This window comes from Eptesicus fuscus, chromosome 13, assembly GCF_027574615.1.
Source record: "Eptesicus fuscus isolate TK198812 chromosome 13, DD_ASM_mEF_20220401, whole genome shotgun sequence".
Classification (NCBI taxonomy): domain Eukaryota; kingdom Metazoa; phylum Chordata; class Mammalia; order Chiroptera; family Vespertilionidae; genus Eptesicus; species Eptesicus fuscus.
Genome location: NC_072485.1, coordinates 62,230,681 through 62,519,038, shown reverse-complemented (window position 1 = coordinate 62,519,038; position 288,358 = coordinate 62,230,681). Strand labels below are relative to the sequence as shown.

At 42.0% G+C, this 288,358-nt stretch overlaps 1 protein-coding gene and 1 pseudogene across 1 annotated transcript; both read left to right on the top strand.

Moving 5' to 3' along the window:
- The first annotated feature begins 29,317 nt into the window (after nucleotides 1-29,317).
- On the top strand, nucleotides 29,318-30,242 carry LOC103292691 (nuclear receptor corepressor 1-like; annotated as a pseudogene).
- Nucleotides 30,243-57,579: 27,337 nt separating this feature from the next.
- Nucleotides 57,580-222,834, top strand: MPPED2 (metallophosphoesterase domain containing 2). The gene is made up of 6 exons (XM_028156702.2): nucleotides 57,580-57,707; nucleotides 106,783-106,964; nucleotides 144,919-145,144; nucleotides 216,582-216,697; nucleotides 219,759-219,872; nucleotides 222,674-222,834. Exons 1-6 carry the CDS (start codon nucleotides 57,580-57,582, stop codon nucleotides 222,790-222,792), a joined length of 885 nt encoding a protein of 294 aa, XP_028012503.1. The 3' UTR covers nucleotides 222,793-222,834.
- The last annotated feature ends 65,524 nt before the right edge of the window (nucleotides 222,835-288,358 follow it).

The window sequence follows — 288,358 nt, the reverse complement described above, 5'->3', positions numbered from 1 at the left end:
ATCCCGATAAACCAAGACAAGTTTGAGACCATTCTCGGGACCTCTCTGCAGCATCAGCTGCTATTGACATTGTCTCCTTTGGAACTCATTTTTTTCCTAGTATGCTAGGTTGGATCGGGTCCCCCTACAATTCATGTACACCCCAGACCTCAAAATATGGCCTTATTTGAAAATAGGGTCTTTACAGATGCAATTAATTAAGATAAAGTTGTACTGGAGTAGGGTGGGTCCTTAATTAAAAATGACGGGTGTCCTTATAAGAAGAAAAGACACAGAGATAGACATATAGGAGAATTCCTGTAACAACAGAGGCAGAAAAGGAGTCATGTGTATAAGCCAAAGGTCGCCAAGGATTGCTGGCAACACTATAAGCTAAGAAACAGGCAAGAACAGACTTTTCTCATGGAGCCTCTAAGAAGGAACCAATCAATGCTGCCGACCCCTTGATTTCAGAGGGTGATTTAAAAAAAAATGAATTTATTTAAGGGAAGGGGATGGGGGATGAGATATCCAAAGGAAGGGCTGCACAGCACCAAGCCAAGGGGATATTGGGGGGATGATGGCAGCCCCCAGGAGCTGGAGTTTCACTCTGACATGCAGTCGCTGGTGGGAAACTGTCATCAGTGGGTCTGGGGGCTGAGCTGGTGGGCTTGTAATGCGGATGGAATGCAGATGTATGATCAGGTGCCTTCAGGACAGTTTCTATTCCTTGTATGATCTGACTCCTGGGATCCAACGAGTTTTCCCTGGTCCTTTGTTCTCCTGTGGCAGGAAGCTTACAAATGGCTTACTGTTGCCCTACAGTCCTAACACCTAGGAAATTAATAGACCTAACTTCTGTAATGCCACAGTCTAACCACTATTCTACCTGGCCCTCAATTGATGCAGTTTCTTCAGGCTCTATCCTAGAGGTCTTCTTTTTCTCATTCTAATCTTCCCCTGGCTGAACTCATTCCTATTCATAACTTCCATTACAACCTAGGGCTGGAGGAAGAAATAGAATAGTGGAGAGTAGCCACAATTATAAGGAATAGTAATCATGCTCTGTTAACTGTGATTGTTTTGTCCTGGTTAAAGAAAGTGCATTCGGACCTAGCTGAGAGAGTTGAACACCCCAGGAACTGGGAGTTAGCCTCAAAATGGGGTCCATTCTCCTTATCTGAGAACTGCCTATTATCATGGAAAGATTAACAATCTTTTTGCCAAAACAATGGAGTCCAGGAAGTGCCTGCTCTTTGCAACCCCCTCCTCCCTCATTGCCTGTAATCGGTAACCATTTTTCCTTTTCTTATTCCTTTTGCCTAATTCCCCATGTAATGCTTGTCCTTCTAACCAATATAATGACCTACTGCTCTTCCATGTTGCTGGCAATATTGGAAAATAAAATGCTCACATACGATTCAACACTGACTCTGCTTAATTGGCTCAAATAGTGATACCCATTCTTTGTCCGGTTTCACCTTCATACAGTGACTCATACATTTATACCATCTCTAAAGTCCCGTATGTAACTTCATCTTTTAGCTTTCTTAAAGCACTTCAAATACATGTGTCTTAAATCAAATTTATTATCTCTCTCCCAATCTCAAAGCTTGTTTTGTTTTTCCAGTATTCATTTTAATGCCAGGGTCAGCAAACTTTTTCTGCAAAGGCCTAGAGAATAAATATTTTAGGCTTTCTGAGCCAGTCTCTGTCAAAACTACTAAACTTGGCATTTATAGGACAAAAACAGCTGTACATGCCACATAAACAAATAAGTGTGGCTGTGTTACAGTAAAAGTTTACTTTCAAAAATAGGCAGCAGGCAGGATTTGGCCCACGGGCCATAGTTTGCTGACCTCTACTCTAAATGAATGAATACCAACCCTCATTAGTTGTATTTATTACCTATAAACCAGCCAGAAACCTGCTTTTAATATCTAACTCCCCCTCACAACTCTTTCCTGATATCCTCTCAGTCCTGCTTCTTATTCTAAATTTTACTTCTCAATGATTAATCCATCCACTCCTCCAAATTTCTTCCACTATTCCTCTTGTCCTCTTCTGCCTAGATCATAGCACAAGGCTATACTGACTTGTCTACTCACACTCACTTCCAGTCCCCTCCCCAAAGTTCTTTATAAACCACAACAAAATGATCTTATAGTGCAAATGGAGTCATGCCACTTATGCTCAAAGGTATCCTGTCATTCTTATGATGATGACAATATTCCTTAACACAACCAGCCATCCCATACATGGTTTGGCCTTCAGGTGCCCCTCTAGCTTTATCACAAATATTTACACCATAAAATTTTTTATAATAATGAAAACAGAGAATAAATTACTGACCAACATAAGGGTTGATTTAAGGTATTATATAAGTTCAATGGTATACTAGGCAACCACTGAAAATTGTGTTTGCATAGGAAAAACAACAACATGTGAACAAAAATGTCTCCAGCCCTTTTACTCAAAATAGTAAAAAAAAAAAAATAAATTGAAATAAATCAATTGTTTAGCAACAGAAGGGTAGATAACCTAACCAAAATTGTGGTGTATTCATACAATGAAATTCTACTCAGTGATTTAAAAAAAAATTAAACAACTTTGTGCAGCAACATGAAAAAACTCAAAAACATGATGAGCAAAATAAACAAATTCCAAAAGATTATATATTATATAATTCCATTTGAATACGTTCAAGACAGCAAAACTAGACATTAGTTATATTAGGATTAGTGTTGGAAATTATGTGAGGGTAGGGAATTGACTAAAAGGTGGAATATTTTCTATACCTGGATTGTAGTATTGGTTACATGGTTATACACATTTGTAAAACTCATAAAATTTTACAGTGTATTTCACTGTAAGATTTACCTCAATAAAAAATTACTGAGAAGGAATGTGCATTTATGTTGAAGTGTTTTTATAGACTGTTATTAAAGGTGACAATAGAAGCTTCATAATGCCAGAGAAGGGAGAAAAAAGAGGAGGAGGAGGAGGAAGGGGAGCAGGAAGAAAGGGGAGAGGGGAAAGAAAGGATTAAAAAACATAAAATATGATAAACATGTCAACTTTGTGTTGGAAGAAATCTGTCATTTTTTCCTTTGTGTTTTCTGTGTGTACCAAGTGTTCAGTAAACATCAAGCCTTAACTATATTTGTGAAGACAACAACACATTTTTAAAAGTGTAAAATAACCCATTGTTAGTTTAGGAAGGCAGTTTTTTCATGTAATCTATCTATACATTCAATATATATTCAATATTGGCTTTTCTCAAGGTTGTTTGGTGGAATAAATTTCGAAACAAGACATCCTGCATTTCTGCAACCTTTGGTGTCATAGGCAGAGGGTAAGATTAGTCAAGATATGTTAATAAGCTTCTATTAAAAACTGAGTGTCACCCCTGCTCTACAATTTCCCAACACGTGTAATTTAGGAAGTGCCACTTTCTGTCAGAACGGAGAGGAGAAATGCACATGATATTTGAGAGAAGGGTTGGTTTTCAGTTTAGAGGAGACTTTTGTTCTGTTTTCAAGGCTAGATTTGGGTTCTGATTTAAGAAAAATCCAATGAAACAACAACAAAAAAAAAAAAAAATAAAAACACCAACAAACTGTTGTATCTTCAAAATGGATTTATGATATGACACATATAAGAAAGGAAAAAACGCTCACAAAATTGAATGTTGGGTCCTTGAAATCTATATATCTGATAATATGGTGGTTAGGCATGTCAGAAATCAATTTTCCCCTTCATCTTGATAAAATTAAATGTAAATGTCTCCTTTGGTTTTCTATGTTTAGAATTTTGAAAAATAGATTGAAGAGAACAAATATCTCTACCAATTTTTCTGGAACCTCAACTAATGTGCTGTGAGTGGGGAGGTTATAATATGCCACAGTTTGTAGCATCTCCTAAGGCAGAGAAAAAAGGAAGCATTGAGATTTTTCCACATGACATTTAATACTGCAAAAGTGTTTTGAGATCATCTAGTCTAGGATGGAAGAACAGGTTTTCATCTGGTCTGTCACCTCTAATGTATTAATTATGTTGCCTGGATTGCTGGGCTGAAAGAGATGCAGGATCCATCTCTATGCTTTTATTGATTATAAAAGTCTGGTTGGCCATGGACAGGGAAAGTGGTGGTAAGCATGTCAAAAATTTGCTGTCCCGATTTTAATCCAACCCATTGATTTTACAATAGAGAAAGGGTTGAATTTGCTGTTTCATGAGATTAACCAAGTGCCCAGCAGTACCCATTCTCCATCAGCATCTTCCTCCACTGTTAATGTCTATTCTTTATCAGGTCACTAGCTCACAAAATTTACCTCCATATTCCCATCATCCTCACATTATTTCCGACTTTTTATGTCTACCACCACTCAGGGCTCATCACTCCCATCAACTCCCTGTAAGCCATTGAAATATATCTGTTGGCACTACATCTCCTCAGACCTCAAGGTGTCTATTAAAATTTTTAAAAATCCTTGTTATCACACAATTGTTAGATTATTTGAAACCCTATAATTGTAGACTCTCTTGAATTATAACCTATTTGAACCAAATCTTTTTTTTTTTAATTTCTTTATTGATTAAGGTGTCACATATTTGTCCTCATCCCCCCATTCCCATCCCACACCCCTCCCCACGGATGCCCCAACCCCCTGTTGAACTTAACCGTTGGATAGGCTCATATGCATGCACACAAGTCCTTTGGTTGATCTCTCCCCCCTCATCCCAACCTCCCCTATCCTCCCTCTGAGGCCCGATAGTCCTATCGATGCCTCCTTGTTTCTGGTTCTGTTCTTGTTCCTCAGTCTCTGTTTTGAACCAAATCTTAACCACAATTGTCCAGTTCTTTTGCTCAGTAATTTTATTTAGAGAAGTACAGACCATGCAGATTTGGGGAAAGGTATTTTTTAGACAGAAAAGTTTGGTTAAAGTGTCTAGACTTGTCCTTCCTTTACCAGAAGGTTTCCCACTTCCTTGTCATCAGCTCTGCTGTCAATCCAAAAAGGATGTCTCCTCTTTAGATCACAGCCTAGAGACTTGGTCCTACTCCCCTTTATTTTTCTCTAACCTTTTCTCTTGAACTTCTTTAAAGGTGAAGAAGCCAAATCATATAAGGAAAAGATGTCAATTGAACTTCTATATGGATGATGACATTTCTCAAGGATAATCATAGAATGCACACCTAAGAAGAAAAAGATGAGCCAGATACCAAAGCATTCATCTAAATTTTCCTGCTTAATCACTCCATAACTTAGAGGTAGGAACTATAAATATTTATTATTTAGCTCATGTCCTATGAGTTTGTTTGGATAACTGAAAAAGCCTAAAAGACTGAGATAGCTCTTCTGGTCTAGGTGGAAACCATTGATCCTAGAGTCCATTTGCTGTCTGCTGGGGTGGGATGTTCTAGAAAGGCCTTATTTACTTGCTTGGGAGTTGGATCTCAGTGAGTCTGCTTGTCTCTGCTCCACCTGGTCTCTATTTCCTATATACTATACTCAGCCTATTTTCAAGGTGGAAATGTTCTGATGAAGAGCAAGACAGAGACAGAGAGAGAAAGAGAGAGAGAGAAGAGAGAGAGAGAGAGAGAGAGAGAGAGAGAGAGAGAGGTTGAAGGCCATAAGGCTTCTTAAAATCCTGGCTCAGCAGTAACTCAATGTTCTTTCTGACACATTTCACATTCAATCAGACAAAAACATTTCAAGGGTCAGTAAGATTAAAAGGATGGAAAAGTGGATTCCACCTCTTTATGTAAGCAAGGGTGTCAGTAGACATTGTATGTGGATGTTAAAATTCTCATGGATAATGATAGAAAATATATATACATGGAAGGGGTGAGATAGTTGGCAATTTATCACCTGACAGTATATTACCTGTGGAGAATGGACAGGAGATGAAAAGTTGCCAGCAAAGTTGCCAGGAAGAGGGTGGTATAGACCAGTTGTCGGCAAACTGCGGCTCTTTGGCCCCTTGAGTGTGGCTCTTCCACAAAATACCACGTGCGGGCACACATGTACAGTGCGATTGAAACTTCGTGACCCATGCGCAGAAGTCAGTTTTCGGCTCTCAAAAGAAATTTCAATTGTTGTACTGTTGATATTTGGCTCTGTTGACTAATGAGTTTGCCAACCACTGGTATAGACAGATGGAATAGACTCCCAAATAACAAGAAATTTTTGCATGAAATTTGGAAGTAACAATGAAACCACCCCTTAACTCCCTGCTTCCTTGTTCCATAGTTTTTGGTCATCTCATAAAGAGTGGCCTCCACTCAAGCTACAAAGGAAATAATATCCTCAAGGAAGAACAGGATTTCTGTTAAGATAGGAAGACTCAATCCTCTTTAGATAAAGAGGACTTTGTCAGTAATGTATTGTGGACTCCTGGGGATATTGTGCAAGGAGTTGGGAGAAAGAACGAAAGGGAAGATTCATTGGGTAGCAGATGGACAAAGGAGTTTAGGTATTAGAACATGAGAGAGAAAATATTTGCCATGGTATCTAAAGATGACAAAGGTAAAATACATGCAAAAAAATAATACTAGACCACCAACTTACACCATACACAAAAATAAACTCAACATGGGTAAAGGATTTAAACATAAGACAGGAAACCATAAAAATCTTAGAAGCATCCACAGGCAGCAAAATATCAGACATATATCGTAGCAATATCTTTACTGATACCACTCCTAGGGCAATGGAAACTAAGGGGAAAATAAACAAATGGGACTACATCAAAATAAAAAGCTTCTGCACAGCAAAAGAAACCATCAACAAAACAACAAGAAATCCCACTGCATGGGAGAACATATTTGCCAATGTTCTATCCAGTAAAGAACTAATCTCCAAAATTTATAGGGAACTCATACATCTTAACAAAAGGAAGATAAACAGTCCAATCAAAAAATGGGCAAAAGATTTAAATAGACACTTTTCGAAAGTGGACATACAGAAGGCCAAGAGACATATGAAAACTTGCTCAGAGTCACTAATCATCTGAGAGATGCAAATCAAAATGACAATGAGATACCATCTCACACCTGTCAAATGGCTACCATCAACAAATTGACAAATGACAAGTGCTGGCAAGGATGCAGAAAAAAAGGAACTGTCATGCAGTGCCCATCAGCAGATGAGTGGATTAGAAAACTGTGGTACATCTACACAATGGAATACTACGCTGCTGTAAAAAAAAAAGAAAGAACTCTTACCATTCCCAACAGCATGGATGGACATGGAGAACATTATGCTAAGCAAAATAAGCCAGTCAGAGAAAGATAAATTTCACATGATCTCACTCATTTGTGGAAGATAATGAACAACATAAACTGATGAACAAAAATAGATCCAGAGACAGAAAAGCATCGATCGAACAGACCATCATACTTCAGAGGGAAGGCAAGGGGGGTGGTTAAGAGATCAACCAAAGGACTTTTATGCATGCATGATGTTAGGTCAGAGGAATTCCAGAAGCTGATGCATGCAACCTGTGGTGACGCAGATAACAGACTAGTGAACCAGACAGATGGCTACGCAAATGCTGGTCCTTTCCTGGAACCCGTGAGAAACCAGTGCTCCAGGCAAATGGTGACGCAGATATTGACTCCATTCCTGGAACCCCTGCCCCCAGCAGAAATTCCACCCGCCCTCAGCTCATGGTCCTCTGCCCTCACTGAACACCTGTATTAAAAAAGTACCTCAGCTCCCGCCCAATGTGACTTCTCTGGTCCTACCCTCAGGACAGGTGAACCTCGCCCAGGAATGCAAGATTAAACTTCCTTTTGGCTGGCCTGGACTCTCTGCCTTCGTTCCCTGTGCCACGAACCTCACACATATAACTATAACCAATGGACACAGACACTAGGGGGGTGAGGGCATGTGCTGGGGGCATACGGGTAGCTGGGGAGAGGTCAATGGGGGGAAAATGAGACATATGTAATGATAGATCCTCCCTTCCCCCAACTGATGGACGGAGTATAACGTAAACTGCACCTTCGGCCTGGATATTCCTGAGCACCTAACCAGGCACCTTATATGGACTGTACATTGAACCACCAATCAGCACCTGCCAAATACCCTAAGCCCCCGATTCCTAAGTACCTAAGTGCCTAATCATGTGCCTTATATGAAACCACCAATCAGCGTGTGCTGAGTGCCCTAAGCCCCATCCCTTCCCATTCCTCCCCTCAAAAGGCCTATTCACCCCTGCACATGTGCTCTCTTCCTTTGCAAGGCAGCCCGGCAGGGTCCTTCTCCTCTAATAAAGCCTTTAGTCCTGGTTTTCAGCCCTCTGTCTCATCTTTCATGTAATACTATATGTAATACTTTAAACAATAAAGAATTAAAAAAAAAAAAACAATGACAAAGGTAAGAAGCACAAAACCAACTTTTAAGTTCTTAGTACAAATTTGAACAAGGGAGAATTTTCATATTGACACTCATATTGGCTGTCATGTTTGAAGAACCTCTATATCTGCCTACACTTTGTGGCTCCAGGTATCACTGTAGGTCAGGCAGCAGAGTTGCCAAATTTAGCAAAGAAAATACCAATAAAATTTGAATGTCACATAAAAATGGAATAATAGTTTTTAGTCAACCTCACACTCATCCTAAAATTACCATTTCTGCCATCCACATTGTCAGGTTTTTTTTCTCCAAAAGAAGGAAGTAAAATTAGCATCTACCATAAATAGGAAAAGGGGATCCTTCATCAATTACACCCACAATCCACAACCCGGATGCTACTCCTGAGAGAATATGTCCCTAATTTTGCAAATCAGAATGAAGGTAGTACCCTTTAAGAAACATCAAATAAAATATTTAAATGTATTTAGATTTCACATCCTGAGGATAAGGAAAGCCATAATAAAACTGATTGTGGAAACCCTCAGGGTGTGCAGGAAAAGCTGCTTCTTTCAGTAAGCAGTGAATAAATACCGAAATGAAGTACTTAAAATTGGTTTACAATATACCTCAGCGCAGAGCCAATAAATTAATAAAATCTGATAACTTTTCAGATCCCTTGAGGGGTCAGTATGCAACTTGCAGCACAGTGAATTTATAGCAACACAGCAGAAGAGTGAAAGTTAATTTTTTCATTTCCTACGTGGAAGGCCCAGCTAATTTTTCACTGCCAACCCCCGTTTTAAAAAATATACAGTTCTAGTACACATGGCTTAATAGTGATTTTCATGTCACGTCTTTTTTTCCCCCAGTTACTTTTGAGGAATTCCAACTTACAAATAAGGAACTGCAGATGGCTTTCATCTTATTTACTCAAGTATTTTCAGTGCACTCAGCAATCAGTGGGGTACACTTATCCTGGTGTTGTTGGGTGGGGAATTGCATAACCAGCTCTTATTACTGTTCATAAATTATTGTTCCCTAATGCACCTTCCTGAAAATGTACCCCAATGGGCTTAGTACTTCTATGGTGGTATTAGTAGGAACCTCACCAGAAATCTGGAAAAGACTAGCTAAAAAGTGAATCCTCTCTTCCCATTCCAATAATACTGAACAAAGCAACCAAACATGAGATAAATGTAACTTATTTTCTCTGTTTTGCATAAACCTTGTCAATTTTGATGAATTTTAATATTGAATACAACACGCTGTTTCCTGGAGAGTTCTGTTTACAAACCTTTTAAAGGCATTTCATGCAGACAGCCCACCTTTATGATTCTAATGGCCTCAGATATTTTGCAGGAAGGCTATTGTAATGGTCGGGGCTTCAATGGTCACAGGATTAAGTAACAGCACAAAGAAACTTCCATCTTCAGTTAGAGCACCAATTAAACTAGGTAACAGCTGTCAGATCAGGGCCCACTCCACAACAGGACATTTTAGTTAGCCACTTTCTCTGATTAAATCCTGTTTAATTATTTTATTAAATATATAGTTACTGATCATTACCAGAATTTCAACTTGGAAGTGGTTCCCATCTCACAGAGGCCCTTATGGATGTCCTGTAAAGGTCCCTGGATTGATAGTGTCTTATTTTTATTGTTTTTTTCTGGGTTTGCCCGATGGAGTAGGACACCATCCCTGCCCTCAAGTAGCTCTCACTCTAGAGGGGTAACTTGAAAGACGTATCGGGCAAAGGCGATAATGACACGTTGAGTACAGAGGACTCCTCAGTAAGTAAGCACATTTGTTCCATATATATATATATATATATATATAGAGAGAGAGAGAGAGAGAGAGAGAGAGAGAGAGAGAGAGAGACTATATATATATATATATATGTATATGTATATGTATATATATATATATATAGTTTTTTTCTCTTTTAGAACCACTGATCTTAATTATTAGGGGGAAATATTTGAATCTTTTCAAAATTTTACTTACAAAAGCTATTCTTTTTTCACAGATAAGGATTTCTTTCAGAAGCGGTGTCTTCATTAAAATAGCTGCCCCTTCAATACAAAACCAAACTAAACCGAATAAACTAACCCCGCAATAATATACAAAGAAAAATATACACCCCAGCTCAAAATGTAACAGAGAGTTGTCACTCCAACAGAGGAAAAGCGAAATGGTTCTGAAACCGCAGTGAACCTTGGTTCTAAAATATGCTGCCAGTTTGCTTTTATCTACATATCTATTTTATCTTTATTAGAGAAGTTGATGAAACCTTTGATGTTCCCAAAACACAATATGGGATGAATTGCACATCATTTTCACAGTCATGTGTGCAGCTTTGGATTTGAGACTTTTTTTTTTTTTAATCCAGCCAATGAGTGTCCAAAGCAGTTTTCAGTATTATTAACATCTTCTCCTCTAATTTCTCTCCCAGCCTGATACCTCATCCTGAGTAATAGACTAGTAGCAGGGACTACTTTTTAAAAATGTTTTGCTTAAAGCATCTATTTGTGCTTCAAGAAAACAAAGTCAGACATATTAAGGAATATGGTGTTTTAGAAAGAAAGAAAACAAGAAAGATTAGAGGAAAGTTAACTGTTCCTTCGGGAGAAACCTAGTGGTGAAACTGTTTCATCAGCAACAATGCAGAAATTGTTTTAATGGTGTTTTGAACATCTTAATTCTTGGGGGAAAAAATACGCATGCTTACAAAACACAAAGAGTGGACTCGTGGCAGCTCTCCATTTGGAAAGTGGACATTTATTGAGTGCAACATTTCAGAAAGTCTGTTAAAGCCAACAGAGTGAGGATATGGAAACTTTATTATGTACCTTCACACATGCTAAACTGATTGATACTATTTAGGACAATTAATATCTTTCAGACTCTGGAGAGAGGTTTACATTCTAGTGCTGGGTTCTTGGACAAAAAGCACATTGCAAACCACCTTTAAATATATATATGTGTGTGTGTGTGTGTGTGTGTGTGTGTGTGTGTGTGTGTGTGTGCGTCTTTATTAATTTAGAGAGGAAGCAAGAGATAGAAACATCAATGATGAGATAGACTCATTGAATGCCTGCCTCCTGCAGGCCCCACACTGGGGATTCAGCTGCAACCCAGTTACATGCCCTGACTGGGGATCCAACCATGACCTCCTGGTTCACAGGTTGACGCTCAATCACTGAGCTTTGCCAGCAGAGCTCAAAGCATCTTTTATGACAGTTTTACAGAAATCACACTGGGAACAAAACTTAAGTCTTCTGTTTATATATGAACAAAAGTGCACTTTATGTGTTTGTCTTTGCTTTCCCTTCCCAATAAAAAATACAGCGTTCCTTTCTTCCTGTTTTCATTTTCCAGGCGTCAGTTTAAAATTTTTTTTGGGGGGGGGGGGGGGAGAGGGGGTGGAAAGGCATTATTTTCACACACTAAAATCTGCTGCAGCCTTTTTCTGTCCTTTAAAAACTCTAGTCATTAAATGCATGCTGCCATCACCAGACGACCTTGGAGAAACTTCTAGGTTTGTCGCAGAAGCAAACTCCATCATGCCCTATGGTAAGGCGTAAAGAGCCGGGGCAGGGTCCACCTCGGACAGGACATCCCAGTTCGAGGCTTTAAATGTTTTTCTCCCTTGCTCTAAACTACAGATTGGCGCCTTCCCTTGAATGCTCTGGTTTGCCTTGATAAAAAGCTGTTTGTTACCGCCCGTGTTGGGGGCAGAAGTTCTTGGGCAAAACTTGTCATTATTTATGGACAAGAAAGGAAAACCTTGTCTCCTAAATTAATGAGAAGGTGACCTGAGAAGGAATATTTTTGATCATGAAAACAGAAGGCTTCGGGGAAAGAGGGGAAAAGGCAGAAAGGTTCAAAATACAGAGCAGCATTGTTTGCAGAAAGCCTGCTGCTTCCTTTATGCCTAGCTGAACCCTGCCAGGGGCCCTCTTGAATTTCTACAAGAATACAGTTTCAGATCATCTGCATTCAGGGCCAGAGTCATGGCCCTGGAACCGATAATTGCCTCTGACAGGATTTAATTACCTTCTCTAGGACCTTTTCTCTGTTTGATTGGAGACCACCCCCTGCCTCCGATCAAATCAGACAGTAATAACACGCTGAAGCGCAGCAGCCAATCACGAGTCAAGTCTGAGCAGTGACCTTGCTGAGTCGAAGCTGATTGGTGGTGTCAGCCTTGTCAACGATGTTAGGGAACCGTCAGACAAGAAAGGGCGAGGGGGGAGCGGAGGGGAGATAAGAGAACAGCATTAATGCTAATGGAGGCTGTCAGCGTCTAAGGCTCCAGGCTGCCTTGCGAGCGGCCTTGCACAAAAACAAAAAATATTAGAGAACTCATACGAGTCTAAAATATTCAGGCGGGGAACATTTCCCCTTCTCCAGTTTGGGGAATCTGTTCAAGGTAGAATTCACATGCAATTCAGATCCAGTGACAGATACACGCACATGATGTGACAGTAATTTTCATGAAAAGAAAGAGCACCACAAAACTTAGCCAGATGAATGGGTGTGTGTGTGTGCAGGGGGGGGGGGGGGGTTGGGGAGAGAGATAAACCACTACTACATGACTTTTTGTTTTTAACTAGAGGACTAAGAATGCTGGTATTTAAGATGCACCACAAAACCCTGCTTTCAACATTAACCTGACTTAGCAATCACTATATTATTTTATGACCACTTCAGTATGGGATATAAGCCCACCTATAATCTTAATAAAGAATAATACATTCATTAAATGGCCAATCTTTATGTACACACAATTTTAAGAAAATTTATAGTAATGGCATAATTCTGGATCTACAAAAGGAATAGTTTAAGCTGTAAAATATGGTTAACCTCTAGTCCATTGGGGGGGGGAAAAATCACACTTTTCCCCTCAAAAACAATACCACGGCATCAGTGAGTTATAATATGCAGAGAGTCAGTTACAAAATAGTAATAAATTGAGATTTGGAAGAGAAGTAGAATGCATTATTAGTACTGAACTAATTTGTAGTTTAATTTATTCATTGCATTTGTCTATAAATAACCTTCCCCATAGCATTTCTTTTGTTTCTGACTCACCTACCTTTCTTACAAATGCAGGAACTAATAAGAAAAATATATATATTTGCAGAGGTGCATTGGAATTCTCTTAATTTAGAGACTAAAGTCTCTTATATTTAATAGAAATAGAATGTTTAGTGTGATGCAATATTTTTATAGATCTTTCAATCTTTTAAGAAAACTGTTGTCTAATTTGACTCCTTTCCCTAAGAAAGAGACACTTTGTTACATGATTCCTAAACTTTACCAAAAGGAATATTGCTTTTAAAAATAATATCAGCTGATTTAAATTTAAGGCAAACTTCTGGCACATATCTACAAATACATATTTCTTGGAGCAGTTTCCAGCTCTGCCAAGGAATCTTACTTAAACAGCCATTGCACAAGTTGATTCACTGTTTTTGACTCCTATTCTTTTTTTTTCTTTTTTTTATTGAGTTATTATATGTGTACATATCTTACCATTACCCCCCTACCCCACACCCATACATGCCCTCACCCCCCAGAGTTTTGCGTCCATTGTTTATGCTTATATGCATGCATACAAGTCCTTCGTTTGATTTCATATTGACTCCTATTCTTTACATAACCTCTTCCCCAGCAACTTGTTTTTGAATAAAGAATGGATTTTTATCCTATATATCTACAGTTCTTTTCCTTTATAGTCATGGAATTTAATTCACATATAACTAAATCACATTTTTCTATACTGGATTAAAGTTTATAGTGGTCTTGTTACGATGATATAGTTATTTCAACTCTTAAAGGAGCTCTTTGAAACAACACACAAGGACTTGGTGCTACTTTGAAAAGGTTGCTTATTTTCAGAGTCCCATGGTTAAAACAACTCGTTTAGGAAAAAATGTATCTGACCCAGGAAATCAGAGGCTCTGTAGAGTCTAGGATCTAGTTCCAGCTTTGCTATTGACAAGCTGTCCAATGTGGGCCAAGTCACTTTGTCTTCATGGGTACTGGTTGCCTCGGCGACAGAAGGCAGTTAACGTTTGGTTACCTAAAGAATTAAAAGGGTGCACAGTACGAGCATAATTCGAATGTAGGCATGTTAACATCGTCATTTCACTTCTTAGAAACACTCTTCAGGTTTGGTGACGTTTTCTCTGCCTCTTCTCCCTCCAGCCCCATTCTGTCATACACTTCAACACCACCCAGCATACATATACACACTGACAAATAATTCGACCAATATTGAGAGGCAGGTAGCAAGTAGTCAGGACTAGAAACCAAATTTGCTAAGTTTTATCCCTAGGTTTTTTCCAACCCCACCTTTTGCCACTTGGAACTAACACCATGTTGGCACTCAGATAAATGCTGACCACTTATTGTGCTGGTTTTAAGTATATTTCATGTATAGGGTCCATATGCATCATGCAAATCTTACCTGGGAGCAGATGCTTAGCAAATGCTTTTAAAAGAGATTGTGCAAAGTAAACAGATTTAATCCTTGTGTGATTATCATCAATTTGAATGATTGGCCACTTTGGCTAGTATCCCCAAGTCTAGAATATATGAAAATGAGGACAAGCTTTATTTAGCTGTTTTTAAAGTATTAAAGAGAGTATAACATGTGAGTATGTGTATACTCCAAACATATGTTTCTAAGCAGATAGTAACATTTTATTCAAATGGAGGGGGCTACCTTTTCCAAAGGCAATCTGCCCCAGCTGTGAAGGGAAAGGCAGATTTTCATTCTGCCTCCTGCTATCTCCTCTTCCACTAGTTCAGAGCAGAGCAGCAGCGACAGAAAGAAAGGGAAAGAAGCCAACAGCATGCCTTATTTCATTTCTTTGGCAACAACGCCATTCTCGCCTGGAAAGGTGAATAATTAATAGCCATCTGACTCCACCTAATTAAGTCCACATTTGCTTGTTCTGTTCATTTGAAAATGATTTTCTTTAGAGAAAATCCCCTTTGCTTATCTTCACAGTTTATATTCCTTAAATGGATACTTTTGGAATTAAAGAGATTCTATCTTGGTTTTGAAAAGCTTTCCCCTTTTTGTGCTAATCATTAGGAATCAACGACAAAGCTTACTATTTTCCTAAACAAAAGACAGAATATTAACCGATTGCTGGGTTTAGAGTCTTGTAAAATAGATTGTCAAACTGCTTATAGTCCTATGTTATGTCCTTTTTTCTATTTTTTTCTAGAGAGATGAAAAGGAAAGTCTTTTGGTCCTTTAAAAACTAAATACATACACTGACAAAAACAGAGAAATTAAAGAGAAACCATGCACCAAATTCTAGGTTATATCTCAGTTACTGTTGCAGAATGATCTTTGCATAATCTGAGTTACACAACAGAGTGACTCTATTCGTAAATTCAATCACTCCTTGACTGAGGCTCAGAAATCAATTCGCAGTAAAATATGACACTTGGTCATTCAAAACAATAGAATGGTCAATATTTCATTATCAACAGTCTAGTTAGGACCTATTTCAATACAATACAAATTTAGTTCTTTTACTATGTCAGGCAAATCTTTTCTATTCCTTGTAACCTTTCCTAACATTCCCAATAATCAAAACCAGGATGGAAAGTTCAATAAAATCATGAGATTTCCAAGACTTGTAGAGAGAATTTCCCTAAAAGACTTCTGATCTCAGACTTTTGATCTGCTCTTAATTCGTATTGATTGCCAACTTCACTTATGTCCTTGTGGTTTGGCAATTTCAATTTAGACAGGGATCATCCACATAAGAGAGTAATGTGGCCTGGGGGCCTGAGACAAGGAGGGCAGAGAAGATCCAAGTTCAACTAAATGGTCCAGAGTCTGATCTGAGATTGTAGAGTACTGGATTTTACTGTATTCACAGCAACTGAATGGAAATTGCAATACAATTTTCCAATAGACCTCACTTTGGCATCATTTTCTCTAGCTCTAAAAGCCTGGGATAGAGGAAAGATAGAATTCAGATATAGAATGAGAAGCCAAATCTAAATAGAAAGCAGGTAAGTCGACAGTTTTGAGTCAGGGAGTGTTTCTAAGACCGAAATTCCCGTTTTGATTTCTAGTACTGATTTTGCTTCTTGCTTGGTGACTTTATCAAGTTATTTGCTGCCAAAATACCAGTTTCTGTTTCTCATCCCTAGATCCCCAGATAGTAAGGCATGATTCTTATTTTTTAGCTTGAACTTTTACTAAACCTAAATGAAATAGCCAAGGCTTACCTTGTTTTTGTCACATTATTATTGTTACTATTATAACAATATTGAAGTTTGCCAGTATGTTTGGGAAAGGGGTGTTTCTAGAAAGAATTACATCTGATTAAGTGCACTGTTCATTTACTTTAAAATCCACATTTTAAAAGATGGGCACACAAAAGACTTAGAAATGCACCCAAAATGAAAAACTCCCGTCAACTGATTACTCAGCTGGCAAAATGGAAATTTCGAGTTGCAAAGACAGCTAATTGTGGCCTGCCTCTGGAATGACAGGTCTATAATTTTTAGTTTTGTGTGCATTGAAAGCCAGTCACCTTGACACTCAGAGCTCCATTATCCGCCGGCCACCAACCATATGATGATGTTCAAGGAGTGACGGGCAGTTTCCATTATGGGTGATGAAACACACCGTGTTTTGTTTGGGTAGCACTGTCCTGAGGAAAAAAAGAAATCCAGGTGCCTATTCCTCCCCACGAGCAACAATGACCTGGGACCACCTTTAGTTGCAGAGATTCAACTTATTTGCTCTTGTATAATAAAAGCCATCAGTTATTCATGGTATTCGCTGTCTACATCCTTGGAGTGCTTTAATATGTCACGATCTTAGCCTTTTAAATATAAATTTTGCCTCTGAATGTCAAGAGCTCTCCTCCTTAAATTATATCATGTTAGAAGAACTCGAAACCTGGTTAAAGCCTGCACCCCGGGGGAAGCATAACATATTTGTTCTTTGCCTTTTTCCCCCTCAAACCTACCATTTCAATTGTCCTAGGGCTTCATGGGAGCGATTATTGAACCAGGAGCCAGGAGATAAAAGTACAATCTGGTTGTGAACTAATTGATTTTGCAGAACTCTATCACCTCTCAGAGCCTCCAATTAGTAATCTCTAAAATAAAGAGGCTGAGTCCAATGTACTCTTTATTCACTTCTATCCCTGGAAGTCTTTGTTTCTATATTAATATTAAGATCTTGGTCAGAACATTTTCCTGGCTTCAAACTGCACCAAACCTCATTTGTCAAGTGGAGCCCTGAGGATGCAAGTATTCAGATGCAAGTAACAATATCTACTAACTTTGGCATAAACAGGAAAGACAATCATCTCACCTAACGAAATCTGGAGGCATATTACACAAGGTTCTGTGCACTGCTCTCAGGAACACAGGTTCTTTTTGCCCTCAGTGTGTGGGGTTTTCATTCTTGGATGTCACATACTGCTTATAAAATGGCTACAGAACCTCCAGGCATCAAAGTGTCGGCAAGGATGAACCTGAAGGACATTGTGCTAAGTGAAAGAAGCCAGGCAGAGAAAGAAAAGTACTGTATGATCTCACCTCTATGTGGAATCTAAAAATGCACACTTGAAATAACCATAGAGTAGAATGGTGGTTGCTGGTGGCTGAAGGATGGAGAAAATGAGGAGATGCTAGTCAAAGGGTACACATTTTCAGTTATAAGATGATTAAATTCTGATGATTATAGTTAATATTACTGCATTGTATACTTAAAATTTGCTAAGAGAATAGATCTGAAGTGTTCTGTGGTAACTTGATTGTGGTAATCATTTCACAATGTATATGTAGATTAAATCATCACATTGTACACCTTAAAAAAACAACATTAGCAGAAGGCAGCTGATCAATGAGTCTCTCTCATCATTGATGTTTCTATCCCTTTTTTCCTCTCCCTTCCTCTCTCTGAAATAAATAAAAACATATTTTTAAAAAATCATATTCTATCCCGGCCAGTGTGACTCAGTGGTTGAGCATCAACCCATGACCCAGAAGGTCACAGTTCAATTCCCGGTCAAGGCACATACCCGATATGTGGGCTCAGTCCCTAGTAGAAGGCGTGTAGGAGGCAGCCGATCAATGATTCTCTCTCATCATTACTGTTTCTATCTCTCTCTCTTACTCTTCCTTCCTCTCTGAAATAAATAAAAATGTTTCAAAAAATCATATTCTACCACCTAAATATATACAATTTTTACCTGGCAATCATACCTCAATAATGCTGAAAAATTAAAAAATTTTAATGAAAAGGCACAGCTACAAAAAAGTAAGTTTCTCCCAAAAATTTCTAGCATGGAAGGGGAGAATGAAAAGAGGACTCTCCAATTGCTAGGAAGTAAAACTTACCCAGAGGCTTACTGGTGGCTGGATAATGGCCACCATGTCCACATCTTAGTCTCCAGAACCTGTGAATGTTACCTTCTATGGCAAAAGGACTTTGCATATGTGATTAAGTTACGAATTTTCAGAAGGGAGATTAATCTGGGTTACATGGGTGGGCTCTAAATATAATCACAATTGTCTTTATGAGAGGGAGGCTGGAGGGAGACTTGACACAGAAGGGAAGTGGGTAATATAATGAATGGCAGGAGGTTGAAATGAAGTAAGGAAGGAATCACAAACCAAGGATGCAGGTGGCTTCCAGAAGCTAGAAAAGGCACTGATTCTGTCAAGTTACCAGAAGGAGCAGCCCTGCTGAAATCTCAGCTTTAGCCCAATGAGACTGCTTTTGTACTTCTGGCCTCCAGAACTTCAAAGAAACACATTTTTTTTTGCGGTAAGGCACTAAGTTTGTGGTAATTTGCTACAGTAGTACAGTAATAGGAAACTAATACAAGCCCTCACCATACTTCCTTTACATCCGATTGGCCAGATAGAGGCTATATATAGGCTATTCCTCAACACAGAGGAAGCTGAGATAATAAGTAACTGGCAAACAGGAAGAAAATAGACATGATTGTATTAGATCTATTTTGCTTCATCCCCTGGGGGTATGTTGCTAGCCTCAAACCAACTGCAGTTCTGTTACCATGGAAATAGGGTCTGCCATATCAAAGTTCAAGGAAATGTATGAACTTTGAGATTGTTTCTAAACTTTGAGATTATTGTGATGGTCAATCACAATATTTGCTAAGTGCCTGGTCACTCAGCTTAAAACTTCGGTGACTTGTCAAGTTCTCCTTGGTCTAACCTCTGCTTATCTTCCCAGACTATCTCCCATCACTCTCTGCGGTTCCAGCCATACTGGTTTTTCAGCTTTTGTTACAAATTAGGCTTTCTTCCTCAAAGTCCCCCCACTATGCCATTCAGTTTGCTTCCCATAAAAGTTGCACCAACTCATCCCCACTCCTATACTCTTTGCTTAGCTAAATTCTACTGGCATTTCAATTCTCAGCTTAAACAGCAATTCCTCAACGTCTGACCAAGTTAGCAAGCCTTGCTACATGTTCACATACCATGTTTTATATAATATGGTCATCAGACTGAAAATGATTTGATATTTTATTCCCCACTAGGTCGGGGAACCCATTGATGCTAACAATAAAAGTACATCTATGAGGAGGGTTTAGGCCAGAAAATGAAGTCAGCCCTGTTGGCTTGTCAGGAAGCCAAATATAAAGAAGGCAACGTACTCTTTCCTATCTGTCTCACTGCTGTGGTCTGAATGTTTCCCTTCAAAATTCTTAGGTTGAAATCCTAATGTCTTATGTGAGGGTATTTGGAGGAGATAGAAAGGGCTTAGGTCACAGGGTGGAGCCCTTTGGAATGGGATTGGTGCTTTATAAAAGAAGCCCAGAAAGCTTGCTAGCCCCCTGTGAAATAAAAGCAAATATATATGTTAGTCTCTGTCCCAGGTTCTGGCACAAAGCTCCTAAAAACCCTTGTAATTTCCTAAGTATAAGAGCTGTAGGAGCATCTTTTGGTCTAATAGTCTTACCCAGTGTCTGACAAAACCCCCACAGTTTAAGGATTCCAAACAAGCATCAAAACTAAAGTCAAAATGGCAAGAATGTTGGAGATATCAGACCAGAATTTTTTTTGAAACTATGATGAATATACTAACAGCTTTAATGGAGAAAGTAGACAATAAGCAAGAACAAATGGATTATATAAACAGAGAGATGGAAATTCAAAGAAAGAATCAAAAGAGAATGCTAGATGTCAAAAACCCTGTAGCAGAAATTTAAAAATGCCTTTTATGGGCTCATTAATAGACTGAACACAGCTGAGGACTTTCTGAGCTTGAGGATGTGACATTTAGAAACTACCAAAAGTGAAAAAGAAAGAAAACTGAAACATAAAAACACAATATTTAACAACTGTGAGACAACTACAAAAGGTATAACAATATGTGTAACTGGAATACCAGAAGGACAAGAAAGATAGAAAGAAAAAGAAGTGATACTTAAAGCAATAATGAATAAGAAATAATGTCAGACACCAACCAAAGATTCAGGCAGCTCAGAGAACATCACACAAGATAAATGCTAAAAAAATACATGTAGGCATATCACATTAAAACTTCAGAAAATAAAAAATAAAACATAATTTTGAAAAAAGGCAGAGGAAAAATATACCTTATCTATAGAGGAGCAAAGGGAACAATTATATCTCACTTCTCAGAAAGCAAGAAAGCAAAAAGAGAGTAGAATATTTAAAGTGTTGAGTGAGAAACAAAAAACTACCCAACTAGAATCTTGTACCCTGCAAAATTATCCTTCAAAAGTAAAGGAGAAATAAAGATTTTTCTCAACAAACAAAAATTGAGGAAATTGGTTGCCAGTAGACCTGCTTTGAAAGAAATGTTAAAAGAAGTTCTTCAGAGAAAATGAAAATGATACCAGTCAGAAACTTAGATCGATATAAGTAACAGAGAACAGGAGAATGAATAAGTGAAGGTAAATAAAACTTTTTAAATTATCAATTGATCTATCAGACAAACACTTGTTCAAAATAATAGCAACAATGTGTTCATTTATGTAAGTGTATATGCTTATGTATGCTTACATATATATGTAATGAAAGACAATGATATGAGAGATAGGAAGAGGAAATAAGAAACATTTTCTGACTATAAAGTACTTACACTATATATGAAGCAATGTAGTGTCATCTGAAAGTGGACTTGAATTAGTTGTAAACATATATTGCAACCCTAGTACAAGCATTGAAAAAATAGAAATACAATTGCTATACCAGAAAAGGAAAGAAAATGGAATCATATTAAATATTTAATTAAAACCATAAAAGGTAGAAAAAGTAGAGAAAGACAAAAATAGAAATGAAGAACAATAGCAATAAATAGAAAAGAGTAGCAAATACGGTAGATATTAACCCAACTATATCAATAATTACCTTAAATGGCAATTGTCTAAATTCATCATGTCTAAATTCACCACTTAAAAGACACAGATTGTCAGAGTATATTAAAAAATACCCCACTATATCTTGTTTATAAAAATTCACTTTAAATAAAAAGATACAAGTAGATTAAAAGTAAACGGATAGAGAGAGATATACCATGCAAACACTAATTAAAGATCTCCAGAGTATCTATATTAATTTTAGACAGGTCAGACTTTAGAACAGGGAAGATATCAAAGATAAAGAGGGGCATTTCATATTAATAAAGAAATCAATACTCCAAGAAGACATAACAATCCTTAATGTGTATATGCCTAACAACAGAGTGTCACAATGCATGAGGCAAACATTGATAGAACTGCAAAGAAAAATAAATAAATTCACTATTATATTTGGAGACTTCAACACCCCTCTATCAGAAATAGACAGATCCAATAGAAAGAAAATCAGTAAGGGCATAGTTAAACTTACCAGCACCATCAATCAACAGGATGTAATTGAAATCTCCAGACTACTTCATCTAACAACAGCAGAATACAGATTCTTTTCAAGCTCTCATGAACCATTCATCAATTAAGACCACATTGTAGGACATAAAACACATGTTATCAAACTTAAAGGGAGATAAGTTATACAAAACCTGCTCCAAAATATTTGGAGTTTAAACAACACACTTGTAATCATACACGGGTCAAAGAAAAAAACATCAAGAGAAATTTAAAAATATATTTAACTAAATGAAATGAAAAATACAATTTATTAAATTTATGTGTGATGCAGTGTTTCAAGGAAAATTTATAACATTAAATTTCTACATTAGAAAGGAAGATCTAAACTCAATAATCTAAGTTTTCATTATAGGAAAATAAAAAAAAGAAAATGAATTAAATTCAAAGTAAGCAGAAAAAAGAAATATAATTAGAACATAAATCAATTTAAAAATGTAAATCAATATAGAAAATCAATGAAACCAAAAGCTGGTTCTTTGAAAAAAATCAATAAAATTGGTAAGCCTCTAGGCAAGCTAACTACAAAAAGAGAAGACACAAATTACTAAAATCAGGGATAAAAGAGGGAATGTTAACATAGAATCTATGGACATTAAAAGGACAATAAAAGGAATATTACAAAAAACTCTATGACTAAAAATTTTATATTCTAGATGAAATAGATCAATTTCTTGAAAGCCATTATTTCTAAAAACTCACACAAGAAGAAATAGACAATCTGAATAATCATATACCTATTAAAGGAATTGAGTCAATTTTTAATAACCATTTGATCCAGTAATCACACTCCTTGGTATTTACCTAAAAAAAGTAGAAAACATATGTCCATACGAAAACTTGTATATAGATATTTATAACAGTTATAACATTTATAACATGGAATGGAAGCAATTCACCAGTAGGTTAATGGATAAATGAGGTTCTAGACAATGAAATATTATTCAGCACTTAAATAAAAATTTAAAAAATTATCAAGCCATAAAAAAGACACAGAGGAAACTTAAATGTATATTCCTAAGTGAAAGAAGCCAATGTGAGAAGGCTCCATACTGTATGATTCTAACTATATGACTTTTTGGAAAAGGCAAAACCATGGAGACAATGAAAGATTAGTGGTTGCCAGGAGTTAGGAGGAAAGGAGGGATGGACCGGCAGAGCACAGAGGAATTTTAGGGCAGTGAAACTATTCTGTATTATACTTCTACTAGAGGCCCAGTGCATGAATTTGTGCACAGGTGGGGTCCCTCAGCCTGGCTGGCGATCTGGGCCGATCAGGGCCAGCTGGCCGGGGGGGAGGAACCACTGCCAGCGGGGGGGTGAGGGGGGGGCTGCGGGAGGTTGGCTGGTCATAGGAGGTTGGCTGTGGGAGTGCACTGACCATCAGGGGGCAGCTCCTGCATTGAGCGTCTGCCCCTTGGTGGTCAGTGCACATCATAGCTACTGCCGGTCGAGCGGTCGTAACAGTCGCCTACGCTTTTATATATATAGATACTACAATAGTGGACACACAACATCTCACATTAGTCAAAACCCATAGAACGTACCACATCAAGAGTGAACCTCAATGTAAACCAGGGGTGTTCACGAATAATGATGTGTGAAGGTCTTTCGATTGTAACAAGTGTACTACTGGGGTGTGGGATGTTGATTGTCAGGAGATTGCCTGTGGGAACAGTGGGTACATGGGGACTCTGTGCATTCTGCTCAATTTCGTCGCAAACCTAAAATTTCTCTAAAAACTAAACTTTATTAGTTTAGAAGAAAAAAAGTAAATGCCTCATCCAAGGTCACAGAGCCAGAGCAAATATTTGAAGCTAGAACTCCTGTTTCTCAGCCCAGGATTTTCCCATTGCACCAAGCTCCCATTTTTTTCTGCCAGTTTTTATTTTGGTTTCCTACCCTGAAAATATAGATAAAATATTTATTTGTCATGTGCCTTCTCCTTTGTAGAATGTAATTTACTCTTTCATAAGTGAATTATAATTTCCCAAATGTTCCTCTAGTTTCATCCCAATTAATGCTGTATATGTTATTCATATTGAGGACATGAGAATTAGACTATTTGTACTTCAGGATATTCCTAGGGCTGTATCTTAATAGTTCAGGAGTGTATAGATCAAGTACTTTTTTCTCTTGTCAGCATAGCTGATGCTTCTTCTCAGGTGCATATTGTTTTCAGAAGCTTCAAGTAGATCATTTCCATGCCAAGAGTTGCTCAGTGCCATAAATTTTAATTTCTTGATTATCTGTTTAAGCGTAATCTGTATTTCATTAGTATTACTTATTTCTCCCAAGAGACAACTACAGACATCTTACATCTGTTTCTCATAGTCTGGTGTAAGTAACGATGATAAACTGTACATATGAAAAGACAGGATACTGTTTCAAAATATTTTTTTGGACATGTCTTGTCAATTCAAACCCTCTTTTATAGAAGTTAACACTCTATCTTTTATAATCCCAGTTGCAGGAGGAATAGTGGAAAATATTGTGAATGAGTATTATTTCCTACCTTCCATATTCAGCATCTGCAGACTGTTTATCCTCCATCAGGAAGTTAGTTAATGTAAATGTCTGGTTATTATAATAGAGTGCTCCAGAATTCTTTCAACCGAGATTTAAAGAATTAAACTAACCTGTACCTCAAGGCAGAAGCATCATTATGTTGAAACTTGAGATAATGGGCTAAATAGAAATTCCGTCACTTAACATTCTTCCAGATCTAAACACAAAAGGAAGAAATTTGAAGTTGAATTAATGCTTTTTATTAAGAAAGCATGCAGTAAAATCCATTTGATATCATTCCCTTTGAGAAACATGATCTGTATGCAGTTTATGAAGGCATATGAAGGAAGAGTAAAGGAAATACAAAAATAAAAAGTAAGAAATAAGGTTTGCTTTTAACCTGCTCATGTTAAAAAAGCATAGAACCGTGAAACCATCTGAGGAACAATATGGGAGTGGGGGGCAGGGGAAATGAGCAGAAAAAAAGTCCTGAGGACTGGCCAGTTGTGTTTTCTGGACTTCCTTTTCTGAGACTCAGAAAATCAGGAGAATATCATAAGTTACCTTGCCAGAAGGGGTAAGAGTAGTTGGTAGGTTTTATGTTTCATTTTGTGTGTTTTGGCTTGTTTGTCTTGTTAAGGAGGTCTTGAATAAGATATTTCATCTGACCTAGAATTAAAATTGCTTCATTCATTCATTCATTCATTCATTCGCTCATTCACAAAATGCCTATTTAAGGAATGGCAATTGAGCTGAGTTCTACAGGATGAGAGGCAAAAGTAAAAACATTCCAGGCAAAGGAAATATTGTGCATTACACAAAATGTTCAGTAGCCCGGTAGGAGGGGAAAATTTGTGGAGGAAAAGGATCAATGTGGCTACAATATAAAGTCTGAACAGAAAATTGATATGAGATGTGGTTAGGATTATAAGCAGAAACCTTTGCGTGTAAGGCCTTGAAAGCCTTTACAAGAAGTTTGAATAATTTTTAGAGCCATTAAAGGGTTTTTAATGATGGGAGGACTAACAACTTACATATTTTTAAATTTTACTTTTGTTGCTGTGTATTGGATAGATTACAACAGTGTTTCCCAATGGAGGGTAACTTAGTCCCTTAGGGGCATTTGGCAATGTCTACCGACATTTTTCATTCATGTAACTGGGAATCAAGGGGGAGGGGTGCTATTAGCATCAGTGGGTAGAGTCTAGGGAAGCCACTAAACATTCTGTGTAATGCACAAGATAGCTCCTTCCTCCCCTGCTGCAATCCACAACAAAAAGTATTCTGCCTAAAACTCATAGTCTGAGTTGAGATACCTTAGATTCAAGGAGGCAACCAAGGTCTCCAGAAAATTGGTGACTATTTCAGTGTTCTAGGTAAGAGATACTGGTGTTTAGGATGTTGATAGTGAAATGGAAATCATTGGATTGATTCCAGATATAATTTGGAGAGAAACATATAGAACTAGACTTCTACTTTTGGTAATAGATTAAATCATTCAAGTCATTACTGAAGACTACTAATACAGGTGGGATACATGTTTTGTTTTAACCTTTTAGAGATAACCAAGCAGCTAACAAATAAGTGAGAAATTAATAGACTAAGGTCAAACGAGGATGAAAAACCAGAGATGTGAGCCGAATATTTGAGCTTATTTTTGCCTTGTATTTGTCCATCTAGGAGAGGAGGTCCAGAAATTGACTTGTGTTGTTGGGGGAGGGGGGTGGGAAAAAAATCAGAGTCTAAAGTTTGGCAAAAGTGGGAACTCTATTGAGCCATTTCTACCTCTGCCTGGGACACTGAAGGGCTGCATTATTAAAGTTAGGTGAATTGGAAGCAAATCAACCCTTGCACAGATGGCATCAGCTACTAGTCATCTGGGAGACCCAGAAAATTTTCAGGCATGGAAATTGGATTAGAATGATCTTTAATTGCTAATGCACAGGTGCCTAAGACAAAAGAAAATCCTTTCTAGAGGAAGAAAATGTCCTCCACAATTTTTTTTTTTTTTTTTATAAATACTGTTTCAAGCCCAGCATAGAATCAAAGAGATTAGATAAATAAGAATACAAATCTAGTAGACATAAGAGCCAAAAGAAATAGACCAACTAACACTCTCAAGCCTGGCATTTTAAATCACACACTGTAAGTCAACTATGAAATTCAGTCTTAATAATTTTAAATAGGGATTCAGAAACTCTAAAAAAGTGACAGAACAGACTTGAAAAGAAACCAAATAGAAATTCAATAATTAAAAACTACAACATCAAAATTAAGAATTCAATGAGCAGTTGACATAGCTGAAGGGATAATTATTGAACTAGAAGAAAATAACCATAATGAAGCAGGGAAAGACAAAAGGATAGAAACTGCAGAAGAGAGCAAAAGTGACATAAGAGTAGACAGGGAGAGGTTTAATATACACTTAATGCTGTCAGGAGCATAGGAAAGAGATAATAAGCAGAAGCAACATTTGAAGAGAAAATAACTACAGATTTTTTCAATTTGATGAAAGATGTCAATCTACAGATTCAAAAAGCCGAACTATTCCTAAGAAGATAAATGAAAATACTTTACAGCTAGATACATCACCAAAGGCAAAATGAGAGTCCTAATTCGGGGAGGGATGCCATTCACTGGGTTGAAGAAAACTGGGGGTGGCAGGGGGGGATTGATCAGATGTAAGAATCTAATCCTTTCAGTACAGTGTTATACAGCTGCATAATATTAACATTTTTTAGCTAAATCAGCATCATGACCAAATAATACAAAATTTTTTATTGGACTAAAAGAATGCCCAAAGTGCAACTGAGTGTCCCTCCTAAGTGTTCTAACATACAGGCACTCATAACATTACTACAGGCCCTGTGCATGAAATTCATGCAGGGGGGTGGGATGGGCGGGGGTGTCCCTCAGCCCAGCCTGCACCCTCTCCAATCTGGGACCCCTCGAGGGATGTCCAACTGCCCTCTCACAATCCAGGACTGCTGGCTCCCAACTGCTTGCCTGCCTGCCTTCCTGATTGCCCCTAACTGCTTCTGCCTGCCAACCTGATCACCCCTTAACCACTCCCCTGCCAGCCTGATTGATGCCTAACTGCTCCCCTGCCAGCCTGTTTGCCCCTAACTGCCCTCCACTGCAGGCCTGGTCACCCCTAAGTGCCCTCCCCTGCAGGCCTGGTCCCCTGCAACTGCTCTCCCCTGCAGGCCTGGGTCCCCCCAAACTGCCCTTCCCTGCAGGCTCGGTCACCCCCAACTTCCCTCCTCTGCCAGCCTGGTCACCCCCAACTTCCCTCCTCTGCTGGCCTGGTCACCCCTAACTGCCCTCCCCTGCAGGCCTGATCGCCCATAACTGCCCTCCCTTGTAGGCCTGGTCCCTCCCAACTGCCCTCCCCTCCTGGCCATCTTGTGGCAGCCATCTTGTGTCCACATGGGGTCAGCCTTATTGTGTTGGAGTGATGGTCAATCTGCATATTACTCTTTTATTAGATAGGATAGAGGCCTGGTACATGGGTGGGGACCAGCTAGTTTGCCCTGAAGGATGTCCCAGGTAAGGGTGGGGTTCCCTTGGGGCATGGGGCAGCCTGGGCGAGGGGCCTGTGGTGGTTTGCAGGCTGGCCACGCCCCCCGGTGACCCAAGCGGAGGCCCTAGTATCTGGGGTTTATTTATCTTCTACAATTGAAACTTTGTAGCCTGGAGTGGAGCCAAGCCTTCTGCTTGCTCTGTGGCGGCAGCTATTTCTGTTGGAATTTATGTATCTTCTATAATTGAAACTTTGTAGCCTTAAGCAGAGACCTGGGCTGGCCAGGGTGTGCAGAAAGCTTGGCTTTCTCCATTTCCAGGGGCAACCCTAGCCTCCTGCTCTTTCCAGCTCCGTGGCTGCTGCAATTTCTGTTTGGATTTATGTATCTTCTATCATTGAAACTTTGTAGCCTTGAGTGGAGGCCTAGGCTGTCAAGGGCAGGTGGAAAGCTTGGCTTCCTCCATTGTTGGGGAAACCCAAGCCTCCCTCCTGCTCTCTGTGGCTGTAGCCATCTTGGTTAGGTTTATTTGCATATTTGCTCCTGATTTGGCTGGTGGATGTGGCGGAGTGATGGTTAATTCGCATATTACTCTTTTATTAGATAGGCTTATAATCATCCCTTTGCTTGCTAGAAATTAAGTCCTATGAAAGTAAGAGTAATATCTTTCATTTATTATCCTCAGAATGTGCCTGGCAAAGAGAAGAGTCTCAATAAATTTTCCTTATGTCCCTCATATCACTTACAAATAGTATTACTTACTATAAACAAAGACCTAAAATATGGGGGAGCGGGGTTGAGTCAAGATGGCGGCCAAGGTGGCGAAGCAGCAGCGGCAGCTGGAGTGAGCACCCGGCTCGCTGCGCCGAGCGAGGTACCAAGGTAGCGACCAGCGCTGGGGCTGCGTCCCGCCCTCAGGCCCGGGGCACACCGGCCACCACGCTGCGCCAGCTCCCGGTGGTTTCCTAGAAACATGATTGTTTGTTGGATTTGATCTCACAGCCTGGTGAGGACTTCTTTACTGATCATGTCAAGTTTGGGTTATCCTCCCAACCAAGGAGCATTCAGCACAGAACAAAGCCGTTATCCTTCCCATTCTGTTCAGTATACCTTTCCCAGCACCTGGCACCAGCAGGAATTTGCAGTCCCGGATTATCGTTCTTCTCATCTTGAAGTCAGTCAAGCGTCACAGCTTTTGCAACAGCAGCAGCAGCAACAGCTTCGCAGATGACCTTCCTTGCTTTCAGAATTTCACCCAGGTTCTGACAGGCCTCAAGAAAGGAGACCTGGATATGAACAGTTTCACCCAGGCCCATCCCCAGTGGATCATGATTCACTGGAATCCAAGAGACCACGTTTGGAGCAGGTTTCTGATTCCCATTTCCAGCGTGTCAGTGCCACGGTCTTACTTTGAGTGCACATGCTGCCAGAGGGTTGAGGTCTTCTGCAGATGTGAAGAAGGATCCAGCATTTGGAGGCAAACAGGAAGCTCCATCCTCTCCAATCGCTGGGCAACCATGTGGAGATGATCAAAATGCTTCACCTTCAAAACTTTCAAAGGAAGAGTTAATACAGAGTATGGATCGTGTAGATCAAGAAATTGCTAAAGTGGAGCAGCAGATCCTTAAACTAAAAAAGAAGCAACAACAACTAGAAGAAGAAGCAGCTAAACCTCCTGAGCCTGAGAAGCCTGTGTCCCCTCCTCCTGTGGAACAGAAACACCGCAGTATTGTCCAAATTATTTATGGTGAGAATCGAAAAAAAGCGGAAGAAGCTCATAAAGTATTTGAAGGTCTTGGCCCAAAAGTTGAACTGCCACTCTATAACCAGCCATCAGATACCAAGGTGTACCATGAGAACATCAAAACTGGAGAGCCTGCAAGGCACATGATGAAGTAAGATAATGAAGCTTTTTCATTTAAGACTAGTGATGACACCGTCCCCCACCAAGCCACATCTGCCATTGCAAAGTAGAAGTGCTACGGATCATTTTATCATTATTCAAAATCCCATTCTAGGGAAATCCCTTCCATGACTCTTGCTAATGACGATATTTGTAGACCCTTCTGCCATTTAATGTCCTGGTGCCTTGGAAGCGCTCAGTCACCTGACCTGGGTGAGGAAAGCTCCAAAGTGTAGTTTGGTTAGCCTTGCTCATCCTAGATACCAGGCCTTTATGGATGCGGATTTTGGAATAAGAAAATAAGTAAAAAAAGAAAACCCAATTTCTTGATCTGATTGAAGAAAAGAGGAGGCTAGATAGGTATCTTTTTTTTTTTTTAATTATCATACTTTAAGAGAATTTTAGGTGAATTATTCTTGTTTGTAACAAAAATGTGATATTTCTACTTTATATGTTTTATTAATAACGAGAAATTATAGTTATTAGTAAGTTAATAATGAGCACATTGCTATATATGTATATATATATACACACACACACACACATATATAGTTTTTCTTTTTAAAAAATTTCTTACTGAGAGTATGTGTAATAGTTGACTACTTTGCAGAACTGGTGGCAGATATAATTTGCATGGTATGCATGAAAAATATTGAAAGTGAATAATTTTAACTTTTGTTAAGAAAGTGGTTCATAATTAAAGCCTTAGAATTTTTCTGTGAGATGCTACTGTGGTCTTGACAACCCTTAGGGTAGGCAGAAGTCATATAAAATATGCCTTGTTTTGGAGTTGTTTAGCTATTTTAACATTTTTTAAAAGAATATTGAATAAAACATAGTTGGCTACTTAAAAAAAAAAAAAAGACCTAAAATATGAACAAGTTGAACAAGATTCATGTTTATCTCATGCAAATGAAGTTTAAGGGCAGGTAGACTCAGGCTAGTAAAAGAGTTCCTGAATTCACAAATTTACCAGGTTCATTCTGTCTTTCTTCTTCATCTTTAGTACATGATTTCTATGCTTAAAGTCAGCTCATGACTGCAAGATGGCCACTGCTGCTCCAGCCATCACGTCTGCACTCTGGGCAGGAAAAACAAAGAAGAGCAAATAGATTCTTCCTATCGGCTAAGTTAGTCCCCTCTAAAGAGCCTTTCTGGAAATACCACTCAAGAAATTCTGTTCATATCCATGTTTGGAACTTTTACTGCCCCTACCAGAGTCCTAGCCTCTGCAATTTCCTGTCTCTCCTTCCCTCTGTTCCCAAGTTTGAGACCTGGTCTGCATTGCTCCCTAACCATAAAAGACTGCAAAGCCACTTCCTCAATTATGGAAAATATATTTCTAGGTTTTCTCTGGCCTAAACGTAGAACTCAAACACCATTTACAGACTTGCTTAAATTAGGAAAGTTATTTCTGATTGCACACAATTGCCCTAGAAGCAAGTTTCTGAAACACAAGTGATTGTTAGGAAGCATCAGTATCGTCAGGTATGCTAGAACTCTGGCAGTGCATCAAGTAGTGGCCAATGCACTTTTGAATATTTGTTCATATTTTACTTTGCTTTATTATCATTCTTGCTATTCTATGATTGGAACGTGTTGTTGTTTTGTTTACTGCTTTTTTGTTTTTAGCCAAGGACATAATTGTGTCCCTCTTATAATCTGAAAGATTATTTTTCCTCTTGAGACACAACAGGAAATGATTTGCTGGTGTTTTGAGCATAGCACTGATTCAAACTTAGTTTTCATGTCACAGGACTTGGCTAGTAGCTAAGACGACACCTGTAACATTTTGTATATTTCATCTAGTAAACTCAGAAGTGACATGTTAGCCTTTCAAATCAACCCACATGCTCTGACTAGTTCTATCTTAAAGTAGTGATGAATGAGCATTAGTTTACTTGTGATAATTTCCCAGAATTTGAGATGTGTTTTCAGGAATTATTTGAGATATTGCTAATCTCATAGCTTATCAAATTACCTGACATAGAACCTGATGTCTTCATCATGTTCTTTTTCATTATAATTATCCATAATTATGGCACATTATCAATGAGTAAAACCTTTGGTTGCATGATTTATAATTGTATATTCTTTTTAAAAACCTTGTCCCATAAAATCTCTTTCTCTCCCATTATATCCAACTTAGCTTCCTTTCTCAAATTTCCTTCTTCATCATATGAAGTCAGGATCCTGGATCAGATGAGCTGGGAAAATTCTAATTTCATCTAGCCAGAAGTAAAAATAAATAAACTATTCACCTTATGGAAACTTTCTTTACAATAGGAATCATAAACTCAAATTATTCCAGGGATCTAAGCAGGTGACACATGAATGAGAAAGGATGGGTGAGGACCAGGAAAACCGCTAGGGCTTATACCCAGGTTGAAGTAAGCAGCTGTTCATCTCCAGCCAACTGCGGCATGACATTGGGTTCACTATATCCAGATCTTCTTTTAAAAAAAGAGAGAGAGAGAGAGATACTGAAAATATACTTTTTTCCCCCAAGTAAAACACAAACTCTTTTTATTTTTAAATGTATATTTAAAAAACAAATCATATGCAAGTGTTATATTGAACCCCCGGGCTGCCAGTTTACATTTGTTTTATAGGAAATATGTATAACCTGAGGGATTTATAACTAAGTTTTTCTTTAAGAAATCTGGTCTTTATTTTCCCAAAGTCAAATTGAGAGAAAGAAAAGGACACAGTTACCCCAAGAAGTCTCTGTTTGAACTCTATAAGAGGTTGATAATTATTTATTATAATAAAAAATTCAACCAAAACAGCTTAGTGCCAAGCATGGTACTGATGCTGGTATATAAGAGTGAGAAAGATGAGGCCAAAAAAGTGAGGGAGGCCAAAGAATATATAACTAAATAGAATACTGTAATGATAAAATAGCTAATAGATATTGAGTACTTACTATGTGCCAGGCATCGTGCTTTTGTCACTCAGACAATCAGTCAACAAACACGTGTTACGCCAAGCACTGTTCTATGTGCTGGAATACAGCAATGATAAAGCAGAACCCTACCTTCTAGAAACTTAGAGTTCAGTAGAGGGAGATAGAAAATAAAATTGTAAAAAAAAAAAGAGAGAGAGAGAGAGAGAGAGAGAGAGAGAGACAAGAGGATTTCAAGTGCTCTATGATACAATAAAGTAAACGAGGTAATGAAGTAGAGAGTGACTAGAGTAGGGGAGAGAGAGTTTTCAAAAGTGGTCCAGGAAGACCTCTCTGAGGAAGTGACTTTGAATAAAGACATGACTTGGGAGACGAAGGCAATCATGAAGCAAAATGTACGTCGTTTGTTCCAAGTGGAAAGAACAAATGCTATGGTTCTGAGCTGGCTACACATTTGTCATATTCAAGGGTGGAAATTAGGCCAGGGTGAGTAGAGCCAGGGAAGAGTGGGAGAAGATGAGCTCAGAGAGTAGGCGGGATCGTTATGGCATTGTAGTGGAAGATTCATCTACGATGTGCAAGGAAGCCACTGGGAATTTTTTTTTAATGTTTTTATTGATTTCAGAGATGGAGAGAGAGAGAGAGAGAAACATAAATGATGAGAGAATCATTGACCAGCTGCCTCCTGTACGCCCCCTACTGGGGATCAAGCCAACCACCCGGGCCTGTGCCCTGACCAGGAATCAAACCGTGACCTTCTGGCTTATGGGTTGACGCTCAACCACTGAGTCACACCGGTGGGGCACCAGTGGGAATTTTAAGCAGTGCCCTGTAGGTTTGATTGAAGCATTAAGGTCACTCTGGCTGGTCAATGGAGGAGGATGTACTGATGTGAAGACTGAGCTGATGGAGGACTGGATTAGATTGTGGTGGGGCTGATGGTGAGACACGGACAGATTTTTTTAATCTACTTATTTATATTTAATGGACTGGATGTGTGGTCTGAAGGAAAGACCTAAAACAAGGATGACATACAGAAGCTGGGCAGGTCAACACCATTGGCACCACCTCTGTTACCTTTAACCCTTAGCAATCACCATCAACCACCCTCTTCACACCAGTACTGTTACCAAGCCCCCCTGCTCTCTGCTGTAGCTGCTGCTGGGCTATATCAGTAAGTAATTTACAGTCAGTAGAGTAATCCTCTTTATCAACCAGTATGGGAGTATTTTAAAATATATATTTAAATATATTTTATTGATTTCAGAGAGGAAGGGAAAGGGAGAGAGAGATAGAAACATCAATGATGAGAGAGAATCATTGATCGGCCGCCTCCAACATGCCCTCTACTCTGGATCGAGCCTGAAACCTGGGCATTTGTCCTGACCAGGGAAGAGAACAGTGACCTCCTGGTTCATAGGTCAACACTCAATCACTGAACAACACCGGCCGGGCAGTATTTTAATATTTTAACAGACATATTAGGTCACACCAGCCAAATGTCAGTCTTAGAGTAAGAAGTATGAAATCTAACCTGTTAGACATAGAACATCAGTGACAATTTCTGGCCGGGGGAATGACATGATCAAAGTAGGGCTTCCAGAGTGTTGGCCCGGCAGCTGTGTGCAGGAGGAGTTGGGAGAGCGAGGGAGAAACTGGATGCAAGGAGCTCCGTTAGCAGATTATTCCAGAAGAGGCACAAGATCAGATGAGAAGCACACACAAATTCCCCAAAGGATTTAGCTGTGAGAGTTAGACTTTACCATGATAGGTAGAAGATAATAAAATCCCTCCCCCTTTTAAATTGATTTGTTGGAGTTCTGTTTTGTCACTGAGGGTAACAAGTGAATATATCACTGTCACTGACATGCCTTGTGGATTAAATGATAAAATTACCATCCCTGCTTCGTCTTCCTTGAAGGAATGAACTTTAGAACTTTGTGGTATGGAGAGGGCTGGATTAGGAGTGAATTCCTGAGGTAACTTGGTACCTCCCAAAGACAGGTCTATCTATGAATCTTTGACATGTTGTTTAAACTGAGAAAAGGGAGACATTCACACCTAATATGAAGAGCATGAAAAGATCCTTGAAAACCACCTTAAAATATATCTGTGCTTCTTTCTGGCTGTCAGAGATAGAACCATTCACAGGAAAGAAGGGTTTTAGTAGGGAGAACAAAATAGTAACAATTAGCCTGGCCTAGGTGGCTCAGTGGTTAAGCATCCACCTATGAACCAGGAGGTCATGGTTCGATTCCCAGTCAGGGCACATGACCAGGTTGTGGGCTCGATCCCCAGTGTGGGACATGCAGGAGGCAGCCGATCAGTGATTCTCTCTCCTCATTGATGTTTCTATCTCTTTCCTTCTCCCTTCCTCTCTGAAATCAATAAAAATATTTTTTTAAAATATATTTTAAAAATTAAACAATTGGTGGATCTTGGTTAGTACATGCATAATCATTGTATTGTTTTGAAACTCCTCTGTAGGTTTAAAATATTTCAAAATAAAATATAGGGGGAAATAATCTGCTAGTTTGTTAATTGCTCTTTCAGGGAACTAGTTGACATTTGAATGAGTCACTTTATTTTCACTCTTGGAGAGGTCTTTATACAGTTTAAATGATAAAGTGAATCCCATATGTCTAAATCAAGTGACCAAGGCCTTAAGTACTTCCTTAATGTTTCTTGTTTTAATTTCTGTAATTATCTATACTAATAAAAGCCTAGGTGGCCCTCGCGCGAAGCCCTCACGTCATCACAAGATGGCCGCCCCACATTTCACAAGATGGCCACCACAAGATGGCTGGTAGGTGAGGGAAGTTGTGCACAATTAGGCCTTCAGGGGAGGGCAGTTGGGGCGATCAGGCCGGCAGGGGAGCAGTTAGGGAGCGATCAGGCTGGCAGGCAGAAGTGGTTAGGGGCAATGAGGCAGGCAGGCAGGCGAGTGGTAGGAGCCAGCAGTCCCGGATTGTGAGAGGGATGTCCGACTATGGGATTGGACCTAAACCAGCAGTCGGACATCCCCCAAGGGGTCCCAGATTGGAGAGGGTGCAGGCTGGGCTGAGGGACACCCCTCCAGTACATGAGTTTCATGCACCCGGCCTCTAGTCTATATAATAAAAGTCTAAGTGACCATTATAGTGGAACGACAAGAATGACCAGTCGCTACGATGCACACTGACAACCAGGGGGCAGACGCTCAATGCAGGAGCTGCCCCTTGGTGGTCAGTGCGCTACCACAGGGGGAGCACCATTCAGCCAGAAGCCAGACTCATGGCTGGCCAGTGCAGCGGTGATGGCGGGAGCCTCTCCCGCCTCTGAGGCAGTGCTAAGGAGCAGCAAGCCGAGCAGTAAGGAGTAGAGAGCAGGTGGGCGGTAAGGAACGAGGGGTCCCGGACTGCAAGAGGGCACAGGCCGGGCTGAGGGTCTCCCCCATCCAGTGCATGAATTTCATGCACTGGGCCTCTAGTTATTATATAAACAAGGGACCCTTGCTGTGGCTGAGTTTCTTAGGAGGCAAAGCTACCTTTGTTTGCTTCTCTTTGCCATTTAATTGCTATTCAGGTTGACACAGAAATTACTCAACCCAATCAATAGATGTTGTGCATTATCTATTTATGATTTATTTGCTTGGGTCCACAATAATTCTGAAAGTGTCTGCTCTGTCAAATGAATCTGATATAATATGTTGGAATGTGAAAGGACATTTTAAACTCTATTTATTTTTCAGGCCATCACTTCAAAATACAAGCAGGAAGTAAAAATGTTCAAATCACCATAGCTTCTGAAAACTGGAACAAATTCCAGAGCAACTGCAGTTATTGTTAGAATCCAAAAATAATATCATTGCTTTGTGTTTTATTCACATCTTAAAATATTAGCTTGAACCCTATAAAATTGACATTCTGTAGATTAAAAAAAAAAACAACAACAGTTAAATATTGACAATTTCATATGGTCCCCCCTATTAAAATCAACATATTTCTTATAAAGTTGACATCATATTCTGTACATATTCTACAAATTTTGTATATTCTGCGCAGATTCTACATATTATTTGAACACCTTTGCAGCAGATTCCCATGATTGTCATTGTCAAAGTGTCACTTCTTTGTCAGGCAAATGGAAAACCTACCGAGGAGGTTGGAAGTTCACTAAGTAGTATTAGTCTATTGGGCAACCTACATCTTCTCCTTTCATTTTTTTCCTGAATTACAGCTTCCGATAACCTCTGACAGGTGAAAAATCACTCATAGAATTCTCTTACTCTTTCTTTTTAACAAGTGGATATTTTCAATTTAACATGTATCATACTTAAATGCCAAATCCTGAACGTACCACATGATGCAATAGAACATAGATTATCCTAACGGCTCTGCTAAGTGCTATTAAAAAAAGTCTGTGAATAATTCTCATAATTTGGCCCACTTACAACGCAGGAATATTTTTTCCTTGACACAGAAAATGTATTTCCCCCCTCAAATGATTAGTGTTTCCCTTGGATATTTCTCATTAATATCCTTAAATATTGGAGTTCTGAGAACTACAGTTTTTCTAGAAGCAGAAAGTTGCAATGGATTTTTTTAAAAAACCAAACTCTCTTAACAGAAATTATAATATTAGAGCTTAAGTACAACATTGCTGCTTTTTTTCTGTTACCACTTCAAAACTGTACTTGCACCCTAACCGGTTTGGCTCGGTGGGTAGAGTGTTGGCCTGCGGACTCAAGGGTCCCAGGTTCGGTTACGGTCAAGGGCATGTACCTTGGTTGTGGGCACATCCCCAGTGAGGGGCGTGCAGGGGGCAGCTGATCGATGTTTCTCTTTCTTCAATGTTTCTCTCTCTTCAATGCTTCTAACTCTCTATCCGTCTCCCTTCCACTCGGGAAAAAAAATCAATAAAATCTATTTTTAAATAAAACTGTACTGGCGAAAATGAAGGAGAAACTGAGATTTGGGATACTTTGTTTATTGAATTAATATAACAATTTTCTTTTCCAGGTGCTTCGAAAGTTCACTAATCGGCCAATAAAGTTTTTTTTTTCTTTTTTTCTTTTCTTTGGCATAAAGCCCACATACTTCCTAATGTTATGTAAGTATCTCAATAGTAAAGATCAGCAGAGGAGAAAAGGAATTGGAATTTAGCAGCACAGAAAGTAAACTCGAGGAGAGGTATGAAGAAGAAAAGTATTATGAGAGAGGCAACAAAAAGATTCAGGTCATGATAAGGAGCTTCTAGAGAAATCCCTGGGTCCACCTATACTCAGGCTGGCAGCTCAGTATGTTAGCTGATGCCCTGTATGGTGTCACATGCCTGGGTCCAAATTCTCATTGCACTTCAATCATCCTAAATGAGTTGTTTGTCTTCTGTGCTCCAGTTCACTTGTCAATAAAATGGGTATAAGAATGGCATGTATAGGACTGAGTTAAGAGGATTAGATGTGATAGCCAAGTAAAGCACTTAGATCTGGTACTTGAGCCTTGGTGCCAGCTAGCCGAGGCAGACTCCTTCCCCTAACTGCTTCCTCACTCAGACACACTCCCTGCGGAGACTGCCCTTTGCCTTCAACGTGCCTAGCTCTTTCCTGCCTTAGGATCTTTGTAGCTGTTAGACCTTCTTCCTTCAGTGGTGCTCTCCCCACTCTGACTAATTTTTATTCACCTTCCAGGTCATTGAGAAGCTTTCCCTACGCTTCCACCTAAATAAGCCACTCACTGATCCATCTATACGGGTGGATGTACATCCTCTCCTGGTGAAGCCCCACTTAAATTCGTAGACGTTGGTATAAACAGAGCTTTGCCCTGGAACAAGGCCAACTCAGTTTTGTTCCCCAGTGACGGAAGGGAGAAGTGGCCGTGCCCCGTCATTTTAATCTTAGTCCTTTTGTTTTCATTTCCTTCGTTCTCTTGTGCCTGCTATGTTGGTGCTTCATTTTGAGGTGTTTTATGAGCATTATTAATCTCATTATGTCCAGTGAATGTACAAGCAGTGAGAATGATGAAAACTACTAATTAGTGGCCTCGGATTATGACGGAAACACAGTGAAACATACCATTAATCGATGAGCATATGTTCAGCCCTTGTATGGCATCATTTTGGACTTCGGAACAAATAGACTTGTAACTAGTCTTTGGAAATGTAACTCATCTGTACCCGGAGGAGTTTCTATGTTTGGCTTCCTGGTGACATTTTAATTGTTATCTCTCTCTAAATTCCATGAGGCTAGGAAATGATGTTTTGTTCAACATGGTCCTGCAGATGCCTCAGGGTGCCCGTATGCCTTCTGACACCAGCTGCCTAGAGTTAAGCCAAACCCCTCCGGTAAAGAGCACAGTCCTGCACAAGACTTCCCTCACTCCAGACACCAGCCACGAATTTGGGAGTCCCCAGGCACACTGATTTCTGAGCTGCTGGCTCCAGTTCAAAATTACCCATTACCCACTCAGGTTTGGTAATTCTTAGAACAACTCACAGAACTCAGGAAGGCACTATACTTAACGATTATAGTTTAATTACAGAAAAAAAGAAAGGTTTGAGGCAGCTCTGAGTATTTTTATAGTCTGCAGGCTCTTGTCTTACGTTTGTGAATATTTTGTGGACCGAGTGCTAAATACTAAATTATTAAAGATCACTTAAAAAGGAAAGAGCCTAATATTATCTAACACCCAGTAAATGACTTTATCTTGCAGACTATTTCAATAATGTTATTCCCAAAACACAATTAGCAGAAAAGATATACATTTTACTTGCAATTAATTTGTATCCAAGGGTGCCATAACTAAATAAAATTGTATATTGTAGTAGGATGAAATGTGGTTTGACATCCATTTGCTGTTCTAAAAAACACCCCGATTTCTCTCCCCCCATGTTAGGGTCTTGGTGGGGATGACAAACCCAGGTGCTTGCTTCCCTACTGGGAAGTGAGTCTCAGCAGCCGCTGGGGCTCTTTCTTACCAAATCATTCCAGCATCTCTCAGGTACCGGCAGAAGTTGTGCTTTTACAGCCACATTTGGGTCCATGGATGTATCCTCCAGGACTTGGACTCCTAAGCATGTGATACAGGATTGAAGAGACATTAAGTCGAGTCATCCTGGTGGCAATGCTACAACCATACTTCCAGTGCTACAGGATATTTAACTAGCTCCTCGTTCTCAGCTCTTTGCTCCTCAATTCCTGCTTCCTCTCAAGAGTTGCAGTTACTATGGCTGTTACAATCCACCCAGATCGAGCGGTTCAAAACAAGAACACAACAACATCTATTCTGCTGCAGACTGCAATAGGGGCAGACGTCAGCAGGGTCAGCCAGTTTCACCTCTGCTCATTCTTGCCTGGGGTGGCTTGCAGGCAGGGCTTGAAGGCTTGCGCACATGTCTGGCGCCTGGCAGGGAAGGCTGGGACAGCTGGGGACCAGACCAGATGGGGCTCCTTGGGCCTCTCTCAAAACCTTAAATGGTCTATCCAGCATGGTGGCTTAAGGGTGGTGGCCAGACTTCTGACGTGGCAGCTCAGGGATCCAAAGATCCACCCTTCCAGAAAGATCCACACAGAAACCCTATCTTTTTAATTACCTTGCCTCCCAAGTCCTGTGAGGTCACTTCTGCTGCGCTCTTGGTGGAAACTCCGTAAAAATCCACCCACGTTCAAGGGGAAAGAACACAGACCCTCCCACCTCTCCACAGAGTTCAGTCAACATCACATTGTAAGAAGGACATTTGGGACAAAATATATATATTGGTGCAATCAGTTTTGGGCAATTTAATCCCCAACCCTGAGCCTTCCCATTGATGTAATCCTGTTACTTTTCAATAAACTCCCTGTTGCTGATCTTAGCCAGGGTCAGATTCCATTACTTATAACTAAAGAATCCCAACCTAATAGATTAAGATAGATTAAGGATCTGTTTTAAGAGCTGAGAATGAGGAGCCACTTTAATGTTGGATATTTCATTAATATCACCATCAAGAGGTTGGTCCTTATTCATTACTTAGTTACTGGGCACACCCACACAGCTCAGAAGAAGACTTCGCTTCACTGGTGAACACCTCCCGCTATTTTACCAAGCCTCCCTCCATCGCTGCAAAACAGACACAATTGTAAGGAAATAGCTGAGGCACAGAAAGGTTATTTGGTTCATCACAGATGGCGATGGGGAGCGCAGTGCTTCCAGGAACAGACCCAGGAGTTTTCATTCCCTCAGCCAGCCTGGAACTATTATATCCCATAGAAATACCAGGAAAAGATAAGCTACACGAACCAGTGATTGCTGGCGCTAAACACTCTGGTGAGTTCAAAGGGCCCTGAGGGCCTGCTGTTTATTTGGAAAACCAGGGGGTGGGGAAAGTGAGGAGAGAATGGCAGGATAGAGGCCTCGCTACGTATTAGCTTTAGGATTTTATCCTCACCAGGCTTGCTTAAGGAATTTACAGAGTAGATGTGCATGAGTTTATTATGTATATATGTGTGTAGAGTACTTGACTCCTGTTTTTTAAAAGAGCTTCAGGGAATGTGTATACATTTAAAATAAAAATGTGAGTTCCAATAAGTATTATCAGTCTATTATTAGTCATCGAAATATCACCCTAAAAGAATTTTAACGTGAGAGCACCCGAATGTCAGAAAAGCATGTTAGGAAAATAGCAAATGATATAATTAGTGTGTAAAATACGAGGTTGCTTTATTAAAGATGAAAATTTTAAAATAAATAATAAAATAAGGGAATATGTTAGTTGTTTTTAGGAATATTCCGTTTTTCCTTCTGGAACTTATTAGCCAATTTCCCCAAGATGCCAGAAGGCTCTAGAAGATTTTTTTAATGTAATTGTCTGATTGGCCATTTCTACTTTTAAGCTCTTTTATTAATAAAGTTGTTGGAGATCAAAGAGAAGAGGAAAATATATGCCTGTGAGTCCAGCCACGGATATATCTCAGGATTTAATTTTTACCTTCAGTGTTCAAATACTCTCTCTCTCTCTCTCTCTCTCTCTCTCTCTCTCTCTCTCTCTTGCTCCCCGTCTCTCTCTCTCTGTTGTAGGAACTGTTTTGTTCTTCCTTGTCTTCCTGCCACAGAGTGTCAGAGACTGAAAAAAACAGCCTGAATCAGCATGGACCCCAGAGACTTTCAACACATCTCAATAAAACTTGCAGTGATCTTCATTTTCCACACAGCATTGCAGCTGTGGATGACACCCTGCATCTGACCAAAGTTATAGGGAACAGCACCTTGAATGAAAAGATTCCTTCAAACAGAGATCATACAGAGAATTAATTGCATACCTTGCTTTTTTTTAGTCTCCATTTTGAGGAAAATCACTACTACAACCCAAGAAAAATCATACACATTCCTTTAGAAGTGCAAATGTCCTAAAGTCTTTAATTCGAAAACCCCTCGTGCCCTAAGTATATTGAGCTTTGCAGAAAATCCTATGTATGTTTAAACACTGGTTATGACTATTTTTCCAAAGAAATGATTAATAAGGAGCATGCGTGAGACACCTCGCCTTTTTATTGACTAAGTTTTGAGTTAGTGCTTCCCTCTTTCTTCTTTGTATGTGTTCATCTTATTTTATTAGCCACTTGTTGCTGAATTCTGATGTATTCATTCGTTGGAACAGCAAAGAGCTTTTGTGTTATGTTGTAGCGTTACTTCTAAATGGTTACATGTTTACCTCTGTGTAAGTACAGTACCGTGGAACTACGCAACATACACAACTCTCCATCTATCCTCCACATTCCCTTTGCATTAGGTGTCCCACTGGCACGAAAATCAGAGCCCCCGCTCCAATTTTTCCAGCTGTCTCTGTCGCCCTGTGATCTTTTGGTACAGATTTTCTAGCCTGTATGAAAAGGCAGCCTTCTACCCCCCTCTTTGATTGTATTTAGGCATTTTGCCAGCCCGAGACATGGATTAATCTGAACAGAATCACAGGCTTCTCTGGATGTAAGTCATTTACGTGTGCTTAGTGGCATCTACCAAGCAAGGAAAAGGCGGCCCACGGGTGCCTTTGTATCGAGTCAGGGTAGGTTTTGATTTCACTCAGAGTGAAGAACAAAGCAACCTCTGACTTTTCCTCCAGCTCAGCCCGTATGGAATGACTTCTAACGACTTCACGAACTGCTAGCCTTCAGGTGACTGGAGCGTTTTTTTTTTTTTTTTACTTTTTAAAAGTTTTCTCCTTCTGTGACGTTTTATAATGATCCCTATTTCTGTTCTTCTTATTTTTCTGAGTGTTTAAAGTCTAGAGGAAAACATTTAAAATCATTTGGCCACCATCAAATGCTCTTTTCAGTTTGAGGATAATGTGGAGAGAAGCTTTAAGTGCCGTGCCAACACCCAACATGGCATTGCGGATTGAATGAGCCAATTCTAGCCCCTGAGTCTGAATGATTTGGAGGAGACGTGATGTCATTGTCTACTTGGAGATAAATGGGAAGGAGTCTGGGTGGAGACTTTTGGAGTGGTCTTTGTAATAATAGTAATTAAAAAAGAGCATTACCTCATATATTTCAACTTTTTGTCTATACCCTGTGCTTTTCTCATTTTGACCCAATATTACTCATAAAGGGCTGGTGGTTCTGTTTCATTATTTTTGAAGCACTGTTGGATGACACTGGTTTAACAGTTTCTCACAGTTCACTGCTTCAGTTTTCATCCAACTATATTTCTAGTTACACCAGCCACTTTCATCATCAATTTCCATATGTTTCGAAGACATGCAAGGACCAGTTTGCCAACAGCAAATTCAGATAGCAGAGACTAGCTGCTGTGGAACACATTTTTCTCCTAGGGCAGCCATTTCTAAAAGGAAAATCTTAGAACCCACCAGGCCAACCCCTTGGCCCCCAAACACGCTCGTATTTGTATACCTAGATTAACCTGTGTGCATGGTGCAAGGTGAGGATTACCACAGGCTATTCAGTTTGGATGTGCATATCTTTTAAAATAGACACCGGTCATACACACTTCCACATACTTCATATCCGGGTGGTGGGAAAGCGGCAGCCATACAATTGGCCAAAGAACTGCCAAGTTCCAAAAAATTCTTACATCAGCCCTTCCTTGAATTCTACAACTTTCCCATGTTATTGCCATCCCTTCTTGAACCTCCTGTTGTCAAATGAATGCTACAGATTGAGGCCCATTACATACTCTTGACAGCTCTGAAGTATGCAAATACATGTTATATCAACAATTGGTGTATCAATGAGTCACCAGTTCTCAACAAACTATCAGCTTACTTGTTTGCTTACCAATTTAAACAGTATAAATAACCAAAAACTGACTGCAGCTAGCAAAATGTAAATCCCTTCATTTGTTTTTTAGAATACTGCTCATGCCGGGGGGGGGGGGGGGGGGAGAAAAAAAAAGGAGGGGGAATTAATAAACTAACAATAAACGAAATGCAAATATTTTGGTCTTACAAAAAAACCCAACTCAATCATCCCCATTAATATGAATATCCGAAGAATTTCCTTAATATATTTTAGGACTACTGAATTCTTAAGGAGCATTTTTTACAGTAATTTCTATGATTGTACTATGTGAATGGTATCTGAAATGGAATATGGACTGTTGGATATTCTGAACTTGTAACATCCTTAGCACTTCTTTTCATTAAAGTTATAGTATATGGAGCCATAGAAAGATATTTAATGACATGGAAAGATGTTCATAGTCTTCTATTGATGTGTAAGAATAAGTTATATAGGTGGTGGGATAGAAAGAAGAAAGAGGGCAGCGTTTACTCCTTAACATATTTAGGTGTTTAATTCATTTACAATAAGTATATATTAAGTTTGTTGTTAGTCCTTACCTGAAGATACTTTTTCCATTGATTTTTTTTAGAGAGACTAGAAGGGAGAAAGACAGAGACATCGATGTGAGAGACACATTAATTGGCTGCCTCCCATACCCACCCTGACCAGCTGGTGACTGAGCCTGCAACCAAGGTCTGTGCTCTTGACTGGGAATGGAACTTGTGACCTTCAGTCCCTTAGCGCTCTAACCACTGAGCAACATGCCAAGGCATAATTTTGAATTAAAATATTTAGAAATGGATTACAATACTGTATAATAATTGCTTGATATGTATCAGTCATTATTTAAGCTCTTTTAAAATATTAACTAATTTAATCTTTGCAAAGTTCTATGAAGTAGGTACATTTAAGACTTAAGCAATCTACTCAAGGTCACACAGGTAGTAAAAGAGAGATGGGATTCCAGCCCTGCTTTTCTCTTCATTACTACACTATACGCTTAACTGCAACCAAACTTTATTCCATTTTTGTAAAGTAAATTTGATTAGAAAAACGATATAACAAAAGGTTAACAGTGAATATTTCTGAATGATGAAATTACAGCTAATTTTAAAATACATGTTTTATCCATGTTTTCCAATTTTCACAAAACAATGAGTAAAGAAAACAAATTAAAAGACAAAAATAATCTTTTTAAAGTTCCTTCTGTGAAATAGGAATTTTGATATAGTGCTGTGATTTTTAAAAAACTACCCTCTAGTAACTTTCTTTTTATTTTAGCATCTAGTAAAAGCATGTGCCTTAAATTTTGGCAACTCAACTGCTCTCTTGTGGGCAGATTTTATTTTGTTTATAAAAGGTCACGATGGGGAATTATGAGAACAGAAGAAGGAACCTGATGGAGCCTTCCAAATGTAGAAATGCCAAGAAAGGGGTAAAGTTAGAAAACATAATTGTCATTAAAGAAGTCATAAAATGTTTGAATATATTTCCATTGCATCTTTTCTCAGCAGGCTGAGTTGGTAAGCAGAACCACAGCGACTTAATTTATATCTCCTATGTAATAAGAACATGTCCGTTTGAGGGCCAAAAATAGGGGGATAAATTTTAGGATCTGTATACTTGGAAAAAGTTAGATTAGTGGCATGTTATGCCAGTATTGCATTTAATATTGCAGTTCTTCATGTCAAGATGGGATTCTGAAAAGTGTGTATGGGATAGAATGAAGATGGCTTGGAGACATAGGATGTCTTGCCTGTGAGTGGAATAATGGGTTCAAGAAAGGAAGTCATCAGGTAAGTATGACTCCCAGCCTCTCTGTCTGGGTACTACCATGCTTTCAGCCAGTATGTTAAGATTCTGATTTAAAAAAACAAACAAAAAAACTTTGTTTTTATTACATAAAATTTGTTCAAATCTCAAATCCATTCATGACTCTCCAAGTCTCATCTCCTCCAAACTGTCCTGTTGAAGGCTACCATCACCTCCAAATGACCTCCCAATGTTCACTCTGGTCCCCTAAAATCCATTCTCCACACTGGGAGAAGAGTGACCTTTTCAAATCACAAATGTAATCATGTTAGCCTTTCTACTTAAGATCTTTAAACAGCTTCCAATTACCCTCAGGATAAAGTTAAACATCTTGAACGGGGCCTTAGCTGGGACCTTCAAACTTGGCCCTTCATGAAGGTTCTGCCCTCTGCCTACAGATCCGGATCGAGACCCCTTCTGCACGCACCATGCAGTTCCTCACTCAGCACCCCACCACACTGCTTCTCTTTTTCCTATGACATCCTTGTATTCCTTTCCTCCATCAGGGAAGTTTTGACTCAGCTTCAGAGGAGAAAAAGTCTCCCAAATGTGTGTGGAATTTTTATTTTTTGCACCAGGTGCCTCTCCTTTTCATAGTTATACTCTTTATTTGTGTGATTGTTTAAGGTCAGTCTCCCAGGCTCATGAGATTACAAACTCCATTATGTGAGGGAAAACTCTGCTTTTTGCATCATTAGATGATCAACATGATTTAAGTACCCTGACTGGAACAGAGCAGAGCTTAAAAAGTATTTGTTGAATAACAGAACCATTACAGTAATAATACAGAGAGCAATGGGTTTTCGATTTTACTAGTCTCTCCAAATCAATTAAAAAATATATTCATTCATTTATTTACTTTTGGTGACAAGAAAAATTACATTATATATTGCATACTCAAAATATTGATATATCTTGTCAAATTGAGTTATTAAACTTGAAAACTCCCACATACATTTTCTGTAATCAGGTGATTATGGGTTTTCCACACTGCCCATCTTTCAAAAGAGATTACTTTGGTTTTTACCTCAATGAACACACTCTTCCTAGGATGAAAAACACATTAACACATGCTTTTTAGCACCTTGATTTTAAACTAATTAGTAAAATTATTGTTGCATAAATAATATTAATCTGATTTGTTGATGCATACAATATGTTGGTTAGTAAGAATGGTAAGAATTAGTGAGTGTCTTATAAAATTTTCAGTCCCTCCATGTTTATTATTTACGCGGTTGGCAAAGCAGGATTAAATTTGGTCTTTCTAAGATAGTGCTTATATAATTTATTTTATGAAATGAAATACCATAAGCTCTAGTGCTTCCTGAATCATTATTGGTTAACCAACAGGAAATTTTGAATACAAAGGACAAAAAAAAATGTATGTACTTATCTTGAGGACTTCAAAAAATGATCTATCAAAAAATCAGGTTAATCACATATGTTTCTTTTGAAACTATATCTTGGTACATTTATTCTGTAAAATTTAAAATATAACTTTTACTTAGTATTATTATTATTATTATTTTGAATCCTACTGTATTTAAAAAGAAGGGTGCCTTTGCCCTGGTTGGGTGGCTCTGTTGGTTGGAGTGTCAGTCGTCTCATACACCAAAAGGCTGTGTGTTCGATTCCTGGTCAGGGCACATACCTAGGCTGCAGATTCTATCTCTGGTCATGGTGTGTCCGGGATCGATGTTTTCTCTCTCACATCAATGTTTTTCTCTCTCTCTTTCCCCTTTCCTCTCTCTCTCTAAAAACTAATTAAAAAACATATCCTTGGGTGAGAATTTTTTTTTTAAGACTGCCTTTAAACGGATGTGATACATAACAATCTTCATTTTCTCAATGAGAAAATCAACTTCTGAAACAGTCATATATTATTTCATGTCTCTAAAGATATTAGCAAATTCCTTTAAATGTGCTATCTGAACTCCACGGAAAGTCCTCAGTTCTTATCCTCCAACACTGGCCTCACGACGTCACTTCCATCCCTGCCTATCTGGTATGAATTTTCCTTCATTGTGTGGTTGTCTCGTTCACTCATGTATTCTCGCACTCACTTTCTCATTTACTGACCCATACAATTGTGTAACAGACACTTCCAAATGTCTACTATTTGCCTAGCACATAGGAACGAAGGACACAAAGGAATATAGGACATAGCTCTTAACCTTTTGCACTCGGATGTCGAGTGCAAATTACTCTTTGAATGTATCAATAATTTGAAATATAAAAAAATCCAAATAAATAAGTTTGTATGAAAAGAAACTCCAGTTTTTTATTCTACTGCCGCGCTTTGTAAAATCTGGGGTATTTAAAAAATTAAATCCCGAGTAGAATAAAGGAATCGAGAAAAAAAGCAAGCGAGTGCAAAGGGTTAAACTTGAGGGGGTTACAGTGAAAACCTTCTAAACAGGTCAGAAAACGTAATAACGGTAGGAATTTGAATAAAGTAAAGGTGTTTGTTGGATCAGGTTATTTTCTAATTGCATCACAATAATAGTTCTAACAAGCTCTATTTTTTCATATGATATATCTTGGCTTTTGCTGGAAAATGATAAAAATGCAGACAATTAAAAAAAAAAAGAAGTAAAATAGTTGCTGTTTGTTCAATAAAATTACTCCATAAAATGGCAATAGTTTCAACAAATTTCTTTTTCCTGAGGAAAACCCACACTATTGTTATACACAGTGCCCCTGAGTTACGGACAAACCTGTTGTAGGGGGCAGGAGAGCCAACTCCAAATTAATACTGAGCTTCCAAGGAAAGCAGCGTTCCCTTTCCACGCTCCCACCTAGAGTTCTCCCACATTCCTCTCTCTCATTTTCTTCCTGAAATACATTCTGAAAAGACATTTTAAAATATATTGCAGCAGGCTATCAGAAAGCATAGTTGCCTGTTCCTTCGATGAAATCACTGGAGGAAGGGTCCAGATTTACATTCCATTAAAGAAAAAAAAACTTGTAGTATTTGCATAGAGGCGATCATAAACTTGGCTTTTGATTCTTGTCCTTCCTTTCTTTTCCATTATAAACAATAAAAATTGAATTTACCAACAATAACCAAAAAATGGAGCTTTATAGGCTCACTTATCTTAAAATAAATAAATAAATAAATAAGTACCAGCCTCTAGCATTTACAATTTGGTATAATGAGGCTTGATATTTCAAAGCTGATGTCAGGGGACAGACATGGTTCACATCCAATCATTTTAAAACACGCTTTTAGTGTAGGTAGCTATATGGGTGGAGAATATGATTTAACAAAACGCAATCTGTTCCAATCTATGTAATGAGAATTATTTGACAAAATGTATTCCTTTTGTTCCTCATTTACTAGTTAAATTCACTTACATCTCTCCAGCTTCTTTATTTTGGTAGCTTAATGGGAATAAAATTTCAGAACTCTAATACAGCTTGGCCACTACCTCTCAGTTGATAATTGATCAGCAGGGACACAGTAGAAGCTGACTTCTTCCTCTAGTGCAAGTTACAAATTTTCCCCGGTCAGCAAAACGATATACGAATTTTCATCAACTTTGTAAAGGACCGCTCGCTTGACTTTCTGTAGCTTTAAATATCTTGTAAAACGTGCCAATCTGTGTGCGCATAGATTTAGAATCATGTACAAACTATTTGGCTGTTTTGATTGACTATCCGTTAAAGAAAGAAAAAGTTAGGAAAACCACAGAAGTTATTTGGCTTGGCTGGTGCCAATTTTTTTCTTGACTGATTAAATTATCCCAAATCAGTCTAAAAATTCAAAACATTTAGATAAGGGGAGTACAGGCTAACTCACAGAATAAGGGAAACAAAACTATTTCTTACATGACTCTAGTCAGTGTTTGCTGCTGGGCTGGAAAAGAAAAAACAAAATAAAAAGGTACCCCCACCCCATCTTTGGCATTCTCTCATGTCGGTGTCGCTTGCTGTGATTTGTGCTGGGCAAGGGTAGCCACTGTCCCTTGATCCCAGCACATTGGACTAGTACTGACACTCCAGGCACACTGTAAAACAAAATAAATACATTAGCAAGACCCTTTCCTCCTTCATTTCAGCCCAGGCATAAGAGATAGGTTACTTAAAAATCAAGTGCCAGGAAAGCCTATTGTAAAAGGGAAATATTTTCAAGTGAAGTCCGTTTGATCTTTTTTATAGGGGCTCCTACCAGCCTCTCTCCCTTCCTCCCCAGACCCTGGAAACCAATTAGTCTCCGCACGGAGGCCACAGTCCAGGTTGAAATGGCTCCTTTTTATTTTTAGGGGATATAATTTCAGCCAGCATGTCTAGTCAGTTGTCACATAGTCTACTTAGCACACTTCTCTCTCTCACACACACACACCCATTGGGCTTTCCTTTGGAGCATAGCTAGATCTTTGAGTCTGACTCCTAGAAAGGAATCAATCTGGTTGCCGTCCAATTCCTTCAGCTCTGACAATGGCATAACATCACAGGGCCACCTCATCTTTCATAGACAGCCTTGCCAACCAAGTTTTCTAAAAAGCCTTCTTTTCCTTGTCTTCTATCATTTCAGCGGCTTTCCCTTTCCTTATGTTGTTTGCATACAATTCTGAAAACCTTTTACCCCCTCCCCCCGCATTATCCAAAGTAGCAGAGAAAATAGGATGAACTTTGCTTTTTAAAACGTTTTAGAAGGGCTTATCTTTCGGGGGAAATGTACCCCAAAGACAAAAATGAAAACAGCTAGAATCTGCCTCTCCTCAACTCCCTATCTTGAACGTGCCTTAATTCACGAAGGTGAAAAAAAATTATCAGCTGGGTTGGCCTTTTCTTTCCCAGGAACAACATTGCAGAGAGAAAGGGGTGTGTGCGTGTATGTGTGCATCTGGCGAGTTGAAAGGCTTGAGGAAAGGGAGCATAGCTCTCCCCCAGGAAAGCCCAAGTTCAGCGGATGGGAGGGGACCCAGGGCCGCCTTCTTTGGTCTGAGCGCAGTGCCCCAGGCCTCTCGCCTTGCCCCAGCGGCGAGCTCTGCGCCCTGTAGCTCTGCCAGGACTCCAGACAGCGCCTGGCCGGTCGGTGGGTGGGAGGGCCGGGGTGTTCTCTTTGCAAAAGACGCCCTTTTGGAGGGAAAACTCCCTTTATTTGTCCTGGGGTTCCATAGCACCCCTCCCCGACCCCCTATCATTTTTACGCTGATCACACTCATGAAGATGAACTTGCAGCTCAGCTTCCTGCCGCCTGTTTGACCCGGGAGCGCCAGCAGGCTGCCGGCCTCGCCCTCAGTTCCCTCCTCCTCCTCCTCCTCCTGCAACCTAGAAGCCCCGGGGCGCAGGCGGGGGTTCGACTGGGCCGGGGCTGAAGGAGGAGCGCGCGGGGGCGCGGGGTCCCGCCGGGGAGCGCGCACGGAGCGGCGCCTCGGCCGCCCGGCTTCCTGGAGCTGTGCTCCTTTGACCCCAGTGGCAGTCCCTGTCACTGCACCGCTCCCTCCGGCTCGCCGCGCCCTCGCTCTCCCTCCTCGCCCCCTCGTTCGCTCTCTCCCTAGATCGAGGCTGCTCTTGTCCTTTCTCCCCCCCCCCCCACCCCCGCCTCCCTCTCTCGCCGCGCCCCCCGGCCCCCGGCCCCAGCCCGCGGCGGGACCTCGGAGGTCGAAGGTTCTGGCCCGCCCGCGCCCCTCGCCACCCCCGCGCGCCCCCCGCGCGCCTCCCGCCGGCTCCGGCCGCTCAGCGATGGATCGCCAGCTCGCCGGGCGCTGAAGGCATCCCCCGGACCCGGAGCGCAGCCCGGGAAAGGTAATCCACCCCGGGAAGGGAGGCGGAGGGCGGGGGAGGGGGAGGAGGCAGCCGGGCGCCCGGTGCGGAGCGCGAGAGGCAGGGAAAAAATGCACACACAAAGCGGAGCCCGGGTGAGAGGTGCCTTGTCAGAGGCGCGTGCGGGGGGCGCGGAGGCGGAGGACCGCAGCTGCCCCGGCGCCCCTGACATTCGCAGGAGCGGGCGCTTCCCGGACCATTCGGAATCCGAGGAGGGCTTCTTTTCTACCTCCGAACGAAAGCGAAGTCTTTTTTTTTTTTTTTTAGGAACTGTCTCCCTCCCACTCCCCATCCTGCCCCTCTGCTCTTCTCCCCTCCCCCCAGTCCTCGGCCCCGACCCCGCGGGGTCCCCAGGTCCCCGCCCCCTCCTCCGCTGGGATTTCTTAGGTGGAGAGGAGAGGGTGTCGGTGAGGGGCAGCGGCCAAAGCCCGGCGGCGGGGATGGGGGTGGGGACGAGGGCCAGGCGAGCTGTTTACTAGAAAGTCCCGGGGTTGTGCGTTCGAGCCGCCCCGGCCTAGGCCCGGGTGCATTGTGTTGGCCCGCACCCCGGGCGTCCGCGGCGGCCCGGGCGCGGTGCGGTGGCCGGGGGAGGCGCCGCGCAGCTTTGTGCTCGGGCTGCGCTCCGCCGCCGCCCCCGGGCCGCCCGCACGCGCGCCGCTCCCGCGCGGGGCTGTTTCTCACCCGGTCCCCGCGCCCCGACCTCGCTCTCCCCTGCCGCCTGCGGTCTTCGCGATCGCAGCCGGCGGGGAGCGAGTCGGTGACTCGGGCCGGGGGACCGGGGACGTGCGGCGAGAAAAAAGTAACCGTTGCCGCACGATTTCTTCTGGAGCGAGGCAGGAGTTTCTTTGCTATTTACACGTTTACAGGGTCATCTTTGAAAAAGCCTTTGAATTCCGGGGGGTTGCGGCCTAGGAGCCGAAGGTGGCATTTTTCTGGAGGTTGGGGAGGGGGTTAGAATCCACCAGCAAGAAAAGAAATGAAGGATGCCCCAATGGGGTAGATTTATAGCATATTCACACACCCCCCCGCCCACCCCAAATTAAGTGCAAATTCGGGTCATGAAAAAACACGTAATTGATTGGAGATGCTGCAAACAAACAAACACAAACAGGTCAGGACGGGGAAAAACACACACACACACAAATAAAACTTTAAGTGAAAGAAAAGATTTCCAAAGGAGGGGGGAAACCCGTGGCTTTCGCACCCGCTTCCAACCCTCGCTGGCTTCTCCCCCCTTCCTTTCTCCGCGGCTCCTGGGAAGCAGCCCGGCAGCTCCGGGGCGGAGAGCGGAGGAGAGCGGGGAGGCCACGGCGGAGGCTCCGCGCACGGGCTCCGCTCTGAGGGTTCGGGGATGCCAGCGCGCCCGGGAGCCCGACGTCGGGGGCGTGGGGCTCTGATGCCTTGGCGAGGATGGCGCGGTGTCAGAGCCATTGGCCGCCAGCGGTCATCAATCAATCCGGGGCTGGGGGAGAGGGAGAGGGAGAAAGACAGGCGCTCGGCGGAGCCGGGGCCGCGAGCGCCAGCACCAGCAGTGCCAGCAGCGGCGACGGCGGCGGCGGCGGCGGCCGAGGCGGCGACGGCAGTGGCTACGGGGGACTAAGCGAGTAAGGCGAGCTGGTGCTCCAGGAAGGAAGGGGGAGCTGTAGCCCGGACGAGCCGGCCGTGAGCCGGGAGGGCAGGGCGAGCCTGAGTGTGTGTGTGAGTGAGTGTGTGTGTGTGTGTGTGTGTGTGTGTGTGTGTGTAGTTGGTGAAGCCCCCCCCCCCCCCCGGTTTAAAATAAACACACCAATCCAAAGTAGAGAATTCCGCGCCCCCCCCACCCCCCCCCCCGCCCCACCGTATATAGACTCTACGCGTAGCCAGAGGCGCAGGAGAAAAGTCCTGCCCTCCCTCTCCCAAAGAATGTGCCAGCCGGGTGTCCGCAGTGCTGGAGACAAGTTCAGGTGTAAGTGCGGCGGAAGGGAGGGCGCTCTGCGGACAGCGGCACGCGGGACTTTTTGCATCCCCTCCCGAAACCCCCGGCGGAGTAGCCGCCCGGAAGGCTCGTGAGGATCGCTCTGGGGTGCAGGGATGAGGAACTGAAGGTGGGCATGGGCGAGAGCACGGGCGGGAGTTTCAGCGAACCCTGGATCTGTGCAGCAGAGGGAGGAGAACGAAATTTGGCGCCGTTGGAGCGGGCGAGCTCCCAAGTCTGGCCAGGCGGCCGGGCGATCGTCTCAGGGCAAGTGAATAAAAGGGGCATCCTTCAAACGACGAAATTGCGGGCTCCTTTCTCATAGGCTCTGCCATGCGGTGCTTGGGGAGAGAGGTCATGGGTTGCTGCTTTGAAACTTTTTTGGTAAATTGGACTTCTGGTGTCTAGGAGGTGGAGACAGTTATTTAATTCCTCAGCGTTTGTTTAATCCTTTCATTGCCAGCAAACTTTAACATGGTTTCCAACTAGATTCCTGGGGAGGGGGGACATTGCAAGTTGCACAGCTTAAGGGACAGGAGAAATGACTGCTGTCTAGGAAATGCAAAATGTGCTCACAGGGCTTTTTTTTTTTTTTTTTTTTTTTTTAGAAAAATCAAACTAACACCAGCATGAATGTTTGGCAATGCTAGTCCCTTTTTTATTTTTCTTTAGGATCCCTGGCATTTAGTACTGGGTTCCTTTGTTTTGTGGAGCAAATGTGTTGAAAAATGAAAAACTTAAAAAAGGAATACTGGTCTCTTTTACTGCCTAAATATGTGAAGCAGGGTGATGTAGCTTCTTGGTAGTTCTAAGCAGTGTATCATTGGGTCTTGTTGCAAGCTTTTAACAGATTTCCCAGGTAGAGGAGGGAAGACCCTCGTCCCGTTTCTGAGAATTTACCCGTAAAGGTCTTTCCCGTGTGTTGGTGTTTAAAATTCGTAGGATGAGTTCATTTTATGATGTGAGTGGGGGTAAACATAGCATTTTAAAAAACAGCTTTTTATTGACTTGTCTGTAAAGGTTCCTGTGAGAGTTTTGAAGCTCTCTGCCTCAGTCTGACATTTTCTTCAAAGGACTCCAGATTAAAGAAGATAGACACTGCAGGTGCACTGTTTTGATAAAACATTTGAAAGAGAACATGGTTAAGATGAATTCAAATGAGGTGCCAGCCACCCATTTAGCCATTCAAAGTTGCAGGGGCCTGTGCTTGCTGATGAAAAGATATTCTGTTTGTCTCGCTGGGGCAAAGGTGCAAAGAGGCACAGATGTTCACTTGATAGAAAAGGCAACCCTACGTTGACTTTAGGATAGAGCGGACCATTTAGGTGTGTGCATTGACCACCTTCTAAGTCCCGTCTCTTCTAGGCTTTCAATGGCAGGGTCTAATGCTAACTCTTATGTAAATAGTCACTGCATAGCTATTTACATAATGGGTATGTATACTTTATTTTAATTAGTGAGTTTGTTCCAGAAATATTTAAACTGTTTCTGGCACTGAGGGCAAGGATTGTTACTGAGAGGTCACAATGGTCTAGACATGAATTTTGTTGCCTTCTCTTGTTCATGTTCTGTATTTCACACAATAGACATTGATGGCAGGAGCATAAGAATTGCCATGCAATTTTTACATCACTCTCTAATTGTGCAAACACTTTAAGTTCTTGCAGTCTGGAAATGTGTGTGTGGGTTTTTTTCCCCTCTGTGCTTTGATGGCTAACATTCTTTTTAATGGCAGTCATTTCTATAACAGGAAGATGTTTTCATTTGTATTTACTTTTCAGCATGGCACAATTATGCAGTTTTGCGCTTCAGTACTGTCTCGGTACTTTGTGTCTCAAAAGAGAATTACAGTACTTAGAACAGGACTGCAATTTGAAGCAGGTGTTGTGTTTTACTGTTCTGCAAAATAACAGTAAAATATAATTGTGGGGGGAAATTAAGGAAACAGCTGCAAACTTGGTATGAAAACTGCCACATTATGATTCGTAAGCAGTTCTTATAGATATCTTACATCAGAGGGGCAGGGAAAGACTTTAATTTCGTTAATCCTGCTGGCCTGCTTGTCTATCAACTGGTGCTTAAAGGACTCATACCTCCCATGAAGTCAGGAAGAAGAAAGAGAACCCAAAGGGACACTGTTTAAAATGCCAGCGCACCAGGGATTCCTCCTTGGGCAGTTGCCTTTGTACATTAGGAACGCAGGCAGGGTTGGGTGTTGTTCAGCTCGCTTTGCTAAGATGAACAAGGCAATGATTTGAGTGGAACGCTGTGGAATTTCTCAGCCCAGCTAGCATATGGAGGACTACGCAAGCCCCGGGTTGCAAAATAATAAAATAAATGGCCTATAGCAGGCCATCTGCCTTTTGCTTGATATTTAAGGTGTTTCATGCCAAATTTAAATCTGATCTTGTTATTCTACATATTTTTATTTGAGAGAGCAGCTAAGACTCAGAAGCTTAATGGTGCACAATGGCAAACGGATTCGGATGTGGAGCACTTCAAGTCAGAGTGCGGGTTACCCAAGGGTTACCCGAGGACTGTGCTGCCTGCCGCTGCTCCTTGACTGCACTCATCGATGGCAGCAGCCTCCACGCAGGGCTGTGCTTGCTCAGTCTTTGCACACCTGCTATAAAAGTAAACATCCTCATTTCTGGACCCAGTGCAGCAAATCGTATATTGACATTTAAAAGAAGATTCAAAACTAGTGGAAAGGTTAAAAAAAAAAAGAGTATGAAATTAATTACTGAGAATTATGCAGCAACAAGCAGGAATGAGGCAGGTGGGATATGTCATGGTCCCCCTCCTTTAGTGCTTCCTCCCGCCTGGAAGAGCGATAGAGCGATGGTAATGAATGCATCCAAAGTGGTGGTCCAAGCCTGGGCGTGTTTGCCTTTCCCCCAAGTGACTGCAGTCTTGAGAGACATGATGTTCGATTTAGTGTGAAGGATTTGCCTTAACCCAAAGTTCTTTGCCAGAGTTGAATGCATATGTATATACCAGGCATTGAGTACCTATGTATTTTGGGAGCTACCTCGTAAAAGAAAAAAATAATATGTTTAATGTGTGCATATATGATGTGTGTAGTACAGGCACACACAGATGTTGTTATGAGCACAGCTTTTTAAACGTACATAGGCTATTGCTTGTTATGGCTTTGTTGGGCACTGAGATTTCACATTATTCTATGACACCAACTTTGTACGGACCCGATATTCCAATTAGCAGGAAGACTCTCCCACTTCAAGCACAAATCATTTATAGTTAGACTCCATGGCAACTGGGGATATGGCCCTTCTGTAATTCATGTTAAGTGCCATAATTATAATTAAAGAGGAAATCTTCGTTTGAACACCATTCAAATGATTTGCTAGCGGCCAGCGGTGTCACATGGAGTGTGATGTCCACTCTGAAGTGCTCGCAGGATAGAGAGTTGGAAAAGGTTGTATCCACGAGACAAGCAACACATATTGAGATTTTTTTTCTGGAACCAATTTCATGTCCGGGTGTCACAGTTGAACACCCTCTTTTTCTTTGTTCTCATTTTACAATTTTTTTTTCCCCCCAGAAACGCACAGCAGTATTGATGAGGAGATCCTTGGGTTCAGAGGTTGGCTGAAGTGCACCATGCCTGCTTCCATCCTTCGCTCCGGAAAGTTGTGAATTGCTCATGCCTATAGAGAGGAAGGATGGCACATGGGATTCCTTCTCAAGGCAAAGTTACCATATCGGTGGATGAATACAGCTCTAACCCCACCCAGGCATTCACGCACTACAACATCAACCAGAGCAGATTCCAGCCGCCACATGTACATATGTAAGTATCGCTCATGAACTTTTAAAAACTAGCCATCAAGAAAATAGACATAAAATAAGAAAGTCACTGATGACTTCTGCCGGGGAGGATAAAAGACCTATGATTCTCAAAACAGATGCTTATCTGTGGTCCCCAATATAGCTTGGAGGAATGCCCTACATCTGTGTAACACCTCAGATTGTCAGAGTACTTTCAACCACAATTTGATTTTCAGAGCCTCTCATGGGTGGTGGTAGGTTGCCCACATTTTATGGGTAACATCGGAGAGGTTAAGGTGTTTGCCTAATCATGTCATACAGTGAATTTTGGCAGAGACCCCTCCTGATCCCCTAGCTCAGTTTGCTTTACGTTGTATTGCTTGTCTCCATGAGGAAATATTTCTTGAAAATTTCTAGTTTCCCCCCTTACCTCACCTTACCACCCCTTTACATCCAGCTGGGGAACAAAGGTCTAAGGGATGGTGGAGCACCTGATTCCAGGAATTGTACTTTTCTCTCACTCCCTACTACTGTTTGAACCAAGTGCGGTTTAAACTGTTTCAGGAACAAAGTGTGGGAGAAACCAGGAGGCAGGATTTTGCAGCACCTGGATGCACACCAGCGTTTTTTCTGTTCCTCGGCCACAGGATGTGCGGGGCTTTCAGCAGATGGGGCAAAAGGTCGCCATCTCCCTTGTTTATTCAAGGCCTGGTGCTCATTCTCTATGGGACCCTTCCAATGGCTAACATGCGTCTTTCATAGTAGGACTAAACCTCTTTGAAATCTATTGTATAGTCAAGAGAGAAAGGAAGTTAGGGCTCTGTTCACTGTTTTTGCCATCCCTGGCAAATTGGACTCAGGGCATGTCTAAGTCACAAGCTCTTTTTGTTTTTTTAGTAATGGTTTTATTCGGGCATTTAAAAAAATAGTGGGACCGCCCCCCCCCCCTCAAAACACACACACACACACACACACACACACACACACACACACACACACACACTCAAATTTAGAAACACTAACCAAACAAGATCTTTTTCTTGACTACTTGGATATTAGTGTATAATAGGATGTTGCTTTGCAAGTATATCCAGTAGAACCACTCAGTTTCCATGTGATGGGATTTCTAACGAAAAAGAGAAAGAAATCCTTGTAAATGGTTTGTATGCTAAACTATTTCTGAGAATTTGATACTTGCTTTAAATCGGAATATATTCATGATTATGAAGGATTGCTAGCATGATTTTAAGGAAAAGTTTTAAGGTAAATCATATTTTTTTTTTTGTTAAAATGGTTTTTCCGAAGAGTAACTGTGTATTCATTTCAAGATTTCTTTTATTCTCCTATTTCGAATAATTTCTTTTTCTTCAAATATGTGACAGGATTTGTGGACTTTGGATACTTTAGCTCTGTTTTGCTGGGGTGACATTTTGCATTAAAGAATTGCAAAGTACTTTCTGGATTCTGTTCCCTTTTAGGCAAAAGAAAGTATGTTTTGCCCTAGATTCTGGGAAAATGACTGACAGGGAATCTCAGCTTAGTCTTCACTTATTTGTAGCCATAAGATTCCTCTTCTGAACTGTGGATACACAGAGATATTTTAAAGGTCATTTAACCTTAGAACTGATCTGCTTAGATCTAGCCATGAAATATTCGAAGGACCAGATTATACCTTTTTTGAAAAAAAGGCTTGACAAATGGGGTTTGTAATGGTAGCCTGGACATCTGGGGAGCCCTTTTTCCAGATTGCCTTCCTACCTTTGAGTAGAGGATTCTTCCGTGGTCTGGGTCCAGCTTGCTTTTTCATCTTTATCACCCACTGAGGGCTTCCAACCTGAACCCTTTGCTCCAGCAGCCACACAAGTTGGCTCCCTGTCACCTGAGCACACCCCGAGCCTTTCCATCTTGGTGCCATGCTCAGCTCATCAAATGCCTCAGAGCCAGTTCAGGCTGCTCTACATCTATGAAACCTCTTCTGTCTCTCCCAGTCCGAACTACTGTGCCTTCCCTGGCCCGACACATGTGCTCCTAGTCTCTCTCTCTCTCTCTCTCTCTCTCTCTCTCTCTCTCTCTCTCTCTCTCATCTCTGTTTCTCTCTCTCTCCCCCCCCCTCTCTCTCTCTCTCGTTTATTTCTTAAAGGCAGTGATTGAATAGGTAACAGGTGTTCAAGAAATACTGATTGATTGCTCAATCCATCCATTGATTTGATTTTTGTGCATTGAGATAAGAAATTATGTTTGAGATTTGGAGATTTTCATCGGAATTTTTCTGAGCTGTTTTAACATTGTGAGTGTTTGAATGAAGGTATGCCTATTTTCAAGATGTTGACCCACCTTTTCCTTGCCTTTACTTTTTCATGTTTCATGCCTTGGCAGTGACTGGGCCCATGCTAGGCATCCAAATATCTTGGTGAAATGTGCTAATGTTACATTTCTGTAATTTTTTAAAAAAAAGATTGCTCTTAGTCCAAATAGAAACTTAAATTGGCTGGAAAATATCCATAAAATATTTAGTCTAAAATTTCTTCAGTTTTTGTGTGTTTTTTTTTGAAAAAATTTTTAAAAATATATTTTATTGATTTTTTACAGAAAGAAAGGGAGAGGGATAGAGAGTTAGAAACATCGATGAGAGAGAAATATTGATCAGCTGCCTCCTGCACACCCCCTACTGGGGATGCGCCTGCAACCAAGGTACATGTCCTTGACCAGAATCGAACCTGGGACCCTTCAGTCCACAGGCTGATGCTCTATCCACTGAGCCAAACCGGTCAGGGCTTTTTTTTTTTTTTTTTGAAATTTGTAACATGTCACGCAGAGCTTTGCTCCTCTCCCTGAAGATACTTTGTCTTTTCCACTTGAAATGTTACTCATTTATTTTGCACAGGATTCTTAAAAACATTTGTTTTCCTTTTTCACTTACAACTGAGGCCTATGATGACCCATGGCAGATCACCTGGATTGGAGTTGCAATCTAGCTTCCTTACATGATCCATGGTTTTCTTTCATGCAGCCTTTTTGGGGTTTTCTCACCATAATTAAGGATGAGCTCACTTCCCATTTAATTCAGTTAGTCTCATCTCAGCTTTGTGACCCCTCCTTGGTCAGCTTACTTCCTTTCTCCAGTCCTCAGTCTACTCATCTGTAAACATTTGCATCAAATGATAGTTATGGATCTTTCAGCTCTGACATCCTAAGATGAAGATGGCAACCAAGACAATAATTATTTGCAAGCTGTTGCTTTGCGGGGAATAGACACGTAAGACCTGCTCCCATCTTCGTGAAGCCCATCACTGATTTCAGAGCTGTTGTTCAACTGGCTTTAAGAAGTTTACTGCTTGGTCTTGGTTTGCTGCCACCAAGCTTTCTAAAACCCACTGGCCTACATCTCTGTGATGTAGAGAAGTTTTTTACAAAATATTTTTTAATTATTTCAGAGAGGAAGGGAGAGGGAGAGAGAGATAGAAACATTAATGATGCAGAGAATCATTGAACGGCTGCCTCCTGCATGCCTCACACCGGGGATCGAGCCTGCAACCCGGGCATGTGCCCTGACTGGGAATCAAACTGTGATCTCCTAGTTTATAGGTTGATGCTCAACCACTGAGCCATGCTGGCCAGGCAGGAAGATTTTTTTTTTTTTAAAGAAAGCAATCCTATGTGACCTTGGGAAAGAAAATTAAAACTCAGCTGGAGTGAGCAGGGCAGAATTTAACCCAGAATTTGTGTGCCCCTCTTACCCAGACTCTTGAACACACTAATAGGTGCGCTGATTAAAAACCAACAATTAACAGGGCTTTATTTTTCTATCACCCTTTCATCTTTCCCAAGAAGACTGTTGAGAGAATTATTTAGTATTTAATGACGGTGGGAGGAGCTGCCAAAGGAGCCAATGTAGGTTTGAAAGCACCGTACTGATTTTGTATGTTTTTAATTATCTGAGGCCTTATAAAATACTAGGGGCCCAGTGCACTAATTCGTGCACCTTGAAAGGAACTGTGGGCCTCGAGGCTGCAGTGGGCAGAGGGGCAGGTCTTGGCCCATCCTCTGCGCCCCCACCCAGTCCCTCCTGCCATGGCCCCCAGTCCCCTGTCTGCGGGCAGCCCCGATCCTGCCGCTACTACTCCCTCACGCTGACAGCACGGAGCAATTGGGGCCGGCGCCAGCAGTGGATGTGAGCGGAGCTGGCCCCGATTGTCCCTCAGGAGCAGGGGGAGGTGAAGAAGCCCTGAGGGGCGATTGGGGCCGGCAGCTGCCGCTTGCACCCGCTGATGGTGTCAAGCGACCGGGGCCGGTGCCGGGTGCCGGCAGGGGGTGTGAGCGGCAGCTCCAGCACTGGCAATGGGGGCGAGCAGCAGCTCCGCCGCCGGAAGCAGGAGCGAGCTGTGGTTCTGGTGCCAGCAGCGGGTGCGAGTGGGGCCGTCGCCCGCAGCGGGTGTGAGAGGCGGCTGCTGGCCCCAATTGCCCATCGGGAGCAGGGGGAGGTGGAGAAACCCAAGGGGCATTCGGGGCCGGCAGCCGCTGCTCGCACCTACTGATGGTGCCGAGCGATTGGGGCTGGCGCTGGGTGCCGGCAGTGGGTGCAAGCAGCGGCTCTAGTACCGGCAGTGGGTGCGAGCACCAGGCAGGACCACGGCGCACGGGAGCAAAGAATTTTCAGTAACCACCAGAGGCTTGCTCCGATGACAGCGACTGGTATGGTGCCTTGGTCTGGCGCCCCTGCTCACCTGCTCCACCAGCCCGCTGTGGCCAACGCCCGCCATGTTCCACGCTCTGCCGCCTGCTGCCTGCTGCCGATGCCTGCCATGTTTCGCGCGCGCCCCCTAGTGGTCAGCGCATGTCATAGCGACCAGTTGTTTTGTTCAGTTGTTCCGCCGTTTGGTCTATTTGCATATTAGGGTTTTTTATATATATAGATTACCAGAACTTTTTAGTAGAGTGTCCAACCATCTCAGTTTTGCACTGAAAGTCCTGTGTTCTGAGAGACCCTTAGTCCCACACTAACCAGGCTGATTGGTCACTTGCTTAATTCCTCACCTTTTTCTTTGAGGATTGGTTGTTAAGAAGATCAAAACAAATTTTATTTTCAGTCTTAGTTAGTTACTTTATTTGCGTATATCTTTGGCTGTCAACACCCTTTGAGTCTTCTTTTTTAAATAATTTATTTTTCAGTTATAGTTTACATTCAGTATTATTTTATGTTAGTTTCAGATGTATAGGATAGTGGTTAGACAATCATATATGACCTTACAAAGTGATCCTGGGATCTTACTTAGCTCTGGTTCTTTTGACTTGTTTTGGGAGACACTATAGTACAGTGGTGAACATCTCCAGTGGAATCAGATTGTTGGATTTAAAACTGGTTGCACCACTTACTAGTAGTGCAACCAGACACAGAGAAATGTATCCACGTTTCTGGTTTTTTTTTTCACTTGTAAAATGTGGACAATAAAGTAGTGCCTATCTCAAAAGGTTACTTAGAAGGTTAAAAACAATATTACTCGTAAATTCCTTAGAGGAGTGCTTAGTGCTTGGTTATACTCAATAAACGGTAGATATTGTCATTAATGGTTGTTTTATAAATTCTGCATTTGTTTTTTTAATTGTAAGTTGTTTCCATTCATTTTGAAAACCAGTAGAGTATAAATAAAATGAATAAATAAATAAAAAAATAACTCCCTGGTAAGTGTTTTCCAGCAAACTTTTCTGGGTGGGTTGGCAGGTATCCTGATTTTTCACATCAGAGCTTGGAGTGTCTCACCTACCTTTAATTGCTCCATGGGAGTGACAGTCCCAAGAGAGAAGGAATCCAGTGAGCTGTGTGTTGCTTCGTTGTTCTCCAGGGTATCACAGTGGCCTTCCTTCATGTGGGCTGGTCTCAGGTCCTTGTAACCGCCCCCAATGCCTTACACTCCCCACTTGACAGAGGTTAAAACAGAAGCATCAAGAGTTAATCATAATAACCAGGGTTGAGTGCAAAGGGTACAGCTTGAGCAGGGAAATGAGGACAACATTCATATAGTGGCTGAGAATGAGATCTGAAATAATAGATCTCTATAAATGCGGATCCCACCAGTTAGTTACAGGCTTGGTTTAGGTCACGATGGACATATTACTGAACCTCAGTCTTCTCATCTGTAAAATGGGTTTAATGACCCTTTATAATGGTTGTGAGCATTAAATGAGATGATGCATATGACATATAATGGCTGAAAGATAGCACTTGATAAACAGATGTTGGGATAATATTTATGGTCTTTTCCACTACTTGGTGAGCATGAGATAATGGTTGGTTAATATTTTTATTTCTGAACTGCTTGGTGGTATAAAACCTGACAGTGACTTATGTTCTTGTTGCTTTGTTGAACTCTATAGCATGTCAGTGTTTAATTGGGCATTTTGATATGAAGCATTTAGGGTGTCTGGGTGATCATTCCATGCCAAAATTCTTAAAGGATTTTGTTTGTTTGATCTGAAGTTTCATTCTTATGTGGTAGGAAGTAAATATTTATTTCAGGGCAGTATTAGATATCCTGAGGTACAAAAACAAAATTACGGAAGAGCGTTACAGAATTGTGTTATTTGGTTTAAAAAAATATGAAAGTGTGGAAAGATAAATACCAACATTACTGATGATCATGTAGGGAATAAATTTGGGAATGAATTTGCTAAAGGAGTGTTGGATAAAAGGCCTTTCATTTTTTACTTTATATACTTAACAACTATGTAATACTTTTTTGATGAAAACATTTTTTAAAGAATGACAAAAATATAATTTATCTACAAGTCCTTCTGCTTTGTCTGCAAGATATGCAATAAAAGCTCCCTCTGCTGCAAATCTACTTACTTTGAGCCTCACTTCCTTTGGTGGTACCAAGGAATAAACCAAAGGCTATTCGTGGTTCAATACAATTCACCTTGCTCGTGTGTGGGAAGTTGAGACAAGTGCCAAGGATGCTGCCTACTTCTTATCTTAGTCCGCTACCTGAAGTGGAATTTTTTAAGAAGTACCTTCAAATGCATTTTTGGAAGCTGGCATTCTATAGTATCAGTGAATACACAGCTTGGTGTAGGACACTATTTGATGGTGTTTAAGGGAACTTGGATTCTAGTCCTGACTTGACCACTAGTTAGGTCTATGATCCTTAGAAATTTGGGCTTCTCTGAATTTCAGGTTCCTCCCCAGCTATTGGAATTGATACCCTTTAGCATCAGACCTTCTCACTCTGGCAGTTTAGGATTTCTTTTATGTTTTATCTTTTCTTCAGTCTACTTGAAATTAAGAACACAAATCTCTCATCATTAGTGATATTCTGCAGGGAAAGAATATAGTAGGGAGGCATCATAGAGATATGGTGGAGGGAGAAGAAAAATGACCCCTAACTCTCAGACAGAGGGATAGTAATATCAATGAATGAATGAATGTCTGGGGCTCTGTCAAATTGCGCTTGCTAAAGAAGGTAGAATTTCATCCTTTCCTACAGAGCTGGGCTGCATTAGCTGTTTGGAAAAAAAAAAAACTCAAAGCATTTTTCTTTTGGTAAGCCACTTTCTCATTCTCATTACAAATGTATCACTGGCCCGCACATTAGCATGGCCATAATTTTTGTTAATGTTTTCAATCTGAAATTCATCATGGAGATGCTGAATGGCCCTTTTAGTTTGCACTCATATATAAACACAGGGTATTTTTCTTTTCCTCTCCCCTTTCTTTTTTAAAATAAGTTTTTTTTCCCTCTATATTCCCTGAGGGTATTGGTCTTTGGTCCGTGACAGTTGACTTTGTTGTACAGCTGACTTTTCCCCTATTCTGTAGATTTCTTTGTTTGCATTCGAGCATTAGAAAGCCAGGCTAAAATCAGACATATCTTTTTTTGTCCATATGGATTTGTTCTTAGAGCCCGAGCTGTATGTTGCATAACTGGTGGTATTTTTTGTTTGTGTTTTTAGTTATTTAACTCTCTGGGAGGGTAAAGAATTCTGATACATAAAGCAGATCCTCTGTAGTATGGTATTCCTGGATTTCAGATTCTGAAATACTTAACCTACATTTATAGAGGTAAAACAAGAATCATAGGGAGAGTGTGACCACCATCGATGGATAGACATATAAAACGAAAACAATCATATCACCTCTGCTTAAGGGTTGAATCTGTATCTTGTTCAAAATACAGAGGTTTTTTTCAAATGTCTTTCATTGAAATGTTTCGATAAAAATATGCAAAATGGCAAGGCAAGCTAACCAGGAAGTAATGTAATGGAGAGTCTGCATTTGAGACACATTTAATTTTAATTTGGAGACTTCAGAGCTCATGAAGATGCAGATTTTAAGATCTAAAAACAAAGTAGCGCCAGTGTACCTACCACATTTTGTATAAAAAAAACCCCAGGTAGTTCTGAACTGTTTTCACAAAGAAGAAAAAGCTCCCTGCGTCTCAGAAGATCTATCCATCAGCTCGTTTTGATTCCTTTGCAGTATTTCCTTAGCTCTCTCCTTCCCATGTCTTTTTCCCCTTTTAGATTTTCATAGCATACTCGAAACTAGACGTTTCAGGAGCTGCTCTGGCATGATTAGGCTATTATTTCAATATCAGTGCGGATAAAACTACCACACTTGTGCAGACCACCATGTCAGTCTGCCGTTTTGTGTGTGTGTGTGTGTGTGTGTGTGTGTGTGTGTGTGTTTTAATGTACAAAGTACAGTTGGAGACTTTGTGTAGAAATACTAACTCTGCAGAGAGGAAACTCGGTTGGATTTATTGGCCCTTGCAGTATTTGGGTCTGCATATTTTTGTTCTATTTTGCTTTGAAGATTTCTTGTTTTCCATTTCTGCCCCTGTAGAAGGATAAATGTATGCAAATAAGAAAATGCATTTTTGTAGGCTTTTTTTTCCCTCTTCCTTACCACAAATCAGGAATATAAGCTCCCCTAGTTGGTTTAAATTTTTGTGGAGTTTTATATTAAGTAGTAAAGCTCTTGACACTAGTTGAAAAAAAAAGAAAGAAAAACTAACACCATTTAATAAAGCAAACAGAGGTAAATTTTTAGTAGTCGATATTATTGACCTTTAAAATTCCACCTGCAAATTAAACCATTCTTGAAGTTCCTCTGTTGGCAGTGGCTTCCTTAAAATATTGCAGGGCCTTACACCATGACATGGACTCTTCTTAGACCCATTTGTTTCTTTGTACAGCTAGTCTCTGAAACCTTCCAGCTCAATAATTCCTGAGTTAGAAAAATATCATTTCCCATCTTGCAGTGGGCTATTTTGGCATTTACGCTGATTGGCTAAGGAAAGTGGCTCACTTGTGGTATTTGGGCCACAGACCAATACATATTGTACACTTAGTTAAAAATGTGTTTTGCACAAAGGCTTAAAAGGCTGAAATTAAGAAAAAATTAAGTCTCCCACCAGCTAAGCAACCTCAGCATGTTTCTCTAATTTCCTGAAAGATTTAGCCTTTTGCTATGACAGAGACATTTTACCAGCTCTATTTTAGGCCTGAGTTTTGGAAAATTTTTCTCCCTTTTGTTTCATTTTGCTTTGCCCTAGGACTTCAAAGATAACCACAGACCCTATTAGACTATATTAGATTGATTTTTTAAAAATCACAAATATCATACCCATTGCTCTTGGTTCTGTCTTATATTTAATGTGTTCCTTTTTTCTTTTTCTTTTTTTAAATTACTAGCTTTTACATAGTAGTCCTGCTTCGATAGGCAGGGTGTGTAATGAGAAGATGCATGTTTTATGGAGAAGAGAAAACTGAGGGTATGTGTGAAGGCGAGAGGGAGGGGGGAGGGCAGGCCTAGCAGACATATTCATTAGCTCATAACTCTTTCTTGCAATTATGATGTCCCTCGTCTTGGGCTTGACTAACACCAGGAGAGTGTCAGTATCTCTAAACATGAGTCAACCGGGAGATAAGATAAACTGCATCTCAGCTTTCTGGGGTATGCATGCTAATTCTACATACCAGCGAATCCAGCATTTGAAAGGATTAAAATACCAATTGTTGATGCATTTGCCTGTTTTGATCTCTGAGAAGGAACAATTTGTTAGGTAATTCAAAACTTTAGGTTTGTGTTTCAGTATTTAAAAAAAAAAAAATCTGCTTGACAAATAGCGAACCATGAACTTGCTTTTGAGAAATGTAAGAATATCTGCAATTGCGATTTCCCAAGGTTCGCCATCTGTTAGTATCAAGGAGCCTTACCATATGTTGTGCTCAGATTCTGACTTTTACAGGTTAACTTGTTTTCACCTGGCTCTTAACCCTCACATTTTGGGCACAGCTGGCAGCACTGAAACCTGTTTTGTCTCAAGCTTAAAGAAGAGAGGAATGGGGAGGGGGAAGCCTTTGGGAAGAAGCAACAGCAGAGTTGGGAAGGCGGTGTTGGCTCCTCAAGGGTATGCATTTCTGACTCTTCCGTAATGCAGTTCAAAGAAGAAACTCATTTTTTTCTCTCTGTGAAATATAAAGGCTTGGATGTGCAGCACAGTGGAGTGAGCCTTGCCCCACCCCCTCGCCCACTGACACCCTGGAGAATTCAGAGGGAAAGAGTAACCCCGTGGGAGGTTGCTTGCCCCACACTGTGAGCCTTGATGGTGGACGGCTAGTCTGTTTTGCATCTGTCCATCTCGACCCCTCCACCACATTAATGGCAGCCGGCACGCTCCACTGTTTATCTTGGAATTTGATCCCATCATCTTGGCAACCAAACTGGGACCTTTACTACTCAGATTGTTTGTCATTTGTTGTTAATTATCTGTTACCATAAATTCTGCACTTTGAGAGAGAAAAAAAAAAGGAATGTTTTATAATATTTCCTCCAACATGTAAGTGGAGCTTCATTTGCTGTGGACAAAAGATGGGGCGGGGGGGGGGGGGGGATCAGCCCTTTTCGGGAATTGATTTCAGGGAAATCAAATGTCCTCATTTTAAAGACAGGCTCGGTTAGATCCCACTACTGCAGCCAGAAAAAAGCGTTGCAGTTCAGCACCGGTCTGTATTGAGGAGAAGCGGGGAATAATTTAACTTCACATAAGGGGTTTTGCCATCTCCTTGTGCCATAATTGTGTTTTGTGTGTGCCAGAGGCTGGAAGTTCCCTGCAGTCGGTTCCTCCCTTTCAAAGGTTATTAAGACAAAGCAGTCCAGAGTGAAAAGTAGCTTCTGCTTACCTGCCTTTACGAGGTGTTTATTTTGTCAAGTGTAGAATGAGAATGGGCTTTCTGGCCATTAGTCGGTTTTAATCATGCCCCCACGCTCTGCAGGGAAGGTTGTAGCACCTTATAAACCAGCAGTGCTGTTTTGTGAGGTGTTGTACCACAGGCAGCAAGAGCCGTGGCTGGACTTAGTATCTTAATAAAGCCATAAACAGAAGAACAGGATAGAGAGAAAGGAAGAATGAATGCGTATATTTTGGAGGGGAGATTTTGGGGAGTGGAGTGGTGGTTGCTAAGCAGACATGTAGACACATTTAAAAATATAAAAAAAAATCACTTGAAGAGTTCCAAAAGAAAAGTATATTCAGAATCCAGTCTGTCTCTCCATTCCCATGCTCCTTGCATGTGTTTATTTATATTCTCTACTATGAGTGTCTTTACCGTGGGGATTATAATAATATATATACACTGAGTGGCCAGATTATTATGATCTCTGAATGCATAATACTCTGGCCACTCAGTGTGTGTGTGTGTGTGTGTGTGTGTGTATTAGAGGCCCGGTGCATGGGTGGGGTCTGGCCAGCCTGGCCAGTGGGAGGGGACATGGGCAGTTGGCCGGCCTGCCTGCTGGTCGAACTCCTGGTCGAGGGGACAATTTGCATATTAGCCTTAGGATATACACTGAGTGGCCAGATTATTATGTGTTCAGAGATCATAATAATCTGGCCACTCATTGTATACTTTAATAGGTAATGGTGAAGGTTATATTAGATGATACTTAGTGCTTAGGAAAGAACTGAGCACAGTATCTCAATGCTCACTGCATGATAGCTATTATTATTAAGTACAATAATTAATAATACATGCCATTAAGTTTGGTGTGTCTATTTATTCTTGAGAAGTGTTTCTCCCCGCCTCCAGCTCTTAAAGTTTTTCGGTTCTCCCAAGTGATTCCCACACTAGGAGGGAAGAATTGAGTCTGTGTTAACCTTCTGTTAGCCAGGGCACGGACTTAATAAACACTTATCTCAGTTTACTGCCTTCTGCCCGGGACAGTGGAACTCTGAAAGACGTGCCTTTTACCAATGTTGTGGATTTTGCTTGGGTTTGCTGCCTTTGGTTTCCACGGAACCAGAAAATGTTCTTCCAGGTTCATAAGGACTCATATAGTATTGTCCCTGAAATAAAACACCATTTCTACATATTCTACTTCCATTTCTCTCTTACTTCCTTTCTCTCTCTCTCTCTCTCTCTCTCTCTCTCAGTGCTTTTTTAAAGGGAGTAAGGGAGGTGTATGTGAACCATTTTAGAACACAGATTTTTTTTTATTGTTGACATATTATGGATGTCCCCCATTTTCTTGTCCTTTACCCCTGTCCAACCAGCTCCTCGCCCCACCCCAGGCCTTTCCCACACTGTTGTCTGTGTCCATGGGTAATGCATGTATGCATATATGTTTTTTGGTTAATCTCTTCCTATCCCCGCCCCACCCCCATCCTCTCTGAGATCTTTGATTCTGTTCCATGCATCCATGCATCTGGACCTATTTTGCTCATTAGATTCCACATATAAGTGAGATCATGTGATATTTGTATTTATCTGACTGGCTTATTTCACTTAGCATAATCTCCAGGTCCATCCATGCTGTCACAAAGGGTAAGAGATCCTTTTCTTTGTATAGCCTCATTGTATTCCGTTGTGTAAATGTACCACCACCTTTTTATTCACTCATCTACTGATGGGCACATGGGTTGTCTTCTAGTCTTAGCTACTGTAAATAACACGGCTATGAACATAGGGTTCAATTCTTTCCAATTGGTGTTCCTGGATTCTTAGGATATATTCGCAGAAGTGGGATCTCTGGGTCAAAGGGCAGTTCCGATTTTAATTTTTTTGAGGAATCTCCATACTGCTTTCCACAGTGGCAGCACCAGCTGTATTCCCACCAGCAGTGCACTAGGGTTTCCTTTTCTCACATCCTCGCCAGCACTTGTTGTTAGTTGATTTATTGATGGTAGCCATTCTGGCAGGTGTGAGGTGATATACCTCATTGTAGTTTTAATTTGTATTTATCTGATGATTAGTGATGTTGAACATTTTTCTCATGTCTAGTAAGCATTTGTATGTTATCTTTGGAAAAGTGTCTATTCAGGTTCCTTGCCCATTTTTAATTGGATTGTCTTTCTGGTATTGAGTTGTATGAGGTCTTCGTATATTTTGGATATTATCCCTTATCAGATATATCATTGGCAAATATGTTCTCCCATACAGTGAGCTCCCTTTTAATTTTGTTGCTGGTTTCTTTTGCTGTACAGAAGCTTTTTGGTTCGATGTAGACCCTAAGAAATCCTGCTTGCCCCACCCTGCATCTTGATCTCTGCTGAGGAGGCAGAAGCAGAGGCCATGCCTATAGGTCTGAACAGTCTCAGGCAGCATCAATGATTGACTTTTCGGTGGGGCCATTCCCCCCACTATCCAACTATGTTTCCTCCTCATGGGAGAACTGATAGACACTCCAAGCTTCCAGCAGACTCCACCAGACTGCATACAAGGGGTTCCATCTGGATGAGGTCAGGGAAATATTCTGGGACAGACTGAGATGTGTGGCGCTTGGATGGGGGAACACACCCACCATCTTCACTGAAATCTGAATGGCACCTCCCTTGACAGGAGACCTAGAGGTCGCATCCTCCTGATTCTGCCCCAAAGCCCTTTCAGAAACAGCCTTTTCAGTAATTAAGTCTGGAAGGCGGCCAGAAGGCAGAGATGGATGGAGATGGATACGTAGTGCTTGTGATGTTTGCTGATCCACTTCAAGGCCCCATGCTGCTAACAAACCCTCTCTAGGGCACAGCCTGGCCCCTCCTGTGCACAGCCAAGCTCTGTGGAGGCAGCCACAAACCATGGATCGCTTGAAGCTTCAAACACATTGCCAAGAGCAAAACGTGGGCAGCTTCTGACAGTGGCTAGCACCAAATTACCTCCCAGGAGGCCCAGAAATGGCATACAAAATAGTCAGCCTCAGTCAACATAAGAGCAAGATCCAAAGGGAGCTGCTAGGAGGTACTAAACACTGCCCAGATGAACTCCACTTTGCTTTTTGTTTTGCATTATTTTCTTTATTTTTTATTGCTTTGTTATTGTTTTTGTCTCTCTTTAGTCCTTCATACTCTTATTTTTCTTTTTGCTTTTCTTACTCTAGTTTCTTTTGTACTTTTTCTTTCTCTTATTTTTTCTAGTTTTTCTTTCTCCTTTTTATTTTCATGTATTTTCCTTCCTCCTTTCTTTTATGCAATTTTTCTTTCCTATTCTTTGTTCTTATTTTTTTCTTATTATTTCTTTTCATATTTTTTCCTTCCCTTTATTTCTTTGAGTATTTTTCTCTTTTGTATTATTGTCGTTCTCTTAACTCTTTCCTAATTCTCTTTTCTATAGTGGTTGTTTTTATTGTTGTTGTAGGGGACTTTTATGTTTTTGTTTTGTATTGTTGTGTTTTGTCTTGTTCTGTCAGCACCTGCATAACAGTTTGTACGACATTTTTGGGGTTGAGCCTCATAGTCAGCCAGCCTGAATGGAGAACCCACCTATGAATGGGACAACAATTAAGACCCAATTACAATAGGAGAGCCCAAATAACCCACACAAGGGGCATTCCTAGAGCATCCAGCTCAGGAGATCAAAGAGACTGCAACACTGGGTCCCACAGGACACCTACTTAAAAAGGCCACCCCGCAAAGACTGGGAGGCATAGCAGTTCTATCTAATACATGGAAACAAGAACAAAGGGACAGCAAAAATGGGGGACAAAGATATAATTCCCAAATGAAAGAAAAGAACCCCCTGAAAAAGAGTGAAATGAAATGGAGGCAATCAATTTATCAGATATAGAGTTCAAACTAATGGTTATAAGGATGCTCAAAAACTTAGTGAGAATTACAAGGAACTTAGTGGAAACTACAACCATGAATGAGAACCATTTAGAAATGAAGGCTACCATATCTGTGATCAAGAATACACTGGAAAGATTTGCTCTTAAGCATTGCACACTTTACTGGAGTAGATCTGAATGATCCTACTCCTTTGGAACAAACGTAGTGATTACTGGTTTCCAATTGTATTTAGCTTTGGGTTGGAATTTGAAAAAATGAAAACCTAAATAAAATAGATGAAGTTCCCTGACTATTCAGGTGAATACACAGGGGAAAAAAAGAATACACTGGAAGGAATTAAAAGTAGACTGAATGAAGCAGAAGATCTAATCAGTTATTTGGAAGACAAGGTAGAACAAAACACCCAATTAGAGCAGCAAAAAGAAAAACAAATTGAAAAGCAGAATAGTTTAAGGGAACTTTGGGACAACATGAAACATAACAACATCTGCATCATAAGAATGCCAGAAGGAGAAGAAAGTGAGCAAAGAATAAAGAACCTGTTTAAAGAAATAATGACAGAAGACTTCTCTAACCTGGTGAAGGAAATAGTCATACAAGTCCAAGAAGCACAGAGTCCCAATCTAGATGAACCCCAAGAGACCCACACCAAGACATATAATTAAAATGACAAACATTAAAGACAAAGAAAGAATCTTAAAGGCAGTAAGAGAGAGATAGTTACCTACAAGGGAGAGTTCCCATTAGATCAAACATGTCAAACATGGCATGCTTGCATTAGACTGTCAGCTGGTTTCTCAACAGAAACACTTCAGGCCAGAAGGAATTGGCATGAAATATTCAAAGTAATGAAAAGCCAGGATCTGAATCCAGTACTGCTCTATCCAACAAAGCTATCATTTAAAATTGAAGGTGAAATAAAGAGCTTCCCAGCCAAAAAAAAAAAAAAGGCTAAAGGAGTACATTGCCAGCAAACCAGCATTGCAAGAAATGTTAAAGGGACAGCTTTAAGAAGAAGAAGAAATGAAGAGAGAGAGGAACATAGGTATAAAGTAAAAAAGGCAATAAATAAGTTACTAGCAATCATAACCTTAAGTGAAAATGCCTTAAATGCTCCAATCAAAAAAAGACATAGGGTAGCTGAATGCAAAAGAAAACATGATATATATATATGTGTATATATATATATATATATATATATATATATATATATATATGCTATCTACAAAAGATCCACTTCAGAACAAAAGATTAACACAGACTAAAAGTGAAGGGTTGGGAAAAATATTCCATGGAAATGGAAACAAGAAAAGCTGGGGTAGCAATACTCATATCTAATAAAATAGACTAAAAAAAAAAAAGACCATGACCATAGACAAAGAAGGTCACTACCTAACACTAAAGGGATCGATCCAACATGAAAATATAACCGCTGTAAACATAAACACACCCAACATAGTAGTACCTAAATAAAAAACCTGTTGGTGGGCTTTAAGGGAGAACTGGATAGCAATACACTCATAGTATGGAACTTTAACACCCTACTGACATCACTGGATAGATCTTCTAGGTAAAAAAAATCAACAAGGAAACAGCGATCTTAAACAACACACTAGATCAGATGGATTTGATTGATGTTTGCCAAACATTTAATACCAGAGCAGCAGAATATACGTTCTTCTCAAGGACACAAGGATCTATTCAACTACAGCAAAACAACTCAAGAACATTCAAACACATGAAGGCTATATATCATGTTATTAACAATGAAAGGCTTACCAGTGAGATCAAGGAAGAAATAAAAACTTCCTGGAGACAATGAAAATGGACACACAACCCAAAATCTCTGGGACACAGCAAAAGCAATCCTGAGAGGGATCTTCATAATATTACAGTCCTACCTGAAGAAACAAGAAAAAGCTCAAATAAACAATCTAACTCTACAACTAAAAGAATTAGGAAGAGAATGACAAGAAAAGCCCAGAGTACGTAGAAGGAAGGAAATAATAAAGGTCAGAGTGGAAATAAATGACAGAGACTGAAAAACCAATACAAAAGATCAATGAAATCAAGAGCTGGTTTTTTGAAAAGATAAACAACAATGATGAATCTTTAGTCAGACTTATCAAGAACAAATAGAGAAGACTCAAATCAGAAATGAAAGAGTGTAAGTAACAACTCTCATCACAGAAATACAAAGGATTGTAAGAAAATACTATGAACAACTATATGCCAAAGAACTGGATAACCTGGGTGAAATGGACAAATTCCTAGAAATATACAATCTTCCAAAACTCAGGATGAATCAGAAAACCTGAATGGGCTGATAACAACTAAGAATAAACTCAAAATGTATGGAAGACTTAAATGTAAGTTGTGAAACCATAAAAGTCCTAGAAGAAAACATAGGTAGTAAAATCTCAGACATCTCACATATTTTCACTGATACATCTCCTAGGGCCGTGGTCGGCAAACTGCAGCTTGCGAGCCACATGCGGCTCTTTGGCCCCTTGAGTGTGGCTCTTCCACAAAATACCACGGTCTGGGTGAGTCTATTTTGAAGAAGTGGCATTAGAAGAAGTTTAAGTTTAACAAATTTGGCTCTCAATAGAAATTTCAATCGTTGTACTGTTGATATTTGGCTCTGTTGACTAATGAGTTTGCTGACCATTGTCCTAGGGGAAGAGAAACAAAGGAAAAAATGAACAAGTGGGACTAGAACACAGATTTTGATCAGACTTTCGGATTAAGAAATGAGTGTTAAATTAATGTCTCAGACCTTATTATAGTTTGAGTAGGAGAATATGAGACTGGGAGGAGGAGAATGGAGGCTGGCAAAAAGCACCCTTAGACTGCTCTGGGGGGAGGCTGGGAAAAGGATTTCACACTTTGGATTTCTTAGAAGCCATTAAAAGTCGGATGGGATCAGATTACCTGACTGCCCATCTGAAACCTGAAACTCTTGCCCTAAACCGTGCAATTGAGTTAAGCTCCAAATTCAAGGCCTCCCCCTAAGACTGGCCTCTGGGTAAGCCTCATTGTGGATTGCAAAATGATTTCCTTTGAGAGGAGCAAGACTATAGTGAGTTTTTTTATGGCCAATTGAGCCTGTACATTGGTGCCAGCCAGACATTTGGCAGAAGTTAGTGCCAACTTTGGTGATCTGGCCGCTGATTTTTCCCAAGGTCTTCTATCCTGTCTGGATTCGGTTCTGACATTGAAGGAGAAATATATGGTAAATCCAACTTCCTAGGCACGCCCCCTGCATTTTGTATTTTTCATTTCTCCAAGTGGAGAGGTACTGAGAGGTGCAGGGAGAGAGCAGGCTGGTCCCAAACTTTGTGGTTCAGAATGATGTCCACAGCCTTCCCCCTAAATACTATTTCCTTCCCTCCACCTCTGTCACTTCTTTAGGGCACTTCTGATCACCACTCTCTGGATTGGGTGAACCCAGAGTACCTATAAGTAATGCTTTCCCACGGTCACACTTATCATAAATGTATTTTCTAATTGTTTGTGAAAAGACTTTCTTCCACTAGGCTCTACCCTCTATGAAGGCAGCAACTCTCACTTTTTCTTGTATTTTTTTGCCTGCCTCCATCTACAGCAACTGTCGCAGCATCAGGCACACTACACACGCTCCAAGTACCTGTTGAATGAATGAATGAAAGCTGGGTGTGCAAAGATTCAGTATTCTCTTACTGTGTGCTCCCTTGTAATCATTCATTCATTTTGAGAGTATGTGTTTAGACTTGACTTTAAAAAGGATAGCATAAGTCTCCGTGTTTTTTTCAGGATGGAGCTGGATGAGAGAGTATTTCTGATACTCCTATACCACCTCTACAGTCTAGTCTGCCTTCAGCTGACTTTTACATTGACAGTATTAAGCTCTCAGGATAAACATCAGTTTCACTTTCAATTGGATCCTAAATATTTGAATTTCCTATATTGTCCTTTAACTTAGGAAGTATATTGTTTAAACTCCTTGTAAAATGCTCATTTATTGATCCTACTTGAAGTCAACAACTATTGGTTAGAAGTGTGAAATTAATTAGGATATATTTTAGCCCGATTAATGGGACTCTGACTGACAACTACCCTTAATATGTGGAATTTACCGGGAAATGAAGACCATGAAAGTGGGTCTTTTGTTATCATGGGAATCATGCAATTTTATTTTGTACTCAGATGTTTTCTAACAACTTGGCTTGTTTTTTCTTTTGAACTAGTAAGCTCTACAAACTCTTACAGAGGAACTATTTGACAGAAATCTGCAATTTGTGTTAATTACGGATAATACAACATTAGTGTGATATAGTAATTGAAAACCTTTTGAAAGTTTTGATTTAAAGGTAAAACAAATGAAAAGTAAGTATGTAATGGAGTTCTAATTATGGGTGACTCAACTACAAACCTCTTGAAAAACCAATCAATAATAATAAAAAAAAAAAGCCCATGTAAAGTGCCGAGCTTAAGGAAGAATTTTACATGAAATAGAACTTAAAAGAGGGGAGATAATAGGAAAGAGAGGTGTGCATTGCCAGCACTTTGGGGTAGGAAGTTTTCAATTTAGGTGGCTGACTTCTGGTTTTCTCCCTAACTGCCCTTGTGACTGTGTCTCCCAAGGGAAGTGTTGCATAATCAGGCTTCCTGGAGATGCCCTTTGGCTGAGGATGTAATTGAGTTTCTGGACTTGAGTGTGGTCTAGAATGTTGGGGGATCTTTTGGCCTGTAGGTAGAAGCGCTTTGATGGACCTGCCTCTTTGATAGGTTACCTGTAGCTACAGGCAGTGACACTGTTTAGGTAAAGTATGGTTTAGTAATTGAGGAGTCAGTGCTCCTTAGTATACGAAAACCTTACTATAAAATAGGAAAGACACCAAAATCCACATGTGCAATTTAAATGAGCTTGTATTCTGCATTATAAATATGCACCGGATGCCAAGTAGAAAACCGGAACACTCTCTCAGGATGCTGTTAGGGCCAAGCGGAATCTCATTAGGGACAGCTTCAAAGATCAGTTCCTCGTGTCCATAAAAACAAGTGTAAATTATCTGCTGCGCGCCTGCTGTTAGCAGTTGCGGTGTTGCATTATGCATGATCCCGGCCTGCACAGAGGAGACTCGGGCTGCACGGAGTTCTGCAATAGATGTGGGGATTTCTCCATTATCTATATCTATATTTATATATATGTTTTTGGTGCTGAGTCCTACATTTTGGAAATTTATTGGTGTGTTTCAGTTAATGGAGGGTGACATATATAACCTGCTCCTACATTTTTTGATGAATTGGAGTCAGTTCACAGAGGCATGATAAGGCTCTGAATTGTTTATATGAACAACCAATCTACTCCGATTTATGTATTTTGGTTGCTCACATGTGGAGTCAGATTAGGGGGCCTTGAGTGCATTCAAGGCACATAGAATTGGGTGCATTTGTTTCCACCATCCTCTCCCTCTTTTTGGTCACTTCGTTAGATTTCAGAAATATGTGTGAACGCGTAGTACATTAAGGAAATGTAGTCGAGTTTATCATACAAGGCTAAACTAAGTAGCTTTGGAATAAATGCCTAAGGGTCTGGAATATGTTCCTGAGCTTTACTGTGTGAGGAGATAGAGAAGCAGTACAGTACAGTGTTTAGGAATATGAACTCTAGAACCAGGTTGCCAAGGTTTGAGTCTTAATCTTCCTCTTATTAGCTGTTTGACTTTGGACAAGTTACTTAACTTCTCCGGGTTCTCATTTGTAAATGAGGCGGGGGCGGGGAGGGGGGGGATTAGTACCTACCTCATATAGCGGTTGTGAGTGTTAAGTGAGTTGATATATGCATAGTACCTAAAACATTTCCTGGGACACAGTAAGTCCTATCAGAGTGTTGGCTCATATTGGTATTATCCTTGTGATCAGAGAACAGCTTCCACGACAGCTGGAAATGATGGGGGATGGCACCCCCAGAGACTGAGGTTATATGTGTGCTTGAGTGCACACATACTCGAGGCTGAGGGCAGGCAAAGCCAGTAACGATTGAGGTGAATTGGGAAAAGCCATTAAAGATATAAAATACGTAGTGGTTGTGTATCTTTCTGGTCCACATAACCCAGGGAAATAACTATGAGATCTTGGGGTGAGGGTAAAAAGTATCAAGACAGAGGCAGCTGCTGCGTTCCTCTGGCCAGAGTAGAAGAAAGTGTGTGTAACCTCTCCTTTTCCCAGTTGTTTCTCAGAGCCTAGAACAGTGATGGGCAACCTTTTGAGCTTGGTGTGTCAAACTTCGCCAAAAAACTGAGCATAACCCGGGTAGTGTGTCACTTTGAGGAAAAAACATTATTTCGCGATATTTATAATTTAAATAACATAAATGTATAATTGTTATGTATAATTGTATTTAATAAACCAAAAACTAAATATTTAACTTACCTGCTTAGTGACTTCTTTGTTCATCCGTCAGTCGGTTTCTTTTGTTGGTCTTGATATTATTTAGCTTGTGTGGGGTGCCGTGAACTAGGATAAGTGAGGGGGAGGGGGAATTCTTGAACTAACCTGCCTATTAGTGACTTTTTTGTTGCTGAATTTCATTGGCTAAATCTTCAATTGAAGGTTGGTATTTTGTACACTTCAGGCCCAAGCAAGCGCTACTAACTTCATCTGTCAATCTGTTTCTTTTTTTGGTTTTGATATTATTTAACACTGAGAATAAGGCCTCACAAAAGTATGTAGAGGGAAAAATTGTGAGTAAAGCCATTGCTATATTTTTCAGGGTGCTAAAAGTGTCTGGTAGTCGGTTCCAGGAACTCCAAATTTCCTGTTCGTAGTGGCACTCCTCTTGATTCTCCAAGCAGCACCTTTCCAGATTCTCGAGCTTTGACCTCAAGTCAACAAACACCTGAGCCCAGATACTGTCTTGAAATTCTGCAAGTTGCATCTCCAAATCATCAATTTGCATCCATTGGAAACCATTTAATTCAAACTACTGTAGACTACTACATCAGGATACTTAATTATTTTCATGGTCTGTTCTAGACTTCTAAATTGACTAAATCTATCACTAAACTGGTCAAGTAACGAGTCTAAAACATGCTGGTACTTCATATGCAAGAGTTCCATTTCATTTTGTACAGCTGCACTGGCCTTCTCAAAATACTTTTGTTACTCGAGGAAAATACTTATAAAGTTTTAGTTTCTACATCTAGCTTGAAAATTTTAACTTTACTTTCAAAAGCTTTTATGTATCCAAACATAACGTCAATACTTTTGCCAAAACCTTGTAACTTTAAGTTCAGTTCATTAATATGAACAGAGAGATCTGTAAAAAACATCAGGGTGTTGACCCACTTATCCTCATTAAGCTGAGGAAAGTTTCCTAGATCCTTATCGTCAAGGAATACCTTAATTTCTTCAAAGCACTCCACAAAGCCCTCAAGAACTTTGCCTCAGCTCAGCCATCTTACATTATTGTACATCAGCAGTCCACTGTAGGTGGAATCAACCTCCAGTAAAAGTGCCGAAAATTCTCGCTTGTGAAGGGGGCGAGCAGCTATTAAATTAACTATTTTTGTAACAACTGACATTAAGTCATTTAAGTCAGTGAATCCTGCCTTGGCACATAAAGCCTTCTGATGGATAATACAATGAAAAGGCACAATCGGATGTCCAATAGCTTCTGTAAACAATTTGACAAATCCGACTTTTTTCCCCACCATATTTGGTGCCCCATCTGTCGTCACTGACACAACTTTAGAGATATCAATGCTTAGGTCACGAAATGTTTGTATAACAACCTTACATATTTCGCTTCCTGATTTACTTGTTAACACTGATACTAACTTTATCAACTCTTCTCTCATTGTGAGACCATCAGAATATCGACCAATAATGGCCAACTGAGCATGTGATGTGACATCAGTAGTTTCATCAAGAGAGATCAAAAAATATTTACACTTCCTTATGTCTCTCTTTAATTGATGTACGTTTGTGTTCAGTCTCATTATTCAGTCTTTTATGATATTTCTACTGAGTGGTAACTCAGATATTCTCTTAATAATTGCATCTTTATTCTGCATATCGTGAAATAGAACTGGTGCACATCTTAGGAGAGTTTCTTTAATAAATTCTCCCTCACTGAGCGCTTTTCCATGCTGAGCTATAGAGTGAGCAATGCTCAAACTTGCAGATGTTAAATTTGTAGAGCCTTTCATAAATTTAAGGATGGAATTAGATTGTCTCTTATAAAGGTGTAGCTGCCTGGAAATGTATTCCTTCCTTTCATCCTCACTTTTTTCCAAGAGCTGGGAATGATTAGTTTCAAAATGTCTATTTATATTCCACGTTCTGCTTACTACTGTTTCAGTACATAGAACGCAAAATGATCTGCCATTTTTTTCTATAAAGCCATACATCTCGGTCCATGTCTCTTGAAAGGGTCGGCCACTGCTACTACTACTTCCTTTACTTAACCTTAGTTTTTTATTTTTTGGGTTTCCATCAGGGGGGCAGTGACAGAAGATAGAATTATAGATAGCTTGTTAGGCCTGCAGGCAATTAGGGGTTAACTAGCCTAACTAACCACAAAATGGTGCCTATAACTGTCTTTTAGGAAAGGGCAGGGTTAATAAGCAGAAATAGGGGTTAATAAGGATGCACAACAGTAATAGTGGTGAAATGGAGTCTGCACTATGGAGCAAGATGGTGTTCCTTGTGTGAATTAAAATGGCTGCCGCTATTTCTAATGGCGGGAAACGGCACCCATAGCACGCCACAAACCCTCGCCTCTCCCAGCCTCCCCCTCACTTATCTCAGTAATGATGGATTAGAAATCCATGACACCCCAGAACAGTAGATAATGGTTGCTGTGGTTAACTGTTATTTGGTTCCTGGTAATGGCAGGACCCCGAGAGATGCGTCCCCCGCTGCCTTCTGCTGCTCCCTGCTCTGCCGGCGGAAGTGAGGGCAAAGATCCCGGCTTAACCGGAAGTCCCAGAACTAGACGCTCTGTGCCGGACTTCTGTTGTTTTGGCCTACAGACCTCCGGCACAGAGTATCTAATAGGGGAGGATGAAACATTTGCGACTAAGTCACTAGAGTCTTGTGAGTTAGAGTCTAACTCCAAAACTCTAGTCGCAAATGTTTCATCCTCAGGAGCAGCAAATGTTTCATCCTCGGCATGCGGCTGCTTCAGCGGCACGTGTCATCAGAAATGGCTATGCGTGTCAGTGCTGTCACGCGTGTCATAGGTTCGCCATCACTGGCCTAGAACAATGCTTCACCTGGGAGAAAGATCACGTGACTTAAATTCACAAACTGTCCAGCACCAGTGACCTCCATGTTGAAATTTACATTTGCAAATATAAGAGAACAGCCAAGATGTCAGTATTTCCCTTCCTAGACTGGAAGCTCTGCCAGGGCAGGGTTGATGCTGGTTGATCTCGAAACCTCTGCCATGTCCTGGGACTCAGTAATCAAATACATCTTCGACAAATCAATAAACAGTCTCTCATGTGTATTTCCTATGTTTTGTCCTTACTGTAAATTATCAAGGAGTTTAAAATCTTCCCATCCTCTTTAGAGGGTCATCCCTGCTGTCATTATGCTCACCCAAGCACTAGTCATTGTCAAATCACTTGCTTCATGTTCCTCCTTGCAGTTTGCTGACTACCCTGCCCCCTCCTGTCACTCACTCATCAATATCTGAAGGATGGTTTGTTGGCAGCTCTCATATTTTGGCATTAAGTGATTAAGGCCTCCTTTGTGAGTCTACAGCCCTCTAATAATACCTTTATGGGGAAATGAGAACCATTAAACTAAATGAATAAGGAAGGGAAAAGAGTTGTTTGACTTGATGGGAGTCTTGGATACCATCTGCAGGACATGGAGTAAATGAGCAAGATGCGTGGGAAGTATGGGGAAGTTGGATGCCATTGAAAATGTTTCAGTCAAATAAATCAATAAGTATTTACTGGAAGTAGCATTGGGGGCAGGGATCATGGCTGTTCGGTTTATTCTTTTATCCCCAGGACAGAGCGCAGTACCTGCTACAATAAATAAGTAGTTACTGATGAAGAAATGTCTTTTTGGGTCTAATTGTCAAAAAATGTAGATCTGTAAACCACCCAGTCCTCATCTGATAGGGGTGTTTGCCTATTTAGGGAGACAATCGAGCCTGAATTAAATAATAATTTGATAAAAATATCATGTGTGCATTATTATTAATAGACTATCAAGGCATATTTTTGTATACTTATGTGCTGGTGTTCACTGCGAGGAAGCACATGTAGAGAATTTTGCATATGGCCAATTGGCCACCCAGAGAGGTCACATAGGATAGCTGGTTTGCAGTACAGTGTGTATCTCTTTCTGACCCTTACTGAGCAGAAAGCGCTCAAGGAACTTACAGTTTGGGATAGATAATAAGGCCTAACTGAATAGGAGAAACTAGGGAGAATTTCTTCGAGCACATGTCTGAAATAAGAATATTTTCAGGTATCTGACTTAATTTTATTACACTACTTTCCCATTTTATTTCCTGATCTTTCTCTGTAGACATACCCCAGCATGGTCAACGTGTCTTTAGGACTGATTCTTGTCCCACACATGAAAGGAGGTAGGCTCTCTGCAGGAGGTCCCCTCATGGAAAGCGGTATGAATGAAACAGGCGCAGCTATTTTCTGCCGTGGAGAATCACACTTAGCTTTCATTTCAGAATATTTCCTCCTGTTCTTACTACTCTGGTGTCCCTTGATTCCTCTCAGGTCTGGCAGTAGCTTCTGGACCCTAGGGCTCCAGAAACCACTACTCGGAGACTGTGCACACTTGGACAGCAGTTGCATTTTTGCTGGGATGTGGGAGTTGAGAAGTGTGCAACCATATGCCGTGGGCTTGGATAATGGCTCACATTCCAAACAAGTGAAATGGTTTCTGGCCCAGTGCTTGCGCTGTGCGGAAATGAGCAAACCTGTGCTATGCTTCTAGGTCTTTTCCATCCAGGGACACGAAGATGGTAGGTTAGATGCATCAACACAAATTTTACAGAGTTCAATTTGAGTACAGTTTTGAGGCCTGACTATAGTTAAATATCAACGATGGAGGGTAACTTCAAAGGCATCTCCATTTTTGAGAATTCCTTAAGAGTTTACTATTTGGAAGTGATGTCTCTCTGACTAAAAAGAAGTTGTGCTGTTGCCCAGGAAGTTGCTTCTGTTATCCATCATTCGCGTTGGCATCACTTGGTAGACCATTGAAGTGTGTCTTCTTCATTAAGATTGAGAAACCCTAGGGCCACAAGTCATTCCACAAGGAGCATTACCAGCCACATGCAATTTTCCTCTTGGAGAAGGCTCTGTGGAAGGTGTGAGGTATCACGTTAAACTTCTTTATTGTTAATACTGTAGCTGGGCCCAAGCTGGCTCTAGCCACGATCCTTTGCCTAGTGTGCTGCAGATCTAGTGATCAGTAAGACGCTAGCCAAATGCCTAGCATGTGGGTGCAGTGGCTGGCAGCTGGGCATTGGTTCCGTTGCTGGTCATGAGCCGGAAATAACTGTTAGATCTTTAGAAGCTGAGCATCCCTGAAAGTAGGAGAATTGTTCCAGATCTGCTTTTCTGGGGAGGTCAGAGATGGCATCGGGCGGCACCTTTCACAGAGTTCTAACTGGTGAACTGCATAATAGAAAAATTATCTGATAAAAGCTTTACTTTTGGTGATGACTAAAATGAGTAGTTCTGGAATGCTCAAGATGCCAACTTACTGGGCAGAGTTCAGAAAATATGCATCGTGAGGAGTCCAGCCAATGAATATATTGGTTGTAGCATTTCTGTTGTCCATACACAGAAACGTGTGTGTACACAAGCACCCCCAGCCCTACAGATAAATGAAGGTTTAAAATTAAACATAGACTCAAGTGCTTACTGAACACTTTCCTATGGCCATTGAGAAAACAAATAAAGCATTGGACATTGTTTACATGTGGGTTGAACACCTCAGCTAACATTACACACGGCTGACCTTGTTTTCTATTAAGGGCACCAAGAAGCCACATTATTAAGCATATTGGGTCAAGCTGGGGTTCCCGTTAACATCATTTTTCTTTCTGTAGTGATGAAAAGGTCTCCCAGCCAGGTTGTTTTCTTTTTGTTCCACAGCAGGCAGGGGGGAGCCTGATGTTTGCATGACTATGGGTCTGCTCTATAAATAAGCAGATTCAGTCTTTTGTTTTAAATGTAATCAGCAAGATTGCATTTGCATTGCTTGTAAGTGAATCACATAAGTGAAATTACATTGCCTGCATCTCATTTGCTATCATAAAATGTTATGGGATGCAGGCTGTTTTTCTCCAGCTAAAGTGTCTTGAGTTCGTATTAGGGGGCTTGCTTTCATTTTCTTTTGTGACCAAATGCGTTGCATGCTACAGAGCTGGGGCTCATATTTTCACTTATGTTAGTTGCTGGAGAAATCCTCGTTCTCATTCTGCTGAATGAGCTGAGATATTGGTTCCGTAGGGGGTAAATGGGAGTTTTAGGACTATCTCATGTCGTGTAGCAAGTGATGGCTAATCACTTTCTGTCGTCTGTGACAACTTCTGCTTACTGAGAGTAAATGCCAGTCACTGTTGGGTGGAAGTATAAAGCAATCTGACGTTTTTCAGGCAGTTGGCTACAGAAAATGGTTCACATAAAACTAAACCAAAAACTTCAGTTCCTCACCATTTTTTTTAGTGGCGAGCATAAACATACCTATCGTAATTGATTCTTACAAAAGGTATTTTTCAGGCAGATGCCTTAACAGTCATTTTGAGATTCCCCCGCTTATTTCCTTGAAAATAAATAATTTAACACAATAGTAAACGCAGACTTCAGAGAGTCAGTAATTTCCGTGACAAATGAGAATGCCCTATTTCACAGATCACCTCCCCCCTCCAACTGAGGTTTTCTTAATTCATGAATTTTTAAGATGGAAGTCGAAGGAAAGGTATGAGTTCTTAGCTAACCTATAACAGTGCGGTTATCCACAAAGCCTCTGTTTATTAACTACATTATTGATAAAATCCCACAAGGCAGCAGGCTGGAGTGCTGATTATGCCCTTTGGTAAATGTAAAGACTGCTTTCAGAAAGAGAAAATATGCCAGTTACAGTGTTACACCAACAAAGCGAAGGCGCTCCATAACCAATGGCGATCTTCGGTTATTCTGAAAGATATTAGTAGGCATAAATAGGAAGAATTCTATGTGATGAATGGGAAATTAAAATATGAGAGGGTGGATTTTTTTTCTATCAAAAGAGAAGACTTAAGGATATGAAACCCAGAAGAAAAAATAACATTCCCAAATAGCGTACAGGTTTTTTAAAATATGAGAGGGTGGATTTTTTTTCTATCAAAAGAGAAGACTTAAGGATATGAAACCCAGAAGAAAAAATAACATTCCCAAATAGCGTACAGGTTTTTTCCCATACGACTTCGAAGGAGATGTGCAGTTTTGCAGTATTTTAAAAAAATAGGTCCAGAAAAAAGCATTTCATATGGAAGGAGAGTATTGAGTATAACTTCTTTTAAATTAGTCAACTTTTAATTGAAGCATGGCATGCATACACAGAAGTGGACAAATTAACTGTATTTGCCTAGATGAATATTCACGAAAGGAGCCTACGTGTGTGACCCTTATAGAATGTAGTTTTAAAGATCATCTGTGTTAGCCTGCAAAATAATATTCTAAAGTCATGAGAATTTAAATATTATTGCAAACTGCAATAAGCTTTTATTAATAAAAACTGTAGAGCCCTTTGTTACTATAGCTGTGTGGTTTACAAAGAAGATAATTGTATGCGGTGGGATCCCAGTGGCCTCCTCGGAGCCCTCTGCAGCTGGATGTTGCAGGGTTTAGAGTTGCATATGTGACTACTGTGACTTTTATTTAAACTGCTCTCCAAGGCATACTTTTCATTTGTAGTCACAAGATTTTTCTGCAAGCTCCTCTTTGTGATTTGAAGATTCTCTGGGTAATATTTCTAAACTGATGACCTCCTTGAGTTAAAATATTTTTTTAGTCTAGCTTTAGAGATATCTTTATTTTCGATTCTATTCATCACCATTTTCTCATTGGAAAAATTAACCATGCCTATCCCACTTCAAATGAGCAGCTGCACTTTGAAACCAGATCCTTCTCTCGGCTGTAATTGTCCAAAATGAGAAGGACCAGGTTTGCTAACTGTTTGAAAAGAATTGGTTATGACTGTAAAGCATTTTTATACTTTTCAATTTTTTCTCTTCACATTTTGGTGTGTTCCCAGATAGGGGAAAAAAGGAGAAAAAGGAAGCAAGGAAGGAGCGAGGGAGGAAAAATGGAAAGAAACAAAAGAAAAAGAAGGGGGAAGCAGTTGACAATATATCTATAAGAAAGGCAGCTCTTACCTGGGAAAAGTTTAATTCTAGCTTTGGAGGAGAGAGAAAGATCAAGTTCAGTTCATGGAAGACAATCGGGCTTGAAGTGTGTAAACTGCTGACCCAGATTTTTTGTTTCTTTTTAATACATTCACCAGAATAAATAAAGTAGTGTGTGGTGTTATCACCTATTCCTGTAATACCTACACTGCTGAGAATAGTTTTGAAACCATTTCTTTAGAAGTTGTCTTAGGAGCCAGTTTATGAGGACATAACTGTATTTTTTCCAGCCCCAGTAATCATTTTTACTCCTATTCATTCCTTATTTTCTAAGAGGCCCTTAGAGTGCTGGTCCAGCACACTCAAGGATTAAAATTCACTTGTGAACTCTCACCTGTGACTTTCTTACTCTGTCTACAGGCTCCATAGACTCAGCGCTATGTCTTATTTGGTTGGAGCCCCCCTCATGATCATTGCCATTAAGAATTCTTATTACATAGTAGCACATCAGCTTTCTACTTGTCCACAAAGGTACTGGACTGACTACTGGAAAGCTGATAGAACGGTTGATCCAAATGATCCTATACAAATGGGAAATAAGTCTGTCAGCTTCGAGACTGAAATAATTGCACATTCTGGTTTTTTTTTAGGTGACCAAGTTGACTGATGGAGATGTTTAATGATTAGTTACCCAACAAGTAGCCATTTTTTGAAAGGAAACTAACAATCATAATAGATTACTTGGCTATGTATGACTGTTAAATCTCACAATAATTGGGGGAGAATATTTCCAAATGGACGTGAAATAGCTCTGATTGTTAGACTATTGTGAAAGCTAATAATTTGTCTTGATATAAAGAACTGCTTTGGGGCTATCAGGAGTCACAAATAAGTGAAAATGTACATAAATTTCCAAAAAATATATTTGAAATCTTATAATTGTATTAGATAAAATTATACATTGTCTCCAACAAAAAGGTTTGGATTGATACCCCCAGTTAAGATAGAACTATTTTAAAACTTACTTAGCCTTGAGGAGTGGGGAAGATAAAAGAGGTTAAAAAGTGGAAAAATGGTAACTGGGGAGACTTGAACATACAATACACTATACAGTTGTATTATAAAATTGTACACTTGAAACCTATATAATTTTATTAACCAACATCACCCCAATAAGTTCAATACATTTTTTTAAAAGCCTGAAAAAATAAAAAAACTTAGTCTTATAAATAAAATGGCGAATACAGCTGTTTTAGAATTTTGATACATATTTGGCATGGTCATTTTTTATTAATTCACTAATTCAAATATTTATTGAATTCCTGCTATGTTCCAGGTAATCTGCTTGAGTCTGGGGCTGTTTAACAAATTGAAATGATAATCTCATAAATTTATTATGAGGGAAAATGTGTCAATGTAATGCCCATTCATGATCTGTTTCAGGTTTGATACAAAATTTGTCATAACTGAGAGTATAAAACTAACCCTTATTATTTTGACTTTTTCTGTTCTGATGTATTTTCCTTCATTTTATTGTCTTGGCCTTGGTTAAACACTTCTTTTAGGGAACACTTTGTCTTTCTACCTAAGGGCATCTTCAGTCCTCTGGACTGCAGGGCATACAGCCTAAGTTAGACCTAGCAAACCAGGTAAAAGGCAAGCCAGACAGAACAAGGCAAAATCCACAGAGATGATGAGGATGATGATGATGATGATGTGGCTGCCATCTATTGAGTGCTTGTTATGTACCCAGCTAAATGCTAACTGCCTTAGTACATTATCTTATTTAATTCTCACCATAACCCTCAGAAGGAGGTGGTATTATTCCCATTTTGCAGATAAGAAAACCAAGGCTAGAAGAGGCTGCCCAGTGTGACTTGGGTTTCACAGTTGGTTCATGAAATGCAAGTTTGTCATGCTAGTCTATCTAGGAGACAGTGATCGACCCATGGATTAAGGATTTGGACTTTGTTTTCTTTTCTTTTCCAAAACAATGCTCACGATAAAACCATGTGAAACTGAAATCAGGAAGAAGCGTGAAGTAAATACAATCCAGATCCACAAACATGCTTTTGGAATAGTTCCCCTAATTGAAGCCATTAGAGAAGCATGACCGAGGGCGACTTTTTTACTCAAGAATATGGAGAAATGCATTATTGGGAGGCTGGGGGGTCCATGGAGAAAAGCATATTGAATTGAGAATCAAATGGTGTAGGTCTCAGTTCCCTCATCTGTAAAATGGAACTAATAGTAGTTAGAGCAGATGGTCTCCAAGGATCCTTGCATTTCAAGCATTCTAAAATTTTAGGCCAAAGTTACTCACAATTCCTTGTATTAGTTCCTGGACTTTGCTCTCCAAGGCCATTGGGATTGGTTATCATTCAGGGGAGAGTTACACCTGGAAACATCACACTCACAGGTCATGGAATTCCAGAGCGAACACTCAAGACTCCTAACCCTTTCAACTAAACACCCAAAACTGAGTGCAAAAATTTAAGAAAGCAAAGATTTTCTCTACCTTTAAGTGCATTTCAAGAAAGATTTCCTCAAAGAACACAATATGGAAGTGTAAAATCAAGATGTGGAGACTGGGATGAAGAAATTGAGATTCCAGAAAAGAGTGAAAGGATTTCTTTTGGTCACTAGTTCATCTAAGAATATGTCAGTGGCCTGAGAGACTAGGGTCCGGGAGCCTCTAGCTTCAGAAATGCCACTCACTTGCACTTCGATATTGTACCAAGTTCTCAATATCTGAGCCTCGTTTTCTTATCTGCAAGTTGTAAAGTAGGTCCCCCAAACTGCTTTCTGATGCTAAAAATTTGTCAGTATGTCAGTTGATGTCACTAAAGCAAGAGAGTGACAATAATGAGGTAGTATTTGGAGTGACAGGGCTCCCAAGTCATGGATGAATGACCAATTCAGAGGACCTGGACTGAGGTGGTTCCTATGGGGAGGAAGAAGGAAAGTCTAATCTTAAAATAAATAGTATACAGTTTAGTGAGACTGGTTTGTCCTCTGGGATGAGTTAACTAGGTGGTGATAATTCTGTTCTCATACACAGTGGCATCGAGGAAGTGGTGGAGGAGGCCGATCTTGCAGCCCACCATGTCTTTGGAGTCCCGGAGACTGTCTGCATTAGGGGTTGGTGTGAGCTGCAGGTCATAGAAGGATGAAGTCATGTGGCTGTGTAGAGCTATGTAGCAGTGAACCAGTGTCAGGGAGACCAGCATGTGGTGTCGGGCCTAAGCACAAGCAAAAGTGGGGGCTCTTCCAACCCAAAGAAGGTGTGGCAACAGGTGGTAGACCTCTAGTGGATATTCTTGAATTTGGGGGCAGAAATTTAAAAATCAGAGCCTAGCCTTAAAGGAACAGGGCAAAGGCCAATTGATTGCAGTGCCTGGAACTGGAATAGGCTATAAAAGCTTAGAACAGGAAGGGAGGAGGAGCCCATTGACAAGAACTGAAGTGAGAAGGCAGAGAAGAGGGAGGTGTCAGAATGGCTTGTCCCTGAGCAGGTTGAGGCATGGATTAGGGTTTTTTTTAATGCTATCTATGGTTGGAGTATGGTCAGTTGCAGACACCAGATCTGGGACTGAGCGGAGTGGTGGCCGTGAATCTGCTGTGGCTCTGGGTTGGGGACTGATGTGGGGACAGGAAACCCTGCCCTGCAGTTGTTAGGAAATTCACAAAGTGCCCAGAGGATCCACTGTTGGGCCAATTGCCCCAAGACAAGCCGAGAAATCTAGGAAGGGTGTGTGTGCTTAGCCTCCCTAGTTCTTAGTTTGCACTATCCGTGTGTGTTTTTAAAGGAGAAGCAGTAGTCCTCAATTTCTTCATCTCTAGGTCCTCGACTTTGTTTATGATTGTTTGTACTCATGAATCGTCAGTGTAATCTGACTACTGACACCTTCCTTCTTGTGATACTGACTTTTGTTAATAATACTGAAATCCTTACAGTGGAAGACCCACCTGCTCTTTGCCAGTGATGGTGCTTGGAGGTGTAGATTCCATATTTAATACTCAAAGAAAACTCCTTGATGAGGCTTGAATCAGAATTCAATCCCAGCTTTTCTTGAGACAAAGCCTATTCTTTCCCATTACGCCATCCTGACTTTCATCTTGAAGTAGTAATCTCTATCTTGTTTCTTAGTCTTGTTTTTAACAGGAACAATGAAGATGTTTAAATTTTCAGCTACTGTGCCTAGAATTTCACAAATGTCTTCTCTGTGCAGAAGCTTTCACTGCTTCGGGAAAAAAAAAATCCGTGTTTGTTTGTTTTAACTGTGGAAAGTGCAAAAGTAATTCACAAGTTGTTTCTTGACACCACTGTTCCCAAATTGAAAGGCCTGGCACTGAATTTTGGATCTTGTGATGATGGTCACGGCTGAACATGAAGGTAATGAGCAAGCGTGACAGTTGCATTTTTTGACTTCAGTGTTACATCCTGTGACTATACACAAGGTCCACATTGTTTTTTCCTACATAGCCCTTGCCTTCTACTTTCACCTCCACCTTTTTTTTCTATTCATTTTTATAGTTATTAAATCCTATATAATAAAAGGCTAATATGCAAATCGATTGAACGGTGGAACGGCCGGTCACTATGACGTGCACTGACCAGGGGGAAGACGCTTAATGCAGGAGCTGCCCCCTGGTGGTCAGTGTGCTCCCACAGCGGGAGAGCCGCTCAGCCAGAAGCCCTGAGCCTGGCTCAAGGCTGGTGAGCGCAGCAGTGGTGGTGGGAGCGGGCCTAAGCCATCAGTTGGGCATCCCCCTGAGGGCTCCCAGACTGTGAAACCCCCGACCTCAGGCCAGGCTGATGGACCCCCCCACCCCCTGAGTGCATGATTTTCGTGCACAGGGCCTCTAGTTGATATATAAGTGGCATATACTATTGTATTCATTTGGGTATATAATCTAATGATTTGACATATGTATATATTGCAAAATGATCACCACAATAGGTCTAGTTAACATCCATCACAACATGATTACAATTTTTTTTTTTTTGTGGTGAGAATTTTTAAGATCTCCTTTTTTTCTTTCCCTGGGGACAAAAAATAATGAACATGATACGTGATTTTTAAAAGTAGGTTTTATGGTGCAGTTGGCGGTGGCAAATGGTGCTGAGTGGTGATGGAACAGTGAATTTTGGAAATGAACCGTGGAGGGGAAGAGGAGAAAAGCAGATACGTCTGTGCCCTGTGTTTGCATTGGAGCACAGACTCCAGTGGGGGAGGTGTTTGTGCTCTTCCCTCTGCTCACTGTGGGTGGCCAGGATGGTGGAGAACATGATTTTATTTATCTTAGAGGAGTTGCTGTAATTGTGCCCAGAACTGCTGGCATTTGGGGTTCACACATCGCTGAACTTCTGGTCTGTTGGCATTTGGAGAGTAGGACCCACGGTGTTTCTCACTTAATGGTGAGAAGTTATGTAGCTAGTTCCCAGAATGGCCCAGTCCATGACCACAGGCAGGCCCCGTTGTTACGGCGGTGTGTCTAGAAATCTTGCCTGGGCTTGACAGCTTAAAAGCCTTTTGGGGGAGTTCAGCAAAGAGAAACGGTTAAGAAAATTATGACAACACTAACTCATGCAATATCCTGCACCCAGTGAAAACGTTTATACAGAGTCTGCAGCAACATTGAAAACGCTGACGTTATAATGCTTTAAGTGGAGCAAAAAGAAAAGAAATCCCAGAATATAACATTTTGAGTGCAGAATGATCCCAATTACATTTTAAAAATGCACAGCGGAAAGACAAAATGGAAAGATACCAAAATGTTACTGGTGCCTATTTCTGGGGTTCATCTTTCTTTGCTTTTATGCACATGTTCTTAATTTTGCTAACTTTACTAAGCATATCTTTTATAATTAGGAGGGGGAAAAGCTCTTTTTTTTCCCCACAGTAAAATAATAATTTCTCATATTTTGGGCACACTCCCCTTTGTAGGTCAGGGGAATTGGCTTGTCCTTTGTGATTCTGGTTTCTCAGGTGGCTCTTATTTGACTGAATTAACACATTACTTTGTATAAAATAACACCCATTTGACACGAGTACTTGGGTGACCTAGAGGACTTGACAGTTTTAATAGTACCCGGTGAATAATAATTTTGAGAGACGGAGCTGAATTATAAATGATGAGATGGTATGTTCTCTCCCAGTTAGAGTACTGCGTGCTTTATTATCGGGATATAAGAGTGTTGGAACACTTCATTAACGAGAGGAGTCGGGTTTTGTCAACTTAATGAAACTAGGGCGATCCTGAGAAATTCTGGAGAGCCAGAAATAATGATAAGACGATAATAGTTATGATGATGATTGGTCCTTTACACTGTGCCCCGGGCCTTCTCCTCACTTTCTCCCAACATCTCTAGGAGGTAAGTATTTTTATCCCTAATGCAAACATGAGAAAACTGAAGCCTGAGGCTCAGTAACTTGCTCCCCTTCCAGAGGTTGTCAGTTCGTAATATTTGGGATTTGAATCCATGCTGTTTGTCTTGAGAACTTACTACGTTCATAAAGTTTTCTGGGGATTCTAGTAAATTTCATGAAGGAATTTATATGGAACATCTGTTTTTCTGTGAAATGAACTAAGAGATGGAACCAAATGGTATTTGGACCCGTAAGAACCCCTGTCAGAAATAGCACTTCATAGTTTTGGAGTGTTTTCTGTTGGACAGTATCAGAGTGGGCAAAACTGGAATTTCAAACGTTTATTAGGTATTTAAAAGTAATACCTACTATTTGAAATCTTCAGATCCGGAGAAAACTTTCATTGCTTGAATTTGTGTAGAAAAAAAAAGTATTTGACTGGGAGTCAGCATAACAGTGACTAAGCCGGGACTCAGACAGGCTCCCTTTTGTAACTGAAGCTTCATCATTTATGGCACCTTTGACCTTGGGGAAATTATTTAACCTCATAAACCCTGTATGTCTCATCTGTAAAATGGGATTAATAAAACCACCTTATAGGGTTCACGCAATAGGAATAGATGAGGTAATGTTCATCAAGTGCTTGGCATGGTGCCTGATGCATGCTAAGAAGCATTCATTGATGGTAGCCATTATTTTTATTATTGGGATTTGGGAAGCACAGAGCCTGGATCCCGATCTGTTGGTAACATTAGCCATGAGCGAGTCACTCCACCCATCTGAGTCCTAGAGTCCAATGGGAATAACAGCACTGCCCTTTTTACATAGAGGTGAGGATGAGATCCGATTATTTATGAAGCAGCTTTTTGGAAAAGTGTGAAGGGTTGTACCAATGCACGAGTTAAAGATGAAGAGAACAGTAGGCAGATCAGAAAGGGAAAAATAGTTGACCTGGGTTTAAGTGGTAACTGGAACTTTCCCACAGGAATCCAGTTTGCGGAGAACAAGTTGAGTGAATTATATACTCTTGTGAAAAAAAGCTTTAACCCAGAAACCCGGCAGCACTATGTACAGATTCACCTGGTTTGTGCTCTCTCGTGGAGAAAGGGCCGGCCGGAACCAGACCCTGTGGGAGGTCCCAGGAGAGCGCTGGGCCTTTCTTATTGGGGACTCTTGGACCGGCCTGGCTGAAGTTCCCCCTTTCACTGAGGAGTGAAGAGAGGAACAAAAAAGCCCATTACTTCAGTCCGGCAAGCTGTGGAAGCACCAAGTGTGAGCTTGTCCGTATCTCTTAGGCCAAGTGCTTATAAAAATTATCTGGGTGCTAAATTGCCATAAACCCTCAGCGAAGTTTTGCTGTGGCAAACCCACATCGAAATTCCTGCCTATTCTCATCTCCTCCACCAGCCCATCATGGGAATTCCGCCCTGCCATGGGCCCTGTAGCAAACATTTATTTTTATTATTGACAGTATTACAGAAACCCCACCACTTCCTCCTCTTTAAGAGTCAGGACAAAGAAGGAGAAATTGTGTTTTAGATAGGCTGTGCTTACTGACATGGGGTCATGATTCTCACCGTTTTTTTTTTTTCTGGTATAGTGCATGCTAAAACCTGGGTGGGAAAGACAATAATTTCTTTGCAATCAGAAGCTGATTTGTAGTCGGGGTATAAATCTTTTCAGTGACTTTCTCAGGCCACCACTCACCCTAGATTCCAAAGGAATCACGTTGTCTGCACAGAACAGCTCCAGCCCCGATGGAGTTTAATTTGTCAGCCAGGATTGCTTTTCTAAGGTGGGCATTTGGAGGCGTTGCCTATTAAAACATCTAGTCTTTAGCACTGCCTTGAAAGCAAGTCTGGAGGCTTGATAGGGGCTACCATCCTTTATCATCATCATCATCATATCATCATCATCATCATCATTGTTATTGTTGTTGTTTTTAAAAGCAATTAATATGGGAATGAGAGGGGTTTGGTTCTAACGTAATATGCTCCGTTGGCCACCCCTCCGTAAAAAGACGATTTAAAAACAGGCAGTGAGCCAGAGAATTTTCAAGGCTAACTTTCTCACGTGCAAGAGAAAAATTATTGCAGTGCCCTTTAGCTAAGTACACTCACTTCAGCCTTTATGGATGGTGGTGGTCACGTGTTCACCTCTTCATGAGGGAGAGAGCCTGAAACAATCACACAGCAGAACCTCCTGAGACTGGGGGTGGATGGTATCTCACAGTAGGGCACAGGGAGTACCTGTAAGGTTTTTTTTCTTTCCTTTTTTTTTTTTAAAGGCGAGGCTTTTTGAGGAAGCTATCTTCCTGCCACAAAACTAAAGTGGTCTAACCTCCTTTTCATCTTATCCATCATTGCTCTAGTCTAGCAGAAAGATAGGGGTGCCGTGCCTGGGTCTTAAGAGAGCTGCAGGGCGCTACAATAGGCAGTTTTGCAGAATTCACACTCCAGATCAGCATTTAAATGGTTATATGCAGGAATGAAAAGGAGCAGATAGAATTACGCAAACACGGTGCTTTCCAGTAATTTTTTAGCAAATGTCAAGACACGGAACTAAGTAAGAATTACCTGAAGTGTATTCTCTTTATCCCAAGTATCCAGGAAAGTCACTGATTTGAAATACGACAGGGTAATTTTATATATGAACTATTAGGAGACAAATGAAGAATGTAGAAATGATATGTAATCAGGCACGGAAAGAAATTGGATCTGGCCAGGATAAGAACCAGTATATAATTGCAGTTGTTGGATTTGTGTATTATTTTCTTGGGTGTATAGGGGATACAGGGAGCGGGAGAGGGAGAGGAAGAAGGAGAGGGATAGGGAGAGAGAGACAGAGAGGGAGGGAAGGAGGGAGGGAGGGAGGCGTAGAGAGAGAGATATTGAGAGAGAGATTATGTAAACTGTTAAAGTACTTTTAATGACGTTTGGCCTCTATAAAATGTGGTCTGTACATTGGGCTCAGCCGATCTTGGCTAATACTTCTTACTGTTTTTATGAAGTTGGGAATAAAATAAGCCCTTGTTCCTCATGGCTGCCTGAACTGGGTGAGTAGTCATAACTATGGTCATGCTGGCTTGGTGTCCGGGTTTCTTGAAAATTGGTATCTGGATGATGCATCCCTGCTTGGCTTTAGCACTCCTTATACAGCCGGGAAGGAGAGAGGTACAAACTTCAAACACTCGAGGAAAGCCCAGGTCACCTTAGAAATGCAGTCTCCACCAGAGAATTGCCTTCCGTCAACTTGGCACCCTGACTCACCTTCCTCACCTTCATACCTGTCTTTATTAAAAAAAAAAAAAATACTGCTCCTTTTATGTCAAATGACATCACCTTAGCTGTTTGCTTGGTGAACTCCTACTACCCCTTCAAGGTCCAGATAAAATATAACCACTGTGTGAAGACCTTCCATCCCCAACTAGAGCTAATTCCTTTCATCAATATTCTCAGAAACATCTTAATAATGATGGCTAACCCTTATTTAGCACTGAATGTGAACCAGTTGTTTAAATAGCTCCAAGCAATAGTTATTTAATCTTTGTATCAACTTTATGGGGCAACTGCTGTTATCATCCCCAGTTTACAGGTGAGAAAACTGAGCCTTAGAGAAGTTTAGTAATTTGTCCAGGTCCTCAAAGCGAGGCAGAGGCAGAGCTGTGGGCCCAAACCAGGTTTTGTTGATGCTGGAGGTGACATAAATGAACCCCTGACATGACCCTTAATCATTTTGTTCTCTTCTACTCTCCCTACTCCCATACCTATGTAGGTATATGTCATTTATGGTCACATTGTTTACACTTTGGTATGATGATGCCTTCCCAAGCAAAAATGGGATGTTCACTGTGGTACACAAGTCATCTTGGTAACTTCTGCGAAAGAAGAATTCTTAAGAATCCTGACTCTCAGACAGATATAAAATCTACTCTTCAAAAATTTTATTTAACTCATTAATAAATGAGGGAATCAAAATCTCAAATTCATCTGGAATAAAAGGATGTTGAAATGAATTTACAAATGGATGCAGACCAGGAGGGGAGGGAGTCAACTGAACTGCCACTGGGCAGAATTCACTTGCATCTATAGATAAGAGTTATTCCCATTGCTTTCACTTGCCTACCAGTTAGTTACAAAGTTGAAAACCTAGCCCAAAGGATAAAAATCTATGTCCCTATGGGACCAGATAGTGCCCAGAGGGTTCAGCCTTCTATTAAAAGGATGCTTATTCCAAAATCTTAACATTTCCCCCAGTCTTCTGAGAAACACAATTGCATAGCAAAAGGTAGAAAATCATGGTTTAGTCAGGATCCATAGCCAAAGTCCCAAACTTATTAGGTAACTTTAAGCAAAATTTGAAGAATACAGAAAACACACACACACACACACACACACACACACACCCTATACTAAGATCTTGAGAAGATTAAATGTAATAAAACAGGAAAAGCCCATTGCACATAGTAGATGCTGCTAATTATCAGGTATGCTTATTAGTAACAAAGTGACTAACATATATTGTTGCTTAACAAATGTTTATCGAGTGACAAAATCAGGCGTGTACAAACTTTTCCCAATTAAGGTCCAGATTGCAAATATTTTAGGCTTTGTAGGCTGTATGGACGGAGTCTGTCACAACTCTGAAACTCTGCTGATGTAGCTCAAAAGTAGACATAGACAATATTTAGATGAATGTGTTGTGTTTTCTTTCTAATCTTTCTTCCTAAAAACATGCATTAGGCCTCTTTTGCCTAAGGGCTAGTCTGCTGACCCCCCGTCTTCGCTTGTTAGATTGCCACCTTCCTGCTCTGTCCTCAGATGGCCCAGACAGAGAGAGGCAGAGATCACCTTTCTTGTGCCTCTTTTATGAGGCCACTAATCCCATTTCTAAGGGTTCCACCCTCATGACCTAATTATCCCCCAAAGACTCCACCTCCAAATACTGTCACATTGGGGATTTGGGCTTCAACATAGGAATTTTAGAGGAAGAGACTAACATTCAGTCATAGCACCAGATCAATGATAAAAATGGGGACAGGACGGAGCTCCAGGAGAACTAATGGTGAAGGATGTTGTCACTCATTTTGGACTACTGCTCCAACCCTCATTTACGGTCATACTCATGATAGTTTCTGTTTATCATACCATCATCGGGTTCCTACTGCCTTTCCTCATGTCCTCTCCTTCCTGTTTTCATTTTGACTGGGCTTGGCTTTATCATCGTAAGTCTAGAGTTTTGTAGTTCATTTCCAGCCAGCCTCCTTTCCTGTCATGCCCTCCCACCCCACCCCTACCACCCTCACACCCTGCACGAGGCCACAGTGCTTTTCCTAAAAGCCAGTTTTCTTTGTGACCCCCTCCCCACTCTGTACCTTTCCGTGGATGATGGAGGAGGAGAAGGATGTTTTTCACAGCCTCCAGGGCTGGTTCAGGCCCCACAGTCTGGCTTTCTGTGGTCTGGCCCCAATCCCACCAGCTTTTCAAACCTTCCACTGCTCACTGTCACAGACTCTGCCCCAGCCATGCCTCCTTACTCACAAGTCCCTAAATGTGCTAAGCTCTTCCCTCCCCCCTGCTGTTGCCCGATCAGCTCTTCTCTGCCGCCTGATTTTTCTAAGCCCAGTGCTTATTTAAATCCCAATTCAAGTTCCAGCTTCAGGCCACTCTCATGCCTCTCCTTTCTGAGCCTAAGATCCTTTGTCCCAGGCATTTGAAATTGACACACTACCTTGTGTTCCTGCCCAAGGTAATATCCCCTGTTTTTTCCCAGCTCTCAAAGCAATGCCAGGCTTTTCTCCTTTTCCCCAAGCACCTCACACATCCTTTATTATAACACTTTGTATGTTGTTTCATAAGTCACCCGTTTACCTATCCCAGGGACATCTCTGCCTTGGTTATAGCTGTCTCCCTAGCACCTAGCACAACCTTTGGTTCATAGATGGTTCTTAGTAAGTGCTTGTGAAATGATTAAAAGACTGAGCAGAAACCAGGCATGCTAATAAGCATTTGTCCAATAACGAATTGATAAATGAACTGCAGAATCTCAGAAGGATCCAACCTTGTTGCTTCTTTATCGTCCCAGAGCCTACTGTGGCGCCTGGCACACAAGTAGGTGCTTAAGAAATGGTTGTTGACTGACTGACTGACAGTATGCAATGACACATGCAGTACAGTGTCACACAGCTTCTCTTCTCAAATGCAAGGCCAGCCCTCAGATAGGTAAGCCCACTGACTTGGTTGCTAGGTTAAAGGCGTGGAAACATTTAACCCTGGACAGTACACCTCCATCCAGTGGGATACTTATGCCCCAACAGTATGCCATCTGAGAGGCTTCTGTGGTTCGCACTGTAGCTAGCTTGACGGACACCAAAACACCTCAAATGGAACTAGGACAAGGACTGTGAATTCATATTATATGCAGCGCTCAAAGAATTAAATTGTTGCCACTTAATATTCATTGAATGTCAGCACTGTACTTTTGTACTAGGAAAAAATAGACGAGACGCACTCCGTGCAGTGGGTTTTGTTAGCTGTAATTAGTTGGTGATAGAACAGTGTTGATACAGCAGTTCAGCGGTTAAAGGAAAGCGGTGTCCTTGGTACAAATGTGAATATATTTATGGCTCAGCACCATTTCTCTTCCGCGGCATGAAGTCCAAGCTAGGAGAAGTTCACCAGCTCTTACTTTTAGGAAAAAGAGAGCAGCCCTGTTTCTGAAGCAACTAGTTAAATCATGTATGTTTTCATTTTGGTTTTATTGTGGTAACTGGAATTCTGGTTCCTTTGTTCTCTTTTACACTAGATATACCTGGACGTTCTGTCTGTAGTCCTAAATTGCAGTTCCACATCTTTTTAAATGTAGCCTTGCTAATTCTGATTATAATCGGATAGATCTGGACTGCATTTATCTTTGCACTAGAGGCCTGATGCACGAAATTCGTGCAAGGGGCTCTGGCCCCGCGGCCGCCGCCCGCCTCCTCTGCCTTGTCCCTGCCCACCGAGGCCCCTGCAGCCCCGGCTTCATCCGGAAGGTCATCCGGTCTAATTAGCATATTGCTCTTTATTATTATAGATTGTCTGGAACACAAAATAAAACTGCAAGGGAAAGAACATGTTTTCAGCTACGAAGGAGACTGGGTTGTTCCTGAAGTCTTGTGCAAGTTAACGGTGTCATAGAAACCATGCAGCTCACCAGTTGGGGATCATTTGGTTCCGTCCCTCTTTTCACACTTGAGGAACAGGCTAGAGGAGGGGAAGTGACTTGCTCAGGGTCACATAGCTAATCGCCGACCAGTGTGGTGAGAGTGCCGGAAGCCCTGGATTCCACATGCTGGGCTGTTTTTAATGAGGGCTTTTCTGTTAACTAAAGTAGTTCTCTGAAGACACCTGTGTTTGGGAACACAGTCAGTCTCCACATCAGCCTTGACATCCTTAAGCACGAATACTTTTTATCTTTATCAGTATTCTAAAAATCAAGTTCAATGTTGCTCACTCCCTCAGTGGAGGTTTTAAGAGACTCCATTCAACTTTGAGGGGTCAATTCCCAGACCACTAAAACTTAGAGGGTTTGTGGGATGTTTTTACAGTGAATTCCATTCATTTTGAGCAGTCTCTGTAGATATTAATGACTACAGGAGTTTAGGCCATTGGTTTGCTGGCATTTTTTAATTTGTATCATTTTCATTCTCCAAGTGCAGGCATGTTTTCAGCTCCCAAAATTAAGTGGGGGGGGGGGCGGGGGCGCGGAGGGAAGTCGAAGTTAGAAAACCTGAGTTCTGGTTCCACAGAGTGGACAAACCTTAAACAGAATTTTAATAGTTACTATTTATTTTAATGTGTGATTGAAAAATCCAGCCAGCACATATCCAATTCATGACTTCATGATGCCATTACTTAGGGTAAAACTAAAAACAAATTGTGCAAAAACTGTAAGACACAACAAAATTGAAATAATCGTATACATGAGTAGGGCAAAAACCATGAACAGGGAATTTAAAGACATGAAACACAGGATTAGATCATCTCTAAGGTCCCTTCCAATCCCAAAATTCTGTGATTCTACTACTAATTTAAGCTTAGTATTTGTTTATTCATTGTTTTGCTGGTGGGTTTTGCATATCCTTGTCCTAACTATATATAGGATGGGTGGTGTAACATCACGAATAATTTTAGCTTTCCATGCCGTCTAAGTTTTCTGAGTAAAAATGAAAGCTTTAATGTCACATTGGAAAACCTTTTAGAGATAAGGTTAGTGGAGTGCGTACGCAACAACATCAAGATTTTCAAGGGGGATGGTAAATACATTCAGATCACTTTAAAATGCTTTGTAAGGGTTATGTTCTATTCTGACACTGAATTATTAGGCTAATTGTGTACACAATTAGTATACTTTTACTGCACACATAGCCTTAAAAAAGAAACCCACGTCATAACAAACCACATGATAACAGCTCTTCTGAAGCTCTAGCAATGGAACTTGCAAGGCTGTATGAATTTGTTATTGGAAAAAAATAATACATATGGCCAGGAGAGGATTCCATAGTGGAAGCAATAATACTGTCATATTATTTTTTTATGGGTAAAAAAAGTCTAATGTGCCAAGACTGAATAAATGAGAATGGATTATTTATTTGAATATGCAGTGAGATATGTAAACATTTGACCATCGAGTTTCAAGAGGAAGACTTTCGGCTTGGCACAAAGCCTAGAGACTTGATTAGAAAATGCTTTAAGATGATAGCTCAGGCCTCTAGGAAAGTCCGCCTATGTGTCCGGCACTGTCGGCCCTCCGTCGCCTGTACTAGCATTTGTCTTTGAGAAACAGCTCACTGGTCCGGCAATTCCCATGGCCCGTGGGAATTCTGACCCTGCAGAGGAAGGGCTTCCGACCAATCGCATTGCACCTGGGACATCACCAGGATTCTGAGGACACACGAAATCCCATCACACAAGGGATGCTGAAGAAATTGTGGCCCCTCAGCTGGAGTAGAGAAGCTGTCAGGGGATTATCATACGTGTTCTCCAATATTTGAAGGACTGTCAAATGGAAAAGGAACTGAATTCTTATTCTCTGTCATTTCAGACATAGGGTTAAGAAGGAAGTGACAGCAGGAAATAAATGTGTGAGTTTGCTGTGGTTTTTGTGCCCTGAACTGTGCTAGGTGGTGTATATGTGACTTTGTATTTTCACAAAGTCTGTGTGGTAGCTGTTATTATGTCCTTGTTACAGAAGAAACAGAGGTCAGAGAAACTAAAGGATACTACTACTATTAATAGTTGTAAAAATACTACTAACTAGTGAAAGAAAGCCTTAACGTTTATTGAGTGTCTGCTGTGTGTCAGACACTGTTCTGCATGCTCTGAATACGTTATCCCTCTTCATCCTCACAGCAGTCTTATGGCATAAGGTACTATTTTTATACCCATTTTATTGACAAGGAAACCAAGGCATAGGAGTTAAGCACCTTGCTTGGTGTCACACTGTGGGTAAGTATGGAGTGGGATTCAGAGCCACACAGTCCGGCTGTGTAGCTGAATGTGCTCTACCCTTACATCATTCTGCACCTCTCCTTTCTGAGCACGTGCTGTGTGCCAGACCCAGTGCTTGGCAATTTATATCCCCATAGCAATTTAGCAGGTTAGGCATTATTATTCCCATGCTACAAATGAGAAAAAAAATGAAGACCAAAAGAATGAAATAACTTGTCCAAAGTGAGTAACGCAGCCAAAGTTGTTACTCAGTCCTCAGGCTCCAGGCCAAGTCTCTTTGGACCATGCTCAGCTTTCTCAGAGGTGCAGACTCTGGATCCAAATGTTTCTAGCAAGCAGAGCTATCAAAAACCAGAATGGGCTGCCCTGGCGGAGGGGAGAGGGCCCAGGACCTCCCCTTCTCTGGAAACCTTGGAAAGAAAATTTATGGCAGTTAAGTAGGGAGGGGGGAGGGTGTTCAAGCTTTGTATAAAGCATTGAACCCAATGCCCCCCTAAGGTTTTGTCCAGCTCTGGGATTTTAGGAAGCCGTGTTTTCTTCTCATCTTCCCATGTCATCTTGTTTTCCCCTGGGTGTACTCAGATGTACGTGCAAATCTCATTCTGATATTTGAATCTGGCTCTAGGGGTTAGATTGCCTTGGTAAGAGACTCACTTGCTGGGATATTTGACATGGTGCCTTGGGGGAAATGTTAGGTCATTTGAGAAGTCTGCAGCATAAACAGTAAGCAGTAAAGATGTTAACTAGGAGGGAAAATGTGGCAGGAGGGTCTCACACAACGTCAATAGGTAAACGTTGCGATGGCCATCAGGGTCCCCCTTACACACGCGTTTATAGTGAAAATGTTTGTCTGTCTTGACTTTCCAAAGTGTTTACTAAGTGCCCAACTTGGAAATAGTAGCTTCCCTAGGGTTGTCTCGACTTTAATTATATTCACTGCAGCTTGCCTACTGTACTAGATGTCCTATTTGCAGCTCCGAATGTCTTTGGGTGGAAATGTCTTCCTTCCTATGACCCCCCGGGTGACATTTGTCATGTTATCCTGCAGCATGGCTCTGACCGGCTGCACTGTCTTGTCTTCTTGTACTTAGTCTTGTGGGTAACAAAGGACATCAGTGTTTCTGGGTCAGGGCATGTATATCAATTCCCTATTTGCGTCTTTAGGCCTCCCCCTCCCCCAATCCGCTACCTAGATCAATCCTCCATATCTCTCCCAAGTACCTACAAATTGTTTCTCTTTGATGACATCAAGTTGGTGGTGGTGATGGGTGAGCCTTCTCTGCCACTGTTTCTGTGTACTTCTGACTCATTTTATTTCAGTTCAACAATAACAAGACATTTCTCCCTATTTTCTGCCTCCTTTTTTTTCTTTTTTTTTTTCTATTCCTTGGCCTTTATTTCATGTTCAATCTGTTGGATAGTTACTAGTTTCTCTGGAGGAGGTGGTAGCGTGGGGAAGGAGGTTACAGCTATTCAATAATTGGTGTTCCAACAGTCTTGGAAAGTTATTGCTCAATATAAAGCTAAGCTGGGAAACAAATTAGGTACCACATGATGATTTGCATCTTTAAATTGAGTAGATTCATAGAACAGGGGCCTGTTCACAGCGAAGGGTTTGTATCTGTGCTACCTTCTGTGTAATCCATTCAAAATGATGACTGTGACATCCCTTTGATGAATTCGGATGGGCTCCTAAAGGATTTTGATGCACTACTTGTGCCCGTAGCTTATCTGAGTTACTGAGGGGAACTGGGAAATAAAGACATACATAATATTGAATTTATTCATGTGTTTAAAGTCCAGTGGTTAATTTATTTAATTTTCATTCAGATGTGGGTGGGCTGAGTAGAAATGTGCATGGTCCCATTCCAGTGAGCATCCTAACTGTAGGTCGAATAGAATAGAATATTACCTGTCGCTTTCAGAGGGTGACACGGTCTCCTGCAGCAGGGAACAACCCAATCATTCATTCTCTGAGTGAGCTACTTTTAGAAGACAGGATATAGTGATAAGATGAGAGCCACTGGGACTGATTGGAATAGTCTCAGTAATGGAAAAGAAGGTACCAAACTTCTTCATACTTTTTTTAAAAAAATCAACATTGGATACAATCAGGAGGGTTTCCAGGTTACTTACAAAATTCAGTGGATTAGTGCTTTTCTCCATGGTAACCGCATTGTTAATTTCTAACCTTTACGGGGAACATCTAATTGTGTTTGTTTGTTTTTTTGCAGAAAGTAAACTTTCCTTTTGGGTTTCCAGTTAGATCCCCTGTGTTAACCAGTTCACAGTCCTTCCCTGTCTCCTTCCTTCTTTCTGTCTTCTTCAAGCTCTTTCTTCTTTCTGACTTTCCTTCTTCTCTGTCAAAGATAAAATAAAATTAAAAGGTAAACTGTGAAAGAAATGCAAGACCAATGAGGATGTATATGGATGTCTTTATTCCCCTCACTACAATTGCATTGTTAAAATGGGTTCTTTCTTTTGAAAAAGTGGGAAAATGAAAGAAAAATTAAACCAAACCTGCAGAGTAAGATGTATAGGGATTCTTATGTTGATTTTTCGTGTGTTCTCTGCCGCATGTTAACTGTGAAGGGTAGAGCTGTGATATGAAATATTGTTCCTTAACGTTTCGCACGGTAATCTCTGCTTTGCATATTTGCTTCTCTCGTGACCTTGTCTTTACAGTTATAACTGCTTCTCTTCACCCATGATCCAAAAGAAGTGTGCATTCCTACAGAGAAATTAAAGGAAGCTGTCAGCGTAGAGTTAATATAGTTAAAGCATCCTTAACTCTGCTACCAGCTTCTTAAATAATTAAAACTGTATGCTTGAAGAGCCAGATTTGCATTTCTTTACCAAGTTTATTTAGCACACTTTGTTACACTCAATTAAATGAGAATGTTCTGTTTCATTTTCTTTGCTTCGGGTTGATCATTTTGCCTTTTGATTCTTATGCCCTGGTGTAATTTCACAGTGCTTAGGTCTCTAAAACTATACATATATTAATGCTTATGTGTATCTATAGACACTCATTAAAAGGCTTACTCTTTGTACTGAATGGAATCTCTGCCCAAGGCATTCCGAGCAGCCTCAGGTGTTACGGGGGCTGCAGATAATTCATTGTGGTAAAGAAGGAGCTGACAAAGTTTTTGAACATCCAGTGAATGTTGTGTGTTTTTTAAAAGCTCTGTTATTTTGGCATCACCTTCCCTCCCCACAATTTGATTTGAGAATCTCTTAGCAAACACAAGAAGAGCCTAAGATTCTTGAAAATACAAATGGTTCTGGAAAGGATATTAAATATTAGTACTATCTAGTATGTCTCTCCACATCTCAGTTGGCAGAGCACGTGCCGTGTTCTTCGTAAATTAGTTCATTGCCTGACTTATGCATGTTTAAGAAGGAATAAATTAGTTATTCATTTCCTAATGAGTAGTGGGATCAATTGGAGCATGATGAGAGACAAAATAGCATAATTTTGCTTCCCCAGTTGGGGTTCAGTATCCCTAACCTTCACCATTAATCACTCTATCCGTTTCCTGGGTTAATTCCACCTCTGCCTGTAAGATATTCTTTTTAATTTTCAAACCAGGTAAGTAAGACTTTTTAAATTTGCTCATTGGGATTGTAGATGGGTGATGCTATCTCCTTTGCACGCAAAAGTGTCCCCTCGTTACAATGGTCCCTTCTGCCTTTACATCAGTTTGTCTGGGTACGTTCACGGATAACAGTCGGTATGTATGTGTGATGACAATTACGAGGGTTCTAATATATTTAACTGTTACGGGATCTGTTATGTCTACTTTAGGGTCGACCCCATCCCATATGACACTCCAAAACCAGCGGGCCACACGCGGTTTGTCTGCATCTCAGACACACACTCCAGAACAGATGGTATCCAGATGCCTTATGGGGACATCCTTCTCCACACAGGCGATTTCACCGAGCTGGGACTGCCCTCAGAGGTTAAGAAGTTTAATGACTGGTTAGGTAAGGAATGATTGCGTTCTGGCGCCCCCAATTAACCTTTCCCGTCCGAGTGTCACTCACTGTGTCCTAATTGAATTAGAGCACTTGGAAGCCAGCTCAGCCATTTCTCGTATGATATGCCGTGGTGTCTAGCTTTAATCCAATTCTGTTAATTAAAGATGAATTTTTAGATATTTAATTTTACTGTGCATCTTTTCAGAGCCTGGCCTCGGCGGCTCTGGGGCAGAGGGATGGAAAGCTTTGAAACCGATCTCATCTACTCATTCTGTTTTAATGAGGGCATTCATTGGCACACAAGAGACCTAGAATCATATTTTAATTCATTGGCTCTGCAATCTTTCCCAGATATTATGAGCAAAGATGTACAAATGACCTCCTAGCAAGAGAATGTTTCTAAGGAGAGAAGGAGCGTGTAAAAGTCTATGAAGGGAAGGTCCTAGCACAGTGTAGCCGAGAGCAGCTATCTTAAGAGAACCAGAGGGGTATCTAAGACCCCTGAAAATATAAAATGTCCTGCTGTACAACTCCAAAAACCTGGAATATGAAACCTCCCTCTGCACTGTGAAAAGTGCAATGGCAACTTTATGGTTACTGTACAGGCCCCCACCGGTCAGGGTTATCGGAAGCATCTTGACTCCTGGGTTAGGCATTGCCAAATATTAACATTACAAGGCAATCATGAGGTTGGCTATTCATAGCTAGATTAGATGACAGATCTTTGTAAGAATCCATTTAGGTGCAGGGAAGAAATGCAAGGATTCTGAGATTTTAAAATATCTAAAGATAGTAAAGAATTATAGAGTAGAAAGAAAAACATCACTCTGGAAAAATGATGTAATGAATAAATATGTCAGTCGACAAAAACTACGCAGAAATTCAGGTCGAAATTTTAAAGCAGGGTCAGAAATTTTTAAATAATTGAGCAAATGTATATGTTAATGAAAATATTCATTAAAATAGTTAAAACATTAAAAAATTAATAAGTATAACTAATAACATAACTCTTGAGTTTTTCTGTGCTCTTAGACATCAATCCACATTTTATATGGTTGACATCAGAGTACATATCTGTTCTTTTACTTTTGGTTATTTTCATTTAATAGTATCTGTAAGGTTTTAAATGACTTTGCCTAATTTTCATATTTATCTTTGTAATAGCAACATGACATGCATATGATTTTATGCTTTTATTTTGTAAAACATCCCTCCAAAATGAACATTGCGATTGATAACAGTTTTTCCTCTGATAGCTAGCACTGAAATGTGCATTTGGTTTATATATGTCTTTTTTGCTTCCATTGACTTATTTTTTAAGCTAAAATACAGTATGAGTTAAATTACTAAGTCAAGGATATGAAAATCTCTCTGGTTCTTGTTGTCTGTTGGCACCTTGCTTTCCATGGGGGTTGTAGCTGTGCACTTTATTAACTGAATGAATATACCAATTTTACCACAGTCTTGGAAGCATTGGATATTGGAGCTTTTTTGTGTGCTGGTTTCATAGGTATTCAATTATCTCCTTTAAAACAGTCACATACCTTGATTGTCATTCAGTATAATCTACTTTTTTATAGCTGACTCAGAGGTGTAGAGAAGTTAAGGGACTTTTCTCAGAGTCTCCTTGTGGCAGAAGCTGGGTCTATAATCCACATCTTTTCACTTCTCTTTTGCCCCTGTAAAATTTGCCTTCAAGTACTATCATCTCTTCATTTTAGCAACTTTTATTTATGAGCTACTAGCAGGCAAAATTATTTTGGGTTGAATTTTTTGACATTTTTAAGCTGTTCTGTGACAACTGAAACTCAACACAGAAATGATCTGGCTGCATTGACAACATTGATTTGTGAAGAAAGGGAATAACACAGTGGAAAGTGTTCACCGAAATATAAGACAAGATAGATCCTGGTTATAATCTTGTTTAGCCACTGACCTTGACCAATGGAGTTAACCTCTCTTTTCTCCTTGGTTTCCTTGTGCAGAACTAAGGATTAATACTACCTGTCTTTCTGGATTGTTGTGCAGATTAATCAGTAAATGATTGCTGCTAGTAAGTTTTTGTGGGCCATTAATAACTGAATGGGGAATGTGGTGCATGAACCATCAACAGATACTTACAGGGTAAAAACAAGAATAGGTCAGAGGAATTATTTAGTAGGTTGGAAGTAAACAGTGAGATGTTTTATAAGGGAAAGTACTTCATAAATGGAAATGTGCCGTAACTAAGAAAATAAAATGATAAGGAAATAAAATGCGGAGATCCACGTGCCTGGTCAGTTCCTTCTCTTCCCATTTCCTCTCTGATCTTCTGAGGCAGGAGGGCGAGGTCTTAGCTGGGGGTGCAGAATGTAAGGCCAAAGGAAGGGAGCCCGCTGGGAGATGGATAGAGGAGTTGAGATCCCACAGGGAAGGCCCAGAATAGTGCAGTTACCCCAGTAACTTCATGGTGCTCTGAGGGAGTTGGTGTGTGATTACACTCTACCCATTGGCTCAATTGGGAACCTCTCTACCTGAAAAAAATACTTCCAGCAACAGCTGCCAGGTGGAATCAAGGATCAGATCAGTTAGGGCTTATGCCATAATAGGGTATCCAACTCTGAACCAGCATGAGTCCTCAGATCTGGCAGCTACTTAGAGTCTAATGAATCTTTAACTGATTTCTGTCTTTCTACTCTAGTCTAGTCTATCCTGATTTTGGAAACAACCTGACCATCCCTAAGCTCCTTTATTCTCCCAATAGGCTTATCTGTTTCTTCTACAGGCCAGGCACTCCTCTATCCCTACAGCATCCCTCTAAGGTTGAGAATGTTATCCCAATTTTATAGATGAGGAACCTGAAGCTCAGTTGGGTTACCTTACCCCAAATCATGTAGAGGATAGGTAGCTCAGAGGAGCTAAAAAATCCACTGAAGTGCACTCGATTAGTAAACCTGGAGTTGTCTTACCCCAAAGCATGAGCCCTCTTCCTTTACCTGTCTATGATATGAGTACACTTACGGCAGCTGGGAAGCTCGTAGATCTTAGGCTTGAACTAAAATGCCGTAGCTTCTGGCAGGTTCAGGTGGAAGTGGAGTAGCTGTTCGATCATGTTTTCTGTTATTTGAGAGATGTATTAAAGTCCTGCGTGCCTAGAATCTCACCCTGACCTACCAGCTATAAGGCCTGAAAATCCCATCATGAGTTCCCTGTTGGTTCAGAGATGATGGGTCCTGGTTAATATGGACATATGTCATCTGGCAGGTGTAGCACATAATGTTATTAATACAAAGTAATTTATGGGCTAAGCTGGCACATCACAGGGCCATAAGAAGATAGAACTCAAACTAGATACAGCTAAGAGGATGGAAAGGTGGTGTAACATATAATGATCAGGAGCAGCTGGGAAGAGCCAGCATTAAATTCCACACCCTTGATAAATTGCTTAATATTCTGAGCCTTGATGTCCTCATTTGTATAGACTTTGTGATAAAGCTTGTATCATTCTTAACACAGCCCTTGGCCTGTGGACATCTTTCAACAAATCCTGTGGACAGAGACAACAGAGCCAGTGTCAAAAAAATCCAAAAGGCAGACACTAGGAGGTTCTGGCACCATGAATTTTAAAAGATTTAGAGTGGAAGAGGGGGCACCAAAATGTATAAGAATAGAGGTTGGAAAGAAGCCTCCCTCTGAACAATTACACTAACTGGACAGAATGTTAGGACTGTAAGAGGCTTGGAGGTCCCACCTCCAAATTCAATAGAAGGGGAAACTGAGGCAGGAGACATTAAATGAATTGCCCTGGCCAAGTTGGACTAGAGTCCAGCTTGGATGGGGAAGGATTGGACTATCATGTTTTGTCTGGGTGGTGGGGTCTAAATACTGGATCCCTCGCCACCTGTCAATCACATGTGTCATTTCATGCAGTCCTCACACTAACTTGTTTAGTTAAGTATTAGCTTCTAATTTTTTTTTACTTATGAGGAAACTGAACCTTGGTGAAGTTAACTTACCTCAGGTTACCCAACTAGGAGGTGACCTCCAGATTTGAACTTGGGTCCACCAGGCTTCACTTCCCAATTGTGTTCTTTTGTCTTTCTTTATTCTCAGTCAGGGGCCTGGGATCCCTACTGAAGGGACCATCCCCTGGGTAAAAAGGTTGTTCTAACAGCATCCTTTAACACATATAGGCACACTCAGGGTCTAAGATGGGTTAATGTCATGCTTAGAGGTGTTTTGTGGCACAGCCTCTGTCTTCAATATTGCTAATCTGCCCATGGACGCTGCACAAATGAGCCTTAGGAAATCTTATTTGATTGCACATCCGTCTTCTTATTTCCACTTTTATTTGCCCCTAATTTCTTCCCATTCCCCAAATGCCTGTGCTCTTTCACACTCTTTCCCTTTGTGGACTCTGTTCCTTCTTCCTGAAATGACCCTCCCTTTAGGAGAACCCATTCATCCTTTCTGCCTGAAGGTCCTTCAGAGCTGGTTGCTTCCCTTAACCCATTGTCAGGCGTGTGTGCAGCCAGCCCTTCTCATAGTTGCTATGTGATTGTCTACTTGTCTGTCTCCTAACCATTGCTCTTTGTACCCCCAGTTCTGAATAAAGGGCCTGGGATATAGTGGGGAACACCAATGGTTGTTGAACCTCTGAGTGAATGAATGAACCTAAAGGTACAATAATTTTATTCTGCTTTGCCTTTTGGCTCAAACATTAAAAGTATGCAATTCTTAATGGAGGTATACTGTCTTATCCTCCTTTCTTTTCCTTTCTCTACCTTTCCCTTCTCTTCACTTCCTTTTCCTTTTCTCCTCAGAGTATAACAGCCAGTTGGCTATTGTTCGTCATTTCTTTATACCTGTGCAGGAATACTTAAAAAGAATTTGTTGTGGTGGTTGTTTTGTTTCCAATATTATAATTAGAAAGGCAGGGTTCTTGGGTGGCCTCTTCCTTCAGCTGAAATTTTATATATAACAATCTAGTCAGTCAAATCCAAGGCCATGAACTTTTAATTATGTCTTTTCTTTGGTCTTGGTTGTCATTACATAGCTCTAAACTTCAGTTTCTCTAGGCCTGAAAGAAAGAAAGAACATGCTTCCAGCCCTAGCTGGTTTGGCTTAGTGGGCTAAAGGGTCCCGGGCTCAATTCCGGTCAAGGGCACATGCCAGAGTTTCGGGCTCGATCTCTAGTAGGAGGCATGCAGAAGGCAGCCAATCAGTGATTTTCTCTCATCATTGATGTTTCTCTCTCTCTTTCCCTTAACCTTTCCTCTCTGAAATTAATAAAAATATATTTTAAAAAAGAAAATGCTTCCAAGGAAAATCTCAAGAAAGGGATTATTCATATCTGTAGAAGCGTTGTATTACACATGATTGTAATGGAGTGTGACTGCAATGCACATCCCCGATCCTAGACATACAAATCAACTTTGTCCCTTTCACAACAGTCATATTGGGAGTCTGTGTTCCTTTCCCGTGATTGTGCTGTTGGCCCAGAGTTTTGGAGCTGTGCTTTCGGAGAAGCTTTCACAGCCTGAGCTATTTATTTTACGCTTAGATTACGTGTAATATATGCTCATTCCTGATAACCTAGTACAGTGGTCGGCAAACTCATTAGTCAACAGAGCCAAATATCAGTACAGTACAACAACTGAAATTTCTTTTGAGAGCCAAATTTTTTAAACTTAAACTTCTTTTAACGCCACTTCTTCAAAATAGACTTGCCCAGGCCATGGTATTTTGTGGAAGAGCCACACTCAAGGGGCCAAAGAGCCGCATGTGGCTCGCGAGCTGCAGTTTGCCGACCACAGACCTAGTAAATTAGAGATACATGGAAGAAGAAAACAAAATCACTTGTGGCCAGTGATAACCACTGTTAACATTTAGTGTGGTTCTTTATAGACTGTTTTCTGTTAATACGTACTCATACACACAACACATATTTTTACCAAATAGAGAGATTACAGTAAAACCATGTCATAGTCTGTTCATCTTAACACTATATTATAAACAACTTTCTACGTCAATAAGTATGGCTACATCAATAAGTAAGATTTTTCCCCCCATAGAATACTTTCAATATAAATAAGATACTGTCTTATCCTCCTTTCTTTTAAAAAAATTTTCAGTATTTGACATGTGCAAAGCAGAAAATATGCATTCATCTGTAATCCTCTTTTTCAGAATAATTACTGTTTGGTGTATAGCATTTGAGAAATGTTTCTATTTTCTATTTCTATGTTGAATATCCTTAATAATGGCAATCTTCATGCTTTAAGGATTTTTTTTTTTTTGCTTAATTACTATTTTTAACTTATTTTTTTATTTTTGAAATTTTTTTACTACTTTATTTTTCCAAATAACTTTCTTTTTTTAAAAACAGAGATTTAGATTTTATTTTTCTATTACAGTTTACACTCAACATTATTCTGTACTAGAGGCCCGGTGCAAATTCTTGCACGGAGGAGGGTTCCTCAGCCCAGCCTGCACCCTCTCCAATCTGGGACCCCTCAGGGGATGTCCGACTGCCGGTTTAGGCCCAATCACCCTGCTTCACTCTCTGGCCTTGCCAGCAGCCGCTGCTGCTGCTGCTGATCAGCCCTGCCTCTCTCTCTCTCTCTCCGAGAGGTCAGCAATTCAGCCCACTCACCTGCTGCGCATGCAGCCTGGCATTTGGTCCAGGCTGCTGGTGAGCGGGCTGAACTGCTGACCTCTGGGGGAGAGAGAGAGGCTTGGCTGCTGGCGAGGCCGGGAGAGAGAAGCAGGTTCTAATCACCCTGCTTCTCTCTCTGGGCCTCACCAGCAGCCACTGCCGCTGCTGATCAGCCCCGTCTCTCTCTCTCTCTCTCTCTCTCTCTCTCTCTCTCTCTCTCTCTCTCTCAGAGGTCAGCAGTTCAGTCTGCTTGCCTGCTGTGCACGCAGCCTGGCGTTCAGTCAAGCCTTTGGTCGTTTGGATGTTACAACCCTGGCTCTTTATAGATATAGATATAGATATAGATATAGATATATATAGATATAGATATAGATATAGATATATATAGATATATTTGTTTCTATATGGTGTAGTGGTTAGATTTGACAAAGTTTTCCCTCTGATATTTCCAGTATCCACCTGGCACCATACATAGTGCCAATATTAAATATTGATTATATTCCCTATGCTGTACTTTACATCCCTGTGGCTATTTTGTAGCTTCCAATTTTAGTTTTTAATCCCTTCACCTCTTTCATGTTATCCTGTAACTTTAAAAAATGTAGCATGTCATGCTCTGTCAGCATAGCATTCTGTTGTATGGGTGTAGTCTAATTTATTTAGCTCTCCTTATTACTGGAGACCTAAGGTGTTTTCATTCTTTTATTGTTACCTACACTGGTATGATGAGCACCTTTCTTGCTCTCTCTTTGCAAACATCTTTAATTATAGTTGTAGGATATCTTCCTATAATTAGAATTGTTGCTCCAAATTATACATACTTTAAAAACACACATACCCTTTTATTATGTATTGTCAAATTTCCCTCTAAAGATTCCCCATAATAGCCTCAGCAGTATTTAAGAGATTGTGACATATATTTTTTAATAACCTCAATGGCAGAAAACCTTAACCTTGTAAGGGCTTTTTAAAAATGACTACAAACTCTTTTTCTAATTGTGAAATCTTACATATTCTGTGTGAAAAATGTAGATAGTAGCACAGAAAAAAAAATTAAGATCACCAGTATATCCTACAAGTCACAGATTACTGTTAACAATGGGTGTGTTTCCTATGGTGTCGTGTGTGAATGCACATGTACCCAGTGTTTACAGGTAGTGAATGGTCAGTAATGTTACCTGCTGCTAAATTACATCATCCGAGTGTGTCAGTGCCATGACTCCTCCTTCCTGCCCTGTTGGTGAGTTTTTCTTACTCCCTGGGAGGGCAGGACTTTAGGGAGAGTGGCCTTGCAGTCTTTTGTGCCCCAGTGACCCAAGGCATGTGGAGCAGAGAAAATGGTGAGCCATGTGGCCCTGCCTGGCCACCAGAAACGTGGCACCATCTCCTTACCAAGCATCCCAGACCCCAACATACATACATGTTTTTAGGTTCTAATTAACTTCTCAACCACACCAGAGGGGCCAGGCCTCCACTTTCCCATCCCTGTTTCAGTCTCCTGTCATCTCCCTTCTGCCCCATCTTGAACCTGACTCTCCCCCTCCTCCCTCTGTGTCACCTCCTCCTCTGGAAGTCACCTCTGTGCACCAGCTCCTGTCGAGCGCGCCAGGCTGCAGGCAGATTGCAGCTGACTTTTCCAACTCTGACACCTCATGCTTTCCAAGCATGGTCTGCACATTTAAGGCTACTGATTTTTGCAGTAGCACAAAACTAGTAGGAACTGGAGCTTGTGAAGTGGGCAAGTGGAGATGGATGATCTCCAATAAAAAAAAAAAAAATGATGTAAACTAACGGCAACTGCAATACAGTTCCCAGAAAAGGCGCTTCAGAAGTGATTTGAGCAGGGGAGCTTCATTGGAATGTTCATAGCGACTGAATAGGCATAGTTAATGAAGAGGCAAAGGTATGAAGCTTTAATAAGATGACACCCCGTGACTTGCAGAGGAGAACCGACCAGAGTTCCTTGCAGCCTAGAATTCCCTCACTCTCATTTTCTGGAGTTTAGTGTCAAAGGAGTTTCTTAATCATTAACTTGCTCACAAAAACTGTGTCTGACATGCTAGACTTTTCAGTTTGTGATTCATAATTTGATTTCCCCTATTACCATCCTCAAATTATAATTTATGTGAAAGCTGCTTTTTCTATGTCAAGCAATTATTTAGGGTCTTTTTTTTCTTAGTATGAGATTCTAGAATTTCCAAAAGTATCTATGAGTTGCCTGCATATCCTATCATGAGGATACAAACATCCCACTTTCTTGTCTGTCGTATATTTGTTTAATCCAAATAACAGGTTCATGCTTATTATCTACTTGACTTTCTTTACGTTAAAGAATCTTTTATCCTAAAGTGAATTACTTCATGGTCTAATTCATAGGTAAGTACTTTTCCCCCAATAAGAACAAAATTAATTTTAAAGTATAGTTCAAGTTTAATGTAGAATTATGTAAAGTACTTCAAAAAGAAGAACATAAATACAGAATAGTTGAATATGCTCAAATAAGTAAGACTGGACTTTGTTTTATTAGAAAGGATTGTTAGTGACCTGAGGACATGAGGCTAGGTCATCTGTGATCCATGTGAATCTAATCCTCTTTGTTATGGCCAGCCATTTTCTTAAATTACATTAATTATAATGCCTCTAATTCATATGGCATCTTTCTCCAAAGGACTCAAAGTACTTTGGAGTATATTAGATCATTAACGCTTATAATGGTGCGGGGAAGTCGATATGGGCAGACAGCATTATCTCTGTCTTGCTGATGGATGGATGGGGATCCAGAAAGGTGGGAGGACAGATTGGGATCATGCTGTGGACAAGAGCTAATGTCCCTGGATGTTGTCCCTACTCTTCCACAATTCAGTTCTAAAACTTCCTGCTTCCTCCTTTGCTGAAGTATCTCTATCGCCTACAGAAACAGGCATGGGTGAGACACATATAACCATTGCTTCATCAGCTTAGCAAAGAAAGCCAGGTACACACATTCCTGAAAAGGGCAAAATATTTTTGGATTTTACTACATGACGATTTTGTCACTATTAAAAATAAATAAATAAATAAAGGAAAAGGAGCTCTTTGGAAGCAAAAAAGTCCCCACATTTTCTAAACCTGCTGGCCCAAGAGGGAAAATTAAAGTCCTCAAAATACGTGATCCTAAATCCTAGAGCAGGATGCTTGCATACCGGGCATGAAGGGGCTTCATTCTCAACAGTTTATTTGCACATGATCTCAGTGTCTTATCAGTCTTCCTCCACGGAGAATATAGAAGGGAACAAGAGAGCGGTGTTACTGCCCTTAGCATCCAGCCTTGGCTTGCCAGTATTGTCTCCCTGTTTTATAAATTAGGCAACTAGAATTCACAGAGTTTCAGTATCTTAGCCAGTTTCACACAGATTTGTTAGTGGAGGGCCCAGGAGTAGGGGCTTTGTCTTCTGCCTGGGTGTGATGCCATTTCTAGGTTAACTCTGCATGTCAAAACCTGGGAGATTCTTCTCATTCTTCAAGGTTTGATTTATGGAATGGAGTACTGATTTAATCTTAATCTCTACACACACACACACACACACACACACACACACACACACGCACATTTGCATCTAATTGGAGACTACGTATTTTACCATAGATGATAGATGCCTCAAAATCAATATATCACAATGCTGAATTAACATCTCCAAATACTGCTCATTCTCCTCATTCCCCTTCTGATCCACATGATCATTAACCCAGACATTTCCTCTGTTGTTGGTCTCTGCTCAAATGCCACCTCTTTGATGAGATCTTATGTTTGCTACTTGTGTGTCTTCTTACTTATTGTTGGTCTTTCTCCATTGAATGCAAGCTCCATGAGATCTGTATCCTCTAGAGTCTAGACCTACAACAGTGCCTGACTAATAGGAGCAGCTCAGAACATGCATTGAGTGAAGGGATAGATGAATGAAAGCAAGCTCCACGAGATCAGGGGATGGGTCTCTCCATGAGAACGGATGGGCCTCCATGTTGTCAATGAGGTCACAAACAGAGTGCTATGTGTATAGAATGTACTCTACGTCTTTGATCCTGTTGATCCCACCACCTGCCTGCCAATCTTGTTCCCTTTCTTCTGTGAACTTTTGTTCATTCTTTAAAGCCTACATCAAAGGTTATATCTGTTAGGAAACTGGCCCTGCCTCCCTAATTGGACTTCATCCCTTTCTCCCTTCCATACTAAGTTCATACCATTAGCACACATTAGTTTAGGGTTTCTAGTCTCCTTTGATGACGAATCTCCTGAGATGACACTCCCAGAGGGCTCGTCAATAAATGTCTGGTTTTCTTCACTTCCTGGTTGTATTTTGATCAACAAAATGTGTTTGCTTCCCTGATCTTCAGCCACTTCTTCTCTACAACAAAGAGAAATAGTCACAGAGCTGTGAGGAGTGACCTTTGAGGGGCATCCTCAGCTGTCAAGTACCTTGTAATTGTTAGAGGTGATCATTTTATTGTTAACATCACACCCTTCATTGTCTTGTATTGTAGACCTCCAAATGCATGTCCACACCCCACCACAGGTTTCTGGATAAGGACAGTTATTCTTATAGGCAGGTAGCCCTTGGTTTGGCTTTTATCTTGCCAATATGGAATAGATGACTTCCATTTGAGCTCTCCCACATCCTCCCAGCCTATCTGCATATTGTTTCCTGGAATTTTTTCCCCAGTGGTCCCCTGGCTTTTTGAGTGTCATTTTCCTGGCTCTTCAAGCTGCATGGGGAGTCCATTCTGCTTCCAGTCTATGGCTCGACTCACTAATTCTTGATGTGCCCCCCCCCCCCCCACCACCACCACCTTTTGACTGATAAATTTTCATTATTGGTTTTGCGTGAAAGTCTTCAGGGTTCCACTCTGCCTGACCCCTGTGGTCACTTAGTGATTACATGTGCCAGCTGAGGTAATTTATTCACTTTGTTTTGGTGTGAACACGTCCCATGGGTCTTGTAACTGCTGTAATCACTTGACCCTAGTGACTGTTAAATGCTTTAAACACAGTTATTTTTAATTTATAATTGTTTTCATTAAAAATCCCTTATAGTAACTTAACTGACCTTGCTGTCAACGTGGCATTATGTGCAGGGGGAAGAAATGAAAATATTATGATGCAAATAATATAGTACTCATCGGAGATACGCAGCAAATCATTAGCTCACCCTACACATGCTCCCTTGGAGTAGTGCAAGGAAGATGAAAGAGAAGAGGACATAATTATAGCACTGTCTGCATAATTCAGCACAGCCATTCCTGCACCCGGAGCAGGCTAGGCGGGGGAGGGGAAAGTAGAGTGTGGACTCCAAAATGAAGTACCAGAAGAGCCATTCATGTGCAGACAGCACTTCCCACACCAATCGGCAGTCCCATTTGATGAATCATTTTTCAATTAACATTTTATACTTATTTTGAATCTAATTTCAAGCTTAAGAAAAGTTGCAAGAATAATACAATGAACTATCATATACCCTATAGCCCCATTCCCCAATTGTTAACATTTTGCTATTTGCATATTCTCTCTCTCTCTGTAGGTCTTTCTATTTATATAATTTTTTTCCTGAAGTATTTTAGAATAAGCTACAGACACCATGCCCCTTTACCTTCAGGATTTCAATGTGTCTTTTCTAAGAACATGGATATTCATTTACATTAACCCATTACAGATTTCAAAATGAAATATGAATATATACAATTCTATAATTTAATCTACAGACTTTTTTCAGATTTTTTCTAAATATACCAATAATGTATTTTATGGAAATTTTTTCTGTGTAGGCTCTACAATGCACTACAATCCATTTTAAAAGTCAAGCCAAATCAAGCCAAAACAAAACAGTGTTTCTCATTTTCTTACCCTTAAGTAAGAGTGAGGGGTTATAATAGAAACTTGATCCTATAAAATTAGTATGTCTGTATGTTTAGTGACAAGATGCTGTGGGTCATTTGCAAACATATTTGTTATCTCATTCGATCCTCAAGCAAGCACACAAAGAAGTCTACCAGAGCCCAGGTCACAGAGATCGAGGAGGCAGTAGCTGTGCTCTGCATCCTGATTCCTTCCATGACACTCAGGGAGACTGGGACCCAGGATCCTAGGGATTGATGGCAATGGGGAATTAAGAGGTGCACATTTTTTTTTTTTTGTTTTGTTTCTAATTTTACACTGTCCTGGTAAGGGGCCAGAAAATACATTTACCTTAGAAAGTTACCTAACTCATTTTTTGCTCCAATAGATACAACTAATTTTAAGAATTAGTGAAATCATCAATGAATGTCAACTAAACTAGGTTTGTCTGATGGAAGGCTGTTGGACTGCTGGTCAAAAAAGTGCTGAAGTCATGAGATGAAAAAAGCCTGGGAAACCTGGTTGCTGGCCCTGGAAACTTGCACACTCAGATTCTCTGCGTGTGTCTGGCCTGGCCGAGTTTGTCCTTGTGGCAATGTGAAGGCACATTCCAGAGCTGTGGACTGAAGGCCTTCTGGCTGTTACATAGATAGTTGGTTAGTGGGCATTCATAATTTAGCCTAAAAGGGGTGGGGGGCGGGTTCATTGCAAAACTCACAGTTAGATCCCTATATTTGGTTTTGTTTATTCTTGGCTTTTTTTGTGGGGGGAGGAAATTGGAGTCGTTGTGCATTTTCATTTAAAAAATGTTTAGTTTTTCCAATATGTTATTCCTGATCAGGGTTGCAGCTGGCCCATGAGGTGCTTTTGTACAAAGTCTGAAGAGGTGTCCCCTAGACCAGGCAGTACATGCTTGTTGAATGGCATTCAGCTCCCACTCACACTCTTGGATAATAAACAACCTTTGCAACCTATACCGCAACCTTTAATTAGTCTTCTATTTTTATTTGTCCCCATTTAACTTTTTTTTTTCCTTTTTACTTCTTATTGCATATCTTTGGTTACTGTTCTTATTCTACCACTTTTGTGACCTTTTGATATTAGAGCATTTTATTTAGCATTTGTAACAGTCCATAGAATACATAATTTTAAATATATATGTAAAGTTTTTATCAAAATATCTTCCTAATTTTGAGAATTAGAGATTTTTATGATGTTCTGGGGGGAAAATGACTTTTAGTTTTTGATTACATTGCCTAGCTCTTTTCACATCTGGAATTTGTTTTAAAACCCTATTTGGTACATTCAGAATGAATAATTAAGCAGCTAACTATAACATGCATTATTGATCTACCAGATTTAGAGGTTATTGTAGCAAGTTTTGTGTGCACTGTGAAACTGAAATAAACTTTCTTCCCCCGTGTTTCTTAAATTCTGTTGAAATTTCAGGAGCAGGAAAGAAATAGCACATTTCCACCCCCATCTAATTTCAGGGTAAAGTTGTACAATTAAACTGTGTTGTCTCCCTTCTCCCTGTCATTTTGGTAAATTAAATCTCACTTATCCTCTAGTTTGTATTTTTCTCTTTTGTCTGAAAATAAGGTTGGGAAGTAAACTTTCTTTTCATTTTGAAGAGACTAAACTGGCCTGTGAGGACAGATAGCTGGACTATAAAATATACAACCTCCGAGCTTTGATTTCTCTGTAAAGTGTTGAGGACACGGTTGTGTAGTTCTTTACTCACTGACTTTCAATTATGTCCTATGACACAGTCATTGGTGAGTCAGTTCCGACGGTATAGCAAAGCCATATGCATCCATCACCTGAATTTGGAGTTACTTAATCACACAAGAACATACAGTAATAGCCATAGTGGTGTGGTGGTGATGGTGGTGAGAGTGGTCATTGTAGGAATGGTGCTACTGGTAGGAATGCTATATTAGTTAGCTGCAATTTAAGGTTTGTGGGGATTTAGGAAACTAAACTGATATTTTCATATTCTTCATTTCATGGAAACTTATAGAAAGCCTGGATTCAGAAAGCAATATAACCACAAAGCCTAAAAATGACTTACGTATGAGTTGACAAATAAATCTTTACTCTTGTGTACTTAGCACTGTGAAAGTGAGAAAACTTAGTATTCTTCTATGAAAACAGGGAGAAATAAAACTACACATACATCTCTTGTAGTGCAGGTAGAGCTGGATGCTTGTTCATATATATATATATATATATATATATATATATATATATGCATGTGTATATATATATGTGTGTACAATATATATTTATATTGATTTCAGAGTGAGGAAGGGAGAGGAAGATAGAAACATCAATGATGAAGGAGAATAATTGATTGGCTGCCTCCTGCACACACCACAGTGGGAATCGAGCCCATAACTTGGGCATGTGCCCCAACTTGGAATCAAACTGTGACCTCCTGGTTCTTAGGTCAATGCTCCACCAGTGAGTCACGCTGGCAGGGCTGGATGCTTGTTCTAGATAAAGTCTTGGGGTTAGAGGTGGCACCGGGAATAATTTCCATCTTCACAACTATAGCAGGTGCACACACAGCTCCTTCTCTAGCCAAAGCTCCCTTACCCTGTCACAGGGACTGGAAAGGGTAGTTAATAGAAAGTTAGTCAAAGCAGGAACCCATCCTATCTAATGAAAGAGTAATATGCAAATTGACTTACCTCCGCTACACCCACAAGCCACACCCACCAGCCAATCAGGAGCGAGTATGCAAATTAACCCAACCAAGCTGGCTGCGGCCACGGAGCGAGCAGGAGGCTTGGGTTTCCCCAGGCAATGGAGGAAGCCAAGCTTCTCACACACCCTGGCCAGCTGTGGACTCCACTCAAGGCTACAAAGTTTCAATTATAAAAGATAAATAAATCCCAAAAAATGGCTGTGGCCTGCTGAGCGAGCAGGAGGCTTGGGTTTCCCCGGTAATAGAGGAAGCCAAGCTTTCCGCCTGCCCTGGCCTGCCCTAGCCTCCACTCAAGGCTACAAAGTTTCAATTATAGAAGATAAATAAATCCCAGATACCAGGGCCTCTGCTTGGGTCACTGGGGGCATGGCCAGCCTGCAAACCACCACAGGCCCCTCACCCAGGCCATCCCACACCCCAAGGGAACCGCCACCCTGATCCGGGACACCCTTCAGGGCATACCAGCCGGCCCCTACCTGTGCACCAGGCCTCTATCCTAGCTAATAAAAGAGTAATATGCAAATTGACCATCACTCCAACACACAAGATGGCTGCCCCCATGTGGACACAAGATGGCCATCACAAGATGGCCAGCAGGGGAGGGACCAGGCCTGCAAGGGAGGTCAGTTGGGGGCGATCAAGCCTGCATGGGAGGGCAATTAGGGGTGACCAGGCCGGCAGAGGAGGAAAGTTGGGGACGACCAGGCCTATAGGGAAGGGCAGTTGTGGGGGACCCAGACCTGCAGTTGAGAGCAGTAGGGGGGGGACCAGGCCTGCAGAGGAGGGCAGTTAGGGGCAATAGGGCTGTCAGGGGAGCTGTTAGGCATCAATCAGGCTGGCAGGGAGAGTGGTTAGGGGGTGATCAGGCTGGCAGGCAGAAGCAGTTAGGGGCAATCAGGAAGGCAGGCAGGCGAGCAGTTGGGAGCCAGCAGTCCTGGATTGTGAGAGGGTTGTCCGACTTCCCGTTTAGGCCCGATCCTACCGGGATCGGGCCTAAACGGGCAGTTGGACATTCCTTGATAAGTCCCAGATTGGAGAGGGTGCAGGCTGGGCTGAGGGACACCCCCACCCCCCACCCATGCATGAATTTCATGCACTGGGCCTCTAGTAATATGATAAACATGTAGCTGGACATTTTTATTGTAACTTGAAGCATATAGATGCGCATGTTTTGGCCAGTCTTCTGAAGTCGTGCCGAAGCCCGTTCTTTGTTCACAGTGATTGGAGATCAGCACTGTCTTTCTTGGGAAAATCACACATAATTTATCATCTTTATCAAAAATTCACCATATTTGTCACACTTCCATTTTAGTTTATGTATTGGTGAGTCAGAATGGAAAGATGCTTGTGAAACACTCTGAGTGCAGAATATTTCTAGATTTCTATGATTCATTCCCCCTTTCTTTTTAAAGTGGTGTCGATTACTCCCTAGCCAACAGCAAATTTATACACTCTTTTAATGTTCCTATGTCGTCATTTTAAGTAATACACAATGCCATTAGGTGATTATGGTAAAAAGCCCAGCTGGCATAAACTAGTTTGGAGATAAATGCAAGTGTTTTAGGGATGCTGTACATGGGAGCCGGTGTGCATTGGTGTCACCAGGGCCAGTCATGACTGCCATTAGTCATGTGCTGTGTGCTGTGAGCAGCAGTCGATATGTGTCTCAGGGACTGGAGAGTGTCAGTTCATAGAGTGTCTAGAATTTCTAGAAAGATCTAAACCAGAAACTATGTGTGGTTTCTGGTAGTTGTTCTGTAGCTCATCATTTGCCATATGCTCTCATAATAAGACCTAATTTTTTATCCTTATACTAGAGGCCTGGTGCACGAAATTCGTGCACTGAGGTGCGGAGGGTTGTCCCTCAGACCAGTCTGAACCCTCTCCAATCCGGGACTGCTGGCTCCCAACTGCTCGCCTGCCTGCCAGCCTGATCACCCCCTAACCACTCCCCTGTCAGCCTGATTGATGCCTAACTGCTCCCCTGCCAGCTCGATTGCCCTCAACTGCCCTCCCTTGCAGGCCTGGTCACCCCCAACTGCCCTCCTCTGCAGGCCTGGTTGCCCCCAACTGCCCTATTCTGCAGGCCTGGTCGCCCCCAACTTCCCTCCCCTGCTGGCCTTGTTGCCCCTAACTGCCCTCCCCTGCTGGCCAGCTGTGGTGGCCTTCTTTGACCACATGGTGGAGGCCATGTTTGATCACAGGGGGTGGCCATCTTTTGCGAGGGCATGAGGGTCAATTTGCATATTACCCCTTTATTATATAGGGTATGGTCTCTTTGCCTGCCTTGCACATGTTTAAAGAAGACATAGGTATAGCTCCATGATAGGGAACATGAAATTGTTCACAAGGCAATGTATACAGGTATGTCTTTTATTTGTATTATAAACTAGAGGCCCGGTGCACGGATTCATGTACTGGTGGGGTCCCTCAGCCTGGCCTGTGGGAATCAGGGGGAAACCGCCTCGCCGACATCCCCCAAGAGGTCCCGTTTTGCGAGAGGGTGGTTCTTGGGTGACACACCCTGGAATCAGACTCCCTCCTCTCTGATTCTGGGTGTATCACCCGAGAATGAACTCAGCTGCCAAATCACTGCAGCTCAGCAGCTGCTGCCTTGAGCGTCTGCCCCCTGGTGGTCAGTGAACATCATAGCTACCAGTCAGAGCATCTGCCCCCTGGTGGTCATGGCGTATCATAGGTACCGGCTGGTTGGCCGGTCAGCCCGTCGCTTAGGCTTTTATATATATCGATAAGCCCAATGCATCACACAGTAAGATTCCATATTCTAAGATAAAGGGAAGGAGCTTAAGTTCTAAGAAAGGTCACATGTCCTAGAAATATTACTAAGGTGAATTTGGAAGTTCCCTTTCCCACGGCAGGGGGAAGAAGGATCAGAACTTGTCAAGACAGTTCTTCCTTCTCCTTATCAGGGTTAGAGGGGTGACGCCTGAGCTTGCCCATGCCTACAGAATAAGCTCTGCCCCCTCTCCACTCCAAGAGTAAGAAAAACACATCAAAAGAGCAAAAACACGATCCAAATAGACAGGCTCCTGCGTCAGTGCAGTCCCTTCCATTCTAACCCTGGGTAGTTCAGAATTTCTGAAGAGCACTGGCTTCATCAGATATGTGGCCTGCAGTGTTCTGCACATTTGTTTTTAACATGTAACAAGCTCCTCAATATTGTTGGCTTTAAAAACCTCTTTTACCATATGTGTGTGTTTGAATCTATCCTCTTTAGAAATGTGTCTTAGGAAAATATGCCCAGTGTTCATAACACTGTGTGTATACCCTGGTGTGAAATACAGATGCACACGGACTAACAATAGCTATAAAAATGAAATCTTGCACAAGCTGTGCCCTGCCTTCGCAGGCAGCAGGAACAATGCTTTTGGGGTCCAAGAGAAGCTTTATCACTGGGGAGGTGTGTGGGGGTGGCTCTCAGCTCAAGAAGTGGGAAGGGGAAAATGCTGCAAATTTTAGTATAATGCATAATGTTGAAAGAAATTGTATCCCATCATAAAGATTAGCAGGCTGTGTAATTCAATTTAAAATTGGTCGGCGTGCCCTGACTGTTATAAAGCCTTTCTTTTTTTGTTTTATCACCATTCCATTATTTTAGGTTGTCCACCAATATAGAACGAAGCATACAGCCAAACCATACGAAGTGTTTTTCTATGGTTCTGCCCACTGGAGAAATTGTTGATGAATGCAAGAGATTATCTTAAAATGAGTTAAGAAAACGCTTGCTCAATTGAATGCCTCCTTGTTTGCTTTCTTGCTATTTTTTTTTTTTTTAGCATAAAATGAATTTCTCCTGGGCAAGTAACCATTGAGAGTGAAATTCCTTTAAAAGCATTTGCTAGACACGGCTTGGTTTCCAAAACTCAGCGTTAGCACTTATCGGCAGTATCATGGGCATTTACTATGCCATTGAAAACCAAGATCCAGTAGCTTATGTTAATGCAAGACTAACAGACCCACAGCTGATGGCAGTTACCCATACTGGGGGGTTAATAAACGTTCTCGGAATTACTGTCTTTATTTTCTTTATTACAAAAAAAGAAAAAAATGGGCAGCTTCCTAAGCCGTGTCTCCTGCTTCTTGCTAAGTCTTGGTGACTTGCTAATTAATTAACTGTTTTGGTTCCAGGACTTCATGGCCTATGCTGAGTTTAATATTCCTGTTAGGGAAATGCTGAATCCTTTGGCCAAAGTAGTGGGGAAAAAACAACAACAAATTAAATTCAACAAACATTTATCCAGGTGCCCTTTATGAACATGAGGAGCTAGAGAAATAGTAATAATAACACTTGGATACACCAGAAGAGTATCTGGAAAATGAGCACACAATATTTTTCTTTTGCTTCTCTTTCTTCTATTCGTGAGAGTTTCGGCCCAGAAGCATTTTGTTAAGAAGGATTTTCCTGGCACATCCAGACTCAGTGGGAGAGATGTTATGATTGATTGGCAGTGACTGCCACATCGTAGCGTGGGGCCATAGGTGGTTGCTCAGGTGCCATGCATTTGCAGGTCAGTTTAGCGTCATTGTCTTTGGTCGCACTCATGCTCTGTGACTCTGGTAGACAGAAAACTGCCATAGTGACCACATCCACCTGCTTTATTTTAACTCTTTCTGGCCAATCCACACTTTCATGTGTCTGTATTAGAAAGTTCCCAAAACGACTGTGACCTAGGCGTGGTGGGAGTTTTAAGTTTTCTTCCCATTGTAGGCTGTTGCGGGACGTTCTTGGCATATCTTGGAAGCAGGTTGAGGCTAGTATGTGAATCAGACTGTCAGGAAGACAAGAAAACGCACAGAACTCTTTGTATCCTATAGGATTTAGGAAACAAGTTCACTAAATCCCAAGCTATAAAGAATTAAGGTTATTGAACCAATCTGATGGAGTTAATGGATCAGCTCAGTTTACCTTATTATGTCCCACAAATCTTGGGCACTCAGTTTTCTCTAGTTTCAAGTTCCTATCTCCTCAACATGACTGCTTAACACCAGGCAGTTGGTTCAAACTTCAGATTCCTGGAATCTAGCTCAGACCTATTGAATTAGGTTCTCTACTGGTGCGTGCAAATAATTGGAACTTTATTGAACTCTTCTGTGGCTCTCCTGCCAATTCACTGCCCTGTTCTGGCTTACGATGGTGTCAGTTGTCAAGTTCAGGGATATAGTCTGCATGCTCTCATCACCCTTAGCAAAGCTGTTCTTTTTCATCCTGACTTCTGTGTACCTCATTTACCTCATCTGTAAAAGCAGATGATAGTTCTTAGTTCATAGGGCTGTTGTAAGGATTAAGTGGATTATATACATTTTTTTTAGGGCAGTTGCCCAATAGAGGGTAAGTATTACTTGAATCTGTTCTAATCCTCCTAATTGTCATCATCATTTATTTTGTTTACAGGGACTCTGAGTGTCCCTGCCGGAGGTAGAAATCACGATTCAGGATCTCTTACGAGGCTGTTGTCAGGAGGAGTAGGGGGTATACCAGTAGCATTGTTTGGGAAAGACATTATGGTATTAATTAAGCATGTGGAAGTGCAAACACAGTGTGTTAAATCAGTAAGGAGGCTTTTGGCTCGAAGAAACAAAATGGCTTAAATAACAAGGGATTTAGTATCTCAGATAATAAGAAGCTGGGAGGAGTAAATCATTTTTTTAGGGTCCTGTAATTCAGGGACCCAGTGATGATTTTCAGGAACCAGGGTATTTGGTATTTCTTTCTCCTGTTCTCACATGTTAACCTTGCCCCTGAGGTTGGAGTGTGACTGTTGAAATTCCGGGCTTGTTATGAAGACATGACAATATTCAGTGGAAAGAGAGGACCATTCCTTTATTATATTGTCTGTTTGTAGAGGTGGTGACCATTTCCCGGGAGACCTTCAGCAGACTTCCCCTCATGTCTCATTGGCTAGGATTGGGTGACATGCACCTCTTTAAACCAGGCACTGACAAGGGAAATAGAATTCATCAAGATCCACCCCCCTGGGTGTAAGCATAGGCACACCTTTCTTGGGCACATGGCTTCCCAGGAATGAATATATGGATGAAATTAGGGGCTCTGCTGTCGAGGAAAGCTGGGGTGAGGGTTGGAGTAGACCACCCACAGTGTCTGCTTTATGAGTCTGGTAATGAAATATCTTTGCATTGAACTTTGGAGCGAGTAGCCTACTGTTTTCCTAGAATGGAGTCCATGTGATATGACTTGCTGCAATTCAGGGACAAGTACAGTGGCATGGCTTGGCTGGGGACTCAGACAGCCTTGGGTAGCACTTTAAGATGCTTATTACCTGTTTCCTATTTTCCTCTTGAAAAATGTCACTTTTCTCTTTTGCTCACAGCAGCGAGTTTTCAACCTTTTTCATCTCATGACACACACAGACTAATTACTAAAATTCTGCCACACACCCAAAAATATATTTTTTTGCCAATCAGACAAAAAAAAAATTGGCATAATTGGCATAATTTTGATTCATTCACATTGACAGCTATTGTTGTGTTGCCTATTGTCATTTTTTAATTTGACAACCTAAAGGAAAAGAGGTCAGTACCCCTAACTAAATAGTCAGATATTGCGTGTTTTAAAAATTCTTGAGGCACATCGGTTGAAAATCGCTGCTCTATCATATTCCTCCTTCTCTTGAATACTGTTGTAAACATCTCTGGGGTGTGTGTGTGCATGCTCCCTGCCTCCTTCCATTATGTCACACATGATCAGGGGCGTCTGTTTCTTGCATATCTGAACTGATTGTTGCTAAAATCTTGGACAAGATTGTAAATGTTGACTGATCCCCCTCGAAGACACTTACCTCCGTTGATCAGATGTCTTCTGTTACTCTCTTTCATTTGCAGCTGCTAATTCCCTGCCTAGCAATGATCATAATCTGAGCTTTGTTAGTAAGTACTTCTTTTTCTGTTGCTCTCAGCTGAGTGTAAGCTCCCCAAGGGCAGACACCCTTTTCTATTTTGTTCATTCATTACCTTCCCAGCCAGCACCCAACACACTACCTGTCCCACCCAAGATCCCCAGGGAATAGCTGTTGAATGTTGTAGAAAGACTGTGATCATTTCATGGGCATTCTGGAACCCCATTTCATTATCAGATCTCATCCTGACTTTCGAAAGGGTCAGGGATCTAATGAGATTTCATGGAACCTAATAAGATTTAGTTTCCCCAAGGTTGCTGGATTAGAAAATGAGGTTTTGACTTGACTTTGCAGAACTTCAAAATGAGCCCAACAGGAAAAGGAAACCACAACGTGGGTGAATCTGAGAATGTGGAGTTGAAAGTGAAATGCCACATGACAGAGTTAAAAAGTAAGAACAGTTTAACCCAAAGCATTGAAATCTGGCCAGATCTTCCTAGTAAGGAATCAACTTCACAAGCTTTGAATGAGTTTGAATAGTAGTGGTTGGAGTTCTCAGTTGTGAATTATTATGTTAGACCCTGCAAAAATACACTGTGCTTCTTTTTCCTACTAATGTATCTAATCTCCAGTTTCTAGCCAAAACACCGCAAAGGAATTCATTTAAAAACTTTTTAAAAATAGTTTTTTATTTTTTCAAAATGTTTGACCTGCATTTTTAGCACTTAAGAATCAATGATACTGGCCTAACCTCCCATGGGAAGAAGAATGATCTTCGTGCCGAAACCGGTTTGGCTCAGTGGATAGAGCGTCGGCCTGCGAACTCAAGGGTCCCAGGTTCGATTCCAGTCAAGGGCATGTACCTTGGTTGCGGGCACATCCCCAGTAGGGGGTGTGCAAGAGGCAGCTGATCAATGTTTCTAACTCTCTATCCCTCTCTCTTTCTCTCTGTAGAAAAACAATAAAATGTATTAAAAAAAAAAAAAAAAAAATGATCTTCGTGAAAAATGCTGGTAGTGTTTCAGAGACAAATGGAAATGAAATACTGTGGTTGAGATGAACCTATGTATTGTAAGAAGATATAGTCTAGAAAACCTTTTTTTTTTTTTTTTTTTAATATATTTTATTGATTTATTACAGTGAGGAAGAGAGAGGGATAGAGAGTCAGAAACATCGATGAGAGAGAAACATCGACCAGCCGCCTCCTGCACACCCCCCACTGGGGATGCGCCCGCAACCAAGGCACATGCCCCTGACCGGAATCGAACCCGGGACCCCCCAGTCCGCAGGCCGACGCTCTATCCATTGAGCCAAACCGGTTTCGGCAAGAAAACCTTTTTTTTACAGAACCTTGAGAAACCACCTAGATATTTGACATGAAAAGGGGTGCCACATTGGCCGAGAATAAGCAAACATAGCCTCTTAGTTACTGATGGACAAAAATAAGTAACAATTGGGATGTTCACCTTATGGAAGATTTTTACCATTGAATTTCATCAAAAGTGCCTCAATAATACTGTCAGAGATGAGAGCGTTTGGGAGGACAGTGGCTGGATCCAGAGAGGTCATTTCTGGTATCCTAAGTTACTCTAAGCTCACAGTTAAGGTTGCAAAACAGATGCTTTGTCCATGGGTCAAATGAAAGAAAATGGTCTTCAACTATAATAGCAGAGGTTTAAAAATAGAACAGAATGAGTATCCCAACCATGAACATGAGCAGTCCTGAGTGTTGTGAGATAAGAAGAAATGAATGGCCATATGTCCTGTGGGTTATTGGACAGGACTTGCAGGTAGTGGCAGATGGGTTTTAGGAGTCAGGATTCATGCTTGTGGGCATGGTCTTTAGAAAAGGCTCTCCATTTCCCTGAACCTCAGTTTCCTGATCTATAAAGAAAATAATTTCAACACTCTTTGACTCAAAAACTCTGGCTGTGTAACTGCATGGCATGGTAAAGGAGTTCCATGTTGCAGCTAACTCATTGGATGACCTAGAGGAGTCCTGTAGCCTTGCTGGATGGTAGTTTTCCATTTCATGGAAGGCATGATTCTGATCTCTGAGGACTCTCTAGCGTTGGAATATCAGCGAGCCTGGAATTAGAATAAGATGTCAAAGGCCTCTTGATTTTTTTCTGTTGGAAGCAAAAGGGAAGAGCTGGCCCTGCAAGTATGTTCAAGTGGATTCTTTCAGCTGACCCAGTGACTGGGGGCCTGAGAAGATGCACACACATGACCTGTTTGGCCAGGGCAGGAGGCTCATTTGTAAAGAGTGGCCTCTGCAAAGCCAGCTGTCAAAACAGCAGTGATTTGCCTGAGAGGCCTAGGGGTGAAAACTTTCAGATGAAGGGATACAACAAAGAAGAAATACAGGCAACTTACTCAAATAATGAATGGCTATTCCATTAACTCCGCTATTGATTATCTCCTCTGAACTACCCAATCCTGGGAACAAAGGCTGCAAAAATCTTTAAATGAGTAATGTTAACCCATGCAACAGCAGTAATTCCCTTCTCTTTTGAAATCGAAACATTATTTGTGTGATGCCTATAGTTCGTTCATTCATTTATTTATTCATTTGTTCACTCCTTCAACAAAATTGAGTTTTTACTATTGCAAGCCAATATTTTTTCCTCCATCTGCCTTCCCCTCCCAAAAAGCCCTTTTATAACAGATTTTAAAAATCAGATTTAGTTTCTCCATTGCAAATTAATAGTAGACCTTGCAATGGATATATAATTGGTGCCATCCTAGGATAAATAAAAATAGGATTTGTAACACTTTAAGGCCATCTGGAATCCAAATACAGCTACTCATATCACATGATTCTTAGCCAGGATAAAATTATTTCTTAATTATTAATTCATTTGATAAATAATTATTAAAGCCTGCTGAGAATGCAAAGATGAATGGGATAGAGTCTGACCCTCCTGAGGTCTTAGTCAAGTGGGAGAGAGAGCCCTGTAGACAAATGCTCATTCTGTGGACTGCAAGTACTTGGCATGCTCAGAGCCACCCAAGATATGATTGGAGGTGGCTGATGGGGGCCAGATCCCACAAGTTGCACACACCATGCAGGGAGTGTGGTCTTTTGTCTGTAGGCAAAAATAGGGAATTTAGGAAGATTTTAAAGTTGCCGAGTGTGTAAGTGTGTGGAGGGAATATGCATGATGAGATCTGTATTATAAGATTACCTCAGTCCCGCTAGCATGGCTCAATGGTTGAGTATTGACCTGTGAACCAGGATGTCACTATTCAATTCCCGGTCAGGGCACGATCCCAGTGTGGGACGTGCAGGAGGCAGCCGATCAGTGATTCTCTCTCATCACTGATGTTTCTATCTCTCTCTCCCTCCCCCTTCCTCTCTGAAATCAATAAAAAAATATTTGAAGCAAAAAACATATATAAGATTACCTCAGCTTCAGTGTGTAAAATAGGTTAAACAAAGTGTACTTTATAGGAAGGTATATTTGTTTGCTTGAGCTGCCACAACAAAATACTACAGATTGGGTGAGTTAAACAACAGGAGTTTATTTTCTCACAGTTCTTGAGGCCGGGAAGTCCAGAATCAGGACACCAGCTTGGTCCTGTTCTGGTGAGAGCCCTCTTTTTGGTTCGTAGATACCACCTTGTCACTGTGCCTTTATATGGTGGAAGGGGCTAGGAGGCTCTTTTATAAGGATATTAATCCCATTTATGGGAGCTTCCACCCTCAAGACCTAATCAGTTCCCAAGGTCCCACCTCCAAATACCATCATTTTGAGGATTAGGATTTCAACCTATGAATTTTAGGGGGACACAGACATTCAGATCATAACATATGGGTGAGGAATAAATATGTGGAACGTGCCGAAACCGGTTTGGCTCAGTGGATAGAGCGTCGGCCTGCGGACTGAAAGGTCCCTGGTTCGATTCCGGTCAAGGGCATGTACCTTGGTTGCGGGCACATCCCCAGTGGGGGGTGTGCAGGAGGCAGCTGATCGATGTTTCTCTCTCAGCGATGTTTCTAACTCTCTATCTCTCTCTCTTTCTCTCTGTAAAAAATCAATAAAATATATATATTTTTAAAAATGTGGAACGTGAAAGAGACCTTGGGCCCCCGATGCCATGATGGACTTTGCAGAAGTCCTGTCCTCCTGAGAAATTCTCCTGCAGCATCCTTTAAGCTCCTTCTTCCTAGAGGGGAGGCTGGTGGCATTTAGGCCACAAGATATTCCGAAGGAAAGAGATCAGACTGTTGGAACTGGTGTTTCCGTGAAACAGAAACCTTACCAGTAGGAGACTTCATGATTCCGCACTCCCCAGGAAGTCTTCTGTGTAGCTTCTGATTATCTGGAGTTTTTATTAGAAAATTTTTCCAGTTGAGGGGTGGAGGAGAAGCAGAAATGGAAGAGGAAATGAATGTGGTCTCCATTCCCTCCATCTCATTGCTGTCACTATTGATCAAAATAACCTTCCCTGAGAGATTTCTTTTAAAATTTTATTCTTGAAATGCTTCATTAAAATTTTGAGTTATAAAATAGGAGAAGTCAATTTTATTGGGCCCTAAATTTTGCTGTATGCAGCTTTCTGTCCAGAGTGCAAATTATTAAAATTGACATAGGATGTGTGTGCAAGGTAATATCCCCTTTCGTAGGCTCCTCTCTAAATTTCAAGATCTTCTGTAGAGTGGATTAGATTATACAGTGAGTAGGGACTCTGAAGAGAAAATAGAATTGTGTATTGATGCCTTTAGAAATATTATTTGATGGCAATAAAATATTCTCTGAAATTCCCTTCAGAGGAGAGAAAATGGAGTTTGTTTGCAGTAATTGCATTTTCTAGCATTTGCTCTCACACTTTCCAATATAAGCCAATTGGAACCTGGGATTTGGTTTTGCTTATTGGCAAAAGTACCATGTAAATTGATCTGTGATGCATTTAAAGAATATGCTTTTGAAAGTTTGGAAATTGAGATGGCTCTTTCTTATTAGATTTCAAGAGTATTAGGGTTCATTTCTATATTTTAGTCTAATGTAATATTAGCCAAATATGTTCTTTTTCAATTTAGTTTTAATCAAGTTCTGGAAGACCATTTTCATCTAGCCCCAGTGGCACTGTTAAGGCAGAGATTTTATTTCCATTGTCAACCCTCTGCTCTGGCTTCTGTGGACCAGCCCCTTGGAATCACGGCACACCGATGTCCTGCATTCATTTGCCCAGGCATTGTTTCAGCATGCAAAAATAATACTACGTAGTATGGAAAGATTTTTTTTTATTACTCTCCACAGGGTTAAGGTGGGGAGGGAATCTAAAAAGCCTCAAAATCATTACTTTCCTTTACAGAATATGGCCTTGATACCCGTGTTATTTTTATTTAATTTTATTTTCACCATACTTAATGGTTTACAATGCAAACACATAGGATTTGCATTTGTTCCTCTAATTATTCAGTAGAATAATTGGCACTTGTTTTTATAATTATTGCTGGAAGGAACCCCTTTTCTTCGTGACTTTTTAAAGGCTTTATGGTGAAAAAAACAACATACTATTCTTCAGCTCACCATAGACTTTGTCAGTTAATACTACCAGTTTGTTAAAGATACTCATTGAATACTCCTTTAAGGTGGTAGGAAGTAGGAGATGGACCCCTTATCCTGACTGAAGTTACAATGCGAAACAGAGGACAAGATCAAAATCATAATAATAACAATCACCCTGTTTGTGCCAGGGTAGGGTTAGGTCCTTTATCGATCTTTCTCAATTTGCATATCCACTGTGTAATGTAGGTTGTACAATTATCCTCACTTTTTCTGGTAAAGGGAAAGTAAAATAACATGTTTTAAGTTTGAGTTTCATATGTAAGAAGTGAGTGAATCAGACATTTGGTCCTAAATCTGTCTGACCCCCAAACCTCTGATCTTTTCATCATGCCATCTGTCCCTACATTCCAATACGTTTGAGTGATATCTAAACATGCACACAGCTGGTCGGGAGGAGTCTTGACAGAGTCTTAACCGAATTTTTCTTGTGACTCTCCAGTGGAACCCTAAGTTGGATCCAGTTTAGTGTGTTCAGATCGAATTTGTTGTATGGGATATAAATCTGTCCCAACAAGACAGGGCTTTCATTTGTAAGGAGGAGGTTGGATAAACAAAAAATAGTGAAGAGACCACCTATGGTTCCAGTTGTCCAGCCAGATCCTAATACTCAAGTTTAATTGGAGCCACGCTGCCGGTAACAGTTACCACCACAGCTTCACATTGTAGAACACGCCATGCTGGCCTGGGTGGCAACTTAGAGATACTCATTTGGGAAATGAAGAGGATGTCGTTCATTTTTACTATGTTATGGTTGTCTTTTAAAATATATGAATGTGAATGAGTGTTTCTGTAATGTGTGTGTGTGTGTGTGTGTGTGTGTGTTTAAATCACAAAGAGTCTTGTTGGATACAGTTATGGTTGAGACAGGAATGCATGCGAACCAGTTGCTGCTGAGCAAGAATGAAATTTCTGAGCTGTTTGCAGGTCCCTAATACATAGTTATGTGTACTTGTATGTCCTGTCCTCTCATGGTTTATACTCCTACATTATGTTACCTGTCCTGGGTGCCATATACTGGTGACTTTTCAGGTCCAGAGCGGGTCTGCTTTCCTCAGTAGGGGGTGGAGTTTTGTCTCCTTTGTATAGGTTGAGGCTTATAACTTCTCTTGGTGCCTTGGGATTCTTTTCTCATTGAAGGCTGAAGAAGAGGAGGGAGAGTTTCAGCTGTGGCTTCTTACCCCAGCCCTGATTCCTGCCGCAGACCACTGGGCTCTCACTCGGCATTCCTCGCTTTCTCCTGGGTTTCTGGCCAGTCCTGACATCATTGTAATATAGTTTTCTGTGTTTAATATTTCTTAGACTTGGTTTCCCATTGCAAGCATGGAAGAAACCCTAATGCATGAGTTTCAGAGGAGAAGGTAGCAGTCTGAACCTGCTGTGTGGCTCCATCAGCAAGTGTGAGTATTAACGTTAGAGCTGTCAGGACTTGTGAACATTAATGGAGCCTGACGGGGGACAGACTAAGGTCAGAGACAGCGTGACCCTGATTGAATGTTTCTGGTGGCTTTGCAGCCCAGGCAAGTGAGTGCAAACCGTGGAGCCGAGAGGGGTTGCTGGAGGTTCATTCATTCACTTGACGGGTAGGCAGTGGGCACCAACTGAGTGCCAAGCATTTTCCTAGGTGTTAGCAGGGAAAGGTGGGCTCTGCCCAGTTACAGCCGAAGAGAGCCCTCTCCCTATCTCTCTGTACTCAGCCCTTCTCTTATATTAGTGATGGGGTTTAGATGACCTATCTCCTAGCCCGTTCCACAGCCTCGGAGTTCTTCTCCTCAAAGCATTGGTATTTTTTATTCCTTTCTTACTCCTGCAAAATTTTCTGCTTGGCTAGTTTTCAAGCCCAAGTTATTCTTATTCAGTCCTCAGTGGAATAGAGAGACTTTAAGGGTTTGAACATCCTCCCTCTCTGCTAGAGTCACGATATTAAAGGCATAATCATTTGAAGACGACATTGCCTTCTTTCATCCACCTCGGGGGTATAACAAGGTCCCTTTATAATATTGGCATAAGGACACTGTGTTTTGAAACAGGCCCCTGGCACTGCCCCATGCAGGCTGAAGGTTTCAGAGATGTGATTGGTTTGTCTCTTTTGGTTAGAACCAGTCCTATGATGATAGACCTGACTGTACGTCTGTTTTATTCTTTTTAATCTCAGAAAGTTAGTTTCTTTCCTGCACCTTGGCAAGGGAGAGGGAGCCCGAAGGCTGTGCGCTGCGAGTTTGGCATCTGGGAGCCATAGCAGGTTCTCTTTCTGTCTTGTCATCTCGGTTGCTTTCTTCTTGCTACATCGTGAGCTTTATTTTACATGAGGGTTAAGCCACCAACAATTTTTATTTTTCGTTTAGTTTCGAAGTCTATAATTTAGGAGTATGGAGGGGAGTGGGCATGAGGATTGGAGATCTTGAAGTGTGTCACCTTTATACAACTAGGTTTTCTTTTACTCAGGAAACCCAGCAAGCGGTGTTGGCTTTGGGATGCTCTCCTTCACGAAGAACTTCTGTTGTGCTCTGGGTTCCTTTATTTTCCCTCCTGGTTTTAGCAGAATAAATAGGAGAGAGCAATCCATTTGCCTCATTAAAATAGGGCATAGGAAAGGTGGTATCTGTCATTAGCCACAAACGGATGGTCATGTGGTTGCTCCTATTTCCCACCATCCCCTACTCATGAGGAAGGAGGAGTACGGTGCAGGAGCTGACTTCTAGCAGGTGGCAAGAAGATTCCCAAGAAAAGTGGCTATTCTGGAATTGACTTTGGATTTTTCTCTGACCTGAACTTGAGTTTTCTAGAGGGATACATTCTATAATGATTTGTAACAGAAAATTGGTTGCACTTGTGTGGTACTTAATTTTTGAGGGACATTAATTTTTACTGGTGGTGTGTCAGGGGTGGGGGCAAGTTAGCAAGGAAACTTTGTTCGGCCAAAGCAATCCTTACACGTGTTTATTTTAAGATGGTGATGCACATGTGCGCTGGTCCTTACTGCTCTCTAGTACTTCTACCTCGTCCAATTCACATTTTTGTTTTACCTCTCTGGCTCCCGGAGGCATTTAGATTTATTACCATGAACTTCTACTCTCCAGTCATAGTCTCCTCTCAGTTCTCCTAATAGAGCCGATACGTGTTTAAATTCTGGGACCCTGAATAAAGTTGAGCAGAGGAGCCTTTTGTCCCTTCTCCTTCTCAACTCTGTGACCTTCCCTTCTTGGGTAGGCTCCCAAATTCTTCTGGGAGCTAGAGGGTAAGAAATTACACCCAGAGCAGCAGTAGTATTTGGGGAATGCCTGAAATGAGCCAGGATGTGTGTTGTCATAGTTGCGAGGCTGACATGGCTCAATGTCCCCTGGAGGAGAAATCCATGACACAGCCAGGCAAACATCTAGAAATGGGGAGTTCTATTTCATGGCACAAACAAAGAGGGCCAGAGCTGCTTGGAACTAGAGAACCGTAGGTGGAAGAATGATCTGAGGAGGACTTGAGATAGGTCTAGAGCAGTGGTTCCCAACCTTTTTTGGCCATGCTCCGCCTAAGCATCTCTAAAATCTTGATGCCCACTCCCCTCCCCCCCCCCCAATGACAAATAATTCTTATTATTTAAAAAGTGAACTCCTATTCATGTGGAGAAAGCCTAAAAGGCCATTAACTTGGTCTAAACAAGCTTCCAAAGAACATGGCATTCATGAAAGAGAAAAATAAAAGAATGAAAGGACAGTTGAAGTACTGAGGAAGAAATCACTAAGAAATTGTTAAAAAAAAAAATAATATGAATGATGTGAAAAAATAGCAAATAAAATTTCAGAACATATAATAAAGAACTGAAATGCATAAATATGTCACAATACATATTTACATACTGTATGTGAGTCTCCCTAGAACCATAAGAAATGCAAAAAATTCCCTTTGAATAACTCATTCTCGAATTGCCCCCCTTAAAAACCAAATTGCCCCCCAGTGTGACGTGTGCCCTACGTTGGGAACCACTGGTCATAAGGTTGTTAAAAATCTGAAATCACCTGAAAGAAAAACTAACACAGGAGGCAAAGGAGCTATTCTTGTCCCACTGGTGCCACCAACCTTGCCTGTGACTCTGCTTAGCGAGTGGCAGCACCTCCCTCGCACTGTTTCTTCATCACTAAAATGGAATTGGATAAATCAGTGGTTTTTCTTTTTAATAGTTTTAAGCCAGTGATACCTTTCGTCAAATGAAATCTCCCCCCGAACTGTAAAGTAAAGGAAAGCAGGGCCCTCCCGTCCGCCCTTGGCTCTTTCCTCACGTCGCCCCACTCCAGCCCTCCAAGGCTCCTGGGGCACAGCTTTCAAATCACCGCATCAGACTGTCCGGCGGCTCCTTCTGGGTTCATGTGCCGTGATTTATAGGAGCCGCGTTAAGTGACAGATTAAATGTCCAGACTTTGATAAGGAAGGGAGGCTGACCTTGACACAGTTCGCTGTATGTGTGCTTTAAAGTTGTTGTGGATTTATCAGACATGTGCGTACCTTGAAGACCTTAAACTTTACTGAATATTCCGTTCCTCTCTGCACACGCATCTGATTCTATGAAGATAGTAGGGACGCTCCGAATGAGTAGTCACTGGAGAGAGATGGAATCTGGATGTTATCTATCCCAGGTTATACTAGTCACTGTGAATGAGAAGCCGATCCTGGCGCTTTTTTCGTTATTCAGTAAATATTAAACGGGATGTCTGACTGACGGGACAACAGAAGGAGGGAAGAAGTGGTGTGTTCAGGTATACATTTTGCAAGATTGGAATCATCTCGACAGAGGTGGGTATGTTTGTACTGTGTATAGCGTGGAGGCCTCATGGACCACCCACCTTCAGATCCAGATGTCTTAATGACCTTAACAATACTTCTGTCAACTTCAAGAACACCTTGGACCATGCCAGTTATTGCCTTTGGGAAAATCCAAGTTTTCACTCCCATCTTCAGATGCTTTTTTTTTTTTTTAGAATATTGCCATTGTGATCCAATATGTGGGTAAGCTAATATTTTTCTTGAATAGCACCTGGGAAGGTTAATCATTATAATAATTATTATAATGCAGCTACTGAGTGATTATGAAGTGTTAGAAATTGTAGGTTCATTACATGCAGTAGCTTGCTTAATGCTCACCAAACGTTGGGGGTAGTACTATTATTTTCCTCCTGCTTATATTTCAGGAAACTGCATTTAAATATAGTTGTTGGAGATTATTTGGGTAGACTGGATTTGTAAGCAGGGAATAGGACACTTCAGGGGGACAGCATGACCCTGGTTTAAATCTTGTCATAGCCCAGATGGCAAGCTAAGTTCCTGGAATTCTAAGGAAGCTCCTGGCAGATCTTGGAGAGGTTCATTCATTCCTTCCACTTATTCAACAGATACTAGCTGTGTGCCTGCCATTTGGACAGTATTGAACTGGGTACCTCTTGTAAAACAAAGAACCACAAGCCACGCTTCATGCCTTCAAAGACCTCACAGTCTAGGGGGAGACAAGTCATATGCAAAGAGCAAAACTTAAAAAATGGAGTGAAAAATAATTAACATGCACTGATTGTTTGTGCTCCATATCATGCATGTGCTTTAGAAGCTTTTTTTTTTCATTTTATCTTGAAAACAACCTATGAGGGGATGCAGTTATTACCCACGTTTGCTAGTGCATGTTAAGAGAACATAAGGACTCCATCCCAGGTTATGCAGCTGACACGTGGCAAAGCCTGGAGTCCCCACTCTTCACTCCAGGCCACCTCCATGGTTTAATTGTACTAGTCTAAAAACTTAATCACAAAGAACAGAAATGGGGGACATATAGTCAGAAAATATTAAGTAATACCCATAGAAGTAAAGATGAAGAGGGAGAAAGTAATGAGACAGCCAAGATGCAAAGGGAGCTGAGGAAGAAGAGAGAGGAAGGGCAACATCAGAGAGGGAGGAGGAAACCAGAGTGGGATATCAGTATTCAAGGGAATTGATACTTTGAGGGACAGGAATGCCACTGCAGCGTAATCAATAGAGATGAGAATGGAGAAAAAAGTCTTGGCTTGGCTACTAGGTTATTATCAACATTCCAGGGTCAGCTTTTGGAAGAGAATAGAAACAGAAGCCAGATTTTGTTGGGTAAATTCTGATAACCATTTGTCTCTTAAGTTGCTAATTCTGATAATAGAATCGCCCATCAGGCAATGCAAACATGATAAATGGGCCAGATGTGAGAAGTAATAGAAAGTGGGGAGGTCTGTGGCAGACTGAAGGTCAACATTGCCTGATCTTTTAATTTTCCAAAATAAGCTAGAAAACCAGATACCAGATTTCTAAGTATTAGTTCAATTTTTAAAAAAATAAAACAGTTGAGGGCCAACTATATTACACCTGTTGGCTGAATTTGGCCTACTACCAGTTGCTAGCCTCTGGAATTCTCTTTTCAGAAGTATAGAAGTGAAATGAGGAAGCATCTCAAAGAAGAAGCAAAAGTTAGGGATGATTTAGGACTGTAGGTGAGGCACACACACGTGTGTGTGTGTGTGTGTGTGTGTGTGTGTGTGTGTGTGTGTGTGTAGGGCTGCTTGTTTTCTGTTTTCTTGGGGTGGGGAAACATAAACTCACTAAGGAGGAGGATTAAATAGAAAGACCCAATATAATCAGAGAGCTGTCTGGAAAAGGAAAGTGCCAGTGGGAATTTGAGGAATGGGATTAAGCGGCCACTTATTAGAAAGATGAGATGATGCAAACAGAGAGATAGAAGGGAGTGAAGAGAGCCTACCTTGAGGTTAGCGGGCACATTGTATGCCAAGAGGGGAGTCAGAAGGAGCCTGGAAGTAGAGAGGAACCTGGAAGAGTTTTGTGGTGACTGCTTAGGTAACAGGCAGTAGCAAGAACGTGGGACAAGTAGGACTGCAGAGCAGCAGTGAGGACCCAGCTGGCTTTCATTATCCTTTAGATTTTAAGTGAGCATCTATTTATGTGATACCACTAGACAATAACAGATGCAATACAAGATACAGATTAGAATAAGACGTAATTGCTGCTTCTAAGAGGTTATGGCCTCACCATGGTCTATAGCTCCAACCTGACTCAATGGACTAGTTTCCCACATATTATGCATCACTTGCTACCATCATCATATCTGTGAATTAGCTGTGCTATTATTTGCCATATTTGTGAGTTATCTGTGCAATTATTCAATAGTTTTCTTTAAATCATCTCATGTATCATATGTAGGCTGAGGCAAAAGTAGGTCTACAGTTGTGAGTATGCAAAATTACAGTTTATTCTTGAATTATTATTTATTAATTATTGTGCTATTTTCCATATGAACCACTGAAACTTACTTTTGCCCCACCCTGTATAAAAATGAAAAATAAAAAATGAATTTATGTTATTTGCACTGTTACATTATACTTTTCAAATATGTATTTTTAAAACATACAAAAAAACCATTTGACATTTTGCCAGAAGTTCATCTCCATTCCACCTAAAGTAATTTTATATATCACAAGTAGGACATATATCATGTCTTGGGAAAGATGGAACTGTTTAGTTGAGTCCCTTAGGTCATTCAAAGCAAGAATTTTCCCATGTGGTCTTGGTTTTTAATTCAGGCAGGTCTGAATAAAATGGATAAAAGCAGGCACCTTTTTGTTTGATGCTATTTGAATACCAAGAAGTTTGGATCTTGACTGCAGAAACTTCCAAATTAATCTGGTTTGGAAAAAAATAAAATGCTGTCAAGTAACAGGAGGTTTGTCAGCTGCCCTGCTTACACTTTTCATATAAAACATAAAGGTTGGCAGATTATAGATGAAAGGTCAGTTCAGCAAGAAAAGAAAATATGTCAGACAATCTCATAACATAGGTGACAGAAAATGGAAGTTGGAAACTACTATTGGATTCTCAGGAAGAGATGAGTTTGTTGGCAGTGTGTAAATTTCATCACTGTTTCTGCGGCTGTTCATTTTGGTGGCTACTTCTTTATGTCTCATCTCCCAATTTGATTTAAAAGACTCGGAGGAGTCCTATCTTCCTGAGGAAGATTTACTTTGCAGCAGTTTTACTTTATTTTTTTTTTCAAACTGGTCTGAAGGGGAAACATGTACTTCCTTTTGCCTTGCCTCCCAATCTCACCCTTGCCATCTCTGAACCAAAGCTCTAAAATGGAAAAAGCGAGAAGCCAAGCCCTCTTGCAAGAGCAGTGGTGCATAAAGAAAAGGCTTATAGTGAGTCCATCATCGTGAATGATTAAAGAGGAACCGGGCAGCTACAGTGTGACTTGTACAAATACAGTTGCTCAAAGATTCACGCTGGTAGGACCTGCCTTGGAACAGATCACTGTCCAGGAAAACGTTCCAGCCTCGGGAACACAGGTGAACCTGGGGGTGTTGTGTTAGGCCCGTGGGGTCACAGAGCCTTGGTATTAGAATTGTGGGGCATCTCACAAGTTTCCAGCGTGTGCACTGCTGGGAATTTGCAGCCTGTTATGTATCTTTTACCTGTATTTTGATCACAAGGAATTGTGCAAAATATTATCATTGTATCCAGGTAGTTTACAATATGCATTGCACTCCTTATTGCATTATGCTAATGCAAGATTATAAGCTCACATAAACATGTATTTGAGAGAAGCTTTCTATTTTCCACGAGCTGTCCACCTTGCAAATAGCTGAGGCCAAAGGCATGTCACAGTATCCTGGGCTAGTAGTCAAGGATACCCACTGATACTTGGCTATTGTGTTTTCAGTTCCACCTTTCTCTTATTTTCTGACTCCTTCATCTCTCTCTTTCGTCTCCCCATTAACCTACATGCTGTTTGCTATTTTATTACTGTTAGACGCCTAAAAAGTGAAAGCCAAAGAAAAACTAGTAGCATTGCAAAGCATATTTTAGCAATCTTAAAAATCCCTTCCCTATTGGCAGATACGTTTGCAGTGTGCTGCTGGGATTGTGGGCTTCACAGTGTAATCCCTACAGTTTGCATTGCTGAAATCCACGTGGACCCCTGACAGAATTTGCCCCTTCTTCCCCCCAAAATGGTATCATTCTCTTCCCCACTAAGCTTCATTAATTAAATCATTGACTCTGGCTTGCTGGTGAGAACCAGTTCTTTACAAGTGGATCCAGTGTCCTGCTAGTGGTAACTTTCACTCTTCCTGGAATAGCAGGGAACATTCATTTTGCCTTGGACCCAGGAGCCTCGGGAAGCTGGAATTACAGGCACCATTGTCCCGCCCTTTTTTCTTTCAAAATGAAATGAAATGAAATGAAATGAGTAGCAGCAGCCCAGCGGTGAGGCTTGAGGCATGGGTAATGAAAACGAATAGAAAGGGCATTAATTTCAGGATGGGGACAGCTGCCCGACACTATCTCCCTTTGGATTTTGGTTCTTATAGCATCACCGTGAGTTATTAATATGTATGATCTGTACTTTATTCAAACATTATAAATCTATGCGGAAGTCTGGTGTTTGGGTTTTCCTTTATAGCTTTCATTCTTCTTCCCAGAATTATCTCATTTCGATCGAGAAACTTTTGCATAAAAAGCACACACTGAGAACTCCCATTTCCATCCCATAAATATTAAAAGGGGGTTAAGCTTTACAGTTTCTTTTCCCATCCCTAGTGGGTAGAAAGTTAGCCTGCTAATGGGGGGAGGGAGAGGCATTATTAATGTTCTTTTTATCCCTGAGTCCAAAGGTAAGACTTTAACTTACATATGAAATTGTATTATGGCGTTCCTTTCATTTGTTTAAATTGTGGAGTGCTTGGCTGTGTCACGTTTTTTATATGAAGGATATGTTAAAAATCTAGCAGTTATCTAAGTTGTTAAGAATAGTTGGTTGATATATATTTTATTAAAGTATGGTTGACATACAGTATTATATTGGTTTCAGGCGTAAAACATAGCGGTTCTATGTCTACATGCCTTACAGTGTGGTCTGCTTATTTTTTGAGGACTAAACCAAGTCCAGACCTCTTTTAAGGATCGTGATTAAAGTGTGTTTTTTTTTTCTGGATTCATCACAGAGACTCTGCAGCATGCAGAAGAGGGAAATGGAACCAGAAAACTTAATGTCTTCTTAGTAGCTTTTTAGCTTCTTAGCAGCTTCCCATTTCCCGTTTATTGTCATTTTTGTTAGCGTAAAAGAGTAGTCATAAATTTTGGTTCCCATGGAAATATAAAGGAATGCATGAGCTATTTCATTTGGGCATACCGGCTGCTAATCACGCAATCTCGGCTGTTGTACTTCGTGATGGGAAATGAACGTGCTAATTGGTGCTCTTTTTTTTTTTTTCTTTCTTCTTTCAGGAAACCTGCCGTATGAATATAAAATAGTGATTGCTGGGAATCATGAACTGACATTTGATAAGGAATTCATGGCAGATCTCGTTAAACAGGACTACTACCGTTTCCCCTCTGTGTCTAAATTGAAACCAGAGGACTTTGACAACGTTCAGTCCCTCCTGACAAACAGTATTTACTTACAAGACTCGGAGGTAACAGTGAAGGGATTCAGGATATACGGTGCACCTTGGTAAGTGTTCATTAGAGGTCTTGCCCTCCGATTCGCTCAGCGCTACGAAAGCGTGGTGCATGCAGACTCAGGTGCTTTAAACGAAAAGGATGAGGCTGGAAAGAAACCTTCTTGCTGGTTTCCTAACAGAACACCTAGTCTGGCCCTGCTGGGGAGGGCTGTGCTTATTGTTTGCATTGTGATGCAGATGTCTTTAGGCAAGATTGATGGGAGCAGGGCCTGACGATGGGAGCAGGGATTGGCCGATGTGGGTAGGGCTTCCTGTGCCTCAGTGGGACACAGACAGATTTGGGGCAAGGTCTCCATTCTTCCTCTCCGTGTAGATTCAGCTACTCCGAACATTCCATCAGCCTTCGGTCACTCATTTCCCTCTCAGTTGATACTGGAAGCACTCATAAAATATCTTGCTTAGATTGGGGTTTCTCAACTCTTACTAATACATCAGAATCACTAACTATGATGAAATACAGATTTTGAAGCCCTGCCCACGGAGACTCTGATTCTCCTTCCTGAAGTGGAGCCCAGGAGTCCGTATTTTTCAAAAGCTGATGCAGTGGCAGTTAGGAAGTCACAGTCTGTGAGCTCAGTCCTAGAGTTCTCAGCACAGATCTAGGAAACTGGAAGCAGGGGCATATACTTAGGGGCCAGTCAAGAAATATTTTGACCTTGGCTCTCTCAGTCATCAGTTGTCTGGTTTTGAAGAAGCTAATTCACAGAGGTTGAGCCCCAGAGTCTGCATCTCTAAGGGGGTGAAAATAATACCTACTTTAGAGTATTAGGATAAAGATTAAATCAGGTGACATTTGCAGTGGATTTAGAAGAGTCCCTGGTGGTTTGCTTAGGACATTGGTCAGCAAACTCATTAGTCAACAGAGCCAAATATCAACAGTATAATGACTGAGATTTCTTTTGAGAGCCGAAAACCAACTTCTGCGCGTGGGCCACGAAGTTTCAATCGCACTGTACGTGCGTGCCCGCACGTGGTATTTTGTGGAAGAGCCACACTCAAGGGGCCAAAGAGCCGCATGTGACTCGTGAGCCGCAGTTTGCCAACCACTGGCTTAGGATAATAATTACTACTTTTCTGTCCTTGGCTCTGCCGCTAAGTATTTATAGGGTCTTGAGCCTTCAGAGCCAGTGTTTTCATCTTTAAAATGGGACAGTTCAGGAGATCCATATCAAGCAAGTCTTGGATTTTTATAATTTATGTAATGTTTAAGCGTTCCATGTGTATATAGAGCAGAAGAATTAATTTTTACCCACCCAACCTGGAGAAGTAGTCCAGCCTTGCCCCAGGAGTTGCAGGTTAAGGCTGGAAGAGGACAAAGAGAGTACATTCAGATTGGCCACCCCATTCAACAGCTTGGTTTGTCCTTGTAGCACAGAAAGTTGAGACATTTTCTATTTTATTTGGCATCCAAAAGGACTGGTGAGTGGGTACAGGAAGTATTTCCGTGTTAAAATCAACCTGGCAATGATTTTGAACTCTTAACTGAGTCCTTACTATGCATGCCAGGCACTATTCTAAATCCTATTTACAGTTATTCTCTCCTTTATTCAAAAGACCTTTCTTTAAGAGATAGGCACTGTTATGATTCTTATTTGGCAGATGAGAAAACTCGGGCACAGAAAGGTTAAGTAACTGCTCAGGAATCACACAGATACCGAATGGCAGGCTCCTGATTTGAGTCTGACGGTGGGGTACATGGAATGGCCGGGGTGGCGGTGGTCATGGTGTGGGAATCGGAGGTTATTATCTGCAGTGGCTATACCCAGCTTTCTTGATATATGTCAATTAATTACTTTATATGTGAGAAGGCGGTAAAGGGAAAAGAGAAAAAACAGCAGAACCTAGTCTTATTAAACAGGAACCTGAAAACGGACCTCAGGGTAGAGTGGGAGGTTGATCTGAGCATTTCTGGGTAAACAGCAGGAGAGAAGGGAGCGTTTCAGCCGCTTCTTACTGACTATGTGGTAGCTGAGGCATGACCTCTGACAGAGAATCTCTGTGTGGAGTCCGGTCATTTATTCAATAACTTCAGATGATTTCAGAAACATCTTTAAAGGGCACAGAAGATTGAAGGCTACTCCTGAACATGCAGGACTTTCCAAGATCCCTGGGTTGATAGTTGTGTAGTGATGATAGCAAACAAACTTCCTCCCTCTCTCTGCAGATCCAGACCTGTGTAGTGTCTGGTTTAGCTAAATCAGATTACGGCTGTGATGAATGAGGGAGTGATTTTTGGATCCTGGGGCAGATTTTGGAGCATCTCAAGAAATAAAAACATACCATAGTAATTCAAATATGGGATGTGATGATGGGTAATTCATTTTTGGTGGTGGTACAAACTTCGGACAAAGTTTATGTCTGCACTGGATTCATATTATTCAGAAATTTTATTTGAATATTGGAAAAGGTGGTAAAGTCAAGGAAATAGGCACCATTAGCCATCTGAAATGTCCTGAGGTTGGTTTTATACATATTTTGTTGGGGTTTCCAGAAAGTTTGAACTACTTCCTGCCTAGCACCTCACTACAGCAAAGGAGATCTTTACGTGGAATTTGTCTCAATCTATAGGAATTGTTTCTACTTTGTCTTTTGACAAAAAATGCAAAGGTTGGTGAAAAGGAAATTTCAGTCTCACCCTGTATTTTGGAGGCTTCAGGAATTTGGATCTTACTGGGAAGCTATTTTGTCAAAATTAATATTCCCAGGACTGTTGTTCATCCGAACACTGACTTAGGGAAGCTTCCAGGAGCATTTCTGTGCAGGGAGGGCAGATTTTCCCAGATATCCCACTTACTCAGCTCTGGGACCTGGGGTGCGTTTCTGAACATCTCCATGCATCTGTTTGCTTACCTCTGAAGTGGGAGATAGCCACCTGACGTCCCTCACGCGGTTGTTAGAAGGACAGATGAGTTAATGCATCCGCAGCACGCAGAAGACTTCCTGGCATTGAGTAAGCCTTTGAGAAGCTGCTATTACTGATACAGTGGGGTTGGTGTTTGCAGTCTATCTTATACCTGTGTCCACTCCATACGAAGACTATTGCACTAGGAGTCAGATGGGGTGGGTTCTAGCCTCTGCTGATTGGGTGACCAGGTGAATCTCTTCTCTCTTGTCAAAAACAGGGGCAATGAGTTCTGCACTAGTCTCTTCCTGTGCCACTCACTTGGACGTCACCAAAGTCAGAATCTTCAAAGCAAGGATTTCGCGGGCATGCTTTATTATTTTAACATCTTACATACAATTTTTTAACCTCTTTCACTATTAAGAATTCAACTAGAACCTAAGTTACCACTTTTCTCGCTCCAGAAGTTAGGTTTTTCCTTCCCCGAGATTCTCCCATTGGTGGCTGCTTGCTTAGTAACCCATTAGATAGTGTAACCCCCCAAACTTTGGGAACAGGTTTACATTTGATTTACATGCCCTTCCAATGACTTTTTTTTTTTTGGAGGAAATATTAAGTTCTCTGATTGGCTGATTTGCTAGTGGTGCTAATCTATAAAACAGAAATCCAAATAAGAACCTAGATACTAAAGATTTCCATCCTGTCATGGGTTTCTCAAAAGTAATTGCCATCTGACCAAGAAGATAGCTATGACTCATGTATCTAAAAAATGTGACTTGGTCTCCCACAGAAAAGGAATATTAGTCCACGTTCATTACATGTTTACAGCTTGCAATATTACAAGTCATAAACATGTGATGAGAGCTTCCTAAAGATCAGGGAGGATGAAAGCAGTATCTCCTGATTTACCCATGTAGTCGGAAAGTGTATGTGGAAAATAACAGACAACTGCAGCCCTTTCACGTGTGTTTACCATTGGAGTGCACGGTGGTGCTCCTTAATCCCCAAGGAAGGCGGATTGGATATGGTTTGTTGGGTCTGGGGAAATTCAGTGGCCCGCACTGAGCACGTTGTAAGTGGGGTGCCTTGTCCAGGGAGAAAGGTGCTCCCCTGGAAGGAGGATGAAAGTTGATGCCTTCCTGGGGACACCCCTGCCTCAGGAGGCCTTTTGACAGCTTCTTGTGGCTTCTGTCTATTTTCCTTCACCATCTCGTTATTCCAGGAATCTTAAAGAAAGGGACCAGGCAGGATGCGCTGTCGTCTTTGGGCGTCGCCGGTCAGCCACACCTTTTCTTAACTTCTCCTGTTGTGTTTCTCTCCCGCTCCTCGGGGGACAGAAGAAGAGGGTCTGTGTTGCAGACAGCTAGGTCCCCCTAGGACTTTGCTGTCGCCACAGGAAAGCTTGTGGGTTTCTTGTGTCCCTGTGTTGGTTCTCTGCCCCCAAGATGCTTCCTGATTTCCTCTTTACGATCACTCAGCTCTGTGATGTCTTTTCCAAAGGCTGAGTATGGTTAGAAAGAGGAGACAACACTCTCATCTGTCCAATATTAGCCACCGTGGTAACAAACTGCTCTTCTGGCCAGGGTAGAGGGACAGTGGCATTTCTGAATCATTTTTTTTTTTTTTTTTTTGTATTTTTGGTTACTGATCTGCGCAGCCAGCATTTTAGTGCAAGCAAGTTTTGGTAAACTCACCCGTGGGACTTGGCATTTAAACACTCACCAGCCCCTTCCTTTTTTTCTGATTTCAACTGCTCTTTTGTTACTAAGGTACCGTTTAGAGAAAAAAATCCTGGTGCTAATTGATCAGCAGCCCAGCTACAAAAAGTAGAGTCTACATTGCGCTGAGCAGAGCGGTTAGGGGTTCAGCAGCAAGCCTGCACCTCGGTCCCCTCTTCCACAGCAACGCAGAGCCGGTCTCCCGTGGCTTTTAATGAATATGAGTGGGGCTTTCCGATGTGCAGGAATTTGATCTCGGGGCTGACCAAGGGGTCAGGAACAAAGAGCACACTTTTTCATGTTAGAGTAGGCCCAGGTGTAATTTGTCAGATTTAGTAACTGTGGAGGAAGTGCCTTAACTTCTGCAGCAGGAAAATTAGATCTGGGGCCCAGGCAGCGTAATTCTAAAACGGCTGAAATAGCAAGAGAAAGCCCATAGAGTTGCACATGTAAGGAAGTCTGAGTAGGACACCCCCATCCTCCTCCCGGCGCCCTCCCCCCCCCCCCCCCCCCGGCTCTTCACTTCCCCCCTTTTAGGATCATAAACATGTTGAGTTCATTCATTCATTGAGATGTAATTTTCTCGGCATTTTTCAAAGTGGGAGTTAAGTGTTGATTCCACTCTGCGGCATGGGTAATTGTGCTTGCATACCAACAGCCACAAGGTTGCTCACGTTTCCTTGTTCTGTTCAGTGCAAGAGTGCTCTACGTTTACCCCGTCAGAAAAGCGTCAGATGTTTTAATTTCCAATTATAAGTTTTGTAATGCATCATGTACTTTGATGACGGTCTTCAAGTTCTTGAAATAGCAAACAAATGAATAGCAGATAGAGTGAGAGGACTCGAAAACCAATTGGCAGCTCATATGATAGAATTCAGATTTGGGGATGGGTGGAATGGGCTCATTTATTTTATGATCGCAGTCATACTTTGTCATTAACTTGGTCCCCTCCCCCCCAAAAAATAATAATAAGAAGAAATAAAGAAATCTCCATATTCAGCAGGAAAGCCCTTTCACACTAAAGAACCAGAACTAGACACACAATGTTGGTTCTGTACCACGTTCTCAGGATTCCGGCTTTTATTCAGGAGGGTTCAGAAAGGTATTGGCACAGAAAAAGGTCTGTGTGCTGTGTGTGTGTGTGTGTGTGTGTGTGTGTGTATGCGTGTGTATGCGTGTGTGCGCTAAACAAATATGCACTCCGCTTTTACACGATTCTGTTTAAAGGCCCAGGCTAGCATTTCATTTTTGTTGGCTCAGGGCCCACAGACTCTCCCATAATGAAACCTATGGTCGGGCCTGTCCTGCTCTAAAGTTTCAGGCTCTGTTTACATTTTTGCCTGTTTCAGAATGCAGCTGACTGCTCTTAAAGCCGCCCGGGTCCCATTCACTTCTGGTTTGACAACTGCCCTGTTTATTTGAAAAAGGAGAAAGCAAAGCCGATCCCTTTGCTTCCTACCTCCCATTGACGGCCGTGTCAGTATCTACCATTTCGAAAGCCAGTGTATGCAGACCTTATGATGTCGGAGCCACCTCGTATCTACCTTTCCTCCCACTCTGTCCAAACCTGGGCGGCCTGTCCTGTGCCTTTCTCTTACGTGTTGGTGGTGGTGGTTGTGTAGACAGATGGGGCATGGAAGTGTTGGTGTGCATATCAGCCATTGGCATAGCTTAAGTTTTTGCCCGTGCATTCCGAGAGACAAACTCAATCAGCAGACCACGATAATAAACTGACATTTGGATGGTATTTTTCACTCAGAGTTTTGACGTGTTATCACACTTGGGCTTCACAGTCATCCCAAATAATTAAAATTTAAGTGGACAAACTCTTCTAAACAATCAAAATCAGCAGAGTATGTATTGAAAGCAACACTAGCCAGCATTTACAAGTGTTTATAAGTCTCCTTGGTATTGTCCCAATTTGACACAGGAGACCAAGATAGTTTTTTGACAGAGAAGGTGACGTGCCCAAAGTCAAGGAGTTAGTTTGGGGAGAAGTGGGCTAGAATCCCGAGTTCCTTTGCTGAGCTCTTTAGACTAAACTAGGATATCCTAGTAACCGCTGATGTCCCTCTGCTCCTTGACCTGAGGCAACGCAGGAAGTGGCCACTTAGAGCTCTCAGCTGTGTCCATCTAGTGACACAAAGGCAGACAGAAGTCCAGGCCAGTGCGCTTCAGGAGCTCTCAGTACTTGGTGATAAGGTGCCTGCAGTGGGAAATAGGAATGTGGAGGTGACAGAACCAAGGGACGATCCATTATCTCTTCCATGGTGTGCTCTGGAAACTAGGGTTTTAAAAATGAAAAATCTACTTCTTGTAAGACCTGGACCAGCTCCTTCTGGTCTTTCTGCTCCATAGAGACAGCTTCCATTTGTTTTGCACACCCATCGGGGGGCGGGTGTGAGGTGCATGTGGCTTTTTCCCTCCCAGGAACCAAGTAGCAGGTGAGAGAGACAGCAGCCCTGGGCATATGCACCGAGAAGAAAGTGCTGGCCACGTGCCCCCACTGAAGTCAGGCCTGGCGAGAGTCCAGGCACCAGGCTACAGAGAAGGCCTGGACCTTTATGCTGAGACCCAGCTGGCTGGCTGCTGGGTGTTCTTTCATCCTCTCATGTTAAACTGACAGCTTTCTTTTTAACCCAGAGCTGCTGCTGGTGGATGGAAGGGATGCTACAGTGGCTATAAGCTCCATGAGGGCAGAAATCCTGTTGGCTTTGTTCTCTAGGCATACCCTAGGCTAGCCCAGCTGTCATGGAGTGGATGCTAAGTCCATATATGCTGAATGAATGAATGAATGAATGAGGGTGGTGGCAGTAGAGATGTGCCCGTGGTTGATGGACTGAAGGTCTATACTGATGAGACACCCAGTTACAAAAGGAAAGAAAATATTTCCAATACAAGATCTAGCATAGCCACTGCTCTACAAGGAGGACCAGAGATGGTAGAGTGTAATGGAATCAGACAGAATGCTAAATTATATCCAGGAGCTTCATGAACATATCTAGATCCTTCCTGAACATTCAACAATACCAAAAGCATAGCAGCATCTATCCAGGTGTGCAGGTTTAGTCAAGGTGAAGAATGGGAGTAGTTGGACAAATTAACTTGGAAGGCAGTGAGAGTTTTCAAAGGAAGGCTCCAAGAATAGTTTTAGGCTCTTCATTGTCACCTTTTTCCCTCAGATGCCTTATCTCCAGGTTGGGAGCAGCGTGGAAGTCTCCGTTAGAGTTGGAGAGACTGCCTCTCCAAGCTGTGGTAGAGGAAGTCAGCGTGAGGTGTGAGTTTGGTAGGAAGCTAGACCAGATGGGCCCTCAGCAAGTCCTTTGGATATTAGAAACCAGTTATCAATTATTTAATATTCTCTTTTTGTAACGGCGGAATTCTCAGTGGTTGAATTCTTAGAGTTAAACCGAAGTCATGTAGATTCTGTGCCATTACTTTTTAAGCTATTTGGCATTTGGCAAACATGGATTTCTCACTTTATACTCTGAACACTAAGTGTAGTGTGAATTTCTGTAGGTGTTACCAGATAGGGAGTCCTGTGGGGCGCCATTGACCGTCTTGACCCATCTTTGCCAGGTTCCCGTACACTGCTGCTGCTTTGCCTTCCAGGGGCACACTTCTCCCCTATAGCTCAGATGTTCTCACAAGTGAGTTCAGGTAACTACATGAGTTCCTTTAACTCACTTACCTTGTTCTTTCATTTCCCTGAACTTCAAATGCATCTGTCAAATGAGTATACAAGTAATAATTACTATGTATTGAGCGTCACTCACATACTAGTTATGTAACACTAGTAGCCCTGCGCATGAATCCGTGCGCCAGTAGCTCGCCAGTAGCTCGCTGCTGCCCTCCAGTAGCTCTCTGCCCACTTCCCCACCCTCCTGTAGCTTCCCCCATCCCCTTCCCCCGCCCCCCCTCATAGCTTGCTGCCCTGCCCCCTCCTGTAGCTCTCTGCTGCCCGCTTGTAGCCAGTAGCTCACTGCCGCCCTCCTGAAGCTCTCCACCTGCTGCCCTGCCCTCCTGTAGCTCCCTCTGCCCCCCCCATAGCTTGCTTGCTGCCCTGCTCCCTCCTGTAGCTCTCCACTGCCCGCTTGTAGCTCGCTGCCCCACCCTCCTGCTGATCTGTGATCCAGTCATTATGCGGTCGGTCGTTACACTTCATGGCGTAACGACCATTTGCATATTACATCTTTATTATATAGGATTGTTTCGAAGCCTCACAGCAACCCTATAGAGAAGGTAATTTTACAAACCCCACATGGGACATGATAAAATTGGTTACAGAAGTTAAATAACTTACCCAAGGATGCTCATTTCCCAAGAAGTTCAAGTTCAACCCCACAGCCTTTTTTTTTTTTTTCTTTTTTTTTTTTACTATTCAGTATATATTTCATGGAATTAAAATGTAATGATGGTGCTAAGATTCTGGCACTCGGTAAATGCTCAGTAAGTGTTATTTTCTTCCCTGAAAAGTAGCAATTGTGTAGTTTTGTAATGGCTAGGTTTTTTGTTTGTTTGCTTTTGTTTTGTTTTGTATTCCTTACCCTAGGATATGTTCATTGATTTTAGTGAGAGAGGAAGGGAGAGAGAGAGAGAGCCAAGAAAGAGAGAGGAGGAGAGAAACATCAGTGTGAGAGAGAAACATTGATCATTTGCCTCCGAGATTTACCCTACCAGGGATTGAACCCAAAACCTAGGCATTGCCTTGACGGGGAATCAGATTCGCAGCCTTTTTGGTGTATGGGATGATGTTCCAACCAACTAAGCCACTGCCCAGGGCTGTTTGTTTTTCCTTTTTTATGATGGTATACCAGTGTAGAAGGGGAGAATAAAAAGGAGCAGAAATGAGGGGAATAGAAAACTTAGTCTAAGAAAATGGTTATCCCTATTACTGTGTGTATGAGAGAGAGAATTTTAAAAAGCTATTATTGTACAGTTTCTTTGCACAGCAAGTTGCTTATGATCTGGATAACTGCAAACCATTTAAGGAAGGAACTCCATATATCAGCTGCACGAAGTCAAAAGACATAGAAGAGTGAATGGATGTCTGTTAAATGAAGACATATGGGCATTTTTAAGGTCACTTACATGAGTATCGTTTTGAATATATCAGTAACACTTGGTACTGCGTTTTCACCCAAGAAAAATAAAGGTAATCTTGGATGGGGACTATAAATCGAATGTGGAATGTTCCATGAGGACTGCTTACACAGGAAATTAGTGACAAATTTGACAGCCTCTGCATTAGCAGAATGTGTCTACATTCTGTAAAATGCAGAAAAGATGAATTACAAATCTGCATTAATTCAGGAGAGGATATAAGTTTTGCTCAAATATTAGAAAAGATTAGCTTGGTTAAAGTGTAAATACAGTTACTATGACTAAGTAATATCCAAGTATAAAATTTACAGTGAAAAATGAAAAGTCAACGAAGAGAAGTACTTGGTATATAAAAGGGAAATTAGAGAAAATAGTTAAGAACTAGCTAGCGTAAATAAGATTCTTCCCAGAATAAAACTTCCCAAGACAGCATTTGAAGGTGCTGGTGATATTTATTGGGTAATTTAGATACTTTCAGGCCTAATGTCTGGCATGTGGGTTTAAGATAGCTCACATTTTTTAAAAAGTGGTGCTAAAATTTCATATGAACTCCTAGTAAATCAACACTGAAGATTAAGTAAAACCAATACTATGTTTGCAAAGGGAAAAAAAAGAGTTCAGATTAGGCACTCTGGTTTCCCATTTTTTTCCCTAAAATTGGCTATGTACTTTTTTTTTTTTTTTTTTTTTACATATTGTGTACAAAATGATTGCACTTAAGACTAAGTGGCTCTGATGCCTGCCTGGCTTCATAACTGGAGATTACTCTATTTTTTCTCACTACATTTCAAGCTACTGTATGTATTGAAATTTTGGGACATAATCAGTCTGAACACTGAATCCAATAAGATGTTCTGAGTTTTCATGCCACAGAAGGCTTTGTGAGCAATGGGAAGTGGCTCGGAGTATCCTGGTTCTAAAAAGAGGATTATGGAAGACAAGTTTTAGGGGGGAAAAAACATACACTTTTATTGTATTCGTGATTTAAAAGTCTAATCTCCAATTCACTAGCCATCATCTGGCCTCTGTTTTTATTTTGAATGAAGAATCAGCAGAAAACAACTTCTTGCTTTGATCTTTTCAGAACAAACAAAAGATCCTAGACTAAAACCTACTCAGAAATTGATAATGGCAAAACTAGTTGGAAATAATGCCACTGGGCAATTATTAGCCACTTCACTACACTTTTTTTTTTTTTACTTCTTAACCTTTGGTGTTATGGCTTAGGGGAAAAAATACTGTGGAAAAGAAATTTCAGAAGCTCCATTTGTGGGGTTTGCTTTTATATTGTTTACATAAATTAATACAGAGGAAGCATTAAAGAGTGAGGGTTTTAGGCTATGCTTACGATGCCTCTGTTAGTATACATTCCTCGTGCTTCTCTCTCTCTTTTTTTTCCCCACATGAAACAGCAAAGATTAGTTTATTTTCTAATCCAAATTCAGCCTCTCCCTTAATTAAAAAGATACACTTCTGCAAGGAGAAGAATTTACCTATTGGTCCAGCAGTATGGGTAGGAAAAATGGGAGGAAACCTAAGGGGAGTGTGTGGCCTTGACCTCTGTGCTTTTAAATAGCTCTTTCCGGAGACCAGTTCTGTATGGCTGTGGCTTGCAGCAGCTTCAGAGACAGGCCCATGAAAGGCGAGGGAATTTTCTGGGTACTGAGCACCTTCGAACATTCAAAAACCCTGCTTATGTGCTGTTCAGTATGTCTATTAAAGGGAAAATCTGAGACCAAGAAGGGTATTGCTTTTAAGGTTTTTTGCTATAGAAATGACCTTCTGTGGAGTTTGAACTCTGTTCTGAAAAGCCTGAGAGAAACAGGATCGCTGCTTTGGAAATTCTGCAGTTTGGCTGGCCTGCAGACCACAGTCTTAACAGCACACGGAAGTCAGTTCAGAGATTTGTAACCGTTGATATTTATGGTATTCATTACAAATGTTTTTCCCTCCTTGATTATTGCAATAAACAGAATAATCAGATTATTGATAGAACAGAATACAAGTATGCCAGGGACAAATGCATTCTCTTTGTCCATTGAACCTAATACTCTTCTTGGGACCCAGACAAAAAGCAAAACAAAACAAAAAACAAAAAACAAAAAAACACAACAACAACAAAAAACCAGACATCTAAATTCCTAAAGATTGTTTCCCGAGCTGTGTAAACTCTCTTCAGTGAACCAGATACTCACACGGATGAAGACTGTACAATTCCAGTAAAAATTCACACATTCACCTGGTTTCAGTCATTCAAGAATTAGCATCAGTCATCTAAGAGCAGCGATATGTTTTGCCTTCTCATATTTAGCAGTAAGCATTTCAAAAGCCATGTCTCCACTAAAAATATACAGAGGGCTCATCGCATTACCAAAAACATATAAACATACAGAGAAAATGAAAACGGAGAGGTACTACACCACAAGTATAACAGCAATGTTCCCTTACGCATGTTCTTTTTTTTTCTTTCTTTCATTCTACTTCCTTGGGATTTTGAATATTCTTACAGTGGGGTAAGTCTTTGTTTTTACAGTCAGGGGGGAAAAGGCCCCATTCTCTTGTAAAGTGTGTGTCGAGGGGTAATTGGGCAATGGACTCTCTCCTAACATTATGCTGACCCTGTGTGTATAGTTCTTGTATATTTGTGGGCCTGGACGTACGCACACACTTCACCGATTGCCTGTGTGGCGGGCCATTGCAAACGCTGGGGAGGTGGTAGCATCCATCCTGATCAACAAGTGCTGTGGTTTGCCGGGGTGACATGGAAGGGTTCCCCAGGGCACCCAGGGCCAGCCTCGTTCTGAGGGAAGCTGCTTCCTCTTTTACATCAGAATCTCCATAGAAGGTGGCACCTAGATGGCTCATTTGGTGCTGGGGTGATGGAGGGAACCCAGACCTCGTTGGTGCCGCGTTTTGACTTATCCCTGAACGTGGTACCCTGGGACGTGGAGTCTGCGGGGCTGGCTTTACAGGATGTGACTTAATGGAGGAAAGCCTGGTGCCTACCTTTGCTTATTTGTATTCCGGTGCTGCAACCTCCCCTCCGCTCGGGTGTCTTTGTTCTATTAATCTGCAAAACAGGGCTCGCTCGACTTGTGATTAGTCCTTGGAGCTTGTTTCTATTAATCAGTCTGCAAAACAGGTCGACTTGGATGCTTTTGTCCCAGAGCTTAACGCGTTCCCCTTGTCAGGCTGGGGTTTAGGGTGTTCAGTTTGCATTAAACGGGACCAGGCGGTGAAATTTGGTTTTTATATGCTGATTGCATTGTCAAGAAAGAAAATACCGTTTGAAAAGACAGCAAGGAAATGCTAATGTAGAACTGCAGAGCTGTGGTGTAGGAGGAGGAAAAGTTTATGGAAAATATAACTTGTGTATCCTGGCTGTGTTGTACAATAAGCTGCCCAGGGCAGTTGACTGGGAGAGAAAATAAGGCATTATTCATATTAGACAATCTAGAAGTATGTTGTTGAGCAAAGGTTGCCTATTAATAATAACTTTATGTGTGTTTGGAATGTAATTCTCATTTGATACTTCAAGTGAGACTATTAACTACAGTATTGACTAACCATAAAACCCAACACAGTTTTGTGATTGTCCTTTCTTTTTTTCTTTCCACCCTCCCTTGTGCCACAGATTGAAATTATTCTACCTGTTAGATAGGGAGAAACTCCGTATCTCAATTTTCTTATCTTCATTAGCAAGGGACAAGCAGTGACCTAACGGTGGAGATAGAGTGTGGGTTAACTGAGTGATGATTATAAATTGCTTCGTAAAATGCTCATTATCACCATTTTTAAAATTCTGCTAACTCTAACATCGAATGATAGAATTGGCTGGAAAAGAACTTTAATGCATAACTTTTCCTGGGGACAGTGACGCTGTGGGAAAAACACAGTTCCCTATTGGAATTCTTTTACATCTCTAAAAATTTCTAGTAAATTTCAGCAGTGACCATTCTGCAGGCCCCTCCTCCCCCAAAATTAAAGAAATCTGTTCGAGTACTGTACATGCACGGAGCAAACTGTCACAGTCCCAAATTAAATTTGTCATCAGTGATAAATTTAGTGCTGCAAGATACTTTAATAAGTGCTTCAGCCTGATTTATTGGTTTTGTTAGTTAACAAGAGTGTATTATGTCTTGTACAGAACTTAGCAGAAGCAATTTCTGACTAGACCTTCCTTGATTTAAAAATAAATGAAGTCTCATTTTAGTCGCGGTGGTAATTATTTCAGTACCAAATTGGAAGGTAACTGCAGTCCTGTCAATTTTTTTTTTTAAAGGAAAATGTCAAAATGTGAAAGAGAAGACATTGAAAAGGTTCTAGTTCTTTATTTTTGTACATACTTTATTTCCTTTGTGTGTATGCGGAGCGGCTAGGCTGTTTTACTGGTTGGGGCTTAAGTTGCAGCCCTTGCATATATAATCACTAATGAGTGTCAGGATTCAGCTGCTAATTTGAAAGGCTTTGTGGCTCCTTCACCCCAGACACTAGCAGCTTCATTAGGCTCTGCTTTGTCCGACCTAACCTTTGCTGGCCTCTAGATCACAGCTAAATACCAACATTACGCCAACACCCTCCCAGTTGAAACAGTCCAGACTTGGAGCGTATCTTATCAGCATCTGCTCCTGACATAAACTTGGGTGCCTCTCTAGCATGCCACATAATTAGGATTACCTTTCCCCAAAGAGGCGCTATTTCCTCACACCCACAGGGGTATTCACTGGATTGGAGATTTGAATTTGATTGCAATTAGCAAATTTCTCTGTACCCTTTTTACACACACACACACACACACACACACACACACACACACACACACGTACTTTTATAAAGTTTAGCTTTTAAAATGTGTTTTTATGGATGTTTCAGTGAAAGCAACAAAAAGGATTTTTTCCCCCTTGACTTGGTAAATACAGACAATTTACTATTCATGACAACAAGTAGGAAAAAAGAAAATACAATCGAACGGTACTTTTTTTTCTTTAGTGGTTTGTCATTGAGAGTCCTTAAAATCAACCCAGATAGCAAGCAGGTGAAAAAGGGCTTTCTGTTGTGCTCTCTTAAACATCCTGAGAAATAAAACATTGGGCGTGATTTGCCAAGCTTTCGGTTGTCGGGAAACAGAGCCCTAATTTTGAGTGATATTGTTTGTAGGTTATCCCCCTGCGGTGCCCGATTCCCAGAGAAGTCGTCTGTGTTCGTTTATAAATTTACCCTATATTTGCTACGAGGCAGTAGTCAGGTGGAGGTATATTTTAGCATGGTATGTGATTACCAACCAGGAAAGTAGGTCTTTATCAACTTCCTTCTCATCAGATCCCATCTTCAAGCCAGGTCTCCGGTGATCTTATTTTGAAGTGGTTTGAATTCTTCCTTTTTACAGAGAGTCATAAAATTAGAGATGGGAAAAAACTCTGATTACATCACTTTTTCCACCCCTTTGGCCAGTGTGATCTCCCTCCCTCCAGCATATTCCCTGGTGTTCCATTCAGCCTAGTTTAAGATACTAAGACCAGAGAGGCTCCCTGTCCAGTCCCCTCTGGGAAAATGTCCCACGGTCCCTGACATGTGGACAAGCTTTTAAGCATGCAAGCTGAAGGTTCCTCCTGCTTTGACAATGCTGCAGCGTTCTTACGCTCAGTCTCTTTTCATTCTTATTCCTTGCTTCTAAACCCTTAGGAACTTTTCCTGTCTCAGACAGCCTGTATGTATTGTGAACAAAGAAACAATACACACATGCCTGGTTTTGTCTTTTTTATCCTTCTCATTCAAACCACAACGTTATTTAGGGGGGTTCTCATTATTAACCATGTGTCTAAGATGTGCCTAAATTTGAATGGCCCATAAATTTTACCTATCAATGTATCTCATAAATCCTTAGCTATTTCATAGGCCCTGTGACTGGAGCTTCTCAGAATCATGTCGGTATTGAGACTTTTCAGGAGTCTAAGGACAAGACGAGGACTCTGTGAACATTTGTTCTTAGGTGGACAGAATTAAATTAATCAAAGTCCTTGGTTCATGACACACTGCCATCGCGGGTCTATGCATAGCCCTATTATTATCATGTTATTTATCCTTTTCTGAATAATGTAATGAACAGCCATTAGCCCACACACACAGCCAGAGCACTAGAACTCAGACAATAATTTGTATTTATCTATGGGTTTCCCTTCTCTTATCCCTCTATCTTTTTTCTCCAGGGGTAAATTAATTTGAACTTTATCATTTTTTAGCTCATTTAAATGTATCTTAACGAACACATATCTAAGTATTGAGGTAGAACTTTATAAAAATGATACTATGATTTTCTGCTATGATTATGGAAGAATAAACTCCTAACAGATTGAACCATCCACAAATAACTATAAATTCTGGGGAGGGAAATCCAAAAAATAACTACCTAAGGTTTTGAAGAATAAATACAAACGGAGATTTTTGGAGGGGATTTGACACTTAGAGGAAGCCACTGGCATAGAGTGAGTTTTCCATTTCTTTGGTTTTGCCCTGAGGGCAGCCATAGTTAGATAGAGTTATGGAATGGGGTAGCTAAAATTACAAAGGAGAGCCTGCACTCCTTTTTTTTTTTTTTTTTTGGTAGGAGGAACTATTTGAAAGAGTTTAGAATAACCAGAGCTACCAACACGTGAGGGAGAGTTCCAGAAAAAAAGAGAACTAAAATGAGCCCCAAAATCTGTATATAAACGCTGCCCAAGTCTCTGGGCGACTCCTGAGCCACACATGCATGGACAGATTGAATGCAGTCTGAACTGAGAACTGAACTACACCACCCACCACAGAGTTTAGAGTTTGATTCTAGCCAAATGAATTGCCGCTGAAACAAATCATGAAGATTCTTCAGAGAAATACAACACAACCCAGAGTCTCCACAACGTAACTTCCAAAATAGACAGTATTAATTGACATGTGGAGGGCCATTGTCAAGGGAGAAGACAATCAGCAGAGGCCAACCTTAAGATGAATCACATATTGGAATTATCAGAAAAGGATTTTAAAGCAGCTCTTATATTATGCTAAGTGAGGGTTAATTTTATATCATCAGAAGTGATATAAAAAATAATGAACCAAGTAGAAATTTTGGAAAAGGTATAATGCCTGGATACATCATTCATTACATGGGCTTAATAGCAGATAGACCAAAAAAAAAAAACAAAAAAAAAACAGTGGATGAACTCCATGCTAAATTAATGGAAATTATATAGTCTAAAGAAGAGAATAAGAATTATTGAAAAAATTAATAGCTCTGTCAGGTATCTATGGGACAATATCAAAGGTTTAATAAAAAGGAAAATTGAGACCCATAGGAGAAGAGAGAGTAGAACCAAAAATTTATTTGAAGAAATAATGCTTCCAAGTTCCCAAATTTGGTGAAAGACATACATTTACAGATTAAGAAGCCCAGTGGACTCCATATAGGCAAAAATATCAAGTAAACTATGCATAGGAATATCATAGTCAAATTGCTGAAAACCAAAGAAAATGAGAAAATAGTTTAGGCAGCCAGATGAAAAACAAATCATTTCCTATAGAGGAACATTGATTTAAATGGCATCAAACTTATCAGAAATCGTGGAGGGCAAAAAACAGTGAACCCAGAATTCTACAGGCAATGAAAATATCCTTGAAGAATAAAAACAAAATAATATTTTCGAATAAAAAAATAAAGTTATTGTTACCAAACCCAAACCACAAGCAGTGCTAAAGGACATTTTTCAGTTTGAAGGGAAATGAGACTAGAGAACTCAGATCTTCAGGAACGAATGGTTTATATCTAGATGGTTATAAAAATCTACTTTCCCACTGATTATCTTCAAAACTGCATATGACTGGTTATATTATTGTGTTCATAACATTTGTAGATGGGATATGACAACTATGTCATATAGTAATGTAAGGAGACTTACATGATTGCAAGACTTCACGTTTTATGTGAAATGGTACAATATTATTCTAACTTGGCTGTAAAATGTTAAGGATGTATACTATAACCCTAGAATAACCCCTAAAAATATAATACATAGTTTTGAAGCCAATTGGTAAAATGGAATTCCAAAAAACTTAACTAATACAAAAAAAAAAAGCCAGGAAGGATGAAGAGAAGAACAAAAAACAGAGGACAAAGAACCCAGCCAGTGTTGATCAGTGGTTGAGTTTGACCCAGGAACCAAGAGGTTGTTGGTTCGATTCCCATTCAGGGCACGTGCCTAGGTTGCAGGCTCGATCCCCAGTACGGGGTGTGCAGGAGGCAGCCAATCAATAATGTCCCTCTCTCATCAATGATTCCATCTCTTTCCCTGCCTCTCTCTCTCTAAAAAAGTCAATAGAAACAAAGGACAAATGAAAATAAATAAGAGATGTTCTATATCTACTCACATGAATAATTACATGAAATGAATTTAAAAGGCAGAGGTTATTTGAATAAATAAGAAAACACCTATATTTTATTTAAAAAATACACATTTTAAGTATAAAGATGCACTTCAAATATAAGCTACAAATAGATTGATGTAAATAGATGGGAAAAGATGTACCGGGCAAATGGTAAGCATAAGAAGGCTGGAATAGCCCAATTAACATCATATTAGATATACTTTAAGAAGGAGAGTATTACTGTAGATAAAGAGGGAAATGCATAATGATAAAAGGATCAGTTCATCAGAAAGACGTAAGTCATAAATATATATATCCTTAACATTGGACCTTAGAAATACACGAAGCAAATATTGACATTGTTAAAGGGAGAAAGAGACAATTCCATAATAGATTTTAACACATCTCTCTCATTAATTGGTTATAAAACTAGGCCCCCCAAAAAATCAGTAAAACATACAAGGATCTGAACATCACTAACCACTTTGACCTAATTGGTATTTGTGGAACACTTTACCTAAGTACATTCTTTTCAAGTGCACATGGTCCTTTCACCAAGGTAGAATATATGCTGGACCATAAACCAAGTTTCAGTAAATCTAAAAACAAAGTATAAAATCATTCCCTCAAGACAATGAAATTTAGTTAGAGATCAATAACAAGACACATTTGAAAACTCCAAATATTTGGAAATTAAGCAACATGCTTCTAAATGAGTCATAGATGCCCAAATTTAGTAATGATTTCAAATTGAATGAATAGCAATGAAAATACAACACAGTACAGTTTGCAGAGTAGAGATAAAGCACTGCTTAGAAGGAAAGTTTTAGCTCTAATGTTTATTTTCGGAAAGAATAAAGACCTGCAGCCAATTACCTCAGGTTTCCATCTCAGGAGCCTGGGAAAAGAAAAGCAAAAACAACTCCAAAGTAACTAGAATGAAGGAATTGCTGAAATTAAGAGCAGAAATCAGTGAAATAGAAAACAGAAAATAACAAAGCTAAAACTTGACCTCTGAAAAGATCAGCAAAACTAATAAACCTCTAATGATCAAGGAAAAAGAAAGAATATAAATCACCAATATCAAGAATGAAAGAGTTATCACTACAGCTCTTAGAAACATCTATAATAATGAAAGCATAATATGCTAATTAGACCAGACCTTCCAGACAAAGCCAGGGCTGTGAGGGAAGCCTGGGTCCCGGGTGCCTGCCAGTGGCCAGAGGGAAGTCCAAGTCCCTGGTGCTAGAGGGAAGCCCGGATCCTGGGTGCCAGAGGGAAGCCGGTGCCAGCAGCCAGGGGAAGGAAGGCCTACTCTTGCATGAATTTTGTGCATCGGGCCTCTAGTCTATAATAATAAAAGCATAATATGCCAATTAGACCGGACAGCCAGATGTCCTTCTGGATGACCTTCCAGACAAAGCCAGGGCTGTGAGGGCCAAGGCAAGCTGCCGCGGCTATGAGGTCTAAGCCCCTTGCACGAATTTCTTGCATCGGGCCTCTAGTCCTATATAATAAAGAGGTAATATGCAAATTGGCCATCATGCCCTCACAAGATGGCTGTCTACAACCAGGCTGGCAGGGGGGTTAGTGAGGGACGACCAAACGACTGAACAAGCAGGCTGTGTGGGGTGACCAGGCTGGCAGGGGGGTTAGTGAGGGACGACCAAACGACTGAACAAGCAGGCTGCATGGGGCAACCAGGCCCACACGGGGGCCACGAGGGGTGACCAGGCCAGCAGGGGGGACAATTGGGGGTGACCAGGCCGGCAGAGGGGGGCAGTTGGGGCAACCAGGCCAGCAGGGGGAGTAGTAAGAGGCGACCAGGCCGGCATGGTGAGGGTGCAGTTGCGGGCAACCAGGCCAGCAGAAGGGGGCCGTTGGGGGCGACGGGGGGGGGGGGGCAGTTGGGGCAATCAGGCCGGCATGAAGAGGCCGTGAGGGTTGATCAGGCCAGCGGGGGAGGGGGCGGGGAGCAGGAGTTAGGGGCGACCAGGCAGGCAGGCAGGTGAGCGATTATGAGCCAGCGGTCCAGGATTGTGAGAGGGATGTCCCAGATTGGAGAGGGTGCAGGCTGGGCTGAAGGGACTCCCCCTTCCCGTGCACAAATTTCATGCACCGGGCCTCTAATTACAATATAATAAGAGATTATTATGACCATCTTCATGCCAATAAACTTAGGTGAAATGGACAATTTACAAAAACACAGTTTACCAAAAAAAAAAAAAAAAGACACTAGATAAAACGTAAAATTTGGATAGTCCTGTATATAATAATGAAATAGAATTCATTTTCAAAAACCTTCTCAACAAGAAAACTTCAAGCCCAGGTGGCTTTACTGGTGAATTTCATCAAACATACAAAGAAGAAATATCAAAAACTTGCATAAACGCAGAAATTAGAAGAAGAGGGAATATTTTTCAATATCTGATGGCTAGCATAACATTAATACCAAAATCTAACAAAGACATTACCCCCCCAAAATAAATTACATAATAATATGCCTCATGAACAGATACAAAAATATTTGACAAAATTTAGCAAATCATATCCAACAACATACAGAAGAAAGGTTAATACAATGAGAGAGAGAGAATGAGAAGAGAGAGAGAGAGAGAGAGAGAGAATGAGATTATTCCTCCTAATCAGTGGGGAATTTGGAAGAAGGAAAGATGGTGGTGGTGGCCATGATGGTGGTGATGATGGTGATGATGATGAAGTTGATGGTGGTGGTGGTGGTGATGTAGTATTTGAGGGCTTACTCTGTGGTAGGCACTCTCTGAAAGACTTTACGTACCTCTCATTTAGTCCTCAAAACAACCCGTATTTTAGATACCTTTCACTACAGAGGAGGCTGGATGAAGAGAGATTAAGTAACTCGCATGCTGATATACTTATTTGGAGAAGCAGGACTGGGCTTGGATCTCTCTGTTATGCTATTGCAGCATCTCTAATTCTGAGTTTCCTCATCTATGAAAAAGAAGTAACAGTATCCAAGCCTCCCTATTGGGTTGAGTTAGCACATGTAAACTTCCCAGACCATGCCTGTCATCCAGTAAGTTCTCAATGAATATTAGCCATTATTTTATATTATTGTCATTATTATTCTACATGACTTTGAAAATAAGAGGAGTCATCTTTTAGGGAAAAAGTTCTTGGTAAGGGAACAGAAATGTACACATTCACAGTCAGGGAAAACTCGCACTCTTTTTCTGCTTCCATCAAAAGCTATTAAAATGTTGGGCCTGCTATTGTATATTTATTCAGACATCAATCTTAATCAGCCCCTTTGCTACTTTGGCGGTAAGGGCATTGTAATTCTATTTTTATCAGTTCCTTCCTGTGCACCAGACATTCAAAATAGCATGAGTAAGGATCAAAAATATCTTAATGGATTTGGTTCCCAGATATCAGTGACCAGAGGAAGAGCTTTGCAGAAATTTCTTCCTGAGCCGATAAGGACGGTGAGTGGGGAAGGTGCAGAGGGAGGGCTGACTGTGTGGGAAGTGGGAAGTCTCCATAGATCGAAGAGGCCAAGACCAAGTAACGGGTGAAAACTCCGAGGGGCTCTGGGAGAATCTGGACGATGAGAGCATAAATGCTTCTTATTTTCAGGTTTATGTTTGGGACCAGCTTTGTGCCATTGTTTAGGGATAATACTGCCTCTTCATGAGATAACCGTGTTTTTGATAAACAGACTTCCTGTATGATTACGTTGCTCATACAAAAATACACACATACAGAGGTTCCTGTGCTGTTAATGTTGGATCTCTTGCCTAAGCATCTTTCATTTTCTTCTTTCTCCTTCTCTCCTGATTATTTCATCTCTTCCTCCTCCTTCTGACTCTCCTTTCTCCCCCCCCCCCCCCCACCTTTTTCCCTCTCTCAGTAGCATTTTGCATTCAGACCAATCATCATGAGAAGCTATCAAAGTCTGGAAGCTCGGATCAAAGGCAAGAGAAAATACCATCCGAACACCCAGAGCAATCGTAGTTCTTACAGAAATGCATGCGATGCAGTTCCCCAAACTGTGCTAAGTTATGCCACTTAACGAAGCATGACATAATCATAGGCGTGCACAGATGAGCATTTGTTCTTTGGTAGTTTCGTGTTTATTGCATGCATACTGAAAAGCGTACGTGTGATATGTGTATGTGTAGCACACCAACCTGGTGCCTTCATGAGTATTGTTGTTTAGGGTGAGAATAAATTTGTTTTAAGTAATAAAAGTGAGTCCATATGTAGAGAAATATTCGGTAAATATTAGTACAGGTGGTCCGCAGATGTGGCAAATGAAGCATGCCTCTAGTACAGGAGGACTGAAGCTTGGGAAACAGTGTTGTCATCTGTGGCATCTTTGCCTTGAATTCGGGGCCTCAGCTCTGTTGCCTTCTCTGTAGAATGTGGGATTGGTCCCCCCAAGTCTAAGGGACGTTCATGCTGTCTTAACCATCAGCAAGCCCACCTCCAAGATAAGGATTCTGAATGTCACCAGCTCCCCCCGCCCCCCGCCCCCCGCCCAGCAATTTCCCAGCTGCATTTACTGATGAAAGCCCAAGGCGTGAGCTATAACTCTGCAGCAGCAACTTGAGTTTTTAAACATTTAAACATGTGTAGCAGGTGTGAATATTATTCCGCTATGATATACAGACGCAAGACATTGCACATCAGCTTATTTGTTTGTTTGCTTTCACAGTTGAAATAGATCTAAATCTGAGTCCTCACCCCTTAGTGCAGGAATAAATTAGATTTTACCCATGATTGGGGCTCTCTCAGCCCTGGCCCTTGGAAAGATCCAGGACATTTAGAGGGGCCCTCTGGACTTTGGTCCACTGCTATTGGGCCCTTTTTTGGCCTCCAATGGTCCTTTGAAATCAAATGATGGCTTTGTTTTCCCTGACTTGGGCTGGCGGGGAGGGGGGTGTCTCTGCACCAGCTGAGAATTAGGGCATGATTTGTCCTCCTGAGGGACACCGCACTGAGGACTTGTCACCCACCACCACCACCCTGTCCCCTGCCTGGAATTCCAGCCCAGGCCTCACTAGTCCAGACTGGACTCCTGTCTCAACTGCAGAGTTCCCCCTCCAGTTTATCTTGACTGTTTCTTGTAATCCTTCACCTCCATCCCTGGCCCCAGGCCCTCCTCCCCAGTGTGTTGACCTAGCTTCATGCTCAGTGAAAACAAAAGTCAGGAAGGGTGGGGGCAGGTGGTATTTCTGGCAACTTCTGCTTAAACCATGATATAAACACCCCTGAGGCAAAGGAACACAAAGGCCTTCTTGGAATAAGGGAGAGAAAAACAGAGGACAACAAACAGAGATTAATATTTCTGCTAACTAGTCTGTCATGTGTGGAGGGAAAAATGTGAGCTATGTGTGTATGCTTAAAGTATTTGTTATAACATTACACACACACACACACACACACACACACACACACACACACTGTAGCTCCAGAGGCTCAGAAGTGTGTTCACATAGGTTTAGCCTTAGATATACACTGAGTGGCCAGATTATTATGATCTCTGAATGCATAATAATCTGGCCACTCAGTGTGTGTGTGTGTGTGTGTGTGTGTGTGTGTGTGTGTGTGTGTGTATAGATAGATAGATATATAGATATATAGATATATAGATATATATGGCCTGGTGCATGAATTTGTCCATGGGTGGGGTCAGGCCAGCCTGGCCAGGGGGAGGGGACATGGGTGGTTGGCCGGCCTGCCTGCTGGTCGAACTCCTGGTTGAGGGGACAATTTGCATATGAGCCTTTTATTATATAGGATATACACTGAGTGGCCAGATTATTATGCGTTCAGAGATCATAATAATCTGGCCACTCAGTGTAGGCTCCCATTTTTACCAAGTAGAGTTGGCTCAGAGTAAGGAGTCAGAATGGCATGGAGGTACAGGCCTCAATAATTACCTTTTCAAGTGCATGTATCCAGATATTCCATAAGCATCTGGGGCCCAAAAGTCCTGTTTTAGTTGAATTCTCAAAAGGATTTAAAGTGGGGGAAGATAATCGAGGGCCAGCTCGGGCCCTGGCCTTTGATTGGGTCCCTGCGTGTCCTTGCACTGTCAGTATTAACCTTTTGCACTCGGATGTCGAGTGTGACTCGACACGGTTAGCATCGGTAGCAGCTTGATGAAAAAAGCAAGCGAGTGCAAAGAATTAATGTTTTTTGTCTGTGGGTTGTTGTTTTTATTTTACTTTTATGAGCACATGTTTCAATGCATTTTTGTTTTTTAAAGTATTAATGTTTTAAAACTGAGGTTGCACTGATCCTTTGCGCTTTGCATTCAGATCTGTTCCGGTCCTCGTCCTGCTCCTCTCTGCATCACAGGGCAGCTAGGATTCCCAGCTCCTTTGCTCACTGACCTCTAGTGGGGCTCCGGAGTCCAGCTTCCCCTGGGGAACCGTTTCCTCAGTGGGCTCAGCTGGGTGAGTCCTTATGGTCCCAGCTGTCAGGGTGGTCCTGGCCTGCGGCAGCAACACCTCTTCCCTTTGTCACTGCGCCCCAGGGGGCACAGTGGCATCCTACAATTAATTACTAAACCCAGTTCCTCTTCTAACACCTTTGAAACTAATTCTCCATTTGTTAATCCCTTTATTGAATTACCTGGCTGTCAGACTTTGCTCTCCTAGCTGGGTCACCATTCAAGGGGCTGAGATAAACCTGTTAAATTCCAAAAATTAAAATTCTGAATTTGAAAGCAGTGATTCTGTGTAGAAATCCACAGGAACAAATAATAACTTACATTTAGTCACTCAATTATTTATGGGAAACCTTCTTTTCATTTCTTCCCATTTCTTAGAGGTTGGCTCCGTTCTCAGGCATACTCTCTTTTCATGCTTTCCAAGTGGCTGCCACTGGCTTTGGGAACTAACAGATGAGGAGACTGCATGTAGGACGGAGGCAGACTCAGCCAAATCCTGAAGCTGGACCTGTGGGCTGACTTGGGCCATGTCTCCATCCTTGTACCCACAACCAGGGATAAAGGGATGGAATGCACTAATGGCCTCAGCCTCGGTTGCAACTTGTACCTTGCTGGGCATGAGGCAGCTTACCATGGATCCCCAAATGGAAGCCGGGGTTGTGGGGAAATGGAAGCATGAGCGTGGGAAAGCAGCTAACAAGGGCCCGCTCTGAGCTGCTTACTGGGGGCAGGAAGTGGACAGCTCCCCTTTGAAGCTCGTTTCCTCTACACAATCACAATTACTTGGTGTTTATTTTTTTCAGTGGTTCTCAGTATTCTATTGTAACTGATCTTTCACCGTTGGCCTGAATACATGGCTGAGAAACCTTTCTGAGTGACAAATCTGTACGGAGACCAGGTGTTAGGGACTTCTATTACATCTCTCTCTTTTGTGAGTTCGAATATTTGTAAATTTAAAGTCCCCGGCCAGGGTTTCCCAAGGTGGAAGGCGCAGAAGACTTCCATGGAGAATATGAAAGAGCTGCAGATGCCCACCTGTGCCCAGAGATCTGCTCTGCAGGGCGTGGGTGGGGACCTGGAGTGCGCAGGTCCTGGAGTGACAGATTCGATTCTAAAGTCACTCAACTATTCTTAGCTATTGCATGTGCCTTTTTCTAAACCACAGGTTCTTTAGGAAAATCCATCTTTATTTCCTCCAACAGTTAATGCTTTTCCCCAACCCAGCTCCCTACTGTATGACCCTTTTTTCCCCCCAGATTTAAAGTCTCTTCACATGTGCCTTTTTAGATTCTTATTAAACTTTCCATCCATCAAATAAATCCCAGATGATAGGGACTGTGCCCTTTTCCATACTTGTTGCCATGTGGGTAGTAAATACATCTATTTATTTCAGTTTCCATCAATTAAACCTACTCCAGTGGCTTTTTATTTAATCAGTTATGTGGATGGGAATTCTTGTTTGCAAGTACTCGGACGTTCGTAAACCTCTTTTGGAGATCTGCTCCAGGAAAATAGACGGAGGGCCAGAAATAGAAACAGAATTTTTCCCCCACGTGAAGGAAGTAATTGTTTAAAATAATACTTAAGCGTGACTTATTCCCCCTTTCCTTTTGACGAATATTCCTGAATGTATTTTGAAAAAGACCCTTGGTACCTTTGCATTATTTTAAATTATTTGCATTTCGTATGCATTCGTTTTTATGCAGAGCATAAACTGAAGTCTTCATAGTCCTTCATGCCCAGGTTGGATCTGGAAGTTAGGATGATTTTTTTTCTCTCTTTCCAGATGGGTTACAGAATAACATGAATGAGCTCCTGCTGGGGATTGGTGCTTGCAGGATTGGTTTTGTTTGCATTCTGCTTTTTGCTGCTTTCAGATGATTGTTAAGTTAAAGGAATGTTTATATATTTGATTGCTCCCTGGTAACGGGGGTGTCTTTACCCCGGAAAACAGAGGGTAATGAAGAACAGGTGTTGAATGTGAACTTAAAGTTTTATGTTCTCAAAATGTGCCCAGAACCACGGCAAACTTTTCCGGGTTCTTTCATGCAGATTGCTGTCTGGGTAACTGCAGTATTTTCCCTGGTCTCCCCAAATACCCCACTTCCCAGACCTCCTGAGTCTGGCAACACATGGAGGATTACTGCCTAAATCAGGGATGGGCAACCTTTTGAGCTTGGTGTGTCAAACTTCGCCAAAAAAACTGAGCATAACTTACTGTGAGGAAAAAACATTGTGTCACTTTGAGGAAAAAACATTATTTCGCAAATGTTTCATCCTCAGGAGCAGCAAATGTTTCATCCTCGGCATGCGGCCTGCCTCAGCGGCCGCGTGTCATCAGAAATGGCTACGCGTGTCAGTGCCGACACGCGTGTCATAGGTTCGCCATCACTGGCCTAAATGTTTACACAGGATCATTTGTAACATAGCTACGTTTCTATTTGTGATAAGAAATACATGACGTTTACTTGAAGAACCTGAAATAAGACTTGAGGAAATCTGGAAATTAAATTGTCAAGATGCTCTCCTTTAAATATGGGAAGACTAACAGCACATTCACTCTTTCTAAAGATTTAACTGTTGTAGTAAACTTCCAGGGGGCATTCTCTCTTCTTTAAGGTCCTTTCCATCCTATTCCTGTCTCTGGGTGCTGCGCTTTATACTGTTGAGCCATTCGCATCCATCTCTTTATCCTGTAGCAATCCTGACAGCCTTCAGGGCTTCTACTCGTGGTCCTGATGTTGGGGTGTCAGGAGGTAGAGCATCCTTTCCACTCCTGCAGGGAGAGACTTAACTGTGCTGTGGCACAAATGAAATGCTAACCGAGTCCCATTCAGGGGCTCTCTGGTCCGGCATCACTATTTCCCTATCAGGTTATTTCTTATTGCGATAAAAATACATAACATGAAAGTTGTCATTTTAACCATTTTTAAGTGTACAGTGCAGTGGCATTAAGTACATTCATATTGTTGTGCACCCATCACCGCCACCGTGTCCAGAACTTTTGCATCATTCCACACTGAAACTCTATGCCCATTGAACAGTAACTCCATTTCCCTTAACCCCCAAGCCCCTAGCAGCCACCATTCTAGTTCCTATCTGTATAAATTTGACTACCTAGGTAACTCATATAAGTGGAATCATACAGTATGTGTCCTTTTTAAGGCTGGCTTGTTTCACTCAACATAATGTCTTCAGAGTTCATCCATGTTCTAGAATGTGTCAGAATTCCCTTCCTTTGTATGTGTATGCTGTACTTTATCAATTCATCTGTCTGTGGACCCTGGGATTGCTTCCACCTATGGGCTATTGTGGATAATGCTGCCTCGAACATGAGCGTGCACATAGCTGTTTGAGTCCCTGCTTTCACTTTTTTTGGGTATAGAGCCAGAAGTGAAATGGCTGGGCTACATGGTGATTCCATGTTTAATTTTTTTGAGAAATTACCATACCATTTCCACAGCAGCTGCACCATTTGACATTTCCATCTGCAATTTATCAGGTTCTTTATAGCTGATAGAATTCCTACCCCACCCTACCCCCGGAAATATGGGACTGTAGATTGATGATTCTCGTCAGTAAGGGTTTTCTTCCATTTTAAGAAGGTGAGGGATTGGGCTCCACATTTTCATTGTGGCCAAGGAAAGCAGAAATGCATAAAAAATATAAAAGTACTTATATGCATATATGCATAACCCATGGACATAGACAATAAAGTGTGGTGAAGGCCTGGGTTGGGGGTGGGTGCACAGTGGAGGGGGTCAATGGGGAAATAAAGGGGGACATCTATAATACTTTCAACAATAAATATATATTTTTTAAAAAGTAAAGAAGTGAAAAAAATTTTAAAAGTCATAAAATTGATTAATTCTGGATGCAGTGGATATGTTTAAATTGGGGTATTTTTAGAATATGTACTGTCACTATCCATTTCAAATACAATTTGGAAACTTAAAAAAAGGTAAAAAAAAGAAAAAAAAAAGTATTGCATAACAGATACAAAAAAGAAGAGCCAGCTTTCACAAAGAACACAGTATCCTCTGGATATAAACAGAAAATGCTAGAAGCAGGGCATGGAACTCTCATCTGGCCATCGCTGCTTCATTTTAGGGCACCCCTGGTCTTGGTTGTGCCAAGTACAAAATGCCCAGGGCCCTACAAAGTGGAACCGACACCAGCCTGACTCTCACATAAGCTGCTGCTGGTCTCCAGATAGTTCAAACCATGTCTCTCCATTTCTGGAGAAAGAGTGTCCGTTTGGCTTTCTGAAAACAGTTGCCACCCTTGGACAAAACTGGTTGTCCCGATACACATGTTCCCAGGATTTCCAGAGAGAAAAATGTTCAATGCTGGTCTGTGTAATCCAACCTGACCGTACTCATGGCAGTTTAGGGTTGAAGGGGGCAGGAGAATTATTATTTCCAATTTCATGTAACTCGGGGTACATGTTGGAATAATATGACCCAGAGAAAGAGCTTCTGTGTGAAACTTGGTGGATTCGAAAGCTGCTACACTGAATATTTCATGATCTTGTCAAGGCCTCTCCTTATAACATGACCTAAAGGAGCTGCAAAGGCTTCTTTCTTATGAAGACTGAACATTTCCAATTGCAGAGAAACCCCACGAGACGCCGTATTGTTAAACCTTAGAGTTCAGCTTTTCTTGTCTCTGCTTGGATGTTTATGGGTTTTCTTATTGTACAATTAGCGTTGTCATAGTGACTTTGTCTGTGTTAAACCAGATACTCCATGGTCCCATGAAAGTCCCACTTTAGGAAACTGGGTTTATTTGTGAATGTGCTAAGTAACATTGTGCACAGAAAGTAACCCAACACTGATACACAGGCATCTGTGGTGGGTGGAGTGTTTGGGTAAAGTTTAAATTTCTGAAGATTAAACGAAAAAACTCATTTATTTTAATAACTGTTCAAAATTGCCCTAGGAATTTTAAATCAAGGGTCATCTGTTGTCTCCAGGTGACCATAATTAACAAAATTTTATTGACCCCACGTATCTACCTTTAGAACACGAAGTTCCTGAATACAGGTCTCCGTCTCAACCTCCATTCCCCTAATCCAGTGCCTGGGTCCTGCCTCGATGTAAATCAGAACCTTTGGGGCGCGGGGGCAGGAAACCCACACTTTAGCACCCAGGGTGATTTTTATGCTCATTAAAATGTGAGAACAGCTGCCTTTGAAGCGATAGGTGTTTGAGGTGGCTGTGTATTTATTCTTAGGATCACTTTTTATAAATTGACACCTGTTGGGGACATCTTTCCTATAAAAGTGGAGAGAAAATAAATTAAAATCCAGTTAATTCATGATCTGTGTTGGTGGAGATATAGTAATTGTGGTTTTGTTGTTTTTTTTTACTGATTTTTAAAATATTTCCCCTTCAATTATGTGTCATTTTAAGCTGGTTCTTCTCTGTGTTGTAGAGGGAGGGTTGATGGAAACTCAGTTATATACATGGTCCACTTCCTAGTGGTGTAATTTTGGATGCCACCTTGTCCCTTTGGCCTTCCATTTGCTTAAGTATAAAATGAAAATATGGTACTAATGGATCTCCGAGTTTCTTTTCCACCTCTAACATTTCATGCTTCCTTGTTTCATGTTTTAACTTTTTTTGTCCCAACCTCAAGTATTTTCTCATGCTTGGAACTGAAAAGGACCGTTGAGATCATCTAATCTGCGTCTCTCATTTAGCACAAGAGAAGACAGACTGAGAATGATGGCAGGGGCTGATTTGGAAGGGCCAGAATGAGGGCCCAGGCAGGGCTTTGGCGCTCAAGTGAGGGGCTCCTTCCATGCCATGGGAAGGGCTCCCTCTCTTACATTCCAGGAGCACCTTATAAACATTAGGTGCTGCAGCATCAGAGGTTGCACTGGACTTTTGGAAATTGAGAACTTAATACATATTGGTTCATTTCTGACATCAAACTGTATCTTCACTCTGGGAACATAGATTCTGAATTAACCCCCAAATAAGAATGTGGCGTCCCACAAATAAACCCAAGATGATGCTTGTTGCTAACTCGGGAATGTTGCTGCAATCCTCTAGTGTGTGGGGAAGAGCGTTGCTTTGGACGTAGAAGTGTGTGAGAGGCCTGGTTTAGTTATTTACTAGCTGTGGGACCCTAAGCAAGTTACTTTACCTCTCTGAGCCTCATCAACATAAAGGTCGTGAAATAGTTAGTTTGCAGATTAAATGCTATCACCTATGTAACGATTCTTGGCATTTAGTGAGCACTGAGTAAATACTAGCTTTCTTCCATGGAGCTTTATTTACTTTCGTTATATGATTAGGATCTGAAACTTTACAAACTTGGGGCACATATCAACAATTTAAAAATACCCAGGGGTCATTTTAAGGTACTCACATGACTTAAGGTGACTTGAGGAGAATATCGACTTGCAGCAACTTAAAAAGTAAGGACTGTTTTGAAAAAGTAGCAAGTCAAAATGTCAGACTAACATATGAATGAGAAAATCCTTGTGAGCTTTCTTCTCATGGGTGCATGCCATCTTTAAGGATCCAGTCTCCGAGAGAACCCTGTCACAGACCAGGGGGAAAACCTACCCCATGGTCTCCTCACCTTTTCTTGTTTTCCTTAGAACATGCCCAGGAAGTAGTGTTGGGTGTGCATTCTCAGAGCACGTGGGTTCATTCCATAAACCCTAATGAGTCTTTTTCTCAGACAGACTGAAACTCCCTACCCGCTTTAAAGGACAGGAAATAGAAATTTATCAAATTTAAGCCTAAGAAGAAGATTGACCCCCGCTAGGCACTGAATTTTCTGTCTACAGTTTATTCCTCTCGATGAGGTATTTTTAACAGGGCTGTAGATCACTTTTACTCCAGGTGTGAATTAGTGCCTATTGCTGTGTATTTGTCAGTCTAACCAGTTTTTGTTCACGTTGCTGCTGTGTGGTCGCATGAATAATTAGTGCTCACATAGTGCTGTAAGAGCCTCACCTTCCTGGGAAGACAGTACTGATGGAAAAGGTCTTATATAGGAAACCATTATGGCACTGTGTAATACATCGGAAAAGCCTAAAATAGATATACTGTGCCTACAAAAAATAAAAGTGGGCTAAAGAAAAAAAAGGGGGGGAAGTGGAGGCTAGGCCATTTCTTTTCATTCTTATTTCCATTTGATTTTTAGGATTATAAAATCTCAGGATGGCAACAGTCCTTAATTTTTGTCTAGTCATCCAGTGCCTCTGCAGCATACCTTTATTACACATGTGCACGCAACAGAGAGAGAGAGAGAGAGAGAGAGAGAGAGAGAGAGAGAGAGAGAGAAATAGAGAGAATGAGAATGAACTCATCCAGTCTCTGCTTAACTGCCCAACCAGTATATGGAATATGGCCAGGACACTTGTTACCCCCTATATGGTCAGGACTGATTTTGCTGGTTGGGTGCTCATTCCCCTCCTCTGGCGCTGCTCTGCCTTCGTTCCTCTCAACTGGGGACCATTCATCAGGCAAGGCATTATGTTCTACGCTAACCTTCTGGGGTTGAACCCATGTCCATCTAAGCCTTAGTCCACACAACCGATAGCTCCTCTGACATTCAAAGGGAATTTGGTGCTTTCCTTGTCTCTTCTCCAGGTGAATTTCCCCCCGATTCTTTATTTGCTCATTCTTATGGGGAACAACAAGCAAAACTAAAGGAATTTGTACACGGTTTCCTCCCTTATTCATACTAGTGCAGGGTTGCTGTGAAAAAAAATGGTATTTGTAAAGAACGACTAAAATGTGTCTGGAAAGAGTTTTAAGTTCTTAGAATGGATGCTTTACCTCAAAAGTAGGACCCAGAAGCTTTGAATTTAGGGTCTGATGAAGCATTACCCAGGCTAGTGTTCTGTCTGTGTCAGAGAGGGGAAACCGAGTCACAGAGCATCCAAATATTAGTCTCGAAGAGCTGAATAGAATGCCTGGCAGGTTAGCAAGTCCTGGATGTGCCCAAAGGCTGCTCTGGTCATGGCAGGACTGTCCAGGTGAGGCATCTTTACCTTTGTAAGCAGGGAGCTCCCATATCTCATCATATTAAGCCAGGCTGATCTGCAAGGGGCTGGCTTCCTGGGGGGAATAGCGATGCCTAATTGATTTACACTGTTGAAGCCCGCAGACATGCCTTCTGATTACCTCCCCTCCCCTATGGGAAGGACGACGGAGGTTGTAGAAGCTGCCTTTTGGTATTATAAAGAAGACAAAAACCAAGACACTGCAAGGAACCTAAAGATATGTACTTAGCTTTTGAAATTCTTTTAACACGATGAAAATTAGTTCAATGGAATACTGATTTTAGTTCTAAATGTATACTCTAATAACAAAAATAGGGCTGTTGCCAAAACTCGCTCCAAAAGGCAGCCTTTTATTCTTAAAGCACAGTTAGGGAATGAGACACAGAGAGATCGAGCGTTCTTTCTTTTCGGTGACAGTGGTGCACCATCCCTCCTGGTCAGCCTGTGAGAGGGTCCCTGCAGAGCTTCTGGGGCCCCTGATGGCGCAGAGCCTGTCCCAGCGCCCGAGGAGGGGCGGGGGGACCCCAGCCTGTTCCCAGGCCTGTTTGCTCTGAGCGCCAGCCAACTGTGTTGGCTTTGGCTCACCTGTCACTGAAGCAATACGTAGTGACATTTCAAACTGCTAGCGTGGAATCCAGGTAAAGACTGCTTGGGACAACTGGGAAATTTCATTTAGACAGAATGTCAGACCTCAGTCCCCGGCGTAAACACTAGAGGCTTTACTCTGTCCAGTTATGCAACAGCATTTGGTATGAAATTATATCAGAGGCCAGTGAGAATCCAGAGAGGATCTAAATGTATTAGTACATTTAAGGTTCTTCCCTAATTTAGGAAGCCTTATGCTTCACCCTTTGGCACCCAGGTACCTGAAAGAGGCCCCAGTGATATTTAATATAAAGGTGATGGTTAGATTCTCTAGCACAGAGAAAAAATGCAGAGCTTGTAGACCCTCTGGTTAAAATTAAATTTAAAAAGTCTTTGATCTTCAAGATCCGGCTTGGCGCCGGTTGTTTTGATTTGCCCAGCAACCTGTCCCTTCTCTTGAATAAGCAAGCTGGACTTCAGCTTCCAGAATGGTGAGTTGCCTAGACGCACAAGTCATTCTATTCATTTCTCAGGTATAAGATATATATATATATATATATATATATATATATATAGAGAGAGAGAGAGAGAGAGAGAGAGAGAGAGAGAACAAGGTCATTTTCATTCCATTTCCAGCCCTTTTTATCTTTCAGGAATCAAATGATCAAATTTCAGGAAAACTTTTTTTTAATTAGGTCATGAGTTTCAAAGGTCATCTTTACCCTCCCTAGCAAAATATTAAACTTGTTAAAAATTTTTCCTCCAGTGAATTTCCCACCTCCTTCCCCCTACCCCTACTCACACACACACACACACACACACACACACACACAAATGCTCAGGGAAAATGCTTGCCTTCGCTTCCTGCTATTCAGCCCTGTGCATTGTTAAACTGATGCTGTGTTTATACACATCGTGGTGTGGCTGTAGTCCTGCGATTGTTGAAAGATGTTAGACAGCCATTTATCACAGTACACCAGTAAACCCATTGTAAAAATGTCCGACTAGTTAAATGAGGCTTGGCTTTAATGAGGCTGTAAGAATGGACCGGGTTTTTATCATACTGTAAATAAGATTCCTAGAGCAATGTCATGGGAATTAAGGTGCAGATATCCCTTTAGTTTTCAAGCAACAATAGTCTCCTGGCCAAAAGAAAAAGAAGCTCCCTTCTCTTTGGAATCTTGTGAAGAAGTTAGTTGCCAGCTCAAAGAAATGCTTGAAACAAAGGTGTGTGTGTGGCAGGAAGACAAGATCCGGGATGAGCTCTTTGGGAAAGAAATGACACTCCCTGACCTCCTTTGTGTACCACAGCGACTTGGGAGAGCACCGGAAGTTTCCTCCTTGACTCCTGCTGCATGCAGATGTCATTAAAATGCTGTCCCAGTGTCTCCGGGAAACAGCCAGCCCCAGAGAGAACAAGTCCGGGATTCCTGGTCAGCCAGCCGTGATCAAGTTCGCCATAGCAGGAGGGCATCTGCCCCTTGGAGCCAACTGGGGAAGCTCCGAGTCGAAAAAAACATTTTCTCTGCTTGGTCTTATCAGTGTCCAATGAAATCTGCCATTTCGAAATCACAGAGCAAACTGTAGAAAATAACCAGAAATTTTCCCCAGAAGAAGGGAAAATCAGTTATTTTCCTAATGTCTAAGGAAACGAATTCAGTGAGAATGTCACCACAGGCAGGCAGCCAAAGGCAAGTGTCGGGGCTGCGGTACACCTTTTACAAAAATTAGCCGGTTTTGAAATTGGCCTATTGGAGAGAAATTGGATTGTCCCCAAAATAAAATAAAGTGGTTTCCATCTTCATTTTGTTAGGGGCCCTGAAAAGCCTCAGTTCAAAGACTTTGTTTCGAAGAAACCTAAATTAAAGGATGCCTTGAGGGCCAGCAAATAACACCGGGGCGGCTCGCCCACCCCTGCCCCTGCCCTGTGTCTTTCTGGAGCCCCTTCCAGGTGTGGAGGCTTCCTAGCCTGAGCCTCAGCTTGATGCGACATCAGACCCCTTCAGGCTTGGACCCCACATTCTCTTTTCAGTGGAAGGGCCCCAGGGAATCCATCGGCTTCTATGTGGTTGTCAGAGGCTTGATTTTAGCTACAGGTAGTCTAGCCTTTCATATTTATTCAGTGTTCTGAGTTGTCACAGGGGCTGTTTCCCTTTGGAACCCAGAGCACATGACTGGATTGTCCATCCTTGCAAGGAACGCCTGCTGATTTTGCCAGGAAGTCACATTTGGATGAGGGGTCCTGTCTGGTCTAAATCCTCAGCCAGGAGGATCCCCTAGGCCAGTGATGGCGAACCTATGACACGCGTGTCAGCACTGACACACGTAGCCATTTCTGATGACACGCGGCCGCATGCCGAGGATGAAACATTTGCTGCTCCTGAGGATGAAACATTTGCGACTAGTCTTGGAGTTAGTTTTTTCCTCCAAGTGACACACTACCCGAGTTATGCTCAGTTTTTCGGCGAAGTTTGACACACCAAGCTCAAAAGGTTGCCCATCACTGCCCTAGGCACTGTCTCCATCAGCGGTCACCCCCCAATGCCCTCCTTTCTCAGACCCCACTGTTGTAAATTCCCACTGTCCTGGTGCAGGGCCACACAGAAGAATGCTGACAGAGAAGCGGGCCATGCGCTCTGAGCTCTTTCTATAGCCCCACACTGCCAGACAGAATGACATCCTAGGGCAACTCATTTCACCTCAAACCCTCAGACTTCACTTGCCTGTGTTCCCTCTTTCACAAATGTTCATCGAGTGCCAGGCACGGTCCTCGGCTCTGGGACACACAGTGAATCAGGCATGATTCCTGCCACGCGAGAGCTCACACCCAAGTGAAGTGATCCTCCCCTTCCACATGCACAAGTCTCACCCCACCTCCAGAGGTGGTAATTCGGTGAGTTTGAATGAGACCCAGGAGTCTTTGTTTCTAACAAGCACCTCAGGTAATCCTGATGCAAGGGCCCCAAGAGAAATGCTGATAGAGTGAGGGGAGGGAGAGGACATAGAACATCCGTTAATGACAATTCTGCAGAGACTGCCTGGATCAAGGTCCTCATGGATGTATACAGAGAAGTGTTCACACTGTAAGATGGACCATGACAGGGCCATACACCCCTGGACGGAGTCCTGTTTAAGCCAGACCTTGAAGGATGACTTAACTCTGGCCACTTGGCAGTGCTGGAGAGAGGAGGCCTTGGGAACAGGAAATAACAAGATAAAGGAGACTGGGGTGAAAGGGTAAAGGGCGCCCAGGGGTCAGTGCAGCCAGCGCAGCGGTGCCGGCCAGGACTCTATGCGGAGATCAGGAATCTGGGGTTTATTCTTAGGCAGTGAAAAGCCCTTGAAGATTAAGCAGAGACATGAAACGGACTGATTTCTGCTTTTATTCTGTAGTGACCAATCGAGGTGGTTTGAGGCAGCATTAAATGAGCAGAAAGGGCAAAATGAGAAGAGGCAGGAAATGGGAACTCAGGGCTCCCTTCTACTCCCCAGTTCCTTTGAGGCAGGCTTAATTGGTGTGATTCCATTCTCAATTTAAGAAATTAAAGTTAAATGACCTGCCCACGATGCAGAGTGGGAACGAGGGCACAGGCCTCCTGCCTCCAAAGCTCCAACCGATCCCCGCCCCCACCGCAGCCTGTCAGTCAGGGAGATTTTTAAAAATCCCACCTCCAGCCATTTAAATTCTGTGATAATGAGGCCCACTGCATAAAGCATTGTATTCTTTTGAAAGTTCCTCTAACATTGTTAGAACACACATGAAAATGGTAAAAGTCCAGCAGACATTCGTGGAAACGAGCTTCCTTGAACATTAAAATAGCATTTTCCACGGAGAGAGATGATAGGGTAGGGGTTTCCCTATAGACTGAAGTTCTGGCCCTAAGATAGAGATTCCTCAGTAGCGGAGGTTCTGAATCAGCCCAGTGTACATGATAAATAGGAGGGCATTGGGCATTCAGACTCTCCATTATTCATCATAACAGATGCTACTTGCCCCCAAAGACCACCGCCCTCAGTCTTAGACCTCTCTTCCTGCTGCATGTGGGTCAGGTCAGCAGGGGGCAGGGGGGCAAGCATTGTCACATCTAATTCCAAAATGTCATAAAAGCGCTAAAAGATGAAGCAAGGAAGGAAAAAAGGAGTGAGATAGAGCTTTCCATTGAGTGTCAGAGTTGGAAAGTAGCTTACAGATCATGTTGTCAAGGATTCCATCATCATCTTTACAAGCAGGAAGGAGCGCATCCCAGAGCGGGGCAGAGGTTTTCCCAGATCCCCACAGCTAGTTAGTGATGGGGCTGGGAGGAGACCCCAGGTGACTCTTGCTACGTGTCAAGCTGCTACTCTCCCGTGCTGCCCACAGGTTATTTTCCAAGCATCCATTGGGATAGTTCATGAATCCTGTAAATGCAAAAATTAAAAATGATCCTGGGAAGACAGAGAGCCAAGAGACCAAGTTCAAGACTGTCCTGCTTACCAACCATGTGGCACTGAGGCAGACTTCCAAGCTCATTACCTCTTCAAGAGAAAGGGGCTAATCTTTTCTCTCTTCCTTTTTAGAGAGCTTCTCAGAGGGTGAAATGTGACTTATGTGGAAATTCTTTGCTAACTGAAAACCCCCACTAAGACATATGCCATTAAAGTTTTGACTGCAAAACCTGGGTGCAGAGTAGGGTCCAAGGATGTTCACATATGTAGCTATTACTTTTCTGTGTCTGTTGTTCGGATGTTTTAGAAACACCTGGGTGCAGCCCTATGGCTGATCCTACAAATCCAGGCATTGCAGTCAAATCCCAGTATCCCCACTTGCCCACGGCTGGTCATTGGCAGGTTACTTCACCTCTGCAGACCTCCGATCTTTACCTGTAAAATGGGACCCTTAACATTTAATTTATAAGACAGTTGTGAGCATCAGTGAAATAATATGTACAAATCACTATGCATCCTGAAAATAGGACCAATTTAACACACCTGTTGTTACTGATAGTGTCTTAGTCATTATATTTATTATTTACTAGAGGCCCAGTGCACGAAATTTGTGCATGGGGGAGGGGGTGTCCCTCAGCCCAACCTGCACCCTCTTGCAATCTGGGACCTTTCAGGGGATGTCTGACTGCCAGGTTAAACCAGTAGTTGGACATCCCTCTCGCAATCTAGGACCGCTGGCTCCTAACCACTCACCTGCCTGCCTGATTGCCCCTAAAACTTAAGCTTCTTTTTTTATTTTTAATATTTATATTTCTTCTTTATTTTTTATTTTAAAAGTCAAACTTCTTGAGAACATGAGGCGTTTAACATTATTCCATATTTCTTACGGAGAGCTAAGCATGGTTAACACAGCAAATACTTAATACTTATGGGTTTCTATACAAACATTTTCCAACCAGGAATGTTTTAATAGGCAGTCTCCAAAAACGTGAACTGAAAAACCTAAAAGTAGTATGCTCAGATTTCAGGCATCAGGTGCTATTAGCAGGATTTCTATCCCAATTAAACAAATTCTGAGCTCTCAACAGTCTGGACAAACTGCCCTTCACTATTCATCACTATCCCATTTTCCTCCACTTCAAACCAAGGTAACAAACGAAACCTTTAATTCTGCTCTTCCTCGCCACAAGGCAACAGCAAACCTCAATTGAAATAATTTCCCGCCAGAAGTCACATCCAAATACTGCGAGACTGAGGACTATAGGTCTGACTATGTACATGCGCAATAACAGGCTCACGTTTTACGGGTAGGCGCCCAGGCGTCCTCCACAATCCCACAATCCTCTGGTTGCATACTTCCAGTTTTTCTAGCTTCTCATACATACATACCACCTATCTATACATAATAGACACAGTTCATGCTGCTGTGGTAACCAGTAGGGGAGACTGAAGAGCAAGCAAGTAAACAGATGAATAAAACAAAAGCAGTTATGAATTAGAACGAGTGCTATGAAGGAAACATCGGAAGAGGATTAAAAATATCATGGGGGAATGTTCCTCTCGGCTGTCAGGGAATGCTTTCTACAAACATATATTAGCCCTTTGCATTGCGTCCTTGTGGAAGAAAGTTGTCTAAAATGGCTTGTCCGTTTTCTTGTAGATCACATTGGATGCCTAGCAGCAGCCTCCCTGAAGGCTGTTGTAAGAATCAGTGTATAAAACTGTAACATTTTAGTGTGTATCATGATCATCTGTGGAATCCACAGAACAGTTCTGAACTTGTGTGAAATTTCAGCAGCAGAGAATGAAGCTGCCCAGTGGGCACCTGGCAGCGGTGCCAGGTTTATGGAAGGAAGTCCGGTCCGAGAGCCCCGCCCACCCCCGGAGCTGTTGCTTCCTTTGCTGGCTGATTCCTTTGAATCTGGGAATCTCTCCTTAGCATCTGGGATGTGGCCGCAGAAGCATAGATGGGTTTCTGTGTGAATGACATGAAGACATCTTCCGTCCCCCACTGGAGATCCCTGTTGTGAAAATGGCTTGTGATTGGGCTCATTCTCCCCACAAATGATGCTCATTCACCTCTGACAACATACTCCCTCAGAAGTAGATATTGACAGCAGACAAGGGATTCTGAGCCACGTTCCTGAGTGTCAATTCTGTAAACCCCCGACGTTGTTGATTTTGTATCTTGAGTGCAGATACGAATTTCTCTTTTGAATAACGATAGCTTTCTTCATATTTTAAGGCAGTCTGCTCGCCAACATAACCATAGCATGGGCGTCTTGTGTATTTTTTGCATCCGAGCACTGGGCACAGGGACTGGTGCAAGGAGCCTTTGGAGAAATACTGGTGGAATGAAGTCATGATCCATCAGCAAGCAGACCCTTTCACCTATCAGCAGAGGGCGGAATCCGAGCTCTGCCTTTTGTCCCTGCCCCCACCTAACTGCACAGACCCCTCTTGGCGGTGGACCCTCCCCGCAGTGCCCCTCGGCACCTGGCTTCCTATTTATCAGCTATCAATATCCGCCCAGGGCTGGCTCTTGTCAGTCTAATTTCGAGTTGCTGCTGCTGCTGCGTGACACCCTGCACTTTATCAACCGCACACTGCGTGGCTCCTGTTACCACCGATCCCGGCATTGCTAATAAACAGCAACACCCAGGCCATATTTCCTGGTCCCTGTCAGGCCGCCGCTTTCCTGGGTGAAATAAAAGTCCTATTAACATGCTCCTCCTCATTGCCTCTGACAGTGTGATTAATTAGGCCTCCTCTTTAGATGACCTCTGCACTAACACGACAAGGAGGTGAATATAAAATGAATAATTTCCCCACACAACGGGCTGCTGTGGGTTTGGGAGTTTTATCAAATCACGCTGTCGGAAGTTCTGAGCTCATGTGAAATTCCACGGCTTTTGGTCCACTGGGCTGTCACATACTGATAGGACTCGATGCCATGGGCTCCGGGGCAGGGTGAGCCCACCGGACAGACATTGGCCTGTCTCATTAGAATGACCCTGTGCATATGCAGCCCAGGTCATGGAGCACAAATCTAATTCTCTTTTAACGTTATCAAATCAAATGACCTTTTGTTTTCAGCAGCTCTTCTTTCCCGCCTTCCCTGCTAGAAAACACGGTATGTTAACTTTGTGGCTGCCTGCTTCTCAGAACGCTAATGCAAAACCATTACACAAAGAGCACTTGCATTAAATGCCCGCTTTTCCATTATAAGTCGCTGTCTTCAGGGAAATCAGTAACTTGGCCATAAAAAGTCATGTTAGACTGGAACTCCGCATGGGGGGTGGGGGGGGGTGGGGGTCTCGACAGTCTTGTTTTTCATTATGGGAGTGTGGAGTCAGAGGGGAGCGCCCGCCTCTGCTGTGGGGCACTTGTAGGAGGGGATGGCTAGGAAAGCCAGGAGCCAGATTGAGATATACAGGGGGTCTCTCATTGCTTTGCAAAGCAAGTTCAGTAGATATTTTAAATCCTGCCTGAAAGGAAGAGTGGAACAGCCTGGCAGAGTGTGGAGGCTTCTGCAGGCAAGCAGATGTGGACAGACGTGCCAGGAGATGTTGCTTCTGCTCCCGTATACTTTTCCTTTTTCCTTTGCAGTGAATTAACTGATTCTTCCTAAGCCATGCTATGTAACAGCTAGCTAGCCCTTTTTAAGATGTGCCATTCCATCAGAGTATCTTCCAAAGAAAAATACTTTTAGGGATGCCAAGATCAGGTCTGTGAATACCAAGCATAGATCCTGGTCCTCAATAGTGGTTGTCAGGTTGAGCTGAATTAAGCATCTTTGCTCGGGATGAATTCTCAATGGAGGAAACACTCGGAGGAGAGAGCAGGAGAGGGAACTTGCTGGGATCCTTGAGCATATCTCATTTCCTGTATGCAGTTGGAATCCCCAGGGCCAGGAAGGAACTCGAAACCTTTGACTTTGAGTGCAAAGCTATTCATTTTGTATCTCCCTACATTCAGGCTGGGTGAACAGCTATCTGCAGCCAGCTTAGTGAAATACTGGGTGGTCTATGGAGGAATGATCATAGTAGTAGAAAATGGAGTACTCAAGAAGGTCCGTGTCCCTCTGCCATCATTTTAGAGATGATAATAGTGACCCCAGAGAAGGGGGAAGTTGCTAGATTGAAGGTTATGTGAGCTCAAGCACATATTTATACATCTATGTTCACAGCAGCATTATTCACAATAACCAAAGGTAGAAGCAACCCAAATGTCCATCAACAGATGAATTGATAAATAAAATGTATGTACATACAATGGAATATTATTCAGCCTTAAAAAGAAGGAAATTCTGACACATGCCACAACATAGATGAACCCTGAAGACATGGAATAAACCAGACACAAAAGGACAGTGATTGTATGATTCTATATATATGACGTACATAGAGTAGGCAAATTCATAGAAATAGAAGGCAGAATGGTGGTTGCCAGGGGCTGAGGGGAGGGTGAATGGGGAGTTATTTTTTAGTGGGTACAGATTTTCAGTTGGAGAAGACGAAGTTAAGGAGATGTAAGATGGTGATAGTTGCACACTAATATGAATGTACTTAATGCCACCGAACTAACTCTACACTTAAAAATGGTTAAAATGGCCAAGTGTCCGTTATGTATATGTTACCACAATAAAAACAAAGGTTACGTTAATTAGTGACAGATGACAGTAGAGCTCAGGAATGGGAAGATTTTGCCTAGGAGTCAGGAAGTGTGGAATGTAGGTCCCTGAGGGTCTTCCAACAAATCAAGCCCACCCCTTTGAGTATTATTTCCTATCTGTGCTGTGAGGGGTTGGACAGTAACCCCAATATGCCAGCCTCCCCCACCCAGCCCTTCCTCATCTTCCTAGTTCTCCCACTAACATTTTAATGAGGCCAACCTGGTTTCTGCTTTCTGCATTTCCCTCTGTCACAGGTCATTCAGGCAGCCACTGAAACCTAGACCAGGTGTTGTCAGGGGAGAAGAGGGAAAGAGAAGATGGAAAGCTTTAAAGGACTGCTCTTCACCCCCAAACTTAATTTCACAATTCCCAAAGAGGGGAAAAATTAATGTAGTTGCTGTTAAGAAATTGCTGTGTGTCCTGTCCTTTCATCCCAGCGTGAGTGATCACTGACTCCCCGAAGTCTTGACAAATCCAGTCAGCGGACATCCTGGAATTTATTTAATTAAGGAGGTGCCTCGGCTGGCTCCTTGATGCACACAGTTATAGGGGTTCAAGAAATCAGTGCTGTCGTGAGTGCATCTAAGAGTTTTTAATGTTTGGGTGCATTACTGAAAATTTAAAAAAATTTTAATTAGAATAAATTAAACAAGTGGGGAAAATTCCACCAAACCAGCACAGCCCAAGAGTACAGATATAAAACCAAAAAGAAAAGTGGAATGGGGTAAGATTATACTAAAAGTCTTTTTTTTTTAAGTGAGTTATTTATTTATTATTTTTAAGCCTTAACATGTAACATTATTTGGGATCCCAGTAAATGTGTATTTTATTTCTTGTGTTAGCCCTGAGGTGAGTTTATTTTGAATGTTTATTTTAAATGGATTTAGCCATCCTAGAGTTAGGTCATCTTGGGAAAGTGTCCCATCTGAAAAAGAAAAAAGGATGATGTTTTGTTTGTGTGTTTGAGAGTAATTCAGAAACCACTATTAATTTTCAGTCTTGTTATAGGCAGTGTCTTCCGAAAGGCAAGTGCGTATGATGTGTTTGAAGCACTTTGCGAGACAAGCAAACAATTTGGAGCAATTGAAAGTGACAGGTCTGCTCCCAGCACGTGGCTTTATTTTCATTAGCTTACAATGCAGGTTGCATGCAAAGCATGTGGCCTGTCTCTGTTCCATATCTTCTACCCTTCTGTGCTTTACGACCAAACTTTTCACCTAACACTATGATTCCATCCTCTCTAGTTTCTTTTTTACTTTCCCGGTGAATAACCATTTGTTACTTTACTTGTTTTTAGAACTCATTCCAAAAAACTTTAATCACTTTTCTTTCAAAATAATGGCTTTTGCTTTAACTCTCACGAAATAACAAGTACTCAAAAAAACTATTCTGCTTTGAAAGGGTTGTTTTTGTTTGTTTGTTTGTTTGTTTTTCCAGAACATCTTGCATCCCTTAGCAGTTTGGGTTCACCCACATATCAAACGGGGATTGAGAGCAATGCACAGTTCTAAGCACCTGGGTGCTGGGGAGAAGCCCAAGATGAGCTCATATTTGCTTTAAATGAGTTTCCTAGTGTTTAGTGTTGCAGTCTTCTTTCTTATGACAAATGTCACCGATTCAGACTGTTTTCAAGTGGACAGAATTCCATCAAACTAGTTACTGGTGATTCTCTTGAGACAGAAGGTGCCAGAGGAGGGATCTACTATTTATTACCCCCAACTGCATACAAAGCGCTGCCTATTCCCTAAGTTCATTCTGCAGAGCGAAGACTTGAACCCTGCGCTTTCTGGCTGCAAAGCCTGGCTACCTTCCACCTTGTTCTGTGCCATCTTTGGGGACTGCTTAGCTTCTCTCTCTCACACACACTCTGTCTCCCTACTCTGTCTTCTTTCCCTCCCCATCTCTTGCCCCTCCTTTTCACTCCTTCCCCCCCAACCATGTGAAAGGAGCTCAGGGAGACAGACCGGACACTGACCCTGAAGTCAGGCTGACCAGAGCTTGACTCCCACCTGTACTGGGTGACCTTGGACGAGTTATTTAACTTTGCCAAGTCTCAGATACCTCTGCTGGAGACAGAGACGATACTGATACTGAAATCATAAGCGTAGACCTAATGCCTGACACAGAGGAAACTCTCATTAATGATTACCACTGTCATTTTTACTATCTTCACCACATAACTGCTGTTTCTATTTTGTGGTTTTTAAAAAAATATATCATTTCCTACCCCAGCAGAGTGGACGGGGAAGCAGGTGTGGAGAACTGGTTTTAGGAATCTGTGTGACTGCGAGCAAAGAGAAATATTAATGTTATATCTAAGGAATTTTTCAAATGATTGATCCAAACAGATTAGAATCAAAGTTTAATAGTGATAACTATTAAAAAAAAATAGAGAGAGAGAGAAAGAGAGACCCAATGGACAGTCAGCTGAACTGTCACCTGGCACTCTCCCAGGCGGGCTGGTCCCTCCAGCCTCCATGCAGTGAGTGCTCAGTAACTGAATGGATGGAGTACGGAGTGAATGCCAACACTTAGCACAGTATTTTAAAGTATTTTTACATCTGGTTCCCTTATCAGACCATGAAGTTGGTGGGATCTGGAGCAGTGTCTCACCTCCTACCCTTCAGCCCTCCTGCTCTGACATACTTCACACACGGTGGGCAATCAGCAAATGTTTCTGTTGGTTCTGCAGACCCCTCCTATCAGAGACGGTTCTCCAACGGGGATGTCACTGGACTATGTACCCACATCACAGATCTTAATTACTTGGGCCCCATGTTCCCCAGAACGTTGCCAATGGATGCTGTCTGGAGAGTAGCCTTCTTTCTTTCTCCCCTTCCAAGGTCTCGGGTGTTCTTCTGGAACTGCCGTGCTGGAGGGGCTTTTCTGTTCCTCAGATTCTTCCCACCTCCTTCCACAGCTCCCCAACGAGGCTTACTATCTACGTATCCCAGCTGTCTCGAACATACATGAAATGCTCCCTTCTCGCCATCTTTGAGCCCATTATTCCAAGGAGCCAGAGATCAGCAAACAGAAGTGTTTCTTGTACATCCGCTCGGCCCAGGCACTAGACCAGGCTGTAAGGATTCAGTGGAAAACACCTGCCTTCTGGGATTTATACTGCAGTACAGGAGCAATTCAAGGGAGATAAGAGTTTCCACGTGATAAGTAGGGAGCAAGAGGGTAGCCTAACCTAGCCGGAGGGCGGGGCTTGGAGCCCCCCTCTCTCCACCCCCCCCACATTTGTTCCCATTAAGTCTCAGGAATGGGGAAACATATGTCAAAGAGAAAGGGGTCCAAGAAGATGCAGGCCATGGCGCTGGAACAGAACTGGGGTTGAAAGCTTTAGAAATGCTTCCCATTTTTATCATTGGGATTGAATTAAAGGACATAGAAGGAGAGAAATATGAGACCGAACCACGGAATTGCAGATCTGTTGCCAGGCTCCTGGAACGAGGGGCCATTTTTTTTTGGAGGCATAATTAAGCTATTACCACAAGATTGTAGTCAACTGGAAGTATTTCATACATTACAGATGTTTCTAAAAGTGATTGGTTTAAAGAAGGGGATTGTGGCAACTGCTGTATAAAAACACGATCTCTCATTTGCTCCATTTCTCATTTGCCACATGGAACAGATGATCTTGATTGTCTCATGGTCAACCCAGAATTAGGAAGGTCTGGGAGGATTAAAAGGAGCAGAAACTGCTACTTAAATCTCTTCTCAGCAGCATTGGAAAGCATATGTTTCTAGTAATAACTCCTGGGAACTATTTGGTCAGTAAATGCTTCAGTTGTAATTAAAAGGGCATTTCCTTAGTTTTAATTTCTTCTTATTAATTAAGAAATATATCATCTGGGTATAGTCCCTTCCTACAAATGGGGAAATATTATGTCTGAAACCAAGAGGAGTGTTCTGCAGACCACCAGTCCTTCTGGGTAACTCATGGGATGAGGGACTGGGGAGGCGGGGGCACAGAATGCTATGTCCTCTTAGAGATTCAACTTGTGTGCTAATACACCAAAGGCTCTGAGAAGTCCTGGAGTAAAGAAACCTCTTTACTGTAACTCAGCTCTTCACAGATGTGTTTGACTACGGCACCCTGTTTTTCACTCGAGACCTATTATCATTCCACAGAACACACTTTGGAAAGGGTGGCTGTCGGGGGATTTCTTAGTGTCCTTTGGATGCATTCTTGTGGTGACACCAAGCTAACAGGACTTTCAAGCAGGCATATCTTGTACAGAAGTCAGAGGCGAGGCAACTGATCTGCTGACAGTGCCAGCGTAGCCCTGGTGTCTTATAGAATGAAATGAGCATGTCAATAGTGTGTAGTGGAAAAAACACTGGGTTTGGAGTCAGACTGTTGGGCCTAGCCTTGGCCAGCCACCTACTAGCTTTGCTACCCTATTGGGCTTCTTTTATCTGTAAAATGCCATAACTATACCTACCCCCTCTGCTACTGCCCTCATAACCCTCATCTACTCAGTGCTAGTGTCTAGAACAGGGGTAGGGAACCTTTTTCTGCAAACTGTATTTGCAGTTGATACCTTAAACTTTGCAAACCATATCATCTGTGCCATGACCCCTCAACTCTGCCATTATAGTGTGGGAGCAGCCACAGACAATACACAAAGCAATAGGTATGGCTGTGTCCCAATAAAACTTTATTTACAAAAGTAGTCACCAAGCCAGATTTGGCCCACAGGTTATAGTGGTCTAGGGCAGTGGTCGGCAAACTCATTAGTCAACAGAGCCAAATATCAACAGTACAACGATTGAAATTTCTTTTGAGAGCCAAATTTTTTAAACTTAAACTTCTTCTAGCGCCACTTCTTCAAAATAGACTCGCCCAGGCCATGGTATTTTGTGGAAGAGCCACACTCAAGGGGCCAAAGAGCCGCATGTGGCTCGCGAGCCGCTGTTTGCCGAGCACGGGTCTACGGTGTCCCCAAAAAATGTATACACACACTTTGAATAATTATAAAGGCAGTGTTTATTAAAATACATTTCTTTTTCAAAATTGAGCTCTCAGCTATTATATTGTGTATGCATTTTTTTGGACACCCTGTATGTTGCCTCTAATTAACTCTGTGGAGTGAGACAATTAACACCTTGATTTATACTCAAGGAAACTGAGGCAATGACATCACAAAAACAGGTCATACATAACAAAGGTATATACAAACAGGATGTAGTGCTATCTGAGGATATTCACTTTTACTTGGCTATAGGGCGAAATTCATAGGGAGAAGCATATATTATACTAGAGGCCTGGTGCACAAAATTTGTGCACGGAGGAGGGGGGTGTCCCTCAGCCCAGCCTGCACCCTCTCCAATCTGGGACCCCTCAAGGGATGTCCAGCTGCCCATTTAGACCTGATCCTACTGGGATCGGGTCTAAACGGGCAGTCAGACATCTCTCTCACAATCCAGGACTGCTGGCTCCCCACTGCTCGCCTGCCTGCCTTCCTGATTGCCCCTAACCACTTCTGCCTGCCAGCCTGATCACCCCCTAACCACTCCCCTGCCAGCCTGATTGATGCCTAACTGCTCCCCTGCCAGCCTGATTGCCCCCAACTGCTCTTCCCTGCCAGCCTGGTCGCCCCCAACTTCCCTCCTTTACCGGCCTGGTCACCCCTAACTGTCCTTACCTGAAGGCTTGATCGCCCCCAACTGCCCTCCCTTGCAGGCCTGGTCCCTCCCAACTGCCCTCCCCTGCTGGCCTGATTGCCCACAACTGCCCTCCCCTGCAGGCCTGATCCCTTCCAACTGCCCTCCCCTGCTGGCCATCTTGTGGCGGCCATCTTGTGTCCACTTGGTGGCAGCCATCTTGTGTGTTGGAGTGATGGTCAATCTGCATATTACTCTTTTATTAGATAGGATGACAAGCTTACTGTTCCCTCTTATCCTCTCTACTCCCACCTCTAAACTAGGTCCCACCTCAAGCCACCTTGAGCACAGAGTGTTATTCACCTTCTCCTTTGGCAAGGACTGGAATTTCTTTTTAGAGATTTTTTCTGGAAATTACCTAAATCCACTAACAGTATTAAACATAATAGTGACACCACAAATGAACTGAAACATTAAAGTTGTCCGTATGCTATAGACTTGACTTTACAATGGGGACCTAGCGTTCCAGCAAATTCAGACTGTTTTTTAATAAAAAATAACCCTGTGCACATTCATTTATATTTCTCTTCCTAAGTGGAGTAAAACTAGCCCTAGAGTCAAGTTTGAAATTATTTTCATAATTTTGGGTAATTAAGACACTTCCCAGATCTCATTAGCAAAAGCCCAAAATAGAATAATTGCCACATAATTAGTGATAGGCAAACCTTTGGAGGTTTGGAGGGCTCGTTCTTTTCTGAATCTGGAAGTACAAAGGCCTAACCTGAGTTTGTCTGAACCCGGGCTATTTCAGAACCAGACAGCGTTCCTCTCCCAGTTCATTTGTTTTAGTCCCGCTTGACTTGTTCTACCAAACTCCTTATCTTTCTATGAGTTCCTGGACACACTTTGTCATTTTCTATTTAAATCTTTCTCCCTTGCTGGAGTCCTGTTTCTTAACCCCTGTTAAGTGTGTTCTTTCTGCGTGTCGAACAGCAGGCAAACTGCTGCAGGAGAATAAGAAGAGGGGAAGATACTATCCATGCCCCCTCGAGCTTCCATTTGGGTAAGGAGATAAGACTGCATGTAACAAGCTCAAGAAAGATAGGGAGGCTGATTAGTCAGCTAAGGCTGTTGTGTGCTGAGGTCTAGAGCTGGAGCATCTTGCTTTTCTCTGGCATTCTAAATGCTTCTAGGGCTGCCCTGGATATCACCACTAATCTCACAATAACTCTACAAGGCAGAGCTGGGAGGGCACAGATTAGTACGGTCTTCCACCCTGGAGCCCAAGGGAGACCGGTAATCTCTCCAAGGTCACACAGTTATCTGTGGGTTAAAGAGAGAAAGAAAAACCAGTCTTTTGCCCACTATCCCCAGCTGTTTCTACTGAGATGAACGACACATGGTTTGCCAAGTGTCTCACCTCTTTATCTGGTTGAGAGAAAGTGTACAAACTTTGAAGGGAGGCAGCTCTGTATTCAAGTCCCAGCTCAGCCACTTGGCTGTGACTTCTTCGTTCAGTAACTTAAGCTTTCTTAGTGTTGTTCTTCTTAAGTTACTCGAGACTATGATACTTGAAGAACTCTTATGGGGATTAAATAGAGGACAAATGGCAAAAGCACCTAATAAGTGTTTAATAAATGGAAGCTATGCTAATTATCTTCCAGCTAGAGTTCATCACTACACACACACACACACACACACCACTTTCTTCTCAAGTGTGCCTCCTTTACCAGACCATGAACTCCTGGAGAATAAACCATGTCTTTGTCATCTCTCATACACAGTAGGGTTCAATACATTTTATTCATTTAACAAACACCTTGCAATTCATATGTGTCAAGGACATTCTCATTGTTTTACATATTTTAACTAAGTGTCATTATAATCCCTTGAGGTAGAAAAACTATTACCATTCCAGTTATACAGATGAGAAAACTGAGGCTCAGTGAGGTCTGCAGAGTTCTCCCAGCTAAGAAGTGGTCCAACAAGAATTCAAACGCAGTTGTCTGGCTCCAGAATACAAACTGTTTACCAAGCATATGCTGCTGTCAGATGGCCAGGCTGGCCAGGCCCATCACCTCTATCTCCCCCAAGATTCCTGCGCCTTGGTCCTAGAGCAGTGATGGCGAACCTATGACACACGTATCAGCACTGACACGTGTAGCCATTTCTGATGACACGCGGCCGCTGAGGTGGCCGCATGCCGGAGATGAAACATTTGCTGCTCCTGAGGATGAAACATTTGCAAAATAATGTTTTTTCCTCAAAGTGACATACTACCCGAGTTATGCTCAGTTTTTTGGCGAAGTTTGACACACCAAGCTCAAAAGGTTGCCCATCACTGTCCTAGAGGCTCATCCTATATAATAAAAGCCTAATATGCAAATCGACTGAATGGCAGAATGACCGGTCAGCGAGGGGCGGGGTCGGCTAGCAGGCAGCGCCAGGCCAGCCAAGGCAGGTGCCAGCGGGCAGAGGGAGGGGATGGCGATCAGGGGGCAGTGGCTACTGGCGGCAGTGGTAGGGCAATCGGGGCAGGGCCGGCCACTCGCCAGCCAGTGCCGGCCCCCTATTGGCCCGCTGGTTGCCTCCCGCAGAGGGAGGTCTAAGGCATCAACCGGACATCCCCCAAGGGCTCCTGGACTGCTAGCGAGTGCAGGCTGGGCTGAGGGACCCCCCTCCCCCCGAGTGCATGAATTTTTGTGCAGCGGGCCTCTAGTTTTGTTAATAAGTCAGAGATTCTCCCAAAAGGTCTGATACCCTTTATCTGCCTTCCTTGAATTGCTCTTGATCTGTTGATTCTGAGGTAGCTAGACAAGATGACAGCTGAACCCCCAGCCTATATTTCAATATAGAATCTAGAGGTGTTTTGAATGAGGAAGGGAGGTGGCTCACAGGCCAGGTGGGTAGAGGAAGGCTGGCGACTAGGCTCAGTTTAGAATTGAAGGAAGTGTGGTTCCAGAGGAGCCCCAGCTCACGTCACCCAGATAACAAGGCAGGTGCTCGTTCTTCTATAAGAACAGGACTCATGTAGAAATAGAAAGCAGTCCTTTCACGCACCCTTCCATTGTAGGGTTGGGATGTGATGGAGAAAAGGAATCTTTCAGATCTCACTTAAAAGAAAGTGAGAAAGCAAGGAATCCATCTCCCAATCCCCTTGAGCTTTCAACTCAGGCAAGGTGTGCAATCATTTGCAGAGGTGTGCAATCAGTTTAATAGAATCATAGAAAAGCTTGAATGAACAGGGAAAGGAACATATTAAAGCAAACATAAGGTAGTAAAACGAAAATTCATTCTGAGCTGTGGGTGGGTAACTCGGTGTTTAGGCCTTAGTTTTTATTGCATCCCAATGCTGTGAGCAGAGCAACTCGGAGGTAGGCCTGGTGATGACAATATCCATTAAAGTTAATTTCCTGGTAGAGGCCACTTAAATCTGATTGTTGTTTTAATTTGTTCCACTGCTAATTTCCTTCAGCTTAAATAGAGGAAGCTCTCGGCACCTCCCATGGCCAGCCCAGGCAGGCTCAGAGAAGTGATGTCTACAGGGCCTTGACCATCGGAGATGACCACCATGGCCATGCTCTCTGGGCAGGAGGCGATGTCTTTATTTATCGCTGGAACCTAGGTATTGCCTGATTTGGAAGATAAAGGTACTCACTTTAAAAATTGACTAAGTGAGAAATCTCTTTCTGTTACTCAGCAAAGACCCGAATCTACATAGATCATAACGGAGAAAATGTGAGTCCAAGCCATGTCCGGAGTAACTATTGGGGTGAAGGCTAGGATTTCCAAATTACACATACTCATTTTTGTGTGTGTGGAAAAAGCTAATAGAAACACAGACTAAAACATCAAAGCAAGAAAGAAAAATCTCCTGATCATAACAACAGGTAAAATATTTATGAAATACCAGGTCCTGCTGGAAGTGTTTTACAGATGCAAGTGTGTGAGGTAGGTTTTGCTGTTATCTGCATTTTTACAGATGAGGAAGCTGATGTGCAGAGCTAAGTTAAGCTCACAGCCAGGATTTGAACTAAGGAAGCCTGCCACAGACGCCGACTCTTTACCACGAAGCCAGTGCTTCTCAAACTCTGGTCCCAGGCACCTCCAGACCTCGTTCAAAATGCACACTCCCAGGCCCGCCTGGACCTACTGAACTTTGGAGTGGGCCTCTCCTCTGAAGTTTGAGAACCATTACCCTGCACCATGCTGCCTCTCCAGAATTTGCCCTTGCGTTTCATAAATGTTGATCAGGCGCAAGCACCGTTGGAGATATAGCTGAGACAAAAATGCCTCCCCTCCCCGCCCCTCAGGAGCTTACAGTTTAGAGATTAAGACAGACACTAAAGAAAATTACATAACTGTATACCAAGCTCTGTTATCTCAGGTTGGCAGGTTATGTGGACAGTTAGTGAAAAAAATATGTACTGACCATCAGCACTCTATCCCCCCCCCCCCCCCCCCCCCCCCCTCCGTGGGCAGATGAAGAAGTTCAGTTACCGCAGGAGATACCACTGCTTCTAATTCAAAGGCAGGTTTAGAACCCAGGTCTCTTGGTGCCTGACAGTAGTTAGTGCCTTTCTGCTGTACTACGCTGAGTGTGCTCTCCCGAGCTCCTTCACCCTGTGTCTTGTCAGGGGAGAAAAAACACACACACACAAAAAAAAAAAAAAAAAAAAAAACATGGAGTTTATAGACAGGCTGACCTGAGACCAAATCCCTTCTCTGCCTTTAGGGATTGATCCATTGTGATTGACAAGGGGAGTTTGGTAGAGGCAGAGCCCCCGTTACTTCCAGTTCATGAAACCATGAAAGACTCCACTCTAGAAAGAGATGTGATATGAATGATGGGCCGAGTATCTCTGCTCACGGACTTGAAAGCTGCCTGTTTTTCCTTGTTGTCAAGGTTTGGGGAAAGAGGTGTTTCTCTCTTTCTCCCTGTGCCATGCTGCTCAGCCAGCGTCCTTGGAGGCAGAGTGAAGGTGTGTAGATCAGGTGTTCTTCCCAATGCAGAGCCACAGTGATTGACTGTCACTGCCACTGCTGCTAGTTCAGAGTTTTCTGTTTTAGGGAAAGCCTGCAAAACTCTGACTCCTAGGATTTTCCAGTTGTTGAAAAGTCAGACAGTGCCACTTTTGATCTGTTCGTTAAAAGGTATTTGGCTAGCAAGAGGCTGTGGCCATTTCACACAGGAGATGGGGGGTCATCAGAGAGTTAACAGTGACTGAGGAAGAGCGGGGCATACAAATTCTGGTTTGCTCACTTTCTAAAACACCCTGGCACCAACAAGGAAGTAAGCAGAAGTTTGTTATTTGAAGAATTAATAACTCAGAAAGCCTACAGACAAGAGCCTCTTAGAATAAGGTGACCAGTCCCGCTTTTGGCGGGACAGTCCTGATTTTTGGAAAGAATGCAGGACAAGCTAGGGAACGGCGGGAGAACGGGAAGGGAATATACGGTTTTCAGCGGCCATGTGGCTATTTAGCCAGGATATGAGTTTTATATTATTTTTGTTTATTTTATAATGTTAAACTTTAATAATAACAAATAATTGTTGAGAACTGATTATTGAGAACTGCTTATCAACGTTCGCATTGTTGATCAGTTGTTAGAATTCGACCACCATTGTTTGGACTTAATGAACAATGGCATTTTTTGGGATTGGCAACGACGAAAACATTTTGTAACTGTCTCTCAGACGATACACATCGTACTGCGTGCTAGTAAGCTAGTTAAACAAGTGATGTCATTACAAATCAGCTATTCAGATAATGTAGGTAAGTAATTTATTTATTTATTTCATAAATACATAAATTTTCTTGAATTTGGCAGACAGTACTCGTATTATTTATATTTTATAGTGGTGGCAAAAAGTCTAGCGCCGGCCTTGAAAGTGACACTTACAACTTACGTTACGGCAAATTCATGACCTTTTAAACAACGACAGCAATCTACTAAAAAAAATTCACTCAAATGAGAAATATGCCAAAAAATAAAATAATACTATACATAATTTTTTATTCATTATATTTGTAAATTGTACTTTTGTTGAAATTTTAAAAAAAATATTACAATACTATTTTTGCATTCTATGAAAATTTTTGTTGCTCCATATAGACCAAATTTTTAATCAAGAACCCCCCCTCCCCTCTTCCCCCCCATCAATGGTGTCCCGCTTTACCAATGTTAAAATCTGGTCACCTTATCTTAGAAGCTCACTTGAAAGCTCTAACTCTGATTTAACTGGCAAATGTGACCCCAGAGGAAGCTGGGCTGTGGATTCCCGGGAGAAATGGAAACACTGAAACTGTGGGCTCTGGGGGCAGAGTTGGGATCCTAATCAAGTGAGTTAAACACTGTAGAACTGTCCTCGTTTGATCATCTATAAAATGGAGAAAATAAGAGTTGTATCTCATAGGGTTGTTGTGAGGCTAAAAGGAGCTAATGTGTTGAAAGCACCTGGCAGGTGACTGTATAATTGTTTTAGTAACGGGGTGCGGTAGCAGCATCAAATCAAATCGGGACACTTACTGGGAGCTTCCTATGTGCCAGGCACTGATCTAAACACTTTGCAGGTATTAGTTTATTTAAACGTCACTGTTACCAGATGAAGGTACAGTGTGTTATGCCTCGTACACTCTGCCAACCAGGAAGATTAAAAAGGTATTGTTTTTAAGCAGAACCAGAAACATACCTGTACTTGTAATATTATGAAAACAATGATTTTAATTTTTAAAAGCTCAGTATCTTTAAGGAAAATTATTGCTCCAGAATGATGAATCAGGATGATCTGTGGATTCAGGTGTTCCCAGCATAGAACCATGCCCCTGGAGGCATAATCACACACCTGTTTGAGAAGTTCGTCCCTGCCTTGTTCATTCATCTCACCTCTGCTCTTCAGGGGCCCTCATAGCTGACTGAGTGGTGATGGGAAAGGGGTCAGGTGAGGGAAGGAGAAGGCCCATGTCCTTGTCCCTTCCCTCTCCCCATGTAGTGGGAGCTGGCGGCCCCAGAGGAATCTCCATTTCCTCCCTCTCACCCTCTGCCAATTTCAGATCCACCTTCCAGCGGAATGCCAATGTGATAGGCAGAATAATGCCCCCACCCCTGCAAAGATGACCACATCCTAATCCCCCAAATCTGTAAGCCTTACAAAGCAAAATTGCTTTTGCAAATATATTTATATTAAGGACCTGGAGATGGGAAGATTATCCAGGATTATCTCGGTGGGCCCAATGTAATACCAAGGGGCCTTATAAGAGATACACAGCAAGGTCAGAGTGGGAGAACATGGGCCACAGAAGCAGAGGTCACAGTCGCGCAGGCAGCCCCTGGGAGCTGGAAAAGGCAATGAAACGGATTCTCCCCTAGGGCTGCCAAAAGGAACCAGTCCTGCCGATACCTTCATTTTAGTCAAATGAGACTGATTTTGGACTTCTGAATTCCAAAACTGTAAGATAATAAATTTATGTTGTTAAGCCACTAGGTTTGCAGGAATTTGCTATAGCCACAATGGGAAACGAATACACCAGGATCAAGTAAGCCTTTCCTCCGAGGTGGGGGTTAATCTTCCTCGGGTCTTTTATGAATAAAGGCCCATTGTTAGATTTTGTCTCTCTCTGTTGCAAAAGAGGGAGACTTGTCACTCTCAGAAAGTTTCCAAATCTGCCTTCCAAAGACTCCTGGGCTAGGACATGAACATGAAGGAAAAGAAAGCGATGGTGGGGCCACCTGCAGCCGGCCTGGGCCTACCTGTTGGATCCTGTTTCCTAAAGGGACCTTCAAGTCCATTGCTTTCCAGGGTTTATTTGGGCATGGTGGCTAAACGCGTCTCCGTGTGACTTGGGAAATCTTTCACCTCCCCTTACCTCAGTGTCCACATTCACAAATACGGTTCATCTCTTTTCTTCGAAGGGATGCGGTGGGCATTGAATGATTTCATGTATGTAAAGTGCTCAGAGCAGTACCTGGCACATCTTAAGCTTTTATAAAGGTTAGCTGTTGTTAATAGGCACTATGGAAGAAATTGGGACAGGATTCATAGGGGCCTAATATGTTTGCATCATGTTCAGTTACATCAAGTTAAACATAGTTCTGTCCAGCAGGGCTTCTCCGATTCTTTCCTGTGGTAATGTTCACTTTATACCCCTAAAGTGGAGGGTGGAGTAACAGTATTTTTCAAACTTATCTGTAATAATAAAAGCGTAATATGCAAATTTACCGAACGGCCGAACAGCGGAACAACTGTCCGGACGACCTTCCGGACGAAGCCAGGGCTGCAAAGGCCTACTCTTACACGATTTCGTGCATCGGGCCTCTAGTTTAACCATAAAACCCTTTGTGATTGCAAACCATCTCAGCGGGTCTGATCTATTGGACCTAGTAGGGGAAATACTGCCCTGGAAAGTTACATCTGGAAGCCTTAGTTCACTTCTGCCCAAGTGGTTAGTCTCTACCCCTGGCCCCAGAGCTACCCCTGAGCTGCAGACTGGGGGGGCCAGTGTCACCAGGGCAAGGAGAGCTGTGTCCCTGGCATTCAGAGCTGAAAATCAGCCCTTCTTCCCACTCACAGTCTAGGCAGTGGTAGAGCTCTTAGCACTATTGTTGTCATTGCAGGTTAGTCACATGAATTCGCTTGGCCGCTGGGGACTTGCCCAGGAACCTGGCATTGTTTCTGCCACATGACACATGAGTCCCAAACCAGGCAACCTAGAAACAGCTTGTTCCACAGTCCACAGTTCAGGGACTAGTGGGTTCAGTTTCCCAGTAATGCTGTTAATTTGTGAGCAGGTAACCTAGACTTATACATAGAAATGGTTATCATACTCCTCGAAGTAAGCCATTTTCAGAGGAATTCTGTGAGTACTTGATAGGATGGAAGTATAACATTCAGTTGTATTTATTCTGGGGCATATGCTTGAAACCAAACAAAACACTATGGTGTCAAAAAATAAAAACCACTGTGGTGCCATTACTTTACATAGGCACACCTTGTAGAAACATAGGAAATCTAACTCCGGGGGAATTTCATCTCAAGAAATCAGGCCTGGCTCACATAAAGATACCTTTCAAAATAGAAATATAACATGTTTAGTTAAGCTCGGGCTTTTGGGTTTTGTTTTGAAAGCTATAAAGAAGTAAACTGTAGCCCTCTTTATTTTTAGCAGACACCTCTAGAAAACCTTGAACAATGTTCTATTTATAAAACAAAAGGTCTGTTTTCTTGTAAATGTGTTTAGTCTTTTATTGGAGAAAGAGCAGGACCGGGTATCAGAAAAATGAAGTGTTTCTTTTTCCAGATTTCTTGAATTCATCAGCCGCTCTTTAAACACCAACAAAACGATTGACCTGGTTTTGTTTTCGACTAACAGGCGGTCACCTGGAGGTTGATAAATTGTGCTCAATACTCTGAGTGGATTAGGACCGAATGAGTAACATGCTGGCTAGGGGAGGGGGAGGGAGTGGAGTGGAATTTGAAATGAGAGTACAGTCTGGCTTTTGTAAGAGTTATGCTGTTGAGTGAGAGACAGCAGACCTAAATAATTCTCTGGTTAAATTATTTCACTATTATGTTATATAGAATATTTATAATTTCATCATCCTTCAAGGCATAGAAAAAAATGAAGAAGAAACCTTGGCTGAGTAAATTCAATGGCTATAAAAGATTCTAAAGTGAAAAATAAGTGACTCAGTATAACTAGCAAGTAGTGTTAGGAGCAGGCAAGGTTCCACCTTTCTATTTTGTCATCCTGATCCTTTATGTTGAGCTCGGTTTCTAATCTTTATTATAACAAAATCAGATCCATATTAATTTAGTGCTTATTATGTGCCAAGCCCCATGCTAAGAACTTTATATGGATGATTTTATTTAATTTTCTGAACAATGTATAAGTATCTACTCAACCATGAAGTAGATACTAGGATTATCTCCATTGTACAGATGGGCAAACTGAGACTCAAGAGACGTACACCAGGAGGTGTTAGTACCAGTTCAAACATGGGTCTGACTCCAGAGCCTCGTGCTTAAGGACCATTCAGTTCCTCTTTAAGCCAACAGTGCACATCTGCTCAGTGCCAGAGGCTCACCGTGGAGTCAGACACTGATTTCCATCTTGCCTTTTTTTAAAATAAAAATTCAAGAAAGCTTGGGAATCTGCAAAAAACTCCATTCCACTCCTGACCCAAAGACTAAGCTACTTTGTTCTTCCTCACATTTTTCTCAGTCATTGCTCATCCCAGGAAAGGTTAGGTGTGACTTCCTTCAGGTGGCCATCTCGCCTGTACACATTTCCGTTTGTACATCCAGTTGTCTGTTTACCTGGCTGTCTCCAGGTCCCCTCTCATTTCTCATCATCCCTGAATGCAGAATCTGCTATGTAGTAATCATCCAGCAAATGAATAGTGAGTGATGGAAAGAATTGCATGCAGATTATATGTAAACTAGAGGCCCGGTGCACGGACTCATGCACATTGCAAGTAAATTAATTGGAAGGTGACCAGCGGGGTGGGACTGGGTGAGATGGGCCAGACACACCCTGGAGCCAACCTCTCATGGTCCCTCCCTAGCTGGCCGCACCTGGGGCAGTGCTGGGGCTTGAAGGGCATCTGTGGAGTGAGCAGGTTCCCTCCAGCAGGTGGGGTCCCTCAGCCTGGCCTGTAAGGATCCGGCTGAAACCGGCAGTCCAACATCCCCAGAGGGGTCCTGGAGTGCGAGAGGGCACTCTGCAAGGTTGCTGTCGCTCAGCAGCTCCTGCATTGGAGCTTCTGCCCCCTGGTGGTCAGTGTGCATCATAGCTACCGGTCAGTTGAACTCCCACCCATGGGGACAATTTGCACATTAGCCTTTTATTATATAAGATTCGAACACTGTGCTAGGGGCTAACATTTCCAAGCAATGTTGCCTTAAGGATTTCTGTGTTGCTACCTAGTCCTCATAATTAGTGCTTGCATAATATACGTATTAGTATATATTCCAATCATAGTAATTTTCTTAATCATTCTCATTTTTATGGAGAGTTTAGGATATACTTGTTTCTAATATCTTGCTCTTAAAAATGACAGTGTTGAGTAACTTCGCACATAGCATTTTCCCTTGCTTTTGAATTACTTTATTAGGATATAATCATTAAACAGGGATTACTAAATCATAGTACACACATTTGTGCAGTCTGTGATAGCATGTTTTAATATAAATATAACAGGAATCACATATGTAACTTAAGATTTTCTGATAGCCTAATTAAAAAGTAAAAACAAGTAAAATTAATTTCAATAATATATTTTATTTAATCCACTGTCTCCAAAACATGTAATGTATATATAAATTAAGGTATTTTTACATTCTTATCTTTTTGTAAGAAGCATCCAAAATGACATTTCATGTTTACAACACTTCGCAATTCACACTAAGCCACATTTTGAGTTCTCAGTAGTCACATATTTGGCAGCAAAGGCCCATGTGATAATAAAGTATTTTTAAATTGTTTTTGTTGTTTTAAAACCCAACCTTAATCTGTTTGCCCCATCCTAACTTCCAATCCCATTATTCCCTTGGGCACTTACTCTAAACTCTCTTGCTGTTTTGATTATTGTCAATATTTTCTTGACATCTCTTATGTATCAGGCACTTGTGCTAGATCTTGGGGACCCACTATAAACAGGACATGGCTCACAATCTGTTGGGCAAGAGAGACATATTCATAACCCCACTTTTGCCTTAAATGCTTGTAGGAATGACATGGGAAATAAGTTAAAACACACACATGTGCGCGCGCAGGCCAGTAATAATGCAGACTATGATAAATTCCACAAATGACAATTAAACAAAGTGCTGAGGGCATTGGGAAAAGCTTCTTGGGGAAAAGATGAGTTGAGCCTTGAGGGCTGAGTAGAATTTTAATGGGCAGAGAGAGAGAGGAGAACAATTTTGACTATCTCGTTATCCCAACCAGATGGCAGGTTGGGATGGTCTCTCATTGTATTCAGATCTCCCTGGAGGCCTTGCCAGAGCCTCGCAGGGGAAGGTGCTCAATAATGTCTGCTGAGCCCAATTAATAATACATGGTTGGCTGGCACACCGTCAGGGAGACACCGGGTCTGTCTGCTTGCTTTAACCTCTGAATTGAAGGGGCAGCTTCAGCTTTTCACTCATTCCTCTGATGGTGTGTACTGCCCGTGCGCCGTCACAGCTCTCTCGCTCTGCTAAATCGGTCTGGACTGAAACTAGTCGTTTCGAGCCAAAATGGTGGATAAATGGGGCCAACAGTTTAACTTACATCTGACCTACTTGTCACTTATTCTGGTCCTTCTGAGCTTTTCAAATGGCACAAACAGGCAACATGGGCAGCCAGTGACGTGGGAATTAGAAGACACTCCAGCGGAAGGCACTTTCCCTGTTGTTGCTACTCGCTTACACGCACGTAGGTGTTTGTTTGGTGACCTTGCAAGTTTCATAGGACTTGGTACCCCACTGCAGTTAAGGAAGCAGGAGATCAGAGAGATTTACTTGCTCCAGGTTATGTAGCAAGTAAGTTGTAAGAGCCAGGACAGGAGCCCATGTCTTCCTACCGAAAGCTGGTCCACAGTATCTGAATGCCATCCCATCACTTCGAGACAGATTCAGCCACTTCTTTGGTACCCACATTCTAAATCTGAGAAATGGAGAGAAGGCACACTTTTGTAGGGATACGAGGAAGATAAATTAGAAAACAAAAACCAAAGAGTTGGCGATAATAGTATTTATAATAGTAACATCCATAATGATGATGACAATAAGAGCTGATACCTAATTCTTAATAGAGGGCAACCATGCTGCTAAATGCATTACATAAATTATCACATTCAATTCTCGCACCAAATCTGTGTGACTGGTATTATCCCCACTTTATAGAAGAGAAATCCGAGATCAGACGGAAAAACTTGCCCAAGGTCGTCACACTGCTAAGCAGATAACAGTCAGAATTTGAACCCAGACCTAACTGTTAACCTTTCACATGGAATCACTGGACTACAAAATTATGTTCATGCCATCTCAGCCGTCAGTGACCTTGGGCAAGTTACTGGAATTCCTATTTCTGTACATTACTTTCTCTAAAATGAATACCTTGCCCACCACTTGGGTTTATTGTGAACTGGTAAATGAGAGAATGATTGGTCAAAAGGACTATGCAGTTAAATAATGTTACCCACATTTAAGCTGGAATTCCTCCGTAAAATGAGAGGTGAACCACCGTGAGGGTGCCTGGCACACAGCAGGCGCTCAGTAAATGTGTATTGAATACTTGAATGAATGCAAGACCTTTGCTACTGCAGAAGCCCTTCTGTTCCCACAGATGGTAATGAGGAGGGGAAAGAAAAGGCAAGCCCTACATCATCTTCCTGAACAAAAGTGCCCAAATCCACCAATTTCTTCACCCCCAGGAGGAAATTGCTTTGCAGTCAGGGTCTAGTCTAAGCAGATAATGAATTCTCCAGATAGCTCCCTCCACGCTCCACTTGCATTTGGCTGAATGGAGATTTGTACACTGAATTTTTTTCCCCCTAAATGATATAAAGTCAGTATAGAAAAAGTAGAAAATAGGACAAACAGAAAGAAGGGGGAAAAAAGTTGTTCTTGATCCTTCTCCCACCCCTAAGATAACCATTCATTCAGCATGTTGATCTGTTTCTTTTTCCCTAAGCATTTTTTTTGCAGACTTGAATTCATACTGAAAAGCAAATTAATACTTTGCTTTCCCATTGGCCATCCAAGAATACACATTTCCGCATGTAAGTGATAAACTCTTCGTGAACATTCATTCTTAATTCAGCTCAAATCCTTAAGTGTCTGATCGTGCCCGGTGCCAGGGACACAGTGGTGAAACAGACTGTGTTATGTTTAATTAATGGCTACATAGTATTTTATTGTCCACTTATCACTTATTCTCTTTGGATCTGTTTTCCAAGTGGCAAACCTTCTTAACAGCATAATCCTCCCCAGCTATATCTGTCTGGGGCCCTAGAATATGAAATAGTATAAGAGGAAACCAGCATTAGTGATGTAAATGTACATGACAACACACACACGCACACGCACTCACACATTCTAAACTAAGTTACACATAATAAAATGTTGTATAGAGATTTCATCTGTCCATCAATTTTTAAGAGTTCACTTTGTAATGACAAAATCTAGCTAATCCTGAACTCACCTTCTCTCTCTCTCTCTCTCTCTCTCTCTTTTTTTTTACTCTTTTGGGAAATCTAAGTTAGAAAAACACTCTCTACCTGCTCCGCGTTTCTGTGACATGTCTCCGGGGTGGGGAAGCGGGGGGTGAGGCAGCTGCAGGTGCTCTATGCCGAGTTGCCTGAGTACTTGGCAGCCTTCCCACCTCCTCCGCTGTCCTCTTTGCCCTGTGCTTTGGAGCCAGCCAGGTGTGTGACACACGCTGCCCTCCCGGCTCCGTCTCTTACGAGGATGTGGTTTTGTGTTCTGTAGTCCTGGTTTCAGTTGAAGAGCCTTATGAACGTGTGTGCATGAGGAAATGGGAGAAGTCCTGCCAAATGTGCCATTGGTCACCTCCTGGCCTGGGGGACAGTCTGTACTTGGAGTTGCTGGATGAATTCTCAGATTATTCAGATGTTCCCCAAGTTCCTCTGAAATGAGGTTACTTGGAAGTGAAGGCCAGAGTTTAAAGACTTCTGTCCAGGGCAACTTTACCTATGACGTGGTGAGCTGTGGGTTTATCCTGGGAACTCAGTTCAACTCAAATACCACCCCGAGCCCCTCCTCACTGCGCTTTCAACCCAGGAACTGCACACCTCATGAAGAAAAGGACTCAGACTTAGCATCCGTGTCTACCTTAGTGTCTGGCGCATGCTAGACCTTCAGAACCCTTAGCTGAGAAAATGAATGCTGTATACCTATGCAGAGGGATGCTATTTATTCATTCATAAAAAGGAATGAATTTCTAACATACCCATGCAGCAGCCTGGGTGAGCCTTGAACACATTACGCTAGGTGAAAATGAGCCAGACACAAAAGAACCAATATTACATGGTTCCACTTAGATGAGGGACCCAGCATAGTCACCGTGATGGAGACAGAATGTAGGGTGCTGGTTGCCAGGGGCTGTGGGCCGAGGGTGATGGGGAGCTACTGTTTAATGGGCACAGAGCTTCTGTTTGGGATGATGACAGCGTCTGGAGATGGATGGTGGTGATGGTTGCACAACATTGTGAATGTACTTAATGCCACTGAAATAGACATTAAACAGTGGTTAGAATGTTAAGTTTTACGTTATACATATTACACCATGGTAAAAGAAATGATTGCAAAGACAAAGGGAAACGGTGAATGCTGCTCTTCTGTTTCTGCTTCTCGCCGTCCACTGAGCCTCCTCTTTTCTGTGAAACCCGGATGGTGGGCGCTGTGATGTCCTGTTGGAGGGATTCTCCCAGCTGGGGCTTAGATGTCGATATACTTCCCATTTGGGAGCTGCGGCGTCAGAGCCCACCCTCTGACCAGGCACCCTGGCCCTGGTCCCCCGGTTTCCTCAGCCACAAAACGGAGAGACACATCCGGAAGCACCAAGGCATGTGCGACGCCTGCTTCCCCTGCCCGCCCAGACAGAAGTCCTGCGTGCCTGTCCCCCGCCCTGCCGGGTAAGGGATGGGCACGGTCTCCCTCCCATCCCTGTGGGAAGGAAATGGACTGAAAATCTTCCTCTTCCTGCTATGAACTTGTGTATAAGATTAAAGGCAGGTATGCTTGGGAGGGCCGGGCGGGCGCTGTGATTTTTAATAATTCAGGGCACACCAAGTTCAAAAACAGGTCATCGTGATTTTCCCCGTTGGTTCCCGAGGCAAGCTCTGCTTACATCATCTCCTTTCCAGCAGAGGGAAGGAAAATGGGCAGCAGAGGCTTCATTCTGACACTTGTTCCTTATCAGTCACACAAAGGGGACACCGTCAGCACGTTTGTAAAGGCCGGAGTGCAAGCCGCCTCGGTTTATGAAGCCCCCGCTCGTGGCTCATGGGCCTCAGGTGACTGTCTCGGGTATGATTACTCCTGTCCTGTCCCGGCATGCGGACCACATGACTCACCCAGGCCTGTCCTTTAACAAAACAGCATCTCTTTTCATCCCAAGGCCCTCGTAACAAAGACCACGTTACAGAGTCGGAGCGAAGAGAAGCCGGCACTGCCTTTGGGGGCCGCTGAGCCTCCGTGGTTTGGGCCAGGCAGCTGCACAGGAGCGTAAATCTCACCCTGAAGTTAAGTTGTGTCCCTCTCTCTCTGTGTGTCGCTTTGTTGCTGCACAAGGTGCAAAGTCCCTCCGCAGGCTAATGCAAGGCATCTTCCCAGTTGCGTGGTAAAGTAAGTAACTTCCAGGCTGCCGAGAGGAGGGACCTGGGGGGAGAAGGCTGGCTCTCCAGGGCAAGCAGAGGAAAGAAGCAAGGAGGGGAGCGGGCCAGGTGTCTGCCTTTCATCAGATATTCAGGACGACACATCTGGTGCCGGGGAAGCTGCGCTTTCTTAACGGATGGCAGCCATGCAGCCAGGGGAGGGCTGAGCCGTCAGGTGAGCTAGAGATGAAGAATTATCATGACAAGCCCCCATGGCATGTGAGAGGTGCTGTGAAGTGCGCAGTGATTCTAACCAGCGGTGGTTAAATTAGCTCCTCTTGGACCTGGTGTGTTGTGCCCGCAGAGATGGGCCGATGGCACAGCAGCTGGGAATGCCAGGCATGGAGAAGGTATCTGAAACGCCACCATTTAGAAAAGAAAGTGTACGTGGGAACTAACCGGCTCCCAGATTCGGGGTTTTGTTTAGTGGAGGTGCCAGGCGGGTGGTGAAGTCATTCATTAGTAGCTTGTCAGTTCCTCCAGGGAACCTCTCCGACCCCTCTGTTATAAATATTCCAAGGACCCGGAGTAACCTTCTTCCTTGAACTTCCCCAATTTAAGATCCTGTCAAAATCTAACCACCTGTACTAGCGGCTAAGCAGCCTTGACTAACCGTTTTGCCCTGTGCTCGCACATTCCATGGGATTGTCTATGCAAGACTGAGCCAGGCAGCGAGCAAGGGAGTGCCTTTCTGAAAAACTTCCACTCAGAAGTGAACTGAGGAAGTGCCGTTTAATAAGTAGTCAGCCGGAGGAAATCAGGCTCTATCTAGCCATCTAGTAATGCTTGCCTATTCATTGGGGACTTTTCAAAAGTCTGGAGGTGGAATGTCTCTGATTTGATGAGCCATAGCTTGGGAAATTGTAGAGAGAAAAAGCAACACGAGCAACTCGTGTGTGTATGCGTGTGTGCGTGTATATGTGTGTACCTGCCGTCATACTGCTAAAAGATACCGTATGCAAATTAAAAGCTGCACATTAGTGCTTTGGGCCAATACTCTGCCAAAAGTTTTACATTACAGTGTCTCACTTTATCCACATGGGCAGATAGTCTGCTCCTATTTGAAAGATGAGTGACCGAGGCTCAGAGAAGCCATTAAGGAGCACATGTGGGACGTGAACATGGGTCTTCGGACTCCATGACCCATGCTCAGACCCACTGTCTCCAAAAGAAGCATGGCTCACTTTTACAGAACCCTCTGGATCTCATACCTCTGAGTGGTATGCTCGAAACACAAGCTCTTAGGTCTGGTAGGGGAGCCCTTGCATTTTCTCCTTCACAGCTTCCAGGCAGAATTCCAGTGGAGCCCCTGGGGCTTCCAAGTCCTCATCTCTGCAGGAGGCACCTGGGAGCCGGTCTGAGCAAGAGTCCCATGTCTCTGTGATATAGCCTGCCCTGGACCCCTCTGTCCCTGGAGAAATTGTTGGCACTGATAACACCAGGACTGAACCCGAGCAGCCCACCTGAGCTGAGCAACTAACTACTGGCTTTCCTGGGGTTTGCCCAGCCCCCACTGAAGTTGGTGGGGGAGTAAACAGCCATTCACCTGTCCAAGCCTAGGATTTATGGTCCGGCACCTCCCTGCTGCCCACAGCACTGTGTACTGCAAACACAGATGACCTTTGCTGTGATTTCATCTCCACCTGCTTCCTCACAGAAAACCTGTTTTGTATTGACATTGTTGGAAACAAGTTCTGCCTAGGCGAACTCCCTCAGTGCCTGCTCCCGACTTTCAGCCCGGAGAGGCCAAGTGCCTCCAATTCCGAGAGCAAGAGGGAGGGCACCTTGAAAGCACCCCTGGCTTCCATCCATCCGACTCTTCCGTCCAATAGCTTCAGGCAGCGGCAGTGTTTCCCTTCGTTCCAGGGTTTTCTAATCCCTCTCTATAAGGGGAGAGGTTGTGAGCTGCGATTGGCCCACGGGCAAAAGGGCGCTTTGTGGGACATTTTCTTACAAGTTGGTTCCCATGTGGTATTTGTTAGTGCTAATTATTAAGTCCTTGGCTGAGGCAGTAGACATTGTTCCCTTGGATTCCTCCCTCCCTCCTTCTCCCCCTGACTCCATCGCTACAGAACAAAACCCACTGTGGGGCTCTGGAGGTTGACTGCGATGCGACTGCAGCACATATTTGCCCAAGAACCCCTGATGGGCTCACTGCTGGGGTGTCATGGGTTGAAACTCAACTGGATAAAGCATCCTTCGTTGATGCTGACACATTCTGTCTCTACTCTGTGTAGTTATGTAGTTATTTCTCACACATTGGATTCAGTCCTGTACAGGCAATTTAGGTAATTCATTGAAAGTGATTCACAGCATTTACTCAGAACATCAATGGTCTGCACAGAATTCTAGAATGTTAGGATTTGGGCTCCTAGGAAGATCATGAAGGGCCAGGCTTTCCCGGGTGTGCTCAGAGGTGTAGGTCAGAAGGAAGAGGGCTGAGTAACCGAGGCTCAGAGAAGCCATTAAGGAGCATATGTGGGACGTGAACATGGGTCCTTACCTTACCAACAGTAAGCCAGCAGGTCCAGAGCTCCTCCCCAGTCCCCCGGCAAGAGCGCCCCTACTGGTACCTGCTTTGGGTACAGGCTTCTGCAAAGGATGTCAGCACCCTAAAAGCAATCCTGAAAACCAGTAATGAAACCCACCCACTCATTCATGTCTCAGAAGAAGAAACGGGCCCAGGGGGGATCCTTCTCTTATTTAAGGTCCACGTGAGTTAGTGAATTGACCCCAGAAGGAGAATTAGCACACGGGTCTCCCCACATCTGTATGCCCCACTTATTGGGCCAAGCTGGGATAACGCTGGAACCCATCCCTGGGCTGCTTTCCCCATTGCCTGGCCACCGTCTGGTGGAAAAGGCCGTACCTAAAGGATCTACAGCAGGGGTGGGGGATGTCCCGCCCAGGGGCTGTATGTTTGCCAAAGCATTAGGGTGAATTACTTAAACATTTGGCCAAACATAGCAGGCTAATTTTTAGGTTGATAATTTTGTATGGCCCTTAAATGATGTTATAAATATCCCAACGGCCCTTAGCAGTAAAAAGGTTCCCCACCCCTGACCTAGAGGAACAAAAAACATCCCAGAAAAGCCACAGCAACATTGCCGGAGTCACGCTTTGTTTTACGATGCCAGGCACCTTCCGGGGTTGTACAGGGCACAGCCTGAGAGACTGTACGGGGAAGCCCTGTTTTTACTTTATGTGAGTGATATCCTAACTGGAATTGGACTGCACGGTTTTATTTCAGCGTTGTGCAAGGAAAAAGCACAGGCTGCCGAAACCGGTTTGGCTCAGTGGATAGAGCGTCAGTCTATGGACTGAAAGGTCCCAGGTTCGATTCCGGTCAAGGGCATGTACATTGGTTGCGGGCACATCCCTGGTGGGGGGGGTGCAGGAGGCAGCTGGTCAATGTTTCTCTCTCATCGATGTTTCTAGCTCTCTATCCCTCTCCCTTCCTCTCTGTAAAAAAAAATCAATAAAATAGAAAAAAAAAAGAAAACAAAGAAAAAGCACAGGCTTTTGAGCTAGCAGATCTGGGTTTACATCCGAGCTTGAAAGTTACATGACATTACTAATCGTCAGCTTTTTTTTTTTTTTTTCCCCCATCTAAAAATAAAGCTGGTAATACCTCGCTCAAGGATTGCCGTGAGAAATCAAATTTAATAGTCTATGCAAAACCCCTGTGGAAAGCATATCAGGGCCTTGATAAATGTTCCCTTTCCTACAACTTAACTCTCTGTTGCTCTCGTACACATACATGTTTGAGTCCAAATAAAAGCCAGGCACTTCTGAAGTGTACCCTTAACTTGGGAACTTCTGGGTTTTGTCACAAGCTTAACATTAGCCAAGTGACATTTGGGGCGTCTGTAGACCATGGGCCTGTCATAATCTTTTGCAGTGCAATTGTAAAACTGAGCATTTCCTGGGGGGATAGGGCTGTGGGTTTCTAAGAAAAAATTCTGTGGGAGAAAAACTGGAAAGACTGAAAAAATGAAGTCCTGTTTCTTTGAGGCTGGAAGCCCCTGGGGTGTCGTGGGGGTCCGGAGGCTGCCCGCAGACAGACCCTGGCAGCGAAATCAGAGCCCCTCATTGTACCAACGACTTGGGTGTGCTTGGGGCTCTTTCAAGTCCTTCTTTATTTGCCATTCAGGCAGGAACCCTAGACCCAGAAGCTTGTTTTCAAAATCTAGGAAAACAGATGTTTTTGCTTATTTTTCTCTCTCGTGGGCCAAAATGCTCACTGGAGTTTTCATTGGGTTCTAAACTTGCCTTTTTTTTTTTCTTTTTCTTTCTCCTTTTAAGACAAATCATGGAAAAGGGTCATTGTAAAATGCAGGGGGAGGGTGGGCATCTCAAACTGGGAAAGCTCTGCTGTAGACCCTAATAAAAGTGTGTCAGAGTCTGAAGGCAGGGAGGCCTAGAGGACAAGAGAGAACGGGACGGACTAATTGAACTCTGGAAGGATCTCCCTGGCATCGTCCACACGCCTGCGACGCCCGGTGCCTCCCCGGCAGCCTGGATAAGAAAGCCAGCACTGCCTTCTCCTCCGAGGAAACCATCTGCATTGCCCCTAACGGAGCGAGGCCGCGTGCCGGTGGAAGGGCTGCCTTGATTCAACATATGCTGTGTAGCACGTGATGAGGCCAGGGCCACGCACAGTCCCTGAACTGTGTAGCCAGCTCAGACCTTTTACATACTGTATTAGTTTCCTATTGTTGCTGTAACACATCACCACAAATGTAGTGGCTTAAACCAACACATATTTATTACCTTACAATCTGTAGGTCAGGGGTCTGACACGGTCTCGCTAGGCTGAAATCTAGGAGTCAGCAGGGTTGTGTTCCTTTCTGGAGGCTCCGTGGGAGAATTCCTTTTCTGACCTTGTCTTTTCCAGCTTCTAAAGGCTGCCCACATTCCTGGGCTTGTGCTCCTCTTCCTCCAGCCTCAAAGCCGGCAACAGCACGTTGAGTCCTTCTTACCTGCATCACACAATCTCCTCTTGTTTCCCTCTTCCACTTTCAGGGAACCTTGTGGCTACACCGGGCCTCCTAGTAACCCAGGATAATTGCCCTCACTTGGGCCCAGCTGATTAGCTCCTGAACTCCATGGCAACCTTAATTCCCCTTTGCCATGTAAGGTAACGTCTTTTCAGGTTCCAAGAATTGGAGCATAAACATCTTGGGGGGGTGGGGAGAGATCATTGCCTATTGTAGGCACGCAGGTCATTTCTACATTAAATGCAATTCACATTAGGATTCTTTTGGATGCAAGAAGCAGGATCTAGCTTAAGCTGATAAAAAGAAAGGGGTTTTTCTGGCTCACGCACTTGGGAGGAACATGTGATTGGCTCCAGGCGCAGCTGGATCCCCATGTCCAACAGAGTCATCAAGGCGTGCTGTTCGTTGGCTTTCTTGGCGGTGGTTTAATTTCAAGCCCAGGTTATCTGTGTGGTGGCTAAGACAGTTCCCAAGCAATTCAGATGCCATTACCAAAAGAAAGAGGAAAGAGCTGAACAGGAAAAATCATTGGTGTCCACTCCACCATCTTACTGCTGTCCATTTCACCATCTCATTGCTGGATTTCAGAACCATGCCATAGATATATTATTCTAGTTGAAAAGGCATTTGGCTTCAAGCAACACTCAACCTTGAAAGAGTACAGAAAAGGCTCGCCCACAGCCAGAAAGTTGTACGTTAATTCAGGTAGTATATAAACAGGAATTGCATGGTGGTTAAGAGTATGGGTTTTGGAACCAGTCTGCTTGGGTTTATGTCCAATCTATTGGTTGTGTTTACTTGAAATCTCTGGGCCTCAGTTTTCTCATCTGTGAAATGGGGTTAATCATAGTACCCACATCATGAGCTTGTTGTGAGGTTTAAATATGTAACTACAGATAAAGTGCTTTATAGTACATTGACATAAACATTCGATAAATAATATCTTTAATAATAATTATTATTATTGTTATTGTATTACTATTGTTATTACAAGTAAACTTCCTGAGGATGGCTTAGGAACTTGGAAAGCAGTTAGGAACCAAGTTAGATACTTACTTGGTTTCTCTTTTTCTCGCTGGGGCTACACAGTCTCTTATCTCTGGAACTTTCTCTCTCAAACCTCATCGGGGAACTGAGATTCTCACCTGTAACGTGGACTTTCTCATGGCTTTTAGTTGCCTTGACTACGCATGTCCACCACCAAATAAATGCTGCATCAGAGTTTTCCGAGTTCAGAGTCTTGAGAGAATCTGATTGGTCTGGGCCAAGACTGGCTTTGAATAAGATTGGAATTTTCCTGTAGAACAAAAGAATCGGTTTCAAAAACTAATGGTTATAGCTAGATATTTGGGAATAGGACAGCATTGGGAACTGCTTTGTTCTGATGTCATTTAGCCTGTGGTATTTGTAGAGAAAAATTGGTCCTTCTCCTGTTATGATAAATGGTAGAGACATTTTCAGCCCCAGTTAGAAATGCTCATTGGATGGATAAAAATACCTCCCTCCCCAGTATCATTGATCCCAGAACCTCATTTCTAGAGCACAAGTTCCTGAGGCGGGGGGCGGGGGCTGCTCACACTCACTGTCAGGAGAGTAGATTCCAGAGTGACCAGGGATGTCCCCAGAAATCTTCCCTTTGGTGACAGGAAGAAAATTCCACCTTGGCCTTTTGTTCACTGTGTCCCTTCTCACCTCAGAGCCCCCATGTTTTTCCCAGCATTCCCAGTCCAAGGTGTTCTCCACATACAGCGGTTTCTGCCTTCAGAGCACTCGGCCCTCTCTCCAAGGGCTTTAGCGAGCATCTTTCTGGGGCAGTAGCTCCACAGTGATGGGGAAAAGAGGTACTGACTGATGGAATGTCTCAGCTCTGAGGCATTACAGGCAGGGTGGGAACGCTTCGGATCGGGGCGGAGCATCTTAGGCAGCACTGAGGTTTGGGGGAAGACAAAGCATTGTGAAGATTTTGATGGAAGTCTGCTGGGAAAGTCTCCACCTCAAAGGCGAGCGTGCCCCTTTCTAGTTGAACCATTCGCAGGCTCCACACTGGCTCTCAAATGGATTGGTTTTGAAGCAAGTCAACAAAAAAGCATCCCGCTGCCAGGGCCAACCATCAAAAGGAGAAAAGGGAGCCATGCAAACCTGGGGGAATGCGTGAGAGAAATGCTGCAGGACAGAAACGAGGCACTGCTGGCCTGATACCATGTGCATTATCTCCCCAAAGGACCCCGTGGTTTAATGGATGGGGCTTTAACCTACCCAGAGGTCAGTCTCTGCTGGACAAATGGAACCTCATCCCCGAGGGCATCGACATCCTCATGACACACGGACCCCCTCTAGGTAAGTGAAGCGAAGGTTTTCCTTGGGTCGTACGAGACACCTTCTTTCCCCAGGCATAATGAATACGTGTTTCAGGGACATCATAATGTTTCTTTAAGAAAAAAAAAAAAAGTGACTACAAAAAGAAAAGTGTGGATGTCTTTAAAGAAACCCAGTATGATAATTAAACTCAGCAGTTCTGCTGGGCTTACAGGTGTTCTTGAAATTAAATTTTTTGAATTAGTCAAGTCAAGGAAAATCAAATGAGTATGGAGCGCCACAGCCTTTTGAGCGCGATAATTTATTTTCAGAAGTGTATTCACTTTGGATTAAGGAAATGGGGAATGGAAGGAAGACAGGGATTTTTCCAATCACAGGGCTTTTGCATGGTAGTGAAATGAAGGAAACTTTCGCTTAAAGGAGCTCTTTATTTTTTTCCATATCATAGTATAACCTGGGAAATCGTTAAAGTTTGCCATTGTGCTGATTATGTGAGAAAAGGATCCTTTCGTTATTTCTTTTGGCTAAGGTGTTAAATGTGGACTTACGTTGAATTTTATTGAAGGATACTCATCCTCTACATATATGGAGCCCGCATCCAGGTGTAGATTGCCGGGGTGCTCCCAGGCCACCTTTAGTTACCCAGATTATAGGTCAAAAGGTGATCATTTGATTTATATAATAATCCTCTAGTTATTCGTGAGCTTGTGAGTGGTTTGGCTTAGCCACACAGATTTTCCAAACATGACTACCACCTTGACCCCCCCCCCCCATCTACTCAGGACCCTCCCTCGTCAAACTAAGCTGTGCTCAGGAAGTTCAGGTGCTTCCCTTTTAGTAGGAGAATTTTCTTTCTAAGTTGTGGTCAAACAAACAAACAAACAAACACATTCCCTCTGAACAAATGTGTAGGTGTACTAGAAAAGTTTTCTCAGTCACATTGATTTGGAAAGTGGAGGATGGGGAACACTTACTACAGAAATAAGTGATTTTACCAACTTTTTCCCTGTGGTTTGGGGTTGTTATCCATGTCCCTTTCTTCCCCCAAAATAAAAATCTAACAGTCATCCCCTAATAGGAATTTAATCTTTGTGGATATTTTTGCCTCCGAGCCGCCAGGTGCTGCTTTCCCGCCATTACAGTGTTCTGTGTGCCACAAAGACACAGCAGAAGGGCAAACCAGGCCATGAGCTGGTGGCACATTTTAATGCTGGAAAAGCAAGAGAAGGGCGCCCGGTCTGTTGCAGATGGGAGACCATAGATTTATACACTTCTGATGTTTTCATTGCTTCAGAACCACCACTCCCATGCTTTTTCCCTCTTCCATAGTACCCCACCCCATGGTTTAAAAGATTTTACTTATGCACAATCTTTATCAAGTCATCATTAATTCATTTCCTTATTTTGCAACATTAGAGACTAACTACAGCTTTAAGTTGCTAGTGAAATATCTGAGTTACCCAGTGAGATCCTCCAGCGATGGCATCCCAGCCAACTTGGCGCTTCCCCCAAGCAGCCTGGTTGTGTATAGGGATGATTCCCCATTGGCTGTTTACTGGAAGGGACTTGGGCATCCTCAGCATAGAAACATTTACATGCCTGAAGTTTTATTCGGAATATAACTTTGGACAGATGGAGTGATCCACAGACTTCATCAAGTCATTAATTTTGATGCAAAAGTAAGTGGCAATAACAGTGAGTCTGAATTCTAGCCTCCTAAGAATTCAGATGTCCTTAAAAGGGAGGCTACCATCTCTCTCTTTGTAGTAAAAATGAAGTGTCCGGAGAGTGACTGTCAAGTAAGCTCTGGAGTTCCAAAATAAAAGTATAGTGATTGGGATGCTTATGCAAATGCTGGATTGGGAGGTGGGAGTGGGGGTTGGAGGTTGACCTTGAAATTTCCCCTCCTGGGAAGGGAAGCCACCACAACATAGGACTTTACTATTATGTTGTGAGCAAGATGTTTTCTCTGGATATTGTATATGAAATGAGATATTTACCCCCTTCAAGAAAAACACATCCACGAAGGAATAGGGAATATGCCAATTGCTGTGAACTAAGGACTTTTTCCTCTAATTAACAAAGTTTAAAACCCGTGGTTGGATTTTTATGGGGCCCCCACTTTTATCTGATGTTCTTCCCAGACTCTCTGGCCATTGCCCACACTCCAGGGAACATGTCTTTACAGAGATGCTAAATCTTCATTTCCCCAGTCTCACCAAAGTGGGATAAACTTGTCTGTCCCTTTGTGCTGGATCATTTCTAAATAATAGAAATCACCTAATGGAGGTATGGAATGGATTCCCACTGATTATGATTTAGCCTTTCATCCCACCTGCCTTCTTGATGCCCCATCCTGTTGAGGCATGTGGATCATAATCATTCAAATAGCTGACTTTTGCTATAATTGATGTCAGTTTTTATGGATTTTCTGCATTAAGTGTAGAACTAAGTGGCTTTTACATAAAGATAGTCAATTAGCCCTGGCGCCCTGCATGCCACCACAAGGTCACCATTGTTGCCTATCGTTAGAGAGGAGGCTGGAGGAGGAACTTGGCGTTCCCAAGCTTTGGTCATCAGGAACCTCGAAGGGTTAAGAGTTGATGTGTCTAAAGAGAGTAAGGTATCTTGTGGCCAGTTTGCAGGCTGTGCCTCCCACATTGTCTTCTCCGAATTATCTTGAAAGTAAACTGCTAAGGTATAATAAAAAAGGAAAGGAACTGAATTTGGGAGAGAAAGAGATATTATGGGACTGCCGGGAATAAATGTCATTGGGCCCATGAAGAAGATTTGAAACCCATGACTGAATAAATCAAATCCCTCACAGGAAAAAAAAAAAAAAAAAAAAGTTAATTAACAGGAAGAAAAAAAAAAAGAAGAAAACCCCAAAATTTTTTTTCAAGAACCTAAGGAAGACAAAGTGATGAGTGAAAGTCCTTAAAAGCCATTGTGAGCTTTAATGGGGAGGCTAGGATTACAGATAATGTAATAAACCTTCTGTGAGTTATGGCTTCCTGAAAGTCTAAATGAAGCCTTACCTGAAGAAAGAAAATTAAGAGTATTGATTGCATTTTGCCCTTAGGTTTTCGAGACTGGGTTCCAAAGGAGCTTCAGAGAGTGGGCTGCGTGGAGCTCTTAAACACAGTCCAGAGGCGAGTCCGACCCAAGCTCCACGTGTTTGGTGGAATTCATGAAGGTAAGACCAGAAGAAAGGAGTTCATGACATATTGTGTCATTACCCATGATCTCCTTCCTCAGTGGGGACCTTGGCTGCCCTGGGAGTCACTGGAGCAGTGGTTTTCAAACTCTTTCTACCAGCGGAACCCTTTCATCACATAAAATGTTAGGAGAAACTCCTGCACATAAGCTGATAAATATTTTATATGGAGCCGCTCTATTTTAAACAGAGTAGAGAGAAGGAACCAGGTGTCTGGCCCACCTTATAGAAAACCCAGACTTCTCCCAGACAGCTTCTGGAGTTTTGGGGTTCTGGTGATGAATTTTTGATAACCACTGCAGTAGAACAGCAGTGAAGTCACAAAGAACAGCCTTTTTCTTCAAGGTTGTTAGACTACTAGTAAATAACTCCCATGGTCTCTTCCTACTTCTGAATACTGTGTTTCATAGCAATTTAGGAAAACACGACAGTCTTCAAAAACTAACCAGCATGACTCAATGGTTGAGCATGGACCTATGAACCAGGAGGTCATGGTTCAATTCCTGGTCAGGGCACATGCCTGGGTTGTGGGCTCGATCCTCTGTGGAGGGCATGCCGGAGGCAGCCAATCAATGATTCTTTCTTGTCACTGATGTTTCTATCTCTCTCACCCTCTCCCTTCCTCTCTGAAATTAACACACACACACACACACACACACACACACACACACACACACTAACTTCGGACGTGCAGAGAGAGGTGTATAACAGAAGTGGCAGGAACCAGTACATTTGCACGTAGAAATTTTCTTGCTAACCTCAGAAAACCATTTCAGACTTCTCAGAAATCGTTAGCACTATTAGCTCCGGCTGAGGTTAAACAGAATAATTAAATCTCCCCTGAATGGGAACTGGTCCAGTTGCCGTTTTCTGCTTTTCCGAGTAAGCTGGTGTCAAGTTCACAGAACCTGAAAATCTCCTAGGGACCTTCAGAGTTCTAGGTTTTGTCTGTCCTCTGTTTTTGCAAACCAGCGGGAACTGAGTCCTCTTTCATGGGCCTTGGATTTTCTGGCCCTGCCGGACTCTCCCAGTTACACACGTCTTGTGCAGTGGGTATGTGTACTTAGGCAACCACCATATTCTCTCCATCTCCTGTGTATAGCTGTTCTTTAAAGTTATTCGGAAATCTGCATTTGAGGTGTTTAGGTCTGTGTACCCGATGAAGCAAAAACAAACCCACAAACATGTTTGCTTTTCAAAACCCACAAATCCAGTGCCTTCCTGGTTTAGGCAGGTAATAAAGAGCATATTGGAAATCATCCTACTGAGGCCAGAAAAAGTAAGCGAGCTCCAAGGGCAGGCCCCAGCTGAGTGGATGGAAAGCAGGGGTGCAGCTCCCCAAGGGTGGGTGTCACCCTGCCCTGACCGAGCTGTGCTCCCTGAAAAGGAGCACACCTCTCTCTAAGGCTTGATGCATGATGTGGGGCTGGGGGAATGGGAGTTCATGTCTAAACAGCATTTCTAGGGGCAATGATAAGGTTTGAATTCCTGCAGCATGCCTAGGGGGTTGCATTTCAGCTTTTTTTTTTTTTTTTTTTAATCATTTATTAGCTTTAAACTATCCAGACAATTGGGGAATTCCACTGAAGTCCCAAAATAATAACCTTGCTTAAAAAGGAAGAGATCATATTCAAATAAACTTGTCTCGATTTTATTCGCTTAAGACAGCTGAAGAGGGCAGAGAGAGGGCAAATACCAGCCTCCTGATGGAGAGAGATAACAAGACTTTCTGACCCCAGAACTAAACAGTGCACAGTTTAAATGCCTCTTTTCTTTTCTTAAGAGAGTTTTCCATTGACCCTCATTAAGCTCTCCACAGGCTCACTTGGAGAAATTGTAGCAATTTGGAAGGGGGAGAAAAAAAAAAAAAACCCTTTTCAGTTATTTCTGTAAGTCCTGGTCATTTTATTTTTGCACAGGCATATTTTTTAGTGCTGTGGAGCCTGCTATCAACATAGAGTTACAAACTTCATTGCAGTGGCTCTAAGCAAACAAGGTATCCAGGGAAATGTGCAAATTGGCCAACATGCTGAAACTTCCAACGTGTTAAACATTATAAAAGGATTTGTGCATACCAAAGACCCAGAGAAACTGTCCTAGCTTTCTTCCAATAGGTCACAGGGGATTTACTGCCTATGGGAAGTGTTTTAGCTTAAGCCGGTGTCCAGGTGAGCTTAGGAAGCTGTGTCCTATGTGATGTTTCTCCAAGTCACTTGGACCTTTGATTACTTGACTCTTTTGAATGAAATGGAATTCAGATCAAAGCCACACTTCTTGTTTTCTTCCATGGAGGCAGTGTAGATATTATTTCATAGCCTCCTCTCCCAACACGCCCTCCTTCTTCATTCGTCTGGAAGTCTAGTGGGGTGTGGGTGGCTGTGTACCTGAGTTTATGTTACTCATTCTGTCCCCTAGAACTCAGCAGTTCTTTGGCATAGGGCTTTGAAATGAAAATCCTATTTTAAAAAGAGGGGGAAATTTTTTTATATTCTCCCTAGTAAAGGCATTTTATAGCCTTTTTCCTGACAGATCTAGTATTTAAATAAGGAAAAAAGAGTCACTTTTCTTTGAAGTAGAGAATTCTCCTTTTAAAGAAAGTAGAATAAAATCTGGAGGCCGCTTCTGAAAGCGGTTATGTCTGAGGAGGCTCCAGTGAATTTCATCTCACTCCCCACTGGCAAAGATTTTTTTTTGTTTTTGTTTTCCTTGCCTGATGGCCCTGCATTGAGTCACTATTATTTGTGTATATGACAGTAAGCGTGACACTGTCTTCCCCACAGGTTACGGCATCATGACCGACGGTTACACAACCTACATCAATGCCTCAACGTGTACAGTCAGCTTTCAACCGACCAACCCTCCAATTATATTTGACCTTCCAAACCCACAGAATTCCTGAAGCTCTGAATGCCCAACTGGAATGTGAGGGAAGGTCTATAAACTGCCATTTTTTCTAATTATAAATTTACATTCTCTGACTGGTTTATTTCCAAATCCTGTGAGTTCTTTTTGTAAATTGCTGGAACAACAACAACAAAAAATGATGCTAGAGGTTGTGCTTCTTCTTTATTATTATTATTTTTTAATGGGGTATCCATTTGAAATCAGAGGAGCATTGTGAATTTGTAAAATGACTTCTGTTTTCTCAAAGGCCACGCCATTGTAAATTGTTAGTGTTCGCCAAAGGACAGCCAAGCTTTCTTTTTAAAAGGTGATAAAAAGTCTTATTTTAATATGCTTTAAGCTGGAAGAAAAAAGAAAACAGGTAGGCAGTGTTTTAAAAACCAACCAGATTTGCACAACTGTTTAAGAGTATTGTTTGAACTGTTTTATTTTTTTTTTGTTTTGTTATTATTGTTTTCTTGGTCATGCTTCTTTTCTGCAGATGGGGCCCAGATTTATGGGAAGCTTTTCAACAAAAGTCGGCGTGGAAATAGACTTCCCTTCACACTCTCACTCTAAAGAAAGTTGTGTCAAGGGAAGAAACCAGCCCACGTTTTAAAGGATGGCTTAGCTAGTGAGATCCATACTGTGGTTATACAAGGTCTCCTTGTTTGTTGCTTTTAAATTATTTTAGCTTTAAAAATATGGAAATGGAATCTGTCAAGAGCAGGTATTTCATGCAGTGCAGAAAAAGAGTGTGCAAGACTCCTTTTTAATATGGGTTTATATATATAAGTATTTTTTGTGTATTATGACTAAGTTAGGAGTTTACTATTGCCAAGGATGGTAGAGCTGCAAGGGATGCTGTATAGCAGGGCATCCGAAGGCTGAGGAGCTCACACACTTTCTCAGAACTGAAGGTCTTAAAGACCTTGAGTCAAATCTAGGTACAGTTACAGGCGTGTATAGACTTAAATGGATGCAATGGAAGCTAACGAAAATAAGGCTTAGTTGTCCTTTATATTTAAATACCCTGAATTGTCTTCTTACTTCCTCTCCCTCCCCCCATTTTGCACTGTGTGTCGATGCAATCTTCGCTAGCACAAAATATTGTCGCTAATAGTCATTTCTGTTTTCCCATTGTAAATGCTGTTGAGCTTTATTCTATTTTATGTTACCTTGTTAATGAAATTTAGGAAAGCAGCTGTTTCTTTAAATTTATTGTGATATTCTATATCTAGCGGCCTTTATATGCAAATAAAATTGCAAGATTTTTAAAACTGTGCTGCTTGGAGGGTTGGCTGGTGGGAGGATGGCGATTGAGCCCTGTGGAAGGGGGAAAGGGGTTATTTATATGCAACATCAGTGCTCCCTTTTAAAAGAATTAGAATCAGTGACATTTTTTTTTCTAATTTTCAATAAATTTTTATTATCCGCCTTTCAAGGGCTGGCAGGTGGATCGATAAGGCACTCAGTGTACTCTCTCCTTCCATCACGCTGTCATCTATCTTGCCATAGGTTTCAAAGGGTGAAGATTTCTCTTTGGCCATTGTCATTTCCGTGGGAACAGAGTGACCGTGCAGTGGAGTCTGGAGCCTCCATTGTGCACGGGAGTGGCTGTGAGAAAGCAAACCAGGGGGTAATAGAGTAACCACTGCACATTTCCATTTGTCCCCAGGAGAGTTGTCATCTCCCCCTCACCGTTTTTTTAATGATGTATGCCAGCATCTCCCCCTCACCGTTTTTTTAATGATGTATGCCACTAAGATGCTGCGGCAGGCGGTGGGACAGGGAAAACAGTGTTACCTCTTTTTTTTATTTTCTCTGAAGAGCCATTGAAGAAGAGCAACATGATTTTGAATCTCCAGTAGATCCCCAAAGTCTACGTTTCGGTGCCTGTGGAGCTGCATTCATCCACATCTCCTGTCCTTCCTACCCACTAGAGATTCTTTGGGGCAATTCCGGAAAACCATTCTTGATTTCAATACCAGCAGAAGAGAAAGAATGTTCTAGGCCAGAAGTCTGGCTCAGACTCACATGGAGTCATCTCGGGCCATCATAGTTGTCTCAGTTCCACCGAGAGCCTGCGGAGGACACTGTCTGAGCCAGCAGAGCAGACACCCCAGCTTCCCACCCGGAGGTGGTTCACCACCACAGTAGGCAGCTAAGACGTCCTGTAAGCAGTGAACCCTCCTCTCACCGGCTCCATCAGCAGAAGAGGGTGTGACTTCAGGCCCATTCCAGGGAGCTGGAGTGAGAGGTGGACTGAGTGGATATTTCATCCAGTCACTGTACCAAGGAGCTAGGCTCAGACTTCTGGAAAAGCAGGCTTTCCAGAAACAGGGGCTGATCATGATGACAGGTGTGCGTGCACAGCCCTTGAAAGCACGTCTGGACACAAACTAATTAAGCTTAGCACTTACTAAAATTGCTTTTCACTGTGTGGGGGCAGGAAGCAGCCAGTCTGCAGAATCTACAGGGTCAGGGACAGGGCTTCCTTCAGCCGCTCCAGGTTCACCACTTCCTAGGCACGAACTGCCTCCAGCGGGGCCAGAAGGACTGTCCAAAGGCCGGAGGCTGTCTCCGCTGGGCCTTGGAACAAGGGAACCTTAGAAATGGCTTTGACAGACTTTCTATCTTTCCTTTACCAGGCAACTCGGCTGAGCAGGCCTCAGATTTTGTTGCTAATCCTCACAAAACCCTGGGAGAGGTTACCTAAGCCTCCCTTTATAGATGGGAAACTTAGGCTCCAAAAGTTGAATAACGTTCTCTAGGAAAGTAAGCAGGTTCAAAACCAGGTCTGTCTGACTCCGTCATTCATGCCTTTTCGTCACCCTGCCCCTGGAGCAGAAATCAGAGCTGATAGAACACTGGGGCTATTTCCTATCAACATAGCTTTGTGATAACCTCACGGCCAGCCACCTCCTCTCTGCCTGCAGCAGAGCCCAGTGGCTGAGAGCACAGAGCCTAGAGCCAGGTGCCTGCGAGTCCTGACTCCACCTCCGACTAGCACCCTGCTGCTTGGGCCAGGTACGTACGGGCTCCGGGGTGAAGGTGAAATTGTTGTAACTTGTAATATGAGTTACTATTTGGAGATCACTGCCCAGCATCCAGCAAAGGTGCATGTGTGTTTGTTAAAGGAGGTGCCCCAACCTGCCTCGAGATTCTCTGGGCAGGACCTGTCTGTTGACTCTTCCCCCTCAAGAGCGCAGTGGCACTATTTCTGAGAAATGGCGTTTGTTTGCATTCCTTGGAAACCGTACTGAACCTCCCTTTGTAAGGATATGAGGAACCCCAAGGACATTTGCAAGAGGCAGATAAGAGGGCCTGACGTTTCAGTTTGGGTATCCCAGTTTGCAAAATCCCTTCTAATCTCTGAGTAGGAAGGGGCCTGGCTTCTTTCATGTTGCTTTAAACGGCACCCTTGGATCTTAGCATCTCTCTCCCCTTCAAGACATCTCGCCATCTCCTGCAAGCTCAATTAGTGAACTTTTTTCTCCCAATCCCCTTTTGTCTTATAAAGATGTTGGGTGCAGGGGGTTGCTGAAATCCCTTTAAGAGGCAGGGTACTGTTATTCCGACAGGTGGCCAGCGTTAAGCCTGCCTTCATCTCCATCACTTAAGTAAATAAATACTGTGACCCAGGTCCTAAGTAGGGAGAAACAGAAGCTCAGAGGATTTGGGATCTGTCAGTTGCAGATAAAACACTTGCTGTGCCCAGAATACTGCTCCCCTCCCCAACCCCTTATCCTGCAAGGAAATGCCGCTTCGACAGAGTCCACATCCATATATTATTTTGGTTTCCCAGTATCTTTTCATGCCCTATTCTCACTTTCCTGAACGTTTTGGGCACATTTTGTTGAGTTATTAAACCAGCGTGAGTTACGTTGTGCTTTGTTTTGAGAAGTTGACTACGAGCTGAGGCATTTGGGAACACTGTTTAGCAGGGGGTAGAGGGCCCATGTGTTGAGGGTTCCGGGACTGGACAGTCTTCTCTGAATCTAAACTGTTGGCTTCACAGGCGGCTTCAGACTCATTTCTGCATTTCAGCTTCTTAGGGAAGTAGGAGGATCGCTGCATGCATGCTCGATCAATAGCATGGCTCTTCCAGAAGTTCAGCGCTACTCTCTCTTCCTTTTGAAGCTGTCACCTCTACCTCTGTCTCTACCCTGTCTTTCCACAGAAGAGAAAACCTCTGATTCAAACGCCTCTCTGAGAAGCCTCCCTTTTTCCCAGTGCCCGTATGAAGTGAGCCTCTGCAGCTCATGAGAAGTTCAGAGAGGGTCAGTGGCACCACCATGGTCACACAGCAAATCAAAGAGAGAGTCCCACATTGGCATTGTTTATCATGAACTGCTTTTTCAGCTTGTCATTCAGGCATAATTGGATGGAGAGATTCGTTTGGCCAGACATAATGTGATTTTATAGCAGAGACCAAGCCACTTATCTGTGGCTTATTATTATCATTAAACCAAATTATTAGAAAGAAACCTTAGAATCTGACCTCTGAGTGTTCCTGTCAAGCAGTCCATCTACAACAACTCTGATGGGCACCCAGCTCCTCCTCCTGAAAGAGAGATGGATGCATGGTTTCTGCCTTGTCTAATCTGAACTTGGACAGCTCTTCATCATGTGTTTTAACATGCATGTGTATATCCAGTCTGGAAGACACTGGGGGCCGTAAGAGCACTCCACACCTATAGAATGAGAATAATTCCTACTTCACAATGGATGTCAGAGTTGATATGATACTATCAATAGGGTCCTGGGCCCACTGAGCTATTAAATAAATGGAAGATTTTATTATGTTGTCAATCATAATAACCTTTAAAAAAAACAAACAGGAAAAAGAAGCCTTTAACTTATTTTTCTGTGTTAGAGCCCTTCACAAGAGAAAGTGAATTCCTCAAACTGGACTGAGTCAGGATAATGGAGCTGCAAACTCAAGCCAAACATAAATTGAACTCCTTAAATTCCTGTCTGTCTGTCTGTCTCTCTCTCTCTCTCTGAACTACCGGACAAAACATTTGTGGTGGGTTCTTCTCGACTCCTCGCTTCCTTCCTGAATTAGGGATGCCTTACAAGACAAAGATCTTGAGGTAAATGGCCTTTTAGATCCGAGAGCATCTATATCTGGGTAATGGTGAGAGTGAGAAATGCATTTCCATTAGGAAGCACAGCCACAGTGGTACTAAAAGCCCGGGCAGACTAAACACATGGAGGCAGAGGGCCTGCGCCCATCAATCAGCTTTGATTTTTATGAAGCCACAGTTACCATGCGGTGCATCTGAATGCTCTCAGAGCCCGCTTACCAAGGGGAAGAGCCTGAAATTTCATAGCCCATTTCTGTCCTGACCTTAGTGGCTGACCTTGGCAATAGGTTGAGCTTTGCAGTAGAAGCTCCTGAAATAGCAAATGACTTGGAACCCAATGCTCCATGCTTGGGCTCACTAACATGCCCTTTCACACACCAGCTATAATGCTTAGTTAACAACAATCTTAAAGGGACTAGTGCTTTCTAGAAGCCTTCCCTGAATTCCCCTGCCCATACCCAGAACAGCACCCTTTGATACTCTCCTGGCCCCTCCCCCACTGTCCTATTACCCGCCGCCCCTGCCCGCCCACAGTACTTCCACCTGCACCAGGTTCTGATTGTTGCTTGTGTGCCTGAGCTTCCTGAAGTCAGAGCCGTGACCAGGTCTTCTGTCTCTGCACTCCCAGCACCTAGGTCTGAAGAAATGCTTTCTTAATGAATTAATCAGCGTTTGCCTGACAATAGCCAGGTGTGTGAGAAAGACAGGAGAAGTTAATCACAGATAAAGTCAACAAATATTTACTGAACACTATAAGCCCAGTGCTGTGCTAGTAATAAGCTTTATTTGTAAGATGCAGGTTTGGCCAAAAAAGGTCCCTATAATTTGGTGAAGAAAACAAGATATTGACATATGAGGCTAAGTAGCAATAAGAGATTTAAATTCTAGTTCAAGACAGCAATAAAAGAAAGTCGGGGTCTGTGGTGCACAGGTTTCCCCAGTTATGTGCGTGGCCATCATCGTGGGGAAGTGCGGGCCGGGGGTGTAAGTCTCAGACAAGCACTGGCAGCTAACCTAGGAAATGGATCCTGAGTGACAATGATAACATCAGTCCGTGCCGCCTCATTCCTGCCCCAGGAAAACCGGTCTGGCCAGTGGCAATTTCACGTGTGTCACGTAGCTGGTTTGTTTTCTTAATTCACTCTATGAAATGGTTTTCTCTAATGGCATGCCATTGACGAAATGCACCATAATGTCTCCATCCATCACCTCCAAATGCTTTTGCATGCATCAGTTGTTGACTTGTTTTCTCCCATTCAGCACCTAAATGAGAGGAATGATTTATCCACGGCCACCAGTTACTCTGATGTGGAATCTGAAATAGTTCCCCGGAGAAATACTGCCCTGAGCACGCGTTTCTTTATGCTGTTCTGAACCTGTATTGAAGGGTGACTTTGGCCTGGGCTGCATGGATATCCTGCTGACCAGTGTTTCCTGGGGAGTAGGTCCAGTTGTCCATTGGGGTCTGTAACTCTCAGATACAAGATCTTGTATTCCTGTGGCTATGACGATTGGTGTTGCATTGAGGTGTGGAAACCAAGGTTTCGGCCTTTGATGCTGTGTGGGGGGGGCATTTGACAAGTAAGGAGATTCCCGCATGAGCTTTCTTGAACTCACACACACCAGGAACAGAAAAGGTATGACATGTATAGTGCAGTTTCCTTCTTTCAATTTATCCCACTTCCTTGAACTCTATCTCCCATGCTGGGTATCTGGCTCCACCCCCTCCTCAGTTTTGCATAGACCAGTAGATCAGAAATAGAAGATAAATAGGAACATAAAGATAATTATTTTCTTCTGGAGGTTCCTTGAGAGAAGACAGAGTATGGCATTCTCTAAGTAAGATCTGGTACTGATTCAAACATCAGAAGGGGACATCCGTAAAGATTTTTATCTTATTAGGTGATGGTGATAATGAAGTGAAAAGGTTTGAAGCATAAATAGTACAGGATCCTAGAAAGTTAAACACAGTACTCTTATCCGCAACATTAATTGTTGCAAGATTTGAAATAACATGTTTATCTTCTTAGTTCTTATCTTTAAAAGCTGAAAAATATAACTTAGAGGGTTTTACCTGAAAAATTTTCTTTAAATCAGTTTTATACAAATAAGAAAAATAGTGATGCTTATCACACTTATCACACTTCATTTCTGCATTAAAGAATCTCTGGTGAAAGAGAAAGAATGACTGGATGTGTGTGTCTACTTCAACAATACTATGTCCAGCATATAACAAGTTAAGCTTTTTCCTTGGCTGGCTATAGTTCTAAGTACCAATGGAATTGAAATAAGTGTACAGAAGGATAAGAATTTCCCTTACATTGTTTTCCAAGGGGCTGAATAACCAAAATAAGAAGTCTGGAGCTAGTTATAACACCACTGGTTGCAGTGGGAACAGGATGTTGGTTTCATGTCTTAGTAAATCTGAGAAGATTCAGCAACTATGGTAGATAGGCATTGCATTTCTCTTGTATTTGTATTTAGTAGATCATCTTCCCAAGAAGGGTGAGGTCTATGGGTACAATATCCAGAAAAGCCATAAATATGTTTGAGTTCAGAGATTATGCAGAGAAATTTACTCAGTGAAAAGGGGAGGTGGGAGTTAGGGCATGAGAATAGGAAGGAGAGAAAGCGAAAGATCTAGGTCCAAAGCTGAATGATTCCCCAGGTCAATAGGTGTGACTTCTATATGCCTTTTGATCATTTATTTTCTCAAAACTATGAATTAATGAATTTACCTTCTCAGATATCAGGATATCCTTGAGTGAGTAGCCTGGTTGTTTCATTAACAGGAGGTCTGCTGGCTTTTATAGAAGACCAGGGAAGCTGGACCCCTCATCACAATCTATATGTGATGGTATTTTATTTTTCCAAAAAAAAATAATAATAATACAGTGGCACATGGGAGACTGTTTTGTGAGGATGTTACTCTTAAAAAAGACTTTTTCCAAGAAATAAATTGTATATCTCCAGTGAAGTGACGGTATACAGGCTATTCCAGCTATACTTGTGGATTCAGCAATATCCCACTTATTGATACGAATATTTATATCCATGCCAGTAGTTCTGTGGTTGTGGGTAGTAGTTGCAGGGAATAGCTGGGATGGGGTGCTGAGGACATCACCTACCATTTTTAAAGCTCGGCATTCTCAAAGCTATTTAAAGAGGCCCTTCATCACCACCACTTTGGACCAATGTTAAAAGCAATTCAATAGAGGCATTCTCCTCTCACAACCCCCCAAATAATTATTGCTGACAGCTGACCTAAAGGCATTCTAGAAGGAAATGCATGTTGACCATTTTTTCCCTCTTACGTAGTTCTTTTTCATACGAAAGTTTTGTAAAATTGTCATTGCCATTCTTCAGTTCAGTCTATGTACAGTTCTTTTAGTTTGTTAGGAAAGGTTTCTATTACTCACCTGAAGTCAAAGAGATTCTGTCTTAGTACTCATTTTTAGGAATGAGGTTTGGAAGTGGGATGGCATACCCAGTAGAGTATCTTTTTCAGGTGCTTTTAGTGGCCAGTAACATGCACCTGGGGAATGTTCGATTGAGGTCAGGGATGCAAATCTGTGCCTCTATGGCCATGCACCACGTAACTAATATTTATCGTGTGGCCACTCTGTGTCAGGCACTCTACTTATAGCATAAGATTCAGTCCAGAGTTGGGCCAAAAAAGAGGCTTCAACCAAAGCCTTAACCGCAGCAGTCTAACCTGCATCAGAGCAGAAGAGCCTCTTTTCCTCCTCAGACCCAGCTACTCTGTTTGCTCCACCTGCTGTCCTGCAAAACAGTCTCAATCTTCTGTAGTGATTTTTGCAGATCATGGTTTATATTTCATAACACTTAGTTTTTTGGCCATGATGTATATAAACAGGAAAAGGTATCAGTAGATTTATTTAAGAATGTTTGCTAATAAATACCTTTTATTGGAAAGATAAATGAATACAAAGCAATTGACCCTTGGACCATGTAGTTAGGAGTGCACATATGTAAGCCACAGAGGTCTGGCTAATGTTAAATCTCAGAAATTAAAGTTTTAAGCCTTTAAACTTTCATTGCATGGATGGTCCATCTTAAAATAGGCTAATGAGTACACGATCTATTCTTTAAGGATTTAGAACTTCTCTGGCTAATGTTAACATTTGACTGATCTGCAAGGTCATGTTGAAATGGACACCCACATAATCAAGAATAGAATGTATCTCCCATGGGCCAGGGCCTTGACTGCTTTAAAGCTTTGAGGCAATTCCTGAACTTTCCTACAGTTTTAGGAATTCCTACAGTTTTGACTTCCAAGCCAGTCAAAAAACCTATTTTCACAAACATGTCTCTCTAATTACAGTTAAAGAATTAACTATAAACTCAAGTATTTAATATTTCTCTAGTACAGTGCTGAGTTTCAGGACTCTTTGTCAGAGAGGGATATATCTTGCGCTCTCTCTCCATATATATCCAGTGCACAAAATTCATGCACAGGTGCGGTCCCTAGGCCTGGCTGGCAATTGAAGTGCAAGCATCTGGCGTGGAAGGGCAGGTCCCAGTTGACCTCTGGGCCCTGGGCAGCACCTGGGCCCCGGGCCCCCATGCGTCCCCATCTGCCTGAGTCATGGCGCCCAAGTCCCCACATGGAGATGTTGTGAGTGCGGCCGGATGCCGCAGGCCAGGGCACAGTGTGGGCTTCTGGGCCACCCAGCGGCACCTCAGGGAAGCCAGGCAGGCAGCACACTCTCTCCCAGCCGGCCTCACAGACCGGCTCACCCGGAAGAGGCCGCACGGGTGCAGAGTGGGCTCCTCGCAGGCCCCCCGGCACCTGAGCATGGGGGCTTCTCCGGCATGCGAGCCCTGGCCTCCCAGGGGAGGGTAGCAGGAGGAGTGAGAGCGAGTTCAGCAGACACCTCGCATTCTCACTGCACCTCCATCCCCATCACCCCCGCCCCCAGGTAGCCAGCGAGAGGTCACAGCACATCACCGATGCCCACCATGTTTCGCTCTGTCCCCTGGTCGTCAGCACATGTCATAGTGAGCAGTCGAACTCCCGGACTCCAGGTCGAACTACCAATCGAGGGGACAATTTGCATATTAGGCTTTTATGATATGGGAGATATATATATGTGTGTGTGTGTGTGTGTGTGTGTGTGTGTGTGTGTGTATAGAGAGAGAGAACAGATATATAGATACTTATGTGTTTATGTATTCTTTTTTTCTTCAGAAATTTTCTGTCTGTTCTGTTTAAAAGCAATATCTTAAAGGTTAGAGATTATGGCCATAATTTGATATCCACAATTTAAAATCTTTAGCTAGTAGTTCAACTTTTTTATTTTTTTAGACTCTAGTGAGGTCTTTGCTGCAAATGAAGCCTCTCTAATCTTCACCTACAGTCCATTTACACATGAGTAAATATGTTAAACTGTTCATAAAATGATAAAACTAATTCTGAAGATAAATGCAAAATGACTTTTACAAAGACACGAAACAGTACATTACAGTCTACTCTGGGTAATGCCTGCCAACATTCCAGAGGCCAGAGATATGATAAAATACCAATTTAAAGGATGGAAAGAAATGATACCTTGAATGAAGAATTCTATTTCCTAGGGATGGGAGTCTAATTTTGGAGGAAAGGCGAAACATACAATTTTTTCTCACCTTTGTAATTTGGCAATTCCTAAGCTAATAAATTAGAGTAAATGGTTAGTCTGAGACATGGAGAAAATTGGATACAGCATGAAAAATTAACAACAGTGTTAATGAGAAAATGGTCAGCTTCTAAGTCCTGTGCTTGAATTTAGTATGCAGGGTGATTAGGTCTTCATTAAGTTGTTTATTTTTTTAAAAAACTGAATTTGATCTTTCTGTAATGTCTCCAGATCCTGCCAAGGTCAAAGAAGACAACCTCTACGTTGTCACATTAGGTTCTGGTGTAAGGGTTGATGGTTTCATGAAATCATGGTGGGAGAGCCAGCAGCCAGGTTCATCAGACTCTGTGTATCACTGGGAAAGCATCTTTCACAAGCAATTAGCTCTTTATAAGACACATGATAGTCCTCACATTTACCACATATGTCCCATGCCTCCTGAATAAAAACACCATTTACAACCAACCAAAATTAATCTGGGCCCGGCTGAAGTGAAGGAAGGCAACCCTTCGGTGCTTTGTGGGCAAGGTAACTCTTTCAAGTCTGATACATACCATTTTACGCTCTCTAGGGGGTGGATCTTTACCCATTTGTACTTCCAAAGAGTTCTTTCTGATATTAAAGAAAGTTTAAAACATCTCTCTTTTCCGGGTGACCTTTCATTACAAGAAACCCAAACTTGCTCCAGTTCACTAAAAGAAGAGGTGGTGGTGTGTTTTTAATAGGATGTAGGCATAAAAAATAGCAAGAAACAAGCAAGTCTAGGGAGGGAACAAACCAAGAATGTCTAGGTACCTCAGTAGTAGTTGTTCATGGATCTTGTAGCTGATATTCAGAAAAAAAAAAAAATAATAATCTGATCAGCTTCTTCCTGGTCAATGAATTTGGACCCAGGTCATGTGTCCACCCCAATCTAAACAACAATAGCCAGGTTGATGTAAGACCTAGAGGTACGCCCTTTTGGGAATGAGTGGAATAGGCTGAGTTTAGGTCAGAGCAGTGTGTTAATGAGGACAAGGACAACAATTTTAGCCCTACCATCTTACTAATGATTCATGGAGATTGGTTGAAAGAATATAAGTAAATTGATGCAAATCTACCTTTTCTACTGAAGGGGGGAAAGCTATGATAATTTATCGGCTTTTATGTACTGATAGGAATCAATAGTATCATGTTTCTTTGCAAGAATAATGACTTGTTAAGAAATCCCCAGCCCGGTTTCCTTTGTTTCCTGCGAATTGGAGAAATGAATTGGTCAAACTCAGGAATGAATTAGTCATGGTAAGCTGTGAAGTGCTTCTTTTTTTTTTTTTTTTTTTTAATATATTTTATTGATTTTTCACAGAGAGGAAGGGAGAGGGATAGAGAGCTAGAAACATCGATGAGAGAGAAACATCGACCAGCTGCCTCCTGCACACCCCCCACCGGGGATGTGCCCGCAACCAATGTACACGCCCTCGACCGGAATCGAACCTGGGACCTTCCAGTCCGCAGACCGACGCTCTATCCACTGAGCCAAACCGGTTTCGGCTGAAGTGCTTCTTAGAAGTTGTTTGAACCTGCCCACATTAAAGACCCATAATTGACTGATTTTTAGTTATATGGTAAGCTAGGTCACAGGTATATGGTTGAAACGATGAATCTGAGATGATAGTGGTGGTAAATAACTCATGTTTTTAGTATCATTTTTAGAGCATGGGATTGGAGTCAAACAGGCAGATTTGGTTCATGTCAGGATTCTGCCACTTTCCTGCTATAAGGTTTTGATCAAATTATTTAAACTCTTTGAGCCTCACTTCCCTCATCATTAAAATAGGAGGGATAACAGTATTGATCTCATAGGATTGTTGAGAGAAGTCAATGAGAAAATGAATGCAAAGAGCATAGTGCCTGCATGTAAGCTACCATTTTCAAATAAATTATATATGCATGTCAGTGGTTGCTGTATGACTTATCTCCCCTGTATTTCTCTACACTCTAAATTCTACTTTGCATGTGCATACATAATTATTTTAATTTTTAAAATAAGCCAACAAAAAAAGTCAACAAATGATTGATATGGAAATAATTCTATTCTGGGCACTCAAACTGAAATGTTAAGAAAAGAAAGAGTTGAAGCTGATCACATGTAGGAAGCTAAGACTCTGAGCTTGCAAGTAAACCTGGGATTTCCTTCAATAAACTTGGTTTCCTCTTTTGTCTCCTTGTTTTGAGCTTAAATTCAGAATTAGAAGACAGCTCTGAAAAGCAAACCACCAGTCATTTGCAAGACTTAAATTTATAGCACCCAGCCCAGCCGGTGTGGCTCAGTGGTTGAGCATCAACCCATGCACCAAGAGTTCACTGGTTTTTTTCCTGGTCAGGGCACATGCCCAGGCTGCAGGTTCGATCTCCAGTGGGAGGCATGCAGGAGACAGCCTATCGATGTTTATGTTTCTCTCTCATTGATGTTTCTTCTCTCCCTCTCCCTCACCCTCTCCCTCTAAAAATCAATTTAAAAAATATTAAGAAAAGTTATAGTTATATACAAGCGTAAGGAATAAGCAGTCTAGAAGATAAGAAATGTAATAAAAATTACAGATACACACCGCTAACTGCTAAAGGCTGGAATGGGAATATTTTCAGCAATGATGTATGCTGCCACTGAATGCTTAAATCGGCGCAGGTGGGGCATTCAAAAAGCTTCTGAGGGGTCATTGCTCCAGATACTTTGCAAGGTTTTGTTGTCCATGAATAAATGATTTGCACAGGGGAGTCAGGACAGAGTACTCTCTTAGTCCCAAGGATTCTCATCTGTTGTGACTAGCAAAATCCCCAAGTAGGAGGATGGGTCAGAGCTCTGAAATCCAGAGCCTTGCTGGAACGCGTTGATCCTTAGAAGTAAGCGTCTCGGTATGATAAATACGAACTCCTCAAGCCCGTTAGGGAATGGAAATTTAAGAACCAGTTAGGTCAAAGATCAGGAAATTTATGACGATTATCTGCGGTTACAGTGTAGAGTGTTTGAGGATGGTTTAAGCCAAAGAGTCCAGTGCCTGTAAATCTTGAGTGATATTAATACCTCTGTGAGCATGTGTGTACAACGTTTCTGAAAAGATTGATTGCAAAGGCCAGTTCCCAGGAAAGACAAGCAGGTAATTGGCATTTAATTAATGAGAATAAGTTATATTAAATTAAAGACTTATAATCCTTGATTATTTATCTTCCTGTAGCCAGTGTGACAATCTACTCTTAGATTATTAACTCAGCACAGTCTTTCAAGAGGCCAAACTAAACCTTCTGTTCAGACTGTATAAATAAGAATATGTTTGCATCTCAACCATGGGAACGAAATAACTTTGGGAAACCAGAGAGGGTTTTTTTTTTTTTTTAACGTAAGTGATTTCTTAAAAATTAAATTCAGCAGAACAACCAAGGCATTCTCAGGCGTATTCCATACCTCCAGAATTCGAAGAATTGGCATGAACTATTGTGCAGTAGAAAGGGCGTGAGCTTAAGGGTCACTCTGACCTGTGGTTAAGATCTGGCTTTGCCTTATATGAAATACACAGTCTTGTGCATGTTATTAAAATTCTCTGAGGTTCAATTATTTTTTAAAATGGGAAAATAATATCCACCTGGAATGCATTGTTTTAAAAATTAAATACTGTAAGTTCCCCTGATCCACTGCCTATGACATACACATTGCTCAGTGAAAGTTGTTTTTTTACTTTCTCCTTTCTCCTGTGATGATGGAGGTTAGAAAACTATTCCATAACAAAGTGAGAAGACTCATTCTACCTGATTTTAATAATTACTATCAAGATAGATTATCAAGACAGTATGGTTATGGTGAAGGGATAGAAACATACTTCAATTGAATAAAAAAGGAAATCCAAAACAGACCCACACAAGTATGACCAATTTATTTTATTTTAAGGTGCAAAGGCAATTCAATGAAAAGAAGCACGTCTTTTCAATAAGTGGTGTTAGAGTAATTGGACATCATATGCAAAAATAAATAAGTAAACTTAGACAGAAACCTCATACCTTATATAAAAATTAACTCAAATGGATCATTGATTTAATTATGAAACATACATATCGAAAACTTTCAGAAGAAAAGATAGGAGAAAAGTATTTATAACCTGGAATTAGGCAAAGAGTTCTTAGATATGATACCAAAAGTATAACCCATAAAAAAATTGGTGAGCTAGATTTTATTGAAATTAAAAATGTTTGCTCTGTCAAACACATTCCTTTGACAATGAAAAAGCAAACTACTGGTTGGGAAAAAATATTTGTAAATCGCATTATATCATATAGCTAAAATATATTAAGAACTCTTAAAATTCAGTATAATTAAAAGTGGGTAGCCAAAACCGGTTTGGCTCAGTGGATAGAGCGTCGGTCTGCGGACTGAAAGGTCCCAGGTTCGATTCCGGTCAAGGGCATGTACATTGGTTGCAGGCAAATCCCCGGTAGGGGGTGTGCAAGAGGCAGCTAGTCGATGTTTCTCTCTCATTGATGTTTCTAGCTCTCTGTCCCTCTCCTTTCCTCTCTGTAAAAAGTCAATAAAATATATTTTTAAAAAAATAGTGGGTAAAAGATTTGAATAGATACTTTTACCAAAGAGGATATATGGGTAGCAGTAGCAAATAAGCACAAGAAAAGGTGTTCAACATAATTGGCCATTAGGGAAATGAGATTACTACTAGTAAATTAAAACCATAGTGAGATACCAATACATGCCTATGAGAATGGCTAAAAAGTATGCAAAAAGTGAAAATCTGATAACACCAAGTGTTGATGAGGATACGTGCATTACTGATAGGAAGGCAAAATGATACAGCCACCTGGAAAATACCTAGTTTAATAGACTTTTTATAAAATTAAAGGTACATTTACCATATAGTCTAGCAATCCCACACCTGGGTATATACCCTATACAATGATAACTTAGGATCACACAAAAACCTACACACAAATGTATACAGCATTGCTTCTCATACTCACCAAAATCTGGAAACAATTCAAATGTTCGTCAACAGGTAAATGGATAAACAAAGGGTGGTATATCCATACACTGGAATACTACTTGGCATTCAAAATACAACTTGGCATCCATACAATGGGATACTACTTGGCAATACAAAGGAACAAACCATTAATACAATAACATGGATGAATCTCAAAGACAAGAACGTTAGTCTCAAACGATTTCATTCTGTATGAATCCATTTATATAATACCCTCAAAAAGACAAAACTATAGTGATCCATGGTTGCCAAGGATTCAGGGTTGAATATTTGACTCCAAAGGGACCATATACATGGGGGAGTTTTGGGAGGATGATGGAACTGTATTGTACCCTGACTGTAGTGGTGATGGTTACACAAATCTGTGCATGTGTTAAAACTCATAAAACCACATGCCAAAAAAAAAAAAAAGTCAAATTGACTGTACTAGTATGTTAATTTTTAAATAGAATAAAATAGAAAGAAAAATGAATCCATCAAGAAGTCATTCTGATTTATGATAAACAAGACATAATACCCTAAGATTCTAGGACACTCTCTGTAAGTATAATGTTTCATTTATTGCACAAATGTTTACTGAGTACTTCCTATGTGTACACATTGTTTTAGGTGCAGGGAATGAAGTACTAAACATAACAAAAATTCATGGAAACTTGAATCACCATAAATAATGACTATATGGTATGGCAGATGGCATAAATACTATGGTAAGAGAAATAGGAAATTAGAGGTTGTGTTTGTGGTTTATATAGGGTGGTTGTGGAAAACAGTTGAACTATTGACACAAAGGATGAGAAGGAGGGAGCCATGCAAATATCTTGGGATGAACGTTGTGGACAAAAAGGGCAATCTTAGATGGAACTCCACTATAGTAAACCAGCCTGGTCAGAGAAGAACTGCTCTTGTTGAAACCAAGTGGGAGATCCCCAGAGAATCTTTTGTAGAACCCTAGGGCGTGGATGAGAAACACAGTGTGAGAACCCCTTAGCCAACCTATCCTTGTACAGAGCTTACTGGTTTAAGGTCAAGAAGAAATCTTTCTTGGCTAAGAAAATCTCTTACCCAAGGCCAAGATGGAACTCTGGTCTAAAAATCCCATCAGTTGGAGGCATACTTTAGTTCTAGATGATAAAGCCAAAGTCACCTAAAGACCACAGAGACGATGTCAAGAGCAGAAATCAGCTTGTCCATTGGCAAGGACACGGAGGGGAGGGATGGCACCTCCTTTTAGTGGTGCCATTGGTGCCCAGCAGATAGGGAGGGGAGGTAAGACTCTACCCAGATTTGAGAAAGAGAAACAACTATAGATGGGAGATGACCTCCAGATTGGCTACAAATTAAAGATTCTCAGACTCAAGGCATGGATGTCAGAGAAGTGGAGGCTGGGAAAAATCCTAGGGTTGGCAGGCCAGCAGGAGGGACAGAAGGCAGACCAGAGCCAAGTCGATAAAATGCTTGGATCCAAGTGTAGATGGCAAGATATTGGATAATGTGACTGGCAATAAGCTAGCGGGCATAGTGCAGCCTATTTTCCTTAAGCCCTGAGCTCAGCTGAAAATGTGCACTTCCTCGCCAGGTATCGCTTCTTTAAACACAAGACTGCTCCTTGAGTTTATCTTGAAGATGAGCGAACCTTAAGTGAGGAGCATGAACACTCCCTCCCATTACCACCCCACTCTCTTCCTGAGCTGTGTAACTCGGAAAATCCAAGGGAATCTGTCCCCTTTAAGAACCACTGGCTTACAGGGACTGGCTTCCTGCCAGTGGGGAAAAGTAGAGCGGGAGACATTTAAAGCCCTGTTTGAAAACTGTCATTTTTCCAACGGCCTCAGATGGGGTGATTAATCAAGAAGCAATTCCGGAGAGAAGTCATCTTCTTTACCTACTTAAATCTCCCAGGTTAAGTTGTATTTTAAGCCCTGGCTTATATTTAGACAAGTTGGTTGCTGTTGCCTAACCCTATGTTAAAGCAATTATTGTCTGTGAGGGTCACGCAGAGTTCACTAGAACTGAAAAACTCACAGCCTTTAGCATTAATGAGGTGAGCAGCCTATTCAGGGTCTTTTCCTTAAAGAGACAGAACAGTGAGAACAGTCAATAGGACAAAAACGTATTTGATGTTTCAAGAGAGGGGAAGCTTATTTTGTGACTCCTTGGCAAAGACCCCAAATCAAACACACACAAAAACTGTGAGAGTCCAGTCAATCACCACCTTCTACGTGCCAGCACTCAAAAGAATATTGTTGAATTTTTTATTTGTACTCCATTGGGAAATTAGACATTCAAAAACCAGAAAGAAGAGAACTGGTGTGTTTTGAATACCTATTGTGCACTAGGTGCTTCACATACCTTACCTGGATTTTCACATCTACTCCTTTAAGATAATAGTATGTGATATTGTGTGTACATTGCAGATGAGAAAACTGAGACATAGAGAGGTAAGAATTTTTCTCAAAATTACTAGTATACCGTTGGTAGCTGGCAGAGCCAGGATTAGAATCCAGGTTGGTTTGACCACAAAATGCATACCATTTTCACACTACTCCCCAGCCCACATTAAAGCACTACAGTAGGGCTTTAAATATCAAGTTAACTGGAGAGGTTGAATTTTTCTTTGTTTTTTTTTTTTGTTGTTTTTGTTTTGTACTGGTATTCTATAAATATGTGTTAAGATGTTCATTTCAGACAACTCTTTTTGGTTTAACTTCTGTGTCTTTGGAAAAATAAAGAGAACTAATATTTAAGACTTAACAAATGCCTGACAAAAAGATATGGAAGCAAAATGACATTATCTCATTGAATCCACATATAAACACACACACGTGATTTGAAATCGTTTAAAGATACAATAATCACCCCATTTTACAGAGGAGGAAGCTGAGGCTTAAAGAGTTTATGTCTCTTGTTCATGTATTATAACCAACATGTAATAGAATCTCAATTCAAACCCAGGCATTTTGATTTGAGAGCCTACTTTTACCTACTGTATCATTTAGGGACCATGTTTGTTTGTTCTTCTTCCATGACTGATAAAGCAAGCACCTGTCTGAGATTTCCTTGGTAAGGGACAGCCTCACTACAGAGTGGATGAGAAGCACAAGAGAAAGGACAAAATGACCATTTGAGAGACCATGCCTCTTTAGCCTTTGTCTCTCAAGCTGCTCAGCCAAAATGCTGCTCAGCTACTCTCAGCAGGCCAGCCGGTTATAAAGGAGAGGTTTCGGGAGGGGAGGGGGGGCGGGGTAAAACCACAGGGTCTGTGTTTCAGACCTAGTGCTCCTGCTTCTTGAAGACTCTGGACACTTCCTTCTCCTCACTCCTTGGACCTATAGTCCACCTGTGGTGTGGCTGTGGTATGTTGCTTAATGGCTGCAAATTCCTTCCACTGCATTGTCCAGGCCCCTTGGCACTATAATTCTGCACCCTTCCCACCCAGGAAGATGTCTATTTCTCCACCCTCTTGAAGCTGGGCTGGAGTTGTGACTTTCTCTGAGCATCTGCTTCCACACTCTTTGAATGCTGCCCAGAGGCCACCATACAAAGAAGCTGACCTCGTCTACCCTTGAAGATGAGAGACCAAATGGGAGAGAAGCGAGGCTCCCAGCCCACAGCCAGCGCCCAGTCCCACACATGCCACCGTCTCAACCTTTGAATCCAGCTGATCCTCCACCTACATGCGGCTGCCTGAGTGAATGCAGGCAAAACTGGCAGAGCAAAATTGGGAGCCAATTCACAGAATGTGAAAAGTAATAAAAATCGTTGTCTTAAGCCACATTTTGGGACAGTCTGTTATATAGCAAAGATGAACTGAAAGTGTTCCTTGAAGTTCAGAGCGATGTGATGCAGACAGACCTCTGTGGCACACTTCACAGGCTGCCCCAATGCAGTCAATGAAAAGTATGTTCTCTGAATCCTGCCTTATTACCATAAACTCCGCCAGAGAACAAAGAATGGTTTCAGGACTCTTTTAGCCTTTGGGCAGCATAGGCCAGGCACCCAGACTACAATGTTTGAGGTCCGGAAAATATTTTCAAAGAGTGCTGAAAATCAAAATTAATAAATATGTAGTCAAATGTCTGCAAATATAATAGTATTCCAACTAGTTGCTTGCATTTCAACACTTACCAGTATTATACAAATATGCTTAATGTAGACCATGAGGCCTGAATCAGTGATCTGGGATGTTCTTTCCAAAAGGTAGGCGATCTGGGGTCCATGAAGATCTTGAATAGCTTGTGCATTTTTTGTGTGCTGATGGATTAAGTTCTACTCCACTGTCCCAAACTCTGGTCGTGTTACATTATCCTGCCCTTGGGGAGAAGATAAGCCATGGAGTTCCTAAAACTAAGGGTGCCCTATCTACTCAATTAGTTATTGAAAAGGCAAACTCTGGATCACCCTCTTGGAGGCTCCTTGAAGCAGGAAAAGGCAACTAAACTCAGTAGGCAGTCCATAGAAAAACAATAGGGGACTTTCTAGAAAAACTGGAATGTGAAGGCATGGTGCCTGATGGGATACATAAGTGAAGCCATTAAGACTTATTAAATTCTTCATTAGCTAACAGAATTATTTTAGCCCTGGCTGGTTTGGTTCAGTGGATAGAGTGTCGGCCTGCGGACTCAAGGGTCCCAAGTTCAATTCCAATCAGGGCCATGTGCCTTGGTTGCGGGCACATCCCCCGTGGGCAGGAGGCAGCTGATTGATGTTTCTCTCTCATTGATGTTTCTAACTCTCCCTCTCTCTCTCTGTAAAAAAATCAATAATATATATATTTTTTTAAAAAAGAGAATTATTTTAAACTCAAATCCCACCTGAAGAAAGGAAGCAGGGAGTTCCTGAATTTCTTCCCATCAGAATCATGACCACCGCTACATGCCATATATTTTATGAAAACATATAGAAGCAAACATTCACACGGCAGTTCAGCAGGGGACCACAAAGAACTCATTGCCACATTAACCCATAAAAGATAGGCAATCCCCAGGATGCCATTTGCAAAGATAAGGATTCGACACTTCTGCCTGAATGGAGCTCTCAATTTGGTTCTGCGGGTGACCACACATTTGGTGAGGGACAGCCAGCACTCAAAAAATATTGTTGAATTTGTTATTTGAACTCGAGTGGGAAATTAGAAATTCAAAAATTCACTCATATTCTATCTCTTGGATTGGGGAATGTTACCCACCCTTAACCAAGGGTCTCCTAACCCAGTCTCTATAACTAAAGGCTACGTAGGGGAAGGGGTCAGCCTTGCTAGAGGTTGTGATGATCATAAATTAAACTCACGAATTACTCCTGCAAGGCAACTGCTTGGTGGAAAGGTTCCGTTAAAAGCCAAGATTGCTCTTCATTTAACCTAGTGCAGCCAGTCCCCGGGAGAGGTGCCGAGAGGTTGTTTATGGGAATGGGGAAGTAATCAATACACCATCCGAGAGGGAGCCAAATAATTTAGGTCATGTTTATCTGAGGGAGGGCAGACCTTCTAGAAAGGGCATCTATAACTGTAGTTGAGAGAAGGAGAAGTGAGAAAGAATATTAATAACTTAAACATTTTTTATCCTGACCAGAGCAATCAGGAAAAGCTGACAGTTTTCTTTGTAGATGTTTCTTGCCAGATTTAGCATTCCTCAAACTGAGGTTCATTAAATGCCCCTTTGGTTTCTTCCCTCCCATAGGTGTCCATTCAGGAGCAGGTAGCAGCAGGGTCTCCCCAAAGCATCTCAGGCAGCTCTTACATTGCATGGTTCAAGCTTCTCACCCATTGCTTCTTAGATGATTGCCGGTAACTGACAAATTCCTGTTCCAGCTCCAAATGTTCATCTGCATTGAAAGAACTCATATCATACATTTCCTTTATCTGTTGCAAATGCCTTTGGATGGACACATCCCATTGTTCTGGAACATGTTTGGACAATGCATAAGAGGGGTAAGACCAAGCAACCTGACCATAAGCTATGTTTGTGTCTCCATTCAACAAATACCTTTCTACATATGAAGTGGATTTGTTTCCACCTCTTTAAAAGGTAATATTCACACATGCTAGAAGTTTCCATCTCACAAACAGGTTGAAAGTGTAAAAGAAGTCTCCCTTCCACCCATCATAACCCCTTTCCTAGTGCCCTGCCCAGAGGCAACTATCACTATCATATTGTCATTATTATTTGTTTTAACATAAGATAACATTCTTACAGTGTTTGGCACTTTGCATTATTTTCCCTTAACAATATGCTTTGGACCTCATTCCCTGTGACTGTGTAGATTTGCCTCATTATTTTCAATGGCCACATAGGATTTCCATTTTATATGCATTTAGGTTGCTTCTGGTCTTTTCTTTTTTTTAATCTTCAAGGTACTGTGGATAAAAAGATGAATCAGATATGGTCCTTGCTCTCAAAGACTTCCTAATCTAGTGGAGGAGACAGGAATAGAACCATTTAATTGATGATTTGATTAATTAGTGTCATGTGGGTGACAATCCTAACATGTATCAAGAACTAGAGAGGCACATAGGAGAAGACACATCAATCTGTGTGGGGGCACAGAGGCCTCACAGAGGAAGGGACAGGGGATCTCCCCAGGTGGACATGCAGGTAGAGGGCAGGGGAGGACCCAGCAGGAAGAGCAAACAGCCTGAGCCAAAGTGGCCCTAAAGCAGCTGCAAGGAGTTGGATGAAGGGCGACACCCATCAGTCCCTGACCATGAAGGTCTGCCTGCAGACAGAACTGGTTTCTAAGCCCTGGGGTCCCCAACAGGCAAATGCTCCCTCTTGCTCCTTTTCTCCCAATGTCTCAAAACAGCTCAATACATGAGTCACAGAGAGAGCATTCTCAGGCCCTGGTCAGGCCTCCTGGGCACAGAGTATTTGGAGTCCTTCGTGGGAGCATAGCCGGCCCACTTGGCTGTCCTCTTGTCACTCCGGAGCTGAGGCAGGCGAGGTGCACCTGCCCCTGAATTGTGCGTGGCAGTTGCCGGCCCAACGCTGAGTGACACAGCAGGTGCCTCCAGCCTGCAGACAATTCCATATTTCAATGGAGCGTCGCCACCAAAGCTTATTATCTAGGGCAATAAAGTTTGGGATTAGGGGGATTCGGAATGATTGTGTGATTCTCCACAAAGCTTATCTTCTAATAGACCAGCTGCTTTATTAGACTGCCCCCACCCGCACCGGGCCTTTCCCAAAGCATCCCGAGTCCCAGGCAGCCGAGGGGGGCCTTGAAGTCAGCAGTAGCAGACAGCTGGGGGTATCATATCACCCTCCGTCTCCATCTGCGAGTGTTAAATTACTGGCGGCTTCCAGCTGGGCACACCCAGGCTCCCATCTTCTTCCCACAAAGCCCTCCCCCACATCAATGACAGGCATCTGCTAAGGACAAGACATGGCCGCCCCTCCCCCTGGTCCCTACCTCTGAACTCTGAAAGGGCCAGGTCTGGGTATTGGCTGTCACAGGATAGAGTGCAGTGGAGTGGAGGAGGGCTGTAAAGGAGGGGGGCACCATGGAAATTCCTGTTGCAGATGGGCCTCTGTTGAAACAAGAAAGGGGATAGAATTGTGCACTGTAGAATCCCAAAGAATTCTTAGCAAGCTCCCGAAACAGGAAATTAGTTATGGTTGCAATGGGGGTCATTCCCATCCCCTGCCAAGCCCGTTGCTCAGTTCCTTTTCTGGTTGGAGCAGAGCATGTGGACAGTGTCTCTCTAGTTCCATGTGGTCAGAGCACTGAGGCCACTCTCACTTCCCAGCCCTCCAATGAGAGCCTCTTTTGTCCTCAGTCCCTGACAGAATAGCTGCTCAGAACAGGAGTTTATTAATAAGCATTGATAAGCATGCTGAGAGGAACATGGGAGCCTGCACATACGTTGGAAATATAATGAACGTGTGGCCACAAGACATGGATTCTATCACTTACTTAGCAGGACTGTGGTGGCGGTTAGAAATAAATGTGAGACCGGTGTAGAGTCCAGCATTCAGCAGGTGCTCAATAAGTGTTGATGATGATGATTGTTTTTACTGTTATTATGTGTGACCTATAAATACATTTATTAATATGTTTTTTATAATGATCCTACTGGTATGAGTGTGAGCAAGAACAATGGACTGTAAGTTCAGCACACAATCAGAAGGGCTTGACTTATGAATGAGCTCAAGAGCAGGACAAAGGACTTGCAGTGACGAGAGTTACTGAAGTTCAGGAAAGTGATTTAAACTGTGTTCTGTTCATTTATTCAACAGCCATATTTTGAACCCTTACTATGAGCTAGGCACTGTTCTAGGCTTTGGGAAAACAGCAGAAAATAAGAATTTAAAAGTCCTTGCCCCTGTGGAATGTGAGTATTACATTCCTTTGGGGAAGAAAGACAATAAAATGTAAATTTAAAAACTAATTTCAAATTGTGATAAACCCTTAGAAGAAAATACCCAAGTAAGAAGTAGAAGGGTGGGGCTGGGTAGGGTGGGTGGGTGATATTAAGGAAAGTAGCCAAAGAAAACGTCTCTGATCAGAGAACATCGAGTGAAGATATAAGTGATGAGAATGAGGCAGCCACGTGAAGATGTAGAAGAAAGGAGCTCAGGCAGAGGAGCTAACAAGTGCAGAGCTCCCGGTAATAAAGAGGCAGAAAGGAAGCGTGGCCAGAGCATGGTGGGGGAGGAGAGAGGGAGGGAAATGAGCAAGTGCCAAATCATCCCAGTCCTTGCAGCCCTGATTAGACTTAGGATTTCATTCCTTTTTTTTTTTTTTCAGCTTTATTTAGTTTTAATTGACACATAAAATTGTAAGATATTTAAAGTGTACATCATGATGATCTGATATACAGCTTACAGTGTGAAAGAACTCCTTCCACCTAACTAATTAACACATCTATCACCTCATATCTTTATATATATATATATATATATATATATATATATATACACACACACACACACACACACACACACACACACACACAGAGTATACGTTGTGGAGAACATGTAAGTTCTACTCAGCAAATTTCAGTTTAGCATTTTATTCGGATTCCCATAGGAAGACAGTGGCGGGTTTTAAGTAGTCCAATGACATGATTTGATTTGTATGTTGGGCAGATCCTCTGGCTACTGTGTCCAGCAACAGTGCACTTGCCTGAAGAGCCAGCACAACATTCATCAACACAAATACCAACACTTACCATGAAAAGTCAGAGAGCAGGACAATAGGAGACTGAGCCATGAGAGACCCAACTCCAGAAACAAATATGAACAAGAAGCCCAAGAAAGGCCTGTGGTGAGCACAAGGTCACACAAAGTGAAGCTATATTGACATTGCATACTCTCCAAACTGGGGGCTTTTGCTCCACCTAAACAATTACCTAGGGCAACTAAAAGCTGAAGATTTGAGAATAGCAGGAGATTACACCTGACTATCGTTTGAATTGGCTACGATGTCTGTTACTGTTTATCCTTAGTCCTTGTCCCTTAAACACACATTGCAAAACTTTGCCTCAACTCTTGGTTCTTATGTGATTTGATATTAACAGATTCACATAAGACAGCTGCTTAATAAGGAAAAAGACGAGTGACTCTTGCCCCCTATTTTGGAAAGCTACTGGGAGTATTACACAGAGATGCACGCAAGGCTTACTCGTGTGCCTTGTCATTTTGTAACAAATTCTTGTGATCCTGTGATCTGGTAGGGAATATATAGAATTAGCAATCAAAAAAGGTAAAGTTTGGTTGTGGCCCTGCTTCTAATAAGCAATGCAAAGTTAGACAAGATATTTATTCTTTCAGGTCTCAGTTTCATTTCTACCATATGGGTCTAGAGAAACACCTCTTCTAAAAAGAACATGGTCTCTTCCTAGCTGGTTTGGCTCAGTGGGTGTCTTGGGTTTGATTCTGGTCAAGGGCATGTACCTTGGTTGCAGGCTCTATCCCCACCTCCAGTAGTGGTGAGTGTGGGAGGCAACCAATCAATGTATCTCTCTCAAATTGACGTTTATCTTTCTCTGTCTCTCTCCCTCCCTTCCACTCTCTCTAAAAAAAGAAAAAAATCAATGGAAACTAATATCCTTGGGTTAGGATTAACAAAACTAACTAAATAAAAAGAACATGGTCTCCTAAACATGGTTGAGAATCAGATGCAATTAAACAAAGTCTTCCATAAACACCAGGCTAGATATTAGCATCCAACTCACACACAAAATCTCCTAACAGTACAAATAGGAGGCACCTTATTTCTAAACCTGCTTTCTCATACTTTAAACACATTGCCAACACACTTGGTTATTAATTCCCAAACTCACTACATAACATTCATTACTGAGTCAAACAGATTCAAATGAGAAGAATTCCTGGGCACTGACATCAAGGATACATGATTACACAATCCCTGTGCATTGAGATTGTGTCTTTGTGTTTGTTTGTTTGTTTGTTTTGTTTTTTATCATTATGACATCTAGCAAATAAAAGGCACTCAATATATGTTACTGAAATAAAATCGATGCTGTCAACTGCCACTGATTATTAAACTCAGAAAACTCAAAGATTCAAAAAATTAAATAAATGTCTAGGTCAGTTAAGGTAGAGGCAAAGACCCTGATTTGTCTTGAGCCCTAAAATCATGGTGGTAAAATATATAACAAAGTAATTGGTAATGATTCAACAATAATTTGTACACCCAAGAAATAGCTAGATTATGAACAATATGCTATATTTTAAAAGGCAAGAAAGCCTTTTGTACATCTCATCAATAAATTCATTTAGATTTTTTAAATCCACAGTTACTTATTCAGAAAAGAGAGCTACTTAGAGTAAATTATTTGTTGGTTATTTGTACACAAATATTTTTTGACCACTTACTATAGGACCCCTTGCCTTCATGAAGTTTACATTCTACTGAGAGACCCAGAAATAGGCAAGTAAACACAAAGAAACATATAAGGAATTTACCTTAGGAATCTTAGTGTCTGAGAGTCTCCTCTAATAAAATCTCTTAGTTCCATCTGAGGAGCAATTAAGAATTAAGTGTGAATGTGCTATAAAACTTAAATGCATTCTAAAAAATGTTAGGAGCTTAGTAGTTATTATGTATTCAGATTTTTTAAAAAAGTAAGTTAAAAATCAAAGCCCATTAGTATAAATATAGTGTGATTCGATTCTCGGTTGTGCATTGAGAAGAAATTCTATTCAAAGGCTTTCACTTAAAACAACAACACTTCTATAATGTTTGATTTCATTTTACAAGGGTCTTGGATGGCTGTTGCATTTTAAGTGTTTTTAATGCAAAAATAGCCAATGAGATGCTCATGGGCCTCTATAAACAGACATGTGTTCATTCAAAAGAATCAGAATGTGTGTAAGATAGTCGCCATTAAACATGACAAGTCTCTGCTGTAGCTAGCTTGGGTAATGAGGTAGAGAGAAAAATTCATCAAGATGAACTTGGAGATAATTCCTGTAGCACAGAAGGCAGAAACATTAATTGATGGATGTGATGCCCACGCAGGACAACACATTTAGCTCTCAAACATGACAGCTTCAGTTGGCCAATGTAAAAATGAAATGAAATGAAAGCCTCCTGAATTGGAATGGTGGGTGAGAAGAGGAAGGACTACTTTATTGGGCACTAAATATTTATTTTTCACTCATGCAAGAACCTTGGTACAATTAGGAGATCTCATAGTGATGATCGTTAGGGCAAAAATCAAGACAGCACCTTGCTTTCACCCCCCGCCCCTCCCCCCCCCCCCCCCCATTAAATAACTTCATTCAACATGAAGTGTAAGAAGAAAAATGTTTTACTTTTCAAGAGAAACTATTTCCACTGGAAGACTACACAAATTTATGCCTGTGTTTTCTTAAGTGGGTGGCTTGAGAAATATGGTCATGACTTTAAAGATCATAGTCAAGGTGAACAAACATTACACTGAACTCACCCCGAGCCTCACATTACTGCCGGAAAAGAAACAAGTCCTCCTGATCCTGACAAATCCAAATTGAAGACTGCCTGCCTACACAAATCCCGGCTTATCCAACAGGCTCCTCCAAGGAAGCTAATCCCCAGGGCCAGATCCCCTGCTGGACCTTCCCCTCCTCTGTGTACACAAGTTATTCCAATAATGTGGCGATTTTAGACCAACTGGCAACTCAAACAATCACAAAGAAAACAGGCCAAGGTGAGAAGGGTGCCTAGAATGTTTCTGGGCAAGATCCAAGATCCTGTCACTCCCAAGGGTAAGGATTTGCATTTCCCTGGAGCATCACAATGTTCCTAAAGCAGGAGAGGGAACAGGGGCTTACAGTTAGGCAGAGCTGGGTCCAGCTGGGGACTGGACTATACAGGAGCTGTGCAGCCTTGAGCAAGATACAGAATCTCCCGCAGCCTCAGTTTCCCTTCTGTCTATTAGAGGTGATAACCACTTCAGGGGATTGTGTGAGAAAATACAAGTCGAGTATTTGGCATAGCCTGTCACATAGTAAGCACCCAACGTGTAAAAGTAGTGTTATTACTGAAAGAAAAGCAGTTAAATTCTGGGTTGAGGCTGTGAGGCCAAGTAAAATCGTTGAATATGGGACTGTTTCAGAATAGCATGGGGAAAAATGTAAAAAGGGGTATTTCCATCTGTGCTGCTAAATCGCAGTTTCACAAAGGTACTGAAAGCTTTGGGTGAGTTATGGTATTCCTTTGAGTTTCAATATCCTTGTCTTTCGATGGGTACACATATATTTATGCCCTAGTCCTCATGAACTCAGAGATCATGGAGTTCTATCTCAGAGTGATGTCACATATAATAAACCCTGATTTCAACAGCCCAAAAGGAGTTGAAAATATATTTTCATTTTTGCTGGCATCCTTCAAAGGACATTATAGATGATTTAAATACTTGGATTACAACAGTATTTATTCAATTCTTGCACTCTCCCTCCCACTTAATCTACTTCCTGCAGCTGCTCCAAGCCTCTCTCCTCAGATACTTCTGAAAAATTAAACCCTACACACCTCAAAACCATCAACAAGGTATTCTTCCACCTTTCTCCTCTATAAGGATCTAACTGATTAGATTAGTGTTTAGCCCGTCTGCTAGCAAAGAGGATTCCCTCCTCTTTGGGAAGGAAAAATAGGGAGAAAATTGAGATGGAGATCACAGGTGTCTTTCTTCTGGGCTAGAAGTCTGTGCACGTTAAAAATGTTTCTTTACTTACATCTACTTCATAAGTTTGTTGTGAGAATTAAATGAGATTATATATATATAATCTAAGCAAAGTTCCTGAATGTAGTAAATGCTCAATAAATCACATTATTGTTATTACTATCACCTTTGGGTTGAGGATGTTCCATATTCAGCAAATATTATAAATTAGTATAATCTAGGGGAAATGATGAACAACATAGACTGAAGAACAAGAACAGCACTGATCAGACTGTCAGACCTCAGAGGGAAAGTAGGGGAGGGTGGGGACAAGGGAGATAGATCAACCAAAGGACTTGTGTGCTTGCATATGAGCCTAACCAGTGATCACGGACAACAGGGGGATGGGGGCATGCGTGTGGGGGGTTTGGGATGGGAATGGGGGGGGGGGTTGATGACAAATATGTGATACCTTAATCAATAAAGTAATTTAAAAAAAAAGAAACATGTAGCAAAGTTAGAATGCACAGACAAGCGTTCAAACTTGTTCACAGGTATAGATCTGGGGACCCTTACATTCAACATTTTGCCTGCTTAGACCTACTGTACCTACTTTCCCTTTCTTTTTTTATTATTCTTTATTGACTAAAGTATTACATTATGTCTCATTTTTCCCCCATTGACCTCTCCCTGTCCACTCCCACCCCCCACACAGGCCCTCACCCACCTAGTGTCTGTGTCCATTGGTTATGCTTATATTACTTGCCCTTTCTTAGCTGACCTCATTGAAAATGACCCTTTGCTCTCCTAGGGACTCTACCAGAACTAGGGAGTCTACCAGATAAGACAGTTCTTATTCTCCCTGCCAGAACTCTGTAATAGGGACTGTCACCCTGGAATTCCACATGTTTTATATTATATTAGAGGCCCAGTGCATGAAATTCATGCACAGGTAGGGTCCCTAGGCCTGGCCAGCAATTGGGACCGATTGGGGCCTTCCGGCTACTGTCCAGGGCCTTCCTTTGTTCTGTGCCGTCCCCTGGTGGTCAGCACACATCATAGTGAGTGATCAAACTCCCGAGGGGACACTTTGCATATTAGCCTTATATGAATATAGATCATCATATATTCAGCAAAAATCTCTAGCCATGAGAGTGTTCTCATTGCATGTTAGTCATTGGATTATCCTGTCATAAGAATAAAGAATATTTCCTACCAAATCCTCTGGCTAGACTTCTGTTGATCCAGATTTCTATTTCCTACTTCTGGCAAAGTGAGTAAGGAGTGCAGAAAGCCCAGGCAACTGCAGTGTTTAATGGCATCCCCAAGCAGTGATGTGCCTATATGCAAACTTCAGAATAAAACAGTGGAATGTTTACTTATTTGCCATATTTTCCTTTGAGCATTTTCTGGCAGTATTTTGGGGGAACTAGTCACATAGTTATAGTTTCTCCCACTGCCTACACACACACTTTTAAAAGTCAAGCTTTAGTTTTTACAGAGGTTTCTTGGTCCAGTTCTGACAGCCCCAATTCCACCACAAGACCTGTTAGGAAGTAAAATGGACTTAGTAATGCCTTCGACTTTCATTACTCAGCCAGATTGTGCAGTCTATCAATTATCCTAGCATTGACAGTCAGGTGAATTAATTGGTGCATTTGACAAGGACAGCTATTACACTGTGTTGTCCTGACAGCTGGTTTTGATATCAGGAATTTGTCAACCTCCCCTTCACGGGAGCAGTGGGAGGGACGGTTGAGTGAACGAGGAGAGGACGTTTCACAATTCTCTCCCCACTCGCCACTCAGCTGCTGCACATCGTTCTCCTCCTAAATAGAATTGCAGACACCGTTAACCTGAGCATCCCAACACATGTCAGCCTTTCACAGAACAACAATCTCCACTGAATGGAGCTGACAAAATGAGAAAAAGTCCTGGAAAAGTTGACAAAGTTATTAGCACTGAACTGGGAGCCCTTTAGTAATGATTTCAAATGCCCGTCAGAGACGAGTTATGCTCACTGTACTATGCTCTCCTGGGCTCATTCATCTGACAGGAATGGGGTGTTCATCCTGATCCGTAGATATGGTGGTTTAGGCTGTAGGTCATATATGTGCAGGTTTGAGTCATCTTTATTTGAGATGTTTTAGACCTAGCGATGCAAATAATAAACTACTTTTAAGGTTCCTTTCAACTTTAAAATTCTATCATCCTGCCATGGCCAGTTTGGCTCAGTAGATAGAGCATCAGCATGCGGACTGGTCCTGGTTCAATTCTGGTCAAGGACACGTACCTCTATTGCAGGTTCCTCCCTGGCCCAGGCCCTGATCAGAGCTCATGCAGGAGGCAACCAATTGTTGTGTTTCTTTCACATAGATATTTCTCTGTATTTCCCTCTCTCTTCTACTCTCTTTTTAAAAATCAATGAAAAAATATTCTTGGGTGAGGATCAACACAAATTTATAATAATAAAAGTTTAATATGCTAATTAGACCGGAGAGCCGAACAACCTTCTGGATGTCCTGCCAGGCTGAGGCTGAGGCAGAGGCAGAGGCAGTTAGGGGTGATCAGGCAGGCAGGCAGAGTGGTTAGGGGTGATTAGGCAGGCAGGTGAGTTGTTAGGGGTGATCAGGCAAGCAGGTGAGTGGTTAGGGGCAATCAGGCAGGCAGGTGAGTGGTTAGGGGTGATCAGGCAGGCAGGCAGGCAGGCAGGCAAGCAGTTAGGAGCCAGCGGTCCTGAATTGTGAGAGGGATGTCCAAGGGGTCCTGGATTGTGAGAGGGTGCAGGCTGGGCTGAAGGACCCCCCACCCTGGTGCATGAATTTCATGCACCAGGCCTCTAGTAAAAAAATAAAATTCTATTATCCTAAAGCTTTGTGTAGCTTCCACAATAACTTTTGGAATTCTAACCACGCGATTTGAGCCAGTGGAAAAAACAAATGGAGCAGGATAACCTACTGAATTTCCATGGACAGTGAAGTCACATGTCTCTGGAATTCTATAACTAGCCCAGAAGATGGGAAAAGTGGCCTCCCTGCAGCTTTCAAATACAATTTTCCAAGATAAGACTGCTAGTAAGGCTCGAATAGAAATTTGAACTCTTTGGAAGATAAGCACAGTTAACCCCAAGTCATTACTCCTACACACATCTCTTGGGGTTTTGCTGGGTGAAAAAGAAGCAAAGTGCTGATTTCATTGAGATGCTCTAAGGCCAGGTGTTAATGACGCTGTGATGCAGTCATTTGGTATAACTAGTCTCAGCCATTAATGCTGACCATGTGAGTTAACAACTCAGTAGGCCTGCGATTGTCCAGGGTTGAGCAAGAAGTGCTGAGCAGTAAATGTAATCCACAATCCATAAAATTAAGCCTGGTGGAGAAATGCAGTTCAAGGACATTTAAAACAGTTAAGCAAGAGGAACAGCAAAACTGATGTTCAGTTATATTTTCTGGGTGGCGTGTTGAGCTCATGGTGTGGCAATGACCCCTTGAAAAGGTTAATGGCAAAGCAACTGCCTTCACTGTTAGTGAGAAACTGGGCCTTTCTCTTAGGACATGATTAGGTCTTTGGGAAGCTTGTAGAAGGTGTTTCTAGACACTGTCTGCTGTGGATTCCCTCTCAGCTGCTGAATCTGCCACACCATTAAGCTCACTTCAGTTCTTCATAAAATGATTGTTGTGTTTGCTATGTTCCTTGTTTTCTGCCCTCATTACTCCGACCTGTCTCACCACTCCCTGAGAGTCTATTGTGAGAGCAAAGTTAGAGGCACGAGGAGGGGTCCAAGGTACACAGACAGGAAGAAGTACAGACTCTGCATCAAGGTATATATGAAAGCTCATTACACCCAACCAGCCTGCCAAGCTTGGGCCCACATGACAATGGCCATGCCAAATGATTATGAAACTTTTACTTAAATGGCTCCACTGTCATGGAACTCACTACTCCCCATAAATTACCTCTTCATCTTTGGAAGGCTTTGAATATTAAATTATTTTTTCTTAAATTGACCTGAAGTCTGTCTTGGAGCTCCCGCCATTAATTAAAGTTCTAGTACCATTATGAAACAAACCATATTTGCCTGATAGCACTTTGAAAATAGCTAACTCAGGCCTCCTGAGCAGGGATGAATCCAAGTTTTGTGAAACCTGAAGTTTATACAATTTGAGAGGCCTTCTGTAAGAAAAAAGACATAAAATTACTAATACAAAGTGAGGTAAAAAAGTAAATATTTATTTTTAATAGGAAAATAAATCACAACAAATCATACATTTTAAAAAGCTGACACTAGTCCAAACTATCACAACCTCCAGAAAAAGAACATCATAATTTTATTAATTATTTGTCCAACACACCTCTGTGACATTGTTATTTATATTAAGAAATATATATTAACCCTAGCTGGTTTGGTTCAGTGGATAGAAAGTCGGCCTGAGGACTGAAGCATCCTGGGTTTGATTCTGGTCAAGGGCACATGCCTGGGTTGCAGGCTCTATCCCCAGTAGGGTGCGTGCAGGAGGAAGCCGATCAATAATTCTCTCTCATCATTGATATTTATATCTCTCTCTCTCCCCTCTCCCTTCCTCTCTGAAATCAATAAAGATTTTTTTTTAAAAAAAAGAAAATATATTAGATCTTCCTCCCCTTCCTGGCATAAGGCTCCTAAATCCCTTGGAATTTCCTGTAAGTGATGGTAATAATAAAGGTGTCTTCTGTTATGTTAATGAGGTGACTTTGGACTGCAATTAAGGATGGGGGCTGGTTGCTAGGAGAACCAACCTCATGATTAGAGGGTTGGAATTTTCAGTCCATAATCCCCGACCCCCCAACCCCCCTCAACACACATCTTTAGGGAGAATAGAGGTGCTGAAGGTTGGATCAATGCCAATGGCCAATGATTTAATCAATGATGCTTATGTAATGAAGCCTCCATAAAAAACCCCACAACACTGGATTGGTGAACCTGTGGAAATTTGGGGAAAGTAATGTGCTGGAAGAAGGCATGGAAGCTCTCCACCCTTTCCATATATCCTGTCCTATGCATCTCTTCCATCTGGCTGTTCCTGAGTTATATCCTTATAGAATAAACTGGTGATCTAGTAACTAAAACGTTTGAGTTCTGTGAGTCTCTTTAGCAAGTTAATAGAACCTAAGGAGAGGGTCATGGGACTCTCCAGGCTGTAGCTGGTCTGTGAGAAGCCTAACATCCTGGACTTGCCAGTGGTGTTTGAATGGGAGTGAGGGCAGTCTTGTGGGACTTAGCCTGTGGGATCGGATGCTATCTCTCAGTACAGAATGTTAGAATGGGATTGAATTGTAGGACACCCAGCTGGTGTATGAGAATTGCTTTGTGGGAGGAAATCCCACTGCCACGCATTGGAATTGGATGCTTACAACCTTTACCTTTCTGATACATTTTTATTTATTTATTTACTTATTAATTATTATTGTTGTTGTTAATCCTTAACCAAGGATATTTTTTTCACTGATTTTTAGAGTGAGTAGAAAGGAGGGAGAGAGGTGGAGAGAGAGAGAGAAACATTGATGTGAGAGAGACATCCATTGGTTGCCCCCGCATGCATCCTGACCAGGGACAGGGATCAAACCTGCAACCGAGGCATGTACTCTTGACTGGGAATCAAACCCACGACTCTTCAGTGTGTGGACCAACACTCTAACCACTGAGCAACACAAACCAGGGCGGCTCTCTGATACATTTTATTCTTACATTGTTTGAATCAATATTCTAAACAACTCTTTGACAATGATTTTGTAATATCTTCTAAGGAAAGAAGAGAAAGATAATTCCATCTTTCTCAACCATCAAAATTTGGGAGTCACTACCATCATCTCACCCCAAGTTCAATAATTTGACAGAATGATTCACAGAACTCAGGAAAGTGCTATAATTCCTATTAAAAATTTATTATTAGGAATAGCCAAATAGAAGAGAGAAATATGGCAAAGTATGGGGTGGGGGAAGGTGCAGAGCTTCCATGCCATTTCTGGACATTCCACCCTTTTGGATGGAAATGTGTTCACCAACTCAGAAGCTCTCCAAATCCCATTGTTTAGGGGTTTCATTACTTAGGCATGAATAATTTAGTCATTGGCCATGAGGAATTGACTTTAAACTCTAGCCCCTCTCTCCTCCCCAGAGGTGGGGGTAGAATTGGGATACAGAGTAGGGCTGAAAATTCTAATTCTCTAATTATGGCTTGCCTTTCTGGTGACTAGAATCCATTCTAAAGCTATCTAGGGACACCATACCCCCATCTCATCCCCCACTCTCCCATCTCATTAGAACACAAAAGACACTCATTACTCTGGAGATTGCAAGGATTTTAGGGTCTCTGTGCCAGGACACTTGGGCAAAGAACAAATATTTACATTTTATTATACCAGTCAGTAATGAGAAGGCTAAAAGGCTAATTTCAATGTAACCCTGATATTTGGCGGGGGGAGCGGGGGCGAGGCTAGTAATCTGAATCTGTGCCAGCAAGCCCAGTGTACATTCTTGATAACCTATAATTAAGTCACTGCCTCTTTCCCAGAAATTGGTCTTGCAAGACCTGTTACCTAAATGTTCACATTTTACAGAGGCCATAAACTATGAACAGTGCACAGCTCCTGGGGCGGGGGAGGGGGGGTTATTAGCACTGGCACCAGGCCAGACCATTAGATATGGTCTCAAGACCCCCAACACCTGGGGCCTTTTTTGCAAAGCCCGCTAAAGAACCAGAAGCATAATCCATATTTGGGGGACAAAGACACCAGAAAGATATAAAGGAGAAGCTCCCTGCATGTTACTTTGCTCAGACTTGGGAAATTATTCCGCTGAGTCCACCAGCATAATAAAACTGTGTAACTCCTCTTCTCTAAAGCGTTGCTGGTTTTTCTCCAGTCTTCTGCAACAGTAGTACTCTTTAATTATTATGACAACAAAAAGTGGCTCCACAAATTTTCCAGATGTTACTTAGGGGTGGTATTTCTTTGAATAAGAACCACTGAAATAATATATCTTTATGTGTAGTGCCCAGACTACAGCAAAGGTGTAAAGTTAGTTACCTTTCATTTGTCACTTCCACTCTTGTTTCCCTTCATCATTTGCATGCACTGAGGACTTACAAAAGGGTGGGAGGACAACTATGTCCAAATCACCGCCTTGGGAATAAGGCAATGAGAAAAGCAAACATCAGTTAACTAAAAGAAAATCCATTCCCATTCATAGGGCCCTTAGCCATCTTTGTTTCCCTGTAAGACATCTGTATTCTATAAGAAAGCACCTCCACCTACTTAACTTATTGGTAGATGGGAACTTCATCATGTTCAAACAATTTAGAAGCAGCTGCCAAAGGATTAAGGGAATAGTCTTGGTTGTGTTTGTTTCGAATGGTATTGAAAACAAAGGTGTCATCAGACTTCCCTGTGGGCATCTGTTTTGTTTCACAGGGAAACTGAAAAGGAATTGCCTGTTAAGGAAGAGTGCATTTGGCCATAGGAATTCCAATGAGTATCTTTATGGTACTGACAATAACCAGAGTCAGCTGACGATTCCGGGTTCTTTGGATTATGTGTCCTTCGGGAATGACCACAAAACTTTGAACTTGGGGCTGGAGGCCAGGAAAGGGCTTTGGAGAGATAAGGTGATAATAAATTGGGTTAATTAGGATCCTTCATGGAACTCATTTTGATGCTGTTATCTCCCAGCTCAGAGTGCCTAATGGATGTTAACTCCTTCATCCTCAGAACTCTCTCTAAATTTATTATAGAATGAGACATGAGAGCGTTTCAAAAGATAAAGTATTTCAGGAAGGGAAGAGAACAATTTTGATGAACATACAGGTGGATGGGTGAAAATCTCTAAGGTTCTGGAGGGGTGGAGTTTTGAAAAGATAATGTTGAGAACAAAATGTGAGAATTAGATGTATAATGATGATGATGATGATGATGATGATGATGATGATGATATCTCCTTAGTACTGAGCAATGAATTAAGTGTTTCAAATCCTCATGGCAGTAAAAGGTATATTTTATCATCCCATTTTACAGATGAGAAAAACTAGGCTCCAAAAAGGCTAAATACTTTGCTAAAGGTCTGACAGCTAAAATGATGGGTATATAGTGAATGTGCCAGCTCCATATTCTTATCAGGAATAGAATCCATGATTGCATTGTCTTTGAGTCTTCCATTTCCCTACTCTCGCTCAGGTGTAAATTGTCCTAGAGTAAGTTCTTACTTTCCTTGGCACTGAAATTATATATAATAAAATTTAGAGGCAAAAAAAGTTTGGTAAATTTGACCACATATAATTAAATTTAAAATTCTCAAGTCAAGAAACACCTTTTTAAAAGGTCAAAAAATAACTCACAAACTGGGAAAGACATATTTGCAGTATAAACCACAATGGGTTAATCCACTTAAGAAACCTAAAGAACTCTTAAAATGTGAGGGATAAAAGAATCAAATGCATGATGCAACAATGCAAAACAAAACACAAGATATATAATAGCTTTTAAACATAAAAAAAAAAATACCCACCAATCACTATTAGAGAAATGCAAATTAAACTAACATTCATCTTACATACCTTTTTTTGCCTATTAGATTGGTGAAATTAACCAGCAGACAAAACATCTTATTGTCAAGACTATGGAGAAACAAGCACTCATATAAATTACTGATGGGAATCTAAATTGGTACAACCATTCTTAAGTATAATTTGGCAATGCCTAACAAATCTATCTATGTACTTATTTTTTGATTCAGCAATTTTACTTCTAGGAATTTATACAGAATATATATGTCCAGCAATGTATAAATACATATTCATAAGGTCATCTATGTTCTCATTACTTGTAATTGCAAAATATCATAAAGAACTTAAATGCTCATACATATGGAGCTGGCACATTCACTGTACAACCATGAAAAAAAGAATTGGATTGACTTCTAGAATATGTTGTTAAATTCAAAAAAGCAAATTATAAGGGGTATTTATAGCTATATATATGTATGCATATGCTCATTTGTGCAAAAGAAATACAGAAAGGCAAAATTAGAAAGTAATTGAATTAGTTACTGAGAGGTGGTGGGTGGCAAGAGGATGGAAAGAATGGGGTAATGGGAAAAGGGTAGCTGGGATGGGGGAGAGTGACACTTCTCTGAGTGTATCTATAATAATAAAAGCATAATATGCTAATTAGACCAGACAGTCAAACAACCTTCCGGACATCCTTCCGGATGAAGCCACAGCTGCAAGGGCTGAGCCCCTTGCACGAATTTCATGCATTGGGCCTCTAGTTTTTAAATAAATAGCTCTGTTATATTTAGCATACCCCCAAAATAAATTTAAAAAGTTAAAATCAACCAGGATGTGAGTAGATCCCCAATGGATTACAAATAATAAAAAAGAACCTAACTGTATGACAAATTAATCATATATATACTGAAAAAGAGAGAAGAACCAAGGTAACTTTGGAAAGGAGTACTTAGTTATTATTCAGCTAAAGACAAAAATAATTCTATATAGATACTGTATTCCAGTTGGTAAATTTAATTTTCTCACAGGGGCATGCGCTGGCAATTCTGAAACTCTTTACATATGTGCTATGCTTGAACAAATAAATAAATGTATTGTAGTTAATGAGAGCCAGGTCTCTCGTTGTGAGAGAAAATGGTTATAAATCAGAAAAGGGGGAAGACCAGAATTAATATTTTAGAGCTTGATTAGAATCAGGTATCAGGATGAAGTCATGGTGATAGATGATAGATAGATAGATAGTAGGTAGATAGATAGATAGATAGATAGATAGATAGATAGACAGACAGTAGACTTGAAAATGAAAATATACATGATTGCATGTGTGAGAACACTTTGTATATTTTCAAGCTCTGTCCACCAAAAGGGCCTACAAGCAATGATACCCTGGTCACAACAGGCACGTCTTGTGCCCAGATATTGGTTTTTCTTTAGACAAATGTTTGATTCAAGGGCTGGGAAAGGAAAGCACAAAATACTTCTGGAATATCTTGTGTGCCAGGATGTAAAGAAATGCTAAAAAAGGATGGGGGCATGTTAAAAGGACACAGACATGAACTTGAAGGGGCTCTGAATGGTCAACTCTGGGCTGGTTTGAGAAAAAAATTACAGTAATGAACAAAATAACTAATCATTAGTCTATACCTACATAAAATAATTGAATACATAAATGGAGGCAAAGGGACAGCTCTTTCTTACAGTGGATTCCCGATTAGCAAATGTGGAATATTAGAAATAGAAAAATCACCACTGGGAAAACACAACAGAGATAACTTTTATAGACAAACAGCATGATGGATACTAAAATTAGTAGTTGAAAGTATGTTGAGAAACAGGATTTTCATCATCTCAAAGTATCTTCCCATAGATACCGATTAAGTGAGCAAGGTTAACAAGAGTGGTATAAAATAGATCGACTTCATGTAACTTCTGATATGATGTGCTGAGAGGGGCACACCATGACTTCCGTGATATTATTTGCCAAAATGTCAGAAATGCATGATCACAGCCTGAAAGCATGCTCACAAACTCAAGTTGGGGAACATCCTACAAATAACTCGGCAGGACTCTAAAAAATCAAGTTCATTAAAGACAAGAAAAGACTGGAAAACTGTCACACAATGTGACAAAACAACAAACCATAACCCTGGTGGCTTATAAACAATATAAGTTTATTTCTCACAGTTTTGGCTGATGAACAATATATCATCAGCATTTATCCCATAGAATCAATCTTCTTTAACAATGTTTTCAATAGAAACAAAGCATTCCATAATACAGGTATAGAAATTCATTTAACCTAGCAGTTCCTGATGTATATTTTGCAGGGCATGTCATGATATGTTATGTTAAAGAGGCTCCATGACCAAATGAATTTGAGAAACAGTAAATTCAACATTGTTAGATTTCTTTATTGCAGAAATTCTATAGAGAAAATTCTTGCTAATATGACTGTAACTCCTCAGAAGAGGGCTATAATATGTTTATCTCAGCTATTTTTAATTAAACAAGTGTGTGTGTGTGTGTGTGTGTATGTGTAGACTATTAGGAGACCAGTTTCTACATAACACATTTTGTGATATTCCAATCTCCTTTAGATTATTTTCACTATCATAAATAAAGCTGCTGTAACTATCTTGCCATATAAATCTTGCCATGTTATTGTGTAGGCATCTCTGGTTACCTTATGATCAAATCCTAGAAGTACAATTGTTGGGTCAAAGTCCACAGAGTGTTTTAGAGTTTCCTGATACCCACTAGCCAAATTGTGCCTGTGAAGGAACAACTCATTTACATTCCCACCAGCAGGGTAAAAATGGAGAGAGAAATTGGCTAGAGAGAGAGAATAGATTTCAGATGTTGAAGGAGAAGGCTGTAAACCTAAACTTTATCAGAAGCACTAGAGAAGAGTTCATTTTTCTTAACATTTTCTTACCCAAAGGGCATTTCAATACAATATTGGACTGGACTAGACCCTTTCTTAGCATTTTTTTCATGCAAGAGCTCAGTACTGGTACAAAAAAATGATTAGTTATATAGTAGTGGCTGAAATTAAGCTCAGTTTTTGCCAGTTTATAGCTACCCGAAATATTTCACTCATCCATCTCCATATTTTAATGTTTTAAAAATAATTTGATTCCATTAGATCAGAGAATTCCCATGCTTATTGAGAATCAAGACTGCTGTCAGGTCAGTTTCTGTTTGGAACTCAGTGGGACAAAGGAGGGTGGGGGGATGGTCACCCTCTTTGACATGGACACCCAGTACTGGGAGGCCATCTGTCTCAATTGCAGGCCCAAGCAGAGGCCCATAAGAACTCAGAACCTGCAATAATCTCATTGATCTTAATGCCTGGCCCAGAGGGATGGTGTTGTTTGGTTTCCTTTAGGGGTGAGGGATTTTTAGCTTATTTATAGCTACAGGTAAAGTCACAAAAGCAGGAACCTTGAGCTAGATTTTAACAAAATTTCATAAAAGCTAAAAACCATGTAATGATGGTGTGTCTCAGGCCCATAGCTGCATATGGAACCCAGTTCCAGGCTGGTTTTCAAGAAAAAGCAACTTTGGTCTCTGAAATCAATAAAAAAAAAAAAATAGGAAAAAAAAAAAAAAGCCCTAGCCAGTTTGGCTCAGTGGATAGAGCATTGGCCTGTGGACGGAAGGGTCCTGGGTTCGATTCTTGTCAAGGGCACATGCCTGGGTTGTGGGCTTGGTCTAACATGCAGGAGTCAGCTGATCAATGATTCCCTCTCATCATTGAAGTTTCTACCTCTCTCTTCCTCTCCCTTCCTCTCTGAAATCAATAAAAATATATTTAAAGAAAAAGAAAAAGCAACTTTGATAAATTATATGAAGATGATTGGGAGGCAGAGTGGTATGGTGCGTGAACATTTCCCTGCAAATGTAGAAGCCAGGGTTTTCCTTTGGTCTCTTCCACTAAGCTAACTCCTTAACTAGCTGTGTGACCTTGGGCAAATTGCTTAACCACTCTGGGCCTCATGTTAGTCTGTCTCAAATTATGTCTTTAATTACCTCAATTTCCATATCCAGACTTTGACAAAAACTCAAAATTATTGCAGGGAAATAAAGCACTTAATTTGTAATTGCCACAACTGCTTATGGCATGTCAAGGCGTTGGGCAACGGCATAGATTTTAAGTTTCTCCTTGAGAGAGCATATCAGATGCTGCATGACCTCCTTTCTGACCTTCCGAACCACGAGGTTCTTTCCAGCCTCCGGGTGTTTGCACTTGCTACTGCGAAATGGTTTCTTTAATCTGCAGCTGTTCCTCATTTCTCCCATTTCAGCTAAAATCTCCTCAAAAAGGCATTATGTAGCTACTCATCAGTCACTATCCATCCCATCATCATCCTACTTTCATTGTTTCCTAACATTTGAAATGATCAGACTTATAGATTTATTCATGCATCTCTTGTCTGTTTCCCTCCACAGAATATGAGATCCACAAAAGAGAGATATTGTGGCCTTGTTCAAACTGTGCCTAGGACATTAAAAATGCTTGCCCAGCAGTAAAAATAACCCAAGGCAGGAAAAAACTTAGTGAGCCAGAAATTAGAAAGGAGGTCATGTGGCTGGCTCTTTTGGAGTTGGGAGAAAAGAGTTTAGAGGTAATGTGAGGGAGGTAGGCAGGAGTTAGACCACATAAGGTCTTATTAACCATGGTGACTAGTGAGACTGATACTGTTATAGGTAAACCTTTGCATCTTCTCACCTGTACTTCTACAAAGTAAACCATTTGCAAATATCTATACTTTACCTATTAGTAGTTATCAACCACTTGAGCCATGTTTTAGAGCTGATCACCTCATTGTAGTATGCCCCAACTTTATCTATAATATGATAATTAGACCGGAGTCCTTCCGGGCGACCTTCCAGATGAAGCCCGGGTCCTGGGTGCCTGCCGGTGGCCAGAGGAAAGCCTGGATCCTGGGTACCAGAGGGAAGCCAGTGGTGCCAGCAGCTGGGGAAAGGAAGGCCTACTCTTGCTTGAATTTCGTGCATCAGGCCTCTAGTAGCTTTATAAGATAATCTCAGAGGCAGGGCATCTCAACCTGGGCTTCAGGGAGGAGCTTCAGAAAGTTTGTGAGACCCGGAAGTAAAATGAAAAATTTTGCTTATAAGTGAAAGCACACACGTGCGCTTCTGGGAAGAGGGTCCATTGGCTTCTGTCTCCAGGGGACCCTTTAACGTCCACATTTAAGAATCATTGATTGCCAGCTCTAAGCTTTCTCTGAACGCCTTGATTCTGACAGCACCTTGTTCTAGGCTGGTAGATATGCTCGCTGTCCATTTAAATCACAACTTAAATTTGTGAGCTATACTCTCTCCAGTCCGCAGGCAGGGAAGTAAATATGGGAAACACTTTTTTAAAAGATCAATTAGCAAATGACAACACATGATCAGTCGGTGCCTGCGTGTTAAGTAACCTGAGTGCCCGTGGCAAGTGCTCATTTTCCTCCCAGTGACAGTGGCTGAAATATCCATATAAGATGATCTTTAAATATTTGACTGTTGCCTTAAAATAGCTACCTTGATTTTTTAAAAAGAACATAATTTTAAAACCCTTAGCTTATTTTAAATTTATAGTCCTTGAAAAAAATATAAGTGGCTGGCCCAATCATTTATATGCTTGGGCAAAAGCAATACATCTATATAAAAGTACAGTGATATATTTCTGTAGCTGGTTTAATGTGCTGCTCCTCGCCCTGTATGTTCTGATTCATTGGAGAGTAGCAATCATGTCGACAGGCGCTGTTCTTCAGTTCCCATCAGCGACAACTAAAGGCCAATTCAAGGTTGTGGTGGGGTCATGAATCTAACACAGTCGCTGATAGAACAATTTCCCTTCCACATAGCATTGTCAGTGGGACACACTGGGAATAGCCAGGGAGGCTGGCTGTGTGTATCTCTATCTTCTTGCTTTTCCTTTTGTTTCTGGGCCAGTGTCTGCTGTGTGTACCAATCCAGTGCCATTAGGGAATAGAGGGCCAGTCCATGGAAAAATTGATAAGGGAGAAAATTTCTAATGCCTATAGAATTTGGGCAGGGGGTAGGAGGGGGGATCCTGTCCCTCTGTGCAAACAAGTCATCTAACAATGCGTTACAGGGGACAGGGGAGATGTCAAGAGCAGAGAGAATAGAAGGAGAGGCAGACATAAAGGCCTGTGGGCTGAAAACAAGAGAGATCTCGGGGCTTTACAAAGAAAATATTTACATTCCAGAGACTCTGAGGGTTAATTAAATAACGGAGTTCTCTGTTCTTTCATTTCCCAAAGAGTGTCTAAGTAAGTGAGCATGCTGTCCCTGTGGCTGCTTTGTCTGTTCTTCTTATTCCTTCTAGGCTGCAGCCTGTAGTTGACCAGAGAGCCAAGCCTTACCCGCCTCAGTCCACAGGATGCAGGCAGGTTGAATAGAAAAGAAAGTCTAAAAGGTAAAGCACGCTGGATGAGGCTTTCAGAGGTGGCGTCATGTTTCCTGTGCGCTAAGCCTCCAGTTGTCTTGAGATGAAAGACATCTCTGGAAAGTGGGGTGAAGGATGAGGAGGAAGAACTAGGCTGGTTGTAGGACAGCTTTCAAGTGATCGGTCCCAAGTCACAGCATCCAAAGCCCATGGAGTGTGTTAGGTGTTACAGCATTTCCTAGAGGTTTTAAACATAGGCCTGGGATCCAGAGAGGGCACGGAAGGGTTAAGAACTCACTCAGGGACACTCTGGGAAGCATGGGGCTGGGATTTGAGTCAAGGCCTGTTGGAGTCCAGAGCTCACGCTCTTAGCCACTAGACTCACAGCTCTCAGTTTCGGATGTGCACACAAGGAGGTTAACCGGGCACTTCCTCCTCCCCACGTGCTCCTCAGGACCCCAAGAGAACTGCCCCGAACGCAGTCCTGGTTCTCAGGCTGGAATTCTTTTATTTAATGGAATCGAGTGTTTTTATTTTTATTATTATTTTTTTAAAAGGGCCTCCTCTTTTTATATTTTATTAATTTTTTTTTTTTTTTTTACAGAGAGGAAGGGAGAGGGATAGAGAGTTAGAAACATCGATGAGAGGGAAACATCGATCAGCTGCCTCCTGCACACCCCGTACTGGGGATGTGCCCGCAACCAAGGTACATGCCCTTGACCGGAATCGAACCTGGGACCCTTCAGTCCGCAGGCCGATGCTCTATCCACTGAGCCAAACCGGTTAGGGCAGAATCAAGTGTTTTTAAAACATTATAAAACAAATGTCAGGTAAGTGAGTACAATGTTTTCAGTAGCTATAAACTGGCAATGATGAAGTTAGTTCCAGCTACCACAACATAACTAACATACCTTTCTTCCTTTTATTATTTAAAAGGAATAATAAATAATAACACACACTAATTAAACACAGTTACTAAATCCATATAAGAGCCAAATCCACCATGACAGGTCTGAAGTTCACTTTAGGTACTACTCTGTTCTCTTTACCTCTCTTTCTTCTTACAAAAGGAAAAACAAAAGCCTTACTTTTGAAATGATGTTTTCCCTATTGTAAAATGAGTATATTATTACTAAAGAACGTTTTGGAAGTACTGAAAGATAAAAGGAAGAAATTAACCAGCCTTTGTCCTACTGCACTGTTAATAGTTTAGTGTATTTCTGCTTCACCTCTTTTGTATGTATAATTTTTGTCATTTTTAACAATCACACTGCATAGGTAATTTTTAAGCCTAATTTTTAAAATTTACCATTTCTAAGCATTTGCCCATCTCTTTACAAACTCTTAAAAATATGGTTTTAATAGCTGCTTAATATTCCAACAAATGGGTATCCCAGAGTTTACTTAATGATTCCTTGATTACCAGACATTAGGTGGTTCGATTTTTGCTATTACAAATAATGTCATGATAAATATTTGTGGGCATTTCCCACATTTCATATTATTTCCCGAGGCCACATTTACAGAAATAGGATCGCAGCGTCAAAAGATATGAAAACATTTGACACTCTCAAGAAATATTGTCATATTGCTTTACAAAAGGATTGGTGCTATTTTCACTGCCACTAGAACTAATCAAGCAAAACTGCAAAGTGAACAAACACAGTGTATGAAGTTATACCAGGGTTTCTCAACCTCAGCACAATTGACCTTTGGGGCTGGATAATTCTTCACTGTGGGAGAGATGGCCCTGTGCATTGTGGGATGTTTAGCAGCATCTCTGATATGTGCCCATTAGTTGCCAATAGCAATTCCCCCATTGTGACAGGGAAAAATAAATCCAGACATTACCAAATGTCCAGGGAAGGGTGCAAAATTGCCCTCTCGTTAAGACCCTCTCGTTGTGTTAAACAAACTTCAACTTGTATTTGAGCTCCTCCTCATACTAATATGCTAACATGGGCAGGTTACTTGATCTCCTTGACTCATTATTTATTCACTAGAGGCCCAGTGCACAATTGAAATCACATGAGGAGGTGCCCCGCCTCCCGCTGTGTGAGGATGCACCCCGCGTGGGGCCGGGACCCACACCTGACTCGTACAGTGCCAGCCGCCGCGAGAGTCAGGCCAGACTGGCGCTGCGGGAGGCCGGGACCTGTACCTGATTCGCAGCATCCCTCAGCCCCCTGTCTGTGTCTGCTCCAGGGCTGCCCCAGCTGCCACGCTGGCTGGGGCAGGCCCCCCTGCCTCTGTCTCCGTCTCCACTCCGGGCCTCACCTGTGTGCACAACCTCCTCCTGTCTGGTCATGACCCATTATGGAGTCCCAGCCTAATTTGCATATTATCTCTCTCTCTCTCTCTCTCTCTCTCTCTCTCTCTATATATATATATATATATATATATATATATATATATATATATATATAGTAAAGCAGGGATGATCACACTCAGCTCAGGGGTTGGTTGGTAAGATTAATTAAGATAACTGATGTATGGCACTTCACATATGGTTTGGCACATAGTAAGAGCTTGTGGTCATTTGCAATGAAGATCATGGTGTTGATGCTATTAGTCTCCAATGAAAAGACCTGGCCTTTATATGTGAATGAAGGAGAGATGGAAATCTCCAATGGTAAATTATTGATATTCATTCATTCATTCATTCATTCACTAATTTAATACATATTTATTGAGCTCTTACTACATACCAGGCTTTGTGCTAGGCACCGAGGACATAGATATGAATAAAACATTGTCTTCATTCCATTGGGGAGCCAGACTAAATAAGAGTGAAAAAGTAAATTATATGGTGTGTCAGAAAAGAGGACAGGAATTTCTTGGGAGGTGGGGAAGGTAAAAATTTTAGGTAATGTAGCTCAGGGTGTCTACATCGAGAACATTACAATTAGGACTTGACTTTACCATGTGTACACTGCAGCGAGAGCAACTCAGACAGAGGAAATAGCAAGTGCAAAGGCCCTGAGGCAGAAACATGTATAAAGTGTTCAAGAACTAACACATAGAGCATGGTGCCTGGAGGTTGGAAAAGGAATGATGCAGGTGGGTGAGGGGTTGGCTGGTGGCTTGATGATGAGGTCCTTAAAGAGACTTTTCTTTTACTCTGAGTGAGATGGGAAACCATTATTTTGTAGCTTTTAAAATAGTTTCTGGTAAGAAACCATGGAAAGAGGAATAGATGATGTAAGATTATCTATCCAGGGGGTGAAAACTGTAAGCTAAGAGTGAAGAAGTAGAAACAACTTATTTCTTCTTGGCTTATCCAGCCAAGCTCCAAATCTTGCCAGTTTGGAAATCCCATCTTATCTCCACTGAGAGATCTAACTTGGCTGAAGGCAAAAGCTCAGGTTTAATAAAGAGAGAAGATTGTATGGATCTGCTATCATCAACCGAGAGGTGGGCTTGTTTTTCCTGTCCTCTTGTTTGTGGGTGTGATGTCCATGGTCATGGATGCAATGGTCTCTTCAGAATATGGAACTCAACCCTCTCTCCTCTCTCTGTATTAGCAACAAGGCTTAAAACATCCATGGAAGGTACGTCCATTTCCAAAATGACTGGAAAATGAAGTATTAGAGTGTGGAACTGAATCAATAATTGAAAAGAACCAAGTGCTGTGAGAAGGGTTGAGGGTCCTCAACCATAGCTTGCTCTTAGGGCTGCAGGGAGATTACACACGTCATTGCGACAAATTTCCCTTCTCTTGTAAGATATGGCAGATTGACTTTCTTGGTTAGACAGTATCCGTGGTATGCATTTCTCAACAGTCCTTTCTTCCAGGTTATGACTCAGATTTAAGGTATATCCTTTATGCATATCAACAAGTATAAACACATGCTTGAATGTTTTTCTCCTTCAGTCCAAGTTGATATTAATCAGAATTCATTTCAGATAAAAATCTCAACATGCACTTGAACTCAAAGGTGAGAGTGCGTTCCGTTCTGTGCTATTTTATAGGGCCACTCTTCTGCCAGATCTGGCTTGGCAACTTGAGCCTCCTGCAAAGATGAGCGGCTACAGAGTGGGGAGCCTCTCTCACAGCCTTCCCAGCCAACCTCCTTCCCCCCCACCCTGTCTTGAAGGCAAGAAAGGTCAACTGCTTGAGGTTTCATAAGGATTGCAGCATTTGAGACAATTCTGTGAATTTTGAACTTTTAAAACATCTCTTTATATGTTTGGCAAAAGTGAAATTGTTTAATCCAATTCTGCCTCCTGCTATTCATTGCAGCGTTATCTCAGGGGGATTTGCTAAAGGACCAAAGACAACTGCCAAACCCTTAACAGGCAGTTTTCCTATATAAACATTATACAGACAGAATGCTTAGGACTGCATTTATTCATTTCCCAACATTCGTTACCATACTTCATCCTGTATTCATTTCTTGATAATGCCTGCTTATCACTTTGTGAATTCTACCCCAAAATGGGAATTCAGTCACTGCTTCCGGCCAAGTAGACAGCCTTCCTCTACTTGGGATGACAAAGATCCAGTCACCTGTTCCTTAGTCAGCATCCCTTTGGCAGAGGCATCGGAACTATGGGAATTCTCTGCCAACCTGTCTGATCTTACCTTGTCGCCCAATAAACCTGCCTTTTCAAAATCGATCACCTTGATTGCGAAGGAAAACTGGCTATGTGTGTAGCCATAAATGCCTCCTCACACTCGAACACATTCCCTTCTTGTATTAGGATGGTGATGGTGTGAATTGCCACTGTTTGCTGCAGCTACTTTGGCCCCACAAGCTGCCCCATGAGATGGCACAGGAAATCCCTCCCCTTAATTCTCCAACCGCAGTGGATGGCTTCAGTGGCTTCTGGAATCATCCACGACAGGAGTGCGGCTCATTCTTTGGTGTCATGGTGTAGCACCTGGTTTGTGGTGATTGGCATGGCAGACCAAATCTGAGGACGAGGAATGGGTTCAGGGCAGGTTTGTGGTGATTGGCATGGCAGACCAAACCTGAGGACGAGGAATGGGTTCAGGAATGGAGGATCCCTGCAGCAGGGATAAGCAGATATAGGTTCATCCAGCTGTCACTTCTTTAGATTTGTCTACCTTCTTGGGTGGAGAAATAATAGGCTTGAAGCAATTGAAAAACCCAGAGCAATCTATACTGATTTGCGGAATCCTGAAAGGAATGAGATTCAAATAGTTTCTTTCACTGAAACCATGACAAAAACTGGTATCACTACCAAGCCTACTAACCCCTGCAAACACCTGCTCTGGGAGGGAGAGTGGGTGTAGAAGTATTGAACCAGTGAATACAGACCAACAGATGAAAATAAGAACCAAATGATACAGAAAGAAAACCATATAATTCTGCATAGTAAACCTGAGCTGAAGAAAATGGTATTAATCCCTTTTCAATCAAATACTGAGCATTCTAGTAAGTAAAATGATTTGGGGGAAATGTGATTCACTTTCATGGAAATACAATGTGCCAACTTAAGGATAACTTATATATAACTAGAGGCCCGGTGCACGAAATTTGTGCACTGGGGAAGAGGTGGTAGGGGAGTCCCTCAGTCCAGCATGCGCTCTCTTGCAGTCCGGGAGCCCTCAGGGGATGTCCATCAGTCAGACACCCTTAGCGCTGCTGAGGCGGGAGTGGCTCCCACCACCACCGCTGCATTTGCCAGCCGTGAGCCTGGCTTCTGGCTGAGCAATGCTCCCCCTGTGGGAATGCACTGACCACCAGGGGGCAGCTCCTGCATTGAGCATCTGCTCCCTGGTGGTCAGTGCGCGTCATAGCGACTGCTGTTTGATCGATTTGCATATTAGCCTTTTATTACATAGGACTAGTAGCCCATTTGCAGGAAGAATCCTGCAAGTGGCCGCTGCGGCCGTGTGCACTGCCGCTGCTGCCGCCATTGGCCTCTGCACCTGCACCCCCGCGCCACTGCCTCCCGCTCCGCCCTGCACCGCCACGCCCCGCCCAGGCTTTACCTCTGGCAGCCACCTTGCTTTCCACTTTTCCTCCCTCTTCCTTCTAAGTTGTCTTCAGTCTTCACTCCTCCCTTCCTCCGCATATGCAAATTAGCCGCCATCTTTGTTGGGTAATTTGCATACTCGCCCTGATTGGCTGGTGTGCATGGCTTTGGCTGGTGGGCGTGGTTTGGGCGTAGCGAAGGTGAGGTCAATTTGCATATTACTATTTCATTAGGTAGGATTATGAAGGACATGAGAGACAGTGGAGTTCAAGGGTCCTCATAATCTGTAATAAACTAAGTATTATAATGAGCAGCTTCCCCCTTCTCATGGGCCACACAGAAGAAGATGGATAGCCAGGCGTAGCTACAGAGGGGCAGCCTCCGTGGCAGAGGGTGAATGTCCTTACTTTGCACGAGGTCCTGGAAATAGGACTTGGAATCTTCAAGGGGGCAGTTGTATCTCTTTTTTCTCTTGGCAATTGAAAATCTGGAACATTCCAGCTGCCAACAAAATTGGCAGTGGATAGGGTTAACCAGATGTAAAACAATGGAAAGGGTGTGCCTGAAGGGACACCCTAAAGGATTCTTTGGCCCCTTTTAGGAGGTTGTGTCCACCCCACACTCTCCTCGCCTGAGGAAGGGCTGATGCTAGCCAACGCTGGGGTTTAGAACCCACAGCTGCCGATGGCTTGTTTTCTGAACAAGTCCAAATCAGAGGCAGATCAAGGTTAAGCTCACACAGAGGATTTTTTAAGCGCAGGGTAAAACTCAAATTTTCTGATTAGAGAAACGAGAGCTAAGGCGAGATCGTGCTAATGAAAGACTCCAGGCAAAGGCGGCAGGGCTGGCTGCCAGCTCACAGACCGAGCTTGGCAGACAGACAGGGGAGCTCTGACAGGGAGTTTCTCTGTGCATTTTCGAAGAAGGCAGAATAGATCTAAATGCAGCCAACCTATTGATTTATTCTCTTTGTGCTGGACATGGCTTTTTATTAAAGAAAGCAGATATTCAATAGTGTTAACTAGTAATGGGAATTGACTTTTCACTAATTGCACAGACCTTGGCATTAATATACTTTAATGGAACCTGGGCTCTGCGTCCCTCAGATCAATCCTGAAGTTTTTCTCTAAGTCTTTCTGGTCAAAGGACACGAACAACATTGTAACCGAGGGAGACCTTTTTAAATCTTTTTAAGAAAAAAAATTCATAGAATGACTAAGCTGAGGGACTTTCTTTATTCCAGGGGACCAGAGGGAGGAATGGTTTTGTGACCTGTAAAATACATAGAAACTTCGCAGTCTGAGCTGGTATCGGCTCTTTGGAATTCAGCTTTAAATGCTGGAAAAGAGTTTGGCTTCCCAGGCACCTGGCTGGGTCCTGCCCCTGCTGGATTCTCTGAGGCAGAAGACTCATCACTTATTTATCCTCCATTTGTTAGATTTACTAAAAGTAAATAGGATCCCTGACAGCTGCTGGGCTCACAGACAGGCCTGGAAGCAGGAGGTGAGGATGTAGGCTGCTCTCACGAGCCTCTAGTGGCATCTGACCTCACCCCCGCAGAACAGCGTGCAACACCAGGTCCTGCCGGGAGCGGGGACCTTCCTGGAGCTCCCAGATGGCAAAGGTCCATGTCCAGTCCTTTGGGATTCAGGGCTGCATTCTCCCCCTGGCCTTGCAAGGCAAAGATGCTTCTAAGACAAAGTGTAGGAAGGACTGTGAGATCGTCGGGGAGGATGTTTGTATCGTTTTCATCTTTGAATACAACAATGCCTGGAGTCGGAGTGGCAAACGCCATTTAATTCATGGACGTACCTTTTTCTAGCTGAGTGGCACTAAGTAAACCAGGCTCTCTGAGCCTCTATGTTCTTATTTGAAAAAATAAATAAATTAATTAATTAATTAATTAATTTTAAAATAATTTAACTTAATTTAAAAAAGAGTAATAGAGTGTGGTGAAGGCCTAGGAGGGATGGGTGGGGGGCTGGAGGGGGTCAATGGGAAAAAATGAAACAAAAACAAAGGGGATATCTGTAATACTTTCGATAATAAAGATAAATTAAAAAATAATTGTATTTATTATTATCTTTTTATATTTTATTGATTTTTTTTTTTTTTTTTTTTTTTTTTTACAGAGAGGAAGGGAGAGGGATAGAGAGTTAGAAACATCGATGAGAGAGAAACATCGATCAGCTGCCTCCTGCACACTCCCTACTGGGTATGTGCCCGCAAGCAAGGTACATACCCTTGACCGGAATTGAACCTGGGACCCTTGAGTCCGCAGGCCGACGCTCTATCCACTGAGCCAAACCGGTTAGGGCTAAAAAATAATTTTAAAAGGATAATAGAAACACATGCTTTGCAGAGTTGTGAGATTACATAGGATACTGTACGTAAAGCTTTGAGCTCATGAAGGCACTTCGTAAACTCCAGCAGATGAGAGCTCTGATTATCATCACCTTTGAATCCTTTGCACTCAGAGCTGGGCATTTGGTACGCGTAAGTTCAGTGAACGGGTTCATTCTTTGATTCAACTAGTTCTGTGCCAGGCACTGTTCTGCAAGGCACAGGCAGACCCATCCCTGACCTCATGGCGTGTACGGTATAGTTTGGTGGAGACACAGGCAATAAACAAGTAAATGAAAAAATAAACTATCTGAAATGTAATTTAGGATAGTGATAAGTGCTGTGAAAGAAACTGAGCAAGATAAGGGGATAGAAAATGACTTGTACGTGTGTAAGAGTGAGAGACAGAGCAAGAGGGAGAGACAGAAGCTGAGAAATAAAGGAATGTTGGGGAGAGGAGTGAATAAATAAGTGAACAGGGATTTCTCCAGGAACCTATAATGCACCTTGCCATGTTTTAATTCCTCAGACCGTATGTTAACACAATCATTTCTCTCTTTACCTGAATGTTTGTGCTATAGAGTTTCTCACTACCTAGTGAGGTGAGTTAACGCCCATTATCTGAGCCTCCTCATTCCTTTCCATTCCTGGCCTCACATCTTTTTTCCTAAAGTGTCCCCCACCCAAACCCAGCACTTCCCCCTCAGAAATGAACACCACGACCTGGAAATTCTCCTACAACAGTGTGACTTGAGGGAGTCAGGAAAGCGCCCCTCTTTTCATATCTGAATTCTGTGCCTCGAGGCTTGCCTTCCAGAAGTGGACAGACATGGCTTCAAAATGCCTCCAAGTGGGAGGGCGTCTTCATTTCCTATTTGCCTCTGTGAAGTGTTGCACCACTAGACTGCCGTACTGAATTATTTTCAGCCGTAGGAATTCTTCGGTGCCCCATCAGACCGGGCTCTAATTCGAAAGCAATAACATTTGGGCAAAGCTCAGATGCACTAAGTTGCTGCCCAGGGCTTGGTGGGTTTGGAGGTAATTGGTTTTACTCAGTTGCTGATGCTTCACTTGGACAAATGCGAAATCAAACTACAGCTCAGTTTGCAGAAGAGCCCACGTCAGCAGTTTAGTCTGACTACTATTTCAGAGCTTGTTATGTTATTGGCAATAAAATGCAACTAATATACTGTTAATTAATATTGCATCCTACAGCTAGTTTATCACATTATTAATCAGAGTGATAAAGCCAAGGAAAATGCGGCTCACCTTTCGTGTCTTTTCATCTCTTTAAAGCACTCGTTTTAATGCACAAATACATGTTTTGGTCAACACTGCCAAGTGTTTGGTTGTTCCTGGATGAGTGTATTCTATTTTCAAACAGTAACTTGCCCCTCAGGAATATTTTATTTAGCAAGACAGGACTTAAAGTGAAAGGGTAACCATTTCTGATCGTAACCTTGGCTTTGTGCTTCTAGTAATTATCCTTTAATTGCATTACCCTATTTGAAATAGAGTTGTAATTGGAAAAAAACAATTTGACATTCCCTGATGCTTACTCTGACATGCACTATTTGCTTTTTATTCAAATGTAAATTTTCTCCATAATACTTTCAAAGAAAGAAAAAAAATTAAGCAAAATTGAAATGTCAGTAGCAATTTCTGACATGCAGGCAGTGCCATTCACTCGTGCTGTCTGGAAGGCAAGACTTTCCGTTCAGATGGAAAGGAAAAAAATGATGAAATTAGCATGCTCTGAGGAGAGGGAGAGATGGATGGCAGAATCACAGAGCGATCCCTCGGGGAGACGTGTCCACTTTGCACAATGCTTTCAAAATATCAAACAAGCTGCCAGTTATAATTTTTGGATGAATAATCCTCTTTGCTGTATACTCACCCCCCCCCCCATTTTTCCTTAAAAAGTGAAGGATAATAACCTGACTTCTAGAGTTATTTCACCTTAGACGTCTTGAAGATGCAGTTTTAATTTGGGGCATGTGATATGTGAGAGGCAACCTCTAAAATGGATCTAGGGTTTCAGTCTCCGGATTGGCACACCCTTTTGTAATCTCTTTTGTTTGGGTGTGGGCTGGACCTTTTGACTTGCTTCTGATGAATAGAACATGGCAAAAGTAATGGAATGTCACTTCCAAGATTAGGTTACACAATGTATTTGGGGCTTCTGCACTGGGCTTACTGGGCTTGCTGTCTCAGGTGCTCACTCTGGGAAAAGCCAGCTGCCATGGTGACCTGCCCTATGCTGAGGCCATGTGGTAATTGAGGGAGGTCTCTGGCCAACAGCTAGCGAGGAACTGAGGCTCTCTCACCAACAGCCAATGAGAAACCGAATCCTACCTATAGTTTGGAAGCAAATAGTCACTCAGTTGAGCCTTCAGATGAGCCTGCAGCCCCAGCTGACACCTGCTGCTACCTCAGGAGATATCTTAAGTTAGAGGCACCCTGATGTGTGGCACCTGGATTCCTGACCCACAAAAAGGGTGAGTTAATAAGTACTTGTTATTCTAAGCTGCTAAGTTTCAAAGTAATTTGTTATGTGGCAATAGATAAGTGATACAGGGCAGGGGAGAGTGATTATTAAAGAAATGAATAATTTTAGATCATGTTTGGCTTCAAATTTTGAAATTTGAAAAGCAGTATGTAAGCACTCACTGTGATTATTAGGATTTAACACATCATTCTCTGTGTTAGCAGTGATGAGGTTATCTGTTTAACCCTTAGCACACCGAAAAGAAGGGAAACAGGTTGGGTAAGTTTTCATTGTTGAGCTCATGGTGAAAGCCAGGGTATATGATCAAAAGTTAAGCATATCCAACTCAAAATAGTTTGGGAAAAAGAAGAAGGAACTTTCTGAAAGAACAACACACTTAACCTAAAGTGGAACAAGGATGGAGCTCGTCCTCAGGGAAAATAGGAAAAGACACTCAAACTCAACCAGCATTTCACTTTTCTCCTGAGAGAGCATCCTTCTCTGTTATGTAGATTTCTTATTCCATATACTGGGAACCTGGCTGGTTCCCAGTATTCAAATCCTTCAGCTCCCACCACCCAGAGGAGGCGGATCCTCTCCTTAATTTCAATTCTAAACATTCCAGGGAAGGATGTTGATTGGCTTGGCTGAGATCAGATGCCTACTCCCTGACCAACTGAGCCCAGTGTGGCAGAATCCTCAGGGGGACACATAGCAATGGCCTTTCCCAGAGGGGTGGAAACACATGGGAGCACCTCAGATGCCCTGTGGCTGGGCTGTCACATGTTGTGTGGGTTGCTCACTGTGCTGTATACAAGAGCCCCACCTGCCTGGGGAGAAAACGACATGCCAGGCAGCTGCATGAAAGCACTTCATTTCCCAAGAAAATGCACCCTAAAAGGTGGCAGCAAAATACATCTTGCAAAATGTTAGTCCTAATGAGGGGATGGGACAAGTTTCCACTAGGAGAGAGAGTATGCCCATGCTGGAGAAGCCCTCCTCAGCCTTTGGTCAGAGCCTAGGCTACAAGGACCCTGGACTGGGATGAATGACAATTCCATTCCCTCATAGTCAGAAACCCTCCAACCTTTCAAATCCATGGAGTTGGTATGAGAAACTTAATTCAGCCACTAATAAGAATGGAAAAATGGGAAAACTACACACTGGAAGTTCTCCAGTCAGACTTTAAAGAGATGATTGCCTTTCCCAATGTGTTGCTGGTGGCATATCTCACATCGTCTGGGTTGTGAATGCAGAAGGACTCCAGTCACCCTTGTTACCTACTGCCAGGAAAATTAAGTGGCTCTGACCCCACTCTCCCCGTCCTGCTGCTGGGTTAATCTTCCTCAAGCCCACATGCTCCAATCCCCTCTCCCCTGCCTGCAACTCCACATCCCGGCACCCAAGGCCCCTCACACTATGACCCTATCTACCTTTCCAGGTTCATCTCACTTCCTCCCTCGTCTATGAGTGTAGACCTTTGTTGTTCCAAAATAGGGCAACCAAGTCTTGCCTCCAAGTCTGTGTGGGGGCTACTTCCTCTGCCTCAATGTGCTGCCTCCTGAAACCTTCCTTGTTTGTCTTTGATGAAGCCTTTCCTGATTTGCCCAAGCAAATATAACTTCTCCTCTGCCCAGAACTCAAGGTTTGTACTTCCTTACAGCTCTCACTGCACTCTGCATTCTTCCAGGTGAAATGATCCTTGAAAGGAGGTTGGAGAAAATGATGGCTGTAAGCACGTATATTTCATACTATGTGCCAACACCTCTACATATGTTATTGAATCCTCATGGCAACCCTTTTTACAGATAAAAAACTAAGGCACAGATTGGTTTAGTAACTTGCTCAAGGTCACACAGCTAAGCCAGGATTTGAACCCAGGTAGTGTGCCTCCCTGAGCCCGTGCTCCTGACAGCTGTTACACCACTTCTCATGGAGGCAGAGGTGCAGTTGCTGTGGGCCCAACAAAGCCCTTTCAAACACAGTGTACTGAATTGTTATTTATAATTTTATATTCTTTTCCTTTAAGGGGCCCTCAAGATTGTACTAACTTCAGGTTCTGTAAGACTGGATGGAAATGCAAGGTCTTGCTCATATTGTAATTCTGTTAAACCTTGTGTAGTGATGATGATGATGATGATGATGATGATGATGATTCTGAGACTTGTACAGAGCACTTACAAGGCATCCTCAGCCATCTCACTGCATCCTTACAACCTGAATGTTAGGCATAGTCATTGCTACTTTCACCAATGACAAAACTGACCTCAGAGACACTGAGTGATTTTGCCTGAGGCTACTCAGCTAGTAATGGAGCCTAAAATGAAACTCAGGGCTTCTGATCCCATATGTCATGCTTCCTCCACTTAGGTATTTGTTGCCTTGGGTTCTGAGCGCCTTTCCAGGGCTTAGTGGATGGTGCTTCTCCCCACCCCTGCCCTCACCCCATGCAGATCCATTTGAAGAGCACTCTATCACATCCAACAATGATCTAAATTGAAGTTGTTCATTCTGCCTTTTAAGTTGTCCAGGTAATGAATCTTTTCAACCAACACAGGCTGCCTGGTGCTAATCACACAGAGAGATGCAAACTCTATCTGTTCACTTTTGAGTAGATTGGGCCTAAAAGGTATAGCTGATACATAAACACTTTCCCAGACCAGAGGAGCGCTGGATCGTTAGTAGTGTTTAAACTGTGACCATGGAGAAATCACTGGATGGCCAGTCATGCAGAGAGGTACCTCTACCCACAGGCCCTGTCTCTTTCCTAGACTTCAGCAGTCAGTGAGAAAGAGGTAAACAAAGGCACTGGTCTAGAATTCAGTCTATGGAGTTAGGCCAGCCTAGGTGTGACCCCAGCTTCACCTCTAACCAATGGTGTGGCTTATGCATATGGCTTAACTTCATTCATTGGATCAACATGTTTACTGAGCCAGCCAGTGTGTAGGTACTCAGACAAAGGAGTGAACAAAATAAAGCTATCTCATGGAATTTCAAATTGAAATAATTGAAGCACCTAGCTCATAAGACTGTTTAAGCATAACAATTTAGCCTGGGACCTGGCTCAGACTTATAAAAAAGAGTAAGACAGTCTTCCACCTTGATTCTAAATTTAAAAAACAACAACAAATCAGGTTTGTTTGTTTATATTTAGACCCTCTCCAAACCCTAGTTTTCAGAAAATCCTTGAAGGATATTCCTTGATGGGGCCCAGTGAATCAGATACATAGTTTCTGGTGGTTCAGGCCGCGCAGGTAGGAACTTTGGAATAAGGTAGGGCAACAGGGAGGAAAGTGCATTTGTTAAACCCAACCATGGTCAGATTTTGCTCAGGTGGCCTTTGCATAGAGAGTCACAGGGGCTCTTTATTTCCAGTTTTATTCTGAAGGGATTCTGCTGATATTATTTTACCCTTGGGGCTCTACATGAAGCATTTAACCTAAATCTCTGATGTTGTGGCTCACATTCCTTTTCGTTCCTCTTCACCTCCATGTCTCAGTGGTGGGAGTTGAGTCGGATAGCCCAACCAAGAGTGCCTCCCTCTTGCCCAGATCTGGGCACCTGTGCTCCTCCTTTTATGTCCTTTCCCCTTTTTGCATTCCCAAAACCTTATTCTTACTTGGTCAAATTCACTTTCCCCACTCAAAGAAGAAAGGAGGGAACTGACACTTTTTTTAGCAGGGAAAAGAAAGGAAAGGAAATATACCTGTTATACTCCAATATTAGTTTTATCTCGAGCTTCCTGGTTTCTTTTCATATTTTAAAATATTTTATTCAACAAAATTTATTGAATATGTAGTATGTGCCAACCACTGTGTTTTATGCAACACAATAGAAATGACAAGGCTCATCCTAAAGGCAGATTTCATATAATTTTGCTCAGATTGGCTGCTTATTCAGAAATTTAGAATATTGCCCTTTATTGAGCGGATGTCTGTAATTAGGCTCTTCATCTAATTTGCATGCAAGAGAATTGAGGCCTCTAGCAACCAAGCAATTGGTCAGAAGTCACAGAGCTTAGGAAGTAGTAGGAACAGCATTCAAACTTAGGTTTGTCTAACGCTAAAGCCTACATTCTTCTCTTTGGATTATAAAGACTTATAACTGAAGTATGAACTGATTCTGAAATATTCCCCCACAATCTGAACTTCAATAGAATATTTGACTTCCAGTTGAAAGAACAACTTATATTAAAATGAGGTGGTTGAGAAAGAAAATGTTTCTCTTCTCTACATAACATTTAGAAGAAACATTTTTCTCCTAAAGCACTTAAGCAAATAACACTCTGACTCTACCTTAAGAAATTTGGTTTCTAAATGGTTATCTTCTGCAAAGCAAGTCAGAAGTCTCATTGGAAGTTTGTAGAGAGACATCTCCCTCTGCTGGACATTTAGGCATCATACAATTGGAGATGGACACAAAGGATTTTTAAAAGTTAGAGCTAAGCCCTAGCCGGTTTGGTTCAATGGATAGAGCGTTGGCCTATGGACTGAAGGGTCCCAGATTTGATTCTGGTCAGGGGCACATGCCTGGGTTGAGGGCTCCGACCCCAGTAGGGGGCGTGCAGGAGGCAGCCGATCAATGATTCTCATCATTGGTGTTTCTATCTCTCCTTCCTCTCTCTTCCTCTCTGAAATCAATAAAAATGTATATATTTTTAAAAAGTTGGAGCTAAAATACAATTCAATTATGTGCCCAATGACAGTGAGAAGCTGTTGTTATCACTTAGCATGAGTATACTTTATTCTTCAAAGTGACTCCTCTCAACGGAAACAAAAGCATTTTGGAAATGGCAGAGCAATAATTTTTATGGAGGTGGCTTAGTGCTGGGGTAGAAGTAGGTAAAAATCTTTAACTACAGAACACACCTTAACTACCCATAACAATACCTAACTATAATAATGCTATAGTAATAAATTATAATAATACCTAAACCATCAGAATCAAATAGTTCCAATGAACCCTGAATAGGAAGAATATCATATGTGTAGGATAAATGGAGAAAGTATAATACAGTATAATGAATATAGGTTGGATTTGCACTTTCGAGTCAGTAAACCTCATTTGATTTCCTTCTCTCCCATTTATAAGCTATCTGAGCTTAGGCAAGTTATTAAATTATTTGAGCCTCAGGTTCTTCATCTGTTAAATCATAATTATAAAAGCAGCAGCTTAAATGAAATAAACTAGACTGGAGAAAGACAAATACTGCATAGTATCACTTACATGTGGAATTAAAAGCAGTAACAGTCAAACTTAGAAATAATGATTGGAAGAGTGGTTTTCAAGAGGGGGGAGTAGGGAGAGGTTGGTAAAAGTGTACAAATTTTCAGCAATAAGATGAATAAGTTCTAAGGATATAATGTAAAACATGGTGGTTATAGTTGATAACACTGTATTGTAAAACTGGGGGGGGGGGGGGGGGGGGGGAGTAGCAGGTAAGCAGGACTTAGGTGGGAAGACCTAATAGATTTTCCCACCTGTGAAAGTGAAGTGAGATAAAGCTTAAGAAAGGTATCGCATTACTAAGAGTTGGACTCAATATGTGTGAACGGGTATTTCATTATTAGGTCTCTCCCAGTTGTTAATTGCATAGAATCAGCTTTTTAAGTTTCAAAGTCCAAAGCCAACAATGCAGAAGTATAAAAATTGCTTTCTCTGAAGTGTCTTTATTTTTACAGAAGTTTGGACTAGTGGCAAAGGTTTAGCAAACCAAATATTTCTCTAAATTATCTACATTTTAGAGGTGTATACTTTTTCAAGGGAACCAATGATAGCCATATAGAGATGTTTTGGAGCAGAAACCTAAAAGTATACATTTTAGAGGTGTAGACTTTTTCAAGGGAACCAATGATAGCCATATAGAGATGTTTTGGAGCAGAAACCTCAGAAATATGTGAACCTATGAAATTCATGGCATGGATAAGTATATTTTATTGAATTTTAAAATTGAAAAAACAGTTTAAAAATGCATCAATAGAGAACATCAAAAAAGATGAAAGCATCTAAATATCCCTATCATACGTAAGAATTGCAGCTTTCCAAAAGACTATCAAGTACCAGAAAGTCGCTATACATTTAATTATTTGGCACCATTGTCACTGGGAGTGACACACAGGCGGTGCTGGTCGGCGCTGAGTTCCCCTTCCTCTGGTGGGAGCCGCTGCCTCACAGTCTCCCCTTCGGCCACGCAGAATTGTGTCTTGTCAGGGCAGAGGGAAGAAGCACCAGGGCTGTTAATGCTTACATTTAACTTTCCCGGCAATGTATTATAAATCACAAATTTGAGGCAATTATATACCTTTAATTGCCTGACAAGTTAATTAATTCAGACTGAGCTATTAAAAATTTCTGATCATCTCCCCTACAACTGAATTGTAGCTACGAAACACAGAATCACAGAGAGAATGCTTCAGGTACACAAACAACTTTCAAACACTCTGAAGTGCTTTGAAAGCAAGTAGTACTGCCCTCACGGTTTGGCTCAGTGAACAGAGCACTGGCCTATAGACTGAAGGGTCCTGGGTTTGGTTCCAGTCAAGGGCATGCACCTTGGTTGCAGGTTTGATCCCTTTGGGGGCTTGCAGGAGGCAGCTGATCGATGTTTCTCTCTCATTGATGTTTCTAACTCTCTATCCCTCTCTCTTCCTCTCTGTAAAAATCAACTATATATATATATATATATATATATATATATATATATATATATATATATATATCTCAAATAATACCAATCAAAATACCAAACATTGATAGTCTAAGTTTCTTTAGCATTAATTATTAATTACAAATTAATTAATTAATTACAAATCTCTTATTTTTAATTATAAAATTTCAGACCTTAGTAGCACATTACCACAGTATATGCCACATTTGTCCTTGAAAGGAAGTGGAATTAAGATCCATGAGTGATCTGCAAGGATTTGGAGAAATATAGATATAGTTGTAGGTCACAGCTGCTTGCCGCCCCTCCTTAAAATATACAGTAGCTCCCCATCCCCCACCTATTCCCCAGGGGATTTGTTTCAACCCCCAGCGGATGCCTGAAACAGTGGATAGTTCCGGGCTTATACTAGTAGACTATGTTTGTTCCTATACACACATCCCTATGATAAAGTTTAATGCCTTTTCCATCTTAGCTAAGCACATCACATCATGCGTGGTGGCTGTAAGTCTGCAGTTTGAAGTGTGACAGCAAAACCAACACAAGCTTCTTTTTTCTTTTTCACAATTTCATAGATAGATTCGTTCTCACCATAAACCTTTCCAACCTCTGTGTCTGATTCTTTTTCTTTCCTTATGAAGTCGAGAACTTTCACCCTTTTCACCGAAGGAAGCACTTTACGGCTTTTCTTGGTGTTTATCTGAGTTGCCAGCATCACCACTCTTGGACCCTGGGGCCATTATTAAGTAAAACAAGGGTGGCGTGACCACAAGCGCTGCAATACCACCACAGTGTGTATGATAGATAACCCAGATGGCTCCTAAGTGACTGACGGGTGGGGGCCTGCACAGTGTGGAGAGGCTGGATGGTTCCCGCCCTGGGCGGGAAGGAGTGGCCCTGCGAGATTTCATCACGCTACTCAGAACGGCACCCATTATAGATTATTTATTTCTGAAAATTTCCATTAAATATTTTCAGACTGTGGTTGACTTCAGGTAACAGAAAGTGCAAAAAGTGAAACTGTTGGATAAGGGAGAACTATTGTGCAGGGGTTTTAAACAGGCCTTTCTACCTTTGGACTCTGGTGGGTTTTATATTTCTACTAGAGGCCCGATGCACAAAATTCATGCAAGGGGCTCGCCCCGACCCCCCCCCCCCCCCCGCCCCTGCTCACCCCCCCCCCCCCCGTGGCCGCCTCTGCCTCACCCCTGCTTCCTTGGGAAGGTTGCCTGGAATTAGCATATTCTGCTTTTATTATTATAGATTGCGGGGGCCTGAAGTGGCGGGGGCCAAACATGGCGGGGATCTCCCTTTTCCGCGTCCCGCACGGAAAGAGAGATGAACGAACCAGTTCTAAGTGGAGGCGGCCAGGGATTGAGAAATAATAGAAATAAAGAAAACAAGACGCAAAAACAGATTCATGAAGCTGGGGCTGGGTGGGACGCCATCTTTTCTCTCTGATGGAGAGGCAGCATGACGACGACGACGACCCTGAGCCACTCAGCAGGTTTATCTTATATCCCCAAAATCCAGGAAGTAACACCAAAACTTAGGATCAAAGGAGCTTATTTGCATTCTTAACTAGGCCCTAGCATTACTGGATTTACATATCTAGACCCGCCCCTGCTGACACCTGGGCTGCTATGAAGTCAGAACTGATTAACATGTCCAGCCTCATTGGGGAAGCATGTTCCCAGGGCGTGACTTGGCCTAAGCCAAGTTCAGCTGATGAATAAGGAAATGCCCAGGTGCCTCCCAGGCGGCCCTCTACAATAGATGAACAGAGCTAACTCTCCATCTGGTCACTACCTTGTATTCACTTAAGGGACACTCGTGGGGAAAATGAGAAAATGATTGGCTGATGTAACTGAGTTCAGGGTTGACTTCCCATGTAACTAAATCCAGGGACTCATTTCCTGTCTGTCTTGGACTTTGGCTTCTGTTTTACCTGTTTTTATTCTAAGGCAGATTTTTCTTAAGTCTTGTCCAGATCAGCCACCAATAGATCCAATCTTAAATCTATAAGCTTAGCAACCCTCTTTGAAAAAGAGCATCTCTTTTTCTCTAATCCCAGCAAAGCTGATGTTTATTGGCTTTGATTGGCCTGGCTAGTCATGTACCTGCCCTTCAAACATTCATTAAGGCTAGGGAGATGCAGCACTCTCAGAGGCCAGGACTTAGTGCTGCGCCCGCCCCTGGAAACACAAAGGTCAATGCCACCTGAACTACATGGTCTGAGAGTAAAAGGGTGGCTGCTCAAAGTTAAATTAAGTGCTAACACCAAAAAGGGGAATTAATACTGGGCATAAAATACACTATAGATTTTTAACGGGTTGGTAGAGAGAAAATGAAAATGAACCAAAAAACCTAAAGCAGATTCAAGAATGCTTATACTAGTATATAGTCATTGACTCACTTAAGGCTAGATGTAAGGGGAAAACAAATCTAGTTAAGGGTTTATACTCTTTGATTTAGAGCCAGGACTTTCTGAGAACCAATTTGGAATGGAGACTAATTAGGTTATTGTACTAGCCAGGGTTCTCCAGAGGAATGAAAGCAAGGAGATGTATATACAGAGAGAAAGATTTATTGTAAGGAATTGGCTCACACAACTGTGGGGATTGAGAAGTAAAAAATCTGCAGTCTGGGGACCAAGGGAAGAGTTGATGGTGCAGCTTGAGTCTGAGGGCAGTCTGGAGGTGGGATTCCTTCTTCCTGGGGGCACATCAGCATTTTTTAAGGCCTTCACTGATTGGATGAGGCCCCCTCACATTAGGGAAGGTAATCTGCTTAATCAAAGTCTGCTGATACAAATGCTAATCACATCTAAAAAAAACTTCACAGGAACATCAAGCGTCACGTTTGACCAAAAACTGGATACCGTGGCCTAGCCAAGTAGACACATGAAATCAACCACCACAGTTATCTTCTTGAATTGAGTGATCCCCGCATTGAGCCAGAAGGAAGGTGGCCTCTCCGTGCTCAGGCTAAACCCCAGACCAATGAAATCCAGTCTGTGGGAGGTGAGGCCCAGGTAAAGGAATTTTTTTGATGTTCCGTAAGTTATTCCTCTGTGCACACAAGGTTGAGAACCACCCTTGAAGAGCAGTGGTTCTTCAAGTGTGGTTCCCAGACTGGCCACTTCGACCTCCCCTGCAAACTGGCTAGAAATGCAAATGTTCTGCCCCTACTGCAAGACCTACTAACAGGCAGCAGCATGACATTTCACCTCCAGTCTCCTCTCTCTAAACCAGAGGGCAGAGTATCAATTAGTAAAGCTCTTCGGGTGAATGAACTAAGTCCTTAAGATTTTCTTTAGTAATGGAGTGTTTGTTGGAAGTATTCATACACAAATAAGAGGGATCTTGACTGCGTGGCCGGGCTTCATTGAGACTGGCTATTTCTGAGACATAGCACATGTATGAATCTCCTAGCAGTTCCTGTGACTCCCTGGCAGCCCTAGCAGTTGCTGCCTCCCGAGTGTTTCTGTATAGAACCCTAGCGTTCCATTAGAGTGCCTTAGCTATTCTGTCATTTCATCTCTCCTTATACAAACTGAATTCTTTCCCCCTTACCTTCTCGGAGTTGAGGGAGGGAGAGAGGTTAACCATAGAACTTATATGCATATATGCATAACCTATGGACACAGGCAATAATGTGGTGAAGGCCTGGGGTGGGGTGGGTGCTGGGTTGGGACGGTCAATGGGAAATACTTTCAACAATAAAGATAAATTTTAAAAATTTAAATAAAGAAAGAAATCCCCAAATCTGATTGGTGCAGTTAATCACCTTCTCATTTGGGCAGTGTTTCCTTAACATTCGTCCAATTTATAAGCTTCTAGCTGAGATAAAGATGAGCTTTCCTTGGGTCAGGTCTCCCACCAACCCAATCAGTTGGGAGCAGGGGAAAATGAAATCTGGAGTGTAAAGAATCTCCTAGGGCCATTTCTTTTGAAAGAGGAGCCTTCTAATGTGGGTTGTGGGTGTCATGTGTGAGGCTTGGTTTCTTAGGGATCGTCATCTGTTCTCTGATGCTTAAATCTATGTGTAGTTCTTTGATACAAATACATCAAAGAGGATATATGCATTTGCTCAACTATACTGAAACAAGAATTTTTTGGGGTGAAAAAGACAGGTTTTAGGAAATTTTAGCAATTAAAGGGACAATGGAGGAAGCACCCTGGGCTGCAGAGCAGCAGAAGGTATATTTCCATAGAACAGGGGAGCTGAAAAGCTGCAACAGGTACATTTCCTAGAATGAGGGAGCTGGGAGCAGCAAAAGGTCTACTAGTATATTTACAAAATAAAGAGAAGGAAGCCCTTCT

What these genes read in the sequence shown, in the direction of transcription:
- MPPED2 (XM_028156702.2), top strand. Translation starts at nt 57,580, where the DNA reads ATGGCACATGGGATTCCTTCTCAAGGCAAAGTTACCATATCGGTGGAT. An exon ending in GACACACGGACCCCCTCTAG is followed by an intron (nt 216,698 to 219,758) that starts GTAAGTGAAGCG and finishes TTTTGCCCTTAG; the next exon opens with GTTTTCGAGACTGGGTTCCA. An exon ending in GTTTGGTGGAATTCATGAAG is followed by an intron (nt 219,873 to 222,673) that starts GTAAGACCAGAA and finishes TCTTCCCCACAG; the next exon opens with GTTACGGCATCATGACCGAC.